General features: G+C 45.2%; 2 protein-coding genes, 1 long non-coding RNA gene and 1 other non-coding gene across 6 annotated transcripts; 1 reads left to right on the top strand and 3 right to left on the bottom strand.

The window, feature by feature from the left end:
- Window positions 1-99162: 99162 nt before the first annotated feature.
- Window positions 99163-211938, bottom strand: TRIM44 (tripartite motif containing 44). 3 transcript variants are annotated; one of them, XM_028516751.2, is made up of 5 exons: window positions 210763-211935; window positions 184042-184119; window positions 163849-164088; window positions 154012-154031; window positions 99163-103738 (listed from the first exon to the last, which is right to left on the bottom strand). In XM_028516751.2, the coding sequence occupies exons 1-5, from the start codon at window positions 211435-211437 to the stop codon at window positions 103711-103713; spliced, it is 1041 nt and encodes a 346-aa protein (XP_028372552.1). In that variant the 5' UTR covers window positions 211438-211935; the 3' UTR covers window positions 99163-103710. The 3 variants fall into 3 exon arrangements, with proteins under 3 accessions (XP_028372552.1, XP_035885142.1, XP_028372553.1); XM_036029249.1 differs by lacking the exon at window positions 99163-103738 and adding an exon at window positions 149526-149916 and having other exon boundaries at window positions 210763-211938; XM_028516752.2 differs by lacking the exon at window positions 99163-103738 and adding an exon at window positions 149985-150288.
- Window positions 126932-127070, bottom strand: LOC114501186. Its single transcript, XR_003684944.1, has one exon. It is a non-coding gene; the product is annotated as a small nucleolar RNA SNORA29 (small nucleolar RNA).
- Window positions 211939-245851: 33913 nt separating the features above from the next.
- Window positions 245852-248225, bottom strand: FJX1 (four-jointed box kinase 1). The gene has a single exon (XM_028517621.2). The coding sequence runs from the start codon at window positions 248086-248088 to the stop codon at window positions 246775-246777; it is 1314 nt and encodes a 437-aa protein (XP_028373422.1). The 5' UTR covers window positions 248089-248225; the 3' UTR covers window positions 245852-246774.
- A 307-nt stretch (window positions 248226-248532) lies between these two features.
- LOC118501326 lies at window positions 248533-254982 on the top strand. Its single transcript, XR_004903960.1, has 2 exons — window positions 248533-249606; window positions 250256-254982. It is a non-coding gene; the product is annotated as an uncharacterized LOC118501326 (long non-coding RNA).
- Window positions 254983-277648: the final 22666 nt, after the last annotated feature.

Here is a 277648-nt window from a genome sequence, read left to right as displayed (position 1 = left end):
TTACACCTGGGGAAACAAAGGCGCAAAGAAATCAGGTTTTAAGCCTAAAGCCCTACAGCCAAAGCCTTAGGGCTGCAGCTCCTTATCGCACTGCCAGGGCCCGGAAGGAGGAGAAGCTGAGAGGTAACACCTTCTAAGGCAGCCTTCCCAGAGCAGGATGGGTGTTTGCACAGAGCTTCCTGAAATGTGGAAGTGAAGGAATAAAACATTGCAGCTGGAAAAGTAATAGATAGCCAGGAATCAACCCCAGTCCTACCAGAAATAGTAATTCCAGGAAACAGAACAACACACACAAAAGGAAATCGCATACTCCAGGATACTCATGATAAACTCACCTTGGCAAAGCTTGTGTCCTCATGGCCAAGCCAGGGAGGGATTGAATTTAAACGGGAGTTGGGAGGAGGAGGACATTTGCCCAGTGAAGAGCTGTGCCAACCCACCCTGCAGCATTCAGCTGCCTGCCCCATAACCGTGAACCTGATCACAGCGAAACTCCAGAGTAATAACAATGAAAATTTCCAAGGTGGAAAAGATCGGGCCGTGGTAATGCTAGAAGCTGTGCACGCCGGCCAATTGGCTCCAATCTCCCAGCGCAGCGCCAGTGAAGGCAAAGTTGAGGTCGGCACTGGCACGGGCCCGTTGGCTTTGCACCGGAGGGATGAAAAAGGCCTGCGGTTGCTGGCGAGAATCTTCATCCTGCTAAGTGGCCCTGCCAGTGCCGGTATTTGGGATCAAAAGGGATTGGGGAAAAGAGTTTGGAAGACCTAAGGGCAATCTTGCCAACCAGAGCTGACATTCAGGCAGCACACACCAACACCAACAGCCAATTGTCAAAATAATAAGACTCTTCTGGGCCAGTTGATAACTAGCCCTGAGATGAGTGCCTCCGACATTACCCCAGCTGCCCGGCTCCTCCCCTGGGGCCTCGGGTCCTCCCATCGATCGAGGGCCACCCAGGAGTAAAAGTGAAAGAAAGCCTGACCGAGCAGGGAACCAAGTTCTAACTGGTTGGTGCCCGACTTCTGAATATCATTTCTGATTATAACAACTCAAAAATGGGAAATAATTATCATTCACGGGCTCATTCATTCATTTATTCAACAATTCTTTATCAAGCGCCTGCCATGGTGACAGCAGATCAATAGTGTGGTTTTCATGTGGAAAACAAGAACCCCCCTGACCTGCGCGGGTCTGTATAAGCCTAGTTCAGACAGGGAACTGTAGACAAATCAATCAGATGCCCTGGGTGGGAGGATTTGGGCAGTAGGTTTTGGAGGTCTCAGTGCCCTTTCCCTCCATCCATCTAGTCATTCATTAATCAAATATTTATTGAGTGCCTATTTTTTTTTAAAGATTTTGTTTATTTATTTTCAGAGAGGGAAGGGAGGGAGAAAGAGAGAGAGAAACATCGATGTGCGGTTGCTGGGGGCCGTGGCCTGCAACCCAGGCATGTGCCCTGACTGGGAATCGAACCTGCGACACTTTGGTTTGCAGCCTGCGCTCAATCCACTGAGCTATGCCAGCCAGGGCTATTGAGTGCCTATTATATGCAGGGCCCTCTTTGAGTGCAACAAGGGGAGGGGAAGATGAATCACTCAGACCCTGTCCTGCTCTAGTCTGGAGGAGGGGCCAGAACCCGGTCTCTGCACCAAAGCGGAGTGAGAAGTGGCGGGCCAGGAAGAGAAGGACTGAAACCAAGACTTCCCAGGACTGGGGGGCAGTCCGATATCAGGAGATCTGCTGAATGTGTAGCTAAATGAGACACTGTTTATCAGTTTGTGTATTTTTCAATTTAAGTAAAACATCAGATGAGAAAAAAAGTCTCCACCTGCACCTTGAATTTTGATTCCGAAATTGGTCTTCTTGGGAATAGAAAAGTTCTTCCCTGAAAATCATAACAGAAAATATTAAGAGTTTTCTCCGTGGGGATTCCCAGAGCAGTGTTTGGGACAGGGCTTGGGTGCAAGCAGCTATTAGGGATGACTCCAGGAAGCAGAAGTGAGGGGGTGGGTATAGTAGGACAACAGTGGAAGAAAACTCAACAAAAGGTGCATTTGTTGAGTTGGTTAGTGTTGTGGGAGACTGGGGCTTAATCATAATGGGGCCCCTCTGGGATCTTTGTAGATCATACCTCAAGTTATCCCTCTAAGTTGGGGACTGACATTTACCCATGGTCTCCTCTCCCGCACTTGTTGAGCATTAAATCCCCTTCCTGGTTGTCCCACTTTGGAAGAGAACCTCAGGCAGAAAAGCTGAGGAACTGGGTGGATGACGGAGGTGGGACTGGGGCAGGGTGTGAGGAAGCCACTCTTTGTAGCCACAGCCCAACCCCCCTGCGGGCCAAGTGGTGAGGCTTCCGATTCGCCAAGTATCTTACATTCCAGAGGTAGGTCCTATCTCTTTCTTCAGTCTCAGAAGCAGCGGCTGAGACATGGAAAGTTAAAGTGCCTTATTAAAGGCCATGGAGCTAGGAGATGGCTGAATGTTCAAGCCTGTGTTACCCAACGCCCGAATCTAAGCTGTTAACCACGTGGCAATAATGCCTATACTGGGACTTCAGAAAAGAAAAAAAAAAGCAACTGTTTGCGGGATGAGCTGGGAGTGAGGGAGAAACAATATTAGGGAAGATTTAAATACACACTCCCCTCCTTTTATGGAAATAGGGAAAGACAATCAATCTGGCTGTAGATTTTTAAAACTTGAAAAATGTCTTTTAATCACCTGAGGAGACAGGCCATTACAGACAATTCCGTACCCCAACACTCAAGTCTTTAAAAGCACACATTTCCCGTTATCCCAATGAAAGCCCAGCGGATGCGGAGGCCCCGATCCCCCACGCCACGGCTCTACCAGGGCTGAGCACTGAAATGCCCGTGTGATTCTTTATACAATCTATGGTCCTTTGGGGCTTGGATTTTTCAAGAGGTCGAGAACGTTGCTGTCTCTGAAGCAAAACAAAACCGTTATGCATGAAGCCAAAGACAGACGACATTTGGAGAGGTAAGCCGAACCGATGTGTCCACGTTCTGCTGGTCCACCTGTCATGGTCAGAGCGCGTGAGGCCGATCATGTGGGACGAACTGACTGACAAGCCCCTGGTGCTGGGAACGTGGGGAGTAACGCCGGGTCAGGGGTGTGCCGGGTATCTGCAGAGGTCCGCAAGCCCAGCCACCAGGTGTTGGTCTGCAGGGAGGTGAGGGGAAGCTCTTCACACAGAGGACAGAAGCTGCTGAAAAGACTCGGTCCCTCCCATCACAGCTCTTCCCGCTCTGTTTCGTCCGTGCCACGCCCCCATGCTGTCCATCAGCTTGACGTCACGGGAAGGCTCTGTAAGCGAATTTGGAGCTTCGGAGGAGTCATGGCTGAGACCCAGGCGGCTGCCCTCATTCTCTGCCCCTGGGCCCTCCTGTCCAAGGTTCCTCAAACCTGATGTCTGTCCTACTGTACATGGGATGGCTGTGGGACGGCTGACCCATTTCCTCCGGAGCCTGCGACTCCGCTTGGTCAGCCAATTAGGAAGCCGCTCTCGTCCTCGCCTACCAGTGCGAGAGGAAGAAACAGAACCGTCAGGACACGCTTGAAAGGTCTAAAATACCCGAAGAGGAAGAACTGTGTGGTGTGTGACGGTAGAAGAGATAGGAACTGTTTCCCTTATGTGACCCCATGGAAGCCATTCACCACCAGGGCGGTCCCAGGGGGAAGTGCTATTTGATAAAGCCCAAACCAGACTGGCAAAAAGTAATCTGCGAGTTCTTAACTGGAGGCTTTCAGGAATTAAATGATTTATAAACTCTCACACAATCCCAGGGTATCTCATAATGACTTTTTTCTTCCAGGTTCCTTAGACCACACACACTAGCGTCCTCTTTCTGACATTTCCTGCAAACACTCAACGTGATGGTTTGTTCCGCACACAGCCCCTCCCTACCCCCACCCCACCCCCCACCCCCCTCTGTGGTTGGGCTGGGCCCCGTGACTTGCTCTGGCCTGTGGAATATTCGCAGTTGCAACAGTTTGCTTGTGGCTTTTGGCTTGACCTCGTTTGCTCAAGTGACCCACTGTGAGAGCACACCCTGGGAACCTTCTGCTTATTCAGTGTGGGCCCCAGGTCAAGTACACAGGGGCCAGACCTGAACTCATCCACAACCTGGAACCAAGCCCAGTCAGCCAGCCCGCAGCTGGAAGCAGAGCCATGCAGCTGAGCCCAGCCAGAACTGGCCTACTTGCAGCGGACAGCAGACCCATGTGTGGGACAACAGATGTTTGTCATTGGCCGCTGGATTTCGTGTGGTCTGTCCCTCACCAGTGCCTCTCTTTGTACTCCTCATTCGAATTCACAAAAGCCACAAACAATGGCAGGCCCCCCTTCAGAAGAGAAGGAAGGGAGAAGAATACAATGGAGCAAAATCAGAACCTCCTTTAAGACGTGGAGGAAAAAGGCTGGACTTTTTCATGTGTCAATAATTTTTGAATTATCACATCCAGACTAATAGCTGACATTTATTTGTTCTGTGACAGGCACAGTATTACACATTTTATAAACTTGAACATATGTAATCCACCCAATATCCCCAAAAGTCCGAATAAATGTCACCATTTGACAGAAAGAGAAGTGAGGCTTAGAGATGTCACATATCCGTTAAAAGGTGCCAGAGCTGGGATTAAAAATCAAGTTTAGGCAAATCCCAATAATTATTGAGTAACCTAGGCAGTGAACCAGTCTTAAAATGAAATACCATTGCGTAATATAACAAATTGGCGAAGATTAGACACATTCTGATACTGAACGTTGGCACAGGTATGAAAGCAGTGTCTTGTAAGGCACAGGTGAGAATGCAAATTGGTGCTAATGTCCTGGAAAGCGACCTGTCAATATTTATGAAGAACCTGAATATGTGCCTACCCTTTGAACCAGTAATCCCACTTCTCTGATTATGTTCTACGCAACAAATCAAAGAAAGATGTGTTGGAGATTCACGTACAAGGTTGTTCTTTAAGATGTTGCTTACCACAGTGAAAAATTGCAATCAGCTAAAATGCAAAGTAGGTGCAGAATAGTTAAGTAATTGGTGTTGCTACAGGCTAGAATAATATGCAGCATTAAAATGCATATTTTAGTGGTATGAAGAAATATCTGGGCTACGGTCCGAATGTTTACGCCCTGCCCCCAAATTTATATCTTGAAATCGTACAACCTGAGACCATGGTGTTAGGATGTGGGTCTTGGGAGGCGAGTAGGTCGGGAGGGTAGAGGCCCTGTGGATGGGATGACTGACCCTATAAAAGTTGCCCAAGAGAGCTTTCTCACCCCTTCCACCACCTGAGGACACCACAGGGAAGACGTCCTCTGTGAATCAGGAACTGCGTCTTCAACAGACACCACTCTCCAGGCAAACTGATCTTGTACTTTCCAGCCTCCAAAACTGTGGGAAGTAAATTTCCATTGTTTGTAAGCTACCCAGTCTCAGGTGTTTTGTTATAGCAGTCTGCATGGACTAAGACCATTTGCAACACACTCTAAGTCGGGGAGAGGGGTTGCAGAAAATAAAACTGGATTATGTTATATGACTCCAGTTTGGAGAGTATGTTGGTATGTGTGTGTGTGTGTGTGTGTGCAGGATAATACAATAGAGCAATAATTATTTCTGCATGCTGATTTTCTGTGGGAATATTTTATATTTTCCAAACTTTTTTTTGTATTTCTCAAGTTTTACAGAATAAGTGAATATTACTTTTATACCTAGAAACACCTACTAAAATGATTTTTTTAAAAAGAAACACTGACTATTCTCCCTGTAGAATACAAGTACTGCGAGAATGTGTTCACTGATGTAGGACGAGAATAGTGTCTGGCTCCTGATACGTGCTCAGTAAAGATCTGCTGAGTGACGGAAAGTTGGACCCTGCAGCACGTGTGAAGCCAGTACGTACGTGCAGGTACCTATTGCTGCATAAACAGCCACCCTGAAAACAGCAAAGCAGGACTTCAGACAGGACACAGTAGGGTGGCTTATCTCTTTCTGTACTGCCTGGGGACTTAGCTAGGAAGAGGTGAACAGGGGGAGGTGACTTGAAATGTTCAGAGCAGGAATCAGCGGCAGGTTTCTTCCCTCCCACGTCTGGGCCGTGCCTGGATGGAATGACTCAGAGGCCAGACTCAGCAGAATTGTCCCCTAAAGCATCTCCACACACAAACACCATGTCTCCATCCAGCTTGGGCTTCCACAGTGGATTCTGCATGCTCGAGAAGTGAACCTTTTTTTAAAAAAGATTTTGTTTGTTTATTGTTAGAGAGGGAAGGGAGGGAGGAGAGAGAGAGAGAGACATCAACGTGCGGTTGCTGGGGGCCATGGCCTGCAACCCAGGCATGTGCCCTGACTGGGAATTGAACCTGCGATGCTTTGGTTTGCAGCCCCCGCTCAATCCACTGAGCTACGCCAGCCAGGTCAAGAAGTGAACTTTGACCAGGCTCAGCCACTAATACTTTAAGATTTGTTACTGTAGCGATGCCTAGCTTACTCTGGACTAAAACAGTGCTTCCCAAATATATAGCTGTGTCCTGTACTAAGATAGAGCTGAATATACTTTGTCTCCTTGTCTCTGCCAGCCTGGAGGCCAGCCTGGGGGATGTCCTTCTGTTCCATCCTGGGCACAGGAGATACACATGACATGGACCAGCGTGCCTGTCCTGCTGTGCCACTTACAAGGCGTGTGTCCTTGGATAAGTTACAGTATCTTACTGAGCCCCAGTTTTCTCCCTGGCAAAATAAGAATGATGATTACAATACTTGCCTCAGGGCTGTGTGAGCATTAAACCAGAGGAGGCGTCTCATACGTGGCACTTGCCACAGCGTAAGCATTTATCAATTATTGTTGTGTCCATTCTATTATTATACAGTTTCCCCAATTTCTTCATAGGAAGGTGAGGATGGTATCAACTATGCACAATTTTTTAAAAAGTCATCACATTCAGAGAGGGTCCAGCATATTTTGGGTGCGGGAAGGGATGGGGACAAACTGCCAAAGGAGGGCATTGAGCTCCAGAGTTAAAAAGTGAGGAGCAGGGCCGCCTGCTGAGACTATTCAATATCCACTTCTTTCCATACTACCCAGTTCCATATGAGAATGGAGAAGAAGGCAGATTTCATGCTACCTTATCTACTGGAAATACAAGCAGGCACCAAAACAAGGATGGGATGTAAAATACAAGCAGAAAGTAGCTCCCCCCACAAAAAAAAATCTGACCATGGGAACCTTGCTGCAGACTTTGGCTGAGTGCTGAGCTCTCTAGCAGACTGTGCCCGAGGGACTCGTGCTGGCTGCGCGTCCAGGCTCTTTGCCACTTGGTCACGCCATCCCCAGGGTGCACTCCCAAGGGGAGGGCTGCTGGGTGAGCTGAGGGACGTGCTGGGGTTCACGCCCAGTGCTGTGCCTGCGGGCAGAGTCTCCCAAGGGCCCCAAGGCCGGGCTGCCAGGCCCCGGGGAGGGGAAAAGAACCAAAGAGAAACATCCAAGTTTTGTGTTCACCACCATCTCAAATTCAGAGGACAGTCTAAAAAACATCTCTCTGGTTTGCACTTTTTTAGGCCGTTTAATTTTTTATGGTAGAGCATGAACAATGCCACAGAGCAGCTTCCTGTCTCTCGGCCCCCACCCCCCACCGCCCGGGAATTTGGGCTTAAACTGCAGGAGAGGAGAATTTAAATTCTATAAATTAGCTTCACTAAAGATGCTTAAGCATTTATGAAAACATTTGCATATCATACGCAGCTTTATAAAATCTTAAAGGAAAAAAAAAAGTCCCCAACTGCCACGTGAAACTAAGCTGGCAGAAAGCGACCTGCTCAGTGCAAAGATGCCAACAGCTTTACAAATGGGGAATACGGAGTCGGGACTAAGAGCCGGCAGATCATTTATCAGCGACAAAGCAAAGATTCTTACAGCCTGTGTGCTGCAGTCCCCGGGGATGCACCGGCTACATCCTACGCCTCAGAAATGCTATAGATACAGTGTTAACCCGTGTATCCCCGCACGTATGCTGGCAGCGGGGAATGCCCCAGCACCCCACCTTGGGGGCCCAAGACAGGCATTCTGATGCAAAGCAAAGAGTTTTGTTTTCGGGGGAGGCCTGGGGGTAAATCCCGGTTTAGCTGCTAGCCAGCTGGTGACCTTGAGCAGTGGACTTAACCGCTCAGAGGCTCTGTTTCCTCCTCTGAACACTGGGGACAGTAACATCGTGAAGGTGCTCCCTCGGTAAGGAGGAATTCCCTTGCTGCCTTTACTTCTGGACAAACAGAATGAATGTAATCAGACTACAGAGGAGTTCCATCATATACACGTTCAGATAAATGTGTTCAGACAGACATCTGCACTGTAACAGAAAGGAGAGCACGCCAAAGAAGAACATCAGAGACTCGAGTTAGTTTACCCCCTTACCTCAGGCCTCGTGGACTTCCGACTGTGCCGGGGCCCCTGGGGTTCCGGGGAAAGAGGTCACAGCCACAAACAAAGACAGACTGAAGAAAACTAACTTGGGCTTGTTGTGATCCTCAGGGTGTTGGTTTAAGAATAATTTTGACTCTTGACTTTATAAAAATTTCCCTGTAAGTGCTTACTGTAAAATCGGTGACTTCCCCACCCCCCAGAGCCTTCTGATCCCTAAACCAACACACAGTTCCCGCTGCCCTCTTAGCCTCCGGCAGCCTGGGGGCACACACGCTGGGCCACAGGCCCTGTTTCATCCTTTAACCTCTTCGGACCACAGACACCCAACCCCTTTAAAGAGAGGCTTAGGGTTGACAAGGAAGTTCTTGGTCACTAAAACACCTGAAGGGGTTCCAGTTTTTTCCACCTGATTTACATCTTTCCTGTATGTCAAAATTAGGTGGTCCCCCCCAACAGATAAATCCCACCTTTGAAGCAATTATCCTGAGCAGCACCTACAGGTTAGAACTTCCAAGAACAAATGCCTTAGTTAGTAACTATCGCTGCCAACCCCGTGCTATCGCCACTTGCACAGTTTCCCTTTCATACGACACATTTATTTTCATGGCATTTCATGACCAGTCTCCATGGGCAATGGCTGAGCAGAGGGGCGCTCTCAGTTCTCAGGCTTGCTTACTGATGTGTGAGACGAGCACCTTCCAGCAGAACTTTCTGGAATGATGTAAGCCTTCCCTGTCTGTGTGGTCCAGAGTGAGAGCTGCCGGCCACACGTGGCAACAGCACTTGACATGTGACTGCTACAGCTGAGGAACTGAATTTTAAAGTGTATTCCCTTTTTTTTAATCCTCGCCTGAGGATATGGTTATTGATTTCAGAGAGAGAAGAAAGGGGAAAGAGAGAGAGACAGAGAGAAATGTCGATGTGAGAGAGAAATATTGATTGGTTGCCTCCTATATGGGCCCCGGCTGGGGATCAAACTCGCAACCTAGGTATGTTCCCAGAAATCACCTGAGCCAGCCAACTGGAGCTAAAGTATTTGCTTTTAAGTAATTTACATGGTCACATGAGGACAGTTGCTACTATGTGGGGCAGCTCAGTGGTAGACAGACACGACCTACTTAGCACTTGTGCTAAACCACTGCTGCCCAGCGGAAACACACTGTGAACTACACATGGAATTAACATTTCCCTAGTAGCCACACACACTAAAGAAAAGGAAAAGGAAGGCAGTGAAAGTAACATCAATAATATATTTCATTACAAATGACTATTCACAATATTATCATTTCAAGATATAATAAAAAATATGAAAGTAAATAAACAGGAAAGAAAAAAATGTATGATCGTTTAAATATTAATCTTTTATTAATATTATATCTTATATTCTTCTTTTCATACTAAGCCTTCAAAATTCAGCGTGCATTTAATTACGACACATCACAATGTGGGCCAGCCATATTTCAAGTGTTCAGCTGTGGCTAGTGGCTACTATGTTGGGTAACATGACACAGATATTAGCCACCCAGGGGCTCACTTTTCCGTTTGCAACATGCGCATGTTTATGACAATGGTAATCAAAAACACTCTCGTGTTTAATTAGGGATGCTAAAACATTTTCAACACGTACAGCATTCAACGTAAACATCAAACTCACGACATTTATCTTGACCGAAGCACACACACATAGCTGTGCAAAATATTTCACGTTTCCTTTCCTTTCTGTTTCGAATTAAATTTATTAACCAATTCCACCAATATGCCAACATGTATTACTAATTACAGAAGAACAGTTCTACAGTCTGAAGAAATGCAATGTGACTGCATCACAGAATTCTTAAGCTCAGTGCCTAGTAATTTTCATATCAATAATTTCCATTAGTGTAATGAGACACAATAGAAGCTGCTCCTGAAATGAAAATGTGTAATCAAAAAAGCAATTATAGAGAATCATTTGGCAGCGAAGTAGATAACCAATAAGCCAATGACCTGATCAATGGGTATTAGATACATTAAATGCAGTGGATGATCCTGAAGTGTCCATTAGCAGAAATTCAAACGAATAAATTACATAAAAATAATCAATAGAGCTAGCAGGCAATGTAACTTGTAACAGTGGATTTGGAAGCAATTTCAAAGATCTGCATTGGCCACACTTGGGTACCTTCTTGAGTTTTACCTTGCAAGCTATACCTCCTCCCCCATCGTAAGCCTGCTCACTCTTTAATGCTTTTTCTACATTAGTTTGTTGCTTCATCCTTACCACGTAGTAATGAAAAGTGGATAAAAGCAGTCATGTGGGTTTTCTGTCTCTCCAGGACACACCTCACTGAAACATGTTCAATATTTGCTAATGGCTTTGGAGAAGCAGCTGTGATGGTACAGCCTCCATCTTTGGGGGAAAGGCAAAGAGAGGGGAAACCTGAGGGGTGGGTAGCAAGGGGGATAAACGGGGCTGGGGGGAGCAACTTTAAAGACTGGCTGACTGGACGGATGCCTTTTAAACTCGGACGGGAAAGTTGTTTCATGATTGTTCAGAATGTCAGCCCAGCTCCTGATTGGAGAAAAGGAAGAAAAATACAATTCCTGTGGCCTCGTACTATTCCCGACTAATCAGAATCATGCCTTCCGTTCTACAAGTCTGTGTAGTCTGATTTGGTGTACGTCCCGTAAGTGTTTACACATTACCGAGTTAGCTGCCTAAGAGAGAGAAGACAGGATAATGATCTCACTGTTATGGATTATTTAGCTGGTATTAAGCTTTCGTTTGCTTGTCTGGCAGAAGCGAGGTTTTACTTCGCCGAGGAAAGCCAGCAGACGTGGGCTGTGAGCTACTACCCCCTTGGGAAAGGCTTGCCCGGCCTTCAAGGAGCTTGACCCCAGGACTTGGTGGGGAACCCAGGACCCCCTTGAGGTCTTTTTTCTGTCCACTCGTCATGATGTGGCTGGAAGGAAACAGAGGGCTACCATTTACCGAACACCTAGTATCTATCAGGTGCCACGCTAAGCACAGTTAGGTAATACCCAATGTTATTGATGTTTTTTCCTCACAAAGATGTAGGTAGTTTTGGGGAAAGTGAACCATTGTGAACATAAAGAAGAGAAAACCCTTTGCCCCTCCCAGCAGAAAAATCCTGGAACTCCAATATTCTAAGAGAGCAGGGCCCTTTGCTAGCTCTGGTTCACGGAAGTTAATCTGGGGGTGGTAAGGTGCGGCTGCCACTCGCCCCTCTTAACACCAAGGCAATAGTGGCTGTGTGACTGAGCGCAAAGGTTAAGCTACTTACAGCAAGATCAGTAAAAGCTGAAAACATCGTCCTTTCAAAGCGGCAAATAGCATTAAGTCTCAAGAGGTGCTATTTGAATACCTCTCTGTGGAGTTTCTGGAAAAGGAAAAGAGCTCTTTATTTATGCATGTATAAGTAAGCAACATACCTGTTGCTTTTAAGAAACTGTGCAATAACTGTTAACATAAAAGCAATGTTAAAGGACGATATTTTTAAAGGTAAAATCGTGACTTATACAGATGTAGAATGAACACATCTCAAAGATTTTGTTTAACTCATTGATTAATTAAGCAACAAATCAGATGGTACACTAGGTTCAAAGGAGAGTTTAAAAAGCAGATATAGCCCTAGCAGGTGTGACTCAGTGGGCTGAGTGCTGGCCTGCAAATCAAAGGGTCACTGGTTCAATTCCTAGTCAGGGCACATGCCCGGTTTGCAGGCCAGGCCCCCAATAGGGGGCACGCAAGAAGCAACCACACATTGATGTTTCTCTTCCTCTCTTTCTCCCTCCCTTCCCCTCTCTCTAAAAGTAAATAAATAATATCTTTAAAAAAATAAAAAGCAGATAAAGGCACATATGGCCTGATATAAATTTGCTCAACAGACGTAAAACTGGCTGCAGGGAGGGCAGTGGGAGCAATTTTCAATATTCATTTGCATGTTTCAATAGGCAGAATTCTGAGATTCCTGACCCCTCTCTCCTGACTACTCATCCTGGATAATCCCCTATCTTTGGGTATGAACAAGACTCTGGATATTATGGATTTCTTCTCATGATTAGGTTACATTAGATGACAAAGCTGAAGGGATTTTGCAGCTAGAATTAAATCTTTGAGACTTTGAATTAATCAAAAAGGAGATTATCCCTGAGTGGGTATCATCTAATCAAGTGAACCCTCAAAGGGTACCTTCCTTGAAGGAAGAGATTTGAAGCTTGAGACATTCCGCTGGCTTTTGAGAAACAAACCGTTGCGTTGTGGAGAGGGCCAATGGTGGGCAGTGCCAGGCTGCCTCCAGAGGCTGAAGACTGCCAGCCACAAGGAAGAATGGATCCCAGAACTATAACTGCAAGATGAATCCTGCCTACCAGGCAGCGTGTAGAGCAAGAGCAGAGCGGACTTTTTGGACACCTTTGACAATCCAATGTGAGGTCACTGTCAGCCATGACACTTATGTCAAGTTCTATGCCAAGACTGAAATAATGGAGTGTAACAGCAATGCCATTGGGAGGGGCCTAGAAGGCCCACAACCAAAAGTCTGGACACTTGGATAAGGACTCCATCTAGACACCGATATGAGAGGGACCTCCGCCACTTGTGGGCCACAAGAACTCAGAACTCTGACCACACGGCACTTGAACCTGGCTCTACCACGGTCACGCTCAGAGCCCTGCCAAACTCCTGCTCCGCTGGACACGTGGTGCTGCCTGCTGCAGCCTCCTGGCTCGAGATGGTCACCTGCCTCTCCACTTGCGGATGTCACCTCTGCCCACTTCTCTCGTGTGCACTCCCCTTCTCTGTCCACCCTGATAAACCTGGCACTGTGAAAAGACACAAATGTGTGTAAGTGACTCTCTTCAGGGGTGCTCCCTTGCTCACGACAACCAGTGAACTTGGAAGAGGAGCCTGAGCTACAGAAGAGACCAGGCCAACCTCCTGATGTCAGCACGCTGAGACCCTGGCAGAAGACCCAGCTCACCTGTGTCTGGATTCCTGACCCGCAGAAAACACAGGTAATAACTGTTTCTAGTTAGCTGTTAAGGTGGTGGTAGTTTGGTAAGCAGCAATAGAAAACTCATTCACATGTCTACGAAAAAGAATGATTTGTACTGCTCTCAGTGACCTACAATGTACAAAGTTGTACAACAGCTCAAGGCAATAAAAGGCACAGAGATCCCACAGGATCAAATAACCTCTAGATTCTCACTGAATGGACCCAGTAATCCATTTGGTCCCTACCATGAAAAATGTTTCATTTGATAAAGTGCCCGTTCCACAGACAATATTGTTCGATTTTATCTTTATTTGAATAAAATCCCTCCCCCCCTCAAAAATGGATTTGGACTACACTTTAATTTGTTTTCCTGGGCATCTGAGCAGGTGAGAGATGGCTGGCTACCAGGGACTACGGAATGGAGACTTAAGAAGACTGCAGAAAGTACCAGAAGGCCTGAGCTCCACCACACACCAGTCATTGCTGAGAAAATGGAACTGTCCTGTGAGGCTAATGCTCTGTTTTATCCACTCATGCATGCATTCACCCAGCAGACAGATCCGTACCCACCTGGTTCTAGACGGAGACACAGTGATGCACAGACTCCGTCCAGACCCCACCTCAGGGGGTTTACATCCTACAGGAGAAGGAATAACCCAGATTTGGAGACCTGTGTGGAAAAAATTCCAGATTTTGAGAACTATACTGGTATTTGACCCTTGTGTTGAGCCATGAAGAACTTTCTAAGGCTAAAGGTTGAGACCCTACCCCTGTGGAACGAATTTCAGAGATGTTCTGCTTGTTAATTATCCCGGTAAGAGGCAGATCCAGTGCAGAGAATGAGGGTGCCGATGCTGGGTTCTAGACTGACGTGAGGTGGATGTGTAGGGGGAGCTCAAGAGTTAAAAAATTTTAGCTCTAGTTGTAGTTAGCAGGCTTAGGGATTAATGCGTATAGAAAGCTGTTGCAGGAACTGGAATGTATGACCGGACCTACTGTGACTATGGCAAGCCCACAAGCAGTTCAACCTTTGTGCCCCAGGAGGACTGCAGGCAGTCAGGATGGTATGGAAGCTGTTGTGCTCCAGGGAGGAAACATCCGCCAACCAGGATGCAGGGAGAGAATCCCTGTCCGCAGATGAAGGGATGCTAGGAAAACCACTGGATTGCAGCTGTTATCTGATTGACCTTTGCCCTGAATTCCAAACCCCTTACCTACCTTTTTTTTTTCTGAATTCCAAACCCCTTATGTGCCCGTTTCTTCTCCTTATAAAAAAAGATTGGCGAGCCCTGGCTGGCGTAGCTCAGTGGATTGAGCGTGGGCTGCAAATCAAAGTGTCGCAGGTTTGATTCCCAGTTAGGGCACATGCCTGGGTTGCAGGCCACAGCCCCCAGCAACCGCACATTGATGTTTCTCTCTCTCTCTCCCCCCCTTCCCTCTCTAAAAAAATAAATAAATAAAATCTTAAAAAAAAAAGATTGGCTTGAGATGAGATGTTCAGGAGGTTTTTTAGGGTACATAACCTGCCATATTCTCAGATTGCTGGCATCTGAATGAAGCACCACCGATAAAGATTCAGTCCTCGTCTCTATTTACTGGTTCTGGTATTGACAGGCAGCATGAACGCTGAGCTCTTCCGGTTTCAGATGCACAGATGCCCTGACCACACGAGGAAATACAGACTTCATAAGGGGCTGCCCTGGTGCTGGGACCAGCGCTCATCTGCCACATGGAGCCCTGCATAGACACACGTGGAACATGTAAGATAATACATTTGTTATGTTAGGTTGTGTACATTTATTTCTGTGGTTAGTAGTAATGACAGCTAACACACACAAGCACTTACTACGCACTAATCACTGCTCTAAGTGCTTTCCATGCAGTCATTTATTTAATGCTCACAGTAACCCAGTGTGGTAGGTACTGTTACCACTCGCACGTCACCGATGAGCCAACTGATGCAGAGAAAGGTTAAGAGATGTCTCCAAGGTCCAGGAGCTGGTGAGTGTGAGCTGGGATTTACACCCAGACAGCCTGGCACCAGAAGCCCAGTTCTTAGCCCTCACGGGGAACCATCTTTGTGGTAAGGATTCCCTTGGGCACAGCAGGAGCCACATCTGGGGATTGGGGGAGGGGCTAGTTCTGAAGTGGTTCTACCTTGCAATTGACTTCAGTTACCCCAGAGCTTCAGTATACTCAGCAGTAGTAGTTCATCTTCAGCTGTCATACGAAATTAAGGCCTTTTGATATTTAACTCTGGCTATACTGTGTGGGGACATGCTGATTGTACACCAAGTAACACTAAGTTATCTTGCCATCCCTGCAAATCTGTCACCTATTTAAAAATGTCTCTTTCCTCATCTCTCAGCTTCATTTCTGCTTCCTTTGAAGAAATGGAGTTCCTCCTCTGGGGACCCTGTCTTAGAAATACATCTGGCTCGGCTCCCCACTGGGATCTAACCCCCCCCAGGAAACAAGCTCTGTAGTGGCAGATCCCCTGCAGCTGCCCACAGACAATCAGTAACACAAAGGAGGACTGAGCGTTTCAAGTTTCCTGTTTACAGCCTCTGTCCAATGGGGATCTCTCCGGGAGAAGTATAAGGCTGGCAACAAATTAACAAGGGTTTGGTTATTTTACAAGGCAGAACAATGGTTCCTCTGACCACTTTTGATTCATTCCATCTCTGTTTCCATGGAGCATCATAAAAGGACCTATGTGTGTGTCAAGAGAGCTGAGGGAGAGACGCGGCCCGGGGCAAACGGGAGGAAGCACCGCCTGAGGAGTCTGCATCCGAAAGTTCCCGTTTGGTGGGCCGCGCTGCCTGGGGAGCTGGGGATGACCAGATTGGATAGCACAGCCCCCATTCCACCAATCGCATTCTTTCCTCCTCAGGAGATCTTGACGCCGAGTTTTGGTCCCTTTTCAGACTTATTCTTACCTCCATCTGGCGACTAACTGGAAAAAAGCTGTTTAGAAAATCAGCCGTGTCTGCTGAGCAGCCTCCCTCCCAGGAGGAAACAGTCAAAGAATTTCCTGGGGCTGATGCTGGAAGTCAGGGCTACTGAGGTGAACATCTATGTCTTCTCGGCTGCCCAGAATCCCTTCCCTGTGAACCCCACCCCCCCCCTTTTTTTTTTTGACAACTCCACCATCCCCTTCCCTTCTCAGTGGTGATTCTAGCAAGATCTAACCCCTGGCTCAGGAGTAGATTGAGCATGTGATTTAGGTCTCAGCCAATCAGTGCATTGCATTTTCTTGGCCGCCAGTGGTGGGTTTATTGATAATCACCTGATTTAATTAGAGTCAATTAGAGGAGCAAGGAGATGTTTGCTGGGAATTCTGGGGAGGAGAGTCTCACGCCGTCCTTGCCTGGACTTAAGGGGGGTGTGGGGTGGGGGGCTGCTGTGGCCCACAGGGGGCGCTGCTCTAAGGGTACCGCCAAGCCAGGAGAAGGAGAGAGGCACTCCGAATGTGGAGGACAGGGCCCTGAATCAATCCATGTCTGAGGGAAGCCCTGGTTCCAGACACTCTTACACGACGCAATACATTTTCTCTGGGATTGGTACTGTCTTGGGTTGGATTTTGTTTCTTGTAACTGAAAAAGTGTCTATTCCCCACGAGGAAAGGTGGAGAGGACACTCTAAGAATAAGCGCTGCCCGAGGAAGGGCGGTTCACAGCCCTTCGGCCGGGAAAGTGATTCTCACCTGAGGGTGCCGGTCCCTTTACAGCTGGCCCGAGAAGGCAGAACCTGCAAAGTCTGCTCTTAGAGCCAGTAGCCTTTCCATCTCCTCCCACCTGAAACTGGCATTTTTATGGGGGGGAACATCTGTCTAGTCTGTTATTGAAGGGATCGCTGGGCCTGCCTTCAAGCGAACACAGACGTGGGTTGCATTCTTCAGTGAAGGTCATATATATATATTTTGGTCACCATGCCTCTTAGGTGCTTATGTTAGCATCTCAATTGCACCACCTTTTTAGCTGAGGTTTGGCATAGGAGACATTTGGCCTGTGGACCCAGAACCAACTGAACCCCGCCTCGCGGGCCAACCCCATCTCTCCACAGCGCCCCATGCTGGCAAGGAGTAGCACTTTATTTTCAGAGAGAGTTTTGGTCCAAAACCTTAATGTGCCCTTGGGTAGGTGTGCACCTCGCGCTTCTCCTCATCTTTCAGTCCCAATTCCCGGATGTAACCGGTTTATTTTTCTACGTCCATGTCCTCTGCCACTGGTGGGCGTGTGTTGGATCGGGTTTCTCGTTCTTGTGGTTTGTTTGTGATTTTTGATTTTCAAAGTACATTAGGGAAGGAAAAGAGAACATTTTGCCATCTTTGCCCGGCATATTTGCCCAGTGGCCGCCCAAGTCCTGTGTTAAAGAACAACATTCTGCTGAGTACATGTTAACGATCTTATTGGCTTTGTTCAGCCATTCATAAATTGGACAGCATCCCATCTGGCAGACACAAAGGAACTCTGACAAGCTGTACGAGGTGAGAGATTTTTTATATACCAAAGTAAGCAGGAATAAAGACGTTATAATGGGCCTTTGCTCGCTGATGAAATTAGGTTAGTTTCCTCGTGTGGAGCAAAGGGAAGGCTGAGAGCTGGGTCCGGGGACGGGTGCGGAGCAGCGAGGGCTCATTGGTTGACCCAGGCCTTCATGTTCTGGTGCAGCCAAGCCTGGAGCCAGTTGAGAACTTGGAACCTCTGAACCTGCTTCCAAGTGGGAGGTTGAAGACGCGTCTCAGGAGAGAGAAAGCGAAAGGGTGGGGAGAGGGGGGAGAGCATGCATTAAGGCTGCCCTGCCATTCTGGCCACGAGGAAGAGAAAGGAAGAGAGACTGTACTTACATGTGCTACGGCCTTGTTTCTGTTGAAATGACCGCCTTTATGAAATGTGAGCCGGGGAGTGTCTTGAAACCAGTGAGATCCATACCCTCCTCCTCAGAGCAAAGCGAGACAGGAGATAAAAAGAGAACTTCTGAAAGCTTGTTCTTAATACTTACCATTATTGCATTAGTTGGGATAATGCTGGCTGCCGTGCCAAATCATCTTCAGAATTTCAGTAGCCTGATGGAATAGAAGTTGATTTCTTGTTCGTATAATAATCTAAAGCGGCTAGTTCTCACTGACAGGCCGCTTTCCCCCACTTAGGGACGCAAGAGCCCACATGCCTTCCATCTCCGGGCTTCCCTCAAAGGCCATGGTTTTCAATTTTAATTGCCCAATAGGCTTTAAAAATACTAATACGTGGGCTCCACCCTGGGAGATTCTAATTTCCTTGGTTCGAGTAGCAGCTTGGGCACTAATATGCTGTTTAAAATACCCCCAGGGGAGTAAAAAGTGCAACTGGTGTTTAAATAGGGCATTGCCCCAGGGCAGCGGCTTCCAATGCGTGGTCCCAGGACCGCAGCATCAGCAACGCTGGGGAATTCGCAGGACTTGCACATTCTAGGATCTCAGATGGATTTGCAGAATAAAAACTCCGGGGATGGGGCCCAGCATTCTGTGTTTTAACAGCCTTCCTGCTGATTCTGGTGCACTGTCAGGTTTGAGAATCACCGCCCTAGAGCCCCAAAGTTCTGTGCATCCATATGGAACAGGAGATGGGGAGCTCGGAGGAGCACAGCTGCTTCTTAACAGCCTGGGGCCGGGAATGACCTCACAGTCCTTTGGTGATGTCTAGTCACATGGATCCTGACTGGCAGCCTGTTTTGGCCATAAGCATATGCTTTTGGGTTATCTGCACTGACCCTGGATTCCACACCGAGTCAGGATTGAGGGAAAATTCCTACCTAGTTCTGCCTGTCCCATAGATAGATGGCCAGGGCTCACAGGTCCTAGGGTTTTGAAACTAAACAAAAACCTGTAAGAAGACATGCAAATTGTTTATGTTGATGAAGAGCAGAATGGGTTCATTCAGATAGGAAAATTAACGCATAAAAGTTGGATAAATTTGTAAGCAATTGACCACATCTTGAAACTCATCTATTAAAGAGGTCAAATCAGCCTTGGCTGGCGTAGCTCAGTGGATTGAGCACGGGCTGGGAACCAAAGTGTCCCAGGTTCGATTCCCAGCCAGGGTACATTCCTGGGTTGCAGGCCATAACCCCCAGCAACCGCACATTGATGTTTCTCTCTCTATCTCCCTCCCTCCCCTCTCTAAAATGAATAAATAAAATCTTAAAAAAAAAAAGAGGTCAAATGTCTCAAAAAATTCTCATTCTGACTAGATCTCTCCGTGATTCACCTCCTCCCATTCACTCCATCCCCTACCCCCCACCCCGGGGTGGGGGCAGAGATGGAAGCTTACATCTGTACCCACGGGTCATCTCAGAAGCCGACCCGGAAGGAACCTCCGTGCCCAAGACTCTGCTATGCCGTGATGAAGAGAACAAAGAACTTAAAGTCGGGCAGTCTGAGGTCTGTGCCCTGGCTTTGCCGTTTCTTTCTCCTATGACCTTGGCGGAAATGCTTAACCTCTCCGGGCCTTGGTTCCCCCGTCTCTGAAAGAGAGAAAAAGTCCAGGCTTGTAGAGTTATTGGGACAACTACATGAAATAATGTAGGTAATAATGGTGCTTGAAAAACCTTAGCTGTCTAATCCCTGCTTTTTTCTCCCTACACTCAGGGTAGGAACAAAGCCATAGACATAGGCAGACACCATAGGCCAGGTTCGGGTCCCCATTCCAGGCAGATGTCACGTGGTTGAGTTTTGGCTACCTTGTAATGACAAAGAATTCAGGCCATTCTTATCCCCAACAGGCCACACGAAGGAGACAGTACTTAAGATGCTTTGAGACTGTCTGAGGGTAGCTAAGTGCAGCCTATCTTTTTAAAGATTTTATTTATTTATTTTTTTAGAGAGGGAAGGGAGGGAGGGAGGGAGAGAGAGAGAGAGAGAGAGAGAGAGAGAGAGAGAGAGAGAGAGAAACATTAATGTGCAGTTGCTGGGGGTTATGGCCTGCAACCCAGGAATGTACACTGGCTGGGAATCGAACCTGGGACACTAGTGCAGCCTATTTTTATTAAAGCTGTTTATACTGAGAAGGCGTTCAGGTCAGGCCTGCCTTTCCAGTCTGCCTCCTTGGCAAGGTGATGGGCCCAGGCCTCTGTCTGCTACGTGTCCCTTGTGGTTTGTGTCTGCTCTGGCTTTGGTGGTTTGTGTCACTCAGACTAGATGCCAAGACGATGATATGGTCCAGTGAGCTAAGGGGCAGCCCGGTTACCTGGAGACTGAACTGTCTGGGACACTCAATTAGCCTGCGGTACATAGAAGGGAAAACCGGTGAACCCTTCACCCCTTTGAGGGCAGAGGCAACGCAGGCCTTGTGAACACCTGGAATGTATACCAGGCCCAGGCCCTTGAACGCTAAAGGGTGATTCGGAGTCTGTGATCTTTACAGAGGTCAAGTGGCCACTGCAGGGCAGGGGAGGGGATGACGATGGGCAACCGCTGGCACTGAACGATATTGTGCATCCAAGATAAAATGCCTAATTCCTGGACGTTTTCATATCCACATCTCAGAGTTAGTACAGAGCTCACGACAACACAGTAGCAAATGTAATAAACATATGTACAGTGCTTTGCAATTCACAGAACATTTTCATACACTGGAAGAAAGCTAGTCCTTCCCATTTCCTGGAAGCACATGTTTGTCATGGGCAGAGATCCTCTGGTGGCATGGAATACAAACTCACCACGAGGTACCAGTTACCCCTGCGATAGCCAGAGGTACCCCCTGCCTTTCTAAGGAAGACAGGCCTGCATCAAAGTGGCATTTTTCTCCCCAGTCGTGCCTGAAGCTAAAGCTCGGGAATCAGTTCTCGCTGCCAAGCGTACAACATGGCTGGGACGGTGTGAGCTCTGCAGAACCCACGTGAAAGGTAATCCACGTTCCTCCTTCAGCAGCTACTCTCAAATTCACAAGGACACATCCCTCCGTGGAGTGTCTGGATGTTGTACTAAGCTTGTCACATGTCATTAACACAGTTCAATTCTACAGTTGAACTGACTGGGCAACCTGATTTCATGGCAAACTTGTTTTTGCCAATTGCATCAGCATCTTCCCGAAATATATGGGAGTTGCTATTGACAGATGGTCGGAGAGGGGCCCAGGGAGGCTGCTGACAGGCATCGTGAGATGGATCGTATGTCCTTGGTGAAGCTGAAGACGGTCCCATCGGAAACGTCTTCACGGGCCTGGAGGCCGCTAGAATGGAATGGAAGCGCTTCGAGAGAACTGCCAGTAAAAAGACAGAAAACGGGCACACCTTCCAGAGGTAGTTTGGCAATCCGTGTTCAGTCTGAAAACACCCGTGCCCTTTGATTCTTGTTTGTCTTCCCAGGTTTTAGCCGAAAGCACTGTTCAGACATGTATGCATAGATTTCTGTAATTTTCTCAGTGTTGCATTAAACATGGAATGGAAAAGAACTAACTGGAAATCACCTAAAATCTCACAGTGGTGTGCTGGTTATATTTATATCCAAGCTGACTATGATAAAAAAAATATCAGAGTAAAGAACTGTTTACAGAGGGTGATCTAAGTGTGTGAAAGGAAAAAAGATTGGAAGAAAACATTTGCTACATGTTAATATCTCTGGGTGGTGACGTAATGAGTAAGTTTCCATCATTTCACTTTTTGTATTTCTACTGAAATTCCTGGGCAAGTGTCAGGAAAATATGTGCTATTTTAAGTGCATATAAACAACAATCTATAGAAAATTTTGGCGATAATCAATACCACCATTTTTTATATTATAAGCTTTGTTTTTGTACATGGAAATTTTATATATAGTCAGTGCTTATAGTTTTGTATTCTATTTTTTTTACAACCTAAGTAAGAATAACACTCAAAAATCTGACGAACCTGAAAAACTGTATGTGAATTATTACACGAAATATTAACTTAACTGTTTGAAAATTGCTAATCAACATATGTGGGGTAACTCTCCTAATCAGAAAACCTGCTTATCCAAAACAAGTTACCTTCTTTCTATAGCAGAAATACCACTGTAGGCTTAAAATTAGAAATATAAAACTAATTCCCTGAATTTCACCAGTTTAGCCCATTGTTGAAATCTACTAAATACTCCTCAAGAACATCAGAGTTAAATGTAACTCAATCCACTGGAGAGAGGGAACAATGGATTTACAAAAACACCAGTGAATGAAAAATCTGTTAGGCACAAGGAAGCAGCAATAGCCATAAAAATGTTTCTGAGACAGAGACACACTCGGAATTGCAGACCATAGTGCAGCACACGGAGCTGTGGCTAAGGCACTGTCTTCATGTCTATCATGACCATGACCTCAAGGGACATTGGGAGAGTCTGAAAATTCAGCATTTGAATGATCAGGACAGATCCAGAAAACCAGTCTATGTATTATCTTCCAAAAACAATGCAGAATCTTTGCTTTTACTTTCGCAAGGCCTGCCTCACACAATTCAAGTCAAAATATTAATTTCATCAAAGAATTATTTTTGTCCTTCCATGAAAAGAGCACAGAAAACACGTCATGACATTACTTGGCAAGGTCAAGAAAACTCATAATCTTGACTCCAGGGGGAAGACAGAATAATTGTGCTCCCGTCTAGACCAGCAGTTCTTAACTAAGGGCAATTTTGCCCCTTCAGGAACACTTGGCAATGTCTGGAGACATTTTTGGTTGTCACAGCTGGGCTTGGGGGAGGGGGATGCTGCCGGTATTTAATGGGTCAAGGCCAGAAATACAGCTGAATATCCTACAAAGCACAAAACAGCCTCCTACGACAAAGCATTGCCTGGCCCAAAATACCAGTAGCGCCAAGGTTTAGAAACTCTGATCTAGAAAGAGATGACCAAATGCAAGACCCCTGCCATTCTGCTTTCTGTTTGTAGGTGCAGGGGTGCAGGCAGAGGAGAAGGCTACGGGAGGCCTCACTTTTCCTCCCATCCAGGTGCAGGGGCCTGGGGCCAGGTGGGGGAGTGGCTCCCGACTCCTGTTGGCTGAGGCCTCAGTTGCACATTTCATTAGGACTCAACAGAAAAAAAAATCTTGGTTTAACTGGAATTGCCTCTTAATTTAGCAGACTTTTTTTTTTTCTCCCATGCAAGGCAAAAAGAGCAAAATTCATGGAGCTTATTTAAGGAACTTCAAAAACATATCCTGAGGTCAATTACTATTTCTACCCAATCTCCTGTTTTGTTTTCTGGACAATGGGCATCGGGGTCCAGAATGTTCAGCCTGAGGTCTGGCTTGACCCTCAACTACCAGAGAAGCATTCAATCACATTTGGAGTGAACTGTGTCTTAGGCAGGAAACTCCACTCAAACCTTTCAGTAATATTTCCAACAGCAAGTTTTGATGTTAGAAGGATTTTCTGGTTAACTCTGAGAGCACTTGGAATCTCCCATTCCCTGGGCGTTTTGACTAATTGGAGTTTTCCTGTAGTTTACATTCCCTAAGATGTTCTTGACAACCACAAGTTTTATAGGAAAGCTACTGATGGTATCAAAAACTCCAATTCAGACTTTCTCTTTCTATATTTTTATGTCTATAACGTTGGAATGCATGAAAATAAACACGTCACATTTCTCTGTAAGCAAGAAAAACAAGTCAGCCGCTTGGGGTTTTGTATTGCTTTGGTCTAAACAAAACAAAGACAACACTCAATAGGTAGAGATGTCGGCGGGAGAGGGTAAAAACTTGGGTTCCAATTTGCAACGTAGTCCAGGATGGGTGGCTTTACGTGTCTCTGTCAGTGGCGAGGAGTCTGGAAAGTCCGATTTAAAGTCTGATTTGCATGATCGTCTTGCTGGGAACAAACCACAGTGAAGTAAATGCTTTTTGCCTGAACCCACCGTATCCCGTCCGGACAGGTTCCTAAACCAGCTGGGAACAGCCGGGGCTAGCTCCTCTCCAGCGTTATTGCTCATTGGCAGCAACGGGTAGCGTGTGAGTTTGAGTCCATGGCATATGGGGGGAAACAACAACGAAGCCAAACTCTGAAACTCCAATCAGCTTTAATTAATCAAGAAAAATCAACAGCTTAAGAATGAACACCTACAGGGCTAGTGGGAACCGAGTGGCTACAGAGCATTTCGAGGTCCAGCGGAGGGTCCTGCAGCCCTCTCACCTTCCCTGCCGCTTGGCTGTTCCACTTCAATAAATATGGTGTTAAGAATTGCTATTCTCTACTCCTCCCCGAAGTAGCCATGCTTCATTTAGAAAGCGCAGATGTGTTCTTAACAGATCGCATGCTAGCAGGTTATTCTCCCTGTCTCTTGTCTCTTTTCCTGAATATACAGAACACTCTATACTGTGCCAGTATTGAGAGCCAGAGCCTCATGTCCAGAATTTGATAGGATCTCTGGAACAGGCCAGCCCAGTCAAGACACATTGTTTTCTGTGGCATAATGTGGAAGAGGGGAAACCGCATCCACTCGGGTTCTCCTCAGACCTAGGTTGAAAGCCTTCCTCCCTGCTTTCCAGCCACGGGACCGCAACAGAATCAACGTGCTCCCCTGAGACTTGGCTTCCTCCCTGGTAAGTGGTTTTAGAGCGTGTGCTGCACAGCGTGCAGTGAGGACTGAAGTTCACAACAAGTGAAAAGCAAATGGCGGAACGCAATGCACACTCATCCCGTTCCCTGTCCCTCTGACACGCGGCATAGCATAAACCACCCACAGTTACTCGGTGTTGTCACTGCTGAGTGTTCCATTTAAATACTTTTGCTTTTTTAGGGAAAAGGGTGAAAGCATCAGAAACTGAACCGATAGTGAGGAATTCAAAGGTCATTTTTGGAGCAAGTTCCTGGTGAACTTATGACAGGTATGACTCATGATCTTCGGTTTCCTACACGTAGAGTTCTGAGTAATGAGAACGGGAAGTTTCTGCTGATGACCTTGATGGTCTGCAGAACCCTCGGTCATTTCTGATAAAAGACGTCGTGCTTTCCTGTGTTGGTTCGGACTCTTGGGTCGCAAGAAGGTAAGGTACCGCCGACTGGCTTGGATGTGGATCTCACATGTATAAGTCTATTTCACTTTGGCATACAGGCCTGACATGCCTGATTTGTGTGTGTGTCCATGTCATTTTTACCTTTCCAAATGTCAGCTTTATCTTCACATCCCAAGTGGCAGAGAAAGAGTGGCCCAACAATTCTGGAGGTCTTGTGTTACATGCCCAATCACATGAAGTTACTGACACAACTCAATGGCGCTCCATTTCAAATTCCCAGGGAAAGGAGCTGGTTGGCCCACCTAGGGTGCACTGTACACCTTATCTGTGCCCAGGCAGGCAGGAGCCGGCCATGCAGACCCGCTGGCGAGGTTGCTCCCATGATCCTGAGGATGGGGAGAAAGGCGGAGTTCTCAAAGAGTGGGGCGAGGGGACGGTCATTAGGTGCAGACACAGCAAAGGTGTCAGCAAAGGTGTCATTCTGCTTTATTCAGTAGGAAAAGAAAGTAAGTTAATACAATGTGGAATAATTTTCCGTAGGCAGGGTCACAACCTCAAAGGTATTCTGCTATCCCACAGCTAAGAAAAAAATTTGATGAACCCAAACTTATTTTAGCCTATGAAGAGGAGCAGAGTTTGACACCCCAACATATGCCTCCATGGAATAGTATTTTAAGCTGGTTATTTTTTTTCCTGCAAACTTATGTTTTTAATTGTTTTTTTATTGTTTATTACAGTTGTCTCTGATCTTTCTCCTTTTGCCCAACTCCACCCAGCCCCCGCCCACAGTCAATCCCCATACCACTGCCTGTGTCTACAGGTCATGCACACATGTTCTTGGGCTACTCCCTTCCCCTTCTTTCACCAGTCCCCCTGCCCCCTTCCGACAGCTGTCAGTCTGTTCCGTGGATCTCTTCTTCTGTTTCTATTTTGTTCATTAGTTTATTTTATTCACTAGATCCCACATATAAGTGAGATCAGACGGCAGTTGTCTTTTGCTGACTGGCTAGTTCACTTAGCACAATAATCTCCAAGCCCATTCATGCCGTCGTAAAAGGTAAGATCTCCTTCTTTCTTTCTGCTGCACAGTATTCCATTGTGTAAATGTACCACAGCTTTTTTACCCACTCAGCTACTGATGGACGCTTAGGCTGTTTCCAGATTTTGGCTGTTGTAAATGGCGCTGCCATGAACGTAGGGGTGCATGCGTTTTTTTGTATGGGGGTTTGGGGGTTCTTAGGATATATTCCCAGAAGTGGAATTGCTGGGTCAAAAGAGTGTTTCATTTTTAATTTTTTGAGGATATTCCATACTGTTTTCCACAGTGGCTGCACCAATCTGCATTCCCAGCAACAACATACTACGGTTCCCTTTTCTCCACATCCTCGCCAGCACTTGTTGTACGTTGATTTATTGATGGTAGCCATTCTGCCAAGTGTGAGGTGATATCTCATTGTGGTTTTAATTTGCATCTCTCTGATGATTAGTGATGCTGAGCGTTTTTTATATTTTTTAGATAGAGGATGTGACAGGGAGGAACCAAGCAAGGTCCCTTTGATCAAAGTCCTTCCTGTGTCCCAGTGTTAACGGTGGCCCAGCAAACATTCGTTTACCTAATACTGCTTTCCATTTATATGTGACACTTTCCTCCCCTTTGAAGTCCCAAGCCACTTGCCCCCTTTTCTCTATAGTTCCAGACAGCATGGGGTGGTGGGGGGAGGGTGGAGGAGAGGGGAAGATGGCATATAGGCCTGAAATGCCTGACTTGTCCTAAGGGCTCCATATTCTTATGGAATCCCTGTATGTACATACATAATTACATTTGTTTTCTCTGTTAATCTGTCTTATGTCATTTTTAATTAATCGACTGGCCAGGAGTTCTAAGAGGGGAAAGAGGAAACTTTCCCCCTCCCATGCCTGTATCCCAAATGCACCAAATACAGAGAGTGGTCTACTTAACAGCCAATCCCCCTTTCTTTTTAGCTGGTAGGACCCCACCTTTATTTGGGTGTTCACTCCTCCCTCATATCAGTCATAGAAAGATGACCCTGGCCCTGAATTTTGAAATAGATTTGTCTAATGGTGAGTCATGATCCCATTTGTGTTCTCACACAGGCACATGACACAATTCTGACCAAAACACAATGATGAGGAATCTTCTGAGAGGCCTCCTGCAAAGACTTTTATCTCACTGATAAAAAGATACTCACAGGAATACTCCCTATTCTTATAACATTTGAGTATCTGGGTGTGATGCCTGGAACTGTGCAGCCATCTTAGGAGCATGAGGTTGACCTCACATGAAGATGGAAGAGAGGAGGATGAAAAGAGCTTAAATCCTTGATGACACCATTTGAGTTACTGGGTTAACCCAGCTGAGATTGCTTTATCTCCAGGATTCTTGTTATTTGATCAAAGTAATGTTCTTATTGTTTAAGCCAGTTGAGTTGATTTTAAATTTTATGTTACTGGCACCCCCAAACATCCTAACTGATCTACCTCCTAATTAATACAAGTCACAGAGCCACAAATGCGACATGCTTTAATAACAGCTGACAGAATAGCATGGAGAATAATCCTGCAAATGCATGGGAGAAAATGTCCTGTAGGCAACATTGATATGGAGAGCTAAGAGATCATTAAATCTGTTCTGATGCTCCCAGAGCCTATTAAGACATGGCATTTTGCAAGCAGACCAACATTATGTTTTTACATTTATAAAAAAGCAACTTAAAGGAGTTGTTCAGAGTAGCTTTTTTATGCTTCAAAGTCCTTGCTCCTTTAGACAGGGAGCTGGCCAAGTTTAAAGTGGTTTCACTGTGCATTCTGCTCGCTTGAGTTTGATAGGCGGTGTTCTCATGTCAGGCCTGTCCCTGCAGTGGGTGTCTGGGATGCTTTGATGTGGGTTGCATTTGGACAGCCCGATACTTGGGGGAAAATGTGCAGAAATTGAACAAGATTGCTTTCTGCCCAGCTGTTCTCCAAAGGCTCAGACATTTTTAGCGCTGAGCAAAGAAGCTTGTATTTGTTTTGACAGCCTTGGCAGGGGGAACAATGGTTGATTATCCCAGCACTTTACTAACAAATAAGACTGCCTCCAGCAGAGATAAAATATGGGTCTTGACTTGATTGCATTCTATGTCCAAGGGAATTATCTTCTATTCATTCTGATGCCCTTTCATTATGCAGTGTATCTTTTCCTTTCTTTATTCTGGTCCCCCAAATTAACCTTGGGGCTTTCTGTCTGAGGAGGCAGATTCCCGGAACCACCATGGGCACGGTGGTTTGATTATCTTATAAAACATGCATTTTCACTTCTCCAATCTGATTTCTTAGAAGCTTTTTGTTGTTGTTGTTTATTTTCGGTTCTCCAGATGTGTACGGTTAGTTTCTTTTCTAATTTTCTGTCTGCTTGCCTTTGCTATTTATGTTGCTGCTACCGAAGCCCTGGATTTCACATTGTATCTATGAGCAGAAGGGCTCCCCACTTGCTTTTTCTGACCCATGAAGAGAAGTGTTTACAACATAGTAATTATGATTCCTTCAAAACAAAGGGATTTTTCAAAACCTTCATGAAAACATTTCTATTTTTCTCTATTATTTGCCTTCCAAAAGATTTTAAAAGTAAAAAAAATGCAACGTGTATGCAGATAGGCATATAGCTCAATGAATTTTCACAAAGCAAACACACCTGGGTAAGCCTTAGCCCCTCGGCCCCCCTGAGCCCCCCTGAGCCCCCCTGAGCCCCCCACTCTGTCATTACCAGCCCCTCCCCAAAGGATACCACTATTCTGACTTCTATCATCAAAGATGAATTTTGCCTCTCTTTGCTCAAGACTATGTCTGTATCCTTAAATTGTGTTGCTGTGCACAGAGGTAATTTTTTCATTTCTCTTGCTGCGGTCCCATTGTGTAGATACATTGCAGTTTACACTGATGGACATTTGGTTTGTATCCATTTGGGGCTATTACAATAGTACTGCCATCACATTTTTTGGCATGCCATTTGGTGAATATATGCACGTATTTTTCTTAAGTATCTAGCCCTAGGGGCAGAATTGCTGGGGACAGGGCACGCATCTGTTCGCTCACCTTTGGTGGATGGTCGCAATTTACACTCCTGCCACAAGGCTGCGGAAGCCCAGCATCAACTCAAATCCTTGCCGGTGCTTGGTGTTATTGGCCTTTTAATGATAGCAATTCCATTAAGTGTGCATTGGCATCTCACTGTGCTTTTATTTTGCATATTCATGACGACTAACAAAATCATGCACCTTCTTATGTGTATGGGATGGGCCATTCAGATAGTCTTTTCCGTGAAGTGCCCTGAGCAATTTTTGTCCTTTGTCTGTTGAATGGTGGAGTTAATCTGCAATACTTTCTTATGTATTATGGAAATGAGTTCTTTGTGGATATATGACATATTATAAATACATTCTCCTATCCTGTGGATTGCTTTTTTCTAGTCTCACAGCAACTTCTGAGAAACAGAAATTGTTAATCTTTTTTAAGCTTTTTAGTTTGAAATAACTTTAGACCTATAAAAACTTTCGACTTACAAAAATAATAATAGAGTTCCTGTGTACCCTCACTCAGCTTTCCCTAATAGTAACATATTACATAACCACAGCGCAATATTGAACCAGAAAATTAGCATTGTCACAATACTATGGACTCGTTTCATTTTGCGTTATGTCTCTTTATACTCAAGGATCCAATCCAGGATTCCCGTGTCGCCTTCCCATGGTCATGTCCCCTTAGTCTCTTCCAGTCTACGACAGTTCCTCCGTCGTTCTTCGTCTTTCATGACCTTGACACTTTCAAAAATTATTTCATATAATGCCTCCCAATTTGGATTTGTCTGATGTTTTCTCATGATTATCAACACTTTTCTAAGCACTAATAACTTATAAACATGGTATATCTAAGAAGTTTTGGTTTAGTTTTTAAGTCAAGATTTTGAGGTATAATTGATAATTCATATAGTACAATTCACCTTAGTGTTCAGTTCGGATTTTGACAAATATTTGTACTCATGTAACCACTTCTAAACCAGCATACAGAGCAGTTCCATTAACCTCCTGAAGTCCCCCATACCCTTCTAGTCAGCCTCTTCCCCCACTCCAAACCCTGCTGATCTCTTTTAAGTCCCCACAATTTTGTTTCCTCCAGAATGCCACATAAACAGAGTCACCGAGAAAAGAGCCTTGTGAGCCTGGCTTCTTTCACTTAGCATACTGCCTCTGAGACATACTCATGTCACATCAGGAGTTTGTTTCTTTTGTTTTTGCTAAGTGTCCCATTGCATTTGTTTATCCACTCACCAGCAGATGGACATTTAGGTCATTTCCAGTGCTTGGCTGTTGTTGATAAAGGCATGAAAGAATTTGTGTGCATTTGTGTGCAGGTCCTTGTGTGGGCACGAGTGTTCATTTCCTTTGGATGAACGCTGAGGCATGGGATTGCTGGGTCATATGGGAAGTATATGGCTTTTGTCTTAATTTACATTTAAATATTTAAAAGTCGATGTGACCTTGAATAAGTGGATGTTTAACTGTATGGACACGTCATCCCCAGGTTTGCATTCCCACCAGCCATACACGAGAATTCTGGTTGCTCATCAGCATGTAATGGCACACATTTTTATGTCTGGTTACACTGAGATTATGCATATTTGGGGGCCAAGAATGCCACTGATATGACAAGTGCTCTTCTCCGTGAACCGCATCAGGAGGCACATGGTATCGACATAGCTGGTTATTGCTCAGGCTGACTTTGATCACGTGGTGAGGGTGGTGTGTGCCATCATCCTCCACAAGGAAGTTCCTGTTTTTCCCAGTGTAAGTAATGCGTATTCCATAGGGAGACAGGAAGCCTTTTGCCCGTTTTCCTGTAGACTCATTGCATTGTATGTTTGCTCGTTTTCTCACTGATCGATAGTTCTGTGTATATTCTGAATGGGTCCTCTGTTTTGAAGCACGCATTGTGCACATCCATTCTGTGGACTTCCTCGGCATTCTTTTCATCACGTCTTTAGACAAACAAAAGTTCTTCATTTTAATAATATAGCACAATTTATCAAAACTTACATTGGGTGTAGCACTGTTTATGTCCTGTTTAGGGAATATTAACTACTTCAAGCTCACAAAGATTTTCTCTGATTTTTAACTTCTAGAAACTTTTTGTTGTACCTTTCAATTTAGGTTGCATTCCTCTGGAATTGTTTTATGTATAATGTAAAGTAGGGATCAAGATTCTTTTTTTTCTAAAAGATTTCCAATTTCTCCAGAACAGTTTATTTTAAACAAATTGTTTTTGCACTTTATCATAAATTATGTTACCATATATATGTGTATCATGTTAGGGTCTCTAAATTATATGGCTCTGGTCTATTTGTATATTTGAAAACTAACTGTAATGAACAAATTGAACGAACAAACACAACAGAGACAGACTCATAGACAGAGGGCGGGCTGACAGCTCTGGTAGGGAGGTTAGAGGGCAGAGGGATTGAGCAAAAAAAAGAAAAAAGACTCATGGACATGGACAACAACGTGGGGACAGCTGGTGGGGAGGGGTGCGTGGAGGTAGAAGAGAGTATAAGGGAAATAAATGGTAATGGAAAATATACAATATAAAATGCACTATTAGAAACCAAAAATAATTCCATACTCTAAACATGAAGCATTACAGTAAGTCTGGCCACCTGCTGCTGTAAGTCCTGCAGCCCCATTCTTCTTCAAGGTTGTTTTGACCACGCCGAGCACTCTGCCTTTCCATCTGCGTTTTAGAATCAGCCTGTCGATACCCACCCAGCACATGCTCACACAAAACTGCTGGGAGTTTGCTTTGGTGGCATTGAATATACGGATCAATGTGGGGACACTGCCATCTTTACAACCTTGTGCTTTTTAATTCATGAAAGTGGTATATCCCTCCATTCACGTTCTCCATCATTTGTCCCCACCAATGGGGATTTTCCAGCTATTTCTTTGTTACTGATTTCTAGTTTAATTGCACTGTAGGCCAAGACCATGTTATGTATGTTTGAAGTCCTTTTAAGTTCACGGAGCTTTGCTTTGGTCACGTATGTACTGTCAGTTTTGGTAAATGTTCCATGTTCTGTAGTTCAGGAATCCAGGCAAGCTCTTCTGGGCTCTGTTCCGTGTATGCCAAGGTCAAACTCAAGATGTCAGCCAGCTGTACCCTTATTTGAAAGCTCAGGGGATGACTTCACTTCCAAACTCATTGGGGGTGTTGGCAGAATCTAGTCCTTGAGGTTGTTGGACTGAGATCCCTGTTGTGGGCTGGCTGTCAGCTGAGGATCACTCTCCCGTTTCTTAAGGCCATTCATATCATCTCGCATACTCCCTCCATCTTCAAGCAAGAAACAGCAGGTTAAATAACCTTTGCTCTTCAAATCTCTCCTACTTTCCCTTCTGCTTTTCTTCTCTGTCTTTAAGGGCTTGTGCAATTACATGGGGCCTACCCAGTTAATCCAGGATAATCTTCCTATTTAGTAACTCTTCAACTGATTAACAACCTTAACTACAACCGCAAAGGGCCTTTCCCCATGTAACATAACATATTTCATGGATGTGATGCCAGGAGCAAGGGCCATTGGGGTCAAACTCGCCTGTCACAGAAATAAACAAGAAATGGACAAAACTGTCTCCTAGAAGGCACTGAAGGACCCCAAAGAGAGGCTTAGCCTCCCTAAGGATAAAAAAGTAAGTTCCCTTTTGATTTTGGCAAACAAACACTACCCTCAGCCCTCTTTTTGGAACCTTGTCCACCTCGTCGACGGAACACAAAATTTTATATTCGACTGGGTAGAGGTAACCAGGGTCTCAGTAGTTTTTCCGAGAGTGATGAATATGAACTGGGCCCCTCTCTCTGGGATGCTTTTCTCACCTCCACCTGGTGCGCTTGTTAATCCAAGGCTGATGGGTCCACTCCAAGTGCTAATCTTCTCTCAGCTTCTTGTCTGTGGTCAGCAGGCGGCTGACAGATGCAGATTCCCAGGTGCACCAAATGAAGTACAATTGCTGGTGGGAAACTGGGGTCTGTATTCCCAGCTCACTCTCCAAGTGGTCCTTATGTCTTCACCGTTAACCACACCCAATTATGTCAAAACTCAATCATCCCAAGTATCAAGAGGAGATCCAAACCATCACCTTGCAAGGACTAACGTTTCAAGACCATGAGGAAGCCATCTTGATTTCCCTGTGCGGTGGAGGGGGCATCTCGAACCCTGGGGATGAAGCCTTATGTGGGGGAGAGACGGGCAAGGGGAGGGCATGCTTGTATGGGGAAGCAGCTTCCCACCTGCAGAGACCGAGACAGGCAGGACGAATTTCCTGCATTTCACGATTTGTGCTGAGGCTGGCTTGTCTGGTCTCATAGGTGGGGGCGTCTTCCCTCTCCTGACAGTCAGAACCCAGCCTTCTCTCAACTTCCCCCGATTTCCCACCACATCCCAGGAAGCAGAGCCAAGCCCAGTGGCAGCTCCAGCCTCAGGAATGTCACAAGCGCAGGTGCCTCTGGATTTATGGAACTCCTGACTGGAAGACGGACCAGCTGCGTTTTTATTGCATCCCGTTTGTCTTGCTCCCTCCCGGCCTGCTTGGCTTGCTCCTCCCTCGCACGAGGCTCGCAGTGAAGCACAGTGGCACCGACGTGGGTGCAGGTAACAGCTGCTTGGAGGTGCCTGGGGATGTGCGAATTCAGGGCTGTCGCCTCATTCTCCATTTAGGCACCTGGCCAGCACCTGGCTGATTTTCCCAGATTTGCCAAACACACATCTGAAGCCGAGAGCAGGGAGAACATGGTGGGGACAGGACGGCAGCTGGGTGCCATGGAAAGAAGGCTCTGGAGCCAGCCAGGCCTGGCCTTTGAACCCACGCCTGCCATTTCCTGTGTGACCATGGGCCAGTCATTCAACCTCCCTGGGCCTCCTTGTTATAGTTAAAACAAGGACTTCTATCTATTCCTTGCACATGTGTTTTGTGGATGAAATGAAATAATATGAAATTGTCTGTTAAGACGCTTGTCATGTTGTAGGCTTTCATGTAGGTTCACACCTTTCTCCCAATATTAAAAACCCACTTGGCAAACTGTTCGGTGCCTCAGTTTCCCCATTTGTAAAGCAGGGACAGTAATAATATTTCACAAGCGTTGTTGTGAGACTTAAATGAATGAATATGCTCAATGCTCTGTAGAACAGTGCAACACACTGTTCGTAGAAACGTAGAAAGTTTCCAAGAAGCATGAATGATGAGCTACGTGCCTCCATTGTGTTCCTAACTCACGCAGGGTCACAAGGAGATGCTGTGGTGAAGGCTGGGAACCCGGGATCCGGAGACAGGCCCCGTCTCCCTACAGATAACAAAGTCACAGCCCTTCTGATCTTGCAGACAAACCCTCCTTTCTTCTCGGGTGTGGAAGAGCCCCTCCCTGCAGAGGAGGCATAGCTAACTGACTCCCTTGTCTGTCTCCATAAATCCAAGTGTGCGGACAAATTATATTAATTATCTACTGCTGTGTAATAAATCACGCCCAAGCTTAGTGGGTTTTAACAAACATTTATTATCTGTAGGTTTCTGAGGGTCAGGAGCCTGGGAGCAGCTTCATGAAGTGGCTGTGGCTTAGGGTCTCTCAGAAGGTTGCAGCCAAGGTTTTGGCTAGGCCTGCAGTCACCTGAAGGCTTGACTGGGACAAATGGCTCTTCTCCCAAGACAGTCACTCATTTGGCTTTGGCAGGAGGCCTCAGTTCCTCACCATCTGGGTCTCTCCGCAGGCGGCTGGAGTGTCCTTGGAATAGGGCACTGCTTCCCACAGAGCAAGGTGGGACAGAGAGGGAAGCTGCAGGATGTCTGTCTTTCACGACCCAGCCTCCAGGTGAACACCTCATTCCTGCAGTGTCCTGTTCCTGAGGAGCTGGTCGCTAAGACCAGCCCACACTCCAGAGAAGAATGAGGCTGCATCTTCGGACGGGGTGTTGTCGGAGAACTCAAGACAAAGCTTTAAAATCACTGTACCCTCATGCCCCTGACGACAGGTGCAGGGAAGACCAGGGAAGGAGGCGGATTCCCAGCTGAGCCAGTATCTTTATTCTTTGTTCTTTTAAGTAGCCAGTTCCCTCCTTCTGGGAAAAGATATGAAAAAAAAAAAAAAACAGGCCCCAGAAATGGCTACAATTCTTCCCACAGACGCTTACCAAACGCCTCCTCCTTTACCTTGTGTCCCGTGTGGGGCATGAGAAATAAACAGGTGATTAACACAAGTCTCTGCTCTCCAGGAAGAGACAGAGAGGAAAGAGGCAGTTAGGATAAAACAAGAGGTGGCCGACGTCTTTACCTCATTCCTTATTTTCCATCTCTATATCCTCTTCTCTTCCAGCTTTTGTCACACATGGCATTTCCTCGTTCATTTGCTTGTTTTACTTGTTTATCACTGTCTTCTTTCCGCTGGGCCCTCAGGGCCTGCCACGAGGTTGCTGGGCAGACAAGCTCAGTAAGCACTGCCGCCGGTGAATGACAACAAAGAGGAGCCTTCGCATCCTGGCCTTGAAGGAGGGCCCCCCGGAGGAAGCCAGCCTGCACTGAGGTTTGAAGCACGAACAGGAGTCAGGAAGGTGAAGTGTGTATGGTTCCCCAGGAACAACGCCCCACGCTGAGAGGGAGTCCTTAGTATTCAAGCGACTGCAAACACTCCTGTGTGCTGGAGGTGAGAAAGCAGAGGAGGGGACCGGGAAGGGAGCAGAGAGCAGAGGACAGAGGAGTAACCCTGCAGAACCAGGTTCTTGAGAACTTGTGAAGGAAAAAAACAAAACAAAGCTGAGGAGTATGGACTTGACTTTAAAAGCAGTGGGGAAGTTTTGAAGTAGGGATCAGGTACCAAAAAAGCCTGTGATGCTCTAGCAAGGAAGTGAAGGGCCACCCTCCTGTCCCCTCCAAGGTGTGCCCATGGGGGCCACAGGGGCCTCAGGAGCCAGAATCCAGAAGGTTTCATTGCAGAAGCTATTTCTGCACCCTCTTTTGGCAGAGAACACAGCCTCTACCCATCCTCCCTGGGGGCGGGGGCACCAGCTGCCTCAAGCCCATGAGGCCAGGCCCCGCTGGGCCCCATCAGTGGCCATCAGAGCCCCTAGGAACCAACCTAGCCCCTCCTCATTTGCTGGCTCCCTCTCCAACGCGGAGTTGGAGTGGGTGCCCGAAGCCCAATTACTAGAGCACAGCGACTATGAGTGGGAAAACACATTTTCCCTGCAACACGAGAAAATGCACTGTTTCTTAGATTCCCCCACTGGAATCGTCCATGATAAGTGCAGCGTAACAGAAAAGCCGTTTTCTTTTGGAGACATATGGAAAACAGTTTGTTTGCTTAGAGGAAAATCATAACTAGTTGTTTTTCTCCCCCCCCCCCCCCGAGGGAAATTAAAACTCGCACACATTTGGTCCTTTCAATCCCTTGTTTTTCCTGCGCTCCTGAACCAAAATGCAGGCAGGGAGAGCGGTGCTTGTTGGTGAACAGGAAATCTTATTGGGAGGGTGAGTCCCAGGGGCCAGAAGATAGCAATTCCAAACTTTAATCGCCCGTTCATTGTCTCTAAGGCAAGAATGGGGTCATGAGGCCACAAGACGAGATGGCACATCTTTCACGGAGAGGAGGATGGCGCTGGGTGTACGGCGCATGCGTGATGGTGGGAGCGGGTACAGAGCGATGGATAATGACCGGGTGTGAAAAATCCAAACGGGGTCCCCAGAGCGGGCTCCAAATAATTCGCCCTTTGGAGACATGATCTTCCTCGTCAAGAGGAAAAAGAAAATGGCTGTCTTTCATGTTGTTCACTGGTCCAGAAAATGGGCCTGGGACGATGAGGGGGGGCAGGGTGATTGAGGTGAATAGAAAGGGCTGCGGGGGGCGGGGCAGGGGCAGGGCCCGGGGCGGGGCATTGGATGGGGATTTCTTCAGACCAAGAGCCTCCTCAACCTGGAGCTTCCTCCTCCCAGGAGATCCGGGAGCTGCCTGCTTCCTCCCCTCAGCATCCCTCTTTGAACAAACATAGAAGCTCTTTCCTTGGTACCACAAGGAACTGCACGCCCACCTTCAAGGATACATGAGTGATGACCTGTCCTGAGTCATTCAGTTACCCCTTCCCGCTAACAATTCTTCCAGAGAACAGTTAACTGATTTGCAAAAAGTATATCAAATCCTCCAGGGGACAGTGTGTATCTTAACTGTGGAAAAATGTAAGTCTGATCATTCTCTGAAAGCTCAAAGCTTTACAAACAGAGTAGTAACCCAAATGTGCCAAAAAACTGTCAGCTTCTGAAGGGCAAGTTGATTAGCCCTGAAGGGGAACTGAAATGGGTGGGGAGATGGAGATGAATTCTCTGGATAGACCATTTGAATAGCCTTTTGGGTATTTCCAGAAGCAGGACTTCAGTGAGCTGAATTAATCATGCCTTCCTCCTTTAAAAAAACATACTAAGCACCCGGTATGTGCCAACAGCTTTGCTCAGTGCTTGCAAAGATTTGCCCTGGCTGGTGTGGCTCCCTTGGTTGGAACATCGTCCAGTAAAATGAAAGGTTGTGGGTGGGGTTCTGGATCAGGGCACGTGCCTAGGTTGCCGGTTTGGGGCATGTACGGGCGACTGATCAATGTTTCTCTCTCACACTGATGTTTCTCTCCCTCTCTCCCTCCCTCTCTTCCCCTCTCTCTAAAAAACAAAAACAATAAACACACAAAAATAAAATACTTGTAAAGATTTACAAAAAGCACGGCCAGTGAACCCTGAGGAAAGGAAACACACGAGATAAGGTCCATGTTCAGCCCACCTCCTGCCAGGGCTCAGTCTGCAGATAACAGTGCAAGAAAGCAGATCCCGAAGGGCAGCAGCGGTCTCACTGGGGGCAGGCAGCAGGGTTCGAGTTCTGGCTGCTGCGGGGGCTGGAAGTTATGGGATAGGATACCAAAGAAGACATAACTGAACAGAAAAGGTACCTCAGAAATTTGCTTTCAGGTCTCTTTCAGTATTTAGCCAAATACAAAGCTGTGCACACACAAGGCAAGCTCCTGTGTGGCTGTGCAGAGACTAGCTAGCTACTGAGGGACTAGGAACCACATGGAGATCCCTGAGATTGCACTGTGATGGAAGACAGTGGGTTTCTGGCCCATCGCAGTGTAGATATGCTACTGAACACTCTGGGCATTCAGACAGGACCCTAGAAAGGCCACGCTAAGACTATGCCTACCCCAGCCCTAGCACGTGAGCTGCTCTTGACCCACCTTTACAACACTTGAACACAAGCCTTCGGAGGATCCAACTGAGCCACAAATAAGTTACTCAATAGTCAACGCTCTTTGTAAGAAAACAGCATAGCATTCACAACGTCCAGCATTCAGAGAGAAAAAAAAAACAACAACTAGATGTACAAAGCAGCAACAAAATGCAACCCTTAACCAGGAGAGTGATGTTAACAGAAACAGACTCTGAGATGCCACAGAGAGAGGCAGCAGCAGAGACTGAAAGAGCCATTGCAAAGGAGCTCAGTGGTTTAAAGGGAAAGATGGGCCTCTCAATATAGAAATCTCAGTGAAGACAGATAAAACTTTAAAAAGAGATCGATGGAAATGATAGAACTAAAAAAACCCAATTTATGAAATGACAGTTTATTAGATTGGACAACGCAGAAGAAAAGATCAGCGAATTTGAAGACAGGTAAACAGAAATTATCTCAACCGAAGCACAAAGAAAAAAAATGCTTTAAAAAAATGAACAAAGACTTGGTAACCTGTGTGAAAACATCAAGCAGTATAATATGTGTGTAAGTGAAGTCTCAATAGGGGAAGAGAAGGGAAAATGAGGCAAGGAAAGAAAAAGAGGAAATACTAACAAATATTTCCCCTGATTAGGTGAAAGAAAACATACAGATCTGATAAATAAGATAAACACAAAGAAAGCCACATCTAGGCCTGTCATAATCAAATTGCTGGAAAGAAAAACATAGAAACATTTTGAAAGTACCCAGAGGAAAAACAAGCAGGTCATATATGTAGGAACAATGATAAGAAATACTGCTGGTTTCTCATCAGATGTAAAACCAGTCAGAAGATAAGGGGACATACCTTTTAAATGCTGAAGTAAAAACAAACAAGAACAACAAAATACTCTTAGTCAATATAGAATTCTATGTCCAGAAAATAATAGCTTAAAAAACCAAAAGTAAAGTAGCAGCATTTTCAGATAAGCAAAAACTGGATTCATCATCAGCATGCATGCATTTATATAAAAAATGTTGAAGGAAGTTCTACAGACAGAAATAAAATAATTCCATGTGATATCAGATCTATAAGGAGTATTAGAAATGAAAAATAAGTGTGGCATAAGTATAAAAGACTTTTTAAAAAATTTTTTTAGTTTCTTAGAAGACATTTGACTGCTTAAACCAAAAATAGTAGCAAAGTATTACAAGGGGTATAAATCTACATAGAAGCAAAATGTATGGCAACAAAGTACAAAAGATGAGAAGGGGTAAATAAAAGTATATTGTGTGGGGTTCTTATGTTTTATGTGAAGTGGTATAAAGTTAATGCAAGGCAGACTGTGGTAACTATGTTTATTGTAATCCTCAGAGCATCCACTAAAAATTAAAAGAGGCACAGCTAAAAAGTCAATAGGGAAGACAGGATGCAGCACTACAAAACACTCACTGAGTCCAAAGAAGGAAGGCAAAGAGGGATAAACAGAGCATACATGGGGCGAAGAGAAAACAAATACCAAGATGGTAGCATTAAAACCAACTGAATCACTGATTATATTTAAATAGAGTGGACAGACTAATGAAAAGATCCATACTGTCAGACTGGATTTCAAAAATGAGACCCAGTTATGTGATGTTTATGAGACACATTTTCAATAAACATACAAGTTAAAAGTGAAAGAGAATAGAAAAAGATAATCATGTACCAATTATTGTAAAAACACTGGCATGGCTATATTAATATCAGACAAAGTCAGGGATAATTACCAGGTGTAAAGACAGACATTAGATAATGACAAAATAATCAATTCATTAAGAAGATATACAATTCTTGAATGTGTATATACCTAATAACAAGCTTCAAAATACCTGAGTACAAAACTGATAGAATTGAATGGAGAAAGAGACAAATCCACAATGAGAGTTGGAGAGGTTTATCCTCTTCTTTCAAGAATTGGTAGAACATATAAATGAAACAGTCAGAAAAGATATAGAGGACTATAAACAAACTTAACCAAATCGGCATTTTCTCAGACACAACTCAACAATGGCAGAGTATGTGGTATTTTCAAATACACATGGAACATTTACCAAAATAGACCATAAACTGGGCTATAAAACACATCTCAATAAATGCCACAGGATTAAAATCACAAACAGTATATTCCTTGACAAAAACAGAATTAAATAAAAATTGAGAACAAAAAAATCTCTGAAAAATCCAAATATTTTGAAATTAAACAACACACTTCTAAATAACCATGAAATCAAAGAAGATATCAGAAGAAAATAAGAAAATATTTTGACCTGATAATAAAATCACAACATATACTAATTTGTGAGATTCAGCTATTGAAATATTTAGAGTAAAACTGATGGTCTTCAATGTTTATATCAGATCAGAAGAAGGATTAAAATCAATCATCTTAAGCCTTTACCTTAAGAAACTTAAAAAGTAAATTATACCCATAGTAAATATAAAAAATAATAGAATATAAATCAGTGAAACAAAAAGTAGACAAATAATAGAGAAAAATGAACATAATTTGCTTGAAAAGAGTAATAAAATGGAGAGACCTCTAGCTAGACTAATCAAGAAGAGAGACAACACAAATCACCAGTATGAGGAATGCAATATAGGGCCCCAATATAGATTCCACAGTCATTAAAAGACAAATGGAAGACACTAACACTTTATGTCACAAAATAAGAAGTATAACATATGAATAACTCTATCTATTAAAGAAATTAAATTTGTAACTAAAAGACCACAAGAAACTCCAGTCTCACATGACCTCACTGGTGAATTCTATCAAACATTCAGGGAAGAAATAATACCAAATTACACAAACATTTTCAGAAAATAGTGGAGGACAGTACAGTTTCTAACTCATTTTATAAGTCCTACATAACTGTGTAACAAAGAGTTATGAACATTAAGGACCTTACAAGGAAAGACTCACAGACTAATATTCTTCCTATGCTTATATGCAATATTTTTTAACAGAATATTAAGAAACTGAATATTTCAAAGCATAGTAATACATCGTTAATCACCAAGTAGAGTTTCCCAGTTATGTAAGATTTGTTTAACACTAGAAGGATTGCAAGATAGATGAATAATCAAAAATCAATTGCATTTATGTAAAAGAGCAACAAAGACTTGGAAAATGAAAAATTTAGTGTCATTAACCATTGCATCTAAGAAAAGAAATACTCAGGAACAAAGATAATGGGAAAAAATGTAAGATTTCTATGTTGAAATCTATAAAACACTGCTAAGAAATATTAAAGAGCTAAATGAATAGATATTTCATATTCAAGGATGGAAAGATTCAACATTGTTAAGATGTAAAATTAATCTGTAGAAACATCACAATTACCATCCTTGTAGTCTTTTTGGGGGGGTGAAGAATAGAAATTAACAAGCTAATTCTCAAATTTATATGTAAATGCAAAAGTCCTAGAAGAGTCAAATAATCTCAAAAAGCATATAGTTGGATGACTTTTACCACCTAACTTCAAAGCTTACTACAAAGTTATAATAATCAAGACAATGTGGTACTGGTCTAAGAACAGAGAAATAGATCAATGGAACAGATTAGAGAACCCAGAAATAGATTCACATATACATGGTCAATTAAGTTTTTACATCAGAACTAAGGTAGTTCAATGGGGAAAAGAAAAAAATAAGGTGCCAGAATAACTGGGTATCCATATGGAGAAAAAATGAATTGTGATTGCGCGTTATATAGTATAGATAGGGGAACTGAAGTGTTAAACATTTTAGCCTTAGTTGAAAGGTCCAAGTGGCTAGTGCATGTGGAAAGCTGTTATTCCAGGAACTAGAATGCATGAACCAAGTGACTCCAGGAGGCTGTTCAACCTTCGTGCCCAGGGGGTCTGCAAATGGAGATGGTATCTGAGCCACTGTGTTTCAGGGAGAAACATACCTGAGGTGGACAAGTAATTATCGACGGACAGATAAAGAAGTACTAGGAAAATAGCAGCCAGGACTGCAACTCTTATCCAATTAACCTTTTTTCCAAATCCCTTACCTACTATTTCATAAAAAGGTCAGCTTGAGATGAGATGTTAAGATGGTTTTCAAGGGTACATGACCTCCGTCTTCTCGGATCACTGGCTTCTGAGTCAAGTGCCCATAAAGATTCAATCCTTGTCTTTACTTATTGGTTCCAGTAGTGACAGCACAAATGCCAACCTCTCTGGTTTTAGTACTGTAGATCAGCCATCACCAGCCTTTATAGTACCAGGACTGGTTTCATGAAGAAATTTTTCCATGGATGGTGGGGTTGGGGGAGAAGTGGGGGATGGGAGGCAGAGCTCAGGTGGTGAAGTGAGTGAAGCTTCGTTGGCTCTCTCACTGCTCACATCTTGCTGTGTGGCCAGGTTCCTAACTGGTCACAGACCAGTAGCCGTGTGCAACCTGGGGGTTGGGGACCCCTGCCATAGATTATAGACCTAAATCTAAAAGTTTAAACTATAAAGCTTATAGAAGATACATTGAAGAATATCATCCCTAATTTGATGTAGGCAAAACTTTCTTTAAAAAGACACAGAAAGCACTAGCCATAAAAGAAAAATGTAATAAATTGGGTCTTATAAAAATGAAAATATTTTGCTCAGTAAGGATACCATAAAAAATCAATAGGCAATCCACTGGAAGAAAACATTTGCTTATACAAACTGACAAAGAATACAAAATATGTAAAGAACTCCTACAACTCAACAAAAGGAGGTCATCAATTGTCAATAATGGCTGAAGGCTTGAACAGGCAACTTCTCAAACAGACAGCAGTAGCCCACCGGCACATGAAAAAAAGTCTCAGCCTCATTAGTCTTCAAGAAAAGTTGAAAACATAATGAGATAACAGTACATAGCCACTGGAATGACTGAAACGAAAAGATTTGATGATACCCAGTGTTGGTGCAATTACAGAACAGAGGGAATTCCCATACTTTCCTGTGCAGAAGTGTGTGAAAGGATGCAGCCACTTTGGGACTCTAGGAAATAAATCTCTCTAACCTCCCTCATTCTGCTCATCTGGCCATTACAGACCCCCAGGAGTGAGCTTTTTAAAAAGAAAATCTGATTGTGGAACTTCTCTACTTAAACTAGTTCAGTAGACTCCATTGCCCTTAAGATAAAGTTAACTTAATTGGCTCATAGGGCCCTTCAAGATTAGATCTCTGCTTACCATTTCAGTCCCTTCTCAGGCTCCTTCCATCCCACAGTCCTTGCCCCAGTAATGCTGCTTAACAAACCGCCCCCACACTCAGTGGCTTAAACCAGCAAGCATTTATTCTCATGGACCTGAAGGTCAGCTGGACCAGTTCTGCTTCTGGCTATGGCAGCCAGGGGTTGGGTGGTCTAGACTAGGCTTGGCTGAGCGGCTCTCCCTCTAGATGCAGTTCTGTAGATTGTCCTGAGGCTCTGCTCCATATGTCTTTCATCCTCCTTGGACCAGCAGAGAAGCTGGGGTATGTCCTTCTCATGGCAGTGGCAGAGGCTCACGGAGGTGAATGGAATACCCAATGCCTAAGATGCCTGGAATACCAAAAGAGGCTCTTAAGATGCCTCTTACGATTGGAACACTGACATGTGCTACCAGGTTTTAAGGCGAAGTCAAAGTCAGCACAGAGGGAAGTCAACAACTCTTCAGCCTGCCTACAGAGCCTGCGGAAAATAGTGAAGAACTGGGGCCAATAATTCGATCTACTCCAAAACTCTGTCCTCCTGGCGAACTACAGCACGTTCAGTAGCACCCCCCAACACATCACGTGCTCCTCTTCCACCTTCAGACACCCCACTTCTCTTGATAGACTGCCAGCTTTTCACCGACCCTCAACTCCTCCTTGACCCTCCCGGAGTCAAGGTTAGCCCAGACGCCCCTGCTACATGTTTCCAGAGTGCCCTGCACTTCTGTATCATGGCTCCTACTACACTGGGCTTGGTTATTCCCTTGTCCATACCCCCTTCCCCTTATCTCCTCTGAAGGCTTTGGTGATCTTGTCCTTGACGTGTGAGGTAGCGGTGGGGAGGGTTAGTTCCTGTGGACAATCTTTGGTTTCTGGAGACAGAGTACTGGCTGTTTCATGTGTTGGGCCTGAAACCTTTGGAAGGGCACAGTTCCGAGTGGGGAAACATACACCTTTCTTGGGGTTACAGACAGGAATGAAAGCACAATGAATATCTATTGCTCTTGCGTGCCCACATCTCTTTGGCCTTTTTACATAATAACAGCTGGCCTCTGGGGAATAACTCCTGTGCCCCTGTGTGTAGGCTTGTGTCCTGTACCTCCTCCTGGGCCAACGGTGAGCTCATCAGGTGTTCTTGCTCAATAATTTGAATCAGACGAAGCAACCTGATGGGAAACTAATTTGAGCAGGCTTTTCTCAAAGGCAGTTCTTTGCTGTGACTGTTCCTTATTAGAGTCTGCTATCCAGATTCCCAGAGCTACTGGGGTTCTTACTCTTGATGAAGGTCTTAAGTTTAGCTTTTCCTAGGATTCTTTATGCTACAATAAACCTTTTCAATAAATGGTGCTTTCATTTTTTTGAAGGTTTTATTTGTTTTTAGAGAAAGGGAGAGAGATAGAGAGGGGGAGAAGCATCAATGTATGGTTGCCTCTCGAGCACCCCAGGCATGTGCCCTGACTGGGAATTGAACTGGCGACCCTTTGGTTCACAGGCTGGCCCTCAGTCCACTGAGTCACACCAGCCAGGGCTGCTTTCATTTTAATTAAAAACATATAGCTGATACTACAACTACATGTTCAACAACAGATCCCACTCTGTTAACTCTTTCTTGTTCCGGTCCACAAGGACAGGGGGAGGGAGTTGCCAGCTCTGTCTAGGGTTAACTAGTCTTTGGGCTTTCATAAAGCTCATTTCAAAAGGCAAATCTCTGGATAATTTAAGGCTGTCAGCAGCTGGGAATCTTTATATGTCTGCATCTTTTCTTTGCCAAGGAAGTAAAGATACTTCCTGTGGCAGCTGTAATAACAAATGACTACTGTGTACCAAGTCCTGCATGTTAGAAATTTACCCCCATAATTATACTTGCAGAGCAGGTCTTTTGAGTCTTCTTCGAGCCTTGGGGAAGGAGACAGTCGGTAGAAATTACTGGGTTTGGTGAGCTAGAACATGGCCCGAGAGCCATCACATTGCATATCCCATTAAATCCCCTTGCTGAGGAGCCTCTTTTCATTTGTCTAGCTAGCTGCCTCTCTCTCTCTCTATCAACTATCTGTCTATCTATTTATCTATCTATCTATCTATCTATCTATCATTAGACTTGAATGCACTTTCATAGGTCTTAGGCATTTTCACCCTTTCCATAAGCCAGATAGCATGTAGCCGGGTGCACTGACATGGCAGTTACCCAGCTTGCTGAAGAGAAGGCCCAAGGCACAGCTCAGCGTGGGCCCATCCTCACTTCGTGGCTAAGCTCCCACTTGCTGGGTGACACTGGAGAACAAAAGCACCCACCCATCAGTGGGTCCCTGCTTGCCAGGAACTTACTCCATCCTGGTAAAACCGAATTATGGAATCCTGTCCTGATTTGGGACACATGACACCTCTAGTTTATTCTTAATTGTCCTTCTATGCAGATTTTTCTTTTCCTTTCTCCTTTGCCACGTGAGAAAAGTTAAATTAGCCTGAACATGTGGGAACAGACTCTGCGAGTTTGAGCGCTGCGCTTCCTTCCCTCGGGCATTTATTCAGTTCTCTTTTTTTGGACTGGATGTGTTTGGCAAGTCAAACAGAAGATAACAAGACTGGGGGGGGGGGTGAGAGAGGCAGGTTTTTTAAAGATAGAAGCACAAAAGAAGCTGCCATCTGAGTTCTCAAATTAGGATGGAGAGCACATTCTCTACAGCTTTATCTTACCATAATTTGAAGTTTAAAACAGAGTGGATTTGATTTGAATCAAGAGGCAGCGATTAAATTTATTTTTCTAAGAAATGTACCCTTAGTACATAATATAGCCTGCTCTTCACAACTAACTTGGAGGAAAGAGTATATTTCACTGTGAATCTATTTCATTTTATAGAGTATATTTCATTTTAATGTAAAGGTTTTTGAGAGGCAATGAGGTACAGTGAGAAAATGCATTAGGTTTTCAGAGACCTGAGTTCCTGCGTGTCTCCCTGATACTTATCCACCGGTGTGACTTTGCGTAAGTCCCCTGTCTGAGCCACAATTTCTTCCATCAAATAATGACCCCTCCCCGTCCCTGCCTCACCGACAGGCTGCTGTGCGCAGTGGAGAGGAGGTGCCTGGGAATCAGGGGCTGCCTGCAGGACTTGCGGGACAGGTGAGTTGTGAACAAGGCCGCCGGTGCCCAGCAGCCACCATCCGACTGGACTTGGGCAGGTCTGGGGAACTGGGCAGGTCTGGGACGTGGTAAGAACCGCAGCCTTAGGTTCGCCTCGGATGGGCTCTCTGGCGACACAGTTCTGCCTTAGGCCACTACTTGTTTGGTGGGAGGGTAAGCTGGCACAGTTTTCTGAAGGGCAGTCTGGCATTCTTTATTAAAATCAATACACTTCTAGGAGTCTACCCTGCTGAAATGCCGGCCAAGTGCCTACGACATAAACATAGTTGTTTCTGACTTTTACTGGTCTCCAGGCTCTAGATTCTTTTTTTTTTTTTTTTAAGATTTTATTTACTTATTTTTAGAGAGGGAAGGGAGAGAGAGAGAGGGAGAGAAACATCAATGTGCGGTTGCTGGGGGTTATGGCCTGCAACCCAAGCATGTACCCTGGCTGGGAATCGAACCTGGGACACTTTGGTTCCCAGCCCGCGCTCAATCCACCGAGCTATGCCAGCCAGGGCTAGATTCTTTATATGTATTAATTCATTGAATCCTCACGACAGCCCTCAGAGGAGAAAAGCCATCTGCCCAGGGTCACCGAGCTGGTGGGAGGCGATCTCAGTCCATTTGGGCTGCTATACCAGATCTGCACAGACCGAGTGGCTTGGAAAGAACAGACATTTATTTCTCATGGTCTGGAGGCTGCCAGTCCAGCACCGAGACCCTGCGTGGCCGAGACTGGTGAGGCCCTCTTCCTGGTTCAGAGTCGGCCGCGTTGTCACTGTGTCCTCGGTGGCGAGAGGGGCCAGGGAGCTCTCCGGAACCTCTTTTGTGAGGGCGAGACCTAATCACCTCCCAAAGGCCCCACCTCCCACAACACCATGATCAGGTTGGAGGTTAGGTTTCGACAGGAAGTTTGTGTGTGTGTGTGTGTGTGTACGTGTGTTGGGTGGGGACACAGTCCATCCACAGCAATGGCCCAGCTGAGATCTGAATCCATCTGCGCAGCCTGGCTCCAGACTCTACATTCAGCCACTCTGCAGGTTCACATCCAGGCCTGGTGGATGGTGGAGCCTGACGCTCATACAGTTTCAGAGGGCCTTTTAAATGATGCAAAATTGTGAACACAAGCCAGGCACATTTGGGAAGTGTATGTAAGAAACTGTGAAGTGGGGACTGCCTCTGGGGAGTTTGGACTGAGAGTTGAGCAGGGAAATTTTTAATTTTCACTTCTGTAGTATTTGAATTATTTGACTGTGAGTGTATGTTATTAACATATGTACTCACTTACAGATGACACAGAACTCCCCCACTCCAAAGACATTATTTTAAACAAGGGAAATTTATTAATTCATACAACTGTTGTGGCCAGGAACATCAGGTGGTATGACAGGAACTAGACTGATTACATTCTGGACCAGAAGGTGGGGTCAGTTTCCCCCAAACCACGTGGGCAGAGAGCATTGTGGGAGGAGGGAGGAGGGAGGAGGCAGCAGGGAGAAGGGAGGAGGGATCCTACTAAGAATAACTGAGGTGTTACCTAAAGATGAGAAAATGGGAACTGGCAGGGAAGAACAGCCTACCACACAAGCATCCCATTTACAATTTAAACAGGAGAATTTTAAAGAGAAATAGTGTGGGTTGTCAGAGGAACATCTCAGAGCAAGTGAGCTATCTCACTCTTTTCCTAGTAAAGCAAAATAGAAACTATTAATGTTACCCATTGAACCCAGAGTAGAGACAAATTTTCCATTATTTTTTTCAAAGAACCTAAAGATGCATTTATTTGCTGGAGGAATTGGGCTGATTGAATAATTACTGGTTAATGTTAGGTTGAATTAAATATGGTATATCCATATCATAGGAAATATGCAGCTATTAAAATGATGTAATATTGATAAGGAAACATTTCTTACAGTTACTTTTAGGAGAAAAAAATGCATGCTTCCCTCTTACACAGCTATTTTCCCGCTCTTCTCTTTTCATCCCTCCTGACATCCTCCTTCCCTCCTGTTCTGTGCTGGGGGACCTGTTGATTCCCTTCTTTTTCCTCAGTTTATGCCTTCGTCCTGATGGAGCTCATCCTTCAGTAACTTCTTTAAGAAGGTGTGTAGGAGATAAATTTCAGACTCTGCATTTCTGAAATATCTCTGTTCTACACTCATTCCTGCCTGATAGTTTGGTGGGCTATAGTTGAACATAATTTTCCTTCTGAATTTTAAAAGCATTGCTCTGTGGTGTTCTAGTTGAATGCCAGCTATTTTTCCTTGACAACTTCTATGATCTTTATTTTTGGTGGTCTGAGGTTTGGGGATGACAGGCTTTGATGTGAGAATTCCTTCATTCTGCCAGGCTCCTCCAAGACCCCTTCAATCTAGGAACTGAGCCTTCTTTCAGGTCTAGAAAGTGTTCTATTACTTCTCTGATGCTTCCTCCTCTCCATTTTCTGTCTTGAATATTGGGCTTTGGATCCCCAGACGGATTGTATCATTTCTCTCATGTTCCATCTCTGTTCTCATGTTTGAGTTTCTGGAGCTTTCGTGTCGACTGCATCTTCTCATCTGTCCACTGTGTTCTTATTTCTATGGTAACATTTTCAGGTGTTCTTTCTTGTTCTTCTCTTTTTACAAGCTCTCATTCTTGCTTTATAGTTACAGCATCTTCTCTTATGATGGCTACTAATTACACATTTGGGGAACCTGTTATTTTATCTCCTTTGAATTAATTATGTCTGAGTGAACTTACCTTCCTTCTTTCCTTCCCTCCCTCCCTCTGTCTCTCATACCCCTGTTTCATCCCTCCCATTCTTTGTTTCTTTCAGATTGTTGTTTCAGTTTCTGTCTCCCAGAAATCCATCCCTTAGTATCTGATGGACATTAGGAGGGAGGCTCTGAATTGCTGAAGAAGTTCTCTGCTCATCTGTGGGACTTGCCGGGCTTCCCTGGAGGCAAACGGGGTAGGACCTGGCTGTGTCCTTGGGGACTCCTCATGGAAGCCACTTCTCTGGGCTCAGCAGAGCCCTCAAGGCTCCTGCCTGGGGTGGGCTGGGTTAAGTCTGGCGGTCAGCTTTATGGGATCTAGGAAGGGGCGACTCTTCAGTGTGTACATCCTGTGTTTTACCCTGCACTCGACCCACGTCTACCAGCTGACCTCACCGGAAGTAAATCTCCCATTTCTGCCAGGGTAGAGAAGGGGTCACTGCTAGGCTTCGAGAGTTGAGGTTAGAGATCTGGGCAACCAAAGACTCCTTTTTAAAGATCAGCCATATTTAACTGGACATTGTGAATTATGTTTTAAGAAAAAAACACACATTAATTAAGGGAAGGGCAGTTATACACTCCACTTAAATCAAACCTCACCTCATTAAGGCCAAAAGATTCCAAGAGCACACGCATTCTGGTGCTGCAAATACTTGACTGCTCACCAAGAAAGTGTCCAGTCCAGTCAGCTGAGAGCCATGACCAGCTTCTTGAACTCTGGGCTCTACAGAACAGTGAAACAGGTTCCCTGAGGACCTTGTATCCCCAACACCACGGAAGCTGCCTCGTATACTACCAGGACTACCACTTCCTGCTGCGAAACTGCTTTATTAGCTGAAGGCTATGGGGGTGCCCTTCTGTGAGTTAAAGATAGAATGAATAAACCTGTTTTTCTGGCCACCATTTATTCAGCAGTGACTAGGTGCCAGGCCTGTGCCAGGTGCTTCAGTACAGCATTTCATACCTGTATGACCACATTTGCGCCCTGCACACTCCAAGGGCCGTCACTGACGTCGCGGCCCATGTCCATGGAGGCCCCTGGAATGGTGCAGTGTACAATCTGAGCAGTGGTACAAAGCGGCTCTGACCTAAACCACCCCAACAATTATACAAGGGAGTTGCTGTTCACATCATTTGACGGATGATGAAGCTGTGGTTCAGGTAGGCTAAGCAACTTGCTGAAGTTCTCACAGCTACCAAGTATGGGAGCTGAGATTCCAGTCCTCAAACTGCCTGAACTGGAAGCCAGTGCTCTTGTCAGGATGCTATTTCACTGTGGCAAGAAGGGCAGGACGGGGTCAGGTGGAGGTACTGGGCACTGTACCCATGCCAGCTGTTCTCAGCAGGTGCCACTCTGCCCTTGCAGCTGTCACCTGGTTTTGAACGTGGAGTGTTTTACCATGGTAGAAACATCCTTTAGAAAGCCTTTGCTGCCCTGACTGGTGTGGCCAGGTGGTTGGGCATTGTCCCTCAAACCAAGAAGTCACTGGTTCAATTCATGGTCAGGGCATATGCCTGGGTTGCAGGCCAGGTCCCTGGTTTGGGGCATGTGAGAGGCAAGGATCGATGTTTGTTTCGCACATTGATGTTTCTCTCCCTGTCTTTCTCCCTCTCTATCCCTCTCTCTGCAAAGGAGGGAGGGAAAGAAGGGAGAAAGGATGGACGGAAGGAAGGATGAAAGGAAGGAAAGCTTTCGCCTTTTTAAACTAAGGTTCCACGATGATTCTCCTGCTCAGTGTGGGGCTTCCACTGGGGACGTCTGGGCCGGAACTGGCATAGGTTTACCCAGTGCCCCCACTCCCCTTTGCAGCCAGACCATTAGGGGGACTCTGTGCCTTGAAGGAGTGAGTCCCTTCAAGAAGGCTCAGAAGGTATAGTCCAAGGTGTCAAGAGGGTCAGGAAGTGATACTTTGGACCTGCAACAGTGTCTGGCAAGGAACTCCAGTGCAACTGTGGCTGGAAAAGAGAGAGTGATCAGGGGGACCCTCATGGAGAAGGTGACATCTATGTAAAGACCCAAAGGCTGAGAAGGAGCAAGCCATGTGGTCATCTGGGGGCAATTATTCCAGGCAGAAGAAGCTGCTAGTGCCAAGGTCCTGGGGTGGCTGTCATCCCTGCTTGAGCACGGAGCACTCCGGCAGGCTGGAGCAGAGACCACAGGGCGGTGGCGAGCAGCGGATATCACGCTTCTTGAGTCATGAAATGAAAACCTGTGGCCAATCACTGCTGTACCTCTGACAAAGCAATTGCCCAGGTTCCACAATTAACTGTACTCCACATTCCTGGCGACTTCCACTAGTCTACAGAGGCTGGAGGCAGAGCTTAGCCCCCAGCGAAGGAAGGAGGGACCCTCTAGGTTTCCACAATGCCCACCTAAGCTGGAGGAAGCTGCAGGGCTGTGGGTGGAGAGCAGATCCAGTGGGGAAACAGGGACATCTTAACCCTCTCATTGCAATGCTGCTGTCCTCAGGTGACTTGGCCACCTGCCCGAGAGCAGCCCTGCAGGACCCTGCACAATTATACCCCTGTCACCCTGCCTTTCTACTCTTTATTGAAGCCAAAAGAGGAGCTCTGTATAATGCCGAAGACCACATGTTTAGCTAACCTGCTCAGGCCTAAATGATATTTTATGAGGAATTAATCTAACGGCTGATCATCTTTCACACCCTGACAGTGGTTAATGTGTCCCGGGGAGACCTCACCGTTGAGCCTGCCTCCCTGTTCTTGGCAGGGCCCGGGCCTGGGCTGGAGAAATGGCCAACATCTTGCCTTGGCTCCAGATGCAAGCCAAGTCTGCGGGTTTGGGAGGTCTTCAGGAAATCAGGGCCAACCCAAAGGAAAGCAGAGACCGAGAACAAAACAAATTAAGTTTTTGAGGTTATTACTTTTTGCTTCTCACGTATAGTTCCTCTCTATGAGTTAGTTACAGGCAATCAACTCAGTATTTTCCATCCATTAATCAATACATATTAAATATTAAAGAATCCAACTTTTGGATAAGTGGTCACCCTGGACAGCCCCCTGTTCCACAGTCCCTGCTATGCCTCCACCTCCTTTCTGGGGGTTCCTTTCCCTAAACGGTCCCATGACACCTCTGACTCCTCTCTCCCTGGTCACAGAAGGTAGGTCCCCTTGCCTAATGATGCCCAGGCCATCACTGCTTATCAACCTGTGAGGTGGCCTTGCATCCAGCGGGACAAGTGTGACTAGTCAGATTTCCTCACTGCGAGAATTCAGCCTCAAAACCTGGGATGTGAGCGCTTGGCGGTGAGAACAAAAGGCACAAAAAGAGAGGCAAAGGCAGAGTCACTGGGGCTTGAAAAGAGGATGTGAAGGGAACTGGTTACAGGAATGTGCTGGATGGGAGGGGCTTCTTCTTTGCACTGTCTTCTCTCCCTTTCTCTCTAATCCCTTTCCCCATCTTCTTCTCCTCCCATCTGCAAGCTCTGCTTCCCTTAATGCATCCATACATGCCGGTGGCAAAAGGGAGGGAGATGAGGAGAAAGGTTTGGTCCTAAACTACAGAAGCTCTAGATTTACATCACTCTGGTGGGAAACTCCAGCAGAAGAAAAGAGCTTCTCTCTCCTGAAGCCCATGTATAAAAAAGGCCTCTGATTGGCCTGCGTGGATCACATGCCCCATCACTTGGCAAATCACTGTGGCCAGGGGGATGGGTTGTTTGCTTAGTCTGGCTCAGGCCACATGCCTAGACCAGTGACCAGGTGGGTAGTCTTCATGAATCACATGAAATGCAAGCTAGGCACAACATAAAAGACTTTGTTATTTTCATCACCAGAGGAAGCAGCTAAGCAAAACGATGGCCAAACACAGACCTACATGTCGACTGTTTACATTTGGTGATCCACCCTGTTTTAGGCACCGGTGGGAGCAACAGTATAGGCACAGACCCTCCCCTGTATCGGAAAACATGGCAACCTCATCAGAGATGTATAAAACTCTTACCAGCACTTGTAAAGCAACAGATCTCCACTGGAGAATTGGGATTCCCAAATGTCAAGGATATTGTTTAGTCACTAACTTGGCTCCATGTCCCCAGTCCCACCTGATTCACAAGGGCCTTACTCAGTGGTATGTGGTGAGCCTGTGGGGGCAAGGTCATGACCACTTCCTTGAAGCAAGTGGGCAAATTCTTAGGTTGTTGCTCCTGTGACAGTTTGAGAAAAAGACGTAGGTTGGGTGGAGGGAAAAGCGCTATCACTGTCTTCACCCAGCCACAGCCAGGAAAGGTCAGGTGACCCAGAGGATTCTGGGCCAATGGGAGATTATCAGCCAGGGTATGAGTAAATGCTTCTAAGAACATGGGCTCAAGGGCCAAACAAACCAGGAGGCAAAGCGGAGGTCCCCTGGCCGGGATGTCCTCATCAGAGCAGACCACTGTCTGTGGGCCCAAATCCTAGATAGAAAGGTTGAACTGAGGGTGGGAGGGGCACGGCCTTAGCTTTTGGGGATGGAGCTGGGGCACGGAGAATAGTTTGGCAGGCCTCACCCTTGGAATGAGTTGAAGATAGCTTATAGATACCAGCTCAGAAGCTGTCAGGAACTAAGGACTAAAACCAAAAGAGAGAAGAAGAGCAGAACGCTGAGGAAGGTGGAGCTCAGCACTGAATACATCAATTGGAGAATAATGGAGGATAATACATGTCCTTGGACTCAAGTGAGAGCCTCTGGACTAGGTGGTGCCCAGCTGATAGGAGACAACTGTATTCGGATGTAATTAGTAGGAAGAAACATGTTACCAGGTCCAGGATGAAACGAAGGAGCCCCTCAGAAGTGGATGGATGGGCAGCCAAGAAGCCTGGAGAAGTCCACTCGTGGGCTGGCCTATCAGTAAGGTCTCTGACCTGGAGACAGAACAGAAACTTTTATGGAACATCTTTTATGTGTGAAGTTCTTTTATACTTTTAATGAGCCGGTCAATGTAAATGTGGACCACCGGCACACAATCTGGTCACCAGCCCGGGAGAGCGGTGGCTTCGGTCATGGGACAGTGGTCAGGAGGAGGAGGCCAGGCGAGTCTCCAGGGAGGAGACCGGGGTCACGGAGCAGGCAGAGGAGGACCCATTCTGAGAAGGCAGGAACTTAGTGGAAAGGGGAACCGTGCATTCTAATGTATAATCATCAAGAATTTAAAGATAGTGACTTAAACCCCCAGAATGGCCCTTCTGAGTACGGTTTTCTGTGTAACTGCACTGGTTGCCAGCTGGGGAAGCTGGCCCCATTCAAGTGCAACAGAGGTGAGAGTTTTAGTGCCTTAGAAACTGGCCCCAGAATTCCTCTTGGGTAACAAATTATATTTGAGTCGAAGGCAATCCATGAGGAGCACAGGTGTTGGCAAGGCTATGTGACAGAAGGCAGAGCTAACCTTCTCTGGCCAAGAGCAGCACAGAAATTGTCTCTTTATTTGGGGGAGGAGTGGGGAGAGCAATGCCTGTGAGAAAGTGCGAGGCTGGAGGCCGTGTGAATGTGCAGGGAAGAATGGTGGGGACAGGCTCCTGGTGGTATAGAGGCTGGGGACATTTAGTATTTTTTAAAATTGATTTGAGAGAGAGAGAAAAACATCGATTTGTGATTTGTTGTTCCACTTATTTGTTCTTCTACATATTTATCAGTTGATTCTTATATGTACCCTGACTGGGGATTGAACCTGCAACCTTGGCGAATTGGGACGATGCTCTAACCAACTGAGCAACCCAGCCAAGCCTGGCCAGAGACCTTTAAAGCGCTGGGAGACATAATGTTATTTGAAGATCTTTGCAAGTCTGTGACTAAAACTCTCTCCCAAGTCTTCCCTCCAACTCACCCTAGCTGGGGAAAATCTCCTATGCCCACAAATGCCAAGAAGGAGTAGTGTGTGGACGTGTGTGTGTGTACATGGGTAAGCTGTGGAAGGAGTTGAGCTTCACAGCAGATTCAAAGTGATACAGACCACAGGAGGCACAAACAGAAGCAGAGTCTTGAGAATATAATCCCTGCACCCTGGGAATCAGAGAAATCCCAGGGAGGGCTTTGAACTTCCATGGGATGTTGAAGCAAGAGAGGGGCATCCAGGCTAACCCTAGACAGATCTCTAGGAGCTATATGATATGTGGGCCAAACAAATCAGTGTAGTCTAGGATTGAGAGAATCTTGAACTTCTAAGTAGTGGTGGTGGTGAGGGTGATGATGATGGTGATAATGATGACCATGATGGTAATGATGATTAAGTCAAATACTGTTCAGTATAATCCTCATCCCGCCCTATCAAGAGGAACTCTTCATCTCTCTTTTACAGATGAAAGTACAAGAGTCACAAAGAGGTTAGGAAACTTGTCCAAAATCACATATGTACTAAATAAGACAAAGTCCATCCTGACTGACCTTGAGGGGACTCACTCTGCTTTGTGGTTTGCCTGCCAGGACGGGCTATGAGCATAAACAAAGGAAACAGCACAAAGGCAAGCACCATTGGTTTGCACCCTGCCTGAGGGGAAAGCCAGTTCAGATATTTCAGTTTGCGGTGCGGTACAGAGTAGTTTATGTGCATGGTTGAATAGATTTGTGGGCATTTGGATCCTGAAATGCTGTCCATGTCATAGTAGGAAGTGAGAGCTGCATAATAAAAAGGGGTGCAGAGAGGCCAGAACTTCTGTTTCCATCCTCTAAGATTGGGATCATGACAGTAGAAATAATGAGAAAGGACACAGACAGCCTCTTCTCAGGGGCCTGAGAGCAGAGTAGGCACGTGCCATGCGCCTCCGTACGGGTGGCTACTGTGAAGAGCTGGAGCTGGCAGGTGTTAGAGCAAGGTGGAGTGGAGGGGACTCTGGGGGACTGAGGCATGCACAGCCCATCTAAAGGGAAAGCCCTTCTCAGTTCCAGTTACGTGTCACCATGAAGAAATGTGAGCCCAGTTTTGCAGAACTTCCCATCGTTCAGGAGAAGCCATAAATCCCAATTGATAAGTTATTCTGTGTTTCCAATGAATAACGACTATTTCAAAATAGCATAGAGGTGAGACAAAACTCCAACATGAGCAGGATTTAGCTAGTCACTAGCTTCCTTTTCCTCCTACTCATCACCTACCCTTCCACTCACCTACCCTTTCATCTATCCATTTCTCCCCATCCACTCATCCATCCGCCTATACTTTTGTCCCATCCATGAACCCACCTATCCATCCACACCCCCCTATGTGCACTCACTCATTTATCCACTCACCTATTCATCCAACCATCCCTCTTGTCCCCCTGTCCATTTCTCTCCATCCACCACCCATCCACCTATAAACATATCCACCCATCCTTCTACCCATCCATGCACTTATGTGCCTACACACACACATGCCCATACTCTCATATCCACCCACTTATCTTCCCACCCACCCACCCATCCCTCCATCTCTCTCCCACAGTTAAAGTACATATCCTCTTAAACCTTTACAAAGCTAAAACACTTCATTTTGTTCCATCATCTCTGCCTGCCCCTGGCCCTTTAAAATGCTATTTCCCTCCAAGTTCAAGCAAATTATAAGTTTGCAAAGTGGTACAAATGTAAGCAAGCTTGTGCCTGCCTCCTTTTACAGGGAAATTTTTGCTCTCTTTATGTCTTTGCTGTGCTGCCTGAAGTAGGAGGATATTTTTTCCTCCCCTTGGGTTTGAGCCTTTACAAGTGTTCCAGAACACAGGGGAGAATTAGGTTCCCCTCCCCTTTCTTGTCACTGGGCCATGCTCGCTGGGAATTAAATAAGTCTTCAAAAGGAGATCAGAAATAGATTTCTCAGTGGGCTTTCTAGACATCAGTAAGCAGATTTATGGAAAATGGGTTAGGTTTGGCAAATTCTAAATCATGATTGGGTGAATGTGCAATATCTCTGTGCAAATGACCCTTTTAAAAATTTTCTCCTCCATATCCAATTGGAATTCCTCTTCTTTCATGTCCTGCTTCAACTGCCTTTTCTTACTTTACTTAAAAGTCTTTCCCATCTTGAGACCAGTGGCTTGGACATGGGGAGGGACAGAGAACCAATATTTACAGTACTAAGTGCTTGATATCTGTGACAGCAATCACATTCCTGTTTCCAATGGCATATAATCTGGCATGATCTAAATAGGAGGGCTTCAGTTTCCTCATCTGTCAAACTGGAACAAAGCTTCCCTATCCCCTTCCTCAACCAAAATGAAATATCTTCAAAGGGGCTACCAAGGTGCCTGACACCACTGGGACTGGTCTACCTCAAAGAAACGAAAACTTCACTAAAATGCAAATGTTCCCTGGGGGTGCTTCCCACTGTCAAATAAGATTTTATTGTTCATTAATTCAAGAGAATTAGCCTGGGAGCCCCGTGAGGATGTGGAACACAGAGTGGGTGGGTTTAGACGGACTGTCATGGGGCCAGAGAGGGGTCTGCGCCGGAGCTGCAGGGGGGAACACGGGAGGGGGACACGACCCTGGGCAATCTCGGGGCACACAGAATGCGGTCTGGGGAAGGGAGGCACAGGAGAAGAGATCCCTCTCTAGGCCATTCCGTCTGCTTTCTCAGCGGGAACCCTTGCCCATCTGGGAGGCATCCTGGTGTGTCAAATAGAATGATGTCATGGAGCCAGGCTGAGCGCTTCTCGTCAGCCGTGACCCTGCGTCTCCCTTCCCGTCAGGTGGACGGGATTGCTGTGAGGGAGTCGACAAGACGGGCTTAGCTAATGCCTGTGTGGGGGCTGCCGTCTCCTCCGGGGGCTGCTGCAGACCGGGCTCTCCTGCTACCAAGGACTGGGAGGCAGAGAGAGGGGTACGGTTGGGCCTAGGTGTGAGGGTAGGACAGGTGACCCGTTAGCCCTAAGCACCTGCAGACTGGAAAGGGAGTGGTAAGTGGGGCAACAGCAGCGACCTTGGTGTGTACTTTGTACCAGACACTCAACACATGTCATTCATGGAATAGGACTTTCAGCAGAGTCCCCTGAAGTGGGGACTCTTTTGAGTCCCATTTTGTTACATGACATGTGAACAGAGGCACTCAGGGGTTGAGTATTTCTCCCCAAAGCCCCAAGGCCTGGGGTAATTGGGACTGAGTACTGGTGATAGAGACCAGATGGCCCACAAAGCCTAAAGTATTTATTGTTTACAGGAAGGCTCGGGCTGACACGGCCACAGCAGAACACAGCTTCTGGGCTCCCCCGAGTTCCTGCTCCTCTAAACCCGTTCTATGTTCCTTCGAAGCGCTCATTCTCACTTCACATCGTACATGTACTGTGTAGATGTATACACATACTTTACATAGGCACAGCGTACACACATACACATGTGCGTGTATGTACACATACCTGTGTATTCAGTATCTTGTGCTGGCTCTGTCATCTTGTTCATCTCTCTGTTCCTTACGCCTAAAACGTCCACCTGCTCAAGGCAGGCTCTCAGTAAGTGCTGGCTGACTGAATGAGTGAAACAGTTAGTTCTTAACAGTTTCTTTCCTATCCCGTGTTACGGACTGAACATTTGTGCCCTCCCAGAATTCACGTGTTGAAACCCCAACCTCCAATGTGGTGGTATTAGGAGGTGGGGATTTGGGGGAACCCTCCGGAGTGGGAGGAGGGCCCTACTAACGGGGGCCCAGAGAGCTCTCCTGGCCTCTTTTCCACTGCGTGGGGACCCGGCGAGAAATGGCTGTCTGCGGCCCAAGGAGGGCTCCCACCAGAACCCGGGTCTCAGCCTCTAGGGCTCGGAGAAAGAAATTTCTGTTGCTCCCAGGTCACCCGGTTTATGCTAGGCTGTTTCAGCACCCCAAACTAAAACCTCTGGCTGCCCAGCCAGAGCAGCACTTCCACCACCAGCAAGTTCTGGATGAATCAAGTGTTTCTGATACATGTTTATAAGTATATCCAGGACCGGAATCCCCACTTCGAGGAGGGGCTACAATCTCATCCAAGTCAATGGCTTTCTCTGCACCCCCCGCCCCCCGCCCCATGCCCTTTGGCCCTGCCCCTCACCACCCATAATAGCAGTGGTCAGCAAACTTTTTTCCCAAGGAACTACATAGTAAGTATTTCATACTTGGGGGGCAATACAGTCTCTGTCACCACTACTCAGCTCTGCCGCTGTGGCATAAAGCAACTGTAGGCAATATGTAAATGAATGAGGGTGGCCGTGTTCCATAGCTACTTACAAAAGCAGGTGGCAGGCCAGGTTTGGCCCACAGGCCACCATTCCTCGCCCCCTGAGTCTGGTGGTAACGCCTGCTGGTCAACCCCTCTTTCGCGTGTCCACTTCTCAGTGGTCTCTGCTTGTCCTGGGTGTCACACTTGCCCTCTCTGGTTCCATGAGCCCTCATCCCACTTTCCTTGGTCTCTTCATTCAGTTCTCTTAGCTAAATACCTTTGAGCATGTCATGTGTTTTTGGTGAGGACAGTGACTAAATAGCATGTTTGAAATGTCCCATAGAAAAATCATAATGAAAGAGAAAAACAGATTTGAAAGGTAACATTGATTTGTCTTGTTCTTGACTCTGTAGAGGACTTACTAGGGGCCTAGATGGAGAACTTGGCAGGTGCTCAAAGGTGAGACCCCAAAGGGGGCTGGTCCGGGCAGGAGCACATCCAGGACCTGATCAAGCCAAAGACACATCAGGTGACATTGTACACCAGCCACAGGCTTCCCTGGCCACCACCTGGAGCCAGGAAGGAACAGGAACCCCGCAGCAGGCCCAGACCCAGTGCAAGGAGCAGCCTAGACTGTCCGGGACCCGAAGGCCACCGCCTCCCACTGTTGCCGGGGAAGTGGGTCCCAGTCCTTCTCATATACTTAGGCCATGTCTCAGAGAGGAGAGGGAGGATAGGACGAGAGACCGAGAAGTTTTAGTTTGTTTGCTTTTCCTAAATTGGGTAAGCATGATTTCTCAAAGTTTGCACCAAACTAAGTGTATGGAATTGGACCAGAAAATATTTAATCCAGCCTGTGAGGAAAATCAGTGTAGTTACAGACAAATGAAGCAACTGCATTTTCTCTGCACCCCCAAGAGAAGTGTGGGTAGTTTGGGGACTGAGCTTCCCAGGCTAAAATAGGCCAAAAGGTGTTTCAGATGCAAAAGTGCTCTCGGTGAGGCCCTGAGACGCACAGGAGCTGAGGAAAGCTTTGCTGAGTGATCCATGCAGAGATATTTCCTCCACTCTTGGAGCCAGTCCTCGTCCTCACCCAGGGGACTTCCAGTCAGAGGGCCTGAGAGGAACTCTCCCTTCTCATGCTTCCCTGGTTCCCTGCCGGCTGCTGCAGTCCCCAGGAAATGAAGCCAGAGAGCTGCCCGCTGGTCTCAGAACGCCTTCCTTTTCCTCATGAATCTCACTGTCCGCGTGTGTTGCTGAGGAAATCACATGCATTCCCCCTATGGTGCTAGCTGGCAGTGCAGCTGTCTGCCCCCTGCACCTGCGACCTGAGGCCACAGGAGAGGAAAGGAGGAGGATGAGTTCATCTGAAGAGGAAGCTCCCTCCAGATTTCCATCCAAACTTCACATGTTGAAGTCCTACACCCCATTACTTTAGAAGGTAACTACATCTGCAGATAGGGCCTTTCAAGAGGCAAGTTAAAATGATGTCAGTAGGGTATGCCCTAATCCATTATGACTGGCGCCCTTATACGAAGAGAAAATATAGACAGATTCGTACAGAGGGAAGACGGTGTGGAGACAAAGGGAGAGGGCAGCCAACTGCAAACCGAGGACAGAGGCCTTAGAAGAAACCAATGTTGCCTGCACCTTGATCTTGGACTTCTGGCCTCTAGAATTGTAAGGAAACAGACTTCTGTTGTTCAGGCCTCCCAGTCTGTGGCTTTTAGCTATGGCGACCTTAGCAAACTAACACCACTGCTACGGCACAGCGGAGCTACCGTCAGAACACCCGGGGGGCAGAGAGGGAGCAAGGGGAATAAATAATCTGACTGCTCAATCCTCCCAAAATAATTTGCTGCTGGTGACCTCCCACTGGCTGAATCAATCCAGACACCAGCCTGCACAGAAGCCTGGGCGATTCAGTCAACCAGTGTTGGCCTCCCATGGCAGAGAGTGAGGCAAAGAAGAACAGAGTAGGGATCCAGGAGCAAAAAGTAGAATAACCAGCACATACCCGGAAAGAACAGAGAGAATGGTATGTTAAACCCGCATGCAGCCATCACCAATGACAACTGCCAATGCTTCTCCATTATTGTTTCCTGCTTTGTTCTATGCAGAAATCTACTGCATAGATGTCTAAACAATCCATTATTGTTTCTGATATTTTTTTCCTGCAGAATAATAAAGCAAATCTCAGAAATTATATTATTTCACCCACAATAGTTCAATGTGCATCTATAAGAACTTGAAACAAACAAACAAAAGCCATGGTAACAGTGCCTTTATTATACCTAACAAAATTAACAAAAATCCCTTATTCATACCATCACATCCTAGTCTATCAAATTTCTCCATTGTTTCAAAAATGTCTTTTATTAGCTGGTTTGCTCTAATCAGGAGCCAAACAAAGCTTGCACGTTACATTTATTCACCAGAAAAACTGGGTCATTTGTCTTCTTGCAGAATCTCCCACACTCTGGGGTTGCCGGACTGCATCCTTGAGCTCTTGCTTAACTTGTTCCTGTGTCCCTGCATTTCCTGAAACTGAGAGTTAGATGTAAAGGCCGATCAGGTTCAGGCTCGATACCCATGGGCGGTGCCTTCTATTGCATCACAAGACAAGAGTATCTGCTTCTTCCACTTTCTGTGGCATTGAGAACGATCACTGGGTGCAGGTGTGTCAGCCCGATGTCTCCATGTCTGAGTTCCCTACCGACCTTTTCTCTAATCATGCTTCCGTTTATTGGTAATCATTGCTAAATCTACTACTTTACTCAGGTTTGCAAAATGGTGACCTGTTAGGGTTCCCTGGAGAAGCAGAACCATCAGGAAATATATATATGTCCTGTGTCCCCTGAATTTCCTGTACACTGAGAGTTTGATTCATGGGCTTAGTTTTGGCTTACTGTTCACGGGTGGTGCCTTCCATTGCACTGCGGGAAGAGAAAACCAACCTGTGTCTCTAGTGGGTGGTGATTCTAGTGAGGAAGAATGATTTTCCACTTCAAAGTGGAAGGAGTCTGGTGTAATGTACTTGCTGATCTCCCTCTAAATGGGACCATACCGATGCTGGCACTTTAGGCATTTAGCACAAAACCTAGAACAGCTTTGATGAAAAGGATGCCATGTTTTTGTTTTTTTTTAGATTTTATTTATTTATTTTTAGAGAGGGAAGGGAGGGAGGGAGGGAGAGAGAGAGAGAGAGAGAGAGAGAGAGAGAGAAACATCAATGTGCAGTTGCTGGAGGCCATGGCCTGCAACCCAGGCATGTGCCCTGACTGGGAATCGAACCTGCGATGCTTTGGTTCACAGCCCGAGCTCAACCCACTGAGCTACACCAGCCAGGTGGATGCCATGTTTTGGGAGCCATGCCTAACCTCCATTCCTGCTTGTTCCTGGCCCTCTCTGCAGACACTGCAGAGGCCAAGGAGAGAGGCTAGTTGATGTCAATGAGGCATTTTGTACCCATTCCCACTAGTCCATCCACATACCTCTTACCCAGACTTCCTTATTCAGTGCCTCCACCACCACCCGCCACTGCCAGGGGCTGACAAAGAGCCCATCATGGAACCCTGCACTACTCAACCACAGAACCAAAGAGCACATTTTACTCCTAAGCAGGTAGGACACATTGTACTCAAACCAACAGTACCCTAGTATTCCATGTACCTCATCACCCAGGGACAACCAGCCTGATAGGCCAGCTCAGGGACACCTTGCAGAGCTGAGACACCAGAGGTAGTACACGGGCTGCCATCTTTTCCTTCCAGGCTCCTGACCGAAAAGCTAAGCCATTCGCGGCTGACAAGGAGTCAATGTTCCCACACATGAAGCCAATGTACTGCTGGCAGCTCTGGCCACTGGAAAATGTCTTCCTCCGCCATTTCAGGGGCTACCTCTAAGTGGGGCCGTAAGGTGACAGCAGTCCATTTCTGACTAGAATCAACATTACATTCGTGCTTCCAGGGCCAGGGCCAGTCCTGCCGGATGACTCAGAGGGACGCCAGTTTTGGTGGGGCTCAGAGTGAAAGGGCTCTCCAGCACGTCCAGGCAGAAGTCCAAGCTCCTCTGACACTTGAACTGCACGGCGCAGCAGATCCAATAGTCCCAGAGGCAGCTACAGCAGATGATGATGCGGTGGGGTTTTTAACGAACCTCAGAAAGAGATAAGCAAGGGCTCTAAGAGTTCTACAGCAGGCCCTGGCTGGCATAGCTCAGTGGATTGAGTGCGGGCTGTGAATCAAAGTGTCGCAGGTTCGATTCCCAGTCAGGGTACATGCCTGGGTTGCAGGCCATGGCCCCCAGCAACCGCACAGGATGTTTCTCTCTCACTCTCTCTCTCTCTCTCTCTCCCCCTTCCCTCTCTAAAAATAAATAAAATAAAATCTTAAAAAAAAAGAGTTCTGCAGCAAGGCCATGCCTTCACTCAGAGCTCTGTCGAAGACAAAATGCCTGTCCACAGGATCCCACGTGGCCATGTAACCACAAATGTTCGTGGTGGTCGGAGTATGATCAGATTCAATAGGTCACAAGGTTGGGTGGATATCGAAGTAATCCATTGTGTGATAAAAATGCTACATTCAGGATCTGGTCTGACCAGATCCACATTAGCACAAGTAAACTGTTGGCCCACACTTCACGCCACCTACCTCTTTCACGCCAATACATCTGTCAACAGAGGAACAATAGAGAATAACTACCGTTTTCCTTGCCATGTAAGGGAGAGCTGTTTTTGGCCTCCCCAACATGAGGGATAAAGGAAAAAATAACTCACCATACCAAAAGCCACAGAGCAAGTGTGAGAAGCACCGCAGCCAGCACAGCAGCTGCGTGGCAACTGGGGCTGCCCCCTTGCCAGGTTTCTAGCCACCCGCCACCATTCCCCAGGACGTGCCTGGTCTCTGCAAAGCCTAAGGGGGTGAACTGAACAGAGATGTGATGGGCACAACTGTCCCTGCACCCACTGAGTCTTCAACAGCAGCACCAATCTCTCCACTCCCTCTCACAATGACACGATGCTTCTGATGTGCTGTTGGCCAGGGCAAGGGATAGTTTCCATATGGCCCTTACTATAAAAATGATCTTTTTTTTTAAATCCCTTCTTTTTAAAAAATGTTATTTATTTATTTTTAGAGAGGGAAGGGAGGGAGACAGAGAGAGAAACATCAATGTGCAGTTCCTGGGGGCCGTGGCCTGCAACCCAGGCACATGCCCTGACTGGGAATCGAACCTGCGATGCTTTGGTTCGCAGCCCGCGCTCAATTCACTGAGCTACGCCAGCCAGGGCTATCAAAATGATCTTTACCCTTTCAGCCAGGAAAGCAATGTGAAGGACCCACTAAGGATATGCATCCCAGGTATGTATTCCAGCCAGGGTTATAACTGGGAACCAGAGAAATAAACAGGGGGTGGATCCACAGACTTTCCCTCCGGCAAAAGGCAGTAGGTCACTTTGGAGAAAGACTGGAGAACTATTTACTCTATTTCTTGTCATGGCATTATAAATTTCTCTTCAAGGGGATCCAATCCCTCCTTCTGGTGCTGAAGGGTTTGTGGACTTACTTAGATCTGGAAACTGGATGAGGGACAGGTATAAGGTCTGTCCGGAAAAGGCCCAGCCATCATTAATGTAACAAGAATGGTTTACACAACATCAGTGTAACCTGGCAGCCCAGGAGAGTGGACCAGAATGTGCGCGTGTGAACAATGATGACTTCACTGTACCAGTCAGCGGGGGCAGTAGACACAGTTGAGTGAGCATGTGTACTGTGTGGCCAGGTCACATTAAAAATGACTGAGTGACAGCCCAAGTGTCCATCAATAGACAAGTAGATAAAACAACTATGGGACATTTGTGCAATGGAATATTCTTGACCGTAAAAATGAAGAAAATTTTATCTTTTGCCATAGTATGGATGGACCTGGAAAACATCATGCTAAGTGAAATAAGCCAGTCAGAGAAAGACAAATACCATAAGATCTCACTCCTATGTAGAATCTAAAGAACAAACTGAATGAACAAAACAGAGATGGACTCATAGATGGAGAACAGATGACAGCTGGTGGTGGGGAAGGTGAGGAGGTGGAAGGGATGAGCAAAAAGGAAAAAGGACTCATGGACATGGACAACAGTGTGGTGATTGCTGGGGAGAGGGGGGTATGAGGGGATTAAATGGTAATGGAAAAATACAATAAAGACTAAATTAAAAAAAAGAGAAAACAAAATGAGTGGAGCAATGAATGTGCATCACATTTTGTGTCAGGCTTGAACAGTCCTCTGCGGAAACTATTCAGATGAGTCAGGAGGCCGAGGCTGTGGGCACCTGGTGTCAGCCAGCTTCATCACGTCAGTACGCCTGCTCAAGCACTGTGTCTCATGCAGAGTTTTTGGGTGAAACATCAAATCACCCAGATGACTCAGCCCCACTATAGCCCAGATTAGGTGCCCTGCAACTTCTGGCTTTTCCCAAGACTAAAATCACCTTTGAAAGGGAAGAGATTTCAGACCATTGAAGAGACTCAGGAAAGCATGACGGGGCAGCTGATGGTGATTGGGAGAACTGTGTGAGGTCCCAAGGTGCCTGCTGAAGGGGACTGAGGTGTCATTGTCCTGTGTACAATGTTTCCTGTATCTCGTACCTTCTTCAATAAATGTCTCTACTTTTCATATCACATGGCTGGACAGACTTTTTCTTTTCCATTGTGGTTGTTGAAATCAGCCTCCTGTTCTCCAGCTCTCAGTATTTTTTGTTATAAAAACTGAGCAGCACTCTTGTCCATCTGCCTTACCCCTGGGAACACCATGATCTATTAGCCTGGTCTATTAGCCAGTGCCACAGATCCCTGCAAGTCCAGGGGTCCTGCATGCCATTCCGGCCTTCCTGCCAGTTACAGTAATGTGCCTGGTGTGGTGCTGCCACCTTCCAGAATCCCTGCATTCCTGCCGACGCTAGAAAGCCTAGTTCCATGGCAATGTCCCCCACTGTCAACCGGGCCTTCAGAGATGCCAGTGCCGTCTCACTGCTGAGATCTCTGTTGCCTTAGTAAGTGAGCCATCATCCGTGCCCCCCGGGAGCACACAGTGAGGGGACGAGTTTTTGGTTCTTACGTAATAACTCCACTCCACCATCGTTACCTCATTTACTGCATGTCATAGGCAGGGAGCTAGCCTGGCTCCAAATACCCTTTTCAAAATGGTGGGTCCCAAGGTGTGCGTCCTTGTACCATTAGCCCCACCTTCTGCCCCATCTCCCAATCCAATGTCCTAAAGACTCACTGCCACATATGTTTCCGATTCCTTCTGGTACAACTCAGCCAGGTCCTAAATTTATTTCAGGTGCAGGGAATTTTCTCCTGGTGTGAGGATTACGCTTCCCCATTCATGCTGAGCTGAGGTCTGACCTTGGTTACAAGCCTGGGAACGCCAGGACCAAGAGAAGAGGATCTTCAGAAGACTGCGCTTTGCTCCAGGGGGCACTTACTTCAGCTAAGGTCACTGATTATTCTGGTAACGAGAGAAGAGGGGGTGCTGTTCTCCGATGAAGGGGATGGGGTACTTTCTCCAGCCAGGGTAGCTCTGAGGAATGCTGAGATTCAAGATGGTCAAGTTTATCCACCCAATGTCCCCATTCTATGCCTCACACTCTTTGGCTATCAGGGCTCTGGCTTTGACATAAAGAACTTCTTATGGCTGCACATTTAGTATCCTTTGCAGTTCTGAACCTTTGTAACCAGGCCCTGGATCTGTGTGCAGCAGGATCCCCCCTGCAGTGGCAGGAGGTGAAAACCGTGAGGCCGCCAGGCAGGTGCCCTGGCTCTCACTGTGTGCCTGCCAGAAGGTGGCCAGGAGCTATCCCGAGCTGACTGGTTTTCTTTTTCAAAATTTCCAATGTCCTCAAAAGCAGTTACTCACACCACATCTTTGTAATTATTATCACCCCTTTATTAATCAAATGCAGCAGCCACCTGATAATTGAAAACTTCACCTATTAAGAACTAACCGCAGGTGACAGCTCTAGTAATTGTGGTATCACCGTGTATCAGTTCCACTGCCCAACCGCAATGGGAGGCTGACTGACTGCATTCAGTCACCACACAGCCCAACACCAACACCCCATCCAGAGCGTGCACTTCAGTCACTTCTGATAACAAGCGTCTCAGCCTGAGTTTGGTAGAAAACAGAGTGTAGTGCAAACATGTATGTCCTAACGCTTTGTCGAGGTGGGCAATTCCAGGAAAGCATGAGAGGTGGAAAAACGGAAGAGATGCAGGGTGGGAAAGAGAGTACTCACAAGGGGTGATTATGTGACTGGCTTGAGTTTTGCAAAACCAAAAAACAGTGATGGCTGCTCATTACTGAACAGCATCAGAAGCTACTGCAATTTTGAACAAACTACCTGGGAGAAAGAAAGGCAGGCCCTTTATCTAGTGTCTCCTTCTCACCTTCTCATACCTTTGTTTGATATTCGTGCTAAACGGTGTTATACCCCAACACATCCAGGTGGTGTTAACCAGCCTTTCCAAACAGCTGGTGGGGGAGCCTTAACTCCCATGGGTGCAGTACAGGCAATGCACTACTGTCGCTTTGTCAGTCAGTGATGCTAAGGGCCCCCCTCACTCTGGTGGATGTAGTGGCAGCCACAGTGACCACAACTTTACAGTCACAGGAACGGGGGAGCCTGCACATGGATGCATAGGCCATGAAGCAAAGTAAGTGGCTGAGGGCTGGAGTAATAAAGGTAAGCAAGACTGAGTAGGTCAGGTACACACCCTGGGTCCTTTTTAGAGGAAATGGTACTCAGGTCACATTGCTGCGAGGTTGCCATTGCTTCTAAACCATTTCATTGGACACCCAGGGTATTTTATCTTTTTTTAGAAAGAGAAATTATGAGTTCATATTAGTATTTCCTACTAAAAATGTAAGCTTATAGAGCCTTACTTAAATTGTTTGGGTTTATACTTGTGTCTTTTGTCTTTTATGCTGAAAATCTTGGCTTGCAATGACATCCATAAAAGTACTTATTGGCTAATCCTGCAATACACTTGTGATAGTTTCAAGATAAAAATACTCATCATACTAATCTCTGTGTTACACTGTATCCTTGTTCACACATATTCAGCGCCAAGCTCTGCAGTGCTTCTTGATGAGAGAGGATTAATACGTCCTGATCCTGAGCTCGGATGATGTGACTTGCTTTGGCCAATAAAAATAGAGTGGAAGAAGAGTGCCGGTCACATGCAGGAACAAGTTTTAAGAACCAGAGTGCCTTTTACTTTGGCCTCAATGACTGTCAAAATATTCTAGACAGATGATTTCCCTGGCTTGGGACACAATTCAGAGCTAATGCTGACATGCAATAAACAGGGAGTAGGAGAGAAAAGAACATGTTCTTGTTGAAGGCACCAGGATTTGGGTTTATTTGTTATTACAATAGAACACAATCTAGTCTATCCTGATTGATATACCAATGCAGTTCAAGATTTCCCCATGGTTTTTTTTAGTCCTTAGGATACATCCCATTAAAGACATGCATTCAAAATACTGTTCATAGAGTTAATTGTAATAATTTTTCTTTGGGTGGCTATTCCACCATCCTAATATACAATTATTGTGAGTTTCCATTTTTTTCAATTTGTATAAATTCCCATTTTATATTTAATTTTTAAAAAGATTTTATTTATTTATTTTTAGAGAGGGAAGGGAGGGAGAAAGAGAGAGAGAGAGAAACATCAATGTGTGGTTGCTGGGGGTTATGGCCTGCAACCCAGGTATGTACCCTGACTGGGAATCGAACCTGCGACACTTAATTTTATTTTTGACTTAAAACATCTGCATAGTTCCAAAGTTAAAATCATACAACAAATTACATGCAGTTAAGTCTAGGTTCCATCTCTGTCCTGCTATCCTGTTGCTTCTCTCTTCTTATAGATCCTTATTTTCATTAGCTTTTGGTTTATCTTTCCATTATTTCCTTTTGATCAAATAAGCAAATATGTCCCAGGCTGGGTTGTTCAGTGGGTTGGAGCATCACTCCATACACCAAAAGGTGGGGGGTTCAATCCCTGGTCAGGGTATATACCTGGGTTGTGTGTTTGATCCCCAGCGGGAGTACGTACAGGAGGTAACTGATCGATGTTTCTCTCTCACACTGATGTTTCTCTTTCCCTCCCTCTCTTTCTCTCTAAAATCAACAAATTTATCCTAGGCTGAGGATTAAAAAATATAAGCAAATACATTCCTATATTCATATGCCTTTCTTTCTTAAATGAAAGATAGCCTACTATAAACACTGTTCTGTAACTTGTGTTTCTTAACAATATATATCCTGAAAACTGTTTCCCATAAATATATAGAGATCTTTCTTATTCATTTTTATCGTTGTACACTATTCCACTCTATGGATGCACCATAACTTATTCAACAGTTCCCTATTGATGGAAATTTCAATTGTCTCCATTCTTTCACTACTCCAGTTATTGGCGACGTATGTCCAAAACAGGGCAGCGTGGTTGCTACAGCTGTGTGCCTGGGAGAAGTCCAGGGAAATTGTGACTTGACTGGCATTTATGAGAGGCTAGGCCCTGTCTGGCCACCATTCTCTGGGCCATGTTACACTCTCCCTGATCTTGGGGGAGCTCACGTATTTCCAAGAGTCTGATGCTTTGGCTCAGCTACAGCAGAGCTTATCATGCCATATGGAGGAGTCAAGATTTAGCACCAAACTAGACTCTGTCCTACAGAAATAAAAGCAGTAGTACCTAAGGATTTATATTCTAGAATATTTATTGCTACATCATTTGTAGTGGCCAAAAAAATGGCAACACCATAAATGCCTAGCAGTAGAACCAATAAATAATGGTACGTTCACGCAGTGAGGCGTTATGTTGCTTCCAAAAAGTGAGTTAGCACTGGATCTACTGACCTGGAGAGACGGCAGTAATATCCTACACTGGAAACGCCACTACAGCACAATATCCATTGTGTATTCCACTTTTGCTATATATTTTTATGGGCAAAAAACTTCCTTTTTTGTATCTACTCACTTGTTTATATTTTTTAATATGTTGCATGTGTCGGCCTCGGTTTCTCTATATGTGCAGGGGGTATAACACCGGCACTTCCACGATGCAGTGTTTGTGAGGATTAAACGAACTCCAGTGGATTCTGAGGTAAAAACGATGCCCACCGTGTGATAAGCGTTCAGTAACTGTTTGCTGTCATTGTTACTATTATTACTCACACGAACACAGAGAAAGAGATTGAGAGATGTTCTCAGGCTGTGAATACCGGTTATGGTGCAGGGGGAAGAGAAAGTCAGAAGAGAGAGAGATGAATTGTGATTTTCACAAAATGGAAATATTATTTGTCATAAAAATTCAAGTGCAAATCCATATTCTAAGTTAGATCTATAATGCTGTCATAAATATGAAAGAACTATATATGTGCGAGGAAAAATAGAAATATTGACTTAATTAGGTGACTGGAGTGTAGGCCATTTTCCTCTTAGACCCTGTGGTTATTTCAATTTTATTTTTCCTATCAACTATTTTTAAAAAGGGCCTCGCATAGGTCCCGATACATAGGTGTTCAGTAAATGGCAGCTATTGAGAAAATAATTTAAAGAACTGCTTCCCTGGCAGCTTCCCGTTCTTGGGCTCCTTCCAAAACACCTATGGCTCTTCATAGCGCCCCTATGGACGCCTCTCTAGCCCACTGCATATCTATCTGCCGGATTATTCCCGTCGGCAGAGTTGTGTTTTGGTCCTGTGACACCAAGCAATGGGGAACCATGATTGAAATGGTTATTAATGACTGAGCTGCAAACAGCAACAGCGCCTGATGCGGACGGAGGCCCAGGACCGACTGTAAGCTCGTCCCCCGCAGTGGGCATGGAAGGGATATCCTCATTTGCTTTCCAACACCGCACTGAGCCGGTTTTCCAGATCGGAGCACCAACCCCAGGGAAGTCACTCCAGAAAGAAGACATTAACATCTGGGTGTCAATTCATCTTCTCCGATTTAACCAAACAGGGGCATCTCAAGCTCTTGAAATCCAGACGAGCAGAAGTGCAGGCTAAGGGTAAGAGAAACCTCAGATGGGTGGTAGGGAGGGAGGTGATGAGTATCATTTACGAGCTTGGGACTGTCGCAGTGGGGAAGGTGGCTGGTTCGGTTAGCCTTCTTGCCGCCAGTCTTACTGGAACTTTGGACTGGCCATGACCATGACAGAACACTGTGACTGACTAGGTTGTGTCCTCTTAGGGAGGAAGGAGGGGATTACAAAATGGCATGTCTCATTTTGTAATATGGAAGAGGATACAATGGCAGAGTACAGTGGATCTGAGGGATTCCAGGAGTGAAATGTGTTGGATGCATCTTGGGTACTTCCCGAGATCTTCTCCTGCTTTCTCAGATCCTGCTGGCTTCCCCTGCAGTCTGGAGCCTCAGCTGATTGTTCTGTCTTGGTCATCACGTCCCTACAGGCCTCCTGAGGCCGACCAAATGCATACCCAATCTCTGGTTACTCCCACCAATTCCAGACTCAGATACAACACCCCACCAAAGGTCAAACAGGCCCAAATGATGCAACCCAGGAACGTGCAGGAATAAACTCCATGTGGCGCAAATTTTAATCAAGGGGAAATAAGAGATGGGAGGGTACCTGACAGATACATTCGTCTCATTGGGTCCTCCAACTGATTGTTCCACAGACAGTTCTCCATAGAGCCTGCCTGGAGATTTCCCCCGCAGCTGAATACTTCACCTGCTGAGCAACCTGCTGTGTCTTTTCTCAGTTCATCCTGAGGCAGTGGTCAGCTCAATAATCATCACTTGCATTGCTTTGTATTCTTGTGGCTTTGCTTCCTTTTTTCTCCTCTTACTGCCCTAGGTTTACACATCACAATAAAACTATCAGCACAGCATCCTTACCCCAGGCTCTATTGTCTAGGGTACCAAGGCAGACAAACAGTGACCCCCGAAAGCAGACACATCTATGTCCAATCCCCAGAACTTATCAGAATGTTACTTTACAGCCCTGGCTGGCATAGCTCAGTGGATTGAGCGCAGGCTGTGAACCAAAGCATCGCAGGTTCGATTCCCAGTCAGGGCACATGCCTGGGTTGCAGGCCACTGCCCCCAGCAACCGCACATTGATGTTTCTCTCTCTCTCTCTCTTTCTCCCTCCCTTCCCTCTCTAAAAATAAATAAATAAAATCTTAAAAAAAAGAATGTTACCTTACACAGTAAAATGGACTTTGCAAGGAAATTTAGCACCTCAAAATGGATCATTACAGATTATTACAGATTATCCAGATGAGCCAAATATAATCAATCACAAGGGTCCCTACGAGACATAGGCAGAAGTGTAAAGTTAGGAGGAGCTGGTGTGTTGGTGGGAGCAAGGCTGGGGTGCTGCAGACATGAACCGAGGAATGTGGGCCCTTGGAGAAGCTGGAAGAGGAGAGAAACTGCCTCCCCCTGGAGTCTTCAGAAGGAAGCTCACAACACCATGTGCCCCGTACAACCCATGTCAGTATTCTGACCTCCAGAACTGTCGGAGAACAAATCCATGTTGTTTTAAGCCACTAAGTAGGTGACATTTTGTTACAGAAGCCATAGGAAACTAGTGCAGGAAATTTGGCAAAAACATTCCTTAATACCCTGGTTTCCTTAGTAATCCTATTGTGCATGACTAATGTGAACAAGAAGAACAAGCGGGTCCTAGAGCAGGTTAAGCCTGAAATATCACTGGAGGCAAACATGGCCAAACAGAAGCTGTCCCACTGCAGGCACGTCGTGAGACCGCGGGGTTGTTTGGAAAAGACAATGACACAGGGAAAAGAGAAGGCAGCAGGGGAAGAGGAAGGACAATCAGGAAAGGGACGGACTCCATAAAAGAAGCCATGGGCATGAGTCTACAGGGGCTGAGCAGGGCTGTGGAGGACAGGACACTGTGGACCCCACTCATGCATCGGGTTGCTGGGAGTCAGAACCGAGTCAACAGCACATAACACAGGCAAAGCTGCATGTCACATGCACTTTCTGTTTGAAGTCCTCCTGTGAACCAATTCTAATCTCAGGCAGATGGATGCCCCGGGTGGACTAGGGCAAAGATTATTCTCAGGAAGGCAACTGTTTACATATATGTTTATGTTCATGTACACACACACAACAAAAACGGGAAGACCAGAAGGAGATATTCTAAACAATGACAGCAGGTGACTTATTTCCTACCTCGAACTTCTGTGGATTTTCCCACTTATCTCTAACAAACAGGAATTTCTTTCATAATAAAAAAAGATCATGTTAAGTGATTAGGAGTGAGACAGTGTAGATAGTTACCCTATTCTCCAGTGCTCCAGAAGTTAGTACCAAGGACAGACCACCACGAGTGGGGAAGGTGCTGTGAAGGAGGGAGGCATCCGAGCAAGGCCGGCATGGATGGGCATGTGGGAGGTACAGTAGCAAGGGGGAGGGCGTATTATGTGAGCAAAAAAATATAGAATGTATTTTCCTAGCTTAATAAACTCATTTGACTTAAGGGGAGTGTCTACAGAGACTATAACAACAGTACAAAAAACGAATTCATACACCATTTGCTTTTTGCTGGACACTGTGCTAAGGGTTTTGGGTGGATACTCATTGAATCCTCCCAACAACCTCATGAGAAAGATTCTATAAATATCCTAAATATATGGGGGAGGAAATGGAAGAACACGGATGCCATGTGACTTGCCGGAAAGTGAGAGAGTCCAGATTCAAATCCCACAATCACTCCAGAGCTAAAGTTTGAGAGGTGGACTGGAGAAGCAGCCTGGGTAAGAACTGTTAAGGCCTTGAAATAAGTGTGTCCCCCAAAATTCACATGCTGAAGCCCTACTGTCCCATGTAATGGTACTTGGTGATGGGAGTTTTGAGGGGTAATCAGGTTATGAGAGAGGGAGCTCTCAAGAATGAGGTTAATGGCCTCATAAGAAGAGGCACTTACTAGAGAGGTGATCTCTCCCTCCATGTGATGACACAGAAAGAGGACAGCCATATGCAAACCAGGAAGAGGGCCCTCACCAAACCTGACCATGCTAGCACCCTGACCTTGAACTTCCCAGCTTCCAGAAATATATACTTTTCTGTTAATTGAGCCATCCAGTCTATTGTACTTTGTTACAGCAGCTTGAACTGACTAAGACATTGCATAATAAGTTATGAAAAATTTAGATTAGGATGACACCCATTTACTCTACCATGGTTTTGCAGGTCAGAGGTCCAGGTAGCAAATCTGCGGCCTCACAAGGCTGAACTGACAGTCTTGGCCAGATTCAGCATCTAAGAGCCTTCCAGTTGTTGGCTAAAATGAGTCCCTATGGTTGTGAGACTAAAGTTCCCACTTCCTCACTGGCTGTTGTTGAATCCTGTTCAAGCTTCTAATCTCTAATTTCCTCTTCTACTACTGGCTGGAGATAATGTTCTGCTTTGAATGGGCTCATCTGATTGAATTAGGTCCACCTGGATAAGCTCCCTTTTGCTGCATAATGTAATTATGGGAATGATAGCTCATCCTATTCACTGGTTCCACCCACACTCAAAGGAGAATGGATTATACAGGGGTTTGTGCCGTTGGGCCTTTCGTGGAATTTTGTCTACCATCACCAGGCTAAGCCTTTTGGTTTTCGTCTTGGTCAAGAAGAATTCAAGAAGGTTTTGTAGAAGGATGTCCCTTGCTGAACTGCGGGTCTGGAAAGATTACTGGGCATTTGTGTATATTGGTTGGGACTGAGGTGAGGAAAGAGTGATGATGATGATGGCTTAGAGCAGAGCAGGCTCAGGGGAGGCTGAGAGCAGGCAGATGGGAAAGACAGACTTAACAGGGCCTGGTGATTCATTCTGCAGGACATTTGACCTTCAGGAACATTCCCACACCCATTATTTCATCTGATCCTCATTTCCCACCTGTGAGGGTGCAGGCATTATTCTCTCCATTTGACAAGCGAATTAACTGGTAAGTCCCCAAATGTCTCTGTGCTTCAAAGGTCATCGTGGTCCCGGCCACTGTCTGCGCCGCTCTTCCTGGAGTTCAGGAAAAGGAAGCTGCACAGGACAGACGTGTGGCCTTTTTATCACTGGCCACCCAGGTTCCTGCCATCTGCCCTTGCCTGTGCCCATGGGCATTTCCTCCCGGCGGGAAACACCTGGAGGAATCGGAGTGACAGGCAAACAGCTGAGGACAGAGAAATTCCTTCCATACTCGGAGACCCCCAGCACTCTTAGTGAGGTTGTAGGGACGGAGATGGGGAAGGGAGAAGAGAGAGGGCAATGGAGGGAGGATTTTCCTCATCCCTGTCTGCTGGAGAGGAGACGGAGGAGAGAGAAACATATCATTACTTTAAAAAAGAAATAAATAAAAAGGGAAAGAGAAGGAGGAGAGAATATGGAAAGAGAGCAAAATGACATCTATTCTACCATGACTAGTAACCCAATGACACAAGTCTGTGCAAAAAAAAAAACAAAAACAAAAACAAAAAAAAAAACAAAACAAAAAAGAGGCATTGCAGAAGAGCAAAAGAGAAAAAAAAGTTGCTCGTAATCCCACCAGGTAAAAATAATTCCAATTAAGATTCTGGAGCCAGAGTTTCCAAGTTTTGTACATGAGTACGTGTGTCCTGTCACAGGTACCTACTGTCCTACATATCTGCTTTTGTAGTCCATCAGTACATAGGAGAGCTGTCAAGGATGGGGCCTGGGGCCACCTGGACCGAACGCCTCTCCAATCAGACTCCTCAGGGCCATTCCGCCCTCCCTCCCTCGAGACCAGTGGACAGGCACCCGGAAAGCCCTGTCTTACTCTCTCTCCAGGAGAGCATCCAGTCAGCCCGTCCTAGACTGCCTGATCTTCAGAAACAAATCATTCAAAAAAAAATCACTCAATTAAGAATTGCAACCCAGTCATCTCAGCCTTCAGATGCTCGCTTTTTCTCCAGTCTTGTCTGTATGGGAGAAAAGCAGAAAGGAGAATTTTAACTGGCACATATTGATTGGCTTGGCTCACCAACAGAAAGCACTTTTACCAGCTTTTCAAATTACAATTTATTCAATAGTGAAAAAGTAACTCAATTTGAGAAAGAGCTCTGACACCCCTTAGGAGTTGCCTTCCCACCACTTAAATTATATCATTATCATTGTTCACTCATCATTCTCTGGAAGCCACTGGGCAAAGCACTATTCTTGGCACCCAGGAGTCAATCAATAAGGGCTGTTGAATTAATGAGACTATAACTAGCAGGGAGGTTCAAATTCCACAGACTTGGGACATTCACTGTGGGATGAAATACGCTGAACTTGCAGCAAGGTTTATCCCCTTCGCTCAATACCGGGGTTTAGAAGCGGCTGACCTAGGTTCAAGTCCTACCACGTTTTGTCTCTGTGAATACTTCATGTCTCTGAGCCTTAGTTTCTTTGCTAATAACGGCACAGTCGTCTCTCCTGCATGTTTGTTGTGTGTCTTCAATTAGAGGCTCCCCACCCAGTGTATCCATGGGACCAGAACAAAGACGGTGCCACAACACCCTTGGAGAGTAACACCCCTGGATCCTATCTTGCTAGAGACCAGGGTTTGATTTTCCAAAGGAGAGGCAACTGTATCATGAGTCCACTAAAATAGTTGTTGAATTTTTTATTTAAGGTTCTCTTTACTTCCCACTTCCTCTTCCTTGCCTGCAATTCCAGAAGCTGCTCCTAAGGCTGCAGTTATGGGTCAACTCAGAAGTACAGTGAACCACCCTGGACCCAGGGTTGGAAGACTGCAGGGTTTTTGTATATATTCCTTTCCCCATTTTTCTGTCTGCAAATGACCTGAGTTTCTTTACACACAATAAAAGTATCCGTTTGTATAGTAGTTTCTCCAAAACATAATTGTTAAAGTTGCGGGGTGCATTGTTGCCTGGGGCTGTCAGTTGCAGGCGAGAGAGAAATTAAATAGGGCGAAAGCTTTTTCGAGCTTCTGGACCCTCGTACTTGGGGTCAGTTGATGACAACTTGGGAGAGACTTCCTGCTAAATGGTTTGGGATGCTTCGTGGGCTGCTAGAAGATAAGTGGCTAACTCCTAGGTCAAATATTGGAATTAAGAACAAAGGCTATGGAGGCATGAAAAAGGATATTTTCTCCTTACTTTCACAGGACTTTCTGTCATTTTAAGTTTCCCTTCCTTCAGTTCATTTCATTCCATTCCATTCTATTGAATTTCTTTCATTTCATTTCATTTCATTTCATTGTGTTTCTTTCAAATGTTTATTGGGTGATGCCTTGGGTATAGCATTGCTATATTTAGACCCTTAGAGTATTGACTTCTTATCTCATGGTCCCAAGGTGGTTCCAAGCTGGGGAAGGGGAAGGGCAGAAGGGAACACAGGATTACACCAGCAGACTGCCCCTAGCTATAAGGGAAGCAGGAGCATCGCCAGGAGCCCCATCCTGGTTTGTGCGTATGTCTTATTTGCCAGAACTGTTCCCTGTGGCTACTGAACTGGAAGGCGGCCAGGCGTTCTGAATGGGAGCTGGGTTAGCCACTCGTGGCGTGGGCTGCACACACTGACTGCAGGCTCTCTAGTCCCGAGGGAGCAGCCCTGGGCGCTCACACGCAGAGAGCTCTGGCCAGTCAGCTGGCCTCATGTGGCCTGCAAAGAGGCTGTCCCTCTGGTAACGTGTCCCACGTAGTCCCCTGGGACGACAAGTTACAAAAAGACATGGACATTGTTTGCCTGATATCACTTGGATCTTCAGGACCTAGATCAGGGCCTGGCACATTATAGCTGCACAGGACACATTTATGAATGAACCAACTGCCCATCAAAGCATATGGATTTCAGTGGGCTGAGGTACTCGGGGAAGGAGAGCTCTGGGTAATTGGATTTTCAGGCAGCCTGAGGGTGAAACAGAAGCTTATAATTTCAAATTAATTCCAGCAACACGGAGTGCCTACCACATCCAAGGTTTCAAGGAAAAACAAAAAGGCATATACAGGCGCACCTCGTTTCATTGCACTTTGCCTTACTGTGCTTCACAGAGGAGTTGTTTTGCAAACTGAAGGCAAGGCCTTTCTCCAGCAAAATGATCACACCGCGCCCCACCGAGATACTTGCTCCGTGGCAGTGGTCTGGAACCGAACCTGCAATATCTCTGAGGTGTGCCTGTGTGTGCGGTCTTGGCAGGAGAAATGGCCCAATCAGGATAACCCAGGAGACCTTAACGAGGGACCACTTATAAAGGCACAGCAGGGTTAAGGAAAACCAAGAAGAAATGGCCGAGTTCCCTGGGGCCAGCAGTGCCTGGCAGCTTTTACTGCTCCTGAGCTGACAGAGGCAGGGGCGGATGGACAGGGCCCCAGCAGGAATGCGGGACTGATGTGGTGGGAGTGCACCGCTGCTGGGGCCTTCCACAGAGCACCCTGCGCCTGCCCACTGCCCAGGAGGCGGGGTGGGGGGTGGGGGGGGGGGCGGGGTTGTCCTGGCATGGGGGGGTGGGGAGGCTGAGAAACGAGCACTCCGCCCCCTCCCTCCATCTGCTCCGCTGTAGGTGCGTCTCATCTGCTGAACCCTGCTGGGGACTGGAGGAGGGCCCCACTGATGCAGTCCATTAAAATCGAACTGCAGGGCACAAAGCAGGGAGGAGAAGGGCAGAGCGAGGGTCTGGGGTGGGGTAGGTGGAGAATAAATAGCTGGCATGATGTATCATTTTACATTCTCATGATGACACTTGGAGGTGAACATTACTCAGTCCACTTCCAAATAATAACACAGAGGCCCAGTGTAGTCCAGCCATTTGTCTAAGTTTACACAGCTCATTAGTGGCCAAGCCGGGACTGGAGCTCAGAGCATCTGGCTCCCATTCCAGTGATGGTCCTGGCTCCATCCCACCTCCCACACCAGCCTGCGAGGGAGCCAGCCTGCTCATTGCTTTGACTTCTGGATTCTTCTGGAGAACAATGAGCCCAGGGTGGGGAGGAACTGCCTTCCTGGGCAGGAGAATGAATTCTGCAAAGTGTAGGGTTGGAATTTGGATGCCAGGGGCGGGGGTTTTCTGTGTGAGCCTTTTCAGCAGCGTGCAAAGGGAACTGGGCCGGCAGTCAGCAGGGCTGAGTCCTAGGTGGTTTCCCACGAACAATAGGCATTATTTATTGAGCCTCTGTTATACGCCAAGCACTGTGCTTCACATACATTATTGTTAACCTTCAAAGGAACTTACTGTTATTTCCATTTTACTGGCCCCAAAACAGAAGCAGAGAAGGCTAAATTACTTGTTAAAGGGAGAATCAGGATTCAAAATCCAGGCTGTCTGGCTGCAAAGGCCAAGCTCCTGCCTTTACTCTGTGGTTGCCCTTGAGAGGGCTGCAGGCTGACTTTGACCCAGTCGGACAACAAGAATTTTATAAAAAAGTGAAATCAGCGGCTAACACCATAACATTGTGCAATTTTACATAAAACCCCAAATTTCTGACTTCTGTTGAAAAACTGGGAGGTTGGAAACCCTGGGCCCACATTCTTGTATGGCAACAACTGACTAAAGCTGAGTAACAGCTGCCTCCTTTAAACTGGAGATTTGCTCTCAGCTTTGCCCCAGTCCTCTCTACTCCCTATTGGCCCAGCACAGAGCCTGAGAATCGGTTGCCATTTCTTGTTTGCTGTGGCGCTGGTTCTTTCCACCTATTTATGTGCCTGCTTGCCTTCAGCAGGAACTTGAGCTTGTGTCTCCAAGTTGCCCACTGCATTGACGGTTCAAGGTGATCTATCGGGGGGAGAGAAGCAAATATTGGACCTTCCCTTCATATGTATGACTTTGTTCATCTCTCGTGTGTTTTCATGTCTTATACTTAATGTAGTGCTACAACAGTCATGGTTGTATTTCTAAGTAAGTTGTGCATTTGTGCATACACATTGGGGATATTTGCTCAGTAGCATTTTCCCGATAGGGCTCTGGGAGAACGGTCTGAGGGTCACTATTCTTTTTATTTTTTTTTTAAAGATTTTATTTATCTTTTTAGAGAGGGAAGGGAGAGAGAAAGAGAGAAAGAGAGAAAGAGAGAGAGAGAGAGAGAGAGAGAGAAACATCAATGTGCGGTTGCTGGGGGGTTATGGCCTGCAACCCAGGCATGTACCCTTGCTGGGAATTGAACCTGCAACACTTTGGATCGCAGCTCGCGCTCAATCCACTGAGCTATGCCAGCCAGGGCCTGAGGGTCACTATTCTTAATCACCACCTTTATATTAGCTGTGAGACACCGTGAGGGTTTCTTTGGCTCCTTAGGTGTAGACTTTTTTCCATCTGGAAAGTTGATACTATCTACCTTGAAGAGTTGTTTCAAAATTCTAAGCACTCAGAAAACTGTACAGCGCTAAGCAATGGAAGCAGAAAGCCATGTGGAAGAAGTCGCTCTGCAGAGCTGGCCACGTGGTGGCCGCTGTTATTATCCTAATGCTGACCTGGAGGGGCGGCTGGAGGGTTCCCTGTAGGGTGCTGAGTCGTAAAGCCCAGGCTACGGCTGACCTGGCGCAACCCCCTGAACAGCAGCAAGGATTGATTTTCAGGTTCATTAATGTCGCTGATGTGCTCCTGGGGAAGGTAGCAGCCCCGCTCTCATTAACGAGAAGCAGCAGCTGCCCCATTTCTGCTCACCTGCCCCTCCTCTCCTGCTACATCTGGTATCCTAGGGAGCACTTTCCTCCTTTCCATCAGCATCCCCTGCCCCCTTTGTCCTTGGGTTCAGCCTGGCTTGGGAAGAGTAAGGATTTCAAGGGGTATTCAGAAGCACAGGTGAGGGTGTCAGCGGAGTGCTGGCCCTCATGAGCTCACGACGAAGCCCCCTGCCGCCCAAAGGGAAGAGATGGCCCTGAGATCAGGCACGTCACGGCTTCTCCGGGGCAGCTCAGCCTGGGCACGGGGCCTCCTGGAGGTGGGCCCTTCGGTGGGGGCTAGGCAGACCCTGCAGGGGCCTAGGCAGACCCTGAACGCTGACTTGAGTGCCTGGGACAGGATGCCTTGGGCACTCACTTTTTTCCTTCCCGTCACCAAGGATGACTGGAGAATTGTTCAGATCCCCAAGGTATGGAGAGCTCAGTTTTAGCCAAGATCACAGCCTACTAAGGAGTGGAGCAAGGATGACCAAATGACCTGCTTTGCCTGGGACGAAGAAGCTTCCTGGGACATGGGACTTAAGTGTGCAGATGAGGGCAGTGCAGGACAAGCCGGAAAGGCTGGGCATCGTAGATGGACTTGGAGTTCAAACTCTGTCTCCAAAGCTCATGTGATGAACTGCTCCTCTACAGTGGCCTGAGGACAGTGAGAGCCACCGGGGGTCTGTGCAGTATGACAGGCAGCGGACACCTGGAGGAGGAAAGAGAAAGAGCCTCGAAGGCAGGCACAAGTTCTCCGGTTCTCATTCTGTGCTGGAATGGGGCAGGAGAGAGTCCAGGGGGTGGCTCTGCATCCACCCTGTTTGCAGGATGAGGTTCCAGCAGGCAGAGCGCCAGAGCCTGTGCAGATCCTAAGAGCTGTTTATGAAGCATCTTCACATTTCTAGCTTTGGTCCAAATCCTAGCAGCGTAGGTTTTCACAGATGAGGAAACCAGGGCTTTGAGAGGCTTAGGACTCTGCTCAGTGCCTGCCTTAGTCCCTTTGGTCCACTCTAACAAAACAGCACTAACATTTCAGACCACAGTGCCCGAGCCCCACCGTTGGAAGTGGGAGAGTCGGCACTTGACACTTGACCTCAGGTCTGCTTGCTTTCGGGGCCTGTGCTTGTGGCCATTGGGCAGCGCTGCTTCTCCAGGAGGACTTTCTTAAAACATGGAATCACTTCCCATTATAATTCTGATTTAGGAGCTGGCAGGGCAGGGAGCCGGTGGGTGGGCGCTTTGCTCAATCTTTCTGTGCCTTTCGACTATTCTAGACTTTCCGCTGTTGGCTGGCTGCAATTAAAGCAGGGAGTGTGAGCAAAATTTGTATCTCACGTTTCCTACTTATGAACACCTGGTCAGGAGAGACAGTCAGAGCTATGAAGTCCAATGAGGTCTCGAAGATGTCTGTGGGTTTCAGTCACCAGAAACCCCCTCTCCATCTGCCCCAACAAACCCAGACAGTCTTGGACTGAATTTAGCCCAGAAGATGCAGGAGGTGGGAGGCTACTGGAGCCTTGTCTGAGCCTTTCGGGGTGTGGCGGCGGTGGTGGCGGTGTGGGGAGGTGTTACCACGTGTGTACACACTGTGGGTTTATCAGCGTTACCTTTTTTTTTTTTTTTTTTAAAAGTTAAGCTCTGCAACACTGCCTAAGGGCGAGCATCAAAATTAAAGTGTTATATTTAAAATACATGAGTGAGACCGATAGGCACTTAAATAGCTTTAAAATGTATCAGACTGCATTGGCTGTAAGATACTAACTCCTTGAGAGATACATTCCAAAGAGTTTTTTCCTAGGTGCTGGAAATACATGTAGCTGCCATCTTCTCGTATCTGAGCAAAACTCATTCATTTATTCATTTCACAAACACTTACTGAATGTCTCCTGTGGCCCAGGCCCTGTGCTAGGTGCTGCAAGGTTAGGAAGGTGAGATTGACCAGGGTCTTTCTTTCATCGAGACCCCAGGTCACTAAACAAGATAAGACACAAGAGTGAATATATCACTGGGTACTAAGGAAGAAAGGGACAGCATTCCAGGCAGGGAGGGCAGTCTGAGCAAAGCAGGGTGTCCAACCTTTTGGTGTCTCTGGGCCACACTGGAAGAAGAAGAGCTATCTTGGGCCACACAGTAAATACACAACACTAACAAAAACCAATGAGCAAAAAGAGGTTTTACGTAAATTTATGATTTTGTGTTGGGCCACATTCATAGCCATCCTGGGCTGCATGCCGCCTGCGGGTAGTGGGTTGGACACCCCTGCGGTGGGAAAACTAGGGCACTCGGCACAGGGGAGGAGCCTAGTTTGGCCCGCAGAGCACAGCTGGGGCAAAGGAACAGCAAAGGCAGCTCCCAGCAGGGAAGAAGTACCCTTGATGTCGGACCTCAACCCCGAAGATAAAGAGATGTAGACATAAGCCAGAAATAGGTCCCGGGAAGACCTGATGGTCAACAGAGTTCAATGGGGATAAATCCCACTTGGGGAACTTCCAAACCTAGGGCACAGGGGCGGAGGCCGTAAGTTCGGCTGGAGCAGAGCTCATAGGGGTGGAGGAGATGTAGCACTTTTTAAGGGCAGACGAGGAATTCAAACAGAGGTGGGTTTTGGAGGAGGGAAAGAACGTCGTGGTGGGAGAGGAGGGCCAAGGCCTTCAGAGCAGAACCTGATGGAAGACGGATGGGGGGGAGAAGGCAGGCAGTCTAGGCTGGGGGTGGTGAGTCCCCGGGTTTGACCAGCGCCGGGGGACCCTGCTCTAATTCCTCCCCTTTTGGACCAGTTGACAGACTCGTGAAATAAAGGGTGGCCCGAGTTTGGAGACAGAGGGATGTGGATTGGGTTGAAGTCCAGCTCTGTCACTGACTCACTTGAATGGACCTCCCTGTACCTCCCCAGCCTCGGTTTCCCCATTTGCAGGAGGGCCCTACCTAGGGTTCCCTAGTGGGGTAGATAAAAGGGTTAGAGCCTTAAGTCAGTGAGAGCGCTTTGGGCACAGGTCATAGTGAGCCGCCCCCCCCCATCCCCCGCACTTGTCTTACCTTCTGTGGCGCACCCCCAGGCGGGCTTCCTCCTCAGGAGCCTGGGTCCCATCCAGGCATAGCTCGGGGAAAGAGGAGAGATGAGTCCTCTCCTGGTTTAGCAGAAATCTCCCAGAAGCCCCTGCAGGTCACCGGCTCATTCAAAACCACTCACCCGACAGGAGGCGGGGCTTGCGTAGGCCTATCACGCCACCCGTGGAGCTGGGAGGCAGAGCCGGCTGCCTCCTGCAAATCCCAGAACCAGGCGGAGGGAGTGGAAGAGGTTGGACCCCTGGAAGTGCACGTTCAGAGGTCGTTTGCAAAATGCCCCACCTTAGGGAGGTTCCCAGCCCGGTAGGGGGTGGGGAGTGCCGCAGATAACCGGCCCAGTAGTATCTGAGGTGGTTAAACCTCTAAAAAAAAGGGGGAGAGAGAAAATGAAGCTAGATTCTGGGAGAACCCAAGCAGCTCAGAGTTGTTAATATCAACATCATAATGTTGTCTCTAACGTTCTTTTAAATCCCTGTCTTGTGACTTTTTTTCTTTCTCTCTCAAAAGTCACCTTAAAAAAAAAAAAAACACCTGTTAACATTTCTCCCGTCTTCTCCAAGGTTTAGCAACATACCCCTTTTCACTTCGTTTTCACAACCACCCTGCTTCTTGTGGGGACGTCATCGAGTCCTTCCAGGTACTTCTTCGTGCCGCCTGGAGGTTGTTTGTTGGTTGGTTGGTTGGTTGGTTTTTGCCATCGGGACTTGCAGTGCTTGTGAATCTAGTGAGGCCCGGGCTGGGTGGACACAAACCCCAGCCTCAGCACTTCAAAGCTGTGCAGCTGGGGGCGAGCGGGCCCTCTCTGCTTGTTTCCTCATCTGGAAAAATAATGGTACCTAGCTTTGGGGGTTGTTCTTACGGGTAAAAAAAAGTTTGTTCTTCCCTGTTGGACGGAGGTGGCTTGTTGAAGATTGGAAGAATTTGTGAATCCTGGGACGCTGGCTTCTTGCCACTTCCTGCCAGCTCAGCAAGGAGCAGAGCAGGGCTTTGTGAAGGGAAGGAATGTGCAACTTAATGAAAAGCATGCATTCCATAAATTAAGGAAATTACAGTATTATTACTTTCTAGCATAGCAGCAAGATATAAATAGATGCTAATACGTAAAATTAGGTTGACTGCTGAAAAAGTACAATTCATTAATAGGGTTGCGTTATGTAAATGTTTACACATGTAAAAGTCCATATATTTATATGGGTTTTAGTGGCTGCACTGGCATGAAAAATGGCTGACTCAGCCACTGCTAGCTGTGTGATCTCAGGCAGTTCCTTCCACCTTTCCGAGCCCCGATTTCATTGGCTATAAAATGAGACTAATAATTTCTTTCTTTTAAAAACAAACCAGGTGAGGTAATGCATGAAAGGGCTTTGAAAACTGGAGATCATGACACTCTTCTTACTTAATTATTATTGTAACTAATAATCATCCACAAAATGTATTCAAAGGCCCATTGTTTGAAATACCAACTTTAAAAGTGATTCAGAAATACTAAACTCATGCTTTTCTTTACAATGGCATCTATAAGTTGGAGACATTTAATTTGCTTTTTTAGATACTGTCTTTTTTTTTAAGATTTATTTATTTATTTTTAGAGATATGCAAAGGGAGGTAGAGAGGGTAAGAAACATCGATCACCTGGTTGCCTCTCGCATGCCCCCAACGGGGGACCTGGCCAGCAACCCAGGCATGTGCCCTGACCAGGAATTGAACCAGCAGTCCTTTGGTGTGCAGGTTGGCGCTCAATCCACTGAGCCATATCAGCCAGGGCTAGATACTGTCTTTTTGATGAATGACAAGTTTGGACCATGTGGCAGGTATTTGAGAACTGTTTCAGACAGAAATCTGGACAGTCCAAGCTCCTGGATTAAGATACCCTTTATGAGTATATTTTCTGGGTAAACATGAAAACTGGATTAAACCAAGCATTTCATGGCAGATAAGGAAAATCAGTGCCCTGTGGGCTGACCTGTTTATAGTCTCACTACAGAAGTGAATGCACTATTTATATGCAAGAGTTCTGCTGTGTCAGACCATAACAGCTTCTCACTTCAAGTTCATTCACCTAGCCATCAGGATGGAGGAGTCAGTGCTTGTGGGTTAAAAGCAACTAATGTCAGTCCCCTGCTGGCCTAGTCCAGCACTGCATAGAGAAACACACTCTCCATGTCCTCTTAGTGGGGAAATTTGCTCCAGGAGCAGGACAGCTGAGATGTAAGGATTCAGTTTTGACTTACTTTATCACGTTGCCAGCATTTGCCAGAAGGTGTGCCTGAATGGGAGCAAGGAGAAGGGTCAGGCTTGACGTGCAATGGAGAGTTGGTTCTCCAGGGGCCACCGGGGGATGGTGGTCTTCCTTCAGTCCCAGATTGGAATTGGCCTGTTCAACCAGCTTGCTTTTCATGGAGATGGCCTGTAGTGTAGCACTTATTTTTCAAATGGCTTTCAAACTCATCGTTGGTTGAATACACTAACCTCAAGAGGGGGGCTGAGGTTTTCTCCCCAGCTTGTTAATTCTGCCTTTCAAAGGCAAAGAGGAGGATTAGGAAGGGTCAAGGTCAAAATGGAGGCTCAAGGATATACATAATGGGGCCACTCTGATAGGAGGTGAAGTTTGCAGGTGTAAGGAGTGCCCAGAATTGCAGTTCTCTTCCTTCTGGCCCTGCAAGGAAAATGGGGAGCAGGGGGAAAGAAAGCACAGAGCAGCCAAGAGATAGGGAGAAGAAACCCGAACAAAACCAGAACCTCAGATGAAGAGAGCACAGCGTTAGTTTTCAGGACAGGATGTTGATTAGTGCTCCTGGCTGGTGACATCAGACATAGAAGCGAGGAATTCATTTTGGAGGGGCAGCGGTTGGAGGGTGGCAAAGCGGCTGAGGTGCCCAGTTCAACTCCCAGCCTAGTGTTTTTGGCTACAGTGAGCAGGTAAGTCCCTGGGAGCAGGCAAGGGATTGGGACTCGGTAGCCACCAGGGGTGGGGAAAACCATGCCGCATTCTCTGCTTTGACATGGGCTAACGGATGACCTTTTCTTCTTCTTCTTCTCAAGATAAAAAGGTCTGAGGAGGGTTTCCAATGGCCAAAAGCCAGGGCCTCAGCTCCTTTGGTTCACACTAGTGGCCCTATGACTTGAAGGTCACAGGAAGATGGGCTTGTACTGGAAACCAAGAATCTTTCTGCTAAGCCCCTCGACCCCTCCCTCTGCAGGGCTTGTGTCTCTTCAGTGTGGCTTGGGTGATGCAAATCCACTGCTCCCCGTAAAACAAAACCCTCCTCTCATTAGCATCCCAGAGAACACTCTGTGATTGCAGGAAGGAAAGCTGTGATTGCGCCTGAACCCGGAAGCCTTGGTGATTTGCAGACAGTTTGCCCGCTGCGCTGAGTAGGCAGCGAGGAACCCACCCTGGATTTTCTGCGGAGTGTTCATCTACATGGGTGGGCTCTGTCTGACATGCTTTGCTGGTCTGATGTTGAAGGATGCTTAAGTTATTACCACATACTTTTGCCACTAGAAACAATGTTCCGTGAATGTTCTTATGCAGAAGGCTTCGTCCATGTGCTGTGGTTCTCTCAGTCAGAGAGAGTGCTGGAGAGGGGATTGCACGCCACCACATTTCCTTCCAAAAACCTTTTTTTGTACTTCAATCAATTTATAATGATACTGGTAATACTGACCATAACTATTTTATTTCTTAAAGACTTACTCTGTGCCAGATACTATATTAAGTACTTTTCATGCATTATCTCTTTTTAAAAAGATTTTATTTTTATTTACTTTCAGAGCAAGGGGAAGGGAGGGAGAAAAAGAGAGAAACATTGATGTGTGAGAGATACATCAGTTGGTTGCCTCTTGCACACCCTCAACTGGGGACCTGGCCCACAAACCAGGCATGTACCCTGACAGGGAATCGAACCGGTGACCCTTAGGACCACAGGCTAGTGCTCAGTTCACTGAGCCACACCAGCCAGGGCTGATGCATGATCTTATTTGATCATCTCACCAAACCAGGATGGTGGGTTCGATTATTATCCCCATTTTCAAGATGAGGAAATGGAGATACCTGGCACATAAGTTAGCTGTTTAAAGTGACCATGCGTCCTGATCCATTATTTGACTCTGAAGAGAGAAACTACTATTTTAGGAAGAAAAAGTATGGGTTAAAGGTGTGGTGAACTTGACCACAACTGCCCAGGAAAGGAAGCCAATTAGAAACCCATTGTTGGAAATGTCACCATCTTGAGTCTTCATGAACACACCTTTGAGTTTAGTGTTGATACAAGAACCTTAAACTCAAGGTCACAAGAGTATTTCAATCCAGCTGTGCCTATGAACCCTCTTTTTTAAATGCATAATTCTGTCAATCTAGCAGTTGTTCTATTTAACCTCTCCCAAACAACTGGCTAAAGTAATCCCCGCCCCCTCCCCCCTCCCCCCACAATTAAATGAACTGGTTGTTGTAGTGTTCTCTTGCAGGCTAAGAGTGCCTGAAATGGGATGCTGGGTAAGTCCAATTCAAGGGCAGGTGTTGAGCATTCCTACAGATGGAATCCCTCAACAGGCATGAAACATCACGAAGAGAACTGAGGACCGACTCAGGTGATAGCTTTTTCCCGGTATGTTTGTGTCCCTGAGCTCCTCTTGGTGACACACCTTTGTCCCTGAGAGGGAAAGGATCAGAGGCAGCTAAGGAAAGGGGCGAGAAGGAGGAGGTGGAGGAGGTGGAGGGAAGGCAGCTGTTCCAGCACGTGTGAGAGAAACATCAGTTGGTTGCCTCTCACATGGGGTTATTTATTCCTTGCCACCGCTAAGTGCTCTTGCTACATTCCAGGGGATCTAACCATCTCCTAAGAAAATAGCACCCTCTGTCTCTTCTTCACTTGGGAGGGCATGAACTCGGCGAGACAGCCCATGTCCACAGGGAGGGGATCGCGCACACTTTCTATTATAAGGAACAGGGCCATCACTAGATTATCAGCTTGATGAAACACACACACATCCACAACACATGTGACACACGCCCAGCACGTTGGGGAGGGGTGGTGCCATAAAAACTTCACTGAAATTGTGATGAGTTGAAAAATTGTAACCCTGAGAACTTCTTTCAGGGAAATAAATGTGTGCAGTTGGAAGAAATACTCCGAAAGACAGTTGGACGTGGGTGGGGTTATGCACCCCAAAATGGGAAGCTGGAATAACAACAGATGGCTGCTAAATGGCTCCTTCTAAAAAGGGGTCAGGGCTTTTGTTTCCATGAGCGTGGTATGCAGGTTGGGGCACCGGCTGCAGGGTCCCCTCCCCCACCCCCCGGACGGTGCACAGCATCCTCTCCTCTAAATAAATGTTGACCTAGCATGTAAAGAACAGCAGTTTGGAGGAGTGCCTAGTCATTATTCTTCTGGATGTGCCCACGTTTCCCTCTGGTGTTGTGCGCGCGCGCGCACACACACACACACACACACACTCACTGGCACCTCCCAGCCCTGTGCTGCTGCCTGGCACACACGAGTGCACCTAAAGGCTCGGGTCTAAAGTGCCAGGGAAGGTGTTTGAGAATGGTCCACGTTCCACTCTGTGAAAGGCCAGACACGAACAGCCATTCTTTTTTTTTTTCATTTTTTAAAAAAATTTTATTTTAGTCGTTGTTCAAGTACAGTTTTCTGTCCTTTACTCCCATCCCAGCCCGCCCATCCACCCATCCCTCCCCACCTCCCTCCCATTTCTACCCCCCCTAGTTTTGGTCCATGTGTCCTTTGTATTTGTTTCTGTAAACCCTTCCCCCTTTTCTCCTGAAATTCCCCTGAATTTCCCTCCCCTCTCTCCTCCGGTCACTGTCAGCCTGTTCTCTATTTCAGTGCCTTTGGCTATATTTTGCTTGTTTGTTTGTTTTGTTGTTTAGGTTCCTCTTAAAGGTGAGGTCATATGGTATTTGTCTTTCACTGCCTGGCTTATTTCACTTAGCATAATGCTTTCCAGTTCCATCCATGCTGTCACAAAGGGTAGGAGCTCCTTCTTTCTTTCTGCTGCATAGAATTCCATTGTGTAAATGTACCATAGTTTTTGGGTCCATTCGTTTACCAATGGGCACCTAGGTTGCTTCCAGAACTTGGCTATTATAAATTGTGCTGCTATGAACATTGGGATACATAGGTTCTTTTGGATTGGTGTTTCAGGGTTCTTAGGATATAGTCCCAGCAGTGGAATTCTGGGTCAAAAGGCAGATCCATTTTTAGTTTTCTGAGAAAATTCCATACTGTTTTCCATGGTGGTTGTACCAGTCTGCAATCCCACCAACAGTGCACTAGGGTTCTCTTTTCTCCAGAAGTGTCTGTTCAAGTCCTTTGCCCATTTTTTAATTGGGTTGCTTGTCTTCTTAGAGTGAAGTCATGTAAGTTCTTTATATATTTTGGAGATCAAACCCTTGTCCAAGGTGTCATTGGCAAATATGTTTTCCCATACTGCTGGTTCTCTTTTTATGTTAATACTGTTTTCTTTAGCCGTGCAGAAGTTTTTATTTTGATGAGATCCCATTTGTTTATTCTTTCCTTTATGTCCCTTGCTCTAGAGGACATGTCAGTAAAAATGTTGCTGCGTGCAATATTGAACAGCCATTCTCAATGCCCTGACACCTCGGTTCCCTAAGTCCAGAACGGGATGTAACTGTTCAGCTGGAATAAAGAGAGCCGTCAACGCACAGGGCTTACTAAGCGCCTTCACCTGGCTCTCGGTGTTCCGCGGTGGTAGAGGAGGACTTAGTCAGGCCGGCCAGGGCTGCCTTCTCTCCCGGAATAGTGACCCCAGAATGCAGTCTGGGGAGGAGGGGGAGAGACAGAGGAGGGAGGGGGAGGGAGGAAAGAGAGACGCTTGCACTAGTGCTAAAAGCTAATGTCTGTGCAGGCCATCAGACTAAGAACTGTAGACAATGGAATGTTTCTCTTCAGTATCAAAGCAGGAAACTTGGGGTATTTCCCAGAATGTTCTCCTGTGGGCTCTTGGATCACTAAACAGCCTTTCTCTTCTGAGAGACAGGGGCCAAACGTGGTTAAGAACTCAGGTTTCCCAACCGCCATATAACCTCAGGCAAGTCATGTCATTCCTTTGGACTCAGTTGTTCCTCTAGTCGGACTCATGTCCAAATCTGCATTTCCTAAAATTCTTACACAGCACAGCAGAGAACCTTACTCTCTTCTCTTCTTGAAGCTCCACCATGCACATGAACATATTAGAAAGGCCAAGAAGCCCCGCAGAGAAGGAACTTTATTTAGCCTGCTGTTTCATTTCCCAATTTACTTTACTACAGGGCAGTTTTTCACAGCTTATGCTCGCTTGGTGTCTCAGCCTGCTAGGGCTGCTATATTAAACTACTGTAAGCTGGATGGCTTATTAACAAAAATGCAGGCCTCCCAGTTCCGGAGGCTGGAAGCCTGAGGTCATGGTCAGGTTCTGGTGAGAACCTTCTGGGTTGCAGACTGCTGACTCCTCGCTGCATCCTCACACGGTAAAAAGAAGGTGAGGGAGCTCTCTGGGGTCCCTTTTTATCAGGGCACTAACCCAATCCTGGGAGCTCCACCCATGGCCTGATCACTCCACTGAGGCCCCGCCTCCTCACACCGTCATCACACAGGGGTTAGGATTTCAACATGTGCATGTAGGAGAAACAAATAGTCCAATGCATTTGGACAAATGCTCTCCATAAAGACTTCATATGAGTCCAGTCCTCCTAGGAGAGCTCCACCACACACATCTGTGCACACATGTACACACACACATCACCCACAGACATGCACATGCTCATGAGTGCACATGCACGCACAAGGACAGGAAGAGAGTTGGGGTTTTGGGGGGAAGCTTTGTTCCTCCCGTCACCACTTACTCTGCTAAGATCTTACAATGGGAGAGCTGGAAGAGGCGGAGAGATCCTCCACTCTGGCGCACTGCCCCCTCATTTGAGGAGTATGTGGAGAGGGGAGCCGGTCTGTCCAATGCTGCGCAGCTTGTGAGTGGCAGAGCAGGGGCGGCAGTTGGGTTGCCCAGCTCCCTTCCCTCTTCTCCTGTGGGGAGCACGTGCCTCTTGGTGGCACCCCTTTCTCTGGACACTCGTGCTGGGGTAGATGTAGCTGACGACGTCTCCTTAGTTTCCTGCATCAAGATGTAATAGCTGGACTAACTCCACATCAGTCGGCAAAGTCCACAGAGAGTTTTTGAACGTTTATTCTGTGTCAGTCAATTTTGTCAGCATTGGTATTACAGTAATGAACAAACAACGCAACCTTCAAAGAGGTACGGACAGTAACCGTATGAACAAGTACATGCACACTGTTTGAGGTCCTTATAGTTGCTATCGAAGTGTGATTGGGTGGGTGTGGTAGAGAGGACTGGGAAGCTGTCTTGGGGAGGCAATGGAGGCTGAGCAGAGAAGCTGGTCAGTGTGGAGCGGCACAAGGTAGGCTCCACCTGCCCTCAGAGGGCTCCTTGTGATGCCTGATGGCCACCGCAGTAAACAGTGCTCATCAGCCACAGCCTATTAGGCGCTTCCCATGTGGCAGGCGCTGTCCTAAGCCCTGTGGATCCAGGTGCTCACTTAACTCCTCAGACTTGCTTCAATTCAGGACAGCGCCGGCACCAGAACCCAGTCTGTCCGCTTCTAAAGCCCCGTTATCAGGAGCAAGGTCATTCCGTTTTCTAGATGGAAGAACACACATTGCTTTTTCCTGGAGATGTGACACTGGGGTTAAGTGATTCACAAGGTTAAGAGTCTTTCCCTAACAATTTAGGCTAAATTTTACTTTTCACCTCACTCTGTCACTCCTAGGTCTGTCCTCCAGAGACCTTGCCCTTCCCCAGTAACACACACGAAATCGATTATGTTTGTATTATCTGATGCCGGTTGTGTTTGCAGCTCAGAAGGGAGAAGAGGCCGTGTTTTACGAGTGGAGGTTTTGTGTCTCCAGCCTGTTCCCTCCCAGCGGGATCTCAGCGCTCTCTCTGACGTCGGACACTGTGTGTGGGTTTGGAGCTGCGCTGCGAGGGAGTGGACGCACACCACACCTTATTTATTTTCTCTTTTGTGGAAGGATCTCAGCTGTTTTTTTGCCCAAATTGAATTCTCTTCCTCTTGAAGAATGACCCAAGCAGAGAAATTTCCCAAACATCTGAAATCTGAGAATTTGTGCCTGGAATCCACGAGGCTCATGGCTTCCAGATGGCGAGGCCGGAAGAAGCAGAGTGGGGGAGTCGAGAAGGGAGCTGGAGGATGAAAGGCAGGGGAGGCCTGACCTCCGGATCACTTCTGCCTGCCTGCCTGCGGACGAGGCCAGGTATCTCGTTTGCTCTGTGACTTCGCCGTTTGACAACGTGCCAGGCCTGCAGAAGTGCAGCAATTACGCATGACCCGTGAGACTTCCAGTGACTGTTAGGAAGTAAGTCATCGCGAAATTGTCTTTTCGGAGGGCAGTGACTCCCCTCGGTAGCACAATATAAAACAGAGCCTGTGGCCTGGCTATCAAGAGGGGCAAAAACACTCCAGGTGGATTTTTCCTACCAAAAGACAGACACTTCTAGAAATCTCGGCTTTATACCTCTTAACCACAGGCAGTAGGGGACCCCGAGGTGACTGAATTCTTCTTCCACGTGTCTTGTCCTTATGCCAGAGGTGGGGCGGGGGGCTTAACTGGCAACCCAGCTTTGGGTAAATTAACAGGCCACATGTGGGCGAGGTATGAGCTCAGAGAGAATATCCTTCTTTGATCAGGCTGGCCAGTATCTTCTAAAAAAAAATAGGAAGTTTGGGGCAAATAGATCAGGACCCACCTGTTACCAAATGGCAAATTGGTTTAAGTGCTAAGAAAATACCTATTTTTATTGTTTTCAGTGGTTTCTTTATCATCTCCACCCACAACTACCCCACTGATACCACCACCACCACCCAGCACGAGAGTAATTTTGCTCCGCTATCATGGTGATTTCCCCTTAGAAGGGGCTGAATTTGATACTAGGATATAACCATCCAACTGGGTCCAAAAGGCCCCGGAAGCCCCAATGTGTGCAGAGAAACCAAATACGGAAAGGTTACTTCCAGTTAACACCTGCAGTCTCCAGGTGTCCTAATGAAACGGTGAGGCAACACATGGCCACCTTCAAGCCAGAGAATGACAGTTGGGCCCAAGGTTTTCAAGGGCCAAGAAAAGCATTCAAGCTCTTCTTGATCTGCTTTCCCGATCTGGGGTGGGCGAAGGTCTGGCTACCCTCTGGCTGGGGGAGACGGCAGGCACAGGCGAGCATGCTCTGCAACAGCACGACTCCAGCGGACTGCTCCTCTCACCCCGAGGTGGTTGGGGTGCTGCCCGCCCCCTCCAGCGGGCGGTGCCCAGAATGCACACCCTTCTTCAGACTGCGGGGTGACTCTGGGTTCTGGGCCAGGCGTTATCAGCAGGGAAATGTGGATATTTTCCCTCTCTCTTCACCCTCCTTTTCCTATTGCAGATTAAACTGTTTAGAAGAGAATTATGATTTAATCTCTTCTGCTGCTAGGGTTGTCCCAAAATGTTGGTTGCAATGTAGTTGTAAAAAATATTCACATATAAGAGAAAGAAAGAGAGGAAGGGAGGGAGGGAAGGAGGGAGGGAGTGAGGGAGGAAGGAAGGAAAGAAAAGAAAAAATGTTGTAACCAATAGCACAAGTCATCCTTACCACCACCAAAAGATAAACAGGCATGGAAAACTTGTCTGTATACAGAATGAAACGCAGTTGATTAACTTAGACCATTTCTACACAGAATGCGTGTGGCCTGTGCTTTTACAATCACGCAGTGCTGGAAGCAGTGTGTCAGGGACAAAGGAGAGTGCCAGTCACGTGCTTCTGGGTTCCTTTATCTTGGGGTCATCAGATCAGGGCCAGGTTGCCACAAAGCGCTCAGTGATCCATGGGGAATGAATCATGTCTTCATTCCAGGGCTTAATATATGCATTACATCACTATTATAAGCCAGCGACTCTGTGGTTGTTGGCTCCAACGTGGATCAAGGTCAAAAGTGGTCCTGGAGACCAAATTCCCCAGGGAGGGTTTGCCACGCAACCCCATGTGTCCTTTGCTCCTGAATTCTTTCTTCTCCTAGCAACGACTACCAAACACCACGCTGCCCCGACTGGTATTCTGTCTACATAAGGTTTGTTCTTCTTGCGGCAGAGAACTGGAGAAATACAAGTGTGAATCTGTTAGTAGGAGTTAAATAGTGTTACACCCAACTCGTGGTGAGGGTCCACTTTCTTTTTATTATACTCCAATTTTGTTGGAATGACTATTGCTTGAAATAAATGGGCAATTGATGGGGGCTTAGAGATAACAGGGATGCTTAAATGATTTTTATAGTGGCGGCACTTGTCGTAACAGAATTTGACCTGTATTCTGGCTATTAGCTTTACTCATCACATTGGAAACGCGGCACTTCCATTGTTCACGCCGCTATATGCAAAGCACTGTGGCATGAAAGTCACTTATAAAGCTATGAGAAAAACTCTCTACACACAAGAGGCTCCTGGAATAATAAAACTTTAGATAGGGAGATTTTTTTTGTTTTGTTTAGCTAAATGCTCTAGAGGTTTATTCCTTTTAAACCCTAAAAGATGTTTATTTTTTTTTTACTGTTTGTGATATATTTCTAAAATGTCTGATATGTAAAAACTGTCTTCTGAGTATAATTTAGTTTTTTTAGGTGTGATGCTCAGGGTCATTTTTTTTTTTAGATTTTATTTATTTATTTTTTAGAGAGAGAAGGGAGGGAGATAGAGAGAGAGAAACATCAATGTGTGGTTGCTGGGGGCCATGGCCTGCAACCTAGGCATGTACCCTGACTGGGAATCGAACCTGTGACACTTTGGTTCGCAGCTCGCGCTCAATCCACTGAGCTATGCCAGCCAGGGCCAGGGTCATCATTTTGAATATAATTAAACTGTCCAATGATACAATGAGGCTTTCAGGAACTGAGATGCATACAGAGCTGCTCTGGCCCTTAATGCCCACCCACAACACTGCTTTCTGAGCTCTGCAGTCTGCTTAATTTTTTTCTTCATCTTCTCTCTTAGAGCTTTTTCCTTCTGGACCTAAGTCTCCTCTAGAAGTCAGTTTCTCACCCTTAAATTTAATGTGCTGTGAGCTTGGAAACCAGACATCAAACATCTAGAGTTATGTGCGGAGTAGGAACAGATAGGTTCTAAGTGGGTGCTTTACGGGTAGATGTATGACCTTTCTCTTCTGTGTTTGCTTCCTAACATCTATTCCGACTGTCAGAAGCCTTGTTTGCTTAGTCCCTAGCTGTCATTTTTGAATGGGTACAGCAGAGGTGGTAGATTTTCCTAGTTCTGTCTCCATTACTCCTTGTCAAGCCACTGGTTTGGAGTTCACGTTCAGGAAACGGGTCGGTGCAGCCGACAGGGGCTGAGCTCGAGGGAAAGGAGGTGGCATAAAGGCTGCAGGCCACTTTTGTCAGGTACATGGGGCGCTGTGGCCGTGACGGCTGAACTCAGCAAGTGACTATAAAACGGACAAGCTCCTTGCACAGTCCCTTTCCAGTAATACAAAGCTGGCCCGGTGTCAAGCTGCTGGAGACGACTTCAAGATGTTCAATTAAAGACAGTGTCAAAGCTGGCTGACTTTCGGGACTCCGAGTCTATGGCAAGAGACTTACACGGCTTGGCCTGTCCTGGTGATTTCATTATTAACGGCCTTGGAAGAGAGAAGATAAAGCAAGTGTAACAGTTCCTCCTTCTGAAAGTGCAGTTTCAGGTCAGAAGACTTCATTGTTACCCTTAGCCCTCCTTCCCTCACCGGACACTGGCTTTGTAGACTGTCCAAAGCCAAGCCTAACAGAGGGCACATTCCTCTCCCACAAGGCCACGCTACACCTGTGTATGGGGGTGGGGCGGTGACGTTATCACCAATAGGAGGTGCCGCTGGGAGGGATGAACAGCAGGGGTGGGTAGCCTGCAAGCCCAGGGTTTAAGTCCTGGCTTTGCAGTTATTAGGGTGTGACCTTGGACGTAGTATTTAACTCTCTGAATCTGATTCCTGAGCAACAAAATAGGGGATGATAATATTAGTGCTGTGAGAACAAATAAAATAACGTGAAAGGAACTGGAATGGTACCTGGAGTAGGGAAATGGCTCACTAAAATGGTAGCTATTATTATTAACAAAATAAATGACTTTAACCTGGAGATTTTAATATTTAATAAGTATAGAGACTCAACAAGCCAGTTATTAACTTCAAGCAGCCCCCCCCCCTTTTTTTTTCTTTTTTATGACATCATCTTCTCTTACTGAGACGGGCAGGCTGACTTTCTGCTGGGTATTGTCTGCCTCTGGTGCCTTGTTAAAGCCAGGAGATGTTCCAGGCACGCTGCAATTTCGCCCATTAATGAGCATAAGGAAATGGGGCCACCTGTACGCTGGACTGAGCAAAGATCAATGAAACAAAGAGTTGTAGCTTTCAGAGGAGAAGACGATAAAAGGAGAAAGGGCTGGGCCAATGGGATGCGGCAGTGAGGTCCTGCACCGGGAAGTAGGGAAGACCCCCCCCTCACCAACACACACACATTGTGGTTTATTAAAACCCCGACACTCCCAAGTGCCGCAGTGCTTGGCAATCCCATCCCGCCAGGCAGCACTGTCCTCAGCAGCCAGGGGGGAGGAGGGAGGGCCTCGTGATGGCTGTAGGAGACGGGAGAGTCTGCTGTCCTGGTTTGATTACTGTGGCTCATTGGATGACCTTGAATGACTGACCCATCACCCTCTGAGACAATTTTTCCGAAGTTCACTCTGGCCCCAGCTAACGAAATGGGACTGATAGCCACAAACTTGTTATAAGGAAATTCAGAGCAGGGTTTATAACCTGCAGCTCCTCCAGGCACAGCTGCCAATAGGTTTTAGGTTGGATTTTTTAAAAAAAACCCTGAATTTAGGCAGAGGACTTGTAATTTCTGATTCGCACAGTATCTACTGTCTCGGGTTTTCATTTGCCTCTGAATATATGACTTGGCTTCAATGCAACCTCTGGTCCTAATATTACAAAGTGGACTGGAATTGCTTCACTTACGACTTAATCCTATCTCTTCAGCAGTGACATCAAATGTGTATTTCTAAGGTTCCACAAAAATGACTTTGCTGGCCTAACTGTAGCATGTTGTATGAAGTTTTTTCCCCTAGAAAATATAGTAAAAGTTCAAGTTTGACCTACCCCTTTGGTAACCCAAATTGTAAAGCTTTGTTATTTGAAAACGTCATTCAGGACCAAGTATTCTTTGGGTTATACCCTACTTTGCTCAGAAAATTTAACCTAGGCGTGGATCGTTTTACTTTGAGAAGAAGACATATCGAGAAGAAGACGTATCTCTAAACAATGGTGACTTTCAGTCAGTCCGTTTGCCATTTCCCAGAGACCCCCTAAGCCACCCCAGAGGGACCAGGGGTAAATGAGTCTCCCCCATCTACTAACCCGAACACCAGCGCCCCCAGCGGCCCCCAGCGGCCCCCAGGTGAGAGTGCAGACTGCCGTGAGTGCTGACGCCCAGCAGGGTCCTTTGTGCCCAATTCCAAGAGACAAATGGTATTTCCAGTAATAGTTTATTGATTTCCAAATGCACAGGGGCGCTGAGTCCAAACATCCTGGGATAGCGGTAAATCTCTTACAAAATAATTTACAGTATGAAGATGATATACTGAAACATTAACTCAAACGTGTAGTTCCCTTGAAAGATGGAGTGTTCCCTTGTTTAATGGGAAGGGTGGAAGGGGAAGATGACCGAGGAGGGGGCCTGACCGCACAGGAACGCAGGCAGAGGACAGCGGTTCCTCGGCCCTCCCCACCCGGGCAGTGCGGCCCGTCACTGCAGAAAGACTAATCGGGTTTAACTCCCACTAAGTGTCCATCTATTGTCCCCTCAAGGGCATGTCAGGCTCAGCTCTGTGGCATTTCTTTCTTTCTTTCTTTTTTTTTTTTTTTGCACCAGTATACTCACAACTGTCTTAATTCATTTCCATTTTCTTGCTCGGATGCGTATTTCTGGTGTGCTCTCAGTTCCAAACGGTCCTGTTTTACGTGGCCAGCCCCCAGAGGGCAGGGGCTGCCGGGGCCTTCCAGTGCTCGGAGCAGGTGAGGTGGGGGCTCTGGAGACCCGGCTGGGCAAAGGCAAGGAGATGAGGGGTCTCCTCTCTGGGCCTTCTTTTTCTCTTAGGGCTGGGCTGATTCCATTTGTTAATAGATTTGGTTTTTTAAACGGAAAATTCCAGATGTGCTGGGCACACGGGAGACATTGCAACTGACTTCCTTATGAAAAACCACGTACTGAACAACCATTATGTGCATGTGGCAGGAGAACGTTTTCCAGGTGGGGAGGAGGACTCCGAGGCCCTGCCGTGACTATAGGTCGTGGATGCTGCCGCTGGGCCCTCGGGCCCGCCCGGCATGGTCGGGTCACTCTCAGGTCACCAGCACGCCTGGCGTCCCACTCTCCAGTGTTGTTAGCCAACCTGCACGTGGAGGGGCTGGAGTGCATTTCCTTCGGGGCTGTCACCTCAGCTCAGTGCCTTCGGGTCTGACAACCTTTGCCAAGGAGCTGCTCTTCGTGTTAGCATCGTGTAAGCCCCTAAGCTCTGATTATCTGGTGACCCTTGGAATCAGGGCTGGTGGAAACCTTTGCAGTGGTCTGAAAAATAATGAGGGGCTGCTCTGAATTTCCTTCAGTGCTTAAACTGTGTGTGTGTGTGCGTGTGTGCGCACATATACGTATATAAATGTCATTTATGTACACATATCAGGTATCAGCAAGAAAGGCTAGAGTCGCTGGACTTCAGGTTTCCGCGTCCTCACAGAGCTCAGAACTGGCCGCGTGTACTAAAATACGAAGACTTCCTTTTCCATAGCAGCGTAGCAGCGGACATTTTCAAACAAGGCTGCAGAGCCGACACCCTTCACTTTTGCTGTTGTGGCACCAAAAAGGAAAGCCTCCCCCAACTCCTGGGGGCAGTCTGAACTTTGCAACGTGTACTTAATGCATCTGCTAAAGTGGAAGAATAAGGCTACTCCTGATGCTATTTTTGAGCCCAATCTACAGCCGGGAAATGTAATTGTGAAACAATTCATAAAATGGGATTGTCAGACTGAGGTGGGGGAACCTGACGCCTTTTCTCCCTCTGTACTTAGACATGCTCCACAGGCCACGGAGTTAAAGAGGACTGGGTTTGAACTCCGGCTCCAATAAGTCCTAGCTGTTGGGCTGTGTAAGTCACGGTGAGTGACTCTTCCGCTCCAAATCTGTTTTATCATCTGGGAGTGGAGGCCTAGTATAGGGCCTGGTTCACAATTAGGCCTCTATATAGGTCATTTCCCTTCTTGGTTGTCAGAGCTGAGACTCCAAGCATTTCTTGGAGTTTGACATCAAATAAATAATAATAATTAAAAAAAAAATCCCTCTTGGCCTCCAGACACCCAGCATTTGGAAGGCAGCCAGGGACTGGTGATGGGACTCAATTCATCCTGAAGACATTCGCTACCTGCCTCCCTTGATGACGTGACCCCAGGGATTTCTGCAACTGCCTGCAGCCAGTCAGGGCGCACTTTTGAGCACAGCTTGTGCTGACCCGGCAGGAGGGGGGACCTCATCATGCTGGGGCGTGGGGCTGAGCAGCAGCCCCGGCTCTGGGGGAAGCTGGTGCCGCTGCAGGAAGCACCCCAGTTCTCACGTTGATAAATGCTGCCGGCAGGAACTCGGGGGCTGGGCAGGCTGCTGCGCTGTATTTAACGCCCCCCCTGGTTAAAGTCTCTCAGGTGCTGAGGACAGCAGGCACCCACAGAGCAGGTCTGAAGTCCTTCCTAAGGAAGAGCAAAAGTGCTCTCCTTGAGGACTAGAGGGATGTGATCATTTATTGAGACAGGCTGGTGCACATTTTAATATTTCCGTTCACATCCACTGCATTAATGCTTGGGTTTCCCAAACGCTGATTTAAAGTAATAACTGGTGATCTGATATGGAGAGGCCAATGATCTGTCCATTGCTAAGATAAGGCTACTATTTAGACATTAAAAAATAATTATTCGGAAAAGATAACACAAGCTTCCGAATCCTAAAGTCTTCTAAATCTTCCGGTGTTTAAATTTGTATTTTCAGAGCGACCACTGGGTCTCCTTTAAGGGCAGCCCTGTTGGACGTGGTTGGGAGCTGTGATTCGTGGGACGCCAGGTTCTCCAGCCTTTGCAGGCAGGCGGGTAAAGCACCAGAATTGTCTTAGCCACTGGCTGGCTACCAGTTTGAGAGAAAAACACCTTTTTTTCCTTAACAGCCCAAACTCCTCTCAACTTTATAAACAAACCCTGACATGGTTAGTGAGCTAGGATGGTCCTAACCCAGAAGTATATATCCCTGGTAGCTTCCTGGCATCAAAGGAATGATCATTTAACAGCATGCACAGAACTGAGCAATGATATAAATAGGATTCCTAACAGTAAGTATTGTTTCTGCCTCAAGACCATACCGCACACACACACATCGGCCGGCCCTAACGCTCTGTGATAGGTACATTAGAGCCGCAGGCAGGCGGGCAGGCAGGGGGGAGGGATTTCCCCCGGAGCAGGCTCCTGGGGTCCTGCCTCAGAGGGACGAGCAGGCCGGGCCCCGAGTCAGCAGCAGCCCCAAGGCGGCTAGGACACAGATGCAACTGTACTTCTCAAAAACAAACACCCGATACCACTAGAGGCGGAGCAGAGGGAGCACATGCCCCCACTTGCAAATAAGAATTAGCTGTGAGGTCTCCCGTTTTATCTCAACTGCACTGATGTGTACAAGCATTCTATTTCCTAATACAACTGCCTTTGTTTTATCTGAAAACAAGGTCACCCCCTGACGCCAAACTATTTGTTAAGTATAACTGATGTTCCAGAAGATGCAGGGTTTTTAGCTTGCAGTTTGGTATTTCAAGGACATCACTGCTCATCTGAGCAGAAAAAACCTGGTTGTAAGGAAACGGGAGTTGGGAGCGGGGAGAGGCCCGAAGTCCAACCAGGATGTGTCTCTGCTCGTGTTCCACGGAGGAGAGTGGGGAGGGCGGAGGACCTGGAGGCCGGCCTGTGGCGGGAGCCAGGGGGAGAGGGCTCCAGCTGGAGCACAGGGAGTCCTATTGCCCAGACGGAGCTTGGGGCTCCGTTCCGCACGTCCCAGGTGATGAGGATTCTCCCCGTGCTGCATGTAAGCCAGACGGGGCTAAGCTGGGGGAGGAGGAGCAGAAACTCACACTGAGAATTCCCATTTGGTAATACATGTGCCAGCCTTTCCTGTGAGTAGATTCAGAAAACCTGCAGAATTCACTCAAATCATTCAGGTTTCATCAGACCCTTCAGTGACTATTTTGGGAGCTTAGACAATTTAAGTGCAGAAACACTGATTTCAACTTTTAATCAGATCTCTTTGGTCCTTTTTCTTTTTTAAGGTCATTTCCTTTCTAGCTCTTCGATCATTTTTCCTTCATTTCCACAGCACTAAATTATGAATCTGAAGTCCTGCGTAACCTGGTGTACTAAAAATGTCTCCATAGGTTTCTACATTTTAACTCTTTCTCCAACTCCATCTTGTCATCCATCTTGTTTCATGAAACCATGTTTCCACGAAGGAACACCTGGACTTCTGGAGACTGTTGCCACGTGTCCGGCCTTCCTCGGCCCTCCTTTGTGTCATGCTTCCATGTGAATGAAGTGGGGTCCGATTAGCACGTAGGGAACATACTCTGACTGCCCTTCGAGATTCTTCCAGACCCTTCCTGATGAGGACATGCCGCGTGGGTATCTAGTATTACAGGGGTGGGCTTTCCTGAGTAAGTTCAAAGCAGCCACGAGGAATCACCTCGAGGACCCTTCTTAATTGCTCCCGGCTGATCAAGGGGCGCCGCTCCCGGACCTACACGACGAGAGCATGAGAAGCACACAGTCAGCAAGCACAGAGCTGGTCGCCCCTCGGAGAGACATGCGCCTGCTGCGGGTCAGGGGACGTGTCCGGTGGAAGGGCGTTTGTTGCCGGGCAGCTTTCACAGAGACCAGAAGCCGTCACGCACACGCTGTCACATACACACGAGGGGAAGGAATGGTTTTCCACGGGGACGGCAAGCCTTCACGTGTCCTCTTCCTCACTGGCACCGCTGCAAGGGAAAGGAGAGCCAGGTGAGTTCGGACATCGCACGGAGGGAGGCGACCGAGTCACTGGCGGGAGGCAAGGCTCTGCTGCCAGCGGTCCCAGGTCCCGGGTCCCAGCCCCGCCCCCCACCGATGGGCGCCGCAGCGTGGTCGTGGCACGTTAGTTACTGAGCTGCTCCACGTTCTGCTTTATGTGACTCCAGGCAGAACGATGATGATAAAACCTGTTTTCTTGGAGGGTTAAGTGAGACAATACATATAAAATACACAGAGCCTGGTACACAGTAAGTGAACAGCTACTTAAACAAGCACGTGTGGGTTACAGTGTTTTTTAACTTACTTGACAAAATAAATTTCTGGTATAAAGCGGGAGTTTGATGTCCCCTAAGCCTTAAGCCATCTAGGGTTAGGACAGAAAGACAGAAAGGAAGCTATTATTCTGCACACCTCACTTGGAATAATGCCAAGGTTTCAACTCGCGCCACGGGGACAGTCACTGGGTTCAGATGTCACCTCTTCAGAGAAGGTACTGTGTCTAAGTAGGACCCTGATTGTTCTCTATCTTCAGCATGTCTTTCATAGCCCTTGTCGCATCCTGTAGAGCGATGGGTATTTTTTCTCCCCTCTACCACCCACTAGAGCATAAAAGAATAATGATACTATTTTATTTAACTCCTGTTTATCTAGCACTAATATTGTGCTAGGCATACAGAAATGTTCAGTAAACAGTTGTTTTTAAAAAGTGAGAAGTAAATCAACGGGAAGGGAGGCAGGGCGGGCGGGCAGGAGGCAGTTGAAAGGAAGGAGCAGTCGGTCGTTACTGCCCTGACCAGAGGACCCTGATGTCAGTGATGTCTCCGTGGCCGAGAAAGGAGCCGTGAGTCCCAGAGGAAGGCTGGGAGCTCAGCTGCTCGGGGTCAGAGCCTCCCTGGCTTGGTGCTCAGAGAGAACATCGTTCACACAGGGCCTGGGGCAAGAAGGCAGGGCCAGAAGAAGAAAGGGGACAGGAGCAAGCACACGAAAAAGGGCAAAAGTAGCAAACTTGCCCGGTGTCTCCTCCTATACTTGCAGTGGCCACGGTCAAAATCGTAACAAGAACCAACTGGATGGGGTGCTTCCTGGGTGCCAGGGCTGTGTGCTGAGGGCTCCTCAGTGGTTCCGCCACGCCCCACAACCTCCCGGGATGCAGGGACTATTGTCGTCATTACCCCATTTTCCACGTGGAGAGGGTGAAGCTCCGAGAGATGTAAAATCCTCCATCACACAGCAGGACGTGTGTTCTCCGGATGGAGTGCGAGGAGTCCAGACGGTGGTGGAAGGGAGTAAAACCTCCTTCCCCGAGTAGAGGCAGGAACGAAGTAAAGAAGAGGAAAGGCCGGGGTGCGCCAGCTCCCAGTTACAACCCAGACATTTTTATCTCACAAGGGATTATCTGCGTCCATTTAAAATCTGTGCTCTTTTACCTCCACGTGGGAAAGACTTTAACGGAAAATACCCTAGGCCAGCGATTTTCAACCGATATGCCACAAGAATTTTTAAAACGTGCAATACCTATTTCATCAGGGGCACTGACTTCTTTTCCCTTAGATCGTCAAATAAGCAAATGACAAAAGCCAACACAACAATAGCCGTCTGGTGTGAATGAATCAAAATTATACCTATGTTTTTTATCAAATTGGGCAAAAAATATGTGTATTTTTTTTTGTGGGCCTCAGAATCTGAGTGATTAGTTTGTGTGTGCCATGAGATGAGACACATTGAAAATCGCTGTCCTACACCACTGACTTGTAGTACTTCTGCTAAGGGAGAAAGTATTTCAAGACACAGAGCCTGACACTGAGGTAAGTGAACTCTAGGAGCCAAGAGACCCAACTCGGCAACCTGAGCTCCCCAGAGCTGTGCCCTGCGCAGGCCTTCTTCCTGACTGCTGTCCCGTCAGGGAACGGAGGGAGCGTGCTGGGAAGGGCTGGGCAGGGAGCTGTCATCAGGAGCCACGTGTTCGGTGACATCTGTCCCAAAGGAAACAAAAGGCCTTTTCTGAGGGCTTCTCACCAGAGTCTAGGCACAGTTGGGACCGGCGTCACATACTCCCCCTTGGCATGACGTCCAAAGCCGGCTCTTATTGTTCTCTTGTCAATTTTCCCTCAAAAACGGGAGGTCGGGCATGGAGACCGTGCCCTTTCCTTAGCTGCCATTCATTTTTCAGTGTCCTTCACTGGGAATGCATAGTTTGCTGGGTTCATGAACCCACTGAAATTGTATACAAAATTTTGTCTGTGTATTCCTTTGTCTGAGAGAGGCCATAATTTTCATCGCATTCACAAAGAGGTCAACAAGCTCTCCCTCCAATGACTATAATAAAATTATAAATAAGTTCTTTTTGAGTTGCCAGGTTTTTTACTCTAAGACTTGTAGAGCTGGCTTGGGGAAAAGGTCAGAAGCCATGATGGATAAAATCTTTTCTCATTACCCTGAGAGAGATCTGTTCTTGGGTCTGATAGCTATAGTTCATCTCATAGTATAAAGGCATGCCACCCTGGAACTGGCGTGTCCCTGACTGACTCTTCCGTTTGCTGAGTGTTACTGATGGCCTGCGGTGTGCTAGGCACGGCACTAGGCACGGCGCTGAGGACGACAGACAGACGGCAGGTGCCTGCCTGGACTTCACCTGCTGAGCAGTACAGAGAGACAGGGATTGACAGAGAGACACAATAGGGACAGAGAGAGAGGAGGGTGGATTTTTTTCCTCAGGATAGCAACTTCAAAAAAGCACGTTGATTTTCATAATTAATTAATAATGTGTTTTTCACAATAATGAAAAAGAAAAAAAGATCTGAACGGAATCTGTAACATTGAGCTTTGCTTACGTTGTGTGTGGTTTCTCCTGGAGGGTTAACGATATCATTAGTGTGACAGCATCTCCCGAAATCTCCTTCTTCACTTTGTGGGGAAGCTGGTCTGCGTCCATAAGACTTTATCTTCAGGAGTCTATAAAGCCTTCACCTTCTCCAGTGGAAGTCACCCGGCTTCCACCCAAGCTATCCCTCCTCCTCCTCTGCAGCATCTCCCAGCACACTCAGATTTACGGCGGGAACGGTGCGCAGAGGTTACCGAAGTTCTCTTTAAGGTCTGTTTTGTTGTTCTGAGAGTGAATGAGGCTGTTAGACAGACAGCCCATTCTACAGTGGGTGTTACCATCAAGACAGACAGCATCACACAATCGCTTCCAAGTCACCAGACTGACCCAGGTTTAAGTCTCTGCTGTGGCCCCTGAGCTGCAGGACCTTGGGTGAGTTACTCAACCTCTCTGAGTCTCATTTCCTTCACAGTCATATTATCTACCTTACAGGGTTATTGTGCAAGTTTTCAGTACTTTATGCGATATAAATGGTTAAAAATGTCAGCCCCCTTCTTTGACACACCTTCCTTCCTGCCCCTAGTCAACACCTGCCTCCCCCTAACTTTCCTCCACGTTCCTAGTTTTGGCATCTGAAACGTTACATCCTAGGGCAAGTACGTTCTTGTCCCCAAGTGCTCTTCAAACATCTGGAGAGCAACAGTGCCTTCTTCACTTGCTTAGAGAGGTTTTTTGTTAGCTTGTTTGTTTGTTTGTTTGTTTGTTGGGACAACCCCAGACATAATGAGATACAGGTATTGAGTAGAAAGGAAGGCTGGGTTCTATGTTTCTGACCCTTCTGTCTGACAGGTCTCTGGAAAAGTCAGCCCCTGCACAGCACCGGTGAGGACAAACCATGAGTGAAGCCCAGGCTGGCTGGTCTCAGTCACAGAGAATCAGTTTGAGAGTGCCGCTGGGTCTGCAAGCAAGCAGTGGTTTCAGAGCTGGGGTAACACACACCCTTGTGGTACATGACTTTCCAGGGGGTATTTGGGCTTGGGTAAATTTTTTTAAGTAGATGAAGAAACGTTTTTCAACTTAAAAAAAAGATTTTATTTATTTTAGAGAGGGGAAAGGAGAGGAGAGAGTGGGGGAGGGAGGAAAAAGTCAATGTGTGTGAGAAACATCAACCCACTGCCTCTCACAAGGGCTTGGCCTGACTGGGAATTGAACCGGCGCTCTTTCGGTTTGTGGGATACCACCCAATCCACTGAACCACGCCAGTCAGGGCTAGGCATGGGTGATTTTAAGAGAATAGATGTCCACATCCCCCACTTCCATACACAGCCTTTCTTAAAACAGACATTTCCGAGAACGAGCCTGTGACCCACAGGCCCTCCCCTCAGCCACTCCCAGGAGTATGAATGCCACACTCCCACCTCCGACAAAGACACACACGCCCCTTGCCCACCTGAGTCTCAGTGTGGGGCAGTTGTGGGATGCTCTGCTGCTGAGAGGAACCCTACGAGAGCAGGGCAAGAAATAGCAAAGGAGGCGTTCCCTGAGTTCATCTAGGCAATGTACTCTTGGCAAGGTTGTATGTCCTTATCTGTCTATCCACGAACTAAAAATTTGTATTTTAGAAGTGAGATGGTTGTCATGAGGTGTACGGAAGCTGTTCTATGTTTATTTGAATTGAAAAATGAAATCAGAGCTGGCTCTGACAGAAAGCAAGACAAACTTGGCTGGACAGCTTGACCATAAAAGCCATCTTTGCCAATTATAAAGTGACTTTTATCTACTAATTTAATACGGTAAATCTTCAGTGCCAAAGTTTTGACAAAAACATATGTCAAATTCATACTAAAGAAAGAAAGGAAGAAAGAAAGAAAGACAGACTCATGCATCCTTTTCCACTATCTAGACTTGATATATAATTTCAGGAGTTAACTTAAAAATGGGCAAGGAGGCATATCATTTTTTTCTAAATTACCTTAGGGGCATAAGAACAAACAAACTAGGCGAAGAAACCGAGAGCTGCTACATCCCGGCTGGGAGGGTGGTGCGGCATTCATCACTTCCCTGGCTGGGGGCGGGGGTCCCAGGGACAGAATGGGACTAGGGAGCCCCGGGCAGCAGGATGCTGTGCCCGCTGTCAGCTGGGCATGCCGATGAGGACCCCTTCTTGTCCCGTGGTGGTGCCCATGAGACTGAAGGAAGCATGACAGGCAGGCCACAAACCCCAGTCACACTGAGCCCCCAGACACCTGCGGATAAAATGATGATGAAGACCGAGGAGGGTTGCACTGCCTGACGATTTTTTAGACGGCCTGTATAGGCAGGCAGCTCAGACCTTTGGCTTCTGTCCCCGGAGGTGCAGGCTTGTAAAAGGAAGTTAATCAAAGAGGTGGTGGGCCCTCTGACCTTGCAAGTGCAATGGTTTCTCTTCCTGAGAATACAGTACAACTTAATTTGGTTTGGCATCACTCACATCTGCTCAGTCTTTGGCTATCTATTAATTATTGTAAAAAGGATTATTCAACTCAGGAGGATAGAAAAATTAAGGGCTAGCAACAAGGAAGGAAGCCTAGAATCACCTGAGATTCAGAAAGGCAGATTTAGTATCCTCCAAGAATGAAACCACACAGGTATCCTACGAGCAGCTGACTGGAAAGCCTCTATTCATCATCTGAGGCCGTGGCCGCCCGGCTCTAGCAGTATGTGGTTAGCCCGACTCGGGGTGTGGGCCACACACGCAGACCCGGGAAACACTCCACGAGACAGAGCGGAGCTGCCACCCGGGTCTCCCGTGTCACCTGTCCCAGCAGCCTGGGCTACAAGTGAGGGGTTACTGAGCTATAGGGCATCAGAACTTAAACATTTAGCTGCCACCAGAGGAACCAAGTGAGACATAAATACAACATGAAGTAAAGTGTCCTCGGTTTATCCTGGTTGCCCGAGAAAAATGTGTGAGGACTTCAGAGTTCTAATCCTGGCGTTGCTGTGTGACTCGGACCCCGTTTCCTCATGAGGAAATGAGGGTGCCTTGCGTGGAAAGTAAAATTTAGGGCAATTCCAAACCAGGCAAGGGCTAGGCTCCTTTCTTAGACACTCACTGAGCTGATGGGTTAGCTCTCACCGCTCCTGTTCTCTCTCTTGCGTCCTGTGCATCTTTCTTTCCCTTCCTCTCCATTCCAGTCTGACGGATGGCCTCGACATTCCGAGTTCTTTCACCTCTTTTTCTGGCTGGGCCCCAAAAGTAGGTTGATGAATATTACTGCTTGATCAGTGCCTAGTACAGACCGATGGATAAGCTCTGGTATGAACAAAAAGCGCCATGATTCCCCAATTCCTTTAAAAAGTCTCAGGTGATTCTAGTCTTATTGCATCTTCATACTCAAATCACAGGAAAGACAGAAAGATCTCATCTTTCTCTAGATCACATTCTTTATCGTGTGGTCCTTCTCTCCTTCAATAATAACCAGTATTTACAGGGGGCTGATTTAATGTTTCATGCTCTGTGCTAAGTAGTACACATACAAGGAGGAACCCCCTACACCAGAGTTTATTCTTATATGTTTAAACTTCAGTCACCTCAAAAGTACTTTCCATTTAATGCAGTGCACCTACTGAGATGTTTTTTCCACTGCTCAAAACAGTTATGAACCCATCGATTTTGATGCCTTTTAGTGCTTCTGCCATTTTTTGTTTCACCTCTTCCACATCGGCAAAATGTTTCCCTTTAAGGACCTTTTCATCCAGGGGAACAAAAAAATTATCGCTCAGGGAAAGATCCGGTACACGGGGAGGGGGGCCATGGGGGCCACGAGGGTCATGCCATTTTTGGTCAAAAACTAATGAGCACTCAGCACAGTGTGGGCAGGTGCACTTATAAATCACCCATCATGAATTGGGCAAACACACTGAAAGAGTCTTCAAAAAAAAATTCACTGAAGCTGAATGCAGCCTCTCACAAGTCCAGCTGGTACGCTTATCCAGATGGGTTCTTAGAGCACTCACCTAGCAGGGGAAGCCTGTACTACATGGGGCCTGCCCTCCAGAAGACAATTCTGGTATTTTGGGGTTCCCCTTGTACACACTATCTATCTCACCAAACCCTAACACAGTAGCTTTTGGATAGGTATCATCATCTCCATTTTACAGATAAGAAAACTGAGGCTGAGAGAAGCTCCATCGCTTGCTCCAGGCACACAACTTGTAAGTGGTAGATCTAGACTGTGCAGATTCCAGAATCCTCAGAAATGAACCTGGACTTGACTAAGGGGTGAGAGGTGTACCTGTATCTTCTGACCCCCAGTTACTCACCGGGAGGTGACAGCCATTCATGTTCTGTGAGGCCCAATTTCACTTTAAAAACCAGGTAATAACATCCTACCTCTAGGGGTTGTTGCAGTGAGACGGAAGGTCCATGCAAGTTCTTTTGTCAGGTGGAAAAATGCCAGGTACAGCTAGGGGTACCAGAGAAGGGAACGCAGACTCTGGGTTTCTCGCTGTGCCCTTGAAGCCGCCTCCGCCTCTGCCTCTGCAGACCCGTGGGGATGCCTCCAAGAGAAGCTTGGGTCCCTAGTGGTCCACACTTGGACCGCGGCACCAAATTTGATCATCTCCATGCACTGCACAACTTCCTTGCCAATTTTATAGGTGGGTACTGTTCTTGCACTGGGTATGCGGGCCTGCGTGTGTGGCGGCCTGTCTCTACGGAAGATGGGAAGGCACCAGCAGGCCTGCTCAGCAGCACCTTCTACAGCGAGGCACTTGAACAGAAGGAGCAGGCCGCGGGCTTGCTCGCCTGCCTATGTCCCGTCTATTCTTAGAGTGTCTTTCTTTAGGACTGAGTCTTCTTTTGCTACTGTTGTTGGATTGTAATGGAATCGTTTCCAGCGTTCTTTTTTCTTTTTTTAATTCACAAAGTACGTTTTTCCATTTTGCTGATCTGTACTTTCTATAACAAAAAGTACTGCTTCTATAAAAAGAAAAAAAATCTATGGTATTATCCACAGGTGATAATCAACATTAACACACTGAAATATATCTGTCTGTGCCCTGCTGTGCATATGTGAAAATATACATTTCACAGGTGCTTTTGTAGTCTGCTTTCCACTCAGTTGGCAACCAGGAATGCCTTCCTCGCCAAGAATGATGATTCTGTGAGCTGAGATTCGTGCCTGACTTGTACGCACTCCCATCGCCTACACTGGCTGGACACGGAGCGCTGCTACCTGCTCACTCACCTCTGGGGCACGCATCTGTGTGGACGAATTTCTAGGTTTACCCTTCATTATTTCCCCCCAAAAGTTTCCAGAAGGGAAACTCCTGGGTCAAAGGTTAGACAACCTTTATATTTTAGAATAGGTTAAGATTTACAGAAAAATTACAAAGATAATACAGAGGGTTCTAATATCTACTTTCCTCTGTTATTAACATCTTGTGTTAGCATAGAATATTTGTTACAAAATGAACCAATATTGGCACATTAGTATTGACTGAAGTTCCCATTTTATTCAGATTTCCTTAATTTTCCCCTGATGTCCTTTTTCTGCTTCAGATTTCGCCCGAGACACTGCACTGCTTGTAGTCACCATGGGTCCTCAGGTTCCTCTTGGCTGCGACAAATCTCCAGACTTTGTTTTTGATTCCAGTGGCAGTTTTGAAGAGTACTGACCGGTTATTTTTCGAGTGTCTCTCAACTGGGATTTGTTTGATGTTTTGCTCATGATTAGGCCATAGTTATGGGCTGTTAGAAAACTAGAGGTAAAGGGGCGTTCTCATCACATCATATCGAGGGTGCACACTACCAGCGTGACTTAGCACTGTCCATGCTGACTTGACCACCTGGCTGAGTAGTGCCTGCTAAGGCTTTTCCTCCGTAAAGCTACTCTTTCCCTCTCCCCACACGTCTGTGGAGGGAAGTCGCTATGAGAAACCCACACCTAAGGAGCAAGGAGTTACGTCCCCCCTCAGGGTGGAGGGTAGGGTATCCACATAAATATTTGAAATTCTGCTGAACATGAGATTCGTCTCTTCTCCTTCGTTTATTTATTCAATCATTTATTTTTTATCAGTATGGACTCAGGATATTTATTTTGTACTGTGGGCTACAATCCACTACCGCTTCATTTTTGTTGCTCAGCTTGTTGCTCAGCCTTTGGGAGCTCCTGTGGTCAACAACAACGGCCCTCTGACATTCCCCCATCCATGTGTGCTATTTACTCATTTTTAGCACTCCTTACTTTCAGGCACTACAAAATGCCCCAGGCTCATTTTATATATTTCCTACCCCTGTCCTATGATCAGATGGTTCTCCAACCATAAAACAATGTGACTTTTAAAGGAATTTGATGTATGATTGTTAAGCTGCACCCCCCCCCCAATCGTCTTATGCTCACTTACAATCTCGACTCATGGAGGTATGAGGACACCCCTCTCCCCACACCCTCGCCAACCCTGGGGCAGTTTCGGGGGGGGGGGGGTCTGTGGGGACGAGATTGTGAGGGAGTGTTTCTCCTCTCTGAAATAATTTCCGTGTTGCTTCTCAGTTTCCTGTTGAATTTCAAGATGAAACGCCACAGAGGCAGTGAGACAGGGAGAAAAGGCTTTCCGTTTTCTCTGCCTTTCTGTCGACCTTCCCCAACCTCCTTCCCTCCCCCACAGCGCTGGTGGTTTTCTCATAACTGCCCACCCCTGTGAGGGCTAAAGAGAACCTCCTCAAAGGCTCCACTAGGGCCCAGGCAACTCCAGGGGGTGGGGTTCAGAAGCAGAAAATAGCCGAGGGTTTGTTTACCGTCCCTGCTTGCTTTCCGCACCTCCAGGATATCCATCCGACCTAGTTTCATCCTTTATTTTGCAAGTGAAGAATGGAAACCAAATCTCTTTCAAGCAGTTTCCTGCCACAGAAATCTTAAACAGAAGATTTAATAAAATGCTGGACTTCGTATTGCCTGTTGCTGCAGCTTCTGTATCTTACAAGTTACCACAGGGAGAGGGAGAAGGGATCAATCCACACACTCTCAACACAAATCTCAAATCTCTGTATGAATGGCAAGCTTTTTATTTTTTTATTTTTTTACTGTGTCCCAGATTAGTTCTCAGTGGCTTTTGAGTCCCACGGTGACCTTGAATTGAGATCTGGAAGTTGCAGAAAGTTGGAAATTGGAAGCCTACCAACTCTCGAGACCTAGTGCTACTTCCCGTATCTCGGGGGGTTATGGGTATGGGTTTAAGAGCTGGGAACACGAGGTTTATGCCACAACTTTGCCATGTACTGGCTGTGGGATTCTGAGTTTGGTGTTCCCGCCTGGACCTGCCTGGGAGAGCTGCTAGGAAGGTTAAGTGCAGATTAACGTACAGAGTTCTGGCATGCAGAAAATACGCAGTACATGTTACAGTCATTTAGGGACATCACACCAAGAAATCAAAGCTAAGAGGCTGAAACTCACACAGGGAGTTGACGGCACCGTAAGACGGGCCGGGAGTCAGAATCTGTCTCCTGAATCCACCGTCAGGCCTGCAAGCCCCGTTTCCTCTAAGAATGCTGGTCAGCAACAAAAGAGCTAACAGGGCTGCTGTACCCGCCCTGGAGGCGCCCGGCTGCCATGCCAATGCGTTTAGGATGCCTTCTCAAGCTATTCCCTTGGTGTCTGATAACAGCCATCTGTTAATAACGCCAGTGAAGAGCAGCCATTTCTTAAGTGGTTTCTATGTGCCAACCACTGCGCTCAGAACCTCGGAAGCACTGTCTCACTCTCCCATTGGGCCCACCGGCAGGTCCTGTGGACCCCCGCCACTGCACAGCCTGCCCGAGTCCATCCATTCCTCTTCTCCACGCCACTTGCCTTTTGACTAGTGACTTCCCACGTCTACCCTTCACTTCTGTTTCATTTGCGAGCAGCATTCAGAGACCTATTTTTTTAGATGTACAATGGATTATGCTACTGCCCCACTTAAACATTCTTCACTGGCTTCCAACAACCTTAGAATAAAGTCCGTGGCCCACAAGTCTCTACATGATTGTCCCCTGACTATTTTTCTGAGCTATTTCGTGCCACCTCCCAAGCACAGCGGCCTTATTTCTGCCCCTCAAATAAGCAGACTGTGTTCTTGCCATAAGGCATTTGCATATGCTATTCTGTCTCAAAAGCTCTTCCCATCACAGCTTAGAATGACGGGCTCCTTAACATTCAGGTCTCAGCTCCAATGTCACCTTCGCAGAGGCGTTCCCTGGCCAGGCAATCCAGAGTGCCCACCCCACCCCAACTGCATTAGACTGTTGTCCTGTCTTCCCAGTGCTGATAACTATCTGAAGTTATTTTGAGACGGTAAGGGGTTTTAACTACCTTGTTGCCCACTATATCACCGGTGCCTGACAATGTGCCTGGCACCTGTGAAGCTGCCATGAATATTTTTTGAAAGAATGGACAAGTAAATGATCAGAACCACCCCATAATATATTACTGTTCTAGAAACCTCCAAAGCATCCCAGGCAAACAGTGGGCCACCTGCTGGTCTTAGGGATACTGCTCAGTAATCTCATGAACAGCTTACTTCTACAGGCGAACCCAGGCTCCATCTTTTTCTAACTGTCCCTGCAAACACCAGGTACCTATAACTACCGGGAGCACCAGGCGTGGGTTAAAATGATGTTCACAAGCAATGATTACTGTTACAAATGACTAAGCCTTACTGGTAAAGAATGCATGTGTTTGATGAACAAGGAGTTCTACATGACTGAGGGCAAAGCAGAAGCAAGTTCATGTCTAGCCCTCCCCAAGCAAGGAAACCTGAAGAACCAATTTACTGCCAAGAGGAAATGTTCTCATCTGGCTTCCTTATAAACAGCTGCGCTTTTGGCAACTTCCAGCCCTGCTCAGTCCAGCTGTGAACTGTGCTCAAGGCTTGGATTCCAAAACTTTAACCACCCACCCTCACCCTAATGGTCGATGGAGGGAGAGAGGTGGGGATGGTGTCAAGGCATCCAGGCCAAGATGGAAGTAAAGGGGTACCTATTCATTGCTCCCCTCCTTCTCTCAGATGGAATGTCAGCTGCGGATGGAGGCAGAAGTGGGAGAGCTGGGTTAGTTACTGGGAGAGGGGGTTGACAGAGGAAACAGCACACAACGAAGAGTCAGAGACATGGTTTCAAGACTGCATTCCAGCACACACGCAGAGCCCTTGGGTGAGATGGCTCTAAGCTTCCACCTCTGTAAGATGAGGGTAATGCCACAGAGAAGTACTCATTGAATGCATGTTGTTATTATTATTTGGTGGGCATAGAACTAATCATATCACCAATGTTTTTGCATTCAGTTTTCATAATCATCTTGTGTAAAAGCACTAACACTCCATTTTACAGATGAAGAAAATGAGGAGCAGAGAAATGAAGTGATATCCCAAGTCCCACAGCTAGGCAGAGCTGGTGTTACAAGAAAGGCCTGGCCCTTGCTCTTAGCCCTTGGCAGAGGGACTCAGTGATGAGTGCAGGCAGCATGCGAGAGGGCGTGTGACGTCAGCTTGGCTGCATTTACCCAGCCAGGTTACCGGGAATGCCGCATCACCAGAGCACAGGTGGTAACCCTCTGGATTGCTAAAGACTTTTCCACAGCCTTGGCAGACGCAAACCCTGGTTTGGACACCAATGACTAGAAGGCTTTCTCCCTGCTAGAGTGGATCCCAGTAGTGTCTTTTCTACAAAGGCACAGCTGGGTGTCTTCCATTTTCACAGGGACAGCCGGTCTGTGACTTTCCTGAAGGACGCCGGCTGCAGGGCGGGAGCCGGTTCCCCCGGACTCTCGCCTTGGTTCTTGTGGGTTCCCGCAAACATGCTCATACGGAGGGCCCACGACCAAGACCCTTCCCCTGGACTTAGGACAGGGTCTCTTTGGGTCACACATCGGTTTCAATTTCTATCTCCTTTGTCCTGAGGTGAGAGGCACCTGGGTCTCACTTTTAGTTAGGTTGCAGAGAAAGTTTGTTTCAAAGCTGTGGCTGATTTTCACTCTGCCCCGCTAAAGAAGAGAACTTGACTACAGTCGACGCGATGCCCCTCGCCTGCCATCGGGGCACCAGCGATGAGGCCAGTCTGCTGGGTCCCTGCTCCCCCGCAGCTGCCAGGGCCCCAGGGCTCAGCAGGCCTCACTGTGACTGCACCGTGAATGTCCGACTTTGCCGCCCGAGCTCCTCAGAGGGTGAACCCGCCTCTCATGCACCACTCTGTCCCCAGTGTCCAGGGGCATGCCTGGTGGCACTCAGGGTGCATCTGGTGGCCAGCACACGGTATCTCTCACAACCTGCCTTGGCCTAGGGGAAGGGATTTAGCAGGAAAAGTGAAAAGCATGGGAAGCTGACTTTCAAGGCAGAAACTGTCTCGTAGGAAAGTAGACTTTTCTCCTAGGAGTGCTAAGGTCTTTTTACTTGCAGCACACAGAAAGGAGACAGTGTAAGGGGCTAATGGGTTAGGACTACACATTTCCAAGTTGAGACCAGGATTCCCATCCAAGCCCTTCGGAGCTATGAGACTTTGGCAAAGCCACCGAACCTCTCAAAGCCTTCACTAGGCTCCTCACTTGTGAAACACAGGTATCATTTCGCTCACTCTTTCACATGTTTATGGAGCGCCAACAGCATGCCAGGCACTGTGTCAGTGCCTGCATTACAGCCGTGAACAAAACTGACAAGTTCCCTGCCGTCATGGAGCTTAAATTTCTCGTGAAGGAGACAACTAGCAAATAAGTCCACAGGTCAGCAACTGCAGGGGGTGGGAGTTTCTACAAAGACAATAAAGCAGGATGCTGGGAAAGGGGAGGTGGGCACAGGCGTGCTGGGGGCCAACTTAGGAGGGGGAAATATCCAACTCTACCTCTTAGGGGTGCAGGTTGGATGAGAAACCAAGCGTCACCTGCCTCACACACTCACTAACAAGCAGTGAGGGCCGACCCCAGTCAGCCGTCTGTGCACTGCTCCCATCCCGAAGTCGGTGGCTTCTCCTTCACCTCACAGGGGCTGCATCCCGATCACCTGCCAGTGCTGGGAACCCAGAGGGGAATCCGACAGGCTCCCCACCCTCGAGGGGCTCACAGTCTGGCAAGGCATGCAGTCTCTGTGGTATGAGGGAAGTGGCAGATTCACCTGCAGAGTCAGAGAAGACAACTGTTCAATGCCAACAGACGGACTGGCATTTTCCAGGAAGACTCGGGGCCCAGGAGGAGGCCAGTCAGCAGGAGGGAACAGCCTGGACAAGCTCCTGACAATGTGACGGCTCGGTGTGCCCAGGTCACTGTGGAGAGTTTGGAATGGCTGGAGATGGTGTGATAGGGTACCCTGGCGGAAAGAGTGGCTCGTCATAGCTCCTAACGCTCATCTCCGTGGGTCATGCTTGGAACGTCTGCTCCGAAGATGGGGGCCGTGGACGGGGAAGAACAGGAGAGGAGAAGACTGCCAGGCTCCACATGGTGTCTGCCACACTGCCAGCACTCCAGAATGCGAACGAGGGCTGTGCTTAATATATCCAGACACTCCCCAAGGCAGCACAAACAGATGTTCCAGGGAAAAGAGGAAAACAAACACACAATGGTAACTCAATATAAAGCCCGTGTGGGGGGCAGGCAGGCCTCAGGCTGCTCAAATGTGATTACATCATCAGTGCAAGTCTGAGACTCGTACCAGTAACACAGGTGCCAACGGATGACCCTGGCGGTCTGCAGTGGAGAGATGCTTGCTCCCCAGCACCGCCAAGGGCTCTCGCTTTGCCAAAGCCAGACTCACGTGTCCAAGGGGCTAAGGCCCATGCCAGGGACAGCGAGAGGGCTCTGGCGTGGGAAACGGCAAACTAGAAGGTAGTTTCTTGTGCCAAATTAACAGCCCAGGCATCCCTGCCAGCGTGTTTTCTCTGAGAGGAGTGTAACTACGGAGTGGACATCTGTGAAAGGGAACCATTCGGACGAGGGCCTGGTTCCCTGCCTGTTTTATGACTCTGTCCTATCTCTGCCCTTGCAGTAAACATTCTTGTTATGAGCCTCCCTAGGAAACAAAGAGAAGGCAAAGCTATCCCTACCCCTCATATTCCAGAAGTTCATGATACAGCCAGCAGGTCCAGACTGCAGGAACTGCCCCCACCCCCTGCCCCAGGAAGAAGGCTGCATGATGCAGACGGCCGGGGAGATGGACGTCACGTCAATCTCCATTCTGCCAGTTGCACCAGAGGCTCTCCCTGGATTCCAGGTCAGTGCTGTCAGATGTGAAGAAGGTGACCCCAAAGCACAGAGGAAGACGAACACACCACACAGGAGAGCCAAAGCAGAGAAAAGAGGAACGGAACACGTCAGGCCCCCATCCAGTCTCAAGACCAAACAAAGCCACAGCTCTGGATCAAAGGGCTGCCCCAGGCCCTGGAAGCAGCAACGGAGATCCAACAACGTGACTTCATGTGAAAAGCCGCCCGGCCTTTGTCACATTCAAAAGATCTCCCTGACAGCCATTAAAATGTCCAAAGACCCTGTCAAAGTTGTTCCTTTAGTCTAAGGTGCTGCACTGCTCTGGCTGAGCTCCTACGGTCAAAACTCGGCCGATATTACAAGACAAGAGTAGCCTACAGGAGCACCGTAAGCCGCCTGAGAGCAGGTGAGTTCCGGGGAAAGCCAGCTGTAATTTCAGAAGCCGATGGGATGAGGTGGATGACTGAGTTTTACTGGGGAAAGAAAAACGCTCATCTTACAGGGTCAGGACTAAGATGTAAACGCGGGGCGCTGCAGGGAGCAGGCAGACATCGCTCACGACACTGTTCTGCCTTCCTCCCAGTTTCTCCCGAAGCCACCTCTGCCGTCACACTCAAGTGACACAGTCCTGCCCCTCCAGACCTGTTTCATCCATCTGCAGAAGAACCTGTTATGGCTCGGTCTCGACATGAATCAGACGCCATTAAGACCGATGTATGACACCTGGAAAGCAGTTGTTCTCCACTGGCCCAGGACAGGGCCCAGCCAGGGCAGCCACCCCAGCAGCCCAAAGGGCACCAGGAGAGCGTCTCCCTTGTGCTGACGAAGGCCCAGGCGCCCTCTCAGGCTGCGTGGCCGAGGGGCATCTGTCAGCAATCTGGCGGGCTCCCAGCTGTCAGACACTCACTCTGGCTTCGGGACGGAGAGGAACAGGGAGAACACAGACAGACCAAGGTTCGAATCCAGTCCTTCCACTATTGACTAAGTTCCCCCAGGCAAAACTTACTCCACTGGGCCTCAGTCTCCTCATTTGTGAGCCAGAGTCCATGTGTCACAGATTCTCCACGAATGTAAAAGTGTATGGGACGGGGCAAAGGCTCATTAAGTGATGGCTTTTCTCACGAAAAGGGGAGACGGAGCCGGCAGGTCCCAGACGTACACTACGCAGCGTTCCGTCCCTCCTTCCTTCCCCGACTGGATGGCTGCTGAGGCTCTCGCGTCGGGTCCCAACCAGAACTGAACGTTACACAGAAGAGTAACTACAGCCGATGGCTCTTCGGCTCCAGCGTGAGAAGTCAATAACAAGTGCACAGGCCTTTTGCTGCCCCGCCCCCTCACTACTTGACACATTCCACTGCAGTCTGCACGCAGCCCAGCCCCGAGGGGTAGGAGGGAGGGAATGACAACAGAAATAAACATTTCAGTTAACCATACTGGGGAAAAGACGAGAGATTCTTTTAGGGGTTGTTTTTGAGTAAAAACGAAACAAAACAAAACATTTGCTGTGAGACAAGAAAGCCACTTCTGAAGATGACCATTCTGTTACAGACGTTTAAGAAAAGCCTGCGGAACTACTTGTTTCATGTTCGGCTGGGGAAAGGAAGCTCCTTTGCTTCCCAAATTCTTCTCCAGTCTCTCCTAATTTCTTTTCCCCTCCTCTCTGTTGAGATATAACTGAAATATAACATTGTGTAAGGGTAAGGTGTATGAGGTAATGCTGTGATGCACTTACTGTGAAACGTTTAGCACAACAGTTACTCATGTCACATCTCTCACCGCCTGTCGTCACCATTTTGTGTTGTCACGACCCCCCGAGTCTGGTTTCCGCCAGTGCTCTGGGCCCCGGCGGGATGCAGGCCTCTGACCGCTGCCCCTGCGCTGTTCTTGCCCACTGAAGGGGGTGGGGAGACCGGGCCTGGAGGGGGCTTAGATGAACTATGCGGCCTAGCAACCAAGGCAGGAGATACTGGTCCACGTGAAATGCAAGATGATCACCCACTTAGCTCGGACTCATTTTAACTGGCCCGAGGGGTCACAGCATGGCTGGAAAGGACACTGACTGGGGTCAGAGCCAGACGCCCAGGTTAGGCCTAGCACAGAGACGTGAACACGGTCTGGAGGGGGAGCGCAGAACGAGTCTGTGTATCTGCCGTAACTCCATCCTAGGGGCTTCGTCTCCTCTCTTTCATTCTGACTCCTCCCTGGTAAGGCACAGTACTGGCACTGAAATCCACAGATAATCCTGAGATCTCTGTGGCAGCTCCAGTTCTGAGCTCCTCCTTCACAACTGACAGTCTGAACAGCTGTTAACAAGTCATAACAAGGAACTTTCTTACCCCAGCCTGGAATATCAGTACCCTTCCTCCTTCTCTGCCCAACTCATAGCCAGCCTTAAAGCCTACAGCTTCTGCCTGTCAGACTCGGAATCTGGGCCTCCCTTGTAGGACCAGGGGGAACTCAGAGGTTACACTGATCATGGGGGTGGGAGACAGGCAGGACACTGAGGGCTGGGAGGCCAGGTGAGAGCTAGAAGCAGCCTAGTGAAGAGCATATGTGTGAGCAATTGCCATGGAGGTGTGGCCAGAGTTAGAGCTGGCAAAGAGTGGCAGCCTTGAGCAGTGAGCCACGTCCACAAACAGGGTACTTCACTAGAAAGAGTGAACTTCAGAAGGCCCGGGAAGGCTAGCAAATGGAGCACCAGGTGAGCAGGGATGAAGAGTTCAAGGTGGAGACTGTGAACAGCGGGGGGCACTGGAGGCCTCCTCATAAAGTCCTGGCTGTGTGGCTTGGGGCAAAGGCCCATAATGTCCAAGAGAGTCACATGAGATTGGGCATGAAGCACTTAATGTGTGATCCATTTCCCTGGCATTGATCACCAGTCGCCAAGGCGTCTCCTGTGGCCCTATTAACCCAGCGTGATGCTTGGCTTCCCCTTCCCCTGCCGGCCAGCTGCTGCTGCTCCAGGGCATGTGTTGTGACTCACCACTTAACAACCCTGATGAGCAGCGTGTGTCTAAGGTTTGTGACATGAGGTTATAAGGGGTTTCCATCCCTCTCCCCCATTTTTTATACCCCAATCCCCTTCTCCTGATGAAGAAAGAAACAAGTTAAAACAAGCGGGAGGCTGTCTAGGCCCCCAGGGACAGGCCAAGCAGTACCGTGTGTTTGGCTCTCGGGGATGCAGGACATGCCTAAGGGCCTTGCACGTATCCTCACAGTGATGACAGAGGCCCTGCTGAGAGGGAGCTGCCCTCTGTTTATTATCCTCGCCTCTGTTTTGCTTTGTGTTTCGTTGGTGTTGCTTAAGAGTGTTGGAGTTTACTTGTATCATAATCCTCTACCTATTCCATTTCCAGACACATAGAACAGAGGTGGCAGAAGGTGTGAAAGCAATCCCTGCGGCCACTCCTTCAGCTGCCTGCCTGCTGCTCAGGGACCCATCAGCAGGGACCATCATCCTGCTTTGCTGGAGCAGAGCCTGACCCCTGCTCTAGTGCCCACTGCTTCCCCAGGGGTCAGCCACGAGTTCACATCAAGCAACAAGCAGCAATTACAAACTGAGTGCCAGCTGGGAATATCTTTCTGGTGTCAAGCAGCCATTAAAAGCACTTAAGGAAATCACAAAAGGGAGGTGAGAGAATGCTTTGGAGAGCCATACACAGGACAGGGGGGCCAGAAGAGAAGGCATCAGCCCACCTCCTGTCTTGAGGGGAAAACAGGCCATAAAAAGCAAAGCTGGTTCTAAGAAACCGGCCTGCCTGGGGGAAACCGAAGAACACATACTGTATCTTTCAAGTGTTCTCTTGCTGGGGCCACAACACTTCAGGTGCCTGGGAAAACTTTTGCTAACGGAAACACAGTAAAAAGACATTTTAAGCAATTATGTATTTTATTATTTTTTAAATTTTTATTGAATTTAGTTGGGTGACATTGGCTAATAAAATTATATAGGTTTCAGGTGTGCAATTCTTTTAATACATCTGTTTGTTAGTTTATTTTGTTCATTCGATTCCACATATAAGTGAAATCATATGGTACTTGTCTTTTTCTGGCTGGCTTATTTCACTTAACATAATACTCTCTAGGTCTATCCATGCTGTCACAAAAGGCGAGGTTTCCTTCCTTTTTAATTGCCTAATAGTATTCCATTGCATAAATGTGCCACAGCTTTTTTATCCACTCATCTGTGTATGGGCACTTGGGCTGCTTCCAAATCTTGGCATTAGTAGATAACGCTGCAGTGAACACAGGGGTATGTATGTTCTTTCAGATTAGTGTTTCGGGTTCCTTTGGCTATATTCCCAGAAGTGGGGTTGCTAGGTCAAAGGCAGATCCATTTTTAATTTTTTAAGGTAACACCATACTGCTTTCCACAGTGGCTAAACCAATTTGCAGTCCCACCAAGGAATTATGTATTTAAAAAATTATTCAATGAGCATGTATTAAAATAGGTACTTGTATGTTCTCTCTCACCCCATCTGCACTGCTTGTCTGTGAGGGGGACCATGATTCCTCTTTTAGACGTGGGAGCTCAGGTTCAGAGGGTCAGTCACCTGACCACATTTGGAGCCCAGGTTCGTCCGACTGCAAAGCCTATGTTCTTCCTAGCAAAACAAATGTTGAGCTGGGCTGTGAATCCTTGCCAAGTTTGCATCCTTCTGGCCGACCTGTTAGTGGCTGTTACTCCTGGGTTAATTAGGTACGCGTGTGGATGGCCTGTAGGGCACAGTGACCTGCCCGGTCCTCCTGATTAAAGGGAGAGTGAACCTGTCTGTCTTCGGCGGGCTGATGGAGTCTTCCTTCAGTCTCACAGCTGTCAGTATCCATAGCAAAGGCAAGGACTGCAAGCCGAGATAAGTGATCATGTAACCTTGGGAAAGTCACTTTCCTCTCTGAGTTTCAGTGACTTCACTAAATCCTGTAATACAGTAGTTGTGACACTAAATAAGATATCTTGCGAAGGTCCTTCATATTGGATTTGGCACAACATGAAATAAATACTTTATAAATGACAACTGTCATTGGAATTTCTGTCTTATCTCAAAGAAACAGTTTTGGAAAATACATATAGGTTTGGCATCATCAACTTGTTCTCATTCAGTAGGTGCAATTTATTATGTTGAAAGTAAGTCTTTCAGTCTTGCGTTTGTCTCACGGTGAGAACGACGACGGCAGCAGAGCGGCTGTGGGAAGCACAGGCGACCCGAGTTCAGGACAGAGAGGACCGTCTTCTCTCGGGCTAGCCCCTTCCCTGGCTGTGCGATCATCTTGGACTACAAACATGGCTATTTAGAGACTAGAAACTTACACTGTATATACATACGGTAGGAACCTTGCGTATATTAAAAGTCGAAAGACAAGTGTAGGATGAATTAATACAAATGCTTTGCTCCTTGTTACACAGGCCCCTGAAGGCACAATTGTTAGAGGCACTCTCTCACAATGGGCCCCTCCTCGGGAGGGCAGTTTGGGCTGGTTCCCAGGCTTTCAGGCAGCTTAACTGGGCATATAGCAGTGAACAGGAGAATCAGGCTGACACTGGGTTCTTGTCCAGGCCACTACTCATTGAGACCCCAACAGGGACGCAGAGACCTAGAGGTACTTCTTAGGTTTCAGTCTCCTGCACTTCTGACTCAGAGCTGCTCTGGTGGTACCTGTATCATCTGCTCTCTGTCCACAGAAACCCACCAACGCTGCAACAGACAGCTTCTGTCTCTACCCTCATTTCTGCATCCTTTTCAGAAAGGCTTTTTCTGTTGAAGCAAGACCAGCCTGTCCCAGGGAGAAAGAAAACGCGCCTCCAGTCACTGGCCCGGAGGAAAGGGGTGAGCAGTGAGGCAGACTGCCCAGGCATGCAGACGGCTGAGAGTGTTCGCCTCTTGCTGTTTTCTTTTAGTGGGTGCAGTGAGCACTCCTGCCATGTGAATTTGCAATGATAGAGAATATGGGCCTCAGAGACTCAACTCAGAGCTAGGTTCATTTGTATTTTAACTAATCTCCCAAATAGTGCATTTGGTTCTACATAATTTCCTGTAAAATAGTAAGCTTTTCAGTACGGGACAAGTGTTAATAGCTTTCTGGCATGAAGGAAGCAAAGAACAGTAACTTCTTTAAGGTCATTGCACTGGCCTTTCTAGGTAGATTTTAGAAAACTAGTTCTTTCAGGTCTGTTTTTCAGATACTGACAGAAGAGTCAGGTGATGGACTGTGTGAAAATTACAGCTCTAGAGGCTCAGAGGGGGCAAACACTCCCTGTGAGACAGAAAAGGACACATACTGAAATTCCACAGACTAGTTTTTTGATCGTAGATTTTTAAGCAACAAAATGCCGTTGCAATTTTAGATGACTTAGAGTGAAATTTAGAGAGAAATTTCCCTCTCTCCCAAGCCAAATGTTAGAAGGGGTTGTGTCCTTTTTTTGTTAAGCAACCAAAACATTTCCAGACTCACTGATACGTGCGCACACTGCATATGTGTGCGTGTACATATTCACATACACATTCACACACACACACACACACACAAAGACATGCCCATTCTAAATTCAGTTTGCAACTTCCATTCCTTCTGTAATTGCCTTGTAGTTACTGAGTCAGTAATCCTAAACTGTGTAGCCAACTTTTATTAATGATAACTCCTACATATTTAAAAGATTTAGCTGAAATAGATGGGGCATAAAAATGTAGGATTTTACAGAAATTTAGTAGGATACTTTTACATTCTATAAACCACCACATTGCCTCCTTTTAAATTTCCAGAACCCTTGAATGAGGATTCATAATATTTAGTCTTACAGATGATTTCCCAGGTACCTTTTAACCTCTGAGATTCCAAGCCTTAAAAAGGATATGTTTGGCATAGATATATCTAAAAAGATTTCATCCCAAGAATCTTGTTTAGATAGACAGGCTAAACATCTATAGCACTATGGCCCACATATTGTTTCAAACATGGGAGAGACCGTTTCTTGGATAGCTGACTACCCCCAGCCTCTCTACAAAGTATCCGCCTCCTCCCACAGTCTGGCATTTCAGAACCTTTGATTACCTCTGACTACTTCGACTACTTCACAGACGGACTGTGGCCATGAGTATCAGCCCAGATCCTTAATCCCAAACAGAGCGCATTCTGCTCCCCATTGGGCCTCCAACTATTCACTCTCAACCTCACAAGGGCTGTGCCAGTGTGTGGGTGATAATGGCACCGAGGATATCAGCAACCTTGCTGGCTGTGCACATGCAGACAAGACCTCTTGGGGCACCCCGAAAGCTGGACCCCTCAACCATTAACACTTTCCCTCTTCCCATTCGAATGAAATCTGACTATAATTTGTACCCATTAACTCAGCCTAAACACCCATTTACAAAGAACCTGCTTGCAAAAGTTTGCCGACACACACAGCAAATTACCTCTGATGTGCCTTTCTAGGGTGGGGCCAGACTCTCACTTCAGATGCACAATTCATTCTGACCAGAGTATTCCATTCGCTGCATAAACACAAAAACATATGCACACACACATGGTGTCCCTCATTTCCTCTGGAGTAATAGGAGGCTGGGCAATACTTTAAGTGCTCATTCTCCAACATAAATCAGAATGGAGCATCGAAAACACAGTGACATCTGCACGGATACAAAATGTAATCATGATGGTCAGTGCTATTGCAATGAAAAGAACTACATTCCTAATGGCAGGACATTTGAAATAATGTGTTGCTGGATTCTGTGTCCATAAAAGCAATAACAAAGAAACACGAGTGTGTCAAATAACTTAAAAGGAGTAACAGGGGCACGGGGTGGTTTCATGGGCTCTAGGCAATGTCAGTGAGAAGGCACATTCACTGGATGCAGCCCCAGGGAGATGGTTATGACAGTTTAAAGGCAGACGAGGCAAGAAGAGCACTAGGCTGGCATTCTGGAGAATTGAGGTTTGAGTCCTGGCTCCGCCATGTGCTAGCTCTGTGATCCGGAGCATGTCTGTCAGTACCTCCTCACACCGCACAGTGCTCACCTGTAAAATCAGGGCAGCCCACCTGCAGGACAGTATGAGGAGGAAGTGAAAGCACCTACGTGGAGTGCTTGGCAGGGAGTCCGGTGTACGATAAGCATACAATGAACATGAACTTTTCTTTTTATTTTTTTCTGTTCAGCCATTTCATACAGGAGGAGAACACAAATAAACCCCCCTTTTCAGATCATGGCAATTTTAATCTACCTCATATGCATGGGCACTAAAATCGATTATTAGGAGAAAATGTGGTAGTCAAATGGGAGATTGAACATTAGCTTTTGCTTTTCTTTTTGCTATCACTAAATAAAACTGTGATTTTAGGTATCACCTAGCTCTACAAATGTCAGTTTCTCCTTTCATAAAGTAGAGCTAATAAAACCTGCTCTTCCTAATTCAGGGGCTTGTTATGAGGGCCATGTGAAATGAAATGTATTTGGCAGATATTGGTTGGCTGACCTAGTCATTTCTGGCTTACTCTCCTTGCTCTACCCCAGGGGCGGGGGTGCATGTAGCCCAGTTCAAGCCCATGATACAGAAGCATAAGTCTTCTGGCTTTGGGGGGGTTGTTCATTAGCAAAGTGTTTACTTTTCTGATTGATTGAGGTGTGCCCCTTCTTCTGATCTCTCCCTCATTCTTGAAAATGTACTTGATGCCCGAAGCTACAGCCCATTTTTAATCACAAGACAACAAGCATGGAGGAGGAGCTCAGGGAGTCTCAGAGACATGAGGCAGTACTGACATCAGGCACTGAACCTACACCGGCAGGCAGTCACCTTCTTCCAAACGGTCTGTGTGAAACAGATAGACCTGTTTTCTTAAAACTACAGACACCAGAGTTCTCTCTTACTCAAAACTGAACTCGATTCTGATACAATGCATAAGTACTCTGGAGCATTAAAAGCCTTAAATGTAAGTATATGATCTTTTCTCTGCCAAGATTATCATTCCCTTGGACCCATCTGGCTAATTTATACATGCCCTGTAAACTTAGATTTACTAATTATCTCCTCCAGGAAGCTTTCCAAGACCCTACCCCCAGCTGGATTAGCATTCCCCAACCCTTTGGATGTTTCACAGTGCTCCACAAACCTCTCTGTCAGTACATGTTATACCGTTTTGTAATGATGCATTTACTTGTCTCTTTGCCCCACAAGTGGTTAACATGTCTCAACCACAAGGATCCCTATTTTAGCCATTAAAAAAATTTCTAACACTTGGCATAGACCTGGCACACAGTAGGTAACTCATTATTTGTTGAAATACTGAATCAACCAACAAAAGAATGACCTGAAAGAACATGAAATAAACAATAGCCTGTATAGCCTTATTATCCATTCATATTTTTGAAATACTGCAAATAGCTTTCTAATTCCTGTTACTACTTTCAGAATTCTAGGTTGGGAAGCATAGGTCTAGGCAGTGATTTAAAAAAATATTGATTATGCTATTACAGTTGTCCCAAATTTCCCCCCTTTGCCCCCATCTCCCTGGTACCCCCATTCCCTCCCACAATCCCCCCCCCCCTTCATGTCCATGGGTCATGCATATAAGTTCTTTGGCTTCTCCATTTCCTATACTGTTCTTAGCCTTCCCCTGTCTATTCTGTACCTACCAATTTGTATTTGTTAATCCTTGCACCTTTCCCCCCATTCTTTCCCTTACCTCTCCCAGCTGATCTCCAAATGATCTCTGTATCTATGATTCTGTTTCTGTTCTGCTTGTTTGCTTGGTTTGTTTTTTAGATTCAGTTGTAGCTAGTTGTGAATTTGTTGCCATTCTAATGCTCATAATTTTGATCTTCTTTTTCTTATATAAGTCCCTTTAACATTTCATGTAATAATGGCTTGGTGATGATGAACACCTTTAGTTTTCCCTTGTCTGGGAAGCACTTTATCTGCCCTTCCATTCTAAATGATAGCTTTGCTGGATAGAATAATCTAGGTTGTAGGTCCTTGCTTTCCATTAGTTTGAATACTTCTTGCCAGTCCCTTCTTGCCTGCAAAGTTTCTTTTCAGAAACCAGCTGATAGTCTTATGGGAGCTCCTTTGTAGGTAACTAACTTCTTTTCTCTTCCTGCTTTTAAGATTCTCTTTTTATCTTTAACCTTTGGCATTTGAATTATGATGTGTCTTGGTGTGGGCCTCTTTGTGTCCAACTTGTTTGGGACTCTATGTGCTTCCTGGACTTGCATGACTATTTCCTTCACCAAAGTAGGTAAGTTTTCTTTCATTATTATTTGAAGTAAATTTTCATTTTCTGTCTCCTCCTCTTCTTCTTCTGCTAGTACCCCTATGATTCAGATGTTGGTATGTTTGGAGATGTCCCAGAGGCTCCTCATTCTATCTTAGTTTTTTAAAATCCTTTTTTCATCTTGCTGTTCTGGTTAAATATTTTTCTTCATTATGTTCCAAATCGTTGATTTGATTCTAAGCTTCATCCCCTCCACTGTTGGTACCCTGTGGGTTTTTATTTATTTAGTTTAATGCAGTCTTCATTTCTGCCTAGGTTGTTTTTATGCTGTTTTAGTACCCAATGATTTCTTTGAGCATCCTTATAACCAGTGTTTTGAACTCTGCATCTGATAGGTTGCTTATCTCCATTTGATTTAATTCTTTTCCTGGAGTTTTATTTTGTTCTTTCATTTGGACCATATTTCTCTCTCTCCTCAACTTGACAGCCTCTCTGTGTTGGTTTCTGTGTATTAGGTAGAGCTGCTTTGACTCCCTGTCTTAGGAGCATGGCCCTACTGTAGAAAAGGCACCTGTCTGGATGAGTGAGGCTTCTTTAAATACTTGGTTGTCAGACATCCACATGGCTTGGTTTCCTGCCATATCTGGATGGTATTTGTTTTGTAGCCTACTTCTTATTTTGCTCTAATTGTGCATGGAGGTGAACCATGCTTACCTATGCCTCCAGCTTGACCGGAAGTCCTAGGCAGTGATTTTTTTTTTTGGTTTTAAAAGTTATTCCACTTGACCCTTGTTTGAATTCATGACATTCCTCTACTCCTACTCCCTAAAATTATTTTATGTCATTTAGCCCACACTTACCTCTACAAAAATTATTTTCTTCTTTGTTGTTTTAGAATTTATCCCTTGTAATAACCAAAGACATCCCAGGAATAATCCCATTTGGCACCATAACAGATGTTCACATTATCCAATGGCCCCCTTCCTACGTATCTGAGCAATGTCCATGTGACTGGGGCTTCTAGAGATTTCCTGCTCATTTGGCTGTATCTGGGTCCTTACCATCATCCCTGAATGCAGTGTGGACCTAAGGCCGGGCCTGTCGCATGTGGTTCTCTGCCAGGAAAGAGATGTAAACCCTCTGTGTCCTCTCTCTTTCTAAATCCAGTTTGCCTCTATGACTTGCATAGACCACAGCCTTCCTGAAGTAAGATGACAAGCCCCACTGCCAAAATACCCAGAAAAAATAATGTCAAACAATGTAGTATTGATTATCATTCAGATTACAACTCAGAAACATGCTCCACTGTTATGAGCATTACATTAAAAACAGGTCTAGAAGGTAACGTGGGTTTCCCTGACAGTCGCCAGTGTTGAGCCTCCAGCCTCAGCCCCTGGCCTCTTTGCCTGTAATGCTCCCGCGCCCATTTCTGCTTGGCTGGCTCCTTCGTTCAGTCAGGTTTCAGCTCGAAAGTGGCCTCCATAAAACTTCTTTGAACACCTAGCCCTGGCTGGCGTAGCTTAGTGGATTGAGTGCGGGCTGCAAACCAAAGCATCTCAGGTTCAATTCCCAGTCAGGGCACATGCCTGCGTTGCAGGCCACAGCCCCCAGCAACCGCACATTGATGTTTCTCTCTCTCTTTCTCCCTCCCTTCCCTCTCTAAACATAAATAAATAAAATCTTTAAAAAAATAAAAGAAAAACTTCTTTGAACACCTTATCTATAGTACCTTCTTCTCCCTCGTCTCTTTCTGTCAAATCACCCTGTTTCATTTCTTTGCTAGCACTGCTATCTGAAATTATTTTGTTCCTTTAGTGGTTTACTGGATTTTTTCCCTTCAATCTCTTTCCATTAGAATTCAATTCCACCAGAGATAGGATCTCATCACTCTTGTTTATCCTATATTCTCAGCAACAAGATCTTTGCCCAATGTAGGTGCTTAATAAACATCTGTCGAAAATGAGTAAGAAGAAAGTGGGCAGTGTGTATTCACTCGGCATTCTGCTGGCCTTTACTTGAGTTTCCTTTTGGGAGTGGGAATAACAATGGGCTGATGGCCACCCTGGAAACCTAGAGGTGGTGAGGCGGGTTTGGGATGGCCACGTAGAGTTATGAAAGAGCCAGAGCCCTGGTCCCGTCATTTACAGACGTTCAAGAACTGGCACATATCCCTTAATCTCTCTGAGCTTCATCTGTACAGTAAATTGTTTCAGAGGATCAGTGTAACAATTAAATGAGACAGTGATGGCAGAAAGTAAATAAATTTGTTCCCCTCTGCCTGCCCCTTAAGGCTGTAAAAAGAGGAAGCAGTCCAGAAGCCCTGGGAAAATGGTCTAATGCTTTTTCCCACTCTAGCAGTCACCTTAGCAACTGCAGTGATTCTCCACAGAGAAATCTTAACATGCTGCGTCAGGGAGGCTAGCCCACAGGCCAGTGCTGAAGTCCTGGATACATTCTCAAGGCCCAAGAGCACGAGTGTACCTTGGAAGGCTGTTAGAGAGTTATTCCTCGCTCCCCAATCTTATGTTAACTTACTCATACGTTATACTTGGGTTGATGTTTTTCCACAGAAGTGAACTGGTAAATCTGTTTTAAAGCACTTTGGGTGGTGATTCTGCCACATCATGTGCTTCTAGTCTCATGAAAACTAGGGCACTTAAAGCTATCAAAAAATCTGTGTTCTCCAGGCTGCTGGAGACCCTAGTGGTGCCATCATCCTTGACAGCTATTTGACTGTCTGAACAGACTTAATTCCTTACATTCAGCTCATTCTACCTATGCATTTGCTCATTCAACAAGCATCAACCGAGTGCCAACTGCATGCATGTGCAGTCCGACTAATAGGAGTTACCATACACTGGTAGTTATCAAATGTTAAACACTGTGCCCAACCCCTTATGAGCCTCAGGTCACTCATCCTTATCTTACCCTATAGGTACTATGATTACCCAGTTTTACAGACAAGAAAACTGAAGTTGAAGTGCTTGCACAAATTGCCTAGGTGGGCAAAAAACGGTGGGCCAGCACTCTATCCTAGGGTTTTCTCAACACCAAACCTCATTCTGTAATCACTGTACTCCAGCAAGTAGGTCCTGAACATGAATTTGGTACATATCAGGGTGCTAGATGCTTTCATGAATTAAAAAGAAAGCCTATACTATGGGCTTCCTCAGGGCAGGAGCTCTGTCTTACTCCTCTCTGCATTCCCAGCCCCCCAAACCGACAAGTTTGCATGAATGACCTTAAAATAACACACAGAGAAGACCAATAAAATCGTACAGGGTACAAAAGGTGTGAGTGATTACTGCCAGGGAATGGGTTTAGCTCTATAACCAAACAACATAATGAGGAGTCTGAACTAGCCCAGGCCTCAAGACTCAAATGTCTGCAAGTGCCTGGGAGGTAACGTGAATGAGCGAAATGAATGAATTGGGCCAGGTGGAGACTGGTGAATGGAAAGTGCCTGTCCTGTCGAAGGGGCCAGCTGCTCAGTGTCATGGGGAAATGTGCATTCAGTGCTGGCAGAACTTGTAAATTTTCAAAGGATAAAAAAATATGCTTTTTGACGTAAAATATAATTTTTAAAGGCTGGTCACTAATTCAAAAATTGAAGCAATACATTATGAGCTAAACAAAATGCAACCTTAAGCCAGATTTGGCCTATGACCTATTAGTTTGTGGTTTTAGAATGAGACCATATTTTACAATCTTTTTACCACCAAGGGTACCCATATGCCATTCATGGACTTCAGAATTTGCAACTCCTTGTCTAACAAACAGAATTTTTGAATATTTAGTTAGTTTTCTTGTATGAATTAAATAATCAATAACTGGCAAATCAGGTCCCCGGAGAAGGAGGGACAGTTAACATAACTCTGCCCTTATTGAAGCTAAGTGTAAAATTCCCCATTACAATTTTCCAAATAGTGAAAACAGCGTACAGACTTTTCTCTACCTTCACAGACCCCCAGTGAGACAGCAGCAGACAGAACAAGCGCTCTACGATCCGGCGGGAGTGAGGCACGGTGGGAATATGTAGGATCTGGAGTCAGACAGAACTGGCTTGGATCCTAGCCCTTCAACTTGCTGTCTGAGTGACCTTCTACAAATTACTTAGCCTTTATTCAATTGCAAAATGGGAATAACTTGTGATCCATGTTTTCCTCTCAGCATCACCATCTAATTAAATGTAACACCCTAGATTTCATAATGTTAATTAACAACATTATAATGATTACAACAGTTCCAGTTCAACAATGAGTAAAACGAAAGGTCCTCTCTCACGCACAGGGGCCATGCTGACCTGCGCACCGATCACCGATCCGGGAGCGCGCCCGCCCTACCTCCCAGTCAAGAACGCGGATGCTGCTGAGAGCATGGGATCGGAGCGGAGGAACCAGGAAGTCGGTGTGTTTATGAGTCTTGCCTAAAGCCATGCCCTGTTTTAGGTGAGCAGATGTCAGGGGGTCTGCTTCTCAGTACCTCGTGCTAAACGTCAAAATAAAATACGGTATCTTTGTTCTCACCTCTACGTAATTTGTCAATAAGGGAACTCATCTGGATAGTGCCTTACTATTCACAAAATCTTTCGGTACACTTTTATCATGTGTTCTTCACAAACACCTAGTGGGGCTGGTGAGGGACAAGCCAACCTCGTTTTGTGAATCCACAAACAGGCTCTAAAAAGTTGGAACTAGGTCATGGCCACCGAATTAGCAAGAGACAGAACTAATTCCAGTGACCCCAAATTCATGGTTGTTCTCATATGCCCTGGCCTGTAAGAGGCCACACACAACAAATGAGAAATGGGGTGCTGCTGGGAGCCACATGCTGACTGACTGATCACTATTCTACTTATCTGTGCAAAGCAGGTGTGTAACCACCGGAACTGGTTCAGGGTGGGCACTGGACATGGGCACCCTGGGGAGCTCTGTTGTGTTAACTATTAAAACTGTGTTAGGAAAAACTAAATTACCATCTTAGATTATCCACCAGAGTTTGCCTTTCTAGGGCAGCATTATGGAATATATAATACAATTTTGCCTATCCGTCCCTGTTTACCCTTCTGCCCTGCCCTCACCCTGGGGAGAAGAAGCCCTATAAACAAGACTCCTCCTCCACCCTGCACTCCTAAATCAAGGACAGCTAATTAACAGACAGATGAAATTGGCTGGGTTTTCTCTTGAGACTGTGGTGAGGCAGTATTGAATCCTGCATCAGAAAACTGCCATTGAGCTAGGGTCCGAGTGGTGCCGGAGAAAGCAGAAATTACTGGGCAAGAGGAGAGACAGAAGTAAGCAGGTGAGGTTGCTCCACAGGGCAGAGAGTGAAGCAGGAGAGAGAAACGGAGAAAGAACGGAGGCTGAGGGAGCAATCTCCAATCCTACCCAATTTCTACTCCTATGTCCACAAGGCACAGAAATGTGTCATTTGACTGAGTCCTGTGAAGTGTACCATATCCTTCCCATACCCCATGTTACCTGAACTCGTTTGGGTAGATTTCTGTTCCTTACAATCAGTCTCTGCTACAAGGAGACACAGGAGCCATAGTTACAACAGAAAACAACTGAAAGAGTAGATGATGGTTAAAAAAATACTAAATCTTTTTTAGATTGTACAGAAAGAGAGGGATAGAATGAACGAAACATCAAAGTTGAAAAAGCCCTAGATCATGGAAGCCTCAAAGTATGCCAAGTTTACTTGCATTATGTCCATGCTCTTTTGAGAACCAAAAGGATAAATGATGGCAAAGCTCTGTTACAAAATAAAGCAACATGCTAACAAAGGATTTGAATGGTGAGAGTGAGCATACCTTTCTCTTTGTGAACCATGGTTCAAAATCCCTCTGTAACTAATGGATCTTAATATTCTAATGTCCATTCTCCACCTTCCACCAATCAACTTTCTGCTGTGTAGCTGTTCAGGTCACTGGTTGGAATAGGTCAACATCTTTGTAATCTCTCCTGCTTTCCTAGGAACAATTAGGCATGTTTTACTCTGCCTCTAACCCTAGCAATGGACACATTTCTCTGTGTGGGTTCTCATATATCACAGTGCTTTGCTCATGAGTTTAATTTCTCAATTAGGCTACCGGGGCTCTGAGAGCAAGGCCCGAGGCTCGCTCTGCATCCGCGGTGTCCTGCATGGTGGCCGGCACACATGCTGGCAGGGCAGCTCACTGCCCACTGGCTTCGTCCCGTGGGCTCTGTCCTGGAAACAGTACAAATTAATTTTTTTTCTGTCACAAATCAACTGGGGTTATAACTATGCACACTAATTGATTTAACTATTTCAACTGAGTTAGCCTGTAATTTTAGTTAAAATAAAGTACCAATGTCATGTTAAAACGTAAATATCTCAGTTAAAAAGTTGTATTTCAAAACACTGCACGGGACATCAGTTGGGGCTAGGGATAGGAAGACTAAAATCTCTCGAACTATCAAGTACAACTCTCATCTGCGTTGAGCTCATACTACACAATGAATTTAATACTGAAAGTCAAAGTAATCATTTAATTGAAATGGCCATCTGAAAAAAGTACAAACCCAGCACCTGAAATGCTTAGAATGCCAGGATACGGAGCTGGACCGAGTTTCCTGGAAACAGCGCCTGTGGGCCAAGCAGACGCTGGCTGCTGGCAACGGGCTCTGAAAGCCGCTCGGCACGACTGTGGCAAGAAAGCAGTCTCCTCTTTACCAGTGACTGCCCTCCCTGCTGGTAAAGCTGAGGCGGGGGAAGAAAGCCATGAACAGTTGTGACGTGATGCTGAAAGGGCTCTGCTGAAGGTCACAGTGTCACTTACTCGCTGTGTTCTCTAATTTCAAACGAGGAGCGCAGTGACTTTAGGAGATAAACGTTGATCAAAGTACTACTCTTGGGGATGGAGACCCAATTAATAAAGAGCAGTGCTGACTGAGGCAGACTGGCGTCTGAGGCTACACGGCAGGTGCCTCCTGCTACCTCCCCTACTGAATTAAAGTTATCTGCATCCCGAGGAAGGGGCGATTTAATTTACTCACTTACTGATGGAGAAGTTGGAACAAAGACTTCCAGGGTTCCATCAGAAGCAATTCCTTCCTAATTTGCCTATTGAATCGGACAGCAAAAGAGCTAGAATGGCCCATCCTACCTAAACCACGTGATTCAAGAAAGTGAAAGGGAAAAGAGATGGATGTGGCCACGTGGTCTTTTCGGAGCAGTGGTTATCAACGTGTCAACCCTGCACAATGGAGGAGAGAGGTCAAATGACAGGCCAGACTCACACCAATCAGACAAGTTACTCGTCTTCCCAGGGAAAGAATGAGTAAAGGATGCAAGAAAGGCGGAGCATACCCTTGAGAAGGAGGAAGAATTAGCAGAAGTTTCTAATTCTATGAATATGTGAGGGTGGAGGAGAATAAGGTTTCTCCCAAGAGTCCCAGGCTGACGCTGTGATGCTATCATACCGGGGAATATGCTAGAAGAAAGTACAAGGTGCCAGGATATCAAAAGAACCTTGAGAAACATTGTATACTAGGCTGTATCAGTCCCCTGACCTCAAGGCCCTATGTGTTCCCTAGGATCTCACTTCGGAGCTGAAAAATAAATTCCGTCTCCGTTATGGATTCATAACAAAGCCAAGGAGAAAGCAGGGCTACAAGCAAAGGCAAAAAGGAAAGACACCACATAACTCAAAGGCTGAGACAAATGCAAAACAGAGTCATTGTAACATCTTTCTTGCCAAACCAACTTTCCCTCCCAGCAGCACGATTCCCCACCCCACTCTGCACCCCCCCAGTAGTCTGTGGTCTCCTAAGACAAAGAGCTTGGAGTCTTAGAACCATAGAGGGGCAGAGCTGAAAGGAATCTCTGGGGCCACATCAAAGTCAGGCCTCTTTTGTGTAAATGTTCAGACTCAAGCCCAGAGGGCTCAATGGCTTGTCTGAGTTTATATAACCAAGCAGTACCACAGCCAGGCTACGAAGCAAGTGCTCTTGGTTAGCCCCACCTTTCTCCTTTACTGCGCTCAAGTGCAGCCACTCGCTAAGACCTCTTCTTTTCCCCTACCCTTGCTCCCCCACCTCTTCGTTTCTCCCCACTGCTGCTGTTTTTATCCAAGTCCAGAACGAAAGACCTTTCATCCGGATCATTGCAACAATGTTCTAATCTCGCGGGCCTTCAGGACTCTTCTCTCCACCTGATACCACCCCCCACTCTGCCTCAGCAGGGATCCCCTGCTGTGCTGGGCCGGGCTGCATGGTTCCGTCATTGCTCTTTTCCCTTTGCCAGAGTGCCCCACGTGCCCCACGTGCCCCACGTACGGGCTGCTCTTTGGCCTTGGCCTTAGAATGAAGGAGAAGGGAGCAGACCTGAAGCTGAGCCACAGTGGAACTACAGCCTGTGAGAGAAGTAAGTGTGTGCTGCTGTGGTTTGCCACTGAGATTTTTGGAACATCTGCACATCCCATGTACTTACATGCCTTGCAGCAAGAAGGCACTCAATAGATGGTGTTTTATTTTTCACTAAATGAGTAATGATGATCTCATTAATCCTCACAGTAACGTCATTTTAGACACTATTGCCTCCATTTTGCCAGGGAGAAGACCAAGGCCCAGGGACTTGAAACAGCAGGGCTAGGGCTAGACAGCTAGCAGGCGATGTGCTGGAACTCAGAGCCGAAACCCCTGACTACAATGCCCACAGTCCTCAGCCAGTGCATCACACTGATTCTGAGAACTCTTAAAACTGCTCGAGTTCGAAACACACGTTTCGTTTTTAATTATGTGTTTTTTATGTTATTGTTGTCTGGCAATTTCATCTATTATAATCTTGACTAACCTCTGCTATCCCCTTGGTTGTGACTTTTGGGACTGATGGAGATGATAACCTTTGAAGAAAGAGATCGCTTGCTTCCCTCCCAGATGTTAGTCCTATCACTCAAAGGCAGGGAGGAAGAGAAACACTCTCTAGGCAGATTGTTTTAAAAGAAGAAAGAAGAAACTGTCAGGCCACAGTTGGAAAAGGAGGAGTCAGCACAAAATGCCTGTCTATTTGGGTAAGTATCTCAGAATGATACACTGAAGTTCACACTCCGCTTTCTCAGACAGCAGCCTGCACCACCTCCCCCGGGATCGTGACTCCTTCCAAAGACTCGTCATGCACAAGGCACGCGAGTCCGAAGCTGGCCAGGTGGCACTGTCGTGGACGGGCCCGTGCGGCCAACACTTGCCAAGGACGGGAAAGAGAGCACCACCCGGACCTCCCCAGGGGCTCGTCTGGCACAGCCCTGAGAGCCGGCTCACTCCCCCAGAGCTCTCCCCGCTACATCCCTGCCCCTCGGGAAAGGCCCACAGAGCAGGCGGGCCACAGGCGCAGCTTTCAATGAAAACAGCAAAGAAACGAGCTTTGAATGGTTAGCCTAGAACCCTGCTTTGGAGCAGATGTGCATGGGAAAACTTTTGTTTATTTTTGTTCACAAAACATGTTAGATTTTATCTGTTTATCTAGTTGCTTATTTTAGTGCAAACCTACAGTGGAGACTCGAAGAAGGCGGTGGAGGGAGGCGGCTGAGAACACGGATTCTGCAGCCAGATGGCTTTGATTCAGACCCTGGTTCTTTACCATTTGCTAGCTGTGTGACCTTGGGCCAATTACTTAATCTTTCCATTTTTAAATTTTCCTCATTTGGAAAATGGGCGTGAACAACCTCTATCCCTATGAGGTTACTGTAAGGATGCAATGGAATCATGACCCAGAACCCTTTCAGAACACTGCCTGGAGCACAGTCAGCCCTCAGTCAGTGTTAGCTACTATGGCCGTGTTCATTATTATCTAAGGAATGGCCAGGGGTGATGTGTCCCAGGCTGTCATTTTCCAAGTTTGGAACGTGGCAAAGTATTGCTCAGTATAACAGACCTACTGGGTGTGACTGAGATAAAGAAATACCAAGTACAGATGCTGCACTGAAAAGCTCATGGGCCCTTGGTGTGAGAGGAAAGTGGTAAGTCCAAAACTGAACTGTGAAAACTAGAGGATCAAAGAAGGCTTCGTGGAAGAGGAGGGAAGCAAGCTGGACCTTGAAGGAAAGGTAGGAGCTGTACGGCTTAAAAAGCAGACAGACAGCTGAGTCTCCACGACAGCAGAGCACCAGAGGAACAGTGACGGGAGCTGCTGCCAGAGAGGCAGCAGGGACACTGGCCGGCAGGGATGCTGTTTCCACAAGGTCTATAAGGAGGCGGAGAGGGTTCCCTGAGGTTCTTACAGTAACGGCTCCTTAGCTTTTGTGCACCTGAAAGATTACCGTTGAGGACAAGCCTCAAGGCCCAGGCCAGTATTGGTGGATAAAGGGCTTAGCACTTACTAGGCACTTACTAAGTATCAGTGGGTTGATCCTATTGTAATTTTACTAATTACTATGACAGGAAATCCGTTTTTTTCCTATTTTTTAAATTTTAATCATTGTTCAAATACAGTTTTCTCCCTTTTACTCCCATTCCAGCCCACCCACCCAGACCTCCCCACTCTCCTCCCATTACCACCCTCCCCCTAGTTTTTGTCCACATGTCCTTTAAATTTGTTCCTGTAAACCCTTCCCGTTCTCCCCTGAAATTCCCTCCCCTCTCCCCTGTGGTCACTATCAGCCTGTCCTCTACTTCAGTGTCTTTGGTTATATTTTGTTTGTTTCTTTGTTTTGTTGTTTAGGTTCCTGTTAAAGGTGAGATCATATGATATTTGTCTTTCACTGCCTGGCTTATTTCGCTTAGCATAATGCTTTCCAGCTCCATCCAAGCTGTTGCAAAGGAAATCCGTTTTTTTCTTCCCCCTTTCATCATCACAATGTAAAACCAACATTTGTAATCTGACTCCATTCAGAAAGGACCTAAGCGGAGGCAGGGAGGCACGGCTCTCCCAGCCCCACACTTCACTGCACAGCGTCCTCTACTGGGACGCCTCTTGGTCCTACAGTCTGTCTCAGGCAGCAGGCTGCCTCCAGAAGCAGGTAACAGCTCCTCCTCCTCTGTCCCCGCTCCCCTCGACCTGGGAGTAGAGGGAGCAGCAGCTTAGGCCCTTAGAATAGTCCAGTCCTCCTCTTCACGAAGAAACCACTTCCCTGTCCGTGTTTTGTGTGAACAACTAGATTTTACTTACCTGGTAAGAAGTTCACTGCTGTAGGACCCATGCTACAAGTGACAACACAACTCACAGCAGCCAGAACATTTACTGCCTCACCTGTTTCTATTGACAAAGGAATGGTTTAGAATGACAAGAGCCTACAATGGCCAGAGGGTAAGAAAGATGGCTTCTCAGATGAGGTTTGGGGAGAAGGAGTTTGAAACTACTGAGACCACCATGGAGGCAGAAGACTGTAAAGAATACGAATCTTTGAAAGGAGTCATGGTCATGTGGGCACATACAGTGTTTAAGACAGAAGGGCCAGTTCCTTCTGATCAATGTGGCAAGTGCACAGGATGAGCCTTTCTCATTCCAAAGAACATTCAGGTTCGCTCTGGTTTTTGTAATGACAGTGTTACTCATTGATTTAAACACAATTTGGCATGTTCTGAGAAACAAGACTGAGAATAATCAAGAAAGACTTTCCTCTCATTAGGGGAGCCCCGCCTAAGTGAATTGCCCCTAGATACTTCGCTATTAGTTGGTTCTTAGCAAAAATTATGGTGCGTAAGCATCACTCCACATACTCATTTGGGAACCATATGGCATGGGCAAGCTGTTCTTTAGGCCAGGTTTTGAGGACGGATCAAAGGGCCTGGACTTATGATTCTAATATTGCCAGAGCAGAATCTCTGCCAAGCATTAAGGGGATGGAGATGCAGAGAAGCACTGAAGAAATGGATTTGTGTAAGCCCCACTCCCACCCCCGCCCCAGTGCTGCCCTTGAGAGGACCAGGCTCTGAAAGACAGACAGGCTTTCTCCTGCCTGTCTGGGACACCTTACTATCTTCAAAGGACTCATAAACATTTGCTTATTTAATCCCCACCCATCTCCCCAAGTTCTATCACCTTGTTATCCCCATTTTGAGGAATTTTGTGGATAACAAAAGCAGACTCCCAAACAAAAGCTGAAGGTAAATGAACTCTACCAGGTGACAGGCTGAAAATGTGATCAAGTAAACGTAAGGTTTCCTATTCCAAACCAGGGTTCTCTCTGCAACTTAGACAACCAAGGTTGCCTAGCTATTTATTTCCTGAAAAGGTTGTTGCTTATAATGTTCCAGGCATTAAAAACACTGTGGTGTAAAAGACAAAGTGTTTGTCCCCATAATGAACCCTTACTTTCTAGTGGGGGAGAAGGAAAATAAGTGAAATACATTAGCATCTTTACGTAGTGACACGTGCATGCAGATAACCAAGGCAGGGTAAGAAATGAAGGGCCCAAGAGGTGAGACTTCACAGAGGCCTGGGAAAAGTGACAGAGAGCCACGTGAAGATCTGGGGTGAGCATTCAGGCAGAATGAAATGGAAGGACGAAGTCCTGAAGCTGAATGAGCGCCAGGCCTGTGTGAAGAAGAGCGAGAATGCAAGGTGGCTGAAGTGAGCGGCCAGTGTGAGGATGGAGAGGCAGGTGGGACTGCCTCTTGTATGACTTCTAGGCCCCCTTCTGCCCAGATTATTCTGAAGCCGATTCCAGACATGATATGCCACCTCCTGGAGCATTCTAAATGGAAGAATTATATGATGTCCTTTGTGTCACGAAAGATCACTCCAGTCTATGCCAACAATGAAATGGTGATGGGTGGAGGGGGTAAGGGAGAGTCAATGGCAACCGGGGGAAAGCAGCAGGATTCCTGGAGAATGTGCATGGCTTGACCAGGACGGGGTGGTGGTGCACTGAGTTCCAGGGCTTGATGTGCACTTGAGGGTGCATCTGACAGGATGCGCCGATCAACGGGATACAGGATGTGAAGAAGAGAGATGTTGAGTATGGCTCCTAGGTTACCAGCCTGAGAGTGGCGATGCCATTTACTGAGAAGGAGAAGTTCTGGGTAAAAAGCGTGTTGGAGAGGGCAGAGGAAACAAGAGTTATGTCTTGAACAAAAGCAGCGACGAGAGCAAAGGCAGTGGATGGAGAATAAGAAGGATGTACTTTAAGTCCTGACTCTCATGGTTTCCAGTTCCAGCTGGGCAACCTTGAAGAAGTCGCTTCCTCTCATTCAATTTGCTCATCAATGTAATAAGGGAATAGCATTGCCACCTTTGTCAAAATAAAGAAATGAGATGTCTGTATGCACCCTGTAAGTTGTTAACAGTGCTCAATCAAGATCAATTTTCTTGTTTCCTTTGTTATTTCTGGTAAATGTTTATTTAAATGACTTACGTGTGAACCCCAGGTTGTAAATACAATCACAGTCTAATGAATAGCATCGTAAGAAGACTTGTGACTTTACATCATCCAATCCTACTCTCCTTGGTTAGTGCCGAATACTTCTGAAGGGCACAGGGCTTCATTTACGTTTCTTACATACAACTGTTCACATGTGTTATCTCGCTGGACCCCTGGCACAGACAGAGGGGGCGCTATTGCCCCTGGATGACTGATGAGAAAGCGGAGGGACAGAGGGGTTCCACTGAAGGCCTGACATTGCAGAGCTACTCACAGCCTTTATTATACCTTCGTGCTTGTGGAACTGTAAAAGATGGGAGAATAAGCAGCATTAGCCAAACTTATTCGACCACTGAACCTTGGTTTAGAAAAGTAAATCAACAATTCAAACAATTAGTGTTCAGTCCAATGTACCTGGGAAGCCCTGCACTGGGGGATTCCCATTCATAACTGCACATCCTTTTAGCAGGCTGTGGAATCTTGAAGCTCACAGAGAGCTGAGCCGACGCAGAACAGATGCATACCCATGGAAGTTGGAGGACAGACCGACCGCTACACAGTAAGCACCACGAGAAAAAGGACTGGGCTTGGTTTTGATTTCTGCTATGGCCCCGACATCTAGCACCGCCTGCCACATGGTAGACACTTGGTAAAATCCGTTAAGTAAATGAATAAAGGTACAAAGCCTACAGAAATGACAGGTTACATTGATTCCAGAATGAGTGGACACATTGTTTTTCTGTCTTCAGTGATTTCAATTTCTATATCTAGACTTCTAGACAGTGTTTAATTTATTTTCTTAAAACAGAAGAAGAAAATTATTCCAATAGCCTTTTGTATCCTGACCCTGCAGAGAAAGGTTACATTGTTCTCTGCTGATGAATAGCACATTAATGAGACCTCCGTGAAACAGTCCCACCTCTATTATACAGGCAAAATTACACTTTCCAGCACAGTCGCAGTATCTGTTGAGCTCCCAAATTTCGATATTAATTGTTTCACTCGCAAAGGCAATATCAACATATTAGTTTGTCAAATCTCTGGAAAACTGAGGGGAAGCTCATAGTTTTAAGTAGTGATTATCAACCTATACTTCTCTTTTATTCTATCTTCTGTTTATTTTCCTGCCAGCCAGTAGGACTGGGCATAATAGGTCAGAAGATAGGAACTAATGTTTTCTTTAAAATGTGTTTTTGAGTTACATGCCACTTACACTCCTCAATCCCACGTGAGACTCTGCAATGTAAGCTCTCTGAGGGCCTGGACCTTGAACATTTTGTTGAAAACTGCATTCCCAGCACCAAAGGTAACACCTGGAACAAAGTACCACTGAATAAATGCTGTTTGTCCTCCTACTGGGATTCACTATTTTAAAATAAAATCTCTTTCCCTCTCTCCCCACTATCTGTTTCTCTCTCTCCCTCCCTCCCTCTCTCATACACACACACACAGAAATTTTGAAAAACACATAAACCGTGGAGGTTTGGTTAGAATACATCATTGCAGAAATTTTGGACAATCTCTTTGTACTCTGTAATGTCACCAACCCATCACTCTGTCTAAGCTTTAACTTTCCCTGTGCCACAGAGTCACCTGGTCAGGGCCGGGGACACAGTGCTGATCTATCAGCCATGAGTCTGACGGATCACAAAAGCCTGACAGGATCTTCTCCAACATTGCTCATTCAGTAATTTTTATTTTGTGGCTCACCTTATTCTGCTAGAAAATATATTACTCTCCTTTTTATTGTAAACTGTTTATATCTACTTAAGTCTGATTTTGTTCTGGATTCGAATCATGACTTCCCTGTCGAGTAGTATGGGTTTTACTTTACAAATACAAATCGATAGCTCTTTAACCTTGCACAAGGTGCTGAACATCCGAGGTAGAGTCTGATACAAGAATAATAATAGCACCTTCCCCCGGGGCTGCTGTAAGGATTAAATGAGATAGATAATCCACATGAACGCTTGGCTTGCTTTCATTATTACAATCTCCGAGGGGCTGACAGACGAATAGACATGATGACCACGTACCCAAACAAATTCATCACCTCTACAGGTCGTCGTCTTCTTTTCTTTCTAAGAAGCCACTCTCTCCCACGCCATCCACAGAAGTAGATATTCACGACAGGCATGCTTTGTGGGTCTGTCTGATCCCCAAGCATGACTTTTCTCCCGCAGAGTTTAGATAGCATTTCTGGATTGCTCCTGGCTGGGTGATGTTATTTAGGGTAGTCATTCATCTGGCCCCCTGCCTTTCTTTTTACAGCCTGTGTTTCATTCCTTTCCTCATTTGGTCCTAAAAGGGTCTTAGCTGGTTGGGGACTCGACCCTTCCCTTTAGGTTGTCAAAAATTCCTAGCCAGAGGCTGTGAGCGCTGAATTCCAGGGGTATGCTGGGCTGGAGCATCCGTGCTTGGCCTTTTCATCTGTGCAGCCTGCCCGTAATTGCTAAGGTTTCCCTCCTGAAACAATCATCCCCCCATTTCTCTCCTCACGCCCTCCCAACCCCCCAGTTAATTATCAGTTCTGGAATTAAACTGCTTGCCTCCCCTGCCGTTGCCATGACAACAGTTGGCCTGCACCTGCCACTGGGTGAACAGTGTCTCTTTCAGAAAAGGCAATGGCAATTGCTGGCTCCACAAAAGCCAGGGAGTAAACTAGTGTTTACCTGTGTGGGGAGAGAAGTTCCCGTTCCTTCCACCTCAGGCATTTTCCTGGCAAGCTCCACCTCCTCTACCTTCTCAGATAAACTGCTCGTTGCCACTCAACAGAGAAAATGAAATTTTTTTCTGATAAAAATGCCAAATCCCTGTTGGCTTGTCACAATTCCATCAACTTTATTTATTCCAGCCAAGAGGTTAGAAGATAGGAATCTTCCATCTCCTAAGAAAGGCCGTGTAATATAGTATAGTGTAGTACAGTGCAGTGTAGTATGGTGTAGTGGAGTGTACTACAGTGTAGCACATTGTAGTACAGTGCAGTGCAGTGCAGTGCAGTGCAGTATAGCATAGTGCAGTGTAGTGCAGTGCAGCATAGTACAGTGTAGTGCAGTGCAGCATAGTGCAGTGTAGTGCAGTGCAGTGCAGTAAAGTGTAATACAGTGCAGTAGAGTGTAGTGCAGTGTAGCATAGTACAGTGTAGTGCACTGTAGTGCAGTGCAGTATAATGTGTAGTGTAGCACAATGTAGTGTAGCACAGTGCAGTAGAGTGTAGTGTCGTGTGGTATCGTATAGTACAGTGTAGTATAGTGCAATGTAGTGCAGTGTAGTGTCATGTAGCATAGTACAGTGTAGTATAGTACAGTGCAGTACAGTGTAGTACAGTGTAGTGTAGTACAGTATAGTATAGGTAGCTCAGTAGTTGAAAGCACAGAATTTTAAGCCTGACTTACCTGGACTCTACTCCTGGTGGAGGCACTCTGTAACTCTGTGACCATGGCTTAATCACTTAAACTGTTATAATACTAATTTCTTCATCTGTAAAAAGAGAATTCAAATAACTATACTCCAGAGGGCTGTTTTAAAGCTTTGAAATGATATATGTAGGTTAGCTCCTATTTAATGTCCAAGACATAAGCAGGCATCACTATGACTGCTGTTCAGCGGTTGGTCCTGGATAACCCTGAAAGTCAGGGCAAAGCTGCCAGCCTGATCAGCCTCATGGGGCCCTCGACTGAGTGGCCGTGGCTGTGCAGGAGGCAGAACACAGCACGCCGCCCCTGTGGCCTCTAGACCAAGATGCACCCGGCAGTCAGGGGCAGCAGGGAAACGCTCCTCCCCCCACCTTCACTGCCGTTCTGTCGGCTCCTCCTTCTCTGCACTGTCTTTCTCACACTCAGTCTCACTCCTTTAAATAGAGTTGATGGAACCAGAGGGGAAGGAGACATGTACTCACCACGGAAACAAAACACTTTTCTGTTTTACAGCCACACTGCAACCTACGGGGAACAACTGGTAGTGGCGCTGAGGAGCAGGGGGATGAGGCATGTATAAAAGACACTGTTTTTGTTCCCTGAAGCCCCAGCTTGTGAATAAGCAAGTATTTCTCTGGCCAACCTGTAACCACTCATAGTTAGGTTCCTGAGTCCAAACAGGCACAAGCACATGAATATATTGATCTCTGGTAAACATCTTCTCACTTAGGGTACCCCAGTTTTATCTTAGCTTTTGGACAACTTCCCTAAAGTACTGAAGCAACCTCCCTGCATTCATTGGCTCTAATCTTCATATGACACAGAAAGGAGAAAAAGAAAAAAGATACAAGAGAAAACCAGGCCAAAACAAAAACACACCAGCTTCTGCTCCCAGCATCTGTTACAGATGCCTGATGTGAGTTTCTGGGTAAAGAGATGAATGTAGTCCTAGGAAGCTGTTGGGAAAATGAAATCATGGATCTCCTCAATGCCTCTCACTGGGAAGAAATAAGAAGATGTTAGAAACCAGCAGGTTCCTTCTAAAATAAAAGAAGTCACCCCTGACAACAATTTTGCTGTGGCTGCCACAGGTGAGGGAGGCATTACCAATGACATCATATTTACTTACTCTTAAAGCATAGGCCAGAGTTTTGTGACTTCCTGAAATCTATTATGCTTAGTACTAGTTCAAAACAGTGCTGATGGCCCTGGCTGGGCAGCTCAGCTGGTTAGAGCTTTGTTTTGATAAACCAAGGTTGTGGGTTTGATTCCCAGGCAGGGCATAACAAGAATCAACCAATGAATGCATAAATAAGTTGAACAACAAATTGATGTTCCTCTTTCTCTAAAAAATCAATAAATAAAATTTTTAAAAAGTAAAAAAACAAAACAAAACCAGCTCTGAAGACAAAGAAGGAAGAAGAGAACTAGCCTCCGGCCAGACTCTTCTGCACTTGATTTAATTCAGGGACATATTTGACAATGTTTTCATTCTTTGACTAGCTTGTAAAACTTCTATAGCCTTAAATCCCCTTGGAAAATGTTGATGCTTCAGTACTCCTTTTCTCCATTAATCCACAAGGAGCTAGATAACGACTTAGGCAGGAGCTGTCAAAATAGGGGTATAAATAAGACACAAATCAAACAAACAGTTCCCTTTTATGACTACTTTATCTCAGTTGCTTGTTTTTTTTAATCTAAAAGAAGAAACCAAAAGGAGAATACTTTCAATGCTTCACATCATCTTTGTCCTTAAAGTACAATAGGATGTGCCATTCTGATGGGGAAACTGAGGCATAAAGGAAGGCAAACAATCTACCCATAACCAATCATGAGCTGTGACTCGGGAAGAAGCCCGTAAGATTCAGAAGTCTGTGCATCTCTTCCATGGACAGGACAACGCTGTAGTCAAGAGGTCAAGTCTAACAGGAAATGATGCAAACGTTCTGGTACTTCAACATGGCATGAAGGCCCTTACGGGGTGAACTCACCCACCTCTTCGACTCATCTCCGGCTGGACATGTCGGCCTCCCTGCTCGAATGGGTTCCTACCCATTCTATCTGGACAGGCCCACTCTCCCCTTCCTTCAAAGTCCAGCACAAATGCTACCTTTCTGATTCTCTGTTCTGAGAGAGTTGTAGCCTTCTCTACAGCCAACGTATGTATTACAGAGAATCGCTACAGTGCAGGGGTCAGGAGCCTGCCTTCTTGAGTCACACTGGTCAAGTGTGAAGGCCAGCGCTGGCACTTCCTGGTGTATGACCTCATGTAGGGATAGCCGCTCTGTGCCTGTCTTCTCATCTCAGGTGAGAAATGAAGATAATTATTAACCACTTATTAGGACTGTTGTGAGAAATAAATTAGATGGTACATGTACATGTTTAAAATACTTTCAGCACATGGTTGGCATTCAACAAATGCTTCTTTATAATAATTTATAATTATACTATATAATTATTATATTGCACTGAAAAGTGACATTAAAGCTGTTCAATTAGTTCTCTCTTTCAAAGTAGACTTTGAGATGTTTACATACAGGAATAAGGTCTTTCTCATCCTCACGTCCCTGAGGCCTAGCACGCAGCATGACAGCACAGGACACAGTCAAGAATGTTTGGGAGCAAAGGACTGAAAGAAGTACTCTGCAATTGCTCCTGCTTGAGAAATCACAGCGCAGAGCTCCCAGAAGTGAATGTTTTCCTGATAAGCTCTGAGGCCAGAGCTATACACAAGGTTAGCCCGTCAAACGTCACAACTACTGCCCTGGACGGCAAACAAAGGTTGGTCAGAGTAAAACCACAGCATGCAGGTGACACCCAGGCCTGTTCCTACTGGGGCCTTTCTCTCAGCATTGTGAGGCCAGGAAAGGCAGGCGGATGTGCGTTGTAACACAGGCTGCTGCTAGCCAGCAGTTCCAGTGTGAGGCAAACAATAAGCTAAAGGCACCTTGGCTGAATGTTCCAGCTGTGAATGGATTCTCTGGTGATATACATTCACACAAAATAAACTGAAGTTGTGATTCTCACAGGCAAATATTTGGGAATCAGTTACTTGAGCAAGGAGGCTTGCTTTTATTACAGACAGGCGGCACAGTGCATAGCATGGTTTCATCCTTCATATGGGTGAGTAAAAGAGAAACAATCCACATCAGCCGTGGAAAACAAAGTCAGCTCAGGTGCCCTAACAGGGAAATTAACAGTCAAGAGACTTTCTATGCTGACGGCCAACTGAGATGTTGGGACTCTACTTATGTACATCAAGCAGCCCTGACAGCTCCATTGCACGTCACAGGATCAAAGCCGTTTTCTCTGGCTTCCAGCTAGGTCTTCTGAAATGAAGGTAATGCAAAAACGAAACCATGAATTTGCAATCAGAAGACAAAAGAAAATGAAGTGTATCATTGACACAGTCCCCTCTTATCTCTATAAACTAAGTCATCTGGAAGAGAAATGCCGCATCTAAGGATCTATGGTTATTATTTTAAAGGGGAAAAAAGGGTACCTACAATACAATCCCCCAATTTCTTGAGATTTTTAAACATCTCCTAAGTCACAAAATCTCTAAGTAGATTCTTTCCACTCCATATTTAATATAAAACTATATTTTTCCACACAATTATATCCCAAAAAACTGGTTGGGGAGCAGCGGGGGAGGAGAGTGGTGCAGATTAATATTTATGGGGAGAGAAAACCAGACTACAAAGAAGCAAAGAGGCTGAATGGTTTGCTCAAGCTCCCGGGGGCAGTCGCAGGCAGACCCAGAACAGAAGGTGGGTCTGCACACCCTTTCGGAGCCCCTCCTCCTCTAGAACTTGCCGCCTGCTTGATCCCAGACTCAGCATGGGTCAGATTCACACTGATCTCTGCAGGCGCTTTTTGCCTCAATTAAGAGCCAGCTCTGAAGATGAAAAATTCTACAGAAGTCCCAAGTATAGCTGTCACTATTAAAAAGCAATCTCCCTCTTAGTTAAAAAAAAAATTACAGAAAATCTCAACAGCAAATCAAACTTTAATATTGATCTTGCTCCTTTCTCTTCTGAGCACAAGAGTTGAAGGGCCCTTCCCTTTCTGACTTCCTCCCACTAACAGCAGCTTCTAGGCAGCAGATCCCACTGCCACCCTGTCTCTTGGAACACACATGACTTCCCAGCAGGCTCCTGCAGGGGCAGGGAAGGAGCCAATCTGCGAGGGAGTGAACACAACATCTCCCATCACAGCACAGAGAAGACAGAATATTGCTACCAAAAGCATGAATTATGTTTTCTGCTTGACAAAAAGAAAAAAAATCACTCTGGGTTTCAAAGACACCCTCTTGAAAGATGACTCCACAGTGGTTAATATCCATGTTCTATATATCAGGACTGTTGCTCCTCCACGCTCTCCAAGACCCCTTGTCACTGTCGACATGACTGTATCGTGGATCTGAAGAGTAAACTACTTACTACCAGATGGAAGGGCAATAGGCAGCTATTCTGTGGGGCCAAAGGAAGGGCTGGTCAGCTGCTCCTCAGGAAGTCTAAAAGCACCTCTTTTGCTGCCGACCCTCAGAGGACACTGTGTGAAGATGAAATAAAGAAATATCCCTTTATAATGACAGAGGCTAAGGAGAAGAGAAGCAGCGTGCACAAAATAGAGGCCACGGTGACTCCATGTCAGAGCAAGTAAGAACTATCAAGTCAGAGGAACAAGTCCAAAGTGACCCTCTGAGAACTGTGCATGAACCCTCTTGGCTTTCATTCAGGGTCACAGAGAGAAGTGTGCTGGCCTCTTGGAGACAGTCTGATGGTGCTGAGGGCATACGCCTCGAAGCCAGACTACGTTCAAGTCCTAGCTCTGCCACTTACCAGCTGTGTGTCTAGGGCAAGCTAATGTTTCTGAGCATTAATTTCCTCCTTTAGAAGCAGGGTAATAATTACATTACAGGCTTTATGTGAGGATTAAATGAGAATGCATATAAAGCTCTGTACAGAGTAAACCTTCAATAAACGGTAGCTATGATCATTACATAGTTAATTAGCAGGACAACTACTCAATAAAATTCAAGGTAAGAAATAGATACCACTAAAAGGACAAATACTTGCCACCTCATGCCCAGAGCTTAAGAAGTCAAAACTGAAAAGAGGAAAGAAGGCAGGAAGACTCCAGCATGAGAGAAGAAATAAAAAAAAAAAACCCAATAGATCTATTACAGACCAATACAATTCAATAGGGCAGAATTTCCTTTGTTCCCTCCACCATGGACAGTGGTGGTAATCCAATTCCCCCTGAACTCCTGTGCAGACTGTGGGGAGGTGACTGTGTGGGCAGAATGCTAGCAAAGGAGACACAGGTATAAAAATCTACGCAGATCTGGGACTCGGGCTCTGCAGGTGAATTTCTCTTCTACCCCCTCCCTGTGCAGGCAGACCCACACTTCCTGTCTGCCTCCCTTACACATCACACCCTCACTCAATGCTGTCAGCAACTCAGAAGCCTTTGGAACGGAACTGTTCGTTTTCTTGAGATAATGGTAGAGTGTCTATCATAAACAAGAGAACTTTTTGATCAAAGGCAATCTACCCTGAAGTGTTAATTGGAATAAATTGAGCCAAATGGTATTTCAACACAAGCAAACTGAATAGAATCAAAAAGTATAAATTTAAAGGTTAAAAAGAAAATCTGACTCCTCTTTCTGCCAAATTGGAACATACTTTTCAAGTGCTCATTGTACCTAAAAAGGGTTCAGTCGAGTGCCCGTTAAGCAGAATCCCTGCTGACATCCATGCAGCCTGGCTGGAGGGAAACAGCACGCCATCCAGGTTGCTAGTGAAAAAACTCCGTGCTCTACCACTGCTCAAAGTGACACGAAGGTGTCAGCAATTAAATTCTAAAGCCAGCCTCTCACACTGAATAGTGTCTCTTCATAAGGTCCCTGTAGTCTTCTAATCAATGAGGCCCCGGCACGTGACCACTAAGCAGAGATGAGGTGTTCATCCTAATCAGGCTCTCCCAAGGCAGAAATGCCACTTCGGCCCTGTGCAGTCTGCACATCACATCTGCTTAAGGTGTCTTCTTTATATTGGTCTTGTTTGAACTCTCCTTCTGGGGAAAAGATGGTCTAGGGTTCTGCTTGGCCTGGATTTTAAGGAGCTAAAGTTAGTCTTGAGAGTAGAAGTGGAGTGCCAAGGAGATAAAGAGTGTGTCTCAACCCAAAGTCTGTGCAAAATGGTGAACACTTAGTCAACAACTAGAGAAGTTGTTGACTCAGGCTTTCATCATCACTAGCATAGTCTAACTAGTCTCCCTAGCTCTAGTGTTTGAAATTCCAGGATGTCTTCCCACTCACGGCCTGCAGGATAGAGCTCCAATACCTTAAGGAGTCCTACAAGGCCCTAACTGACCTAGGCTCTGCTTTCTTTCCTCCATTATTCTCTTGTCTAGAACTTTTACATAGGTTGTTCCCTAGAACAACTCCTACCCCTGCTCCTCTTTTGTCTGCTCCCTCATTTTTCAGACCTCTGATTATTTATAACCTTTTCTAGTAAGCCTCCCCTTATTCCCCAAGACTGACTTAGGAGCCCTTCTTAAAGGAGCCAACACTTTCCTTATCATAGCACTTCCCCCACAGTATAAGTACCCAGGTAAATGCTCATCTCCCACTAGACATAGGATCCACAAGATCAGAGACCGTATCTGTTTTAGTTACCATTACATACCCAGTATATACAGTGCCTCACACACAGTAGGGTCATAAACATAGAAAGGGGGGAGGAAGAGAGAGAGGGGAAAAAACATGGAGGGAAAGAAGGAGGAAGGGAGGGAGGGAGGGGCACAACACAGAGGGAGCAGATGGCTGGAAGATGAAGTTTGAAGGGACTCCCTGAGGCTCTGTGGGTTTAAAGCGGGATACCTGTGGCTTTACCTCTACAGACAAGGAGCAAGATCTAGGCTGAGAACCACAGTGCCCGAGGGAGGGAAGCACCAGGAGATGCAGACAGATGTGGGATAATATTTAGCGCTAAGAAAGAGGCCAACATGTGGGACAGGAGAAACAAACAAAAAAAAGGATGATATTTGTTGGTTTGCAAATAAAACCAAATAGGGGCTAAATCCTGGTTCTACAGTAAAGTAATCTCAGACAATTCATTCAGCTTCTTTCAATGAGAAGCCTAAACTGGTGATTTTCTGAGTTCTGAGGAACCCCAGGTTTCTGCAGAAGTCCCTAGGGGTCTATTGTATTAAAGAGAGGAGATTCACCAGCAGATATGGCCCCCAGCTTTAACCAGAGAAAATTGTTTTTTATACATTCGGTTTGTACTTAAAGCACATTTGAAAAAAGGATGCTTCTGCTATAACTAAAGTTCTGAATAGCAATGGCCTGGATGACCTTTCCAGTACCTCTCAGCCTTAGCAGTCCCTGATCTATGTGACAGAGGGGACCCATCTGGACACTGTATTTTACTTCCTACACATGCCCCTCAACTGTGCTGATGGCACAGCTGCAGCACTTCCTAGAGCCTGTGTCACTGCCCACGCAGAAGGACAGGAGAGGTAAGTAAACCAAAGTCCAGGTGCACTGCAAGGCTGAGGCCAAAATAAAATGCACTTTTATGTATTTTTATTTTTAAATTAAATTTATTGGGGTGACATTGGTTAAGAGGATCACACAGATTTCAAGTGTACATTTCTATGATGTAAGATCTGTATATTGCACTGTATGCCCACCGCCCAAAGTCAGATCATCTTCTTTAAAATGCACTTTCAAATTTCATGTGGTGATACAGAAGCACAAAGGATCACTTTTTTTCCTAAACAAAACTTTGCATACCTATGATCTAGGATTCATTGTGCAGGTGTCTTGAGTGGTACACAGAGATATTATAGGTCAGAAATAAATAATGTCGGATCCAGAGCCCACAAAAAAAGCAACCCAGCTCCAATCAAGAAAGAACAAGATGCAAGTTTATCTAGTCAGTCCACCTGAGAGCCCAATTACCATTCAAATACAGTGCCTGTATTCTTAACAGATATCCTGCATGTGCCAAAGAATAAAGCAAAGTAATCGTCATTATGTACTTTAGAGTCTACTTTTATCTGAAGGTTATAGGCAGGAAATGGCATAGATGGGGAGGGAGATGGGAATCTTACAAAGTAAGATCTTCAAAGCCCTGGCTTAAGAAGGAGATTCCTTTTCTGTGCTGCTTCTTGGCTATCCCTATTTCACGGGGCATTAAAAGGTCATAGCATCACACTCTACTTCAATTTTGAGAACAGGCAAAAGCAATAATATGATCTTACCTGGGTCCTTCCTCGTCACCCTGGAAGAAACAGAAAGAAACAGCATTAGAAATCAACATTGGTAGAGAATGATTTAGACTTCTTTCTTTTCCTTCTCCTTTCCCGACCTGAAGCAAAGCTTGGGCATTTATTGGTAACAGAGACAAACTCGTAGACATCTGAGGGCTAAGACAAGGGCTAATATGATCCCATGTTCAAACTGCCCAACAAAGATGAACTGGTAATTTGCCCTTGCAAGCAGAGATGTGAATGCACAGACCTAAGAGCCCTAAATAATAGCTTTGCCTTTTTATTTGTATGGTTGGCAGTATTTAGTTCTGAGCACACGGAGCCCAAAATAACAGCAGGTCTTAGACAAAAGCTGACCAGCTCCCACAGTATCAAGCTGCTTCCCTCAAAGACTCCTTTCTGCCTTGGCCTAGCATTTTTTTTTCCTCCAAAGAGACACAGAGACTCTAATGTACAGCACACTATGACGGAAAGGGCACTGAACTGGGATCAGGAAACTGGGATTCTAGTCCAAGCTCTGTTACTCATTAGCTGTGTGCCCTTGGACAAGCTAATTAATTAAGCTGGACCTTGGTCTTCTCCTGAACAAGGGTAGTTCTAGCATTTGATGACCCAGATCATTCTCAGACAAACAAGGGCTTTTCTGTTTTTCTCATTCACTCTGTTAAAATAATGAGTCTTCTTCTTCCAGGTATGGGATTCTCGGTTTACTCTGTTAAAATAATGAGTCTTCTTCCAGGTATGGGAATCTCATATCCTAACGTTATCAGTGACCACAGAACATTTCATCGAGCCTCTTTCTTGTCCAAACCAGATTTTTCAAATGACTCTCAAGACTTTCCCAAGGGGCCTCACTCATCGTTTTGGTGACAGGGTAGCTTTTAAATCCTCCCCTTTAGCCATCTGGGATTGGTTCTCTGAGAACTTGTTTATTTGATTAATTACTCCTATTGGTATGAAGAAGCACGAGCTCTGGAGTCGACACTCTGGGTTCCAATCTGGACTCCCTCACTTGCTTGCTGTGTTACCCTGGTCCAATTATTTTGCCTCTCTTAACATCAATTTCCTAGTTTGTAAAAGGAGAATAGTAATTGTCCCTATATCACAGAATGAGTGTGAGGAGAAAATAGAACAATGTATATAAACATCAAGCTCAATGCCTAAGATACAGGGTGTACTTAATAAAAGTTATTTTTATCATTATCAGTAACAATTCAGTATCATTCATTAAGAAGCAACAACATGTAGGTGCTAAGGGTAAAAGATTAATACCCCATAATGATGGAAGCTTCTAGCGGCTCTCTGTGAGGAGAAACAGAGAGAAACAGACACAAGGTGAACTGTGACTACATGTGGTAAGGGTCCTACCGAAGACACAAACAGAATGCTGTGCAGGTCAGAAGCGACAAACGCCACCTCCCCTGGGGAAGGCAGGAAGGCGGGAAGGCTTCAGACAGAAGGTGCCATTGGCACTGGCGTTTGAGGGATAAGCAGGATTTTCCCAGGCTGACAAGAGAAGATAAGTGGGAAGGGCACTGGACTAGCGAGAGCAAAGGCACAGCAGTTTTTAAAAAATGGATGCTTAAGGAACTCTGAGTTCTGTGAAACTGGGGAATGGGGATGTGTGCGTGCGTGTCTTGGGCGGGGGCTGTGGGGGCGGTGGTGATGCGGGGTTCGGGGACTGGGAGTGCAACTGAGGTTATGAAGGTCAGCTGCAGACAGGAAGGTTGCTTAAAGCCATGTACACACCGGAGGATGGGTAAGAAGGGCATTTTTAGAATACGGTTAAGGTTTCCACTTATTGCTAAGGGCACCAATCACCCCTACTCTGAGAAAAAGTAGGGTGAGTGGTGGAAGGCGGGCACAGGGGCTGTGGAAGCTTTGCTGGCATTTTGATCGACTGGCATGTCTTATGAGAACTATAATCTAGTAAGAAAAAAGTCATATAATTTGAATTTAATTAATGAGTTACATAACTATCAGTGATACAATTAAACCTCAACACAATTTTTCAATTATCTTTGGATGTTAACATATAATTGTCTAGGGGAACATTATGAAAAAAAAAAAGTATTCAAACTTTCTCCCTTGATTTAGAGCAAGTCCTCCTCCTACTCACATTTCGTGGTGCAACTGTTACGAGACAGGGTTCTGGGTTAGAAGGGCACAGCTTTAACCTCTGGTCACCAATTCCAACAGTGAGGCTTTTGGCAATCCCTGAACTTTCCCAACGTTCACCTTCCTCATTTACACATGGGGATCCTAATCCTTACCTCACAGAATGGCTAGAGACATTAAAATAAGTGAGAAATGCTTGTAAAACACTAAGCAAGGGTCCAATACATGGTAAGTGTTCCACAAATAGTGGTCACTATTGTACAATACTTCCCTTGAATTGCTAATTAATAACGTTTCTAGGTAAAGTGCGGAAGGGCAGAGAAGATGGGGCACAAGATTTTGCTTTACATTCACTCATCTCTGCTGCTTATAGCTATGTTGTTCTTTTCAGAAACAATAATCACTATCACCAAGCATGGGGAGGACGGGGTGAGAGTTTCACTATGGAAGGGAGGGGCGGAGGGAGGGAAAGAGGGGCAGACACACACATATAAGGCAATTCTGCGTAGGTCAGCAGACATTCAGAGAACTGCTAAACTTGCTAGTAGAAGAAAGGTACTGCTGTTCACGCTACCTGAAAATGCACATCCCTAGCCTGAAAGCCAGCTAATTCCTATCCATCCTCCAAGATCAAGCCTCACTTGGAAATTGTGCCTCCCTGACAGGCTGAACGGGGCAATCCCCTCTCTCCTCCACACCGTGTGGCTCACACTTCTGGGCTAGTACTGAGAGCAGAACACCGACAGAGAGAGCCTCTTACAGTGCCTCCCTCTTCGGACTGCTGCTGCTTGAGAACAACTTCTGAGTGTTGTGCACCTCTTTGTTCACTGCACCCAGCACAGCACAAGGCACATGGTGGATGATCAGTCAAAAAAGGAAAGAAGGGAAGACAAGATGTGAGTTGAATTTAGGATTAATTTCTATCCCCATTACAAGCGAATTCTGGTTTCAGAGATTATTAGAACTGAAAATCTGTTCAACACCAATGTCTATTTAAATGACTTGTTAGGTTGAGCAGTGTTTTCAAATCTCTCCATACAATATCCTGAGCGCTCCTGGCTGGCAGGATACATTCTAGCACAACTTCTCGTTGCCACTTCCACCAATGAAAATGTGTTCACCAACAATCAAACAAGTTTGTTCCCATAATGATGACATATTTTGTTAAAAAATGAGTAATGAGTACAAGAGAGAACTGTTGCTTCCATAAACTGATTCCATGAAAATTAAGCTGAATCCTTTCAAAGTGCCCAATACAGATGAGTTTCTTAAAAGCTTCTCTCAATTTTTTTTAAAGATTTTATTTATTTATTTTTAGAGAGGGAAGGGAGAAAGAAAGAGAGAGAGAGAGAAACATCAATGTACGGTTGCTGGGGGCTGTGGCCTGCAACCCAGGCATGTACCCTGGCTGGGAATCAAACCTGCAACACTTTGGTTCACAGCCCGTGCTCAATCCACTGAGCTACGCCAGCCAGGGCTGCTTCTCTCAATTTTGATATAAGTGAGATACATGCAAAATACTAGAAAAAAAGCATAAAAGCCTATGACTTTTCATAGACTTTTGAAGTTCCCTACAATGTTATGAATTACAGTAAAAAGTTTGAAACTACTTAAAGTGAGGTAAAAGTTAAATTTGTATCACTGAAGCAGGATTCAAACATTATGTTTATGAAGAATTTCTGGTAATACAAGGAAAATTTTAAATATATTGTTAAGAAAAAAATGATGTTGAGGAGATGAAAGTGTTAACTAGTCTTACTGTGGTAATATTTTTCAATATATACACATATATATTGAAATCAAATCATATACCTTAAATGTACGTATGTTATATGTCTATAATATCCCAATAAAGCTGGTAAAACACACACACACAAACATAATACCTAATGATGACCATCAGTTTAGTCTGTGTTTACCTTCTGCCATGTCTAAAAGCTTTAAATATTCTATAATGACTAATAAAGCAATACTTCAGTCATCTGAAGAGGGGAAAGACCACATCTTTTTAGACTTGTGGGACTGGTATTGAAACTCTTCTCCTACCCTATATTCCATAAGATGGCCCAGAAAGACACATTTTTTTAAAGAAATATCATCAGGAAACCTTGTAATCTTTGGACCCCTTCAACCAGGAACTCTGTGATCTCCTTGCTAATCAAATTCATCTGTGCTAAAGGTTTCATAAAACGAACACACTGTGTTAATGGGCTACTTTTAGAATAATCTTCATGAATCAAAAGCAAATAGCACTTGGGCAGGTGGGATATCTAGACTTTTTAGATTTACTGAAATATAATTTATAACACCATAAAAATACCTGTTTTAAGTGTATGTTTAATAGCTTTTAGTAAGTTTACAGCATGCAACAATTATCACAAACTAAACTATATACATATATAAAACTATGTACATATACAGATACAAAATTATGACTCTCTTCTCCTTAATCTCTTTAAAAGTATATGAGTATTTAACAAGAACTAGAACTGCCCTGCAGTGCTTGTAAGTAGATTGTTATATATGATACTATATCAAACAACATGGAAGGAGGGTAAATTGGCCTATATAGTCTCATCTCCATTTTATCTGAAGTGATACAATTTAATTTTAGTCAACTCAAAATTTAAGGATCTTTATTACAATCCTCATAGAAACCACTAAAGGTAATATACAGTAATAGAGCTAAAAGGCCAATAGATACATCAAAATACAATTCAAATGTTTCAGAAATCCAAAAGGTAGAAAAGGAGAGTGACAAAAACAGAGAAACAAACAGAAAACAACAAGATCGTACACCTAAATTAAACCATATTAATAATAACACTTAAATATTAATTAGCTGAGCATTTCAATTAAAAGGCAGAGACTATCAGAAAGATAAAAGAGTAAGACCCAGCTACCTGCTGCCTAAGGCACAAAGACTGTAACCACGGACAGAGTGACAGTAACTGGCTGGAAAGACACCCACCATGAAATCAGTTAGCATAAGACTGGATCGGCCCTACCAATAATAAATAAAAGTAGACATCTAGACAAAGAGTAAAGAAAAAGGGTAACTTTTCATGATGATTAAAGGGTTAGTTCATCAGAATATGTATTTGTTTAATAAGATTCAAAATATCTGAAGAAAAGTTGGTAGAATTAAAGGGGGAGATAGATAATTCAGTGATCACACTTGGAAATTTAATATGGCTCTCTCGACAGTTGACAGAACAATATACATGAATCAGTAAAAGTCGTAAGTTATCTGGACACCTAATTGATTCTTAATAGAACACTACATCCCAAGTACAGAATACACATTCTCTTTAGGTACACATGTGCATTCACTAAGACAGACCATATCCTGGGCCATAAAGCAAGTCTTGATAAATATTAAAAGACTTAAATAGTTCATAGTATGTTCTCTGATCACAATGGAACCAAATCAGAAACGAAAAACAGTAACATATATAGGAAAATCCCTAATATTTGGAAGGTAAACAACACAATCCAAAATAATCAATGAGTAAAAAGAATAAATCACATGTTCAGAACCAGGCGCCACAGTTCACTTTTAAAGGCATCAAAAATAATATGCATTGATGAGGGGAAGGATGGAAAGATGGCTGCGTGTGTAGAATAAACCAAGCACAGTAAAATACTACCGACAGAGTCAAGGTGGAGGTATATGAGTATAACTGTGAGAACCTTTCAACTTTGATATATGTGTGAAAATTTTCATAATAAAATGTTGGGGAGTCATCTTTTGGCCAAATTAAAAATGCAGATAATAAAAAAATTAGTATCTTGCAAAAGGAAGAAAAAAATGCCTCTGTTGAGGGAAAGGAAGATACTAGATATTTGCTCTGACCAACAAATACCCAGGTGAGCTAGAACAACAGGCTGTTAGATGATAACAGTTCTCTGTAAGAGCTCCAGCCTGCTGAATGCTACTTCTTGTTATCAATAGCTCATTTTTTCCACAGCCTGCTCCTCAGGCCTTGTTACCTTCATATCCCTAAGAGTAATTCCATCAGAGTTAACAAGTATAATGCAGTTAATGTTGAGGAGGGGCTAAATTCATTTACTTATTTTTCAAATGTATTTTATCGATTATGCTGCTACAGTTGTCCCAATTTTACCCCCTTTGCCACGCTCTACCCCATACCCCCATTCCCATATGTAGTTCATGTCCATGGGTCATGCATATAAGTCTTTGTCTGCATTTCCTATACTGTTCATAACATCCCCCTCCCTGTTCTGTACCTACCAATCAGTATTTCTTAATCCCTGAACCTTTTCCCCCATTCTCTCCCTTCCCTCTCCCAACTGATAACCCTCCAAATGATCTCCATATTTATGATTCTGTTTCTGTTCTACTTGTTTGCTTAGCTTTTTAAAAATTCTGTTGCTGATAGTTGTAAATTTGTTGCCATTTAAATGTTCATAGTTTTGATCTTCTTTTTCTTAAATAAGTCCCTTTAACATTTCATGCAATGGCTTGGTGATGATGAACTCCTTTAGCTTTACCTTGTCTGGGAAGCACTTTATCTGCCCTTCCATTTTAAATGGTAGCTTTGCTGGATAGAGTAATCTAGGTTGTAGGTCCTTGCTTTCCATCACTTTGAATTCTTCTTGCCAGTCCCTTCTTGCCTGCAAAGTTTCTTTTCAGAAATCAGCTGACAGTCTTATGGGAACTCCTTTATAGGTAACTATATGCTTTTTGCTTGCTGCTTTTAAGATTACCTCTCTTATCTTTAAACTTTGGCATCTTAATTACCATGTGTTTTGGTGTGGTCCTCTACGTGTCCATCTTTTTGGGGACTCTCTGTGCTTCCTGGATTTGTATGTTTATTTCCTTCACCAAATTAAGGAAGTTTTCTTTCATTATTTTCTCAAATAAGTTTTCAATTTCTTGCTCTTCCTCTTCTCCTTCTGACACCCCTAGGATTCAAATGTTGGTACATCTGAAGTTGTCCCTGAGGTTCCTTACCCTATCCTTGTTTTTTTTTTTTAATTCCTTTTTCTTGCTGTCCTGATAGCGTTTTCTTCCTTGTGTTCCAAATTAATTTTATTCTCAGCTTCATCCTCAACACTGTTGAATCCCTGTAAATTTTTCTTTATTTCACTTAGTGTAAACTTTATTTCTGCCTGGGTCTTTTTTATACTATTGAAGTACCCAATGAGTTCCTTGGGCACCTGTTAACCAGTGTTTTGAACTCTGCATATGATAGACTGCTTATCTCCATTTTGTTTAGTTCTTTTTCTGGAATTTTGTTCTGTTCTTTCATTTGGACCATGTTTCTTTGTCTCCTCAATTTGGCAGCCTCCCTGTGTGTGTTTGTATATAGCTGCTTTGACTCCCTGTCTTAGTAGTGTGGCCTGTTATAGAGAAGTGCACCTGCAAGTTGGATGGGGAGGAGCCTTTGGTAGTTGCCTGGGTGGGGCAACCGCTGTGAACCAGGTTGATGGAGCCTCAGCTATGGTGCCACCACTCTGTGCCTCTATGTAGGCAGAACTCTGGAGAGGGACAATGGACACTGCCTGGTCTCTGGAGTTTTCTGGGAGTGAGCTGTCCTCCTGCACCTGCCCGGATGCCAGGCACTTCAGTTTCTTCCTCTATGCTACTGGTGCCCTCTAAGCTGCTGTCCCACTGTTGGAGCCCAGAGGGCATGAGACTGTGTAAGTCCTAAGTCCTAAGACTGCTTAAGAGGAGAGGCCTGAGAATCCTGCAGTTTCTCCCACCACCCAACCCCCACTTGTTTTTATAGCCAGAAGTTATGGGAACTTATCTTCCTGGCACTGGAACTCTGAGCTAGGGGCCTGGTGTGGGGCTGGGGTCCCTTGCTGTCAAGATATCCTTCCCGATTTTTATCCACCACACATGGGTGTGTGACCATCAGTTCTGTGTCTCTGCATTTCTGTGTCTCCATGTTTCCAGTCCTCCTATCCATCTGAATGAATATGACTTCTTTAATTCCTTGGTTGTCAAACTTCCATACAGCTCAATTTTCTGACAATTCTGGGTGACAGCTGTCTTGTGGTTTAGCTGTAATTTTTGCTGTGGTTGTATGAGGAGGTGAGCCAAGTTTACCAATGCCTCCATCTTGACCAGAAGCACTAAATTCATTTATTAAAATGAAAATAAAAGAGAAGTGGCCACCTCTCAAAATACATCATTATTTTTGAAAAACAACCTAATTAACACACAGAATAAATGTAAGGGTCTAATTTCAGGAGAATTAGGGAGAATTATGACACTTAGCTTAACTCTGGCTGAACTTTTTGTTTGTTAAGACACAATATGACCACCTCCACAATGTAAAAGGTCTTAGGAATGCAAAACTGTCTAGGACACTGGTTCTTTTCAACAGAATAGAGACAAAGTACAGGCAATGGAATAGGATAGACTTAAATCTGAATCTTGGTTCTGTTTTCTACTACCCAAATATCACTGCTGTGCCAGTTTCTCTGCAATTCTCTGTATCTCAAGATCCAATCAGTAAAATGGAGAGAATGAGTGCTGATTAAAGGATTAAATGAAATGATGACTATAAAGTGATCTCTTTCCTATCTAGAAATTTACATAAGCACACACTGTCTTAATTCTGAGGAGAATGGAGTGAAAGAATAAGAGCTACTCTATTCTTTTCATGAATTCATGAAAACTAATCAAGAACCTTGGATGAGTGAAGTGGACGACTGTCCAGTGATCTCTCACGCTTCCTATCAGATGGCTCGGACAATACCTGCCTCCTAGGTTATATCTTGGCTCATTTGTTGACTTGCTTATTCTGTGGTTAGGCTCTCCTGGGCCGAGGCAAGGCTGCTAGTTAAAGCTGAACTTATTGAGTAAGTCCTGAAAAGTCCACAAGAATCTCCTAGGCTTTCTTCTAGAAGGGCTTACCCTAAACCCATCTAGCATAAACCCAACTAGACTTTTCAACATAATGGTATAAAATCTGACAAACAACAGCCTCTCCCCAGTGGCTGAATATGTTATAAATTTTATATATTTTTAAAACTGGCTGCCTTAAATTATTTTTAGAAATGGATTCTAAATGCCCACACATGTTGTTTGGTAAAATGTCTGAGACCCTTTAATCTGGTTAAAAAATAACAATGAACATAATGACTATATTCCTTGTACAGTGATTTAACATTTATCTTATGCCTTTTTTTCACACTGTCTTTTTTTGATCGTTGCAATGTCCTAGCCCACATACCTTTCTTAATCCAGCAGTTATGCCCCCAAATTATGTAGCCGGCTCCATATAAAAACCAGCTTGAAGAATCCTTTCACCATATACAGAGTCAGACCCAAAATCATTCATTCTGACCTGCTTTATGCCCTACTTGCTGACTTATTCTCATTCAGCCCAGTCCTCACCCCTATGACTACTTTACTTACAGGATCATTTTATGATTTGGGATCTGTCAACAGCTCTTTTCTCTGGCCCTGATTTCTGGCTTTCCTCACTAACTGTGATTAGTATTTGCCCTCAGTGACTATATGCCTCTAAGTCATGGTGGACAAATATTCTGCCAGGCCCAGTGCTGGCTGCAGGCTCCAGAGGCCCGTACTTCCATAGGGGATGCATACCAGGCTAAGTTCTCAATTCATTCACACTTAAGGACCATAAGGCAGCATTTCCAGAGCTAACAAGCATGGCAGGCAGACCTCCTATTTGTCCTGCTACTAACAATTGTGGGCATCTCCTTTACCTCTGCCTTTGGCTCAGCTGCTTCGTTAGAGGTATCATGTTGTTCCTTGGCTTGGGCCATCTGAGTCATCAACCTGTCCATGTGGGACTGGATGTCTGCCAGTATCTCAGTCACATGAGCTGTGGCCATTGCTTCCTGGATGTCCACTAGATGAAGGGCCTTCTGTTCCTCATCAGCAATCACTTTCTGAACTTTCTTAAATTCCTGCTGTATAAAAACCTTCATCTGGTCCCGAGTGACCTGTAGCACACAGACAAGCAAGAAGAGTCAGTTGGACACACAAAGAAGTGGAAGGTGAGTGCTGTCACTGTAAGTGCCAGGCAGTCACAGCCAAAACACAAACCCTGGTTCCTACTGAATACCGAAGTCTTGGGAATATCCTCCAAATAATGCTCCCCTAACATCTTTGATAAATTTCCTGCTAATTTTTTTGCCTCTTTCATTCTTTAGGAAGAAACTCTTTATCTTCTTTTTTTATTTTCTTTTTATTTCTATAGCAGTAATACATAATTACTTTTTAAAAATTTAATAGAAGAGTACATATGAAAAATGAAACTCTCCTCCTCTCTCCCTCCCTATACCATCTCCCTCTTTAGAGGAAAATTACTCTTAACAATTTGGCATGTATCCTTCCAGCCATTTTTCTATGTATCTATACCTATATCTATCTACATAATTATGTTGTTTTTATATAAATGGATCACAGTACACATATGGACCTGTGTCTTGCTTTTATTTAAAATATTTTAGTACCCACAGAGCAACTTTATTCTTTGTACTAGTTTTAATATCTGTATGATGAGGATAAATATGGATATTTGTATATACAAATATATAAATAAATGCATAAATATCTCATATATACACACATTCCCTTCTTAACGGAAATACAGGACATTTCCTTTTTTTGCTATTACAAATAACATATCAATGAATATCCTTAGATATGCCTCTTAATTTCGCATATAAGTTTCTTTAGAGACCTTTGAAAGCACTGGGTCAATTCATATGTACTCCTAAAAACACTAACTGATACTGCCAAATGCTCTCCACAAACAACACATCAATTACGCTCCCACAACAACGTGTGAAAGTAAGCATTTCCCTTATAGCTTCACCAGTATCAGGTAATATTGAGTGTTTAAACTTTTACTTTCTGATGGAGGAAAATACATTATTGTTTTATTTTGCAACAACAGTTGTACAAACCAAATAAATTATGACTGTAGGCTAAATTGGCTAGGGCATAAGAAAGGCCAAGTGAGAAACTACCAAAATAAGAACTTCTAAACTGCTTGTCTTGCCAGCAACTGCATTTTCTGACATTTCCTCATAATCACATTTACTTTACGAGTATTGTTAAACAACTGTGCGTACTGGGTAGCCGAGGCGGGGAACAGGGAAGAGGTAGGGCAGCAGAGGAAAGGAGACCAACAACCAGTTTTAGAGATCAGAGAGAAGGAGGCTGTCATCTGTGCGAGCCCCTTTCCCTCACAGGTGAGGAAAAAGGCACGGCTGCAAACTTGCAGCAGACGCAGGGGACTCCAGCCTTCTTGCTCCCAGTCCGGTGCTCTGTTCACTAGAATAGTCTGCCCGAGGGAGGTCACACTGGAAAAACCTCGGACAGGAAATTAAGAGAAAGACTAACTGAGAGGGAAGATCAATCCATTTTTGATTGGTCTCTTAAAAATGGAAAGAGGCTTGATACTTTAAGCCACTTGTGTAACAGTGCCATAAGAATGTCAATGCAAAATAAGGCCTGCATGACACGTATCTGCTCACACCTCAAGTGACTCAGTGACATAGCCCTCGGGAGTTCATATGCTCCCTGCAGGTGCTCTCCTGGGTTCTGAGGAAACAGGGAGGGGAGTGTTAAATGTCATTCATATCCTGCAAATTCTATACCAGATCAAGAACTATGATTGTGTTGATTATTATAATTCCTTTTAGTTTTTAATGTATTTCAAGACTTATGCTTTATGGTGATCATTTATCAATGGATTTCTAGCCTTGAAATAAATTAGGTCTTATAAGATCTAGGATTTTCTCTTAAAGACTAAACCAAGGAAGCTTGAGCTAAGGGATGAACTTTTCTGAACGCCTAAGAAACACTCTCAACAGTTCCAAGTGACTAAAAATAAAGGTCACAATAAAAACTGACTGGCAACCTATTTTACTAGACCTCACGTACACATGAGGCCGGGAGTTGGGAAGCTGCCATCACAGCCAAGGAAGGTGTGGGCCAGGCTGGCTGCACTGCAGTGGGTGAATAAACTGCCGTTTAAAGAAAAAATCACGTTTTCTGTTTCTCATTGCTTTACATAGGTTTTTCAACATGGCACACTTTATTTTATACAGATCAAGCTAGAAAAGAGAATTAAAGGCAGAATAATCCACTCTATAAAACCTTTAATGCCTCCTTCGTACTCCAGTTCTCTACTAATTCACAAACAGGTATTCTCTAAGTTAGTTCAAATCAGTAAGAACAAACTTCTGGGTCCCGGCACTCTAATTCAGGGCCCACAGAGGAGACTCCCTGGGATCGGTCACATGGCGGCAGGTTCAGTATTCTGGTTCTCCAATGGCAGGAGTAAAGCAGCTCTTCAAATCCCCTTTCTGGCCTCATTTCACTGCCTTGCCATCAACTCTGTTAAAAACTTAACAGTTCTCCAAGAGCATGACGCCCTTCCTGTCAGCACCTGCTGCCTGGGAGCCACTGACATCCTCTCTGAGTGGGCACTTTAGGGCTTCTTGCCTCTGTCCAATAGCTCCCCAAAGGTGAGAGTGACAGGCTCATACTCCTGACAATATTGCATGTGGTACTACATAAAAAGAGAAAATTCTACATATGTATAGAGAAGGCTAGATGTATCACATAATGATAAAACTGGTGATGTTCCTTTTATATAGCATCTAATAGAAATTGCCAAACCTTCTTAAAGTCATGGAACGTCCCTTTCCTTCACCCCAAAATGTAACAGAGCCAAAAGTACAGCTACTCTGGTGAAAAAAAAATCCTCCCCCTCCGCCTTAAAGTAACTCCCTAGGGCACTGGTACTGGTCTCCAAGAAAATCTCACCCAAGGGACCTGTGTCCTCTCTACACGGATGAAACCTAAAAGGAGTTTTCTCCCTTTTGTCAACTGATTGGCCCTTAAGTTGTTGAAACCTTAAGGGCCAAGGCTACACACGTATTGATATATCTTTGTTACAGTTGCACTAGGGTGAAAAGCTGTGTCATTACTTAAGCATAGTATTATAATTTGAAAAAATTGGTGGCTTATTTGGGAATGGTCCGAACTAACTATTGGACATCTGACTGTTTTCATGAGAGCTGTGTCCGACCGCCACACTGTACAGGAGAGGGGAAAAGGCCGGAGAGAAGTGAGTGATAACGTCAGGTTTAGAAACCAACTTTCCCCTGGACGGTCCAGTACACTTTCTTCTGCAACATATTTCCTCTAATGATCCCCTTACTGCCTGCTTTGGGTTCTTCAGATTTATTTCTTCTTAATTAAGATGTTTCCTCAGTTAACGGGCTGCTTCTGTTGAGGGATGTTACCCTCACCACGTGAATCTTGGGATAAAGGATGCACATCTGAACAGCTAAGTCGCATCCCATGGTACTGTCTATATGCTCCTGTAGTTAACATTTCTAAGCTAGGCTGCACCCAAGAGGCATGCAGACTGGCACTTTACACATACATAATTAAACGCATAAAACCTTGAGTTAAGAACTTGTACCTAAAAACAACCCCTTTCAATGTGTTCGACAGAGCTGGAAGCCATTAACTCCTAGCTAGCTGGCCTGTAAGAAACGAAGGTTTTATTTACTTTTCTATTATAGGCAGATTACAAAAACAACAAGCATATTAGCTAGAAAGCGTCACACAGGCTGAAGGAAAATCTGTTCCAGTAAACTGCTGCTGAGATAAACTGAGAAGGATGAACCAGGGTCAGGAGCAGGAAGGTACACACACAAAAAGTATCAGAGTCTATACTGATTGAAAATTTCAAAAATACTTGCTCTATTAACCAAATTTCCTGCAGGGTTCTCCAGTATTTATTCTGGCATTTTAATTTTACTCCAAGAGAACTCCCTCCAAACCCCTGTCAGGCTCCAGTGAGGGCAGGCAAGCGCAGAGCTTCATCCACAAGCAGGAAGACAGAGTCCTTTGTTAGCACAGGGCTGAACCTCCCATTTCCTCTATCTTCTGAGTATGAGTGGAAAAGCCACCACCTGTGAATAAAACGACTGCCCATCCTAAGGGCTGGGAAATTATCCAGCAGCCTAGAAACGCAGCAGATGTGCACTACGAACTGCATTCCATTACCCGCAGTGCCAGTGCTACCCAACACTCTCCTGACAACCCATGGAGGGGGCTGGGTTGCTGGGGTTCTACAGTGGGGTGTTGAGAAGGGTAGAGAAAAGGCTATTCAAGTGTACATTTAGTCTCTTCCTTAAACCGTTGTTCTTATCTTCATCAGAAGCCCCAGACAGAAGCACTCACTTATATCCTCTTTCCTCCTGTCACCCCCATGTAGTTAACAGAGCACCACGGGACTTCTACCCCGGGCGCCACTTAGTTACTTCAAGTATCCACTCAACGAAGTTGCTGTTACTCTTCTTTCTACCATAAAAGACTATAAATATAGACCAAAACATTGGAGAGTGGTTACTGCTGAGTGATGGGATTAAAAGTATTTTTCTTTGTCTGTTTTCCATAGTAATATGTAACACATTTTTATTCAACAATAGATATTTTTAAATGCAGCTTAAAAAAGTTAATTCCTCAATAAAATATTAGCAAATCAAATCTAACAGTGTGTAAGAATAATTTACATACTATGATCAAGTGGGATTTATTTCAGGTATGGAAGGGTCGTTCAACATTTGAAAATAAGTTCATATAATCTATCGCATCAATAGTCTAAAGAAGAAAAATTACATGATCATACATAGATGCAGAAAAAGCATTTGAGAAAATCTAACATCCATTAATGATAAAAACTCTCAGCAAACTAGAATAGAGGAGAACTTTTTCAACTTCATAAAAAACATCTATAAAAATCTCCGGCTAACACCTAATGTAATGGTGAGAAACGAGAGGTTTCCTGCTAATATCAGAAATATGGCAAGGATGTATCCTGACACTGCCCCTTTTCAACATCATACTGGAAGTCCTATCAAATGAAATGACCAGAAAGAAAATAAAAGGTTTACAGATTGGGAGGGTAGAAATAAAACTGTCTTTGTTCACAAAAAACATAATCACCTTTGCAGAAAATGTGAATCAACAAAAACCAAAACCAAACAAACAAACAAACAAACAAACAAAAAACCCTTCTGGAATCAAGACAGTGTGGTACTAGTAAAATAACAAACAAATGTATCAGTGGAACAGAACTGAAAGCCCAGAAATAGATCTACATAACTATGAGTCTGCCCAGAAGGTATCCAGTCGTGTGTTATGAAAAATGGAGGCATTTATTGAAGAAGATACAAGAAACATTGTACATAGGACAATGACACCTCAGTCCCCTTCAAAGTAGGCATCTTGGGACCTCCACAGTTCTCCTAGTCACCATCAACTGCCCCGTCCTAGTTTTCTGAATCTCATAGACAGTCTGAAATCTCTTCCCTTTCAAAGGTCATTTTAGTTTTGGGAAAAGCCAGAAATGTAGAGAGCAAAGTCACCTGAGTGATTTGATGTTTTGCCAAAAAAACTCTGCATGAGAGGTGATGCATGAGCAGGTACATTGTTGTGATGAAGCTGCCAATCACCAGCTGCCCATAGCTACGGCCTTCTAAATCATCTGAATAGTTTCCATGGAGGAATGTTCAAGCTTCATGCAATATTTGACACAGATTTGTTGCTCTATTTGCTCACTCATTTTTAATGTGATGGCCACATAACACATGCTCACTTAATGGTGTCCACTGCTCCTACTGACTAGTACAGTGAAGTCATTGCTCACTCATGCCCATTCCAGTCCACTCCTCTTGGCTGCCAGGTTACATCAATGTCACACAAACTGTTCTCGTTATAGTAACTATGGCTGGACTCTTTCTGGACAGACTTTGTATAATCAGCTTATATAGAACAAAGGAGGACAGGCAATAACAATGGAGAAAAGAAGTGTTTTTCACATATGGTGCTGAAACAACTGGACAAACACACAAGACAGAAACTAGCCACAGGCCTTACCTCTTTCACAAAAATTAACTCAAAATAGATCACAGACTTAAATGGAAAATGGAAAACTATAAAACTCCTAGAAGGTAACATAGAAGAATATCTAAATGACCTTGGGTAGGATAACTTTTTAGGTTTAATTCCGAAGGCACTATCCATGAAATAATTGATAAGCTGGACTTTATTAAAATTAAAAAATTCCTCCGTGAAAGAAAGTGTTAAGATAGGCAGACAAGTCAGAGACTAGGAGAAAATATTTGCAAAAGACACATCTGATAAATATACAAAGAGTACACTTAAAACTCAACAATAAGAAAACAACCAAATTTAAAAATGGGAAAAGATGTGAACAGACACTGCACCAAAGATGATGCACAGAAGGCAAATAAGCACAGAAAAGATGCTCAGTATCACCAGCCTACCCCACCTGGGCCCTGTAATCCAGTCCCACTTGCCTGTACCACTAAGCCGAAACAAAATTCTAAGTCACAAAGAGCTTCTGGGTGATTTAAAGAAACTGTTTAGGATCTTTATCACACCTCCAACTTGTTCTAGAATAGCTTTCTCTCCTTTTCATCTCCCTTGGCCCTGAATTCCTGGCTTTCTATACTTGACCTCAAATCCCACCTTTCACCCTTCAGACTTAGTAACTACATGTGCCACTCACTCTCTCTTCCTTGGTGTTTAAACCTTACCTTTCCTTATCTAGTCCTTGGCTTGGCTTTGCCTCTCAGAATAACATTCTCTCAGATAGCAGCCCTATATTTCAGTCAGAATAGTCCAGCCTTCTATTTCTACTGGAGTGCTTCTTCCTGAGACAATACATTTTGGCACGTGAGCCTAAGTACTCGGCCGTTCTTTAACAGCTTCATGCACACAACTCTGTAATATGGTTCTTCTGAATCTCTTCCCTTTCATGGTTTCCCTCCCTCACACAGACATAAATATACACGCAAACACACGTGTGTGCACATACACAACATCAGAGGCTCAGGACCATGTTTCCTAGAGGCTTTGCACTTGAAAGATCCTAATAAACACTTGAATTGAATCTGTTAATCGGCTGTGAAGCAGAACACAACTGTGTGCCCCCAGTCATCTGAGAGATGTAGCCACAGCAGAACAACAAGCAGCTCTTAGTGTGAGAGATGGAGATCTAACCACTATGGCCATGGAACCATTGCTAAGCATCCTCTCCTCGCAAGGCTGCTTATTCATGCTGTCTGCTGCTATGACTTTATTGTCAGGACAACTTGATGTGCAAGCCAGTGTCATGGTACTGAACTGGAGGCACCAGAGAACAGTTCAATGGGATGCTGGACTCACTTTGAATCAATACTACTGCTTGCTCTTAAGATGCTTCTCTCTTTGCCTGACCCCAGGGTGGCAATAAAGAAAGCAATCACCAACTTCTGAGCATCACTTTTCCTGAGTGAACAGAAAAAAATTCTGGGTAACTCCCTTATAGAAATGTTAAAGTAGAAAAATGAGTCCCCAGAGAACCCCAGGACCTGTAACAAACAAGAATAAGAGCAAGAACTTCTAATCCACCTTGTTTTCTTGCTTTCTTTTCACCATAACTTGGGCATAAACTAGAAAGGCAGCTTCTGCTTCAGGAATTATTGCCTAAGAAGTCAGAGGTAAAAACTGATGCTGAAAGTTTCAGGGGGCAAATGCACAGAAATTATGCTATTTTAAGCATCTTAGACTTGAATATACAAAGAAAGGCCATTTTATCTACTGAACATTAAAGTAATTCCCCTCCGCTTCCAATCCATTCTAAGTACACACCTTCCCTGCAAAGCTACAGCTATTTGTAAACTACCGAAACCACGAAACCCAAACAACTGCCCACCACCAGGAATGCTCAGGAAAGGGGGCCGAGATGTAGGTTTTGTGTTGTCTGCATCTTTTTTGCTACAGAGGAAACAGTCAAGCTTGTAGTTTTACTGTTTTATAGTTTACAGCTGTGGTAGAGAAAAGACGTTTGAGTAGTGACTGCCTCTGCTAACTGTGCTCTGAAGCTCAGAAAGGTAAGAGCTTCTTCATTTTAAAAAGAGGGGTAATGATATTGTTCTCGTAGATATTGTGTGACATTTACACAAAATAATACGTGGAAACAACTTAGGACTCTCTGGGCACAAAGGAACATCAGCAGAACCGATGCAAACAACAGTCACCGCGAACATTTATTGGGTGTTTCTCCTGTGGTATTGACTGAGCTCTCACAGACGGAGGGCTCCCAATTAAGAGAAAGAGAGTCTACACCCTTGGGAGCACAGAGTCTAACTTCCCAAAGGAACACAGGAAGGACTTCTTCACACATCCTAGGCATTTAAGAGTAAGGATGTCAATCAGTAGCTCTTTACCCTCAATTTCAGTAAATGGCCAGAGGCTGTCAGGGAGAAATGGCTACCTTTTCTAGTTTGGTAAGATCAGACATGGTCTACTTCACAGAAAGTCAGGTCACATTCTGCTCCTCAGCACCTACGCCCAGTCTGTAGATAGAGTCAGCTCCTCAATCTCACAATTTGCCTCTCCCATAGAGCAGGTTCTCAATTAATAACGTCATTTCATCATAATGTTGCTGAGATGCCATAGAAACCTAACTCTTGTTTATATCTAACAGCTTATGGTAAAACTTGTCTCATTATACATCATTTCACTTAAAGTTGCAGAACCTGTTGATGACACTGAAGACTTACTGCATTTTCTCTCTTTTGCAGACTGAATCGCTATTACACCCACTTCAGCTAACCATCTGCTTATCTAAGAACCACAGGGCTCATAAAATGACTACAGCGGCTAAAATACTCTTCAGACCTTCAAAGCCATGATACCAATCATCATCCATCATTTCTTATCTCCTCTGCAAAAATTTGTTTTCAGGGTACACATTAACAAAAATCTAATATGATTAGCCCTCTTTTACAGATGAAACTGAAGGCTCAGACAGATTAAGTGATAGAGAGAAGTGCCGTTATATAGACCCAGGTCATCGGACTCCAATATCTATGCTCTTTCACCATAAAATTGTGTCATGCTCAAAATAATTTTCCCCCTGAAAGTCTACAACAAACTCTATGTTGGCATTCTACTCCCAATACATCTTCTACAGGTAAAAAGTTAAGAACTTCCTGTAACTACTAATTCCATATAGCAATCATAGAAAGGAAACGTATTGGCTTCATCAGCCCTGTGGCCTTGGACAAGTCATTCAACCTCTTAAACCTTTGTTTCTTCATCTGTAAAATGGGGATTATAATGTGTGACTAACAGGTTGAGTTAGAAATTAAGGAGCTATCACAGAATCTATTTCACCCGCTATAGCAGTAAACAGGCCATTCAACAAGGGAATAGTCATCACGTGGATCACTGGGTTGAATGGAAGTTCTCTACAGAGCCACAGAGACCAGATGGAGTTTGCCCTCTGGCTAAATGCAGAATCAATCAGGTAAGAGGCATGGTTCTTAAATTTTATATTACAGTCGGCCCTCTGTTCCTAGGGTTCTGCATCTGCAGATTCAACTAACTAGTGATCAAAATATTTGGAAAAAAAATTATGTTGCTGCTGGTGTGCACTACGTAGTTAGGCCTATGATCTGTGTCTGTACTGAATATGTACAGACTTTTTCTGTCATTATTCCCTAAAGAATACAAGCATACCTGGGTATACTGTAGGTTCAGTTCCAGACCACTGCAATAAAGTGTGTGTGGGGGGTTCGGGGGGAGGTTCAGAGTCACTCCAAGATGTGTTTCTGTGATGTGCAGATTGTTTTGAGCCAAAGGCAATTTTACCTTCAGGCTCAAGAGAAATTTCTTCTCCTCCCTTTACCCAGAAGAGTTCAAATTAGGGACCTTGCCCATAAGAGATTATCAGTGATAAACTTTTCGACCCACCTAAAGAGCAGGGCAAACTTTTATTTACTAAATATCTGCTCTTTTAATCATCCTGCAAGGATCCTTTGAGGCCCCCAAGGTACTCTACCTCATCCCTAGCTCAGATTATCCTGTATAACTCAATCCCCCTTTTCTACCTCTGAACCTGCAGGGTTCCCACACGCATGTATGTATTAAATTTGGTCATTTTCTCTTGCTGATCTGTCTTGTGTGCATTTGATCATTAGACCAGCCAGAAGAATCTTGAGGGTAGAAGAAAGTTTGTCCCTCCCCCACGCAAGTGCTGCAATAACGCAAGCTATAATCTTTTTGCTGGTAGAGGATCTTGCCTTCAATTTGTAAAAAATACAACATCTGTGAAGCACAACAAAGCAGAAGTGCAATAAAAAGAGGTATGCTTGTATAGTATAACAGCTATTTATATAGCATTTACATTGTACTAGGTATTATAAGTAATCTAGAAATGATTTAAAGTATACCAGAGGATGTGAACAGGCTATATGCAAATACTTCACCATTTTACATGAGGCTCACTGGAGCCTCCTTCAATTCTGGTAGCCATGGAGGCCCTGGAACCAATCCCCTGTGGGTATAGAGGGAAGACTGTACCTGTACCTACAAGCATCTGCATACAGACCTGAGGTAGACCGGGAATTGCACTGTATAACTTTAGCCTTAATCTATCAAAGAAAATATCTTTTTTCTTGAGCAAACCTCAGTTTTATTTCCTAGCTGAACAAAAGGTTGAACTAACAGGAAAGGGGAAAGGAGAGGGACAGGGGAGAAGGAGGCCCTTAAATAAAAGTCTGGGTGGGTTTTATCACTATTATCGCAGTAAAGTATTATATCTAGGCTCCTAAATTAAATGTCAAATACAATCCTGCACTGGAAACGTGAAGCGTGGCTGGTATGGGGAGTCCTGACAGCTCCACTCCCTTCTCTATGTTGGCCACGTAATCAGCCCTTCAAGCTTTGGCAGAGTAAATTATCAAGTCTTCTATTGGTGCCGAGAGGAGCTGGAACTGGGGGAGAAGGACATCACAATGTATTAATTTTATTAAGCCATTTAAAAGCTCAATCCCTTTGCTTTCTAACAATGCTCTAGCTCACCAGGCAGCTCAGAAACCATGTCCAACCCTCGTTTTAAAATGCCTCGAGTCGATTTCCACAGTGCTTCCATTAGGAGCTCTGGGGCTCCAACAGGGAGAGACAAACCAAAGGATAACGCTGCAGGGGGGCAGGGGAGGTAAAAAGAGAACAAGAACCTCAGTGGTGTTTAAAGTGGGGATATAGCTCCTAATGTGTCTCTTAAATGGGACACAATTTCTATTGTGACTCTTAATTTCATTTAATTTGGCACCAGGCAGTTTTGCTAACTAGAATTTGCTCCATAATAATAAACATAATTGATTTGCATTGATTTCCTGTTGCTATTGGGAATATACAGACACACAGCTGCGCACTCCCTTGGCTTGAACAGGTAACAGAGCTACACTGAACTAACCCTCAGGCCAGGCAGCCGTGCAAGGCCCAGAGTCAGTCAGTCGGCCAGGGAGCAGCACCAAGAGGTCCCAACTATGAAAATGTAACTCAATTTTCATGTCATTATCAGTCAAAGAGATAGCAAGAGCCCTTTAAAACCTGCAATCTGTGTCACTAACCCTGGGAAATGTTACTTGATCAAAGTATTTTTCTTTGCAAGGGTTAGAAGGTCTCCTGGACAATGGGGCTGAGGGCTGGGGGTTGGGGGCTGGTTGGGGAGCTGCCCCCACGTACTCTTGCCTTTCTTCTGGAAGCAGGGTGGTTCTCAGGACTAGGAAAAAGCAGCCACCGCTCACAGGATATTGTACTAAGCACTTTAAGTGGATTATCTCATTTAATCTTCCTAACAACCATATGAAGTATGTACTATTATCCCCTATTTTGCAGTTGAAAAGAGAAAAACAAAAAACCCTGTGAAATGGAGAGTTTAAGCAAAGGATCTGCCCAAGATCTCAAAGCACTCAACCCTGGATGGGACCTGTCCCAGTGCAGTCCCATTCCAGAGCCTGAGCTTTTAGTAACTGTCAAATACTGCCTCCCCCCGCCCCCCCCCCCCCCAACTGAGACTAACAGCAGGATTCTGACCTTCATCCCGGTCTCAGAGAGGAAAGAGAGAGAAAAAGACTATTCACAGCTGACTCTTAAAGTGAGGGGCTGAAAAAATTGACTCGGATAGTAAATATCTCTCTCAACAGCTTTATTGAGATATAATTCACCTGTTGTACAACTCACCCATTTAAAGTATACAATTCAGCTGTTTTTTTTTTTTTTAGTATACTCACAGAGTTGTGCAATCATTACCACAATCAATTCTAGAGTTTTATCAACCCAAAGAGAAACTCCTTATCCATTACAGTCACCCCGCAAACCCCATCCCTCCTTCACCCTCAGCCCCAGACATCAACAAATCTACCCTTTATCTCTACAAATTTGCCTATTCTGGACATTCCACATAAGTGGAAATATGCAATATTTGGTCTTTTGTAAATGGCTTCTTTCACTTAGCATGTTTCTGAGGATTCTCCTTGATGCAGCATTTATCAGTAATTCATTTCTTTTTATTGCCAAATAGTACTCCAATGTACAGATATACTGCATTTTACTTACCCTTTCATCGGTTGGGTTGTTTATACACTTTGCATAGTATGAACAAGTATGCAGTTTTTGTGTGGGCATACATTTTCATTTCTCTTGGGTGGATACCCAAGAATAAAATTGCCGGATTAAATGGCATCTCTGTTTATCCTTTTGAGGATCTACCAAACTGCTTCCCAAAGTGACTGCACCATTTTACATTCCCACCAGAAATCTATGAAGGTCTCAGTTTTTCTACATCCTAGCCAAATGAACAAAACTTCTCTTTATTGGGGAAAACTACAGAGCTGTAGCCCTTTTTACAAGAGCTGTCAAACTGCTCCAACTCTGCCTCCAACACTGCCTGGGTGACCTCCGGCACAAACCTTTACTTTTGGCACCTTAGTTCCTCATCTACAAAGTGGGAGGAGGTGGACTGGAACGGATGGCCTAAGACTTCCCACTGAGCCCTACATTTATTCATTCAGGCACATCACGTGCGACACCGTGACCAGTGGGGAGACAGATGCTGTGAAACGGATAGCTTGGGTTGCCTGTGTGACTGTATTTTACTTTGCATTAATTCAGTTACCACTGTGCCTCAGACTGTGACTCTATCACACTTACTTAAGGGGGAAAAAACAACAACAAAAAACAGAAGGTAAAAGAAACAAACCACACGGAATCTGCTTATCAGGAAGAAAACAAAAATGCTTTATAAGTGAAACTTTTATTTGGCAATAACAACAGGGTGTCTTCAGGATTTTAGTTCTCTAAACTGGGGTTCAAATTTGGAGTTAGATTCCTATGATAAAAGTGCATGCACTTATAAGGAATGATAACAGGTGATACAAGTAGGATACAAACTACATGTGCATACACATAATAGTTATATATGTGTGTATGTATAACTATTTCTATCTGAAAGGCAAAGCCCATTTTCTATCTGAAAGATGAAGCGCCATAATATTAACCAATTTTTTCATAAGCATGTCTCAAGGTGTGATGTATTCACCATGTGCATCCGAATGATCCAGGCTACATATTAAGAAGCAGATCTCAGAACTACCAAACTAGATGCTTTGGATGAGGCTCAAGAATCTGTATTTTTAAAAGTATTCAGAGTCGACAAACCATTGCAGGGAGCAGAAGAATGGCTGATTTTTTTCTTTCTTCTTTATACTTACTTGAATTTTCCACATTTGTCTACAGAGAACATCTATTACTTTCATAACTGGGGGACAGAGGAAGAAAGAAGTTGTTTTGTTTTGATAAAGTCAGGGAGCCCTGGCTGGTATGGCTCAGTGGATTGAGCGCAGGCTGTGAACCAAAGGGTCACTGGTTCAATTCCAGTCAGGACACGTGCCTGGGTTGCGGGCCAGGTCCCCAGTAGGGAGCGTGCAAGGAGTAACCACACATCGATGTTTCTCTCCTTCTCTTTCTCCTTCCTTTTCCCCTCTCTCTAAAAATAAGTAAAATCTTAAAAAAAAAAAAAAAAAAAAGCCAGGGAGATGGTGAAGGACAGCAAGGAGCTTGCTTCTCCTATTTCTGCTGCCCATGAGGATATAGAGGATAAAAAGGGGCCGCATTCGCTTCTGCGAGGATTCCATGCCTCAGAGCTTAGACAGAACCTGAGAAAGCACAAACATTTTTCCCACTTGGTGTCCTCCATCAATAAGGGGAAGCTACTGAGCACTGCCTGAGCTTTTCATTTAGCCGGGGCTAGATGCTCTGGAGCTGGCGTGGCTCTTTTGCCACTGCCCCACATTTGCTATGGGAAAAGCCTCTTTTCCAGGTCTGGGACCCTAGGATTGTGGGGAACTGTGACTGCAGGATCCAGGAAAGGGAGGGGAAAGAAGGGCGTGAGGAAAAGTGGTCACTGAAGAGTCACGCTGCCAGGGACGGCAGGCTATGTGTGTACACATTTACTCATCCATGTGCTCAACAACATGCAGTGAAGAACATGGAGTAAGAGAAATCTGAAGTTAAATCCTGGTCTCAAAACTTACTAGCAAGCTAGTTAACCCCTCTAAGTCTTGTATTGCTCACCCATAAAACAGGGCAAATATTTTCATAGGTGCTGTAGTAAGATAATGCGTAGCTATTAGTTTGTGCCAGGCACCATGCTAATGGGGCTGAAAGATACAGAGATAAACACAATTCACGCTCTGTAAGATTACCATTTACTTCTTTTATATGGAAAGTGCAGAAAGAGATCAATAATTATAATACCCTTCTAACCAAAGGAACACTTCCAAATGAATCAACCTGATAAGTGAGGCACTTCAATTCTGTTTCAGCTGGCTGAATAAACACGGCCTCAGAAAATGCTCTTCTGTCTTGTGGCCCCGCAAGGACCAGCAGCACCAGGCTGGGCTTGACCCTGGTGAACAACAGGACACTACTAATAAGAAATCCAGTTAGGTTTTGCACACACCCATTACTATTTGTACGTACAAAACCTGTCATTTTAGCAAGAGTCTGATTAGCATAAGAGAGTGAAGAACTGGGCTGTGTTCTACTTTAACGATGTCAGCTATTTAAAACGGATTGTAAAATTCCCTTGTAATTATAAAATTCTATGTATATGCTAAATAAAAACAAGAAAATAATGATCACATCCATTTAGCTAATTTTATGTTGCTAGACAAATCTTTGTCTCACACTTCAGTATGACTATCTTTAGAGACTAAAGAAAATGAGGAAAGACCCTGATATATTTCAGGCTTGGTATGACCACACTCCATGTGTAATAAATACCACTCCAGTCAGACGAAATAATGTGAACCACTTGGGTCAAGTCTGAAGGCACTTTTTAAAAAGGATAACTTCTTATAAGATTAGTATGAATCTGAAACACACAACTGTGTTTGTTTCAAACATGCCAGCTATAGGAAATGATAAACAGCATATCTCAGATGAAATGGAAAACCACCAGTGTGTAACAGGTTGTTATTAACATCATAGTGAGAGGTTAGTTTACATGAGCTTAGCATATTATGCTTTTAGTTCAATGCTTTCTGAGAGACTGGGCAGGGAGAGGGAAGGGAACAGAGTCTATGTATTTTCCAAGCTTCAGTTTCCTCTGGGTAAACTGTGAAAGATAACTGCCTAGTCACTACAAAGGCAAGCTGTAAAAAACTCAACACTTTAAATTTCTTAAAAATCCAAGTACAGACAGACAGACACACACACACACACACAGATTTATTACATCTTTTAATTTCCCTAAAGTGTATCATAAATATAAGGAATCTATAGATAAAAATCCTACTTTGTGCAATAAATGTTTCTGGGAAGTTGGACTGAAAAAGATGTTAGCAAACTGGATCGTGTCAAATACATTAGGATGTCTTATCATTGAAAAGACCACTTCCAATTAAACAAAATAGACAATGTTTGTTATTAAAAGCAATCTCTTTCCACTGTCTACAAAGTTCTAGATTTCTGGACGTACGATCCCTTTGAAACAGGGCTCACCATAGCAACGTGCATGCACACAACTTCCTCTGGTCCTGTGCCCTACTTACCAACCATCCTGGGCTGATTCCTGTCCTCGGGTTCACCGCTGTGTCTAGAATTGGATGTCTCCTGTTCCTCTGGTTTTATAACTCAGCCCAGTCTTAGACCATGGCGTGGACCTTGATCGTCCTCTTAAATCCCGATCAGGTCTCCTTTCCCTCTTTTTGGCTTTGCCATTTCTCTACTGGACATGATATCCTGTCATCTCAGGCAGCCTGAGCTGACTACTCAGTTCGCCTCTCTCCCCCCTCCCCTACTCCTCTGCTACCTTGGCTCAATGTGTTTGTTTTCTAAACCTAGATTTTTATGTATTTACATTTTTTTTCAAAGTTGAAATCACTTGGACTTATTCATGAGGGGTCTTACAGCTATTCGCTCAAAAGAATGAAAAAAATCAAAACAAGACAGAAGGAACATAGCCAAGGTCTGATACAGCCTCTAGTCTCCCCAGGCCTACTGAATCCGTAAACCCGGGGCAGGGGGTGGCCAAATACTGTCTTTTCATCAGTCCTGCTCGTGATTTCATGCACGCTGAACTTTAACAACTAGTAGTCTGAAAGAAAAGAGGGTGTGTGGTAGATATTTTCAACAAAATGAGGCATCTAATTAAGTCTATATTATTGACAAAGAAGAATGTCTAAGATACTCTGTGTAATAAAACTATAGGTATAGTGTAATTTTTGTAAAAAAATCTTAGAAGTGTATTTCCACATGGAAATGTCTAGGTTACAAGAAAAACTGTTAAAGTGGTCAACTTGGGGGAAATTCATTTTACTTTTCCTTTATAGGTACCTGTCTTTTTTTAATCTATAAGCATATATTATTTTTAAATTTAAAAAATGGTTAATCTAGGCATCTGCCACTCCTCTCTGGAAAAATTCGCAGGTAGAAATTAACTCAGCCCCCAGGAGACTCCAGCGCCTGGACTAATCGAGCTCCGTGCCGCTTCAGGGAAGCGCAGAGGAAGTGAGGCAGAGACAGCGCTCAGTGCTCCACGACTCGATCAGGGGTCTGTGTAAAGCTGCTGTACCAGGAAATGACAAGTCATAAAGGCTGAGAGATTCTGCCTTTCTTAAATAGGCCAACTTAAAAAAAAAAGTGGGGGAAATGGTGAGGTTCCAAGGGAAAACAGAATAGACTAAAAACTCTCTTGGAAGACACCAGTTTATTGAGGGGAACATTTTCTTTGTTGCAGAAATTAAGTATTTAAGTGTCCTGTTTTTTGCCACCCCTCACTTTGTGATCTGGCAGGTTCTATAATTACAATGTCCTTCTTCAAGCTGGCTCCAAGTGTACACAGCATATGCATATGAGAGACTAGAAAGAGGCTTGAAAATGAAGTTGGTTGGTGGAAAATAATGCAGAGCAAGATAAAGAGAAGATAAAAGAGAGGTGACTGTGTATTCACATATCCAAGATCAAGCCAGGCCCTAACAAATATCCTTTAGCTTATGGTGCATCATGGGAAAATCCTGAGGCTTCCATGGGTTGCTCTCACAGGACCACTCAATTCTTTCACCTCTGGCAAGTTTCCCACCAGAAGTACTACATGCATTCATAAAGGATCCCAAAGCGCTTTGCCTGTATTTGTCAGAAACAAAACATACAGTTGTCTCTTTCAGTATAGCTGTTGTCCCAGAAACCAGAGAAACCCAGAAAAAAAAGCTTTCAGAGATCTTTAATAATTAATTGATTCATCTTCACTAAAGGAAAACTTCTTATACCAGGGATCTCTTTACACTGAGCTAAAGAAAGTGATAACAGTTACCCCAATTGTTTATCTATCAAGATACTCTCTACCTCTAGAACCCTAACTATACCTGAAGACAAGAAAACTACTAATGCCCCAATACTTTTAATGCTGTATGAAGAGAAAATTGTTTTGTGTTTGGTAGCTGCAGCCAACTTTTGAAAAGCCTATCATTTTCCGTGGCTCTGCCTCACATAGCACTTCAGATTAGAAAAGAGGCACAATGTGATTACATGGTGGAAAACAGACGAAACCCAGGGCTTGCTCTGCAACATGATATAAAAGACAGAGCACAGGCACTGGTGTCAGAGCTTGAATCCCAGCTCTAAATTACACTAGATTTGGGGCAAATAACCCTACCTCTCTGAGCCTCAGTGTTCTTATCAATAATATGGGAATAATAAGCTACTTTGTGGAGTTGCTAAAGTAGTCACATGTATGCAAGAGGTGCAATAAGGAGTTAGTGTTTAAGGGGTACAGAGTTTCAGTTTGAGATAAAAAAGTTTTGGAGACGGATGGTAGTCATGGTTAGAAAACAATTTGAATGTACTTAATGCCAGTGAAGTGTACACTTAAAAATTGTTAAAAAGGTAAACTACACTACATATATTTACCACAATTATTTTTACAAGTACGTTAGGCTCCTAGCACAGTGCCTGACTCTTAGTATGTGTTCAAGAAGTGCTAGTCTTACGTTACCTATAAAGAACGTTAAATGAAAGGAAAGAAAAGAGACACCAAAAATCAAACAATCACACTCCTCTCCCAATTTACTTGTGAGGAGCTCTGACTCTCAGGCAGAGCCAGCTGGCACCACTGCCAGGTAGTGCCACAGTAAGTATCTGGGTAGGAGAAGGGACGCTGTGTTAGTCACAAGCCCTCCAGCATGTTGAGTTCCCAGTCCACCACCATCCTGGTATGGCATCTCCCAGAATATCAATCCTACAGCCCCCAACATCTTGCAAAGAAAGCTGGGAAGCTTAAAGCATTTCCCAGACCAGACTCCAGGTCATGAGGACAAAAGCATTAGCAGGGGCAGCTGGCTCCTGTAAGTTGGGGACAGACAAAATGCTAATGCTGAACACCAACTGGATGGGTCTGGATCCTGTTCCAGTTCCCAGCATTAAGCTGATCAGTATCTCAGATGCCTTTGGCTGAATTTAATGGACACAGAGGACAATAGTCTCAAAGGCCTGGTAAAGGAAGATTAAAAATGCACCTGTCTGCAGTTCAGGGAAAACAATGGTTATGTGTTGTAAGTCATAAAATACAGAAAGGGAAAAATAGATGATTTATCTCTACCCACATCAGAACACTGCTTTTGATGAGCAGGCTTAATTAGATCTTGATGCAGTATGCTGATAGATGACTGTTAACATCCCTCAAACTTAGCTCAAGGAGAGTGAAATACAGGTTTTCCTGTCCCTATGAAACCTTTTGTAAGCTGAAATGGCATAAAGTGAAGAAGCAATTACCATTAATTTATATGGAAAAATTTTTGAGTGTTCCCATACCCCAAAATTACCTACCAAATCATACCAGAGATGCTTAATTGCCAGTTTTACGCTCAGCGTAACACCCTTTGGAGCTCTCTCAGGCTTTTCTGATGCCTTATGACACATCTTGCTAACGGATGCACAAAATAAATGGAGATAAGACACAGATGCTCAGAGACACAGTTCAAAGCTATAGCAGCTTGATGCTGAGATGCTGAGTGTAGTTCTTCAGGAAGGAGCTTGGCGGGGCCACTTGCTGCTTGGGCTTGTGCTGCCTCTGCAACAGCTCATTGCAAAACAACGGCTGAAGGCTCTTTTCACTTTTCTTCATAAAAGTGAAAATTCTCTTTGGATTTCTTTCAGCTAGTGAAAACAGGCACTAGCCCTGGCTGGCTGGTGTGGCTTAGTGGATTTAGCACGAGCCTGTGAAGGTTTGCCTGTTCAATTTCCAGTCTGGGCACAAGCCTGGGTTGTGGGCCAGGCCCCCAGTAGGGGGCCTGTGAGAGGCAACCACAAATAGATGCTTTTCTCCCCCTCTTTCCCCTTCCCTTCTCTCTAAAAATAAATAAATAAAATCTTTTAAAAAACAACAACAACAGGTACTAATGTAGGTCTTTCATAAAAGCAAAGTGGCATAAAGTGAACTTTCAGAAAGTGGGGGATACCTGTACTTGGGGATACCAGTATCCAATAAGTTCCAAAACAATACTTACTTTAGGGTCTGAGCTCTTGAACTTCAACCTTTCCACCAACTCTATCATCGCCGCCTTTAATCCGCCTGAATCTTTGCTCTAGAGAAAAGAAAAGTCAGGAGTCATTAGACAGCATTTTGTTGCTCTCTCAATCACAAACAGCGTTTCATGGGACAATGAAACAGAAAGCAATTTTTTCTTTTTCTCAGCCAAGAAAACTAAACGACCAGGGAGAGCTGCATTGCCCTTCATTTTCTCTATGGATAAAGAGGGCCGAGACATAAATTGCCCAGTGACCTGAGAGAACTATTGGGATGAAAATTAAAGACAATTTGTACTGGCTGGCTGGCTGCTTCATGTCAGCGCCCAATTGCGCCAGTGTTCGCCGAGGGCCGAGGCCCTGCAGAAGAGATTTCCTTCTGGGGTGCCTGTTTTATGATGCAATGACTTCTAGTTTGACCTTCTACACACCCAATACAGAAGAATGCAATATTAAATATTCTTCACAAAGTAAACACCAAAAAAATGCCCTGAGATATAATTGGAAATGGTACCACCGTGTGCTGGTTGAGTACAGGTTTTTAAGTCAGACATAAATGGTTTCAAATTTGGGGTCTGTCGTTCGCTAGTTGACTGACCTCAGGCAAATTATTGACTTTCTCAAAACTTTCCCCTCCTTCCATAAAATGGAGATAATAAACAGTTATTGGAGGCTTAAGTAAAGTAGTGTTTGTAAAGGTGTTAGCACAGTATGTGGCACACAGTAGTGCTCAGTGAATGTCTCCCACTAGCTTACTGATGTTATTGCATTGTTAACGACTTAGAGGAGCAGAGTCCAATAAAAATGCAATGTAAAAAACATAAAACAAAAAATGCAATGTAAGCCACAAGTACAAGCCACATATGTAATTCTAAGTTTTCTAGTAGCCACAAAAATAAAGTGAAATTAGGTTTTATGTATTCAACTTAACACAGTATATCCAAAATATTATCACTGCAACATGCAATTTCAACATGAGGTATTCTGTGTATTTTTTTCATACTAGGTCTTTGAAATGTACACTTACAGCCCAGTTCAATTTGGCTAGGCATATTTTGAGTGCTCCAAAGCCATGTATGGCTACTGACTACTGTATTGGTCAGCAGAGATTTAGAACACAGACAGAACGACAAGGTCTGGATTCAAGTTCCCATTCTACCACTACCTGTGTTACCTTAGGCAAGTCACTTAGCCTCTCTGTGCCTTGATTTCTTTGTCTATAATATGTAGCTAAATACAATATCTACTTCATAAGGTTGTAATAATATTAAATGAGCTAATATACACCAAATGAGATAATATATCCTTAGAACAGGGCCTTGCACATGGTACACACAATAGATGTATGAGACTTTTTTATTATTGCCTATCTTCCTCACAATGTTTCAAGTTCCTTAAAGGTACGAACTACATCTATCATCTCCATATCTGTGCCCAGCATCAAAAGAGTTTTTTAAAAAGTCTGTTGAACAAAGGAACAAATGAACATACAATCTTAAGACATGAATGTCCCAATAATAAAACGTGTGTAGCAAAATCTGAAACCACATGAATTAGTTTTATTTTCTAATCTCAACTCCTCTATGGGGTAGGGTAGAATCATCACCCTCATTTTACCAGTGACAAAAAGGAAGCATGAAGAAGTAAAACAGTTACCATTTTTAGTGGGGGGTGGGGGGGGCAAAAAAGAAGTACCATATAAACAAACACTACAAATATCTTGTTGCTTGAAATTGCCTACGGAATCAGTGACCTTTCCCAAACCTGAAGAACCAATTCCAATTCCTCCAAAACAGGAAATACGTACTCAGTAAGATCCTGTCATACAGATTAAAATAGACTAAAGGCTAAATCGTTTTTTACCCTTTAACCTCCTTTCTCTCCCAAGCCTATACAGAAAATGTCTGATGTAGCAGGACTAAGACTGAGACCCAAACACAGCTTGATTGACATTCCCACTTTAGCTATGTTTCTCAATTTTAATAATTTGTACTTTAAAAATAGTGATTTACAACTCTCCACATTTCTTCACCAATTTAAATCTAGAGGTCACATACCAGAGTGTGGGTGAGACCCACTGTACCTAAAAAAGGGTTAAGTTGACAGACACAGTTCTGCTCTTATGAGATGATCAGACAATAAAGCCTGTCTGGTGATATCACTCTTCTCGCCTGCTTCTCACTGGCTAAACCCGCAGGTCACTTGTCCCTGGAAAGCTCTCTTCCCCCACATCCCAGCTGCCAGCGCCCATTTGAAGCTCTTCAGCAAGAGCCCCGATATATTATGACTTTCCCCCTGGCCCTAGAGAACAGAAAGGAATGCATGAAACTGCCTTAAAACACTCAGAAAGGAAAGAGAACGACAAAGGAATCCCTAAGAAGCAGACAGCATGTGTGCAGGCAGATGAGCCTTGTGTGGGGAGATAAGGGAACCCTCAGCCTTCTTTCATAAAAATGCAGTGTGTCAGCAGAATCCCTTCTCCTTTTAACAAAGCATCGGCAGCACGGCCTACCCAGGGGAGAGACAGCGGGGAGGCACAGACTCACCCTTCGGGAAAGTCCCCACTCCACTTCCCCACCCCACCCTCTTTGAGCAGTATTCTCAAAGATCACCTGGGGTCTACACTGAGGCAGCTACACTCGGTCTGCAAACGGGTGGTGAAAAAACCCTTTCTCTATGGCTTTTTTTTTTTTAAGAAACCATAAAAGAAGCAGTTGGTCAGAAGGGAGAGGTTCCTCTGGGCAGACCTGCCCCTGACAGCTGCAGGACTGGGCTGCAGTACAAAGGGAGGGCCCTGGGCCCTCAGTACACCTTTTCTTTCTCCTCCCACACCCCAGTCCTCCTGTACCTCACGAAGCGTTATTACAGACATTCAAGCTAGTAAAGTTCTGGTAATATCCCTCTCAAGTAGTTGTCCTTAGCCACCCTGACCTAGGAAAGCGGAGTCTAATGGCTTGATCCATCTCTGGGAGGATGAACTCAGAAAGGGACTCTGCAGGCCCTGGAAGTAGGTTCAGGACATTTTGTCTGGTAATCCTTGGGTCCTCAGTACCTGGAGAGTGGTCCAGGAGACAGGTATGGCCAAAGGAGAGCACTGTAAAGCACGGGGTGTAGGGCAGCGGCACAGGGCTGTCTAGGTCTAAGGTGGTACTGGAGTATGATCATCCCTAAACTGTACGGTGGTAACATGCTTTAGTTAATTATTGGTTTGCAGAGGACTGTCATCAGTCAAAAGGGAATGGGAACAGGAGATTGTACTCTCACACTTCCCTACTACGGTGGAATAGAGCAGCTGCCTCTGAAACCTGCATTCTAATCGAGAAGTAGACCAGAATAGTAACAAAAGGCAAGCTAATTCTAAACTTGCAGACATTTGGTTCCATAAATGGGAGGATTCTACTATGTCAGTCCTTGGGGCAAGCACTGTGAGAGGTAAAGAAATGAGATTCTCCTGATACTGCTCTTCTCTGCCTCCATCCCACACAATGCATTCCAAGAATACGGAGTTCAATGTAAGCATGCCTTGTTTGTGCACCTCTTTCCCCCACTAAGAGCGTGTAGAATAAAAAAGAGAGAAGTGCTTTTTGTAACACCCACCCCACCCCTCAGAGTCTGATCAATCTGTGGGATGCTTCACAAAAGCCAACTCCTAGGGATGACTCATAATAAAGACAAGAGAAAAACAAAAAGGCCTTACATGTAAAGACAGTCTTTACTTTCCACAGTGCTTTCATATGCTTCTCCATTGGTCTTTCACAATAAGCCTAAAAAGTAGTGGTCTCACTTTATATTTGAGAAAATGGCTGATGGAAATTAAAAAATGGTGGGAAGAACCCAAAAATCACAGAGCTCATACAATCTTTCATTGGCATTTCACAGTAACAAAATAACTAAGAAGCGGTGTGTCCACACTTTTCAATGGAAAAAAATGGTTCTATGGAAATCAGGCAATATCCCCAAATTACACAGCTAGTAAATACCAAAACCAGAATCATAAAGATGCAAATAAGAAAGATTAAAACATACAACAGAAGAGGTTGATATCAACAATACAAGATAAACTTGAAAACTGTAGGACATTAAGAAAATAAATTGAGGAAGATACAAATAAGTGGAACCATGTACTATGTTCATGAATTAGAAGATACTATCCAAAGCAATCAACAGATTCAGTGCAGTTCCTGTTAAAATACCAATGGCGTATTTCACAGATCTAGAAAAAATATTCCAAAAATATATATGGAACCAAAAAGATCCTGAATAGCCTCAGCAATACTGAGAAAGAACAAAGTTGAGGGATCAAAATACCTGGTATCAAATTATAGTACAAAGACATTGTAATCAAAACAGCTCAGCACTGGCATAAAAACAGGCTTATGGATCAATGCAACAGAACAGAGAGCCCAGAAATAAACCCATTCCTAGATGGTCATTTAGCATTTGACAAAGGAAGCAGGCGTATACAGTGGAGTAAAGACGTCTTTTCAATAAATGGTTCTAGGAAAATTAGACAGGTATAAGCAAAAGAAATGAAACTAGATTAACTCATACCACAGACAAGAATAAACTCAAAATGGATAAAAGGATTATATGTAAATTACAAAAAACACATACCAGAAGATGGCGGTGTAGGCAGGCATGGCTTGCCTCTTTGCACAACCACATCAAAATTACAACTAAAATAGAGAAAACCATCACTCAAATCAGTCAGAAATCAAGTCGAATGGAAGTCTGACACCTACAGATTTAAAGAAGCCACGTCCATCCACACTGGTAGGAGGGGCACAGACACAGAATGGGCTGGTGCCACACCCAGGTGTGGCAGATAAAAATTCAGGAGGGATACCTCAGGAGCAAGAAGTCTCAGTCCCACACCAGGCCCCCAGCCTGGGATTCTGGTGCCAGGAAGATAAGTCCCTACAACTTCTGGCTGTAAAAGTTAGCGGGGATTGAGCTGGTGGAAGAAACTGCTAGAGCCCCAAACAGTTTCTCTTAAAGAACCCACACATGGACTCACCTACTCAGACTCATTCCCTCTGAGCTGCAGCACTGGGGTAGCTGCTTGAGAGGCAACAGTGGAATAGAGGGAGAATCTCAGGTATCTGGCATCAAGGTGAGCAGAGGCCATTGTCCCTCTTCCAAACCTCTCTACCCACAGTGCTTGCCAGCTGGTGCCATATCTAAGATTCCATCAACCTGGCTAATGCTGTTTGACTCGCCTTGGAAATCCCTAGAGACTGCCCCACCCAACTTAAGGGCCCACCCAAGCTGCTTTTCCGTATGGATGGCTGGTCTTGGCCTACACTTCACAACTTCCTAAATACTATAAACAAGAAAGAGCTGGCCTCAGTAAGCCCCAGGCCTGGTACTAGCAGCACCCAGCCTAGATTCACAGCTTGGTTTCACCTGGGAATCTCTAAGCCCAGCACAAGTAGCAGCCATCTCAGATTGCTTTATGGCTCGGGCAGGGTGGCCCCAGGCAAAACAGAGGTGGGGGCTGCACCACCTGGGAAACTCCAGAGCCAGCACACCCACTGAACAGCTACAGACCATGTCAGAGCACCACCACCATTACGCTGCATAGCTGTTTCCTGACAGAGGGCAGAGGTTGGCGGTAAGTAATCACAGCCATCCTTGCAGCTGACTGGCCTAGGTAAATCCCTCTCACTGATCTGCCAATAGGATCCAAGGTCAACAACAAGAGGGTGTACTCAGCCCACAGGAAGGGCGCACCTCAAGTATGCTGCTTGGGTGATCACCTCAAGTATGCTGCTTGGGTGATAGGGGAGGCTGTGCCACTGGACTCTACAGGACACCTACTACATCAGGCCACAGTTCCAAGACATGGAGTCAAAGCACCTCTACTTAAAACATAGAAACAAATACAGCGAGGCTGGCAAAAGGAGGGGACAAAGAAACAGGACCCAAATGAAAGAACCAATCAGAACTCCAGAAAAAAAGTTAAACAAAATGGAGATAAGCAATCTATCAGAGGCAGAGTTCAAAACACTGGTAATAAGGATGCTCAAGGAACTTAGCGAGGACCTCAACAACATAAAGAAGATTCAGTCAGAAACAAAGGATACACTAAATGAAATAAAGAACAGTTTACAGGGAAGCAACAGTAGAGTGGATGAAGCTGAGAATCAAATCAATGACTTGGAACAAGGAAGCAACAAACAACCCATCAGAACAACAAGAAAAAAAGAATCCCCCAAAATTAGTATAGTATAAGCAGCCTCTGGGAAAATTCAAGAGGGCCAACATTCACATCATAGGGGTGCCAGAAGGAGAAGAAAAAAGAGCAAGAAATTGGAAATCTATTTGAAAAAATAATGAAAGAAAACTTCCCTAATTTGGTGAAGGAAATAGACATGAAAACCCAAGAAGCACAGAGAATCCCAAACAAGGTGGATGCAAAGAGGCCCACTCTAGGACATATCAAAATAAAAATGCCAAAGGTTAAAGATAAAGAGAGACTCTAAAAGCAGCAAGAGAAAAAAAAGTTAGTTACCTACAGGGGAGTTCCTAAAGACTGTCAGCTGATTTTTCAAAAGAAACTTTGCAGGCTAGAAGGGATTGGCAAGAAATAGTCAAAGTCATGAAAAGCAGGGACCTACAACCAAAATTGCTCTAGCAAATCTGTCATTTGGAATGGAAGGGCAAACAGATAAAGAGCTTCCCAGACAAGAAAAGACTAAAGGAGTTCATCACCACCAAACCATTATTATATGAAATGTTACAGGAATTTATTTAAGAAAAAAGAGATCAAAACTATGAACAATAAAATGGCAATAAATACATATCTATCAACAATTGACTTTAAAAAACAAACTAAGCAAACAAGAAAAACAGACACAGAATCATGAACATGGAGAGCATTTTGATAATTGCCAGATGGGAAGGGGGTGTGGGGGAATGGGTGAAGAGGTGGGGGATTAAGAAGTACAAATAGGTAGTTACAGAATAGGCATTGAGATGTAAACTACAGGAATCGTACAGGAATTGGAGTAGTACAGGAATTGAAGTAGCCAAAGAACTTACAGACATGCCTCATGGACATGAACAGAAGTGGGGGGACTCCCTGAGGGAGTGAGGGTTGCTGGGTAGGGAGAGGTCAAAGGAGGGAAAGTCAGGACAGCTATAATAGCATAATCAATAAAATATAATTAAAATGAAAAATACACTAAAAAGTAAGTCACAAAACCGTAAAAATACTAGAAGAAAACATTGGCAGTAAAATCTCAGACATCTCTTGCAACAATATTTTTGTCAATAAGTCTCCTAAGACAAGGAAAATAAAGGAAAAAAATAAACAAATAGGACCAGATCAAACTAAAAAACTGCTGCACAGCCAAATAAACTGTCAACAAAATAAAAAGGGAATCCTCTGTGTGGGAGAACATCTTCACCAATGATACATCTGATAAAGGTTAATTTCCAAAATATATAAATAACATATATAACTTAATACCAGAAAGGCAAACAATCTAATTTAAAAAAAAAAAAAAAAACAAGCAAAGGACTTGAATAGACACCTCTTCAAAGTGGACATACAGATGGCCAATAGACAGGTGAAAAAAAATTCAATGTCACTAATCACCAGAAAGATGCAAATTAAAATCACATTGAGATATCACCTCACACATGGCAGAATGGGTATCATCAATAAGTCAATAAACAACACGAGTTGGTGAGGATGTAGAGGTAAGGGAACCCTCACACACTGTTGGTGGGAATGCAAACTGGTGCAGCCATTGTGGAAGACAGTATGGAGTGATGTCTTTTGTCCCAGCCATCCCACTTCTGGGAACATACCCGAAGGAACCTGAAAGACTAATTCGAAAGAACAGAAGCACCTCTATGTTCATTGCAGTATTATTTACAATCACCAAGATACGGAAGCAGTCTAAGTGTCCATCAGTAGATGAGTGGATAAAACAACTATGGGACATTTACATAATGGAATACTACTTGGCTTAAAAAAAAAAAGTTTTACCCTTCATGACAGTATGGATGGACTTGGAGAACATTATACTAAGTGAAATAAACCAGTCAGAGAAAGACAAATACCATATGATTTCACTCATATGTGGAAGGTAATGAACAAACTGAACTGACAAAATAGACACAGACTCACAGAGAGCAAGAAGACAACAAATGGGAGGTGTGGAGGGGTTGAGCAAAAAAGACAAAGGACTCATAGGCATGGAAAACAGTGTTGTGATTCTGGGAGGGAGGGGGGTAAGGGAACTAAATGGTAATTTTTAAAATACAATAAAATTATTAAATAAAAGTGTATTGTAAGTTAAAAATAAATAAATAGTTTTAATATAACAAACAAGAAAATACAGAAGGGATTTCTATAAATAAGAAGACAAGTCCCCCCAAAATCCCAACAAAGGATATGAACAAAAAGAGAAATGTGAAATGGCTAATTAACATATAAAAGTTTTAAAAAGCTCAAATTAGGACTTCCAGCCAAGATGGAGGCGTAGGTAGACACATTTTGCCTCCTTGCACAACCAAAAGAAGGACAACAATAATGGAAAAGCAAAAAACAACTAGAACTAACAGAAAATTGAGCTGTATGGAAGTCTGACAATCAAGGAGTTAAAGCAGATATACTCATGCAGATAGATAGGAGATGGGTGAGCGGAGGGAACTCGCCCCAAGGTGGTGGCTGGAGGACTGGGGAGTGCAAGACTGCAGTGGCAGCTGGTGGGTTGGGCAATCTCACATTCAAGCGCAGATAAACCGGGAGGAACAACTAGGGGGCAAGACAGACCTCACAACCCAGAGCTCCAGCTCAGGGAAATAAAGCCTCAAACCTCGGATTAAAAATACCTGTGGGGGTTAAGGCGGCAGAGGGAGAAACTCCCATTCTCACAGGAGAGATCGTTGGAGAGACCCACAGGGTCCTAGAACGTACACAAGCCCACCCACCCGGGAATCAGCAACAGAAGGGTCCAATTTGCCTGTGAAAATCGGGGGAAGTGACTGAAAGCTGGCAGAGAGCAGAGTAAGTGCCATTGTTCTCTCTCAGACCCCTCCCGCACAAACAACGTCACTACTAAGCGACAAGGATTGCCCCGCCCAGGTGAACACCTAAGGCTCCGCCCCTCACCATGTAACAGTCTCGTCAAGACAAAAAAAAAAAAAAAAAAAAGGCCCAAAGGAAAGAACAGATCAAAGCTCCAGAAAAAATACAACTAAGCAATGAAGAGGTAGCCAACCTATCAGATGCACAGTTCAAAGCACTGGTGATCAGGATGCTTACAGAGCTGGTTGAATTTGGTTGTAAATTAGATGAAAAAATGAAGGCTATGCTAACTGAAATAAAGGAAAATGTACAGGGAGCCAATAGTGATGGGAAGGAAACTGGGACTCTAGTCAACTGTGTGGACCAGAAGGAAGAAAGAAACATGCAATCAGAAAAGAATGAAGAAACAACAATTCAAAAAAATGAGGAGAGGCTTAGGAACTTCCAGGACATCTTTAAACATTCCAACATCTGAATTATAGAGGTACCAGAAGGAGAAGAGGAAGAGCAACAAGTAGAAAAGCTATTAGAACAAATAATAAAGAACTTCCCCAATCTGGAAAAGGAAACAGACTTCCAGGAATTCCAGGAAGCTAGAGATTCCCAAAGAAGTTGGACCCAAGGAGGAACACACCAAGGCACATCATAATTACATTACCCAAGATTAAAATGAAGGAGAGAATCCTAGAAGCAGCAAGAGAAAAGGGGACAGTTACCTACAAAGGAGTTCCCATCAGACTGTCAGCTGATTTCTCAAAAGAGACCTTACAGGCAACAAGGGGCTGGAAAGAAGTATTCCAAGTCATGAAAGACAAGGACCTACATCCCAGATTGCTCTATCCAGCAAAGCTTTCATTTAGAATGGAAGGGCAGATAAAGTGCTTCTCAGATAAGGTCAAGTTAAAGGAGTTCGTCATCACCAAGCCTTTATTATATGAAATGTTAAAGGGATTTATCTAAGAAAAAGAAGATAAAAAATATGAACAGTAAAATGGCAGCAAACTCACAATTATTAACAGCCACACCTAAAACAAAAACAAAAGCAAACAACTAGAACAGGAACAGAAGCACAGGAATGGAGATCACATGGAGGATTATCAATAGGGGAGTGGGAAGGGGAGAAAGGGGGAAATGTAGAAGCCAAAGAACTTGTATGTACAACCCATGGACATGAACTAAAAGGGGGGGAATGTGGGTGGGAGGGGGTGTGCAGGATGGAAGGGAGTGAAGGGGGAAAATGAGACAACTGTACTAATCAATAAAATATATTTTTAAAAATCTCAAATTATTTAATCAACAAAATATGTCTCATCCATTATACTGAAAAAAAAAGTTTTGATTTGGTAATATCAAGTGATGTGGGGCTCTGGGAAAATTGGGGGCTTTTATATGTTGCTGATTAAAATGATAGAGCTACTTTGAAGTCACATGCCCAGCAAGTCTATTTCTCTTTCACCCCCTGAGAAGCAACACTAGCACATGTATCCAGAAGGTATGCACAAAAATACTTCTTGCTGCACTCTTTGTCATACTGTGAAACTGGAAACATCCTAAGTATCCATCAACAGTGAGTGGCTGAATAAATTACAGAATTAACACACTATGAAATATGGCATAGCAGATTAAAGGAATAAAGTAGGCCTATATGTACCTGGATATAAGACAAGACATAATGTTGAATTAAACTTGCAAAATGATACATACTATAAATATCATTTAGTTTTTTATAGACCCACAAAACTGTTATTTTCTCTGGGTGATGTATATGTATGTAAAAGACTAGAAAAGCAATGATTTGAGGGGCTGGTATCAGGAATAGTAGTAGGAAGAGTCTTAGACTTACCTGAGAGTTCTGTCTAATTAAGATTTAGTGTACAGAGGGAAGGGAGGGAGCAAGGAAGGAAAATCCTGGGGCCTCTTCTTGAGTGCTTCTCTCCATGGGTTTGCCTGAGTATAAATACTGGACACTGTTCCCTTTGCACTGCAAACACATGAACCAGCAGGTAAAAGGGAGTTCTTTACCTGGTGTTCAGTATGGCCTTTAGGCAGTGTGAAATCTCCAAAACAGTACGCCAAGTGTGAAATGTGCGTGCGCTTTTCTAGGGAAGGGAATTTAGCTTTCCCCAGAGTCCCCCAAAAGTTCAACTTTCTTATAGTGTAAAGAGTCTTGTACCAAGAAAAAGGAGATGCAGGCTCTATTCCTAGTTCCTCCACTAATTGCTGTGTGAGTGTGAATGAACCATTTTGTATCTCTGGGTTTCATTTCTCAATCTGTAAATGAGGGAAATGGGACAAATCAGAACCCACACATACACAGCCTGCAAACTCTTTAGGCCTTTAGTGTGTTGTCCCACATAGCATACTGGGAGTTTTTAAATTAGTCACTAGTTTAAAAATCAGGAAATGTGATACAATAAAAATTTCTAGCTTCATTGGAAAATCTGAAGGTGTGATTGTACTGGGTTCCCATTCCCACACCGCAGCAATTAGCTGAAGCAGAACAGCAGCTACCCACTTGAGGCAAGGCCAGCTCTCTCCCGTTTGCCATAGTAACTCAGGCTTGCTTCTCTCGTTCACATCACCTCTCTTGTCCCTAGGGACACTTGAAGTTGCTACCTCTGGAAGCAATTCTCTCTGAAGGGTTTTTTTAAAGCCCCTAAGGGTGCTTGTTTGAACACCAAGAAAACTGAGATGTTTTTCTTCATAGAGAAGTTCAAAATACTTCATAAACACATGCCCATCACTGACCCCAAAATACAGAAATAAGATAGTTCATTCTAATATAAGCATCCTTTGAAAATGAGCAAGAGGCAAAAACAAACGTGGATTATGGTAGGTAAAAGTGGTGTCAGAACAAGAAGTATTTTTTGAAAACCAGTGTCTGTACTTTCATGGGGGTCAGTCAGCTGAGCATCAAAAGAAAAGTCATGTATCAGTAAAAATGTAAATGAAAGTCACTTAAATATCCTCAGGTGGCTCCTAAGTATTGAATTCTGTATTACAAAGAATCAAAAGACGCTGAGTTCAGAAAAAAAAATTGACTGCCTGTTTTGTTTTTTGCTTTTTTTCTATCCCATTGGCCTTGTGTTGGTACCATGCTTAAAAAAAAAAAAAAAAAGGTCAACCCAACTTTCTGTCATTTCTACAAACAGATTTTGTTTGGGAGAAACAGTGGAAAAGGATTATGAGACACAATATGTAAGTAGTCTTCCTAAGGAATCAAATCAGAAAGCAAAGTCTTGTCAAAAGGAAACAGAACTAAATTTTAGTATTACCACGCCATGTACAAAAATTCTTTACCATCTTCTTCATATTATTTGATTTTCCAACTTTGAATTCACTCATATGTTAGGCGACCATGTTTACATAACTGCTCAGATCCAAACTCATTTTGGGGCCTGAGAAAACTCATCACCTGACTCTGAAAGACGTGCCATCTCCAGCTCCTCTTCACCCTCTCCACTGCTACCCAGTGCAAGCGGCAGCACTGCCCCCACTCCTGCTACCCTGCAGTCCACGCTCTCAAAGGAATCAGAGTGAAATTTTAAGAACATATATCAGATCACTCATTCCTGTGCTTAAAACAGTCCATGGCTACTGGAAATAAACCCCCAAATCCTTATCATGGCCTGCTTGGTACTCTGACTCCCTCTAGTCCTCCTGCAGCCTTCCTTTATATCCCCCAGGGAGCCTGTCCCATTCTGGAACCTCCACACTTGGTGTTTCTTCCCCTGGGGCCACTATGCCCTCGGAGCTTCCCATCCCTGGCTTTAACCATACCGAGGTCACTGCCTCAAAAAGTCCTTCTCAGACCCTTCGCCAGCCTCCCTCCCATTTCCCCATCCCAGTCACACTCTTTCTCCTTCACCTAGTTTGTTATTCATAGTACTTATCCTTATGCTTTTTTAAAGAGAATTTTTGTAACAGTATATTTAAGCCAAACTGATGACAATGGCCAGGAAGCAAGATCTCAAATGCCTTCATAGGACTTACCCATCCTTATTTGAAATATTATTTACTGTTTTACTTGCTTACATCTATTTTGCTCATACAATATAAGCTCCATGAGACCAGGGACTTGGAATTGTTCACTGTTAAATTTCCTACTTCCAAAATACTTCATCTAACTGAACAGATCAAAGTAAAAATAATGATGTCACCAACCCCAAACAATGCATAAAAATATCTTAATAAATACTCTACCTTAAAGAATTATAAAAAATTTAATGAGATAATATGTAGAAAGTTTACAGTATAGAACGTGGCACATAATGAGTTCTGAATAAATTATAGTTATCATTACTGTTACTGTTAACTGAATAACGATACACTGGGTGACTGACTACTGAGTATCAAGCACTGAGCTAGAGAAGTGCTGAATGGAAAAAATTAACAAAACAACCTGTTGCTAATCAAAATACTCTGTAAATCAAAATACTCTGCAAAATATCCAGGAAGAAAACTTCAGATAGAAGGAATGGTTTAGAAGGAATGTATCTATTAAATACTTTCATACTGCGCTGGCTGGTGCGGCTCAGTTGGTTGCGCATCCTCCTACAAAGCAAAAATTGCCAGTTTGATTTCTGGTCAGGGCCAGTTTGACTGGCCTAGGTTCTGGGTTTGTCCAAAGTTGGAGCACGTATGAGAAGCAACTGATGGGTGTTTCTCTTCCTCTCTTTCTCCCTCCCTTCCCTTTTCTCTACAAAGAAATCAAGTCTTTAAAAAACACCTTCATACAGATAGTAAACAGCAGGAGGTGTGTGTACAATTCAGAGAGCTTAAATGTAAGTGGGAATAATTAAGAATAGAAGCAAAATGGGGTGGTGGAAAGAACACGTACTTTGGGATCGGTCCCAGATGCACATCCTAGTCCTTCCACTTATTAGCTACGTGACCATCCGCAAATCTCAACCTTTGAGTACCACTTTCCTCATCTGGAAAACAAGAATCATAAAAACACAGCTGACTGTGGGAGCTGTATTGAGATCACTTGATAAAATAAAGAAAAAGCACCTGACCTGAAACTACTCAATAACTATTACTCTTAGTCTTCTCACCTCTGGAAAGAACCTCAAAATTCAATAGCAGGCAAGAGTTTCCCGACTCATATCTTACTTTTATAACTGCAGTTGAAGGTTAGCATTTTCATTCTTCACACACATGGAGTCAGAGTCTACCACTCAACACAAACTATACCTCGCCAGGGTTCACACAGACCCAAAGTATAGAGAGGAGAACAGTAGGGATGCCTATAACATTTCTCCAGTGATTGCCTACTGCAAAAATATGGAGGCAATTTTCTAACCAGAAAGTAAAGGGAATATTGCCCCTGCCTCCCCTCTGCTTCCATAAAAATTTCCAACAGTTCAGAATGTAAAACAGAATTTAAAGACTTGTGAACCTAAAATTAGGCCTATCAGCTGTGTTTTGGTTAGCTGGTGCATAAGGCACCCGTAGGACACTAAAATATACAAGAGCCTCTTCTTTGAAGACAAGCTTTTCACCAGCCTATCTACCCACCAGAGTAGAGAAGGCAGAAGGAGCAGAAGGAGAGGGGGCTGAACAGTTTTCACCCAAAGAAGCTTGGTATCCAGAACTTCTACTGTTGCCAGACTAACTGTTCTGGCATTGAACTCAGAATAGAACCTCAGATGGCTCTATGACAGTAATAAGAATAAGAGCAACCAAGTGCTGAGGGCTTATTATATCCCAAGCATTGTGCTCTTTATGTGTGTGATCTTGTTTGTTCCCCGCTATAACCTTAATAGGAGAAACAATTATTAAAGCCATGTTACAGATGAGGAAACCAAAACTCAGAGAGGCTGAGTAAATTATCCAACACAACAAAGCTAATAAGTAGCAGAGCCAGGATTCAAACCCACAGACTGCAAAGCAGCCAATTAAAGCAAGGCTGCTTAGTCATTCATATTCATTCTCCCATTTGTCCTTACTAACAGATCCCAGCTTTTAGCTAGATACACTGTGGCCTGCAGAAAAGACTGTTTCTAGCTCCTCTTGCAACTAGATAAGGCCATGGTACTTAATTCTAGCCAATGAAACAAGCAGCAACGTGTGCAACTTCTGGAGGGTTCTCTTAAAATAGAGGGGTATGCCCTTCTTCATTTCCTATGCTAGCTATTCTGAACTTGAATGTGCTGGCGGGACATCCAGCAGCCATCTTGGTCCCTGACAAGGATTACACCCTAAGGATTCCAGAACGGAGCCGGAAAGAGCCTACATTCTTGATAACCTCATGGTTCCTCTATACCAGCCTTAGACCGGGTACACCCAAACTTCTTTTACGCAAGAGAGAAATAAACACCTACCTTGTTTGCATTGCTGTTATTTTGGATTTTTCCAAATTATTGCATTATTTTAGAAGCAGGTAAACTTAATGTAAACATTAATATATTCAATCACTATGCAATGTCTTTTTCACTTCTTCATTGATGCTCTGGAACTAGATGAGATTGCCCTTCATATCATAAATATACCAAACATTTCACATGTATCTATTATCAACTGGCCCTGTGCTAGGTGCTAAAAACACAAAGATGAATAATGTATAGCCCTAACCCTAGAAGAGTTTATAACCCACGCAGGACAGACACAGAAAGAAGTAACATTGGTAGCACACTGTATTTAGTGTTACTATGAATGTACACAAGCCATCATTAGGGGAACACAGAGGGAGGTTACCTAACAGTCTGTATCTACCTAGTAAAATCCATCCCTCTTCAAAGGCCCACCTCTAACACCATCACTTCCAAGAAATCTTTCCTGATTCCATGCCTCCAGCAGAAATTAATTTCTCTTTTCTCTGAGCCCCGACAACATACTGTTTGTACCTCTCCAAGTATCTTTCCTATTACACTATAAGCTTCCTGATGTCGGGAACCACCTGTTACTCTTCTCAGTAGATCATACAGCTCATTATAAGTACTCAAAGATTACTCAGATAAATAAAATTAACTTAAAATACCCACCTTTGACACTGAGATTAATTATAGGCTATAGTTTCCACATATTACAATGAATGTTTTTCTCTAATATTCTATTTAAGTTAAAAGCAGAATACTCTGCCACCTGATTTAAAAAAAAAAACTAAACACATCTGAAATGAGCTTTATAGTTAAATGTTCAACAAGAATAATTAGCACATTATAATGTACACCTAAGTCATTGTCCACATGCTTGATTGCCACAAATTGTGGATTGAGCCTTTGGTATATTTGGAGAATTTTGTTTGTTTGATTTTATTTATTTATTTATTTATTTATTTTCACTGCCTTTTGAGAGAGAGAAAGGGAGGGGGAGGGGGAGAGAAGGAAAGGGAGAGGGAGAGACGGAGAGCGAGAGAAATATCAATGTAAGAGAGAAACATCAACTGGTTGCTTTCTCATACATGCCCTGACGGGGGATCGAACCTGCAACCTGATTATGTGCCCTGCCTGGGAATTGAACCCATGACCTTTTGGTCTATAGGACAACATTCCAACCAACTGAGCCACACTAGCCAAGGTTGGTTTTATTTATTTATCCTTGATTAATTTTTGATGTCGGAAAAGGGCATCAATATTGATTTTTCCCCGATACCATGTTGACTTGATCCCTATCATAGTGGTACACACCCCCTCAAAACAAAAATGCACATACAAAGGATTTAAGTCTCCCAGGGCCAGAATTCTGTGTTTCTCACCCCATTCTTACCTCTACCCCACATATCAAGACTAAAGTTTTCGTTCTACACATTCTTTGTCTATATCTGTTCCCTCTTTTGAGAGATCCATGAGCATCCTTCCTGCCACATAACAAGTTTAGCCCCTGGCTCTGGATATTAAAACAACCAACGGGAACAGGAGGATGAAACTGAGCGGCTTATCCCGGACTAAACTAACTGCAAGCAGAAGGCACACTGTGCACTGATACAGATCAATCTCTGATGACTTCTCAGTCTTGAGTCAAGTGCAAGGGAAGAGAAAAAATGAGTACACCAATGAACAGGCAGGGAAACTTGATGTCATGGGCTGTGGTCAAAAACGGCTGGTGCCACAGACATATAGTCCTTTATCCACAGAGGGGATAAGCCTAGTGCATCAGCAACCTTACCCTGAAAAGCAATTGTCTAATAGTCTAAAACATGTATTAACCCGTTCTATTTTGACTGAAAGGTCAGGGAAGAGCAAGAGGGCACAGGACTCTTGGGAGAAAGAGCCCAGAAAACTTGGATCTTTTCTCTTGAGTCAGCTGTTGAGAAAGCTTAGCTAAGCTCTGCCACGTTCCAGGTGTATGACCCTACCTCAACTATTGGATCCCTCTATGCCTCAGCTTCCTGCTTTTGTGAAAGAGATAGTAAAATGTACCTGTAGTGTTATTACGAAGATCAAATGAGTTAACATGAGTACAGAGTACTTAGAACAGTGCCTGGCACACAGTATTATATGAATGCTAGGTATCAATATGACTAAATCATCTTTCAAGAATCAGGCTGCACTCAAAAGTTGACCTGTGAGTAGAGGAAGGAAAGGAGACTCTTTCCAGGCTAGTGCATGAGACATTACATGATCCTTGCTCAGGTGACACTGCAGAAGAGGGTCCCAGATAGAAACTGCCAGAGAACGTTCTGTTCTCTATCCCCAAGATCCCCTGTCTCCCATGTATCAACAGTACTGTCATCTTGATAATGTGTACCCTTAACTCTGTGATTTTCCTCCCCAAACCCAGTAACTTCAACCTAATCTTGAGATGAATATGAGGCAAATCCCCACAGGAAATTCTACAAAATATACCTGACCATCCCTAGAGATTTTGGTTTGATTTCATTGGCTGGGGTGGGGCCGATCACAGGTCTTTTCTAAAGAACCGTACCCCCCCACCACACACAGGTACTTTAAAAATGTGGCACCGAGGTGAGAAGCACAGCTTACTCTGTAGACCCCATTTCTTACTCCTTTCACTCCACTCTCCCCCACGACCTTTCTGCTGTCCCTCAACACCCCAAGTCCACCTTTACCTTGAAGCCTTTGCATTCACCATTCTTTAGGCCTTAACCATGCTTCTCCCAGATGTTTTCTTAATTCTTAAGATTATCAAGTGTAGTTTTCATCATGAAGACTGTGACAAGAGTCCACGCCCTTAACAGGACACAGTTAGAAGGCTTTTCCCCTCCACTTAACCCTGCAAAAGCCCCCCAGGCTCCCATTAATGAAGCTCCGTCACCATGAATGCTGATCCCCTGAAAAAAATGAGCTGTTGTAAAAGGGATCTCTGTGAGCTCATATTCTCTCCACAGAGCAGTATTTTCACCTGCGCTAACAGCACACTGCAACTGCTGGAACTATGTTATCCCTCTTTCCTCAAGAGCCAGCTAATCCCTTTATGAACAGTTGTATGAATCAAACCAATGGTCTCTGCTAAGAATCATTGGACTTCATACAAGCAGCGCTGAATAGTAACACGATAGGAGGGTTTCTAGCTCTTTTCGAGAGCTACCTTCCATGACTTCCTTATCCAAAAGTAGTCCTCTCCCGCCACACCATTTACTCTTTCATTACTATGAATCACTTTTTTCATAGTACATACTACCATCCAAAATATCTCTACCTTTCTACCTAGCCAGCAGGTAAACTGCATGAATGCTAGTGCCCAATATGCCCTCACTGCATACTTCTCAGACTTATTACAGGTTAAGAAAATACATTCTGAAGGGTAGACTGAGACCGGGAATCCCAGAACTGCAGGCCTCACATAAACTTTGCATAGAACCATTTTGGGTGGCTGCACCCGATACCAAGCCATTCCCTTTACCTTCATCTTACAGCGTTTGCCTTATGTTATACAAGCAAATAAGAAAGACACTAACTGAAGTAGCCAGTGCTTCACAGTTTTATCAGAAGGTACCCCAAAGCCTTTAGGACAAGAATAAAAAAAATAACTAGTTACAATTCCCGTAGATCCTGAACCTTCTGCCTCCCTACCAGAGCTGCTCCGTATGACCTGCCTAGAGAGCCAGAGCCACTGACCTCTGTGGGACACCGCAGTGGCATACCTCCACCTCCGGCCCCTCTGCAGTCACAGCTGCTCTGAGCACATGCTCATATCCCTCACACCACCCTGCTACCAGTGCCCCCTTGTTGTAGTTCCCGATACCACTTAAGCAAACATTCCTCTCCCCAAATACCAATCTTAAAGGCACAATCTCAAGGGCAAGGCATGTGGCTTCAAAACCTTTGGGTCTGTCCATAACAAGGCCATGTTAAGAATCCCAAGATGCTCATAGGTATCGGCTGAGCTCTACCAACCCTTCTCTCTTTGCCATTTTGTAAGACCCCACCTTTCCTTCAGGTGATCAGAGAGTGAACTAGACAAGGGCTTTTCAAACCACAGGACATGACCCATTAGTGTGCAATGATATCAGTTTAGTGGGAGAATCCAGAAATTTTTTTGAACAGAACAGAAACAGAACACATGATACGCATTAAGGTAAACAGTGTTCCATTTGAGTTTTGTGTGTGTCTGTGTGTGTGTGTAAACAAGGTGACAATGTAAAATATATTCCCCCTACTATAAGTTATGTTCAAAATATTTTTTTAAATTACTGGTCTACAGTTCTGAGTATGCCTGACTGCGATTTTACTGTTCAACAAAAATGATTCATTAAATGTAACTGTGAATGAAGAGTCCCTTAACATAAGAATTTTTCCCCTTTTTATTGAATTTATTGGGGTGGCACTGGTTAACAAAGTTATACAGGTTTCAGGTGTACAATTCTACAACACACCACCTGTACACTGTATTGTGGGTTCACCACTGCAAGTCAAGTCTCCTTCCATCACCATTTGTCCCCGCATAACCGCTACCTCCTCCCACCCCTGCTCTCCCTGGCAATCGCCACGCTGCTGTCCGTGGCCAAGAGCTTCTCTTTTTTTTGTTCTTTGTTGCTCAATCCCTCCACAGCCCCCAGTCCCCCATAACAATTTTCATATAAATAAATCTACAAACCTGATCGAACTCCTTTGTCAGGCCCAATGACCCATTTCCCAGCTCAGAAATTATGGTCACCGTAAAGGAAACCTGTGTGTCCGAGATGAGATGTTGTGACCTGGAGGAGTGGTCATAATTTGGGCTGTGTTACTATAGTTCTTTGATAAAGCTGGAGCACAGGCTCAATTCAAAATACTTTTGAGACAAAATCCGATGAGGCCAAACTGGAAAGGTCACTGGTTTGATTCCTGGTCAGGGCACACGCCTGGTTGCAGGTTCGGTCCCAGGTTGGGACACATGAGAGAGGTGGCTGATCAATGTTTCTCTCTCACAACAATGCTTCTCTCCCTCTCTTTCTCTCTCCCTTCCCCTCTCTCTAAAATAAATAAATAAAGTTTAAAAGTCACTTCAGTAACTAAGTGTTAACCTTGTCTCTTCAAGGTGTTCACCGTACTGCTTTTGGCCTATCCTTCAGGTTGCCTCTGCCCTAATCCCCTCTTGCTGTACAGTCACCCTGGTTTTCCGCCCATTCTGGCTCACTCTGAAATATGCTTTTAGTATCAGCATCCCTTGGCAACAATTTGGCCTTCTACCACCAATGTCACCCACCCCTGGGGCACAGCCTTGGGCACAGAGATATCAAACAGATATTGTACAAACTCAACCCTATACTTGTATATTTAACTAGACTCCTCATAATAGTAATATAAACAATGACTAATGTTTACTGAACACTTAAAATGTCTTAAGCATTGTTTTAAGCATCTTATCACAAAGTCATTTATTCTTAAATGAAATTTTATTTCATTTAAGAATAAAATTTTATTCTTAATAAAATTTTATTTTATTTTACTTCTTAAAATTATATCCATTTTAGAGACATGGAAACAAGTCCAAGCTGCTGCATAACTTGCCCAAGGTCAAAAAGCAAGTGGCAGAGCTGGGATACTTCCTATCTCACCCTAACCCTACATTGTGTTTTATTTTTTCTTCATAGCACTTATTACATGGTTATTTGCTTATTTGTTCTTCTCTATTCCCTAATGATACAATATAAGCTCCAAAGTAGGGACTTTTCCCATTTTGTTCACTGCTATATCCCCAATGCTTAGACAGTACTGGCCGTTGGAGATGCGCAGTAAGTACTTGCTGAACGAACAGACAAGCGAATGAATGCACTATAACAAACGTCCTCTGCTCTCATCATCATCATGCCGAACCACTTTTAATATCCCAAGAAACCTACTCTCTTGCCAATAAGCAAATGCACACTGCCTTCCAAACATTTGAAACCAGAGGTGAACTGAAACTAATTAAAGTTGCAACCAAGCTCTGGCTAAGCTCAAATCATTATTGGAACAAAAATTCCAGCCTCTCATCCTAGCTACCAAACAGCAAATAGCATGCTCTTTCTCAAGGGGAAAAATATTACTCTAGTGTCTACTGTTCTTTTAAACAAATATTTAGTAGGATGAAAGATTCAGATAAGAAAAAAAACATGAAAACATGACATACAGTCAAGAATCAGAACCCCCAAAATTCAGAAACACAAATCTTTAAAAAGTAACAAACAGGCATTCTGGAGTTGAAAACACAGTATCGTGAATTAAGAATTTAATGAATGGCACACAATGGAGTATTTGCAGCTATAAAATAAATGTTAAAGTAAACAAACAGATCTATGGAGTTATTTCCAAGACATACTGCTAATTCAAAAAGGCAATGCACAAAAGAGAATTTATATTGCCCAAAATCCCCATAATTCCAGTTTCACCATGAAAACATCAGACAAACACAAACTGAGAGAATTCTACAAAACACCCGACTAGCACTCCTCAAAACTATCAAGGTCATCATAAATTAGAAAGAGTAACATGGCCATAGGATCCTGGTACAAAAGTCACTGGAGGAAAAACTGGTGAAATTCTAATAAAGTCTACAGTTTAGTTAGCAATACTGGTCCAATGTTAAGATAAGCAGAGTACAGTAAGCAGCTTTCGAACTCAGGACACTTACTGACTGAAAGAAACTGGGCTGTGCATTTAGTTGACTGGGGCTCAAAAATAAGGAGGCAGGAGGGGAGAAGGTGACAGAAAACAAAGCCTGTGGCAAGCTCAGAGTGGGACATTTAAAAGAGACCCTTTCCATGCAGACTTGGGATCTTCCCACCCTGGCCAGGGAGCAACATCTCAGAGTAAAGGCAAACTGAAGTAAACCTGTCACTATGTCACCCTCCAAAGGGGCCTAAGGGGAGCATTGCCTTGGAGCTGAACAAAGTGGGTTGAAAGGGGTGGCTCAGGGTGGGATGAAAGAAACTTCTTTAAGGGGTTATAAACTTTGGAAAACGACTCCTGAAAATTTGCTCTCAGACAATTAGTTTAGTTTATAGAGATTCTAAACAAGTTGAACTTTCAGACCTTAGCAGAAGCGAACTCAAATCCTCTTTCAAAGAATACAGTTTTATTCCAAGACTTGGGAAATCCCCACAAATAATTTTTTAAAGGCAATGAGATGCTATGCAGTCAAACGTAATGAACGAAAGAAACTAAAGAAACACGAAAAATACCACCAAAACAACAGTAGAGAGAGCTCCACAAAGTCTTCACATATGGAGTTACCAGAGGCAGATGATGAGTGAGTATGCTTACTCTTCATGAAGGAGTCAAGAGGACAGCCACGGTATGAATGAAAGATATCTTAGAGGATATGATTCACAAATTTATACTAATACATTTGAAAATTTAGGCAAAATTAACTTCTGGGGAAAGAGCGCAACAAAACTGACTTAAGGAAAATAGACAATGTTGACAGAACTATAACCATTACACTGAATCATAGCCAGAAATGCTATACAAAACAAAATAAAACTCTCTCTTCTGCCCACCTTCCTTCCATCTCTCCCCCCACCACCCGTCTCTCTTTTCAAGTCTGGAAGGCTTCCATGGTCAGTTCTGTCAATCACTCTAGGAAGAAATATTCCAATATCATATAAACACTTTCAGAGCATTAAAAAATAAAAAGAAAATATGTGAGAAGCAAACAACTTAACTCATACTATGAAGTCAACATAACCTTGACAGAAAATCTCATGAGTACAGTACAAGAAAAAAATTTATGAGCTAATTTGCCCCATTAATATAAATTAAAAACCTATATAAACTATCAATAAACCAAATTAAAAAATATGAGGATACTTCATCATGACCACGTTGGGTTTATCCTAAAAACACAAGGTTGCTTTGACTGTACAATATAATAATAAAGACACAAAGGGATGGAAGTAAGACCACATATATGAACATGCCTGTATTTCCTCAAAGAAGCACTTGAAGGATAAGCAAAAACACAGGTGAAAGGGGAAAAGGTGAAAGAAGCTTTTAAGATATGTGAACATATTACTGACTTTTAAATTTAATGTAAAAAGTAAATCAATTAATGTAATTAATCACATTAACATAGTAAGAGTAAAATCACACAAACAGCTTAACAGATACAGAAAAAGCATTTGATAAAATGTAGTTTCCATTCAATACTGAGAAAACTCTTAAGAGTTTTATATTCAGTATTAATAGTTTTCTTAATAATATATTCAATATATTATTGTTATATATATTCAATATATTAAGAGTTTTCTTAATTTGAATATACTAGGACTAGAGGGGAACTTTCTTAATCAGATAAAATATATCCATAAAAAAGAAACAAACTACTATCACATTATTTGAGAAATATTGTAAATAATCCCTCAATTAGGAATGAGGCCAGAATACCCACTATTCTATTAAACATACTTGAGGTTCTATCCAAGGCAGTAAGGCAATAAAAAAAAAAACAGTTATAAGGACTGAAAATAAATCAAAATTGTCCTCTTTGCAGATAATATGATCATGTATATAGAATGAACCTATAGATTATTAGAATATGTAAGGAAATTTAGAAGATAATATATAAAAGTTAATCATATTCCTAAATATACAATTAGAAAACAAAAATTAAAAACCTTTTTTACAATACTGTGAAATTTAAGTATCTAGGAATAAATTTCACAATGTTGTACAAGATCTTTCAGAAAGAATATTATAGGACTTTATTGTAAGGCAATAAAAAGACCTAAATAAATGGTTTAGAAAACTTCATACTGCAATGATATTATTCATATATTGGTTTATAAATTCAATACAATACAGAAAATGTCTTGCAGGCTTATTTCATATAACTTAATAGTATGAGTCTAAGACATGTAAATGACCAAGACTGGCTGAGACACTCTCCTAGAAGAACAAAAGGGAAGAACTTGGTCTACCACATGAAGACATGTTATAAAGCTACAGAAACTAGCCCTGGCTGGCGTAGCTCAGAGGATTGAGCACAGGCTGTGAACCAAAGTGTCACAGGTTCGATTCCCAGTCAGGGCACATGCCTGGGTTGTGGACCATGGCCCACAGCAACCGCACATTGATGTTTCTCTCTTTCTCTTTCTCCCTCCCTTTCCTCTCTAAAAATAAATAAAATCTAAAAAATAAATAAATAAAAATAAAGTAGGTTCATCCTCTTTAAAAAAAAAGCTACAGAAACCGAGAAAAGCATGTTCACAGAGGGACATACAAATAGGTCAATAGGGCAGAATTTAAAAAGCCACGAAACACGTACACACACAAATGGGCCCTTGATAAATGACATGACAGGTGGCAACTGGCTATCTGTATGGAGGGAATAATGAAATTGAGCCCCTACTTCACCTACACAAAAATCAATACTAAGATGAATAACACACAAAAGCACTAACGATAAAGGAAATTCTTGACAAATTCTACTACATTAACATTCAAGGCACAAATTTCTAAAAAGAGAAAATAGAGTAGATGATACTTGCAACCCATATAAACAACAAAGTCAGAAATAAATGTATAAAAATCTCCCGTACATTAATGAGAAAAAGATAGACAACCCAATAGAAAAGTAAGCAAAAGACCTGAATGGGCACTTCAAAAGAAGAAACACAAGATACTCAAAGTTGTCAGTAACCAGAGGAATGCAAATTTAAACCACAAGAAGATACCATTATTCACAAGACTGCGAAAATTAAACATTCTGTAATAGCAAGTCTTGGTGAAGATACAGAACAAGATCTCTCAAACACTATTCATGGCAAAGCAAACCGGTACAACCACTTTGGAAAATAGTTGGCAACATCTGGTAATATTAGATATTCATAGTCTATGATCCCAAAATTACACTCTTAGGTTTATAATTTCATTTAAGTATATGTAGATGTGCATTGGAAGACACGAACAAGAATGTTTATACCAACATCTTTCAATAATGGCCAGAAACTCCAGAATCTGGGAATCAAGTGTTATTGACAGAATAGGTAACTTATGGCATATTCATAAGATGAAATCCTATACAACAATGAAAATGAACAAAGCACAGCCACCTACCACCAGATGAATCTCACAAATACAATGTTGAAAAAAAAGGAAGTAAAACTCCAAAGAACACATGATAACAATATATCAATTTGCCAAGTTCAAATGAGTTTAGGAACGCATACATCTGTGGTAAAGTATAAAGATAAGCAGGCACATTATCATTGCAAAAGTCAGGTCAATTGCTACTTAAGGGGAAGGGAGATGTTACAACCAGAAAGGGCATGGGGCTTTAATAACTGCTAATGCTCTATTTCTTAATGAGTGGAGGTTCTATCAGTATTTGCTTTATAATTACTTGTCAGACTGGACATATATTTTTATACGCTTTGTGTATTTTACAATAAAAAGGGAAAATCTTAATAGAGGGATTTTCATTATCAAAGTATTCGTTATCTCAGTGCCAGCAACTGCAAGGTTACTTATGGAATCAAAAGGGGTCCTAAGATACCAACATTCACTAATGGAACTCATCACTTAATAAACTGATCACTCCACTCAACCATTCCTCCCTGGTTAATGCCAGCAGTTTCTCTCACTGGGTGGATACATCCACAATTTAATAAAAGGCAAGTCATTTGCAAATTCATTCATTCAACAAATATTTATTAATGTCTACTATGTACTTTCCAAACACCGTTCTAGGGGGACCAGCAAGTCCCCCTTACAAAAGATGGAGGACTGGGGACCCCCACTCTCATCCCAATTTTGCCTCCACCTGCTCATCCTCCCTTCCAAACAAGTATCAAACACGAAGTATCTAAAAGGAAGGCAGCGCACCCATGAAGTTATTATCAAAACCCAAACCTTGGGGAATCCTGACCTGCTTGGATTCATTTGGCAAAACCGTGGTTTCCCATGTTTCCAAGCAGGCAAAGAGGTTGCCGTATCAAGAGCCCTAAGTCAGGGCATGAGTCTCCATAATGGGTGTTGCCGTGGGAATCGGCTTAAGTGGGGTCAAAACTCCCAAGAAATGCTTTAGTTGGGATGCAGAGACCCGAGGCTTGCAATTCTCCAGGCACTGTCTACTGGATTTCGTGTACACGTGTATTTCTTAGGTCAGAGTTCAGAATTTTCATCTGACTCTCTGAGGTCAACCAAAAGGTCAACAAGCCCTGCTTCCAACAAGCTGAATAACGAGCTTCTCAGGGACATGAAGAAAGTGAACAAGGCCACAACCACGCCACCTGAGTCAAAACCCAGGCGTCCTGACCTCTAGGCCTATGTTCTGAATGTCCAATACTTACTCTTAGCTCTTCGAAGGCTTCGTCTAAGGTGGAGAGTTGGTGGCCCTGGTGAGCCCCAATGACCGGACACAGGACACAGATGAGCTGTTTATCTTCCTGGCAATAGGTGCTCAAATCAAGCCCATGGTCCGGACACTTCCTCTTGGCCACTCTCTCTGCTTCCATTTCTATTTCTGGGTCAAATTCACTTTCTGCCTCAGTTTCTCCCTCGGCCTCAGATTCTCCATCTTCATGGTTGTCTTCCTCCGCCTCGCTCTCTTGCTCATCCTCCATCTCTTCCTCACTGTCTTCTTCGCTCTCCTCCTCGCTCTCCTCCTCACTCTCTTCCTCCGTCTCGCTCTCTTCTTCGGACTCAGTGTCCTCCTCGGACTCCTCGCTCTGCTCCCCCGCCTCGCTCTCTACGTCTCTCTCATTCCCCAACTGGGCCTCCACGCCTTCCTTCCCCTGGCCTTCCTCCTGGACTCGGGAGGTCCAGGCCTGGGCCGCGCCGTGGACGTACTCGGCCAGGTGGTGCCCGGGGAACTTCTGCCTGTGCACCTCTGCGTGGCGGCGGCAGTAGCAGAAGCCGCATTCTCGGCACACTTCCTCCGCCCCGGGAGCCTCGTCGGGCTCGCACTGGTCACACGTGCCATCGTGCGGCAGCTCCTCCAAGGCCGCGCCCCCTCCGGAGGCCATGTGGGTGCGGGGACGAGGCCCAGGTCGTGGGGCCTCGGAGCTCGCCTCCTGGCCTTCGCGGCGCCCTCACGTCCTCCTCCTCACCCGGTCCTGCCCCAGGGAGTCGCAGCCCCCCGCTCAGGCTGTGCGGTGTTTCCGTGCGGGCCCGCGGCTGCGCCGCCTGCTCCCTGCAGCCCGCACCCGGCCAGGGGAAAGGGCCTTCCCGCCGGCTGAAAGCTCGGCGCCGGCAGTGCTTCCTTGGGCCGCCCGGCCACTTCCGGCGCGGCGGCCCGTGCCCCTGTCGGCCCCCACGCCGCACACCCCGCTCGGCCTCTAGGTACCCCGGCGAGATCTCGGCGCCGCGGCCCCCGCCGCCCCGGTTCCACTTTCCCTTTCCCTGTCAGGCGGGCTCCTTTCACTTCCTGAGTCATTTAAAGTGGCAATGGCCCTTTTCTGCGACTCCCACGGGGGCTCCGCATCCCCGGAAGGAGGGGGAGGATGGATGAGGCCTCCCTCTCACGCCAGCGGGGGGAATTGGGCCCCGCCTACCCCACTTCCTCCCTAGAGGTGTCAACCCCACTTGTCAAGGCCACTAGGCAGGTGTACGTGTGTATTTCAGTCTCTCTCCCATTTGTCGCTGATTCCCCCCATCCCCCCAAGTCCCTGCTGCTGCGTGCTCTGGAAGGTGCCAGGACCGAGTGTTGTTTACCAGAATGAACCTGAGAGCCTGGGATTTCCAGAGGGCCCTGGGAAGGATTGTGTTTGTTCTCCTAGGCTCAGGGAATCTCAGAGTCAGCTTGAGCAAACAGACATTTTCGATCCAAAGCAATACTATACTTTGTCTATTTGCAAAGTCTATTTGCATCCTGCCTCCAAGGGGCTCAGAACCTATAGGTGACAACCTTTGTACCTTTTTTCTGAGAGCCTGCCATGGGTTTGGCTGAGATCTGAGGTGAGGTAGCTGGAGAGACAGTATTGATCAAACGAGAGTTCCAGTGTGCAGCCATTTTCCCTTATGTAAGGAGACTTTATGTTCAGATTGGGTTCCAAAGAGAGGATGGGGACTGTTACTTATTAACCAATACTAAAGTGCCAAGAATTGGGCTAGATCTTTTTGTGGTTCTTTACAAGGGGGTTTTGGAAATCCACTGCCCAAAGGCTCCCAAATCTTGATAATACAACTTGTTGGCTTTGTGACCATGGAGAATTTCATTGATCTCCCTGTTTTCTGCTTAAAGCAGTATACATAAAAAGTATGTATACATACTTAATATACATAAAAAGTATGTATATTAAGTTGAAATCATGGTAATACCTATTTCATGAGGCTGTTCTGTGGATGAAATGTGAAGGTGCCTGCCTTGTAGAAGTATTCACTATATTTTAACTATTATTACTGGTACAGATTACATTTAATGGACATAATGACCCTTTGAAAGGTTTTAAACATATTTTTTAACACATTAAGCATTTTTCGGCCGGCTGCTGGTAGTGTAATCAACCCCCCAGCTCTACCTGATATCTGTGCCCCTCCAGTCATTGAAAAGCTTGTGTTTTGTATTCATGAGAGAAAAAGGACGTTCTAACCTATTGCCAGGAGAGGCTGAGATGAGGTTGAGAAGAATGGGGTCTGTTTTCCATGGATTCCCTTGGACAATTTTGAGCTTGAATTTCCAGATGAACATCACAAAAATGCCAGAAGATGGGGTGGTATAAAAATCATTTAAATAATTTTTAGTGTCTCCACATATAATGTATACTTGCTCTCTGTGCAGCGTTTGTTAGAGATTTATTTTTTTTCCTTAGAAATCTTTGTTTTTTTATAACCTCAGAACAATTCTATAAAATGGTGGGGGAAAAGAAAGAAGGATTTTTCTCCCACCAATTCAATACACATTTCTATTTGTTTCCAGTTCATTTCTCTGGAAATTATTTCTATGTCTGCATTGAAAACAAGGATTGATGCACCATTCTGAAAAAAATATTCAACAAATGTCAACTCAAACATCAACATTAGTACACCTAGAGAACTGTGTTTCTTGCTTGAAGAAACACAATTCTCTAGGCATACTAATTTCTACCTCTCCAAGCTTAAAAGGAAATAGTTTTTACAAACATAATGTTATAACATTTAGAAGTTTTTCACTGAAAACAAGTTTTTAATATCTTAAAACAATTTGTGTGTGTGTGTGTCCCTGATCTTTGGTGGGGATGGAAGGGTGTCTTTTTTTCGTCATTATTGTTGTTACTGTTTGTTCTTAGTTTTACCTGACAGAGAGTGAAAATATCATTCTCTGCAGTTCAGTATCTGACAGTTCACATTCCTCTTTTGAGCCCTCTGTGATAAGAGGATTTAGAGGCAGAAGCTGATGGAACCGCTGGAAAGGGACTTTATAAAGTTCTGGTCATGAGGTAGGGCAGACTCCATGAGACAGACCTTCTGTAATCCTTTGCACAGAAGTCAGAACAGTCTGGTTCCCCAGGAATCGGAATCTTTGGGAGCATCCAGAGATCGGAGCCTTGTTATAGTAACCTATTATTGCATAGAAAATTACCTGAAAACATAGTAGCTTAAGCAATAAACATTTATGATCTCACATATTCTGTGAGCCAGGAATATGGGAGTGGCTCAGCTGATTGGTCTAATTCAAGGTATTTCAAAAGATTTCAGTGAATATTTTGGCTGGAGCTATAGGCATGACTTTAAGGCATGACTTGCAGGATTCACTTCTAAGGTGGCCTGCTTATGTGGCTGTTGGCAGGAAGACCACTTTCTATTGGGTTGCTTTAGTGTCCTCATGACATGGCAGTTGAATTCTCCCAAAGCAACTGATCCAAGAGAGGGCAAGATGGAAGATTCAATGCCTTATGACCTAAGCTCAGAAGTCACACATCATCATTTCCAAAATAGCCCATTAGTTACAGAGATCAGCTCTATTCACTGTGGGAGGGGACTATGCAAAGAGCATGAATACCAAGAGGCGGGGATCTTTGGGGCCATCTTTGAGGTTGACTACCTACCATATTTTGCCCTTTTGCCTTCAACTATTCACATCTCTCTCAAATGTAAAACACATTCACTTCCACCTAAGATCCCCAATGTCTCAACCCATTACATCAGTTTAAAGTACAGAATCTTATCTAAATCAGGTCCAGGTGTAGATGAAGCTGCTCCATGTAGTGTCTTAAATGCTGCTCCTCGAGTATAGTTCCTCTCCATCTGAATACTTGTTTTCCTCCACAGTACCAACATACAATGATGAGACAGGCTTAGAATAACTGGCACAGACACTCCTGTTCAAAGGGAGACAAGACACCACAGTAATCCTGAAGTTCAGTTGGACACATGTCAGAAGTTCCTCAGTTAGAGCTCAATTCTACTTCTGCTCAGGAATGACTTCCCATGGCTTTTGACTTCACCCTTGAAGCTCTTGATTCCACTCTCTGAGTCATCCTTCCTTTTCTATAAAAAGTAGACCCTGTTTGCAGCTATATAATTTGTCGGTCTGCTTTCTGCCAGTAGAATATAGGCAATATAAAGGCCCCTTTGAATTTTGTTCTGTCTCCGTTCCGTTTAGTCCATGCTGGCTTTGTCTCTGCCAATATAATTCCTTTAAAAATGTTGTGAGTCACCTATGAATCTAATTGGGGCACTGCTTTATTGGACAAAAATCATATCCCAAAGTGTACTGTGGAGGGTCCCCCTCCTGAAACTGCTCAGGTACAACACTAATAAGCTTCTTTGAAGCCATATCATTTGTCTGAATGATTCTCTGAATCACTGCTATAGATCTTTTTGAGGTGTGAACAAAGGGGTTTACAGCCACACTCTTAGCTTCATCATTTGATATGTTTTCCTTGCAGCTTCCTGGAGTTTATTTTTGACGGGAAGCCATTTCTTCGTTTTAGCATTGTCATTTAAAGAAGATGGGAATATTCACATCTAGCAAGTTCTGGATCTCTTCTTTTTTAAAGTCCTTTAGGTTATTTCTTTCTTCTCACATTTTTTAATAATCAGAAATAGGGCATCAGTCAGCACATTCAGCACTCTACCTGGCAATGAACTTAGCTAGAACACCCAATTAATTAGGTGCATTTTCTACTTTATACGTTACTGCAGGTGACAGAGTTGCTAAACTCCCTGCTGCTACCTAACAAGGACCCTCCCTGTTCCTCCAGTTTCTAATCCCATTTTTCTTATTTCCCCTTAAGCATTAATCTACAGTGTTTTCAAAAGCCATTGGAATTCTTCTAGCAGTTTCTTCAACACTCTTCAACACTCTCCTCCAAGTCCTTCCTGCTTCTCCAACTGCCCAGTTCCAAAACCACTCCAACACTGTTAAGTTTTTGTTATGGAAACACCTTACTCTTTGTAGTAGAATATGCATTATTGTCTATTAATTAATAATAAATTACCCCCAAACTTTGAGTCCTTTGGGGGGCAAATGACCACCCGTGACGTTTGCATTGCCTTCGCAGCTGTTAGGCATTTCCAAGATGGTCAGCAGGCAGCAGCTGCGGAGGACAAGGCAGCTTGCATTTGGGACTCTTTTGTGAGTGCTTGTGGGACTTTGAGGGTGAAATGGTCTACTCCTAAAATAATCTGGTGTCTGCTAATTATGTGGATGATAGCTCTCAAGTTATTAGACATTTCAGCTCACTACACATGTGGCAGCCTATGTTCAGAGAGGTGAAAAAACTTGTTAAATGTTAGTCAGCCAGAAGGTTGGCTGAATTGGGACTCAAACTCAGAACTATTCGAGTCCATCTTACCACGTTCACCTGTGGATGAAACAGGGCATACCCCTCAATTGCCTGACTGCTTCTCAGTAACTTTAACTGTCTTTTCCTTCCAGCCATGAAATCAATTTCTGTCCCCTTCACTTGTTCTAAAGAGACAAACTGGATTTAGTAAGATTCATAACATAGTACATTTAATAAAAAAACAAAACAACCCAACCCTCAAAAGTTGAGGGAACATGGTGGAATTTACAAGTCCACTGCTTTGCTGGAAGTATTTGTCCGCCATGAGTTGGTCCCATTCTTATGTCATTAGATTGTCACTTCAGTGACTGATTTCCTTCCCCGCATCCCAAGCCCCTGAAATCCCCTAAAAGTCATCTCCTGCTGTTATCATATTGGCTAACACCTTATCCTGTTCAAGCCAGTGCAGTGAAATGTATCCTCAAGCCAATCCCAACTCTGCCAAAATATAAAGAGTGAAAGCTCTGTGGGTGAGCCTGACTCTTTGTTCCTCGGAAGCTGATTGAAGATGGACCTCCAAACGATTCCTCGGCCCAACACTCTCTGAACATTTTCATTTCATTCAGTTCTTACAAGTGAATGGTTCGCCGCCTTTTAATATTATAATGCTCTAAATACCCCCAACCCCTTAAAAAAATAAGTGTATGTAAAGGTAACTCCAGATAAGTTCTGATCAAGGTATTTTAGTTTCAGTACATTCATTTCATGTGTTACTTGCTACATGGTGTTAATTCCATAACCACAACAAATAATAAAAATGCCTCATTTTTATAACCACCATTTCATTGGCCTCAAGAATTCCATTGGTACTTGTTTCCATTTTCTTCAGATACTTTTTATAAAGTGCCTGCCTGTGCATGCCTCAGTTTTAACAGCATGGAAACTAAATGCCAAGAGAGTTATTTAAAAGAACATCCAGTCAATTTGAGTTAATCTCTGACTTCCTCTCTGGCCTTCCAGCCAGCTCCCTAACCCTCGGGTGATGTTAATTCTTTTTGGCAAAATGGTGTTTTTTAAACTTCTCTCTTTGTAAATGCTTTCTTACGGGTGGTCTTAACTTTCATCTGAGTGGGCTGAAGGGAATAAGAAGGACATTTAATCACTTGTAAAATCAGTAATTTTGGGGAGTGAGAAAAATCCCTCAATTTGCCTTCCATTACTCCAGTTGGAAAAGCAGTCACCTGTGGACAGGAACCAATGAAAGACTTTGCATTTCAGCGGTTAGTGCACTGCCCTTGTAGAGCAGGGATTGTGAAGGAAAATCTCCCCAAGGTTCGAGCCCTCCGTTAATTTATTTATTTAGGAAGCCAGGTGCAGATAGGCTAGTTAATCATAGTACTCAGATGATAACTTCAGTTCGTGCAAAGCAGCTTTCTGACTTCATTTCATTTCAATTTAACTTTATTTTTCCTCTATCGCCAAACCCCATTCCCATTCCTGCAACTTTTCCCCACAGAAATTCTCTCTGATATGGTGGATAAATGTCCTTGAATATATATGTATCTTTAAGAAGTATTCAATTGTGTTTATGTATGTGTTAAAGTCAACAAACATAGACACTCAAAAACTGACTTCTGTTTCTTTTTATTTAACCTAATGCTACTATGATTGTTGAAATCTTGCATATTCATTCCTTGACATTTGGTATTATCTGAAATTCTATTTTTTGTCAATTTAATGGTAAACTGGTGTAATTTGATAACTCGTTGCGGTTTTATTTGCATTCCTTGGGTTACTTTTAAAGATGAATAATTTTTTTATACCCTAGCTACATGATACCAAATGTCAAAGCTAAAAGAATTTAGTCATGAGTTTGGCATCCTCTATGCAAGGGAAAACAGTCCAGGGACTGGGGGAGTACAGTGCCTCCCGAGCAGTGGAGCACGCTTCCCGAGAGATTTTGGGCAAGAGTGAGTTTTGTAGAACATTAGAGGCAGCGATGGGGAACAGAGCTGGGGCTGCATATCTGACCTTATTTAGAAAAATCAAGGAACCAGGAAACAAGCCTAGAGCCCAGAGTTGGCCTGGCGTCTTTGTTGGCTGATGGAACACCCTTTGTTTCTGGCCGAGCAGTGCACTTACAGGGACATCAAAGTCCAGTTTGCTGGCGTGGCACCCTGGGCAGGAGGGGTTCCACGCAGGGCCTAGAAATTTATTTCCATAGCGAATGGCCTATTTTTAGCGTTTGCCTATTTTTGGTCGCATTCCCTGTCGTTTTCTTATTGTTTTGCAGGGTTTTCTGGTACCCTCCAGATATCACCCCGGGTCAGTTTTAGACATTGCAAGTATCTCCTCCTGACCTGTCACTGGACCATTGACCTTGTCTGCAGTGAGGTCCTTTTTGAATAGAGAGCTCATGTTCTGATGTGGTCAGATCCATCCTGTTGAAGAAGTCCTGCCCTGCCCTGAGATCATACATCTGTACTCCAACATCTTTTTCTTTCATCTCTATGGTTTTACTTCTCACACTGTGGTCCCTCTAGAGGTCACCCTTATATATGATTTGAGATAGAGATCCAAGTTAATTTTTTTGTTCTGTGGAGTAAAACAGTTTTCTCCATATCTTGACTCAATTTTTAATTCTAACCATGAATGAAGAAATTTGTCTTATGGGAGTTACCATAATGAAGTGATTAAGAGGGAGGGGCAGGTAAACAGGTGACTTACTCCTTTGAAGTATGCTCCCTAAAAGTGACACCTTTTTAAAAAAAATTTTAAGGTAATATATCTTCACACTGTTACAGAACAGACCCGCAGCGGGGCAGGGCGGGGTGAATGATATAGATTACTGAATGGACCCACCCTTGTGCTCTGGCCCCATACTAGGGTTTCCTTGCCCGCCACCAGGGGAAGATGTCTCTCAATGCCAGAGATTGATGAAAAGGGAGGAATTATTTATTTAAAGAGTTATAATAACTTAATGTATTCACTGATATCACAAAGTCCGTTAGAATACCCACAAATGTACACAGTCCTTCTTTCTCCCCTTTGCCCAGTCCAGGGTATTGTATCTCAGGAAAAGAAGCAGAAGTCCATGGTTCTTCTCTGCCCAAGCCACATGGTCCCAATAAGACCCCAAATGGCTGCCAAGCCTGGGTTTAAATCCCAGCACCAATCTTCCTCTGCCGCACCATTTCCGACTCCTCCCACAATTGGCCACAGCTGCCAGAATTCCTGTATTTTTCCAGCATTACTGGGCTGCCATAGTAAGTCTGGGAAGGTGTAGCCCAGGCTCTGGGAGCCAATCATCTCCAAGCTCTTATGTAGCCTCTGTAACCAGGGGGAGTTGCCCCCCAGTTACATCCTGGGTTGAGGTCACTCCCATCCCCCTGGCTCAAAGTGCAGCCACAGCCATTTAACATATCTATGCAACCAGTTAGAGGTTATAGATATGTTAAACAACCATTGTAGAGGTTATCTGCAAAACTGTTGCTATTCAAAACAACTCTCAATGGCCCTGCTCCATGAGTCCCATCCCCCAGTTCAGACTTGTGGAGGTGAGGACATGATATATGTATTTTTCTCTAATATTTCCTGGACACCAAGTTCTGGACCCCATTACAAATCCCTCTTTGGGCCCCCCCTTGGCTGCACCCTGTTACAACAGTTGTCATTTAGACTATCATGAAGAAGCATTACAGGACTGAAATTGATTTGAAGAATTGGCTTCAGTTCAGAAAAAAAGACAAATAAACCAGAGGGAACACAGACACAGTCAAAAGTTGAAAGAGTTATCCTGAAAACTCTTGAAGTAGCCTCTTCTGTTGACTCATTCACTCATTTAATAAGTCTTGATTGCTTTGCATGGGCCAGGCAGTCTTCTTGGCTCTGAGGAGGCAAGCACAAAACAAGATTGGCAAGATTGTTACTTCTAACGTACTTGTATTTCTAGTATAGGTTGACGTTCTTACATTTCTGGTCCCCCCTCTACATTGTCACTACCATAGTTCTTCCACAATGCAAATTTAATTAAGATATATTGATCTTAAGAACCTTCATCAGTAGATTTCTATGGCCCACTGCAGACTTGGGATGTTATACAATGTCTTCCCTGCTTTGACCACCTGCCCCTCTCTCCAACTTCATCTCTTGCTGCTCCCCCAGCTCCATAGGCTGCTCCCTAATAGAAGAAACTCATAAGGGCTAAACCTTTAGTGACCCTAAATATAAGACAATTTCCCCAGTTTCTGTAGGAGGACCACCCATAAAAACTCAATGGCCAACTTGAATCTATATAAATGTTTGGGGATGTAGCTGAAAATTTTAAATGTCTACTTGAAATATCTAACATATTAATTTAAACATTTAAAATTAAATATTACATGAAATATTAATGTATAAATATTGATTCCTTTTGTCTCTCAAATTGCATGAAATAATTATATTCTAACTCCTCATTGGTGGCTCTGACAACAGTATTTGCCTTCGTCATCACTAAGTTCCCTCTTTGAGTCACAGGATGCAGATTTTCAGAGCATGTTGTCTTTATGGATTTGTATGTTGTTTGTCATGTACAGAACTGTTTGAAACTGTAGGGATGCTGCCACTGGAATTTTTATCATAAGCTAGCCATCCATACCCATCCGTACCCCTTTATTTAACAGTAGGACATTTCAAAAAAGTGTCCTATAAATGTATATATGTATTCTTCATGATGTAGCCTTGTGCTGTTTTTTAAAAATTGTCTTTAAAATGTCAGTTTATAATGAAATGTACTACTAACAATTTTGAGTACATATCCCAGGCAAGGAGTAGTACTAAATACGCAATGTGTTTAGGTCATCTCTCTCTCTCTCTCTCTTTCTCTCTCAAATAATTTCATCTTCTTCCCCTAAAAGTAATTTATTTTATTTAAAATAAAATAACCAGGAGATCACTCCACAAAATGAGACTTTGGAAAAAATAAGAGATAAGATGACCCTTTCCAGGAAAATAACCTGGGGGAGAATGTTGCCTTATATTTGGCCATGAAGGGGATTGGTTGCTACTGTTCTCTGAGCAATGCCATGCCTTCCCACATCTCCATGCCTTTGCACTTGCTACTCCCGCTGTCTGCAAGGCGCTGCCAAGTCTCTTCCCCAGCTGTTGCCCACCAGTGCTCCCAGTGTGCCTCTCTTACTGTGTTTCATGCGCCCAAAAGCTGGCTTTCATACTGTGCAGTGGCCTCATTGAGGTCAAGGGCTGTATCTGCTGACCGTGGTGTCTTCAGAACCCCTCAGAGCATCTAGTAGCCATTTTACCCTATGAAGCCTGAAGTGGTGGGCTAAGAGTGAACCATGATTGAGGAGGTCACCTGATTCGGACCCCAGCCCTCCAGGTCCATGTGTTGTGGCTGCGACGAAGTCCTGTGGAGAAAAAGGGACGGCATGGCCACTCTCTAAGTGAGAGAGAGGGCCCCGACCCCTGTCTGGACAGGCTTTTATTGCTTTTCTGGGTGCATTACATCAGGATGGTCCTCATTTACTATGCACAGGTTCACTGTAGGTGATTACCTTCTACAGATAACAAAGGAAAAATGTTGCTAATTGCTTCAAAAAGAAGGATGTTTCAAATGCAAGGGGAAAAGTGGTTGAACTGCTTACACTCCATCCTTGGGAAGGTTAGCTCAAATGTTAGGAAGCTACTTTAAAGATATGCAGTAAACATTTGCTGCCTCAATCCAGGGTGAGAGAGTTTTAGCAAAAGCAAGCCTCATACAGCAGTCTAGGTACAATGCAGGCCTGATTTCCCACGGGAAAACCTATCCGTGGGCATGGGTCCTGTGTGCAGAATGGTTCCCTATAGTCGCCACATGACTTACCATCAAACTGAGACCCCTTGAGAGTGAAACGGAGCACTATTGACAAGTAGGCCAGGACACTAGCATGGACCAGAATGGCCCTGGGTAAACTGGAATGCAGTCATCCTGCTAAGGTGGCTAGGGAGGCAGCCTTAGGTTTCCAGTCCAAAAATAGTTGATCAATATTTTACCCTTGGGGGGTGGGCTGGATTGGGAGTAAAAGAGAGAAAACTATACTTGAACAATGATTAAAGTTAAAAAAAGTATTTTACCCTTCACTTGTTCAGCTTACTTCCTGTTTATTCCTTCTTTTCCATTCCTCCTCCCTTCCTTATTTTCTCTCTCTTTTCTCAGTGAGACTCATAATTTCACTAAACCACAACCACTACGGTTCTCATCCTTTATTTCACAAGGTAATGTAAGGGTGAAAAGAGCCCTTTAATCCTGATGGAACATACAGTGAGTGGGGGTAGGGTGGGAAGTACCTTGATTATGGTTCTTACGTGGGATAAAAACTCAAGACTTTTTAATTTCCCCCCTTAGAAAGAGCCTTAGTGCCTCTGAACAAATGCTCAAGGAGGAAAAACTCTTAGAAGAATTCATACATGTCTACTCTGGCTTTACTCTGAAATCCGTAATGACCTGGAGGCACATTTAAGAAATAAGTTGCAGAGTTGGGCTGAATAAGATGCAGAGTTGGGCTGAGTAGAAGAAAGAAAAACTTGAATTTTGAGGAAAGGGCCCTTGCAGTGAGTGGAAGCTGCGAATCATGATGGTTAAAAGAGTAGTTCAAAATCTGACCCGTCTGGTATGAACCCTGACTCCACCACCTACTCAGTTGGGTGACTCTGCACATGTTACTCAACCTCTTTAACCTCAATTATGTTATCTGGAAAGTGGGGGGCTGTGTCACACCTATTTTATAGACTCACCATGAGGATTGAATGAGAGTGCATTTATCACTAAGCCAAGAACATACAAGCTACTATATTCATGCACATTAGCAAAATTTGAAAAATGCACTATTTTACCTGTATAAAATATTCATTCCAGGTTTAATGATCAAAGCAGTGTACTGCGAGTGCAGAAATCTGAGGGTTTTGCCACACCTTGGCCACTTTTAGACTATGTGGCTCAGAGCAGGTCGCTTCTCTTGTTTTAGCGTCTCCTCTGTGAAATGAATGAACTAGAGATGATTCCTGTTTTAAGTACTTATTGCTCTGCCACACACCAACACTCCAACACTTAGTGGCTTAAAACAATAATGATTCACTGTGTTTTCAGGGTCTTATGAACTGTCTGGGCTGAACTGGGTGGTTCTGCTGCTCTGTGTGGGGCCACTCATGCAGCTGCTTTCAGCTGGGTGCTCAGCTGGGTCCGGACCAGCCAGAATGGTGTCGCTCACATGTTTGGCAGTTGTATTTGTCAGCCCCTGTGTGAACTGTCATCCTCAAGGACCGTTCTCTCTCTACACAGCCTCTCCAGCATGATGATCAAGACTGCTTTACATGGCAGCTAGCTTCTGAGAGGGCAGAGATGGAACCTTCGAAGTTTCTTAAGGCCCAGGCCAGATGGCACACTGTGTTACTTCCACTGTGGAGTATTTGTCAAAGCAAGCAGGCCAGCCACGATTCCAGGGTTGGGGGAAAGACTCCACCTCCTAAAGACTTTCAGAGTCACATTATGAAAGAGCATGCAATATGGGAAAGATTGTTGCGACTAGTTTTTGCATCAGTCATCACAATCCCTAGGGTACAGGGTGGCTCTGACAGTCCATATTTAGACCTACATTTCTGAGGCAATCCCACTTCTTCTCAGTTTGGTTTATGGACTCTATGAATTCCCCAGTGAATGCTTAGTGTGCTCCTGGCCTTGAAACCTTCTCTGCTCTCTGTTGAGCCCCAATAGAATTTTTTTTTTTTTTTTGCTTGCCACCCAGTGTACTCTCAGCTTCCTTCCGGTAACTAAACTCCCAGCCTCCCTCTAGGGACCTGGTTACAACCCAGCTGCCATCCTGCCTGTTTCTGGGCAGTGTTGATTTAGTTGTTTCCATGTTCTTTGTACAGTCCACCTCACATTATAAATCATCTGAGGACCAGAACTGTCTGGGCTTATTTATTCAGAACAGAGCACCAGGAAGCTTAATGATTAAGACCATATTTCATCAAATCTTAGATGCCACCAATTGGAATATGCACCCTCATCCCGTATAGCCCTAAGAAAGAAAAAAATGCTGGGAATTGTAAGACTTCCCAATTTGAGAGATGTCAAAATGTGGAAGAATATGCATCTTACAGTCCATAAAACAGAGTGTAAAGATTTTTTTTTTAAATGTTGATGTTGACAAACTGTCAACCCCCCCAGACTGCTGATTCACTCCCAGGCTGAACAATGATCTAGGCTTCTTATACCTAAACTCAGACTGTTTCAAATGTCTTAGTAAGATCCTCTTGCACAATTCCCTTGGAAGTTTTTCATTGTTCAAAATAAAGTACTATTAATAAGTAGCTCTACAAACATTACTAGTGAAACATTGGAATTTTAATGTGCTGGATTCTGTGCTAAGTGCATCAAATGCACTCTCTCTCTTGATTTCTCATGATCATCTTATGAATAATTAGGTTTCTAATATTGCCATTTGCAGAGGAGACCATTGAGGCTCATAGACGTGCAGTTCCTTGTCCAAGTCCACGCAGCTGGCAAGCGGCAGAGATAAGCTTTGAGTCTCTGCCTCTGACTTCAGTGCTTATGCCCTTAACTGAGGATGTTTCTCATATAAGCAAAAGCAGGGGGAAGAACGCCTCCATTTTCCTTTATAAAATGTTCTCCTCCAATATTCTTTGCATCATATAATTTAACGTCTGCTTTTTCTCAGTCTTTCTAGGCTACTTACCCAGTTATCCCTCCAATAAGTGCTTTTACCTCCCAATCCTCATTTGTTCTTGTTCCCTTATAAATCAGTCTCCAGAATTTTAATCATTCTTGGCTCACTTCTCTAGCAACCTGACCAAAGACGCGGGCTGGAATTGCAGTCAGAAAAGGGCCCTGCAAACTTTAAAAAACAAAACACTTTTACAGTCCATCTGATCTACACAGGAAATTAGAAAACACCATATACTAAAATGGAAAAATACTCAAAATGAAAAGCGAGGTTTGCCGTTATTTAGATTCTGATTTAAACATGTTTATCCCTTATCTGAGGCTCGAGGACACTGGAAATGAGGGATCTGAAAGCTCGCTTTATAGAACTTTAATGATCTTCTCTTATTATGTTATATTACCGTTTCCTAAGCCTGTGGTCAAATACGATAGCTTTATTAAAGATGTGATTCAGTTAGAAAGGGGAATGAATTTTTCTGCCACAAGAGCACTGGTGAGAGATGAGGGAAGCCGATAGTGCTGTTGGGGGGAGAAAACTCCTGAACAAAGAAAGGGCAGCCGCCAGTGGCTCACTCCACCAGGGTTTAGTCTTCCTGCTCCTAGGAGCCAGTGCTTTTGAATTCACTGCGAAATATCCCAAGGGTGACTTAGCTTGGAGTCCACTGAGAGAAGAAAAATAAACAAAACAGAAAGGAGGTCTGGGGTTGCAACGTGGATTTGAGATAAAGCTGTTTATGTTCCCCCTCAAGTTCTTAGGTATGCAGCATCAATAAAGATAAACACTCACCTTTATCAGGCATTTCCTAAGGGCCAGGCACCATGCTAAGCACCTTCCCAGCATCCATTTGTTAAGTCGTTTAAGGCCTTCAACAACTTTATAAGGTGGAGACTATGGTCTTTTGCATTTTACAGGGGTGGAAACTGAGGCAGAGAGAGTTATTTGCCTCAACTTCACACAGTAAATGGTGGAGCCAGAATTTGAACCAATATTTGACTCCAAAGGCCGTACATGTGCTTGACCATGGCACTACACTGCTGAACCTGAACCAGCTTTTGCCAGCAGACCACGCGCCCTGGGGGCTAGTTAGGAATGGGGCAGGGGGAGCCTCTTAGAGAACCAGTAACCTGAATGCCTTCTGAGAAAAGAGGGATTTGGAAGGAAATTGTGGAGCTTCCTAACTGAAGGCTTCCTTTGAAGGGGGAGAAATGAAGCAATTTCAAAGAGTAGGGGGAGGTGAGAGGTCAAGACTAAGCCACCGTAGCTAAGCGATGCAGTAATGCAAGCCTGTCATTGCTAAAGTGACAAAATAGAATATCAGGACCCATTCGAAACAACCTTGCATAATTATTATGGAAATTAACTGCTGCTGTTTCTGAGCTGCTTTTGCCAGCTGTGTGAGGGACAGATGACATCATGAACAATCCCTGATGTAACAGAGGCTGAGGGATTGAAATTTGGGACAATTCTACAACCTTGACAGGTTAACCTCTCCGAGCCTCAGTTCTCTCATTGTGAAATGGGAATATAAAAGCATCCACTGCTCAGTGTTCTTGTGAGGACTAAGTGGTGATAACGTAGAGAAGATGCTCGGCATCATGCACAGCGCACGAAAAGTATCCTAACTAAGTGGATTCTCCCTCCTGCTCCCCTGGCAGTTCCCCCTGCTGTAAACCTGAGCCCCGTCTGTCTGGAGGGAAATACATTATTTGCCTGTGAAGAGGTGGATGTGACTATGAATAACAACCAGTATTTGTTGAGTGTCCTCTGGGTCCCAGGGAGGGTGCTGGGTGCCAGAGATACAGAGGTACCCTTGTGGGCCTTGGTTTCTTAAAAAACGAGGAGGCCTTTTCTGATTCCCAGAATACCGTAGGCCCCCGGGGATATGCTCCCAGTCACCCAGTACTGCACCTTTCTTACTCATTATTTGCAATGATTCCCACCTGTAAGCCTCCCCAAGGAAATGACTAATTAATGCCTTAAGGAGGCATGTAAAGTGATTGGAGGTAGAGAGGACCCAGGAGTAAGAGGCACTCAGGTTAGGGGAAGAGCTGGTGTGAAGTTTCAGAGTCAGCGCAGAGTGAGACGTGTCAAAGAACCAAAGGCCAAAGGGGCCCAGCTTGGCTGAAGCTCAGAGAGCTAGGGGTGATCTGTGTGAGGTCACAGATAGAAGCAGAGATGAGATTACGGAGGTCTTACCGCCCTGTTGCTGAAGCCAGCTCCTCTGGTGAGGCCCAGAGGTGACATTAGGCCTCAGGGTGGTAGAATCCTGTTTGTGTGTGTGCACGTGTGACTTTATCTTGTTCTACCCAGCCAGGGTCCAGGCAGGAAAACAAAGGCCACTCCCTACATCCCAAGGTTGAAGGGTTATAATACAGGAAGTCGTAGTTTTACTAAACTGAGGGGATGGTGGAGCCAAGGTCAGAGAAGCAGCTGATGGGGTTCAGGACACACTACCCTCAAAATAGGTCACCTTGGTGTACTGAATATCTTAGCTGAAGGAATCCGAGAAAACAGCAAGGCAGTAAGATCAGCTGACCTCCCACCTCCACACATGTACTTGTTCCCTGAAACGGGTCACAAGTCTCCCATGTGACAGGCACCCTCCCTGTGCCAGGAAGAAGACATTCTTACTACCAGCGACGGGGAATTGGGGGCCCAGAAATCTGTACAAACAAACCTTGTAAAACTCACCCTTAATCTTTCTATTACTACATCCATTTTCTACCCGTAGCCCAGATCTCTCTGTTCAATTCTTCACAAATGTGTTGTTTCTCTGCCTGGAGGTATAAAAGCTTTCTGCTCTGGTCACTTTCTGAAGTCTTTATTCTCTTGTGAAGGCTCTCATTTACATGTAAAATTTCAGTAAAATGTGTATGTTCTTCTCCTGTTCATCTGTCTTTGTCAGCTTAAGTTTTAGATCCAATCAGCAACCCAAAGGGGGTTGAGGAAAACTTTCTCCTCCCCTACACGGCCTCTGACCAACTGGTCTGGCGGCCTCCGAGCAGCGGATTCTCAAAGGTCTCGCTGGAAGACAGAGCAGACCTGCAGTTCCCTTGGAAGGAGAATGTCTTCCCCCCTCCTACCTTCCCAATGAACCTGAACCCTCGCAAGGAAGGGCGTCTGGAAAATCTAGTGGCTGGCTTCTCCCATGTGGGGCAGCCGGCAAAAGCAAAATATTTCCCTGTACAGAGATGGACTGTGCTTTACCAAATCTAAGGCACACTATTATTTTATATACCGTGAAAAAAAAAGGGAAAATGCTGCCAATTTCACGGACATTTACATTGCTCTCTTGTTATCAACAGTTAGGCACATCTCCATCTGCAAGTTGTGAAAACGTGTGTGTGCATGTGTATCGTGTATCTAGGGGGAAAGGGCCTCTTACAATGGATTTTTAAAATGATTTAAGAAAAAAGTTATATAATGGCTGTTGTGAACTCATCTTCTGGAACAGCAGTCCCCAACTATTTGGGCACCAGGGACCGGTTTCGGGGAAGACAGTTTTTCCACGGACTGGGGTTGGGGAGTGGGAGACAGGGGGCGGAGCTCAAGCTGTAATGAGAGCAGCATCCACAGACCGGGAGGAGGGAGGTCGGGGACCCCTGTTCTGAAAGATGGTGCACCTTAGGGAGACCGGGGTAGTGCTGCAGCCTGGCTCATTGTTGGGACCCAGGCACCTCAGGCACCTCGTTGGGTGGGAGCGGAAAGCCTTGCTTGCTCCTGCCCCCCGCGCTGACGGCCTTGCTTTACCTCTCGTGCTTCCCTGAAGTGACCCAAGGGAAACCGCAGACTCAGACGGAGCCGAGAGAGTTGATTGCCCTTGCTTGCCTCAAGGCCACCCTTAAGGTGTTTTCATTTTAATGTTTTACTTTTGTGTGAAATATATAACACAAACAAAAAATAGACAAAACCACCACCTAGTCAAAAAGTGGAGTGTGACTAGCAGCCCCCAGAACGCTTCCTTGTATCTGCTGCCAATCAAATTTCCTTCTTTTTCCCTGAAGGCAGCCACTCGCCTGACTGCTAACCCCACAGATTAGTTTTGCAGACTTTGAAGTTGTGCATAAATTGAATCAAACGGTAGGTTGTCTTTTGGGTCTGGCTTCTCTCCTTAACATCACTTCTGAGATTCATCCGTGCTGCATGTAGTTTGTTCGTCCTCACTGCTGTTTAGTATTCCCTCGTACTGGCGTGCCACTGCAACGCTGGGCTGCTGGGCGGTTCCCAGTTCGGGGCTGTTGTGAATGTGCTGCCATCCACATTCTAGTGTGCGTCTTCTGTGAAGACGTGTGTGCATTTCTGCTGAGCACAGACGTCCCTAGGAGTGGAACTGAACGTGTATGGCTTCAGTAGAGATAGCCCAAACTCAAGTGCTGTGTGCAAATTAAGCTTCCTTAGTCTCATCCCTCAGGAATCACTGCCCCAGAGCGTTTTCAGAGGTTTCAAGTAAGGACTTGAACCCATGGAAACATTTCTTTGAGAAAAAAAAAATTACTTTCATGACAGCAGAGGAGGCAAATATGGAGCCGACACATTCTCTCCTGCCAGAAGAAAGAGCGTGGTGCTGGCGAATATACTAGGCCAGGCCTGCAACTGAAGAACTTTCCCCCTGGAAGCATCATTTGGAAGGGTCAGCTCTTCCTTTGCCTTACTCAGCACCTTGCTACCTGGGCAAATCCAAAGTTACTAGCTTCAGAAACCTCCAAATGCATGGTCGGGTTTTGCATCCATGACAACGCATGCCTTACATACCATTTTATTTCAAACAATGAGAAACTAAACACTGGATGTGAAGCAATGTGAGGTTTCAGGTTGGAGGGTGGGGGAGGGGGTAAGACTGTGTCTCCGAGTAGCAACTTGTCAGACGGAATGCCTAATGCAATGCACTTAAGGAAAGGTGTTGATAGACTCCTTGCTGTGTGTCACGCATAAAAAATGTCTCTCTCTGCCTGTTTCTGTCAGTCTTCCCTGCCCTTGCATGCTGATTGCATCTCAGCATGTAGACTGTGTACAGACTCATACACACACACCCATGCACACAAACAGTAAACCTTGGGATGCAGCAGAAAAACAAACAAGCAAAAAAAGCCTCTTCTCTTCAGAATGTTCGACCTTACAGGCAGGAAAAAAAGTTGCAGGCGCTCACTAAATATTTGGTTAACAGAGAGTAGAATGAATGCAGCCCAGAGCTCCGCAGCAGGAAAAGGGTGACATTGGGGATTTTATTTCACTATGTGCACCAGTTTCCTTATTGTGGCTCTTAATGACTTAATTCTGTGATTCTTTATGCCCTAGTAAAAACACTTTTAACAATTAGGGGTTGTCTCTCAGAAGTTGTATTTTAAATTAATTAGGCAATGTATCTAACAGCTTCTACTGTCCGTTAAGGCCAACATGCTAGAGAGTGGCAGGTGGGGAGGTACATTCTGGTTTGTAGTGACAATGCCATTGTCTGTCTCTTTTCTGGTTTTTATTTTTTTTATAGAAGTGACAACAGCTGGTGGAACTGGAAGGACAAGAAATCAGCTGCACTGTTGAAAGGCAAACAAATGTTAGGTTCTCTCTTTTCTGTCTCCTTTCCTGTTGAAGTCACCACTGACAGGTATATGGAGACTCCCCTGGCTCCACAGAGGGAAAGCCACCCTCTCCCCTTTGCAGCAGGTGGGGCAGGAGTAGCAGGTCACAGCTCCTTATCACTTGCAGAGAATGTTACATTTGGGGGCAGGTTTTTGTTTTTCTAGTAAACACCCATAAACACACACCTACCCACAAATGTGTGAATGCCTAATATTTAGAGAATCAAGCCTGGCAGGTGGAAATGAGCCCTTTTGACAAATCTCTATTTATTGTGTTATTTCACCCACAAAGGCTAAAATGCTAACTTTGGGAATAATTTGTGGATGGGAACGTGATCATTTTTCTCAGTCAGCCAGTGGGCTCAGTTCGTTGCACTCCCCACCTAAAAATAAATTCTCTGGCTGACTGCGAACATACCGATACTTGCTGCAAGTGAAGCAAACTTATGGGGACCATTAAAGTGCCAGGGCATTGGAAAATAACAGTGAAGGGAATGCTGATTTGCATTTATGTCATAAAATAACTTGTCACCTTCAATTTATCACAGTAATTGGTACCAGAGGAGAATGTATGATGCTGATACTTGCTTCCAAGCCACCTTTCTTCACCTGGCAGTCCCTGCCTCTCCCTCTCCCAAAACAGCGATGGGTGCGCTTCCAGAGAGACATGACCTTGGACCCTTTCTATGTCCCTGGAATTTTGGAAATAATATGCATTCATTTATTCAAAGAAATCAAATGTCACAACAACCCAAGGAAGCATGTGCTGTGATTATCCCCATCTCACAGATGAGACACTGAGACACAGAGAAGTGAAGCAACATGTCCAAGGTCATATAACCAGTAAGTGGGACAGCCAGGATCTGCGCCCCGGCAGTGGGACCGAGAGCCCATGATCTTCACCACTGGGCGATATCCTGCCAGCTTGCATAGACTATAACGAACAACCTAATAAAAGCATGTGGGCGGGGACCAATACCTGGGGAAAGCATACCTCCCCAAGATCTTCAAACCCATAAGAAAAACGCAGTGAGAATGACACACCATTACCATTTTAAACCAAGACAGAGACACAGCCAGGGATAAGTTATTCCACCTGAGTTTAGCCGGTGTGGTTCGGGTGTGGCTCTCTTGATTACAGTGGAATGGTGTGAATCCTGTGGTTCTATTTCTATAGGCCAACCAATGCCAGACATGACAGGTAGTTGCATCTTTCTTTGGGAAATTCTCCAGGTCTCTCTCCATTTAGCTATTATTGGAGCATCTATATATTTTAGTTGTGTAAACAAATTGTGAATGGACTTCTCCTACCGATGAATTCTGAGGTGTCTCTGAGTGTGGGTCCCACATGTTTCAGAGAGCATGTAAATTGAGCTCCATCCGACTGCCTGGCCTAGGAACATCCTGAAATAGGGGTACTTTTCCCAGGCATTTTGGAGTATGGAGATTGTGCTGCCTTTGACGGCAGGCAGATCAAGGTTCCAATCCTCCTTCTACCATTGCAGGGCCTGGGTCACTTAGTTTACCTCTCTGAACTTTGATTTCCCCTCTGTCAACAGAAGCTTAAGGAAGGGAAGGCAAGTGCGCACACTTAGCTAACCTTCATAGCTCACTTTACAGATTATGGCAATGCACACCAAGCTCTTCCATTTGGTTCATGCTGGGTAAGTGCTCTGACTACATACACCGTACTGCTGTCTTCTTAAAAAATTAATGGTAAAATATACGTACCATCAAAGTGACCATTTTAACCATTTTTAGGTGGCATTAAGTTCATTCACAATACTGTGCAGCCATCACTGCCATCCATTTCCAGAATTTCTCCATCTCCAACTGAAAGTAGGTACCCATTGTTAGGTCGGAGTTGCTGAAGAAACCGGATGGACTCAGCCAGCTAAGGAGAACCGGGTTTGTTAGCGGGGAATAAGAGGGAAAGTGGAGCCAACCAAGGGAGGCTGGGACTTGCTCGGTTGTTCTTAGGTCAGGGTTTTTAAACACAAAAACCTGCGGTTGGGGTATCAGAGTCTGATTGGCTAGAGATGGTTGCTGGGTGAAAGCTTCATCCTTTTATGCTGGATAGGCCAACCCCAGACCCTAATCTTCCTGGGTAGGGTCTGCAGGCAGCTTCCCATGGTGCCATTTTCTCACCTGGTGATTTTCATTCCTCCTAGGCCTGCCTCGATCCAACACCCGTTAAACAGTAACTTCCCATTTCCCCTTCCCTCCGGCCCCTTGCAGTTACCACTTTACTTTCTTTCTCTATGAATTTGACTATTCTAGGTACTTCATGTAAGTAGATTCATACAACACTTGTCTGTTTATGTCAGGCTTCTTTCACTGAGCCTGTCTTCAAGTTTTACCATGTTATAGCACATGACAAGATTTCCTTCCTTTTCAAGGCCAAATAATATTCCACTGTACGTAATGCCATGTTTGTTTACCCACTCATCTGTCAGTTGACATTTGGGCTGTTTCCACCTTTTGGCCATTGTGAACATGGGTCTATAAATTCCTGCTTTCAATTCCTTTAGGTATATATATGTCCAGAATTGGGATTGCTAGATCATAAGATAATTCTCTGATTAATTTTTTGAGGCTGGATGTCTTATATATGTATACAATTTGGAATAAAAGAGGTGTTGAGTGGCACCCTGGGAGGTTCTCAGGTGCTTCTGCAGGACTCCCCCACCACCAGTTCCCAAATTACTTCAGGGACCTACAAGGCCACTCGGTAAAACCAAAAGCGTGCTACTTGCTTATTTAGGATCTCCGTGGCCTGCCTTTCCTCCCCTGTTACAGGTGACAGATTGCCAGAGCAGGGGAAAGCAATCCCAGAGATATTAGTATGCAAACCAAACAGGGAACAATATGGTTTAAAACTGTTTCTCCACTATTTTGCTATGGATTTGTGTCTGAGGGTGACACATATCCCACCCCTACCTCACCCGCTCTGTTCTCTGCTGGAAAAGGGAAGGCAGGGTTGGGGATTTTAACCCTTTCTGAGCCTGCATCAATGACTTCCTCGAAGCATTTGATATTTCAGCAGCCCCGCCTCTGAGCAGTAAGTTAGATGAGAAGCTGTCAAATCACTTGATGACTTCAATTGTTCTATAACTGACACACTGAAAAGTCTCATTATCACCAATCACTAGTGCACCTCATCCATGTCACACCTGTCAAGGCTGTACACATATCCCAAAGGCCAGCTCCAGCATCACATACAAGGAGAATCCTGCTCTCTGGTAATGCACCTCACCACCATTCGGCCAGTCCCCATGGGGCAGTTGCAGAAGATCAGAAGTCACCACTAGTCAGAAAACAAGCTCATTCATTGGATGTTGCTTTTAACCTATTGCTGATTTTAACAGACAGGTGAGCTTTTCAGAGTGAAAAGCTCTTAGTGGATCACGAGTAAATACTTAGGAGGAAGCCCTCTGAGCAGTGGAATTGCAGTTGGCCCTTCAATGGGCTCTTGCCAAAGTCTCCTACCCCAGTCACCCAGCCAGGGTTTTCTAGGAAAATCACTTCCGTCTGCTGATCAGGGGGTCTGCTTAGACGGAGGAGTCGCTGATGTGGTGTGACTATCGAGGGCTTTGGCACCAGGACTGATTATGTCATATAGGAAAGTATTTAACCTCCTTCTACCTGTTTCCTCCGCAATAAAATGAAGAGCATTTCTTTTTAAAACACGACTTTTCTTTAGGAACTTATTAGCTATATGTGCTTTCATAGATCGACTTTTAATGAGCCCTTGTTTTCTTACCTTCAAAATGGGTAGAATAACTTCTATCTCTAGAGGATTGTTGTGGAGATGAGAAAAAATGTAGGTCAATGAAACGGTTCGGAGTAGGTACTCAATAGTTGTCAGATATTATTATTTCAAGCTACCTTTCATCTTTCTGATGGTAGACAGGGCATAAAGAATCAGAATGTATATACAAAAACAAAATTGGGACTCAAAACATTTAAAATCTGTGTTGAATTCATCTGAATGTTTGAGCCTGATGCCGCCTCCCACACTCCAGGGGCAGAAGCCTGCTGTGATCTGATTCTCTCTGCCAGCACGGCAAGCGACCACCGGACTCAGTGACCAGGGATGAAATCATGGCACCTCGGCCTCACACCCTAGTGATTTTGAGCAATTTTTTATTCTCTTTGCATGTGAGTTTCCCGATCTGTAAAACAGGGATAAGAATGGTAGCTGCCTCAGATGTATTGATTCAACTAAACAAGATGATACATGTGAAATACCTAGAATGGTGCCCCACACCAGGTAAAGCGTTTAACAAATGTTAGCCATCATCACTATCCAGCAGCTTTCCCGTGCAGCTGCTGTGGTTAGAGGGGTGGACGTGGAGCTGGCTCACACTCACTTAGAATAGCTTATGGTGCGTATCTCTTCCAGTGACAGCACATTAGTTTGAAATTGGGAGTATTTACACCATGGGAATTGGCAAACATTACCCATCGGCTCTTCTCCCCTCTTCCTACCCAAACTCAATTAACAAACATTTACCAACATGTTACTGGGTGCAGAGAAACCCATGGTGCCACTAGGCCTGCCTTTCTGCAGTCCCAGAGCCAGGCAAAAACAGGGATGCCAGCCAGGTTGAAGGTCACTACCCAATCAGGCTGATGGGGAGAGGCAGATACTCTTCCGCCCTTGACTCTGTAAGTCTTCAGCCCTATGTGTCCCTGTGATTAGGTGAAATATCTGTTGTCAGAGACTGTCTTTCCAGACATCATTTCTACCCCTCCTACTTTTTGAACACTCTCTTTAGTCCGGGATCTTTCATTGTAAGCGACAGAAACAAACTGATAAACATAAGCAAAAGGAGAATTTAATGGTAGGGAATGCTACATTCACAGGCTTGAAAGAAAGTTTGATGTCAGTGGTTTGGAACAGGCAGGTCCTAGGCAGCTGTAGAAAGTTCTGGTAGAGGGAGCAACTGGACTGCCTCACCAGCTGGAATAATCAGCTTTAGTCTTTTTTTTTCCTCTTAAGACACAGTCTTGGGAGGAAGAAATCAATTGCCTGAATTGAGATCACATGCCCACTTTTTGGCTCTGTGGGGGAGCATCTAAATTTAGGACTCAAGAAAATGACCCACAACTGTGTGATTTCCCAAAGTAAACCACCAGCTCTTGAAGAGATGGCGTTCGGTGGCCACAACCGTGACCAATGTTCACTCCACCTTCTTAGCCCTCCTGGTGGGAAATGTTTTGCGGTCCCTTTATTTTTTTTTTTTTGCAAAGCGGATGGTCATGCCAACTGAACTTCACATGCATGGTCTTTCACAGAATGTGGTGGCAGCGCAGATGAGTGGAAAAAACCTAAGGCCCATCAGGCTGAAGAGAAGAATGCCCCAAAGGAAGAGATCCTTGCCTATAGCTCAAATAATCCCAAAGTTTATGGAGTTCATGAAAGCACACTTCTCCAACTGATCTCTGTGTGGCATCCTCTGGGGAAAGTCTTAAGAACTTAATCGGCTCTTTTCACCTCCAATTTCTCCTATTCCTGCCCAGGGTGATGAATGTGATGGTGGCTTTGATGACAGCTTTGCAGAATCTCTGGGGATCTATAAACCTGGGGTGGCGTCCTAGGGTGATTTGTTTCCTCCGGGCCTCTGTCCATTTCTCCAGGCACCGACTATGCACTCCGCAAAGGCTTTTGTAAACCTGTCAGCAGCACTGCCGGGCCAAGGTGTGCCTTTTCTAGTTTCAATTTCTTTTTCCTTCTATTCCTCATTGTACTTGATTTAGAAAGGTTTTATCTTCTTTAGCTCATTTTTTTTTAACAGTGTTATAGATGATGGCCTCGTTTCTTTCACACTGGCTGGGTAATCTTTCTTTAGCAGCAGACCACGGTGGCTTTTTTTTTTTGTCTTTTTGAGGAATATGCTAAGAGATAGGCTCAGGAAAGATCAATAATGAACCACCAAAGACATACAGAATCTGCTGTTGATAGAATGGGTCGTGGGAAGGGGGTCAACAAGTAAGCTTCTCATGAACTATGGTATTATGTGACAACAACACAGACAGCACTGGGTGTCCTCTAGTGGGATTAGTAAGCTCAGAATATTTTATTTTACAGCCACCTTTGATTCGGGTAGAAGGAGGTAGAAGAGGAGCCACTCATCTGTCTGTGCCTTCTTTATTTTGTCCTAACATGTCCCTGTTTCTTTAATATGTGCTAGGCATTTTTCTAAGTGTTTTGCATGTGTTGACTCATAAAAGGTAGGTCTCATTATTTTCTGTATTTCCCAAAGAGGAAACTGAGGGTCAAAGGGCTTAAATACTGCCCTTGGTCACAGAGCCAAAAAGTGGAAGAGCCAGGATTAGAACCCAGGGAGTCTTGCTTCAGAATTGGAGTCTTTACCACTATGCTATAGTGTCCCCCTATAGGGAAGGGGCTGTGTTATCCATCTCCTGTTCTCTGTGCATGGCACTTAGCTAGTGCTCGCTCAACTTTGCAGACTCAAATTCTGCAGTTCCCCTTGTGGGACCACATTCTCTAAAACACTGGCCTTCTTTCCTTTTTGAACAGTAAGCTCCTTCTCTCAGGGCTTCAAACCTGCGATTTCTTCTGATTGAAACTCTTTCCACTTTGCCCTCTACGCTGGCTGACTTCTACTCATCACTCTGGTCTCTTTAAATGACACATCCCTCCCCTATTAACACTTTCATACTTCTACATGTTTTCCTGTCATCCCGTTTACTACAATAACCATTGGTTTCATGTCTGTCTCCTGTGCCAGACTCTACACTCCAAAAGATCAGAGACCATGTCTCTGTAGTTTACTGACCTGTCCCCACCACCTAACACCATGCCTTACCCAAAACAAGCAGGCAGAAAATATTCATGGGATAAAAAGATGCTCAGTGTCTACTTGCCACAAACATGAATGCTTTGAATAAAGCAGGGGGACCAAAGAAAGGCCTTAGGATCACAATTCCCTTGTTTCCAGGAATTGGTACCACTATACCTTCCACCCAGAGGGTGTTATTCAAACTACAGAAGGAGCAATCAGAACTTACTGTTGGACTTAGTGCTCAGGCACAGGTCCAAGAGGCTTCCTGATTGATGGTCCATGTGTTAACCTTTTAGTGGCTGAATCATGGAAGGCTGCAGGGGGTTGCTCAGGAGAAAGACTGGGCTGCTTGGGAAAGTGGGAGAGGCACTCAGGACTCAGGGCAGCAGGCATTTAACAACCCAGCTGGAGGTATTTCCACAGTCTAATAACCAACATAACTGTGCTGATACAGACGACCCATAACCTGGGCCATGAGCAGTCACTTGAAAATAACCCAACGGGGACTTCACATGGAGCACCTACTTCTGAGATGCTAAATGTGGGAGCATTACAATAATTCATGTGGTGTGAATCACGCACCCAGGATCATGGTATCAAAGATACATACTTTATGTGGGATCAGGTCAGACTGGCTATATTATAGGAAGACTTTGGATGGGACTCAGTTACAAACAGATGGAAGAGAAGGGAGCCACATAGCATTTTCTGGACATCTTTTATTCTCTGGATGTCTTGAAATGGCAAAGATGCTTAACTTCTTCCTTCATTAGCATTTCTGATGTTGTTCAGAGGTCACTAGAAATGGACTGAGTAAACGATGAAGCCAAATGTGCTGGCCCTGGGAACGCGAGGTTGACACTCACGTGTGACGGTGGCAAAGGCTTTGTTTTCTTCACAAAGAGGATGGCGGAGTCTGCTTATCAGTGTCAAGGGGCCAAAGATTAAGGGGTGATGGCTGAACTTGGCATATTTGAAAGCTGTTGCGGAGGCAGGAAGCCAACTGCAGATGGAAAGTAATTTTCCCTGAAGTTACTTGACCTTTCTTTAATCCTGAGTGTAACCCACAGGGGCGCTAGCTTTTTGCCTGCAATGTGGCATTACTTTTGCTCTGTCTGATGATGAGCGAAGGTCAGTCTGAGGGCTAGATATTCCAGAGGCAAAGTCTGCCCGTTGGCCGCTCTACTGATGTGAGTTTTTTAAACAATCCCTTCTCATTCCCCTTTACTCTTTTTCCCCCCAATATATTCCTTTTTTTTTCCTTTTAATCATGTTCCTGGTTTATATCTCAAACTTGCTAGTGGCAAACAGAACAGAATTTGTTCTTGACTTCTGACTCACTTGTTTCATGAATTATTTCAGGTCAAATCCTATTAAAGTAAATGTCTCCACTGTGGGGAAATCTCTCTGAATAGGGAATCTAGCCCTCAAGTCAGGGCCAGCTTATTCCAAGCAGGATTTGATAGCAGGGTGGAGAGAGAGCTCAGGTGGACGTTGCTTCTAGCAATAAGGCAAATGACCTAAAATCCTCCCCTGTATAAAACACCTATAAATGTTTTATCAAATATAACAAACATCTTTGTAAATGCAGAGCTGAGCTCATGAAAATGTAAGGAATATCCCCATGGGTCCAAAACAAAGAGAGAATTAAAATCAGAGTGATAGGTGTGAGCTGAAACTAGGGCTGCCTTGATTGTGTGTGTGTGTGTGTGTGTGTGTGCGCGTGCTCGCGCGCTCACACATGTTGGGGGAGAGAATCTTTATATTAAGATGATTTGGGAGGGGAGTTAGATCTTTTCCAGCCAAATATGCTGCCCATGGAAATAAAGGGAGGACCCGCCGAGAAAAACTCTAGCCTTTCAGCACAGGTGAGAGGAGATTGCTTGTCTTAGCCTAAACTCTGGTTAGGGAGAAAGAAGTCTCCGGAAGGATTCCTATCGTCATGTATGTTTAGTATTTAAATTTATGCTACCTGCTAAAACCTCGACTCCCTGCAAAAATAATTAATATAAAAGTGAACCAGTTTTGGCTTTAACCCTGGAGGGCCTGACACGAGGCAATGAAAATCTCTTGGGAAGGACAAACCTTCAACCCAAACGAAATGGGAGCCACACAGACATCTGGATGAATGTGAGTTTAGAGTCCAAAATAACAAAATACAAAGCTCCAGTAAGTCAGGTTGCCCAATTTAGGAAAACAAAACAAAATAAGACACCAAGGTGACTTTGAATTTCAGATAAGCAACATCATGAGTTTTAATATAAGCATGTCCCAAATACTGCACACAATTGACTTATACTAAAAATAGCTTATTATTATGTATCTAAAACCTGAAGCTAAATGGGTGTGCTGTACATGGCTGGGCAACCCCATATGTGTAAAACAGGAGACACAACAGCAGGGTTAGACTGCCCCAGAATTTCAAACACTGGAGCAATCAGATGTACACTTTTAGATAATTGAATACATCTTGAAAACATAAGAAAAGAAGAACCAAGTATAACTTTGCAAGGCAGTTCAGCAACCTCTTGCAAAACTGAGTGTACTCTTATGATACAACCCAGTCATTGCACTCCTTGGTATTTACTCAAGGGAAATGAACACTGAAGTCCACGCAAAACCCTGCACGTAAATGTTTTTAGCAGCTTTATTTATAATTGCCAAAACTTGGAAGTCGCCAAGATGCTCTTCAGTAGGTGAGTGAATTAGCTGCAGTACACTCAGACAGTGAAATATTAGTCAGCACACACACCAAAAAAAGAGCTATCAAGGCATGGAAAGACATGGCAGAACCTTAAACGCACATTGCTAAGTGAAAGAAGCCAATCTGAAAGGTTACGTATTATATGGTCCCAACTCTATAACATTCTGGAAAAAGCAAAACTGCAGAGATAATAAAATGATCGGTGGTTGCCGGGGGGAAGGAGGGGTGAATAGGTGGAACACAGAGGGTTCTCAGCACAGTGAAACTATCCTGTTTGATGCTATATAGTGGCAGATACGTTTCATTATACATTTGTCCAAACCTATAGAATGTATACCCCCAAGAGTGAACCTTAGAGTAAATATGGACTTTGGAGGATGATTATTTGTTAATGTGGGTTAATAGATTGTGACAAATAAACCACTCTGGTGGGAATGTTGATAATGGGAACTTTATGCATAGGTGGGGCAGAGGAAGTACATAGGAGATCTCTGTACCTTCTGCTCAATTTTGCTTTGAACCTAAAATTTTCTGTCTTCCTCACTAGACTCTATGCTCCATGAGGGCAGGTACCTTCAGTAACTGGCTTGCCATTGAATCTACAGAGCCTAGCACATGGCCTGGGACTTTTTCGGAGGCACCTTGAAAGTTAGATTCTTCAGGTAGAGAAAAAAAACTGGAAGTTAGGGATGAGATTTGTTTTTCAGGATCGCTGTGCATGCAAACACGGTGTTTTTCTAGAGTTGAAAGGACTCTAGAGAACACCTAGTGTTGCCATTGCTTTTCCAGATGAGGAACGTGAGGAGTGCATCAATTGGCTGAAAATCTAGGACGATTAAGTGGTGGAAGTCAGGCTCAAACCCAGTTTTGCCAGTTCCCAATTGACACTGCTTACATTCTGTCATGTTGACTTTAGGCTCAAGCTCATGGCTGTGTAAGTGAAAAAACCCAGACAGGAAAGGACAAATATTGCATGCTTCCAGTTACAGGAAATATGTAGAATAGGCAAATTCATGGAGACAGAAAGTAGATTAGAAGTTACCAGAAGCTGGGGGAAAGGAGCAATGGGGTTATTGCTTAATGATGAGAATTTTTGTTTGGGGTAATGAATACGTTAGGAAATAGTGGCGTGGCTGCGAAACATTCATAGTATCATATCACCGAATTGTACACTTAATAATGGTTAAAATGGCAAACGTTAGGATGTGTATTTTATCACAACTACAAAGAGAAAAAGATCCTGGCGGTGGTCATTCCCACTCGCTTTGCTTCTCCAGGCCATTTGTAGGATGAGGACAAAGACCTTAATGGGCATTTTAAAAAAGTACATTGAGAGGAAGGTTTACAACAGGCAGAGACAAATGCATGATGTAGGACCATCAAATAAAAAGTGACACTTCTCTATTATTAGCCTGCAATTTCTCAGCAAAGTAAAATCTATGAGCTGACACTGGAAAAATGCCAGTTCCATACATGAGCTATTTAATTTTTCTGGGTAGGGTGTAAAATAACTGTTAAAACTATAAAAGATACCATATGGCATCAAAGAAAGGGGGAGGGAAGAGTTTTTTCTGTTGTTGTTGTTATTTGATGAATAGTTTGTTCTCTACTCTCCTGAAAAAAAAATAAAGGTGCCATTAAGAGAAAAATTCTGAAAGTGTCAAGAAGACATATCCAAAATGGAAAGAAAGTTGAAAAGATAAATACAACGAGCATTCCTTTAACTGTATTGGGTGGAGTCCTGCCGAGAAGAAAAACCCCAGCGAGGCGGCGCTGAGACGCAGTTTATTGATGCAGGCTCCCCCGCAGCAGGACACAGACAGAGAACTTGGTAAAACAATCACATAAAAAAATTACGACTCTTACATCTGATCTTTATGACTACACAGAAAAGAAACTGTCCTCTGGAGTTGTCCGTAGGCTACGTTGAGGCAGGGATTCAAAGAATGCATTTTTCCCTTCCCAAGCCCCACAATCGCACTGTTTGCTCACACATGGTCAGAACGGACCGAAAGTAAAGGTCTCACATTCAGGCGACTTGAAAGATGTTAAAAAAAAGCCCCTGTATGAGATTTCGAGCATTTCTTCCAATTGCATTTTGAAAAATCACTTCTTTTGTTTTTAAAGAGCATACACAATTGTAATCGGTATTCCCTTTGGGGGGAAATTGTAGTAGGTGGTAAAATGGTTGTAAGTGGAATCTCTCTAGAATCTCAGATCTGGAAAGGAGCTTACCGATCGTCCAACCTACCCTGGTGCTTTGCACAGTGTGCACTGTGCCACACCCATGAATTGAAATCAGTTTAGCATTGGGAGGCAGAGGAAGAGGACAAATAGAACAAGATTGAATTGAGCATTAAAAGTACGTGGCATGTACTGCTTTGTGAGACTTTGGTTTCAGCTGTATGAGTGTGCATGTGTGTGTGTGTGCCTACCTGTTGGGTCACAATGCAGTCTGTGACTTACTGTAAGTCTTGGTAAAACACACACACACACACACACACACACTGGAAAGTTACCAGTCAAATCAAACACCTCCTGTTCCTGGTAAGTCACCTGGAGCCAGAGAGGGGGAATCACGTGACTTTCCCAAGTCACACGTGAGTCAGAAGTAGCTCAGGTCTCTTGACTCCCAATGTCCTCTAATGATCAAAGCAAGCTTGCAAGTGGGTGTCAACTCTGCCCTGGGCTTTCCAGACCCCCTTGACAGCTTCACTCTACTCTCTTCTGGAGCAATTCCTGTGTTTCAGCATCAAATGGACTCCTCTTTCTCCTCATCTAGTACTACTCCAGACCTTACACCATATAGGATCAGCGGTTCTGTGGGCTGGGGCGGATGTGTTGGGGGACAAACAATGAGTGCCCAGGCTGAGATCATCCATGACTACTGGGTAGCTCAGATGGTGCAAGATCCCACAGTTCCCTGCAGTCAGTAAGCCACATGAGAACTTGAATCACAGCCTCCCTGTGAAAAAGAGAGGGTGCATGTCAAGACTTAGACTGAGGGCATTCTCAGAAAGGAGACAACTGGCTGACAACAGTGGGCTTTAGGTAATTCCTGCCAGGCTCAGGCACTCTGCTGGTCTTCCTGAGCCAAGATGGAAGGAAGCATGTAGAAGGTCTTCTATGACTGCAGAGTACAGGAGGGTTGTGAAAGAGGGTCCTGCCTGGGACTCCAAGTGCCTCTGGTTTTGACTTAGAGGAGAGAACTATCGGGCCCACCAGTAAACAAACACTTATATTACATTTACTATGTGTCAGGCACTGTTCTGAGAATATCACAAATATTTACTCGTTTAATCCACATAATGAACCTCTAGGCCTTAGAGGGCCCTGCTAGCTGCAGTCCAGGCAGAAGGTTGAGAAGTGTTGAGATGTGTTAGAATAATTTGTTTTTCTTCCTAATTCAGGAGGGCGAGTACTCTTAATAGAGTTTAGAACTATGTCATTGACAATGTGAATTAATCAAGTCAAATCCAGGGAGAAGAGGTCAACTGCCTACTTTCTCTTGGCAGAGGAATTGGGAGGATTGCTCTTCTTGCAAAGATTCATCACTTTTTGATGCTTTCCAGAAGTGGTGATGAATTCGCAAGGAGCTATCTACTTTTTTTTAAATCTCCTCATATATTTGTGGTATAGCTCCCTTGGTGCAGGGAGTCTGCTTAGATCCTGAAACAACCCACTCAGGCCCGAATAGAGGTCAAACCTGTGCCCTTGGCCTTTTGATCCAGGACTTTCCATAGCGCTGGATGAAGTCCTCAATCATTTGCTGAATTAGTTTATTAACACACTTCAAAAACTGAACCTGACTTTGAACACTTGTAGGCTCAGTTTTGATGATGAAATTAGGAGAAGTGTACCAAAGTGCAAGAAAGGAAAGAGCTTTTTCCACCCCGCCTAAAGATAAATAGGAAGTAAGGGGTTTTTTTGGAAGTACTTATGAGGTGCCCTTATGTTTTATATGTTAACATTTAAATCCCACAATACTCTGATTGAATCTCCATTTCCTAGAAGAGGGAACTAAGTTAAATGACTTGCTGAAAGTGAATAGGTGAGGGGCAGAATTCAAAATACAGTCTCTCTGCAGAACCCATTACTCTTTCCACATCATGCTGCACACTGGAGGGCATTCCCCTCTTCATGTGAAAAATGAGTTGGCCCTAGTGGCATCCACTGACCATGGCGAAACTTTAATTGATCTTTCCATGCCACAGACTACTGATTATCCATGTAGAATAAGCAACAGGGAAAATCTGTCCTCTGTAATTAAGACTCGGTTCCCTTAACAACTCCACCATGTAATTAAACTTATTTCTTAAACAGGCAGATACGATTCGCCAAAGGATCTAAGAAGTCATTTAAATTATGTCTAGTTTCTTGCTCTGGGTTAACCCTGGTCAAGCCTGGGCTTGGAACTGAAGTTTAAGGAGGAATGTGGAGAATGCCGTTGGCCCAGAACTCACCGGCACAGAAGTTCTATGGGAGTCAGGGCGTATTTCCTGCACAGTCTGTGAAACTTCTGACTTATCTCTGCTCATCGTTTTCCTCAATGAACATGTTGGGTAAACATGCAAGTTGCTGAATAGTTACCCTTTTCTTGGAGCAGCCTCCGTTGACTTAGGCAGCAAATCTCACACAGTTATTCATTGATTATCAGGAATGGAAAATGTTTCTTGTTTGGAAGGTAATTATCAGAGATCTCACACTAACAATGTTTTGAAAAACGCATGTATTTGTTGTTATCAGTACATTGTGGCTGTATTGTGAAAAAAATTTGGCTGTCACCACAAAGTTTATAGATTATTTTTTTTTCAGTTGAGATAAGATTTGGCTTAGCAGAAGGCATTGAAAACATAAGAATGGCATCAAATAGTAGTTATATTACATGCAGTGTTGTAATACACAGTGAGAAGGGAACCCATGGAGATTTCATATCTTCGGGAGTCTATCAAACTCTAGGTTTATAAATGCTAGTCAAATGAAAAAAAATTAAAATAAACAAAAGCTGCTTTGAGTTAAACGTCATTAAATCAAAAGAAGATAATAGGCAAGATCACTTGGCCCCAGATATCAAATAAAATGCCAAGATAAAAGACCAGTGGGTTGTCCAACAAAAGAGCCACCTTTCCCCTCCCCCAGGGGTCAAAAGCAGTTTAAGGCAATCCAAACGTATTTTCTAAATTTGCAGTACCTAAGAGCGAGCCCAAATGTCAAACACAAAGTACTGCACACTTCCACTGTCTCACAATGGCTGCTTGGAGGGGGAGCATGCAATTAGTACCTGGAAACCCACCCCCGCAACAAAACAACACAGTACAGTCTCCTAACAGAAGTGGATGATGACTCCAGATGTGGGAGATTACGATCTCCTGGATGCAATGGAATTTATGCCAGGAAAGCAAAGAATTAATGAATGACTTTCCCTACTGGTTTGCAACGAGTTCAGCTTCTTATTTATTATTCGTACTCATTGCGATGCATGGTAATTACAATGCTGAAAATAAATGTGCAACATGTGACCACTGTAGTTAAGTTTAAAAAGGGGGCATTTGTCATTTTGGTTTGCACATCTGGTTCTATCATAGCTGCCACATGATTAATATAGGAATGTATTACAGTGAAATCCCTTTATATCAAAGTTTTATTTTCCAGGAAATAGAATACTTTCCTTCCCTCTCTCTACCTTCTCCCACATTCTAGGCTGAACTCTGAAATTTGCAGCACGAAGGTTCATTGCTGTGAGAACAGGGAATCTGTTCTCTCTTTGTTCGCTTCTGTTAAGTTCCATAGTTACAAATGGGGTACATATGCATCCTTTGTTTCAAAAGCACACCCACGAGGGGGAAACCCCAAAGCTCATTCTAAAACCAGGCAGGGCATCAGATACCTCAAACACTTAAAACCACAGGAACTGAATGGTAAATTTTAAACTCCCTTTTATTGAAATATAAGTTTGTTTAGTATATTTACACCACACTTTATGCACATATATACATACTAGGCAAATTTCGTCAAATAAAAAAAGTTTTTCTTATTACAAAATTAAAATAAAAACAAAGTAAAGTGCATGAAACTGATTTTTTTTTCTTCTGCTGAACATCATCATTGTCAAAATTTTGGTCGACTGGGGGAGGGGAGAGAAATTCATTATGTGACTCAGTGCACACAGCCAGTCAGTCCCTCATTTGCAGCCTTCAGGCCAAAAAGACAGGCGGTGAAGAACAAGTCAAATACACAGTCAGGGTCTGCGGGGCTCCCTGGGTTCTGGAGGTCCTGACGTCTTTGTCCTATCCGGATCCGTTCCCCAACTCCGTACGGTGATCTCACCACCACCAGCTGGAACAAAGGGAGAAGACAGGAAGGGGGCTCCACCAGCCAGTGTCACGGCCGCCTCCGGGCCGCCAGAGCTGCGTTTGGGAGGAAACTGCAGAATTAGCTCAAAGGCTCAGACAGAAGTTTTCCTTTTTGGGAAAGGGGGAGGAGGGCAAGGAATGGGATGCATCTCCCACAGAGACGGCCACCGGGGGGCCAAACTCGGCAGCCAGTTTCTTCCGATCCAAACTCCCTGCTGGCGCAGAAAAATAATCTTTTAATAGACTGGGTGGAAGGGATGTTATACTTCTCACCTCGGTGAGTTCTCCCAGAACTTTGAAAGGAAACAGCATGAAACTGAAAGAAAGGGGCAGGTGGGTGAAATGGAAGTTTTTTTTTTTGCCGCCTTCTCCCTCACGCCACTGGCTGGGCGTTGGCCGGCTGGTCCTAGGCGGTGGTAGAGGCGAGAGCCCTTTCACCATCACCCACTCCTCAGCCAGGGATCTTTCTCTCTCTTCCTCAGGATAATGCTAAGTCCCAGGTCGGCGGCCGTACTTGGCCTTACAGTGCAAAATGTGCTTGGCGAGGAAGTCGAGGCGGCGCTGCAGTAGCTGAGCGTGGGGGTCGGCGAGCTCCGCCAGCTCCGGGAAGCGAGGCTCCTGGTGCTGATAGAGGCGCAGCAGCCTGGCGGCCGCGTCCTGGCCGCGGTGCAGATCCAGGACGCGTCGCGCTGTCCGCTCTCGGAACACGCACACCGACTGCAGCAGTGGCTCATTATATTTGTCCCACATGCCCGCTACCCGGTAGCCGTGCACCAAGCCCGCCTCGTTGTCCAGAAAGACCAGCGCCCCGCCGGGGCCGCGGTGCAGGTTGCTAGTGGCGCGCTGCATGACGCGCGGGTCCCACTGCAGGCTGAAGAGGTTGCTGACCAGCCGGTCGAAGTTGGCCGTCAGGTAATCGAACAGGATCAAGTCGGTCCATTGCACCAGGTCCACCAGCTCCGCCTGGCTGCGGTTAGCAAGCTCGTCCCCGGCGGCGCGCAGGGGCCGCAGATGGCCGTCCTCCGAGCGCCAGGGCGCAGGTACCACAACGTCAGTGAGGTTGGGCAGCCAGCTCGTCAGGCTTACCACGCTGCCCTCCGTCCAGTGCGCCGCACGAAGCTCCTCCTGCACCTGCGCCCACTGCGCGCCCCGAGCCTCCACCCGGGCCAGTGCCAGCGGCGGCACGTGGCGTTGGAGGCCCAGCAGACGCGCCAGGTAGTAGGACAGGGCCTCGCCCTGTATCTGCTCGGGGTTGATGCCGTAGCGCACGCAGGCACGGGTGCCGTCGGGGAAGAGCGCCAGCCGGTTGGAGCTGCGTCCGCATCCCCCGCGCTCCAGGGCCACCACCCGGGCTCCGCGCACCGTCTCCAGCCACGCCGCCGCTTGGGCCTCCGAAAAGCCCCGGGGCACCTGCTCTTCCAGGCCGGGGCTCCAGAAGATGCCGCCGTGCACCACAGGGCGCTCCTCCAGCCGCGGCCGCCTGGCTGGCACGTGCCGCCTGCGCTTGTCCCGGGGCTGCCGGGGCGGACCGTCTACGCCGGCCGCCAAGGTGAGCAGAGACCGGAAAGTTTTCAAGGAGCCGCCGCGGGCGTCCCGCGCCAGGAGCGGGGGCTGGGGAAAGCGAGGCGCGGATTTTGGGCCGCTGCTCCCGGGCGGGTGCGGCAGGATTCCGTCTTCGGGCGGCCCGGGGATGAGCAGCTCAGTCCGCGGCGGCAGGAGCCCGCCCCACAGCGCCAGCAGCGAGCCCAGCACCAGCAGCCAGAGACCAGCGGTGGTGGCGGCGCTCCGCATCCTCCTGCCCATGCTCCGGCTGTGCTGGTGCTGCCGCCTCTTCAAGCCGAGCCCGGGTGCCCGGGTCCCGGCGGCGAGGAGGGACCGGCAGCTTGCTGGCTCCGGGGCTCCGGACGTCTCAGCCCCATCGCGGCTGTGAGCCGGTGCGGGGCTCTGCCCGGCGCTGGGAACTCGCTCCGCCGCCGCTTCCCAGCTGCTTTTGTATTTCGCTGTGAGACCCTCCGGCGGGCTCGATTCACAGGCGTCCGGACCACGTGGGAGAGAGGGGGATCCCCCCTCCCCTCCTCCGCTGCGTTCCCCGCCCCCCACTCCTCCGCCCCCTTCTCCTCCTCTTCCCCTTAAAGCGGCGATGGCTTCTTCCAAGCTGAAGACCCGGCCCCACAGTGGGTCGGGGATTTAGGGACGGGGAAGAAGTCCAGCGGGCGGCGCCCACGCCGGGGCGTCGGAGGGGGCGGTACTGAGCTGGGGTCGGGCGGTTGGGAGAGTCGCGCCCCCGACGCTCGTGGGGGTTGGAGCGGTCGCGGGGGTCTCTAGGCCTGGGCAGCGTCTGGCCTCCTCTACACTTCAGACCAACCCTCACGGTGCTCTGGGTGCTGCCGGGCGAGGATTAGGGCGGGTCCCTCGGCCTTCTTCGTTTCAGGCGGTGTGATTCACTCTGCCTTATGTAAACCTCTGGGAATTTCGCCGAGCCACCGAGGAATGGACTCCAGAGGGGAGAGGAATCCGTTTGGAACCGACACCCACTTTCCCGGAGCGTGCTCGCCACCACCGGTCCCTGCGGCTTTCCCAAGGCACTGGCAGGGACTTAAAGCTCGCTGTGCAAGTAGAGCACCTAGGTCAGCGTCAATTCATTCGTTCACCGGCTCAACAAAGCTCCTGTCCTCGGTTCTGGTCTCAGTAAAATCCACAGATCCAGGGTCCTGGACTCATGGAGCTCACCTTGTAGGGGGATGTTCAAGTTGCTATGAGAGGCTTATAACCCAGGATCTGACCTAGTGTGGGGTGGAGGGCTGGGTGTGTGGGGGGGAAGGGGTGTCAGGGAGGATTTCTCTAAAGAAATGGTACTATTCTATGAGGAAACAGGCACAGAACAGGGATGATGTTTGCTGAAGATCCCACAATTAGCAAGAGGAGAAATTCAAGTTCAAACTCGGGCCTTCTGGCAACATGCCACTTGATTTTCCCTCCATGTTTTTATCAAGTTGTTAGTATTTCTCTCTCTCTTTTACTAACTGTGATTTAGTCAATCACTTTATTACCGAAATGTGATTTTCAACTCAACGCGTAAAGAAAATCTCTATATTGCATTTGACTTAATGCTGTAATGATTTAAGGGAAAAAAATAAATAATTGGGGGAAGGGTGGAGGAGCAAAAACTAAGAAAACAAACAAATGAATAACAAAACAGCAAACCACGTTGTCTCGCAGGCACCTTTGGTGCAATACCAGGAAAGCTCTTGGGTAAGAAGGGGTGCCCCTCCTTCCCTCTCTGTACCAGAGTGTGTTCCAGACCCAAACCCCAATTCCCAGGTAAGACACATGATTGCTGGTGGTGGTGGGTTCCACCTCCTGAAAGCAGGAGTTTTAAATGTCTCCTTACATGTGTTTCCTTCTCTCCTTTTATCCCCCATCAGCTGCACATGGGGGTTTCAACTGTGTTAGGTCACCAGCTGGCACTGAGTATATTTTATTCACCAAAGAATGAACGTTCTGGAGTTGTAGGGCAGACACCCTAATGTCTGTGCCTGAGCCGAGGCATCAGACCACACAGAGGGCCTCCCGGCGCCCACTCAGTATACCCTGAGTGTTTCCATATTGATCTTTGGTGCATCTGTTCTGCATCACACAGTGGCTATATCATTGCCTTTTTATAGATCTTATCTGATGACGAGATTACTATTGCTCCCATATGGACACATCAAAACGTGTTCATTCATTGAGGGGTGCTGTCTTCCCGCTCTGTGCAAGCTCCCTACCCTAACATTCCCTGGAGGGCAGGGACTGTGTCCTCTCACCTTTCCGTTTCTCTTAACAGCTACCACGGTATATCATACTAAAGAGGGGCTCAATAAATTCCACTTCATTTTTTGTCTTTTTGTTGTGACTTCCGCTGAGAATTTTTTTCCCCCCTTTCTTTCCCCAAAGGCATTACTTTCAACTTGGGTAAACTGTAAGCAAGATCTCCACCTTGTGGGCATAAGTAGAATATCACCAAATTAGAGAAAACGGAGTATAATTTTAATGGAACAATGAATGGTTTAAGTTCAATTCTGAGAATATTACATGGCTACCATGGTCCACGCCGTGTCCTAGATTCTATGGGGAAATCCCAAGTAGTTGGGGTCCCTGTCTTTTTAGCTGTTAACGACAACTACACATAACGGCAGGGATGGGTCACTGTGAGCTCCAGGAGGACTCTGTCACTGCTTTGTGGTTGCCTGACCACATCAATGTGTGGCCCTTAGTGGTGTTCATTAGCAATTTTCTGAATAAATCATTGGAATGTGAGTGATATGACGCTCTGCAAGTAGCATATATGAAATCTTTTTTTAAAACGCCTTACTACAAAAGGATACAAAATAAGAATGAAAAGGAACACATATCAGTGAAGCTTCTGCTTAATGTAGGAGGGAGCACATGAATTTTCATCTGGGCAGGATGGCCTCGGATCCAGATACCCTGGCTCCTGGAACCTGCCAGTCACATGACTGGTACCAGTGAAGAACCTGCGCCTTACAGAAGTCGGCTGAGATCTTCCACCTGAGAAGACAGACTGACTCGACCGTGGAACCTCTGGCAGGACTGAATGCACAGAGTATCAGACTAGGAAGCACTGACAGAGGCTTGAACAAGTTCATTGACATGCAGCATTACAGAAAACCAAGGGAATAAATCAAAAGCAAAAAAACAAAAGACAAACCCGACATGGAATGCTGTTTTAAAGTGGCGTTTGGTTATTTTAGACTGTGTTTTAACACGCTCCTCTTTTTACCTGTTGGAGGAACACACTCCTGCTCCCCGTCACCCCTTGGTCTGAGGACACCCCAGCACACACCCGTGGTCAGGCCACTGTGGCTTCCGGGGTAGCACAGCTCATCATGGTGTGTGACCTTGGTAACTGTCCTTGGTCCCATCTGCCCCTCTGTCCGTTGCTTGGGGATGAGGCAAGGTGCCGCTTATCTGTCACTACATCGGTGCTGATTTTCACCTTGAAAACTTTCTTAATATAATTCCTCAGAGCTTCTCCCTGAGCCTCGACTTCCAATTGCCTCAGAGGTTTTCACGGTCTTGTTTGAAGAATGAACTGGTTCATACAATAGTGCCTCCCGAGGAAGAGAGAGGAGGTGGGATTCAGGGCTGGGAGCAGGGCAGCAGGCTTGGGGTTGGAACATTTTCCAAGTCTGGTGTTTCCATTTTCTGGCTGTTTCCTTTCTGGCTAGTCATTTCTCTGCGCTGCGTGTCGGTTTCTGCACCTGAGAAATGAGGACAGAAAATCTTACCTCATACTGCTGCTGTGACATTCTAGCGAGATATTAATAATCATTACAGCATTCATCATCACAACATTAGCTGCAGACACTTACTGAGTGAGTGCTTGTGGTGGGCTTGGCCTAGGACTTTAACCCTCCTAACAGGTGTTATTGTCCCCACTTCGCAGATGGGAAGACTGAGGCTTCGCCAGTAACTGACCTGAAGTCAAGTAAGTGGTAGGGCTGAGATTCCAGAATGATGGGCACACAACTCTCAACAAATTGTAAACTGATAGGAAAATGTCGGACGTAAAATTATTGCATTAAATCAAAGTAGACTCAACTCAGATTAAATGTTGATTTGAAATGTTCTCTGGGGTTGCTACTAGGTGAGATGGTTAAGAGCATGAACTCTGAAGCCAGATTGGCTTTAAAACAAACCAGGTGTGTGACCTTGAGTAAATTACTTGGCCTCTCTGGGTCTCAGTGTACTCAGCTGCAACATGCAGTAATGACAATGTTATTGGTATTACTAATACTAATTATAAGAATTACATAACATCTCACAATTAATAGTAATAACTAATAGTTACAAATCCTATAGCTTATTATTGTGGTGATTAAATTAGTCCCTCTTAGGTGCTGGAATGGCTGTCAAAGGGCTCGCTATTATCATTACTCCCTTTTCTTCCTGTGTCACTTTCATTGCCCAGATGGGGTCTCCTCCTTTTCTTGTTGCTGTCCTCGAGCAAGCATTACTTGGGTCTTGAGAGACCGAATAAACTGGTGTTCCTGCCCACGCTCCCCTCTTTATGCCCAGATGGGCATCTTCTCTGAAAATTTTGCTCTTGTCCCTCCCCATGGAGCTGGGCCAGCGAGACCCTGCCGAGGTTCCTGGGGCAGCCGTCCTGGAAAGCCAGAGCCTCCAGCCAGCCAGCCTTGAGCAGCTGCCTTCCTCCTCTCACTACTCTGCCTCCTTCAGTCAGTACCAGGCTTTCCTGGGTCTTCTGAGTTACAAGTCCCTCCCAAAGACAGAGGCTTTTAAACACACCCTTCTAGATGCTTCTATGAAAAGGAGGAGACAGAAATACCATGTCAGAGAGAGGACTGTAATATGCCTTGGCACTGGGTATGGCTCCTGCTTTGTCACTGGCTCTGTGACCTTGGGTAGCTTTCTCACCTGGGTCAGTTTCATTGTCCATGTCTCCCTCTTCTCCATTCTTTCTCCCCGCCAGGGTGTGTTGTTTTTGTGCTTGGAGATCATTGTCTTTTTCTTGCTATTTCTCTATATGACCATGATCTGGATCTCCCAAGAATTGCTTAAATGATCTCATCCTCACACACCTGGCTATCAGGGGCCAGTATATACACATCTGGTTCCAGATAAATCCTACTGGATACCTAGAAGGAAGTCAGGAAATGTAGGAGTCTTTGCAACTCACCTGTCTGCCTGAACAAGCCCCATTTTTAAGAATGCACTGTGTTGTGGAAAGAATGTCAAGGTTGACACGGACCCTTAATTTATGAGGAGACTAACGTTGTTATGATTCTCTTTATTCCGTGTAGCCCTCCTTTTGACCTGATTTTGGAAAAGTTTCCTGTTAGAGACCAGAATGTAAAGGTTAGCGCACTGGTGAACTTAGTGAATTTTAGAGCAGTTGTGACGCACACCTCAGCCACATGTCATCACACCGTAGTTCGAGGGGATGGTAGTGAAGACTCTGGACCGGGCATTTGGGGCCATGAGTTTCCTTCTCTACTATAATTTAGTCCCACTGACATTTACCACTCACACGCTAAAGGCCAAAGAGCTGGACACTAAGTGACAGGGCATCAAAGTTGCTCTGTCTGCAAGGCCTGATCAGGGAGTGTTGGCTGTCTCCTCTTCACCTTTCACCTTTCCTTCTCCACGGTAGGTGTCCATACCTGCTGCGCCCCTGCTCCAGTGCCTCTTGCTGGAGGGGAGGCTGAATCCTGACGGTGCTAAACCAGTCATGGTGCCTTCCGTCCCCTTGCCAGCATTTGGTTTGGGCATGGTCATAAGCACGTGGCACCATTCTGGCCAGTGAGACCTGAAGGAGAGTCCACGGGAAGGTTTTCTGGAAAATATGTGTGTGCTATGACAAAAAACCGCAGACAACAATACGGCATCTTTGCTCCGTGGTTCAGGTCCAGATCTGAGGCTTGAGTCGGGACAGTTATTGCATAAGTGCAAGGGGAGTTAAGTACGCACTCTGAGGGTGGCAGAGCAGGAAGATGGGAGGAACCTGGATCCTTGTGATGTCACCACGGCCCCGAATCAATCAGCTCTGGAGCTGCCCTTCCTCTGGACTTCCGCTATAGTTTAGCCCACTCGGAGTGGGGGTGTCTGTTGTTCGCAGCCTCTAGATCCTAATGATGTACCTCTCAAATGGTTAGCTTACCAGCCAGAGAGGGGGGCAAGCATGTAAACACACCTCCTGTCACAACTGTGCTACTGGGGAGGCGTGTGCTGAGGTCTTTTTGCAACATGTGTTCCGCAGCCAGGCTGAGCCGTGCACTTACTGTGCTATCTTAGCGAAGTCCCTGAACCTCTCTGGGCCTGTGAACTCATTGGAAAAATGGAGATGCTAACTGCACCTGCCTCATGACATATTGTGTGGAGGAAATACATATTAACCACTTAGGAAGTGCTCAATAAATACTATCAATTAGAAATATAAGCTATATGAGGGCACCGAGGAGTCAGCAACAAAGTCTACAAGGGTGAAGGCTTCACCAAGGGGACAGACATTGCATCCTGAAGGGCAAGTTGGGTGTGCAGGTCGAGGTCTGGGGGAGAAGGACATTCGGGCGAGCAGTGGGAACAGCCTGTGAGCTCAGCAGCCACATGCCACCTTTCAGGAGCTCGGTGTTCTCGTCCTTACAAAATGCTTGAGTGTGTTGGGTTGGTCAAATCCTCTTTTCACAAAAACAAATCGCAGGTCCCCTGCCCAGATTGCGAAGCGCCAGATCGGACACTGCCCACGACCCCTTCATCACTCACTGAAGGTTCCACCCACCCTGAAGAAGTTCACTCAACAGACGTTTGCCGCCAAAGGAGGCTTCGTTGGTTTCTTTGTTCATTACCAGCCAGAGCCTTCACTGTGCAATTAGAATGCTGCTCTTCCTCAGCTTCCGGAGGCCCCACGCATCTCATCAGTCAGAGAGATGCTGAAGCTTAATTAAGCTTGTAAAGCTTTCTGATTTCCTCAGATGAAAGGTGGCCTGTGAGTATGCACCAGGTTTTATTTTGGTGCCAAGGGTTATTATAAATAGGACTAGTGCGATGTGGCTGAGCTCTTAGGGTGATAATGTGTCAAGACCAATCATGGCTGCCGAGAGCTGTGATATTATCATAATGGTTCCATCATACACGGTGGGTGTTAATGGAAGTGGCTGTGAAAAAAAAAAAAAAGAGCACCGCAGAGAGTGAAGCCGGGATAGAGGTGGCTGCAAGTGAAATATCGGCTGCTCGTGGGACCTCCATCATCGTCATTAGCTATATTAGTCTCAAAGCCATTTTTTCCTGCCATCTCTTCTACACCAAACTCAGATTCAAATAAAAAATGGATGCCTTAACTCCAAATGAAAATATATGCCTTTGCTGCTTTTTAAAATCCATTTACATTAGAGTGATGGCCAGCAGGTAAGTAATTTGTAACTGGGGGCTCACAGCAGCGCAGACGCATGTCACCAGAATGGTGAGCAGGCTAAGTGGGAGACTGGGGACGTCCAGACACGGGAAAAGCCATCGCGGTTGGACTCAATAGGCTGGAAGAACGTGCAACGGCAAAGGATGACTTACGGGTGGGGAACAGTGGTCGCAGAGGTAGACAGCTTGGGATTTCAGTGATGAGGTGGGTAAAAACCAGGTAGAAGTGCTTCAGTAATGCAGTCCTCGTTAAGAACGTGCTAGCTTCTTCAGCCCAGGCTTCAATGCCTAAAACCAGTTTTCTGCATTCTCTGGGCAGATAATCCACACATCTCATGATGATGGTGATGATGGTGACGATGGTGATGGTGATGATGGCACTGACAGGGATGATGAAGACTATGGTGCAGCTCTGCTGTTAGGACCTTTCCGACTCTTTTGATATCCAGTTATTCTTGACCCAAATTCCTATTCCATTACCTGGGAGGGTTCAGAGACTTTCCCTCTAATTCTGAGAGTCCCTGGGGCTTTTTGCTCAAGTTTGTCTTTTTGCTTCCACTTCCTGCTTCCATATTTGTTGCATTGGCACCAACACGCATCAACGTGGGTGTCCAGTTCAATGCCTGAACCACTCCCTGCCTCACCAAATCCTCTTGGAACAAAGATAGGAGGAGTTCAGTGACTTTACTAAAGACTGCAGGGGAGAGGGGTCTCCCAGGATAGGGGGTGGTTGCACATCACTGTGCAAGGCCTTCCTCTGTCATCTGGTTGTCCCTTCCCTCCCTTCTCTCTTCACATTCCCTTTGTGGACACACATAAAATTTCCCTCTCACTTCGTGTAGCTCAGGGCTGCTCCCATGCAGGATCTTCTCAGGATCTCAAATGCTCCCTGAGCTCAGCAGACCGTCAGGGGTTCTCTTGTGATCGGATGGGGAAGGGACATCTGGTGGGCACGACATTTCCCGGGTCCTTTCTACATGCAAGGCAGTGTGCTGAGAGCTTTCCATGCACTTGATCTTTAAGACCACCCTGCTTTTACCCCTGGAGGTGTTGCCATTCCCCCATTTCATTGAGGGGAAAACTGGAGCATCATGAGAAGTAAAACTTGGCCCAGGAGACTTCTGCTAAGTGATAGAAGAGGAATTCCAACTCTGGTCTGCCAGAAGACTGTGGGTATGTTAATTATAATACTGCATGCCCTCTGGGGCTGAGAAACACACTGGGGAGTTAGCAAAGGGACCTCTTACTGGGAACTGTCTCTTCCTGGGTTCTGGCACATTATCTTACTCCAAGAATGTTTGGAACAGGTGTTTACTCATCTGTGCCCTCTTCGCTGCTGTGTGATCGAGCCCATCTTCTGAGGGAGCTGCTGCAGCAGGGGATGCTCCCCGTTATCTTAGCAGGTGCGGTAACAGTGATTGGAAAGGAGTGGGCTGCTTCTAATAGTCTTGGGGATGGCACTGTTCCTACCGCAGGACCAGAATGGCCTGAATAAGGATGGCAATGCAAGAACGTCTGTTGTAATGTCCCCTCTGGCCTCACAGATTGCCACAGGGAAGCAGGGAAGGTGCCTTTGTGGGCAGGGTGTGTATGTTACCATGCACTGAGACTCGCTCCTGAGTATTTCTGGTTCCCTTCTGTTTTGCCCAAGGAAATAAGGACAGAGGAAACCTGCAAGGTCATGTCTTGCCTGCCTGAGTTTAAACAATGGCAGCATTTTTAGGAACAACATGGGCCTAAGGAATAGCAGGGCAAGGGCTGAGGAATAATGATGGTGATATGTTTATTCAGCTCCTTGCAGTTTGTCTCAGCGCTTTCCCATGCTATCCCGGCTGCATTTTCACAACAACCTGCTAGGGATGGAGAGTGGGCAGGTGCTAGTGACTGTTTCCATCTGATGAAAGAGAAAGCTGAGTGTCAGGAGGTTGTGTGAGGAGGTGCATAGCTAGTTCCTGGCAGACCTGGAACTTGAATGCACTTTCCCTGGCTTCCACATCCGGGCTCTTCCATGACATTCTTCTTTGCTCAGTTCTGTTCCTATGTGCGGACTCTGTCACGACCTCTAGTTTTCCACATGGTTACATGTCCATGTTACATGCGTGTTATAATGTTCACTAAAACTCCAATGGGAAGGGCAGAAAAAGGAACTCAGGGACCGTTCCTAAAAAGCTGGAATATTTAAAGCTTTCTTCCCATCTAATAGTGATTTCTATTCTCTTGTTAGCAGCCAGGACAGTAAGAGGAGGGAAAGAAAAATCAGAAGTGTTAGGGGGGAAAAACCATTATTTTGAATTTTTCCTTTTTGCTTGCCTGTTTCTGTTGGTTAACAAACAGAAGATTTAATCAAAGGGAGTCAGAGAGAAAAAGAGGGAGCAATCACTGATCATTGGATTTTCTAATGAAAAAAGTCATAAAACAACTCTCACATGGCAAAGAGGAAATGATAAGAAACTAAAGTTATCTCTTCTCTACTCCCACATATGATGTCCTTGCTCACATGGGGTAAAACCAAGCCAACAGGCCAAAGCAAGATGCTTGCCCTTGTCATCTTTCCCCAGGGAGAGGGCCATGTAGGTGGGGGTGATGCCAGGCCGGTCAGCCTGGCTGTTTAGGATCAGGGAGGGGAGGTGGACTCCATGGAAGTCTTCCCACCTTGGTTTTCTCATTTTGAAAATGGGATATTATTTTTGCCTCACAGTGAGAATTAAATGTGATACAGGATTAGATAAAATAGAGCAAGTGAAAGTTCCAATACAGGTTCTGGCTTAGAGTAGGAACTCAATCAATATTTATAACCACACACTCAGCAGCATAGAAACATGTCTGGGACGGCGCACACTAAGCTGTCAACAGTGTTGTTCCTCAGCTAGGTCTCTGTGTGTGGGAGGCACTTTCTACCATACACATTTTTACGTTAGACATCAGAGAGCATTCCGGGGAAGTATGCTGTGTAATATGAATGGGGGTGTATGTGTGGAAGCTCAAGTTAAAATGAGATCAGATATAGAATAATAAAGAACGTGACATTTTGGCAGCCCTGTCTTTGTGTGATTGTAAAATTTGTACTCACTGCACTTGAATCAGTGAAGACACCTTTGGCTAAGTCAAGAAGCAAAAACAGGATTTGATGGGATACTGGAATAGTTCTCAGCATCCGTGGAAGAACTGAAAATTGGGTGTTGGAAAGCGCCAGAACGAAGCATTCCCAGGTAGGTAAGCACCTTCCCCCAGAAGTGCAGGTAGAGGATGTCTCAGCTCTGGTCACCTTCCATTCAAGCTTTTACATTCCACAGACAGGGAATCTGATTGGTCCCTTTGGGACAGACGTTTCCACTATGGCCTCACGGCAGGCAGCTTTTGCCACATGAGAGGGCAGGTAGTGTGTAAGAAAAAAGCTCTGTGCTGAACCCTCATTTGGTATGCATCCACCTCAACACTTCTGCACTGATTTTTCAAAAATTATCATCCTGCATTACTTTTACATAATAATGAGAAAACTCTAACAACTGGTAAAAGAAGTAGAGCTATGCTATAAAATCTCAACAAAATGTATTTTGTGCATCTTTTCTAAGGAGCCAATGAAAACCAAAAGCAAGCGGCACGATTCATCATTCCCGTGCCTAGTGATACACCACAGCGAGGCAGCTGCCCACGGTCTGAATAAATGTTGATTGGATGGTAGACACCCCCACACAACAGTAACAATGCTTGTCTTTGGCTCTGACAGTTAGCAGGCCTAAAATCTCCATCAATTTGTTTCGTGCTGCCTCTCAGATTAGAAAGGGAGTTTGAGACCTTTATTAGGGTAAAGAAAAGTAATGGTGCATTTCTGATTTTTCCAGCAGTAGCTGTTATGTTACGGTGATTGAGAGGCAGGGAATATGAGGCACGTGGAAGGTATGCAGCGTCGGGGGGGGGGGGCGGGGAGAGAGAGAGAGGGAGAGAGAGAAATATTTCATTGCCTTGGGGCAGTATGATTTAGCCAGTCCGGTATGAGGCAAGTTCAAACTCAGACTGCATTTTCCATGCTGGCCATCTGTGTTTCCTAGGAAAGAGGAACCCAGTCAGGGTCTGAGAGGCTGAGAAAAAAGTGAGAGGCAGGGAGCCCAGCCAGTCGGAGAGGGGCTGGAGCGGGGTGGGTGGGTGGGTGGGTGGGGTCCTCGGTGTCCTAGCAACATGTCATGGCAATGTCAACACCACCGAGGCAGCTTCCCCTCCTCCTCAGCCTTAAGCATCATCACTCCTGGTGTCCATACAGCCTCTTCTCAGGCACCCACCACTTCCTTGTGATTTTTTTTTTTCCTCTGGGAGTGAGGGTTGCTGGGGGAGATGGTCAGAAACTACTTATTTAAAAGTAGGAGCCTCACTTCGAACAGCCAGGGATAGACTAATAGCAGATACATTTCCTGAGACTTGCTACATGCCAGGCAGCTCACACATCCTCACCACCCTTTCAGATGGGTTTTAGGACTCTCCTTTACAAACTAGGAAACCAAGGTTCAGAGAGCTGAAGTATATTGCTCGAGCTGTCACAACTCTGGGATGGTCAAGGCAGTGTGTCCCAGGTCACCTGGTCCTAGTGCCTTCTCCACATCAGAAAGCTGGCTCCGACGGACCCACAGCCTGGCAGCTCCACCGCCCATCCCTGGTTGCCCTGGGATTAGTCACGGAACACAGTCTCAACTCTTAACCACAACAAATTGGGAATTACGACAGAGTTTGCTTCCAGAGCCAGCACTGTACTAACATAGTTTGAAGCCAAGCCTTGGAGTTTGCTCTTTTGGGCGTGATTGAGAGAGAGACCAGGACACCCTGAGCCACCAGGAGTTTGTACCAGTTGTGAGAGCCCTTGGAGGAGTGCTTTTGTGAGCCACACAGGAAAAGCTGTGTTCCTCTGCATCTTCCGACAGGAGGTGTTCTAACGTCTGTCAAGTTGCTGCAACAGGACCATTCAACTGAGTAGTTTCATTAGAATCAAAAATATTGTGAATTTTGTGCTGCCTCTGGCCATAACTGGAATAAAGATGACATTTCAGGCAATATCATGCACCAATTAAACCAGTGGAGAATGAAACAATGGAAATATAATGCCGAGTTGTGGGCTGCAGAACACTCCCCCAGCGGGGCAGTTGAATTTAAATTTCCAGTATTTTGAGTGAATGTGGACTTACAAATTGTATAGGGATTTTTTAAAATGTGATTTCAGGGAAGTTCCTCTCTTGCAGGTTAGTAATTTTGATAAAGCTATATTATGTTTTGTTGAAAAAGAAAGTATAAAATATATGAGACCAGGAGAATACTGTGCACAGCGATGACATTGGGGAAAGGAAATTTGAAGAGAAAAGACTTTTAAAAAAATTTTTTTGTGTGTGTATTCCTGGCATGCTTAAATTCATTACACTCAGCACGTATTTTTGAGCAGACTGGGATGATTAAGGGAATGCTTTAGACTGAATGATTCATGCTTCATGGCAGCAGGTTATCAAAAGGCAGATTAGCTAGGTGGCCATTAAAAGCTGCCCCAGTGGGCCGGGAATTAAGTTGGGAAGCATCCGAGCTTGGCTGGTGGCAGTGGAGATGAAAAGGAGGGGGGGGGACTTGAGTGTCGTTAAAAGTCAGGAGCACAGGGCAGGGGGGCATAAAGGGGAGAGGAAAATGGGACAACAGTCCCATAGCATAATCGATAAAATATACTTAAAAAAAAAAGCCAGGAGCCAGGGTGTCATAGTTAGTTTTATGTGTCACCTTGACCGGGCTGAAGGATGCCCAGATAGCTGGGGACACATTACTCCTGGGTGCGTCTGCGAGGGGGTTTCTAGAAGAGATTAGCCTTTGAGCGGTGGACTGAGAAAATAAGATCCCCCCCCACCCCCACCGTCCCCACAGTGTAGGGGGCACCATCCAATCTGTTAAAGGCATGAATAGAACAAAAAGGTGGAAGAAGAGTGAATTTGTTCTTTTTGGTCAAACTGGGACACCCATCTTCTTCCTGGTTCTTTGGCTCAGACAAAGGCTCACATCATCGGTCTCTTGGTCATCAGGTCTTTGAACTTGAACTCACATCACTGACCTTCTGGATCCTCAGGCCTTTGGATCCAGACTGAATTACACCGCTGGCTTTCCTGGTTCTCTGGCCCCGGTCGGCTCTGGAACAGCGCCTCCGAGGCTGTGGGTCACTGTGGAGGAGAATGATTATGTAGATGGCTGAGAGGACAGGGCACAAAGAACTGAGGTGTGGGGGTCCTAGGCAAGGGGCCTCCGGGGCTTTGTTGGTCTCTATGGGAGCTTGGCATGAGCGGGGAGCTGGTGAGTGATACCCCATGGCAGCATGGAACAGTGTCGTCAGACAGCACGTGGGAGGCCGTGTACCCAAAGCAGCTCTGGGGACATTGAATGAGTTCATTTATGTAGGCCACTTAGAGTGCACAGCGTAGAGGGCACACTTAACCACTGTTAATAAGAAGTATTCATACTTACCATTGTTTGAAGAAGTAAGAGTAGAGCAGCAATGGAAACAGGAGTCTAAGTGATTCAGGACTCCTTCCTCCTTGAAAGTGACAGCTTACTGAACCTCCTTTTAGGATTTTACGACCCTGGGGAAGGGAGGCCCCCAAAGTGTGATGACTGGGGTTCCTGCCAATCTGGTGCATGAGTGAGATCCTTGTGTCACACGAGCATGGAACAGTTCATATGTACAGAACTGTAAAGTTACATGCACACATACTTCACATACATGATCTCATTTGAGTCTCATGACACCCTACAAGGTAGTCAGGGTTCCCACTGTTTGACAGAGGAGGGAAGCCCAGCTGGGAGGCGTTCATCCAAGACCTAAGGGCCAGAGCCGGAGCACGGTGGAGCTGGTCCTTGAACCCAGCACCCACACCCACCCACACCCTTGTGCCTTCCTAACTGAGCCTAAATTTGGCTAATTCTTCCACCCTCCCCCACGGAGCCAGTGCTGGAGGGATGTGCCCTCACCCTCGCCTGCAGGGGAGAGGCCGTTCATTCTCCCGGACCTAGTTCTTATCATTGGGAATCTGCCAATGGGATTCTGGGAGAAGTTTTCTCACTTCCAAGGGAGAGCCATGGGATCGTTTCCCAATTCTTCCTCCAGACATCACCACGTCTGGGCAAGACATCCGGGGCTGCTGCATAGCCGCCTGCTACCAATCCGAAGACCAAGGTAAGATGGCAGGGCCGAGATAGAATCGGAGTCCTTGGTGGTGGGGTGAGTCGCTAAATAGCCCATGCTCGCTGCCTCCAGCAGCAGACACTGCTAGGTGCCTTCCCAATGTCCATTCTCTTCTTCCCTAGTAACGGGAAGTCTGTTTTGATGGATGTACCAATGTACACAGATGTAAAACCACATTTTCCAGACTCCCTTGTCAGTGCAGGCAGCTAATGAAATGTTACGTGGCCCTTTGCCCTGACCCTCTTGACCTTCCTTTGTCCTGGAATGTGGACATGATGGCTAGAGCTGTGGAAGCCGCTGTTTAACCATGGGGCTAACTCGAGGATGGATGTCACGAGCTACAGATGGCAGTGCAGAAAGTGCGGGCCCCTGCTGACCACAGCGTTGCCATACCACTTGGACTGTGTGTTCTGGGCTTTTGCATGGGAGACATATAAACCTCCCTCTTACATAAGCCGTTGTTATTTGTGTTTTATATGCAGCCGAGTCTAACCCCAACTGAGAAACCCATATATTTCAGAATTTCTTATTGGGTGAGAATCAATTTCCTTAATGTGTAAACTGTTTGGAGTTGGGGTGGCTTTAATGTGCAATCAATAGCATCCTAATTGTTTCCTCTTCCAAACCCATACTGTTAACAACCGCCCTGGGTAGTCAGCTAGTACAACAGAGGGCTGAATTTTTCCATTCTTCATTATTCCTGGTGCGAGAGGCCCCAGTGTTCTACGTACCACATTCTACATACCTCTCCTGCCTCTCGGCCCCATGTTTGGGCAATAAAAAACTTCCAGAAAGCCCAAACAAAAAGCAAGTGTTCTAGCTAGCTGTTACAGGGCTGGTGCAGCCTGGTGGGAAAGACAAGTGGTTTCCTTGGCACCAACCTGAAACTGGCAGAGTGGGGACCCTGCGCCCCACCTGAGCAGGGTCTGGCTTTCAATAGCCTCCTGGCCATTCCTCTAGCCCCCACGCTGCCCACTTGTCCTCAGTGCCCCGGCCCCACCGTGCGGTCTGCCTCCCACACGATCCTTGGGGAGGAGAGCTTTTAATAACTGGCGAGGCAACTATTGACTCAGGTTTTGTTTGCTCGCCGCTATGTTAGCATTTTATAAATGCAGGGTTCTTGGCTTAATGGGCCAGTCATTGTGTATTATCGAAATAGCAAATTAATTATTCAAAGCTGTGCTTGAGATATACCAGAGATTTCACCGAGGTGGCCTCTCTCGTTCCTGATTCGCAGTAAACATGGCATTTCTGGCCGGTCAGTATTTATTTGAAGTATAAAAGCGATCTCGTTAAATCCAAGTCTATTAAATCTAAATGAAAGGCAGGAATTCATCCTGGAGGATGGGGGAGGGTTTAGTCAGGCTGTGTGGAGCAAGTGCCGAACTACCAGCTCCATGATTCCCATCTCACCCTCAGGATGCCCAGGCCGGCTCGTCAGCGTGGCTGGGTTAATCATTGCTGTTATCCATGGACAAAGGCACCCACCACCCTGAGCCTGAGTGGCGTTCCCTTGGATGTGAAAGTGTAATGTAGTGATCGTAGTGACAGCCACCTTTTACCAGCGCCTGTGATGTGCCAACTGCTTTAGATCCATGATCTCCAAGTCTCAGGGCAGTTGCAATCTACAGATGAGGAAACCAGGGCCTACAGGGGTTACATAATCTTCCCAAGGTCACACATAGGTTAGCTGGCAGAGCTGGGATTCATACTCAGTTATTTGGGTTCTAATGCTCATCTTCTCCAGCTGCAGAGACTCTGAGGCCTGGAACCTATTGTGTCCCACCCAGGAGGGTTCTGTCCCTTGGCTCTTGGCTCAGAACCTGATTACCAGCACAGTCTGTTTTACCTCCCACCCTCCCACGCCATAAAGAAGCCCCTGTTTTGCATGGACATGCACACTTCCCTTCTCCCATTCCTGCAGCGCCTCCCTGAGACTAATGCAAGAGGAGGCCAGCCCGTCCTGCCTTTGTGCATCCCTCCCTTTTCCATCCCCGTGGGCAGGGCTGTGGGGTTTGTTGCCCAGCTCAAATGAGGAGGAAGAATATTCCCAAGGAAAATATTCCCATAGAAAAACAATTTCCAATGTAGCTGAGCCATTGTTCTGGATTTTCCATCAGTGTGTTTCCTGCCTTGCTTTGTGAGCCCACCCGTGCTCCTTCACTGTGGGCCTTTGGTTTACAGCGGAGACCCAGCAGTCCCCTCAGTGGAGGGAACATTAAGACAGGAACAGCCTACTGCCTGGGGCCTTCGTTGTAGCTCATAACGTAGGATGCCAGATGCCTAGTTTGATACATGGCGTGATGTTGCTTAGCACACAGGCCACATGGTTCAAACCAAGGACCTAAGAGAGGACATTCTGTTCAGCTTCTACTTAAGGGAGCAAAGTCATTCATTTCATTCATTCATTCACCTAACCCATGTCTGTTGTTTGCCCCCCATGTGTCCGGCACTGACATGCAGTAAAGCACAAGGGCTTTGACTTGACATGAGATGTCTAGAATCCCAAGGGCAGGGCACAGGAAGGACCACTGACTGGAGAGAGTTAGGATATCTGGCTGAGTTAGGGTGGCCAGTTCTCCTGGTTTACCCGAGACTTTCCGGGTTTTTGCACTGGAAGTCCTGCATCCTGGAAAACCTCTCGGCATCAATGGGAACCGGCCCATCAGAGAGCCAGTTCTGCAATCTACTTGCTAGCCAGTCAGAATTTATTTCCTGGGGGTCCATTATGTGCCAGGCAGGGTTCCATTGATGTGGGAATAATGATAAACAAAGCCAAGTCCTTGTGCTCCAGGGGCCCCCTTCCAGTAGAAGTCGACAATACGAGTAAAGGGAAATGAGATAACTTAAGGTGTGTCTGTGTACCATTGAGAAGATAAAGCAGGTACTATGATGTAGGTTGAGTGCCTGGTAGGAGGGGCTATTTTAGCTGGGAAGGGCAGGGAAGGCCTCAATGGCAGCTGACAAAGAACAGAAGCCTCAATGAGGAGAAGGAGGCAGTCATGGAAAGATTGTGGTGGGAAGCTTCCTGAGCACCAGGATCATCAAGGGCAGAGGCCCCGAGATGAGAATGAGTCAGCCATGTTTGAGGTCAGAAGGAGGGTTAGTGTGGGTGGGTAGAGGGTAGGAAGGGGAGGGAAGGAGGAGGAGGTTGGAGGAGCAGGCAGAGGCCAGGTGATGGAGGGCCTTGGGCTCTGCATTAGGTGTGTGTTCTGGGGGAGTAACTTTCAGACGAGGAGTCAAAGGTTCAGAGAGGTCTGGTATAGCTGGAAAACATACTTCATAGGGCTGAGGTGAGGATTCCTAGCTTCCCGCACAAATCTGCTTTTGTACGTTGGATTTTCTGTCCTAAGAAGAATGTCACCATTCAGAGTTGTCAGGGCTCAGAACTTCAGTGTCATCTGAGCCTCACATCTGCCTCTTTCTCTCCATTTTCCTGGACTCTCTCATCACCCCTCACCCACATCCGTTTCCTGACTGATCTTCTTGCCTTTAATTTCTTCCCCATATTGATATGCACTGCTGAAACTCATTCTGAAACATAAATCATGCCGTGTCCTTGCCTAAGCCAATAAACAGTGCTTAGCACATTTTTCTCAAGTTGGATTTCCCAGAAGCAGATTCTGGGTTGGAGATTGGTGTACAGGAAGTTTACTGGGGAGTGCTCTTGGGTTTGATATGGTGCGTTATATGACCTGGTTTTCTAGTGTTTAATTAACCTCGGTTCCTGGGACAAAACCCTCTTGGTTGTGATGTATTTTTATGTAGTTTTCGTATAGTGCTGCATTCAATTTGCTCATATTTTGTTAAGGATTTTTGCAGCTATGTTCATGGCTTTTTATCTTTTGTAATGTATTTGCCTGGTTTGGGTATAAGTATGACTCTGGCCTCCTAAAATGATAAGAGATTGGATTAAGGGGTGGGAGTAGTAGGACAAGAGACTACTGTTTTTCATTGTAAGGTTATTAACATTATCTGATTTATAATTATTTGGCTCTAGTCAAATTTTTAAATACTAAAAAAAAATTAAACCTATTATTTTCCCTGACTGGATACTATTTATTTTACTCTCTTTGGAGTGGATGTAGAGGAAGTACTTAGGTGGTTGGAGGTGGGCTGGGGAACAGATGAAATGTAGGTTTAGGCAGGCCTGGACTTGGGGCGAGGTGATTTTCACCATATATAGGGTACTTTCTGTGTCAGGAATTGTGCTGGGCACTTTGCTTACTTGATTTAATCTTGATAAGAGCCTGTATCAGTTAACTGTTTCTACATAACAAACCAGCTCACAATTTAGTGGTTTCAAACAACTATTTATTCTGCAATAACCACAGTGATACAGCACTCTCCCTTGCAAGAAGCCAGAGAGGGGGATGGATGGATTAAAAAATTCAGAACTTTCCGGCATGCTTGGTCATTATCTTCTTGTAAGTGAATACCAAAACAATGATTAAAAATTTAAGTTTGTACCAGGAAGGGGCATGGGCGCATCTCATTCACTGAATGGTACAAAACTTGCAGGGTCCTCTCTGCAAATGTGATGAGCATTCTGCAGTTTGGGCTGGACAGGTATTCTTTGGTTTTGTGTGGGGTCGCTCATGAAGACTGCAGTCCTCTACCCATGGGGCTCAGCTGGTGTAGAATGGTCCAAGATGGTGGTCACATCGTATCTGATGATGAGCTGAGGTATCCTGGTTCTTCTCCAAGCGGCCTTCCCAGCAAGGTATCTTACGTTTCTTAGATGGTGATAGCAGTACTCCAAGAGGGCAAACCCCACTATGCAAACACCTATCAGCCTCTGTTGGTATCCCATTTGCTGATGTCCTATCAGTCAAAGCAAATCACATGGTGAAGTGCAGTATCAACAGGGGAGGGGGATACATAATGGCATGGATCCTGGGAGGTCACTGGCGGCATGCAGTGTAACAGTCTGTCACAGGATGCTATGAAGCAAGTATGTGTTTTTATCTTTGTTTTATAGATGAAGAAACCAAATGAAATATCTTACCTGAGGTCCTCACTCATGTCTGGTGAGGGTGGGGTACAGCTGGCTCTCACACTCCCTTCTCTGTCTCCAAAGCCCACACCTTAACTAGTGTGTCCCTGGCACCCTGTCTTGGCATTGACTTCTTTGGCATAGTCCATTGTTGAATTATCCTGAACTACATGTTGACTCACCTGTTCTCAGGTCTGCTGCTGACACACAAGGTGTGTCTGCCCTCAACTGTCCTCCCCAAACACGCACAAGTGTGCACATACACTCAAAAGAGCAGTGTTAGCATGACGGACTCCTGTTTTCCCTTGGTATATATCCCCCTAAAGTTACCACATGGCCCTTCTCATTCTCGCTTCCTTTGTTTACAGGGCCTTGTGTGAATGAATGCCCCTCACCTTTGTATCTTATACCATTCAACAGATGACAGGAGTCCGTGCACCTACCTGGCACAGTTTGTCCTCTCTCTAATCACCCTTCTAGCATGCAGTCACACGAATAAAATGGCCAAGCAGGCAGAGAAGTTCAGCGTTCTTTATCCCACCCATCTCTTTCTCTGGCTCCTGGCAAGGGAGCCTGCTGTGTTACTCCTCCCCATCCTTTCAGCTGACTGATGGAAACGGGTGACAGGGGGTGCTGTCCCCGTCATCGCCATCAGAAATCTTGTAGCATCTGACAGACCAGAACAGATTGCCTTTTACTCAGTGAGGCCTGTCCTGTTGACAGGGTCCAGCCTGAAGGCCCCGAGCACCCTTTCTGTGTTGTTATAGGCGACTTGATTGAGAGGGAAGCTGGGTTGTCTGTCAACTTGGCCTTCACAGGCCTGTTAGAGTGAAGCAAAATGCTCAAATGTATTTTGTTTTCAATAAGGTTCCATTTCTGTCACATATGTGATCAGCTCCAAAACATGTCATAAAAATATGGCTTGTTATTAGCCCTACTTTTAGGGCACTTTAAAACGGGTAGGAGAGGTGCCAGCAGGGACCTGTGTGTTAATCCCTACAGTGGAGTGTCGTGCTGCTTTTTCTGAGATCATTATTTGTGGTCGACGGGAAGACATTCACTTCCTGATCCCTGGAACCCGTGAACATGTTATGTCCATGGCAAAGGGGAATTAAGGTTGCAGGTGCAATGAAGGTTGCTGATCTGATGGTTTTAAAATAGGGAGACTATCCCGAGTTATCCAGGTGGGTTCAATGTAATCCAAAGGGATATTCTGTGTGGAGAAGGGAGGTCAGCCATTGAGAAAGATTCAGCTGGCCATTGCTGGCTTTGAAGATGGAAAGGGTCAGAAGCCAAAGAATGTGGGAAGTCTCTAAAAGCTGGACAAACACAAGAAGAACAATTCTTTTCTGGAGCCTCCAGAAAAAAATGCAGCCCCAGCGATACCTTGGTTTTAGCCCAGTGAGACCCATTTTGGGCCTCTGACCTTTAGAAGTGAAAGCTAAGCAATTTGTGTCATTCTAAGACACCAAGTTTTTGTTCATTTGTGACAACAGCAATAAAGAAAAAATACACTACTTTTGGTTAGCTCCTTGAATAATGGTCCAGATTTAAAGAATACCCTCCCACTTATGGAGGAGTTTGGTGTGTATCATAGGGGCAGAATTTACAACTCTTGGTAGGGATGTTACTCCACTCTCCAATTATCAGAAAAAAACATCTTAGAGTCGCATCACCCTTGTACTATCAGGGCAGCTGAATAGCCATGTCTGAGCATTCTCTGCTCATGTGGAAATTGTTTTTTCCCCCTCAAGATTTTGTGGGCTGGCAGTTTGGGCAGGACTCAGTTGAGATTGTTTATCTCTGTACTATGTGGGGTTAGTTGGGATCACTCATGTGCTTGTGGTCACTTGGCATGTTGGTATGGTGTTGGCTGATCCTGGATGATGTCATTCACAGGCCCAGCAGTTAGATGAGATTTTAGTGAAGGTACTTTGGTCTTCATCCACACGGCCTTTCCACTGGCATAGCTAGCTTGGGTTCCTCCCTTGGCGGCTGGGTTCCAGGGGAGTGCAGAAGTCTCTTGAGGTCTTGGCTCAGAAATTGCATGATGTCATTCTGCCACCTTTGATTGGCCAAAGCAAGTCACAAGGGTGGTCCAGATTTAACAGAGAATAGAGACATAAATGGACTGCACATCGTGATGGGAGCAGGGGCGAAGGGGCATGCGTGCAGGGATGAGACGAATTTGTAGATGAGTTTTTCAACCTTCTGTATGCTCTGTGTCTCCCTCTCTTGGGCTGGATGGCCTGAAGCTGGTATACATCCTTCCTTCTGCTCTTGCCTCTTCTATGCAGTGAGCCCAGGAGGGCGAGCTCCGCCCTTCAGGGGCATGGCCTGCAGCTGTCCAGCTATAGGTGGCTAAATGCAATTCAAAGAGAGGTCAGTCCCCATGCACCAGTCCAGTTAGCCAGCGCTACAACTATTATTAGGACATCTGTCTGAGTCCTCCGTATATTACTCAATTGCTTCAAAACTTGGAGGGAAGAGAGGCGTGATTAATGAGTCCTTCAAAAACTTAGTCATGACTCCTTGAAGGAGACAGAGAAAGAACCAATGACAAGCAGGGGAGAGAGTACAGTAGGGACAAAACCAGGGCACGCTCTACAGGGGAAGGCACAAACGCTGCTAACACAAATGGTAGCTGTACAACGGAAAAGGTGTGCACCACCCTCGTGGACCCACCGTAAAATGGTACAACCAGGATGTTGAAAAAGCACTCACAAAATTCTGCAAAGCATTTTGCTGGTTTTGCATTTACATTCTGGTGAAGTCCTTTTTGCCGGAGAGTTGATATTTGGACAGGTCTCCTGAGACAGCAATGGAGTACAACGTAAACTGGCATTGAAACATTTCAGTTTTCTCGAGTTCGACCGTTTTCTTAGACAACCCAAAGGAGTGTATGCTGACAGACGCAGACCCACACACGTTTTCACTGCTGTTGGTGCCACTGATAATGGGACACAAGAAACAAAGGGTCTCTGGGGCAGGTGAGACTTTTTGAGTTAGCACTTAATCCAGAAATTGTTCTCTTTCCCCAAAGGTGACAGTGACAAGAGTCACACAGAAGCTTTCTGCAGGCCGGAGAGAAGGCAGTGGTACGTGGCCACAGGCAGCTCTGTGGTTAGAGCAGGCACAAGTGGAAGAAGGGAGTGGAATGGACACACACTTTGATTAAAGATTGGCCTGGATTTGTTTTGTTTTGTTTCATTTTGTTTTTTACTCCTGGATTTACAAATCACTCCCGTCGAAACCTCAGAAAAGTAATTTCACTTTTCTCCACCTCCATGTCTTCTGTAAAATGGGGCTTGTGATCCTTGATTCACATGGCTGTTGGAAGGATTAAATAAGATGCATTTAAAGATATACTACCTAGCACACTGTAAGTGCACAATAGAGTGATGGGCATATGAAAATCAGTTTGCAGAACTGGTGGGAGAGAGTTGTGCCTCAAGCCCTGGCGTGGATCTGTGCAGTAGCCAGCAAGAACAGAAGCCTGTGTTTGAGGTGGTAGAGATGTGGTTGAAGAAAGTACTAGGTTTTAAGAAAAAATGCATTCTTAGTAACTGGGACGTTATTAAATGTACTTTAGTAATGCATGTAGTGACATCCCAGTTACCAGGTAAGCATTTAGCTAAGTAACTTACTAAGAACTTATGTAGTAAGAGGCAGTATCAGAGCTAACGACCCTTTCAGAGAATTGTCTAAGAACTAACGGGATTGGCCTGAAAACCCATGGACCAGTGTGGCAGGGCCAAGGGGACAGAGGCTGGTGGAGAACGAGACGGCAATAGAATGCGCAGGGCTGAAGATCACCTGGACGCTGAGCTCTCCGGTCTGATTCTGAGCTGTGCAGAGAAACAAGTTTGGTTCCCACAGGCTACCCTCCAGTCTTCCTTCTCCCCGACTTGGAAAGAGTGGTTCTTTGGCACACCTCATCTCGAACAGCTCTTGGAATGTTCTAGGGGAACAGGTAAGTAAGCTGAGTCACAGAAGCCAAAGCACACTCTCCCGGTGGAGCCCCTCAACGGGTCTCCCAACAGCTGGGAAAGGCCACGTTCTGGCCCAGCTTTCCCACCTGCACCCTGGATTCCTGGTGCCTCTCCCAGGTCTCCTCTGTACAACCCGCTGTCGTAGCAGGAGGAGGGAGAGATCCACACCATCTCTCTAAACATCAGCCTGCATATCTCTGGCTGCCTTGTTATCATAAAGATGGCTCCTTACAAACAGTAAGTCGCATGCCAGAAGTAACGATGTCCTTGGGGCTGTCCCCGACTCTCTCTCCCAACAGGAGGGAAGAGCCCCTCTCCTTCCAAGGCATGGAGGCAAGAAAGGCTTCTCTCCTCCTGATTCCCTGTCACGGCTGTTGTCGGGCCAGATGTGAAATACCACAGCTCCGGTGAGCAAAACCAGAAGGGAACTGTCTTTACTTTAATAACCGATCCCCTTCTACTCCGAAGCCCCTGTAGGATTGGAGGGAAAAATACAAACAAAAACAGATGTGCTGGGGAAGAGATCTCAATCTCTCCCAGTTTGAAAGAGGCCCCCTTAGGTCAGTATTCTGAGGTTCTGTTTCCTGTCAGGTCTGCTTTTTCTCTTCTCAGGAAGTTATTCTCTACTCTTTTCCAAGGTGGCATCTGCGGTGGCGGGCGGGAGAGCCTCAGACCTCCTCATAGGAGAGGGGAGGAGGGGAGGAGCCTCAGGTGGTCCTCTGGGCCTCAGCTTCTGGCCTCGCAGCCTCACAGCCTCAGGGTGGAGCCTGGTGTAGCTGGCGGAGGTTCTCTTAGCCCGAGGAATGCAACTCCGCTACCTCTCCTGCGGTAGGAGGCCCACCTGGGATTTCGCTGGTTCCGCTAGTTCTCTGGAACTTGGTCACATCCTTCACCAGGCCCCCAGGCCTGAAGAGAGCTCCCTGTGGCCTCTGCCACAGGTTTCCCCGTCTTGTGTGTCAGTGAACAGTTGCAGGTAGGTTCTGCAGTTGTTAATTCTCCGCTACCTTCATCATCCCTTTCAGTGGCCCCTGAGAGCTTTCCAGATCTTCTCTGTGTTCTGCTGATACCAAGAGAGAGTTGGTGTGGGGGTGAGGGTGAGGCCACCCTAGGCCTTATCTGTATGGGCACCCACTTTGCCCCCGATGGTACCTAACCCTTGATGGACACGGCGCCCTTTGGAAATGCAGATCTATCCCACAGGCTTGTGACTCTCCCAGTCTGTACCTGGGGAGGCAGGCACTAGCCACGGCCTTTCTAGATTTCTCCATCTCTGCCTTGATGTCCTAGGACATGCTCAGGCCCGCCCCACCCTCGAGGGTTTTATCTGAATGGGGTGGTGAGTCAGGACTCTGTCTCACGTGCCTTCCTTCTCTCTTCTTCCCTCGTCTCAGCCCCTCACTCCTCTGGAACTTCTTACTGCTCCCCACTCCTGTCTGATGAACTGTCTCCGTAGCATCCTTCTTCCCTACTCTCTGGCCTTTGCTCCCCTCCCCCCACCCCAGGCTCAAAATGGCAAGGGACTTGAGGAAAAGAAATGAGATTTCCAACAAGGGGAAGTACAGCGAAGGTAGGGGACTGCCATCTAAAGCTGTATGTCCCAGGGCTTGGTGAAGGCCAACAGGACAGGCGGTGACTCTCCCTTCGTCGACATGTTAGGGTACCTGTTGTGGATTTTGAGACTAGGAGGACCCTCAGGAATCTCCTCCAGCAATCTAGGAGGAAGCCTGGGGAAGTGATTGGCTCACGATCACACTTGCTAGTGGAATTGGATCCTGTGTTCATTCTATTTTGCCACATTACCTCCCTATCACCAGTTAACATCTGTGTTAAAACATTGCCAATAAACACAGGAAGGAAGTAATAATAGCAGTAGTCAGAGGTCCACTTCTACGGGTGAGGAAGAAACAGAACCAATAGGAGTGGCATGTGTGCTGTGTGTGTGTACACATATATACATACGTGTGTGTACACACATATACATACATGTGTGTGTATATATAGAGAGAGACTGATTTTAAATAATTAGCTCATGTGTATGTGGAGGTTTGGCAAGTCCAAAGTCTGATGAGGTATGCTGGCAGGCTGGAGACGCAGGAACTTGTTGCTGTTCAAGTCCAAAGACAGTCGGCTGGCAGAATTCCTTCTTTCCTGGGGGAGACCAGTCTTTGTGCTCTTCAGGCCTTCAACTGATTGGGTGAGGCCCACCCACGGTATGAAGAATGATCTACTTTACTCAAAGTTCACTGATTTCAATATTAATCGTATCTAAGAAACGTTCAGAATAATGTTTGACCAATTATCTGGACACTATGACCCAGCCAAGCTGCAACTGGATTTCAGTTTTAGATGGCTGACGTGGCCCATGGTCACCACATTAAGAAAGGAGGGCAGGTAAATAACCTTTTGTGAAAAAAATTATTTATTTATTTAGTTTTAAAGAGAGGGGAAGAGAAGGAGAGAGAGAGGGAGAGAAACATCAATGTATGGTTGCCTCTTGTCTGTCCCCCACTGGGGACCTGGCCTGCAACCCAGGCATGTGCCCTGACTGGGAATCGAACCAGCGACTCTTTGATTTGCAGGCTGGCATTCAGTTCACTGAGCCACACCAGCCAGGGCAGGTAAATAAATCTTGATGAAGGGGATAGGAAAGAGATGTTTCCCTACCTGCCTTGCTTAGGTCATGTGTATAAGTAGCAAAGGCCAGTTCAAGCTTACTTTGCTTAAAGGGGGCATTTATTATAAAGACACAGGAATGTCTTGTGCAGTCAAATAACAGGAACAAAATGGGGCTGTGGCAAAGGTCTAGGATCAAGGGCCAGAACACAAGTGGGACTCATTCTGGGTCTCTTGCCTCCGATCCCCACTGTTCCATTCTTCTTATTCCCTGGAGACTTGCTCCCTCATCCTGATTCACGTGGTGACTGGAACATGCCCACTGTACAGGTCTGGCCATTTAGATAAAGTCACACTCCCTTCTTCTCGGTTCCATTTCCAAGTCCTCAAGGATCTTTGATCCACTCGATGTGGGCGAGCTGCCCACCTTAGGTCCAGGAAGTCATGGCAGAGGATGGACTGAGGTAATGCTTTACCAAATGCCTGCCAGAGGCTCGCAGCTGTGGATGAGGACGGAGCTGAGGCTTCACCAAGAACTTTGGCAGACATTGCCAAAAAATGATCTACTCCCCCATCGCAGTGGCTGAGGATTCCAAGAAGCTAAAGACCATATCTGTGAGAATGGGCATGGGGCCGCCTTCCTCCCATCGTCCCCTGGACATTTCTCAGTAGCTGACAGTAGCACAGAGAGCCTGTGGGCAATGCCAGCCTCCCTGCTGCCTGGAGTCGAGGGCTCACTGGAGCTTGTAGCCACTAACAGCTGCCAGGAACTCCAGGTCATGCCGCTGCATCGCCTGGCACGGAAGCTCATTCGCCATTCAGTTCATGGCCTGAGAAACAAAAATAATATTTAATGAGCAAAATCTTCTTTGTTTAATTATGGTAAATGTCAAGGTTGAATCCAAGTGCTTTGCTTAAGGTCAAATGCTCAGTGCTATCAAAAAGCATTTAAACCAGGGCTGATGGGCTATTAAAACCCAGACGAGTTAAAACAAGGCACTGTCCTTGTTCCGTGATTTATTTCCCCCTCTTGGAAGCGGTAATGTTGGAGCTGGAACAGTCTTCCAGAAGCTTGTGTGCTTCTCTTCCCTTCCCCAATGTTCTCTTCAGGCTGATGAGGGACTTGCTAATGAGATCAATGCCCCAAGGCTCCCGCGGAATTACCTCTAAAGCTGAGGAGTCCCGTTTCCATTAGATCAGTGGCTTCCAAGGGGACAGCTGCCCAGACCTCTCTCCCGGAGCTGCTGATTTACTCATCGCTCTACGGTGAGACCTGGGCACTGATATTTTTTTAAGGCTCCTAACTAAAGAGTTTCTAATATGTAGAGGGGGTCTAGACCAGTTGAATTAAATGCTCACTTTTCTTAATTAAAATGCCCTTGTATGCCCTGTGCTTTTCTCCACATCGCATTGTCCTTTCTCATAGTTTTCATTCAGTCCAAATTTATATTCTCCCCTGCTGCTTCTTATTCTCAGCATCCAGAGCTGCCTCCTCAGAGATGTATTGTCAAGCTCCAGAAAGGGCAAAGCTGCAATGCCCCTTGTACTTGGCAATGGACAGATGGGAGATATCCCCAAAGCCTCCCTAGCTCTATACCAAATGGCTTAGTGAAGATCAGTTCTGAAGGCTCAGGGAGGAGATGCGAATTTGGACTGGGGCAGGCCCCTTCAGGTGGTCTGAAAAGGATGGGGCCGCAGGAGTTTCCCGAGCAGCGAGCAAACCTTTCTCCTGTTATTTATGCACACTGCCCCCACGGTTCCTTCTTTCTTTCTTGCCATACAATAGAAATAATGATCTTGTTGCTGGACCCTGTACTGTGCCAAGACAATTAATCACCCACCCAGTCGTTTATTTCCTCATGCTCTCGTCCACCAGGACCATTATCCTGTAGGTAAACAGAGGTGCCAGTAAATCACAGGCAGAACACAAGTCAGTGGGAGAATGGTTGATTAAGTGTCTCCGTAACGTACAGTTCTACAGCCCCTCTCATCTCGGGGGATCTCCAAGCACCATGTAGGCTGATGTATGCGCGCCGCCCAGCCCTGATATTTGTCATTTTCTACTCCGTTGCCTCAGGGGGGGTGGAATGTTTATTGCCCTTGTCATCTAGTTACCCTCGAAACTGCAGTCATGGGTTAGACAGGAGGGAAAGAAAGAAACTTTTCACTTCCTTGTCCTCTTTAGGCAGCAGAAATTAGCTCCCCAGCAGGAAACCAGCAGCAGTCAGAGAGTAACCTAGTGACCTCTTGGGAAAAATTTCTTCAGCTCATGAAATGCTGCCAGCATTAGAGACTTCCATGTTTATTCTTCTAAAGTTGGCAACAGAAGAGCAGGCTCCGAGGTTGAGTGGTGGGTGAGGTAGGACAAGGACTGAAGTAAGTGTTACCTGGGCAGGAATGTTTTAGGATCTGCTAGAATCATAGTCCAGGGGAGAATCACTCTAAGGAAGGATCACTTACAAGCCTTTAGAACTATTCACAATAATTCTGCTCTTTAAACTTTAGGAATATATGGGCCCCTTTGAAAGAAAAAAAAATCTCCACTTTCCTCCCAGTGTTGACTACAATTCTTTGAGTACAGTGCCACTTTCAAACTTATCCTTATAGCTCTGATATGAAGCATGTCTGGCAAAAGTCCAGCCATTGTTAATATAATGAGAACGGTTTACACATTGACGTAACCTGGCAGCCAAGGCGAGCGGACTGGAATGTGCACGCGTGAACAATGATGGCTTCACTGTGCTAGTTAGTGGGGTGGTAGACGCTGTTGAGTAAGCATGTGTACTGTGTGGCCATTGCATTCAAAATGACTAGGTGAGTAGAGCAACGAATCTACATCAAATTTTGCATTAAGCTCCAACATTCCTCCAGGGAAACTATTGGGATGACTCAGAAGGCTGCAGCTATGGGCAACTGGTGACTGGTCCCCTCCCCGCCATCATGCATCACATCTCTTTCAGAGTTTTTTGGCAAAACATAAAATCTCCCAGGTGACTCAGTCCCCTGTCAGCCCAGATTTGGTGCCTTGTGACTTCTGGCTTTTCCCAAAACTAAAATCACCCATGAAAGGGAAGAGATTTCAGACTGTCAGTGAGTTCAGGAAAATACAACAGGGCAGCTGATGCTGATTGGGAGAACTGTGTGAGGTCACAAGGTGCCTAATCTGAAGGGGACTGAGGCATCATTGTTCTATGTACAGTGTTTCTTGTATCTTGTATCTTCTTCAATAAATGTCTCTATTCTTCATAGCATGGGGCTAGATACTTTCTGGACAGACCTCATATACGTCTAAAACAAAAACCAAGTTAAATTCAAACAAGTTAAGTTCAGTTGACTCTAATTCAATTAAATTCCATAGAAGTTAAGTACAAATGAAACTACCAAGCCAATGTGATTCAATTTAACAACATTAATTCAAAAGGAAAGATGATGTTTTGCTGAAACCAGATTACCTATCAAATGAGAACATATTATTGGTTTACGCCTCATTAGTGCTTTTACGTTTGGCATGCTTGCCTATTGGGTGCCACACGGTGACTCAAATTTTCACCATTTCTTTCTATTCGAACTGCTGTGGAGACCTCCTTTGTCCAGTACACCATTCATTTATTTCGCCTTAATTTGAGGTGAACC

This window comes from Phyllostomus discolor, chromosome 6 (genome assembly GCF_004126475.2).
Source record: "Phyllostomus discolor isolate MPI-MPIP mPhyDis1 chromosome 6, mPhyDis1.pri.v3, whole genome shotgun sequence".
Taxonomy (NCBI): Eukaryota; Metazoa; Chordata; class Mammalia; order Chiroptera; family Phyllostomidae; genus Phyllostomus; species Phyllostomus discolor.
Note: the sequence above shows the minus strand (reverse complement) of the source record. Positions and strands in the feature narration are given on the sequence as shown.

Excerpts from the sequence above, each read along its gene's own strand:
- TRIM44 (XM_036029249.1), bottom strand. The coding sequence starts at position 211,437 with ATGGCCTCCGGAGGGGGCGCGGCCTTGGAGGAGCTGCCGCACGATGGC. Across the intron at positions 184,120-210,762 it reads AAGCCTTCGAAGAGCTAAGA|AGCAAAGATTCAGGCGGATT; the intron begins GTAAGTATTGGA and ends TCTTTTCTCTAG. Across the intron at positions 154,032-163,848 it reads CAGCTGAGCCAAAGGCAGAG|GGTGACGAGGAAGGACCCAG; the intron begins GTAAAGGAGATG and ends TGTTTCTTCCAG.
- FJX1 (XM_028517621.2), bottom strand. The coding sequence starts at position 248,088 with ATGGGCAGGAGGATGCGGAGCGCCGCCACCACCGCTGGTCTCTGGCTG.